Genomic DNA, 288358 nt, shown 5'->3' with positions numbered 1-288358 from the left:
GTTACATTCAGTGTCAGGATGTAAGGACAGCAAAATCATCCCTTTGCCACAGGGTTTCCCACTGGAGCAAATCCAGGGAGTAGGATTAACATGCTTCCTATCTTCCCCAAAAGTGCACCCATCCAAAGCCTCCTCAATGCCCCTGTCATCCTCTGCCAGCCCCCAGCAAGCTTCCCCACCTGCCTGCGCAGAGATCTGACAGGCTGCAGAATCTCAGGGGGTTGTGGGGAAGCAATTACAAATGAATTTTGGATCGTGGACGAAAGAGATTGACAGCAACTGCTCCAGCTTTTCTGAGGGAATCACGGAGAAGCCAGATCCTAATCCCCCAATCCTGTCCTGACAGTGTGATCTTGGATCAGTCACTGCCATCTGTGCGTTCAGATTTCTCAGGCACCAAACAAAGCCTGGCTGTGCTCATTTACCTACAGAAGTGTGGGGATGCAGAGTGGATTAATTAGTACTCATGCAGAACTCAGAGAACAAAGTAGCCTTATGCTGCTAAATACCTTCAAGCCAAAGTCACCTCTGAACAGCTGGGTTCAAGGATGGATTTGGTCTATCATTCTCAGGTATTACTTTTCCTCTAAATAAGAATTATTTCAGCCTTTCCCAAGTTCAGAACCTGATGGAGACTGATTCCACAAAAACAAGTATTAAAATTGCTTTTGACCTTCTTCCATTAAAGTAAAAAGATTAAATACACACATTTAGAAGGTCACAAGAACCATTCCAGTAATGCTCCTGTAAAAGAACTGTTTGTGTTAATAACTGTATTATCTGTTCTACGTGCTCTAATTTTCTCCCTATGGCATACTGGGGAAAACATGCAATTTTGTTCGAAGAACCTCACAAGTGGTTGGGGTTTTACCCCTGGTTAAGATAAAAGAATTTCAACAAACTCTACTTTCTCGGTTTCATTAGGATTCAGGCAGCATCTGAGCTCCCCCTGCTGTTTGCAAAAATAAAAGTGATGTACGGCTGAGCTAGATGAATTCCTGATACCGAGTTTCTCTGGCCAGGGGCAGGCTCTAGGGATCCCGCTATTTGGTCTTTGGAAAGAAATAAGTAGCTAAGTATCAGTAAAGGCCCGTTCTTACAGTCACACCACTGAACACGGAAAATATTACGTTCAGAAGGAGAGAAGATAGCTGTGTGTAGAAACAACCATTTGATGTATGAGTCAGAAGAGGAGAACATTTTTACAAGCCCAAAAAAGGTGTTGACCTTAAACCATCCTCTAGTCTGTGGCCAGAAGTGGATCCAGCCCTTCTATAGTAGGCAGTATTCCCAGCAACATCCTAGGGCCAGAGCTGAGGCTGTGTGACACTGAAATTACTATGTCCTTTGTGCAAAGAGCAGGTCTGCCCATGGAAAGATGAGCTTTATATGTGTGAAAATATTTTTATCTGATGCCCTTGGAAAAAAGCCCAGTGCCCCTGCCAAAACAGCCCTAAGTCAATAGGGAGCAGGTCTACACTAGGGAATCAAGGGTTTGGGGATACTCACCCTGACAGAACCAAGAGTCCAGTTATCATGAGCCAAGGGTTTCAAGTCCCATTATTAAAATGCCTCTGGCACCTCGGTGTGTGGTATGAATTCCCCTTAGATTAACCGCTCATTGCCCTCAGATTTTTAATTCTCTCATCAAAGAGGCAGACACCTCTGAACTGCTCTCCAGGGAAGGCTAAATTAGATGTTCTGAATCACCCTCTGGAAGAGCCCCTTGTGCAGCCCAGATGGCAGATCCTGAGCCAGCTGAGATGCACAAGTGCCTTCAGCACCAGCCCTTGATCTCCCCATCTCATTTAGTGCTTTTGAAGAATAATGTGTTTTAATGATGTTAACCCCAAGGGGGGAAGAAAAAAAAAATTTTAAAAATTTAAAAGTTGGGGGAAAAAAAACCCAGAGAAAATAATTTTTAAAAAGGCAAGTTCTTCAAATAAGGATTTCCAACTGCTAAAATATTTTCCTGTTTTTCTGGTTGCATGTCAAGTCTCATTAGGCTGTGTTAATGAAATTGTTCCAGGCAATTTTTGCATAGTTGTTGTTTGTGGTTTTGCCTAACACACGTGAAAGGGCAAGCTAAGTCTGGCTCTTCTTCAAGTAAGTTTAACAATCAGAAAAGTTGGGTGGGAAAACAAAAGGAGAAACAGCTTATTTTCAATTCAATACTTTCTCTATAACAGTAAGAAGAAAAAATTTAAAGGTGTGTTCTGCACTTAGATTTGTACCTCTACCATTGTACAGGGATGAATGGCACTTTTAAGGGGGATTTGGTAAGGTTTTGTCTACATTTGAGTTCTGTTTCAAAGAGCAGCAATCAGAAGCTACCTCACATAAACCCTGCTGTGCTCTTGATGCAGAAAGTATTTACACCAGCACAGCCATTTAGACAGAGCCTTGTCATTCCTAGAAAGTTTCAGTAGATACAACTTTGTGCTGTAAACAGAAAGGTCACATACCACTTTTTGAGGGTAGAATTCCCCAGCTTCCAAGTATACATGGCACAAAAGAAGCCAGGTATGAACAGCTGAGATATCCAAAGCAATGAAGGCTGCCAAAGCAAGAGTTTGACATCATCAATATTTTTGAGATATCACCCCAGCTACCCCAGCCACTTCATTCCTGGGATATCAGCACCAGTTTCTGAAGAAAGCTAATGATACTAAGGAAAAAACTTCATCTCCTAAACTTTTTCTACTGCAACAGAGATATTCTGCAAGAGAAATTGAAATCTGTAACAGCATCTGGATGATAACAGAGGGGATGAGTCAGACACATATTGGTACTGCTTTCTTTGTTTATGTTTCCCATACTACTTTGAGTCTCTCCATTATTCATCTTTATTTATTTTACAGCATTGGGATTGCAAAAACTGAGAGCTGTTACAAAAACAAGGTCAATGCCCTGCTGAAAGCAAAGTTTAGCAAAATATCTGTACAGCTGAATCTGCAATCCTCACATTGAAATGAATTGTGAGAGCCCAGAACAGCTGCCAGATCACAAAATTCAAGTGGAAGGTTTGCTCAATCTTCATCCAACTACTATGTGCACCAAGAGAAATCTAAATAATTTAGAGATGTAAAGGTTTCCACATGTCTATAATCAGCCAGGTATGCAATAGGCACCATGTAGGACAGCCTGTTAATACTGAAAAGCTAAATGAAAGCTGTACCACTCAAGAGCCCCATTTGGCAAGTCTGTACTACTGTCACTGACAGCTAGCAGTCACTCTGGTCCTAGAGAACTGTCTCTTCAGGACAAGTTTCTGAGGTGTACTTCTTTGTCCCACCATTATCCAGGTGACAAACTGCTGGTAGAATAGGAAGAAGATGTTTATTCCTACTGCCCTGTTTCTATCTGTGTTCTAACTCCTGCCTTATATGCCTCTACCATCTCTTCAGCTCCAACAAGTATTTCTCAAATCAGTTTAGTACTGTATTAACAGCTATCGAAATCCCTTGATTTACCATCAGCCAAAGAATATCTTTCCAGCCCTATTCCTTCCTCCAGCACAATGGCAAATAGCACCCAGTAGTTTTCTCTTACCACATCTCAATTCATACTTAATATGCTCCCTTTACCATTTTCTCTACCTACCAACCTCAGCAGGCACTACAGGTGCTCAACCAAGACCTGAGAACTTTGGCCACATCGCAACACTATCACACACCTTTAACAGGCCAATAAAGGTGGCTACACCACACGGCATATTGGCAGCACACAGAAGCACCAGGAAAAGCCCGTAGCATCCTCTCATACAAAGTTGTTTAACCTGCCCCAGAGCAACACCACTGTCCTTTACTTACACCCTTTGGGTAGTTGCATCCAGGTTTCCTAAAATCTGGCAGTATAAACACAGCTGTGGACTTGCATTCTGCTGAAGCCTCATTATTGCAGTTCAATTATTGCTGGCTTTTCTCATCCAAGTTTCCAAATTACCTCTAGCCTTTATGTTGTTATAAAATAATTAGGCTTTAATAAGTCAGAAAAGAGGGCAGATTAGGATAATTAGGCCCTGTGATTGATTACTGGGGCTGTTGTGGAATATACCAGGTGAAAGGCAATGAAGGAGAGAGTGGGTATTTGCAGAAGCTGAACAGGGCTAGGAAAACAGACACCCAGACTAACCCTGAAAAATATTAGTCTTGAGCTAAGCTCAGTCAATTAATCATAAAAAAATCTTAGCATAGGTGCATCCGTCTCTTGTTGCAAAGGAAGAACAAAAGGCTTAGACATACAAGGTGTGGGCCCTCAGCATCTCACCAAACGTGCTCATCTCTCCCACTTACTGAGGTAGAAGCCTGAGGGGAGTAGTGATGGCAGTACTCTCTCCTTTGCATCAACCTGTCACACAGCACAGGAACGAGGAAAACATTGAGCCCTCCTCAGCTTTGCCTGCCTTGAGAGCTTCTATTGAGGCTTTGAGTAAGCCAGAAGTACCTGCCCCTGCGGCCCATCTCAGTGAGTGCTTGCAGCCACTCAGCTTGAAGGTCTTCAGCAAACACCCCAGAACAGGGCTGGCTCTGTGCTCACGAACAGGCAAGCTGTGACTCATGCCCTCTGAATCTAGGCCTGCGATTTTATTTCCCACATGATAATAAAAGGGTAGTAACACTCAGCTAGTCAGCTCATCACATCAGCATAGCAAAGGTTTTATTTAATAACCTAATCCAGCCCTGAAATACATCCAGTTCTAAACCAGTTTAAAATAAAAACTTCTCCAAGCGGTTATGGATGAGTCAGTTTATCATGTTGCTTTAAGTGAACTTTGATAAAATGTTCAAAGAAAATTGTTGTCCCTGTGTGAGGCAACTCTGAGTAACAGGGAACGTTTTCGACAGCCAGCCACATTTTGAAAAACACCCTAAGTAATTAGATTAAACCAAATAATTTCACCCATCCTTTCTTCTTCTTACGTATCCTCCGCACATCTGAAGGTATTTAGAAACCTGTAAATATTAGTCATATCTGGGAAGAATACAATTATGGTTCATTGAAGCTCTGGCTTATCAAACCCTTGGGAAAACCTGTATGGCAAAATTAAGAAAGAAGGAAATTACAACCATGTCTGCTGTGAAAATTTAAAAAAAAAAAAGAAGAAGAAGTTTTGTTCCAGAATTAGAAAGTTCCATTTGGCAACATTAGGATTATGATTACTTAAATATGCCAAGTTATCAGTCTCTTGAGAAGCACATTAGAGAAAAATCCTTTTAAGATGCCAGCCCTATAAATACACAGATTTAACAGGAAGCAGGTAGGCACTGATGAAAAGGAACCTCTTATCCAAGAGCTTTCTCTGAAAAGTATAGCAACAAGGTGTGGCTGTTCGATAAGATGAGGGACTCAGGACCCAGGAGTAAGTCACTGAACTTACACATTGAAGTAATCTACAGGACAAAGGTTTGCAGTGAAATATAGTTGCAATAACCTACTCTTAGAAAACAGCTCCTAAGTAAAGGTTTGTGGGGTCAGAGCACTCAGCTAAGGTGCAGGAAAACTGTTGTGTAGTTTCAGGCACATCATCAAATACTACTTTTATTCTGGATCCAGCACCCACATTAAAAATAATTGTAAGCTCAGTTCAAAGTTGTGAACATGAACATCCCATCCTTCAGCTGCCACATAAGCATCTCAGGTCATGACCCCACCTTTTTTGACAAAATGCCAAGTTTTGTGAGGTTTAGCTACTTCAAACCTTGTTCAAACCTAAACCCAGAATCCCGGTGTTCTGTCACAGCTCTTTCACAGACAGGATAAGGTTCCTCAGGGAAAACTGTAGCACCTGATGCTCTTCTTCCAGAGCAACAGTCTAATGATTTACACTCTCAGCCAGTAAGTGGGAAGCTGAAAGCTGAATTATTTCTTCTACTATCAGAAATTAAAAGCCTGTTTCTCCCCTACAAGGTTACACATTGAAACACAAACACTTACTCTGAAACAGACGTACAGGTGCACTCCTACCCTAATCATTTGGAAGTTTGCTTGCAAAGAACAGGCTGGGTTTCAATCTGGGGGCAGTTCTAAACAAAACCATTGCTGCTTTATGCTCTTTCTGAGCCAGCAAGAATAAGATTATTTTCTCCACAGTGACAAGGCTTTAAAGGAAAACAAGAGTGCTATGCCCATATAGCAGCCTGGATTGCAATATTCAGGGCATTTTTCAAGGAATTACTGTTTGCAGATTTAAAAGACTGAAGGTTCAGGAGAGAACAGCTTCTCCATAGCTGGTGGACTGGATAGGTGATATCCTCAAAGTCCTTTTCTGATCAGAAAAATGAGAATCACAGTCAGAAATTAGAAGGGCTGCGCATTTCCGAACTTTACTCTTTTGTCCCTGTTACCCCCCATCATTTTGGAGCAAGTGTTTCTAAGTAGGCACACGGTTACAGGGAAGTGCTTGAATTAAGGCTTCTGGAGCTTGGGATTTACCACCCACCCCTGTTCTCAGCCTCCCTGACTAATGAGCCATAGGCAGCTGCATGCTGCATACATTGACGCTGGGCAATTTCCTGCTTAATATACCAGCTCTCTGGGGTCATCAACTTTTCTGTGCCTCAGTCCTCATCTAGAAGGACATCATAACCATGAGGGTACTTGTGTACATGGAAAGTGTCCCCAGGAAGGAGATTCTATGCAGATCCCAAGTCCCTTTTTTCAACCTTTCTGATACAGTAAAGACAGTGACGGGTTTGGATTCTGTTCTAATCTCTTTTGTCACTTGACTTTTAGATGTTTAAGCCCTTTACTGGGTCTCTTCTTGTAATCCCCCTCTCAAGAGCAGTTACAGAGAGGTGGGACTGACTCGTGGCACTCTCAGCTGTTTCTGCAGCACTGTTATTAAAGGGCCACACTTTCTCTGCAGGTTGCCGCGATGCAAGCAGGGAGCTGCAGTAATTAATGTCAGGCAGATACGAAGAGGAAAGGGTTGTTTCTAGTTGTGAAGAAGCAGGTTTGGCTGAGGTTCTGCTAAGACAGTTCCCACACTTGAGCTGTAAAGCAAATGCAAATGTTTCATAGTGCCCTGAGCAAATTTCACAAAGTTCAAGCCAGGCCAGCAGGATGGCTCCTCTGAAGAGCCTTCCTCCCCAGTGCCTCTTCAGTTTCTGCTCTGCTGCTCCTGTGCAAGAGAGGGAGGCACCAAGAGCTTCCTTTTCTTGGTGGCCTGCTGAAAATGTCTCCCATCACATAAGCTATGAAGAGACAAGTGAAAGTGTGGACAAAAGCTCAAGCTTCTTTTCCTTGTATGTAGGGATGATTGTAATTATTAATCTCACAGCAGCAGAGGTAAATATGATAACTTCATGACTCAGGATGTGCCTTAAAGGTCATTCTCTGTTCCTATCCCAAGCCAAAGGGGAAGAAGGAAAAAAGCCTGTTGTATTCATGTTCTCATTTCTCACTGAGGTGAGTCACCCTACCAGTTAAACACTATAAAATGACAAACATTGGTAAATAAGATAGGATTAATGATACTGATGACTCAACTGAAATAAACACACATCAGTCACAGCTCAGCAGCCTGAAAGAACCTTATGAAAAGAAAAAAACTACTCAAATCAAAGACAAGATGATGATTGCAAATCTGCTATTAATAAATATTTTCTATGACAAAGCATTCCACGCAGTATTTATATTTCATTATGCACAACACAAACCAAGCGACTGAAAACATTACTCATAACAATTGTGGAAAAAAACTGTGAGAACTCTTTTTCATTTCTGCTAGGGCAATGCAACTGCCTCTTTTAAAAGCAACAAACTTGCCTTCGTATAAAACCCTTTTGTCCCCTGGCCTGTATGATTAGGCTTCATTCACAGGTTTGCACCTGTTTTCTAATGCTGAATCTCAGAAATAGCCTGAGTGACCAGCCAGCAGAGAGTGCCCAGCTCCCTAATTCAGCAAGAAACTGCACAGCATAGCAGGTGTACAGGTATATTCCGTTGCATGGGGGCAAGCCTGCAGCAGCTAGAGGGTGACAGATTGGCTCTTCAGCTGCAGGTGAAAGGACTGTAGGCTTTCAGCCCTAGGACATCCCAGGTCTCGGGGCAGAGCAGCCATCATGGTCTTTGCATTGCTCTTATGGCTACAGATATTCTCTAAGGAAAGAGCATGAACTGTGGCACAGCACAACAGCAATGTTTTTATCACCAGCACATCCTTAGGATATGCTCACCTATGCATCTGTGATGTCCCCTCTCCATAAAGGACTGAATTGACCCTGTGCTTCCTGCATATGCCCTCCCTGCTGTATTTTCATTTTTCCTAGATTAATAACTCTCTCATTCATCTGATAGTATTTTTGTCCCTAAGTAGTGTCTTCATCTATCTGGGAGAGTACAAATTAAAAAGACTGAGACAAAATGAAGCCTAGATATTACAGGAATTGATGTGTGGGCTTTCTTGCAGGAGGCAATCCTTTTTCTGCTTCTGCAACAAACTCTCTTCCTGGTAAAGTCTGGAGATACAAATCTTGACTCCCAGTATGTGGCTCTCACTGAAGTCACCAGCAGGTATTTGCAGGCTGAGGGTAGAATTTGCACATGGGGAAGAATCATTTGCAGTTTGCTTTTCAGAGCAGTTAAGCCTGATGTGTTGGAGATATGCATGTGAGTCATCTCACACTCACTTTTCTCCCCTTCTGAACAGTGAGCAAACTTCAGTCTAGTAACCACATATCTACTCTGCAGCGTCTTTATGTTTTCTTCTCTGAATACTCCACAGACAACTTAGAGAGAGAGAAAATTTACACCAAAATATTGAACAATTTTAGGTCTGATCTTGTGGAACAGAAAATATGGACTTTCCTTCTTGATCACATATCCCAGAGTGTTTTAATTTACCAGGATATAAATATAGAGAAAGTTTAATGCCTTTGGGTGTAAATCAGAAACAACTCAAAGGAAAGCACTAGAAAATGTTTTTATCATTACTGGCGGTATATATCACATAAACCACAGACTTCAAGGCAAAACTCCATTCTCATCTAACATGGTATAAATCCAGAGGAGCTCAGCTCAGCACACCCGAGTCTCCCCAGTGCTTAATTCATCCAGCTGTATTTGTGATTTAGCAGCTGCAATGCAAATATTGGTGCTGAAAAGGCACTGAGGACACCAAGCAACTCTGCAGGTAACCTTGAGCTTGGACAACTCCATCGGGCACCTGGCTGTCACAGGCTCTGTTCTCTAATTTCTTCAATCCCAAATCAGTTCTGCCTCTTGCAAGCATAGGTTTATTGCTTTCCCACAGCTTCTCTCATTTTTCAATTCTTCATTACAAGGACACACACTTAGTAGAAGTTAAAAATCTCCGACTAGGTGGAGAAACATCCTGTATTAAGCATTCTGTTATAACAATAAATGCAAGTTAACCCTCATGGCATAACTATGGCATCGAACACTGTCCATCTCCTTGCTCTGCATTAATCAGCCTTCTCTACAGGCTTTTTAAGCAAGAGGACTTCTAGGAGGTAAGTATTAGTTGCTATGTGGCCTTGTAACAAAACTCCCCTTTGGAACTTCTGAATGCTTCCCTGGGCAATTGAAATAATTCAATAGCTCTTGTTTCGCCCCCTGAGTTCATATGAAAACAATTAGGTTCTGAGAAAGCATCTACACAGCTGAGCTTACAGTCCAAAGGAATGAGGAAATCCCTCCTCCAGCTGCTGTGAATTTTACATAAAATGATCAGTGAGCATAGTCCCAAATACAGCTTCTTTCCCTGAAAGTAGTTTCTCCAAGTTAATCTCTGGTACTGAGCATTTTGCCATCATTTCTTTAATCCGATTTGATTAAATTATTTTTTTAATAAAAAGTTTGGGGTTCTTAATGCTCCAGATTATCATCAAATCATTAACAGATGCTAACTGGAGTTACAAAAAACAGCCACAGCACAGGGAGATGCTTAAGATGCCTGTCTCAGGTAAAGCATTATTTGCACATTTGGGGGGACATAACATAAAAATTTGCAACATGAAGAACTGAACACTGATAAAATAAGAGAAAACAAATGGTTTATCCCACTGGCACAAATACTACAAGGGGCAAAGGCAGTCACTGGAGTCCCATACTGTGAAACAAGTATGTTCAAGCAAAGAGCTGCTCCTGCTGCTCCCTCTGACCTCACCCCCTGGTCTCATCTCACCTGTGCCACTGTGACTCTAAGAAGCCCTCTCCATCTCAGTAGTCCTTTCCAAAGAGGAATGGATCACACAGCTTGCAATATCCAGACTAGAACAACTCCTTGTAATCTCAATTACTGGCATGTGACCAAGAGAGTACAACTGCCCCGAGGTGCACTTCAATTGTGCCTGGGTAGATCTTCTCCTCGGAAGCAGTCGTGAGGACATCTCAGGGCTACTTATGTAATTTGTTAAGCAAACCTGTCTGTATACCAGAGCTGTTCAGTACATTGTCTACAAAGTAAAATTTCAAAATCGAAGTATTCTTGTCAAGACATCAGACTTTGAGAGTTTTTTTGCAACAGAGTCATGTCATTTACATCTTGGTGGTTAGGAGACTGGGCAGATGAAAGAGCCAGGTGAAACTCCTTTCCCAGCACAGTGGAGGAAGAGCTGCAATGAAATCTTTTGACCAGGAAGACGGATGGGGCTTAAACAAGAGACTCTCACACTCCAGGCATCGAGTGCTTTATAGATAAGGAACAAAAAAAGCAGTCTGACACCTTGAAACTCAGTGCAGAGTAGTCATCTTCTAAGTCAGTTCTGCATAAGCAGCAGGCCTGAGTAAAGTGGTTTCATGCAGAGAACAGTAATTGAAAACAGTCATTGAAGTGGTAAACAAAACCAGAATGCTAAATATGAATGTGCAGTAAGTGATGGTGTAGGTTTTCCTTCAATATTAAGGACTTAAAACCCACAGTGCATTTGCAATAACCCATTCTTGTTTTTAAAACATTTTGTTCCAGATAGCTCAAAACCCTGCTCCCTCCTGGCAAAGAGAACAATAGTTTTCTATTGGAAGCTGAGGATAACTTGTGCTAGGGTGAAAAATTCTGCAAAGTTCAACCAAGGCGCTCACAAGCGAATGGGATCTGTAGCAAGTATAGTGGGTCAGAACTTTTTTTTTTACTTCTTGTCTGAAAAAGAGCACCTCCAACAACACAGAGCCCCATAGCAACATGCTCAGGCATTGACTCCGCACTGAGTCAGAGGGAAGAATGCCATTTCATGACTCACCAGCACCACTTATGCTGCATTGTATAGTGCTAAATAATCTAATCTGTCTATCTACTCGAGAGCCTTTAAAGAGCACTAGCATGCAATGTAAAGAGTTTTCATTGGCATACATGAAAGGCGTTAAAGTCTGGATCACACTCAATGGAAAGCTGCCATCATTTCCACTGGGAGTTGGACCAGAGCTTATATATGCAATGCATCATGTTTGGAAAAGCTCTTTGGGGGGAAAAAAGGAGGCTCTTAAAATCAAGAGGTAATAGCTATCAAAGACAGTGGTTTCTGGACAAAGTTCTGTTCTCAGGTATTCTGCATTATCTGCAGATGCAGATCTCCCTTTGATGTCGATGAGAAACCAGCTCGTCAGGGGAGCCCCACACTGACAGCCACGTCTTCTCTTTCAGAGGATGCAGAGGACAGTTGGTCCTGAGCTCCCTGGACAGGCACTGGGTTTCCCGGCACTTTCCTGCAGGTGGCACTGCTAAATTTTTTAACAAAAGTGAATTTTGTGAACCTGAAGTTCTCAATCTTTTAGTAATCTTATCTGAGTGGAAAACCCAAGCCACGGGAGCCATTTCCCAGTCCCAGCAGCATACCTCACAGAGGTACAAAGGAGCCTGTGTCTGATCTTCTATCCAGTGAAAGTCCAGGGGAAAAAGAAATGTAAGGTCAAGACTTAAATGTCATCAACTGAATGCTTTCCTACTAGGAATTCAGAGCAGATGGAGAATTCTGGATCTAATTTCCTCTCAAGATGACAATTTCAGGATCTCCCTACCTTCTTAGTTACACAGTAATATACGAGTGTGTCAGAGACATTCCTTGCCTCCAGTATAAAACTTGTGCTTCTCTTTCAGTTCACAGCCTGGGTTAAATTAGCCATTTAACCTGTTGGCTTCTGCTAGCAATTCCAGTGCCTCACAAACAGTGCTGTGAGACTACCACAAGTGCCATGTTGTTCCTTATCTGGCAGAAGAATCATTTCTTCTTTTCCAACCCTACTGACAAATCCCGATATTTGCAGCAAACTAAAACAGTCAATCAAGGGTGGAAAAATCAAAGTGGCAGTGGGGAAAAAAAGGCCATCTGGAGGGCAGAGGATAATCCGCTCCAAGGACTGTTCACCCCTCATCAGCCCTGGGCATCCCATCTCAAATCCCTATGCCACAGAAGTTCAGTGCATCTGCACACAGCATACATTTAATGAGGATACAACAACCACTCATCAAACCATCTCCCCATGCAGAGCCAAACTCAAGTTGTCAGTTTGCTACTTAGCAATGGGCTGACACTAGAAGGGCAGTCCTAAACAAATCCAAACATGTATGAAAATGTCAGCAATATGTGTCATTTCTTCTGCTAACACTATCTACTTAATATCTGATATGCAACTTGTTCTCTGAAAGTCAACACTTTAGTGTAGGAAAATTCACAAGCTTTCAGAGTCCTGCAAAAGTTTGTTTGACGAGCAGGAAGTTCCAAGTGTCAGAAATTATGTTATAAAAAACATCCTTCTCTTGCACCAGTTATAGATCTGTCACCATCAGTTTCCTTGATCCCTTTAGTCGTCAGATGTCAGTAACTAGCAGGGACACAAGCCTTTGGAACATCCTACGCTGAAAGCCTTATTCCTGTCCAGGCTATCAGTCCAGAGAAGTTTCCTGTTTCTCCCCAGACTAGCTGCTTTCCTTACTATGGGAAAGGATGTCAAGCAGGAATCTGAACTTGCCAAAATTATAGCTTCTCTGGTGGCCATATTCAAGGAAACATGGGTATAATCATAAGCAAAGGCAAGCTTGTATCATGACAGCCTTCTTTGTACCTCTTCTTTTGTTAATGGAGGATTTCTCAAGCCAGCTTCTTATGCCAGCACTGAAAGATGAGAGCAAAAAATATCCCTCTCTTCCACTGTTGCAACTGCTCTCATTTGACAGGCACTCAACCCAAGGATGCTTCTTGCCTTCCAAGGTGAAAGCTCTCAAAAAGTTGATGCTGATGTGTCTTGTAAACCCCTAGTTTTTACTATCATCATGGGATTCAAGTATCTGGAGAAGAGATTTGACTTATGAGAGATGGCAGCATTGGCAGCTCAAAAGTTCGTTCATCCTCAAGAGCATATATATCAGCTGAAATGAGCTGATATATTTCAGAGGACTGTTCACTTGAACTGATTTACAGGTACACCAGCAGACACAGAGACACTTCTTTCAATGACATAATTTTAATAGGCCAGGAGCATTTTTGCTACTGCAGCCAAGATCAGGATATTTTTATTTTGTTTATCAGAAGGGAAGCTTTACTTTGCATGCATTTAGCCTCAGGAATAGAGTTTCCTGGCAGCATTGCCAAGAGCACATCATTTTTGCAACAGAGGCAACACTGGGAAAGTTGTGTTTCACTGGTCTTGACTGGAGTCCATAAATGCTTTTGAAGCCATCACAAAGGACCTGAGCCAAAGTGTCCAGCACAGGTGTTCTGAGTGGCCACATGATTCCAGCACTACCCTTCTCTGTCCTGAGGCAGAGGCAGCTGCATTGGGCTGCTTGTGCCTGCCAGCACTGAGGCAAGCTGCCCAGCTCCACCTCCAAGGAGATAAAGGTGCCTACAAGACTGCATGCGCTGCCATCATACACAACACTTTGGAAGAGGCTCTAGAGAAAGTGCAAAAATGCTTTATTTCAATATACTGGGGTTTTCTCAGTCCCAGGAATCCCAAACTACAAGCAAACTAATAAAGTGCATCAGCTCACCAGAAAAATACACTCCTCAAGCAGAAGTATGAGCAATGCCCATGCAGGGCAAGGCTGATGGTGACGTGACAGGAGAGAGTTTGTAGAGGGAAAGGGTAAATTGCATAACATTTCCCACCTTCTCAGCAAAGTCAGCACTTCATGAGGAAAAATGAGGTGGCACAGTTTTATATTTCTTAGGTGACTTTTTTTCCCCCATTAGAAAAGGGAACTTTTTTGCCCTGGCTTTTTCCCCTCCAAACTGAGCCTGTGGAACAAATGTTCAGCTGCTGACTCAGACAAATGCCCAGTGCTTTCCGTGGGTGTTTCACCCAAGCTATGACTGCAGGATCTGATCACTCTTCTATATGAAGTGATTTTAACTCACATCTATGCCACTGTTCATGAAAGACGTGGCCAAAGCCCATGTCTCCTCAAATGTCTCCTCAAAGCTTGTCTTTAAATCAATCCAATATTTTCTCTATCCCAAGGGTGGTGGGCAAGAAAAAACAGAGAACTGTGAATGTGAAAGCTAGTTCCTCCTTGAAACCTCTCAGAGGAGAATGAAGTCTAAGTCTAGGAAACGCTAAGTATTGCTAGCTAGGGACCATTTTTGTGGGCTTCTTCTGTAACAATAAGCATTTTGCTGAAATTTAACTGTACCTGTGGATAGAATCATTGTCCCTGTAAAGGATCCTATACCTTGCTGTCACATTAGACTCATGTCAAGCACAATGCATTCACATCATATCTATTCTAACAGCAGAGACATAGTCTTGCTCCCAGATACACAGGGCTCAGCCTGATCCAGCTGATCACAGAAATGCTTCGCCCTGGAGCAGGGAGGGGGGTGGTGAGATGAAAGAATAATTTTTACTCTAGTTTGTCTCAGATGTTTCAGCACTGGGGTTGTTGTACAGCAAGACATAATCAGGTACTTGGATGGCAGACAGCCATGGCCCTCAGCAGCAGCACTGAGGTGAAAATCATCGTGCTATAATTCAAGCCCTGTCATGCCTCATTGCTTAATTATACAGTTCTGATTACAACGGAATCATTTTTCTATAGTATGTCCCAAGCTGACATCACTTTGATTAACAACTCATTTATCTGATTACATAGTAACTCAATAACATTTTGAATTGGAAGGAAACCAGGAAGCCCTTTCATGCCCATTCAGCTTCCTAGCTAGTGTGCATGTAAGTACCCTGTAATTTTATCTTCTTTATTTATAGTTTGAACAATGCTTTAAGGACCTGGAGAATGGAACAAGCAGTAAAGTACAGAGATTGAAGATAATAAAAAACCTAAGAGCCGTGAGAGAAAGAGATAGACCCTACAGGGACCTGTAGCGTTCCTGCAGCTGGTGCCTTCTTCAAGCTTATGTACCTAACCATTTGTTGCAGAGGGACTCAGAGGCCCCAGGTATGTCATAGGCCTATTATGTTCTGAGCAGGCCTCTAATTGAGGAGAGTCTGTTTCAAAGAACTCACAGTCTTAGGCTTTGATTCAGCAAAGAACTGAGGCATTAAGTCTCTGACTTTAGGCTTCATTATCATACCTCCTCTTGCAACACTGACTCTTTCTTTTATGACTCCCAACGATTCCCATAATATGGTGCAGTACAAATCTTCAAAGTGCTATAAAATATAAGTAAATTAAGCTTTAAAACTGCCCCAGTGAGATCAGCAGACAGTTGTTTCAGAAGCAGAAACTGAGTCATAGAAATACAAAGTGACTTACTCAAGGCCCCATGATAAATCATTGATAGTCAGAGAAATGTTAGTTTCTAAATCTCTGTTAGCCAGCCACACTTTTCTGTTTTTTCTTGATTCATCCATTTGCTTTAGGTAACTTCCTACATATGCTGTTGGAATAAGAGAAGATGGCCACTGCAAATGACCATATAGCCTTAGCCATGGTAGGATCCAAGGGAGAGAACTACGGGACATAGCAAACACATTTCAGCAGAAAGACTGCCCATCAGAAAGGGCTGGTTAAGTGAGATCAGAAGTGTACTCCTTCCATTGAAATTCCCAGTTGGAATCAAGGTGGCTGACATAGCCATTGCTTGGTTCATTCCTCCTACTTGACTTGAGTAGCACTGCAGGGAACAGGAATGTCCACAGCAGTGGCTGGCATCTGCCTGCAACCCAGAAGGCTTTCCATTGCCCCTTGTCTCCCTACAAAGCTAAGGCACTGACCAGGTCTGTTTAAACAACTAAAAATCATGTAATACAAAACTGTTTTATAAATAAGATCTATAACAACTTTTTTTTTAAGCTGGTTTTTCACTCCAGCTTGTTCAGAACAGTTTTGATAAGAAAATCACGCTTTTCTACATTCCACTCAACAGTTTTAGCTGATTAAAATAGCAGTTCTGCTTGTAACATCCTGAGGAAAGGGATGTCTGCTGCACGTGTAAGGTGGTGGCAACAGGTGCCTTTTATGTTGCTCATTGTCATTTTGTGATTATTATTACTTCTCTTACCCCTTAAATAAAGCTCTATTCAGTTTCCAAGGCATTTCCAAAGCCAATGTTTGGTGAACACATTCTTATCAATTCTGCAAATAAATATGGCAGAGGCATTTCATTAGTTGATATCTGCAGGGTGCTCCAAGTTTCCAAGACACAGTTATATCCACTAAACCTCAGATCAAGCCCCTCACGATGTGATGTGCTGCACAAACGCATATGAAATAAGCCATTTGCTGTCAAAGTTCACAACCTGTGTGACAGATCCAATGCAGCAGGTGGGACTATCATGTTCTCCAGTTGTTTCCTGGTCCAACATCTGTTTATTGACCACCCTGCAGTTAATCTGTGAATACTTCCCATTTCTCTTCTTAACTACACAGACATGGCATGCAGCCTGCTGCAAGAGAAAGATAAAGTTCATCATGTGGATACTTCACTTGCCTGGAAATATTTTCCTAAGTGCCACTGGAATTGAAATGCTATGTATGCATTCATGGCAGATTACAGAGGAACTGAACACACAATGGCAGCTGCATGAAGACTACAACATCCTCTAATACATTTAGAGGGGCATCAGAAAGCAAATCATCAGCATTTTGCCATCAGCACAGTGTGAGTTCATGTTGAAATGTAAAACCAGGGCATGATAAATTTTATTAACAAGCAGCAGGAAGAGTCCACAAAAACAATTTCTAACCTGCTTCAATATCAGCAGGAACAAATCCCCACTGTGCAGCCCATTGCAGTAACAGTTACTTAGCTGTCTCACCACACAAAGCCATCTGGCTTTGGTTTTTGTCCACAACCCAACATTCATTATTTGAAAGGCTGGCAAATGTCTCAGGCCAAAAGTTATCCAGCTCTGAGCAACTCTGGATGGATCAGGATTGTGGAGTGAGAACCATCATTACAGATGTTGGGATCCACAGATCTTGGTACAAATCTAAACCCAAGACTCCCATCCATCCCCAAATCTGAGTAAATTTGCAGTATCCTGAAGGGCTGAAGCCACTGCATTTGCTCTAGACATACTCTGCTTTCTAATGGGGAATAAAAGACAAATTGCAGCGAAAACATGATTGTGAAAACTGATTGCAGGACCCGTCCTGCTTCACTTCTAGCCCAAGGCGTTGATGCTAGGGGAAGACAGCTATAAACAAACTGCACATAATTATTCCATTATTACAGTACATGCCTACTGCGTGGGTGGGAATTCTTCTCTTCTATCTGTAGCATGTTTCCCTGCCTAGCTTCCTCCACCCCCCATCATCTGTTCAAGTAAGTAAGCTCAACCAAAGGACATTACCTCAATGTATTCACAGGTCCTACCAAAGCAACAGCAGACAATGTTTGAGGAACTTTCAGACAGGTGTGCATTCATCTGATTAATAATAATAGTAATAATAACAATAATAACTGCACTCCAACAACCTCCACGTTCTTTAATTCTTTTCTTTGACTTTCCAGCTATCCCAGGTGTAAGTTATTTGCATTTTATTATTATATTTTAAAGAGCAGTAATTAGGGAGGGTGTGAACATAGAAGCACACTGCATCTGGCTACAACGTTTGCCAAACTTTGACTCTTCCTTGCATTCCAGAGTTAGGGTCAGGGAATTAAGAACTCTTGTAATGTGGTGCTATAGAAACATGTACCTCCCAGCCAGGGCCTGATTCCTTACTCATTTATATGGACAAAAATCAGGGTATCTGCATCAAATCGGCTGAATATTACGTAGCTGGAATTGTAAGAAGAAATTTTCTTGTTTCCCTTTCTTTGAAAAAAAGGGGAAATAGAATGAGAGCTTTCTTGTGGACAGGTTTTGTTTGTGTGGTTAAGGACAAGTTGCATTAATTGGGCAAGAAACTATGCATGAAATGGTGACCAACAACCTCCCTAGTATATCCTAGTGCTTCCATCTGCTGAAAGGCTTGCATTATGAAACAGAAGTTGGATAGGTCTTACTCTTTCTGTTGAATAATGGGCTGGACTAACTCTTTGTAGGGAAAATTTTCCCATACCTTTATGACCCAAGCCTCAGTGGGCCTGGCTGGACCAGATGTTGCAGCACTCAGGAGTACCACTACTGGATATTAGAAAACCTAATTAGTGAATAGTCCTATATCAGCCGTTTTCCTGAATATTTTGTCACAGAAGTTGTGCTTTTTTTCGTCCACTTTGACTAACATCACACCAACTAGGATGGGTACCTCACCCCACAAGGACAGGCTACAGTAGATGTGCCAGCCTCCTGTGTATCTCAGTAATTTGACATTTCTTCTATGTTTATTGACACATTAGGGGCCTTGTCCAGTTTCCAAGCTGTTGAATTCACGCTCAACTTTCAGTTTCTAGAGGATCATAGACTGATGTTATCCTGCAATAGCAGGGATATGAGGAAACACCTTGGCTGGCTCATCACTACACTTTTCAGATCTGTTCCCCTGTAGGGTAGGTGGGTCATTAACTTCTTCAAAAGCTCCATTCCTCTACCAGCTCCTTTCCAACAGATCCCTACTTTTTATTAATATCTCCTTATGGAGTAAAGGTTTATTCTCCAGCTGCAGCTCACCTGGACTGTCCAGCCTGCCATTGTCCTGGACAAGGTGCTACCATTTACAGCTGTGCACCATGGAGGCAGGATATGATGCTGTCGCAAGTAAATGATGATTCCTCCTTTGTGTACTGCTGTAAAGGATTTTGCAAAGCAAAGGGCAATAGAAAGACAGTTGCCTGTTCCCTTGAAGGACAACAGAACACACTGAATTCTGAACACATAAATCAGCTTTCCTGCCCAAAAGAAAGGGCTCATGCATCTTCCTGATTCCTCAAAATCTTTATAGTCAGAAGGTTTTTCCCATAAACCTACATTAAACTTCTGAAAGAAACAGAAAGTAAAGGATTATTCTCCCTCATACAGCATATTCCCATTTTGTGAAAAGAAATAGATCTCAGTACAGAGGAGATGGTTGTCCTGCCTTCTGCAGAACTACTTTTCTCCATCAAAAGAGCAGCATGCTATAATTAGCCAGTCAGGATTTGAAATACAGTTTTAGCTTTTAGATAATTTTGTAGAAAAAAGATTTCTACAGCCTTTTAAGCTGTAGTGAAGGGGATTATTTCTGTTCAGATAAAGACTAACATTTTGTGCTTCAGATTTTTCTAATAGCAAACAAGACTTGCATTTATTATTTGCTAGGTGACCTAAATTTGTGGCAAGACTGGACAAGGAGGGTGTGACTTAAAAAAGGCCTGCTTTCCAAAGGGCTTCAGAAGACATCTTACTATTACTAAGATCTCCAAAAATGCTGCTCAGCTGACATCTAGAGCTACAGGCAACCGAGTTCATGCCAGAAGCAACCTCTTCCTTCTGACACTATCAAGCTTTTTGATAGCATCTTAACTAATGTTCGAATCCTGTCTGGGCAGGATTGAACCTAGATATTCCCCCATTTGTCTCCAAGGTTGCAAACCAATAAGTATATTCTAGGTATATTCTGTACATGGACCCAAATTCATGGCCAGGCCTTGTACAGAAGACCATTGGTGAGAAGGTGATTTTGAATTTATCACAATTCCATTTTAAGCCAGTTCTAGGTGATTACTTTTGGAATGGGGGGATATCTATATTTATTCCCTTTTCCAACAACTCAAGAGGTGGAAGAACAAGAAAACAAAATTCTTTTCTCCTAAATGGTAGCTGTGAATGCCTTGGTACCAGTGAGAAGACATGTCCCTCTCTTCAGTGGGCAAGGATTCTAACAGAAGAATCCCATACAGTCTGTACCAGGACTGTCCTGAAGGAAGGACATTCAGGGGGCCAAACTGTTGAGGTCTCCTCCCCCATCTTTGCACAGTAAGGAAATCTGAGTGGTGAACACCCCAGGGTCAGGGTGCCATGAGACAGCAGGATGCCTGGAACTGGGCGATGCAATGTCTATGAGCCCATAAGGAGTTGGCCCAAAGGGCCTCAGTAGTATTTCATAGAGAAATGAAACAGACTCTGACCATTGCAACACTTGACACCAGAACCTGCAAAGTCAGCTGATTTTGAGAGAAACTTGCTGGTGAACACAAGTGTTGGCAACATGTGCTTTGTACTTACATGTGCTTTAAAACTGTAACATCTTAAACCCGGGTTGAAAATGTTGTAGATTATTCATTTTTCTCTTTTCCATTATTTTTAATAAAACCACTTTGCTTGTTAGAGAAAACCCTCTCTCAAAAATGTCTCTTGGTAAGATCAGTGAAGCATATAAGTGCACTTTTCTCCATTTAACATTAAGCCTCTTTCAAACTCCTCTTTCCAGCCCTCCAGTTGACAGAAGAAGCTAAGAGCAGCCTGATCCAGTACACTAGAAACTTGGTTCTGGTCCGGGGTCTGACACTATGTTACTGCTTGACCTTCATCTCCACGGGAATCCATTTCCCTCTGTCAGCTCTGTCATCCTTCGCTCTTGTTAGACTAAAATCTTGTAGAGAAAGACTGCTTCTCATTAACAGTAATTCTTTTACTTAGCTTAGTAGAAGTCTGACATAAACCCGAGAGTTTTAATGCTTAAATGATGTAACTGCCCACCTAGGGGAATTTAATGAAGCCAACTACTAATGATGAACTCAAAGATGATCCTCAGGCTGGAACTTCTTTAAGCATTGAAGCAATATCAAGAGCCTGGAAATAATTCCTAACGTTTCATTTGTGTGTCTTGATTTTCCAGTTCTGATACAAATGCAGCCAGCAGTAGCTGGATTTCAAGGAGGAGGCCTGTATACTGCCAAGAGAGATGATTTTGTGCAACCCTTATCATTCCATTTACAAGAGATGCCCAGAAAAGAAAAGAAGTTAATAAGCATCTTTTAACACTCAGCGGGCTGCAGGAGAGGCTTCCTGGGTGCATGGGAAGTCTGCACTGTCTCAACCTTGAATGCACTGTCTGTTAGAATTGAATTGCACAAGCTCAGATTTCCTCAGAAAACAGCAGTTTGTTGCTGTGGACCTGCAATAAGTTGCTACAGCACTGAGAAATATTCCAGATAAGCAAAATCTTCAGAATGTAATACAGTATGTTTGCTTTCAGGAAATGTTACAATGCTGACCCTGCTATATCTGTGAGTCAGGTTTGCATGGCAGGCAACCGGTCCCTGTGGGTGGGATTTCTTCACTCTCCAAAAGTCCAACTCCAAGATCTGCTCTAATCACCATGGGCTCACTATTTCACAAATAGTGAAAACATTCACAAGCAATTTGACCCCAATTTCTTCTTCCATTTGACTTAATGTTAAAGATAAAAGTTGTCTAGGTCAAACACACATTCATGTACCCTGTGTCCTAGACCCAGTGGTGGATGAATGTTATGGTTTAGTATAGTTAAGGTTTTTAGTAAAGAGGGCATCAGCCACAGAAGTGATTCTCTTGCAAAGAGGTGCTTACAGCTTCCTCTATGACCTAACAAAACCAATCAATTGGCTAGTTTGAATACTGGCAACTTTTAAAGCCACTTAAGAAGCTTGACACATCTCTGTGATCCACATTTAAGAACGAACAAACCCCAGGAAAGCTCTCTAGTCTTCCAGCTTTCAGACAGGTAACTGGGGGGGGCCTGCAGGCGGCCCAGCGGGGCCGGGCTGGGCCTTGCTCAGCCCAGCCGGGTCAGCCATGGTGCAGCCCTGTTCCATCCGCGGCCCCCCCACAGCCCTGGGCCTTGAAGGCAGCCCCTAGTGCAGCCAAAACTCATCTGAGGCCGCTGCCCCGCTGCCCAGCAAAGATCATGCGACCAACAGCAATAAGCGAATTCCAGCTGCAACACCCGGGTGAGATTAACCCTTTAGTGCTGTAAGTTTCCTCCAGAACAGATGACGCCTGCAGACATCAATCCTCTCCCAAGTTGCAGGAAGAGGAAAGGTGGAGGCAAGTGAAGAAAACACCATAGAGACACCAAAGTCAGTAAAAAAGGAAGAGCTGAAACCCTGAGGGAGGAGAAAGAGGAGATGCTTCAAGCCTAGAAGCTGAAATTCTGTTGTAAAGCTATGGTGATGGACTATGATACATCAGAGTACCCGTTGTAATTTCATGAAAGCATGGGGGGGTGGAGTGTTCAAACTGTAATTGTGAGCAAAAGTACGTCTGCTGAAATGAGCAAATGACAGTAGCTGTAATTTGATGAGGACCCTTGCTCCCAGGGAAGGAGATGACCTCTGTTCCTAGAGATGAAAGTGATGAGGACCCTTGCTCCCAGGGGAGGAGGAGGGCCTCTATTCCTAGAGATGAAGAAGCTCCCAGAGATGGGTGAAGAGAACCTTTGCTTCTGAACAGCTCATCCTTAAAATGGTACCCCAGTAGCTCAAGATTGAACCCTCAGAAACAGTTGTGGGGAAAGCTGCAAGTCGGGGGAAGGGACTTTCACACGCGAGCAGAGAACCAACCCAGGCGGCTGTCTCGCTGTGACATTGAAGCCATGAAGAGAACTTCTTGTGGAGATGTCTCCATAGCATGAGCAAGAGAGACTCCTCTCCCTAAGTGAACTGAAAAAGGTTACTACAGAAGTGGTAAACTGACTGGAAATCTCAAGGGCTGTCTTTTTACATTGTCAGTGGGAGAAGGGAGAAAGGTGGGGGGAGGAGAAGTGTTCTGAGGGTTTAGTCTGATTTTTTTCTTTCTTTTAGGTCGGTTAATAAACTTCTTTATATTCTTTTAAGTTTTGTGCCTGCTTTGCTTTCTCCTAATTCTTACCTCACAGAAAGAAAATAAGTAATAGATATTTTGAACCAAACCACTACACTCTAATTGGTGTTTCTGCCTGGTTTACGAACTGAACCCACTACACTTACTCACACATCCCCAGCAGTAAACCTTGAAGCTGTAATCAAGGCAATCATGACTGTTTTCCCATTCTGGTGCTTGTGTTCACACTGTTCAATTCAAATGCTTTCGCACATGGTTTATCAACCTGAGATGCAGATCATCACACCTGCCTTCATAGTGTGTGACTGATGCTTTCAAGAGTTAACTTTGACTGGGAGATTCGTAATACTAATGGATAAAGGTTTAAATTATAGCAAAAATACTAGTGTCCACATACCAAAAAAAAAAAAAAAAAAAAAAAAAATCAAAACCAAAAAGAAAAATAATAACAAAAATAAAAATGAAAAAAACAAACAAAAACAAACAAACAAAAAAAATCTAGTTACCTTCATTTTTGAGTAGCTATACTGCAATTCAATGACCACAGCTGGAGAAAAATAATAAATTTTTAGGCAGATCCTTGATTTTCAATTACCTTATTCAGGGCAGTGCCAAGGCAGAGGGCAAACAAGCTAACAAGGTGACAAAGTGGTTAGGTAAAAAGACAAGGTGAATCTGAAGATTCAACATTGAACATGCTTTTCAGTAATAACGGAAGTCTTTTTATTACAAGATCTGCAACACATTTTGCTAATAAAATATCATCTTTTTTTTACTAGTAAGTCTTGATTTTATGCATTAGGCAGAAGATAGAAACATGCTGTGAATTTCAAACACTCAAAAAATATATCCCAGACAATCCTAGGATATACATCTGCTTGCCATCACTGTTTGTACTGACAAAATTTGGGCTGGCATCTGAATCCAGGTACTTCTTAAAGTCTTTCTTATGTCGGACTTCTGAGCTATGTGCCCAGCACACAAAATAACAAAAATCATCAAAGAGACACTAATTTTGCAACCAGGAGCAATAAATCTCATAATCCTGTAGGACTTTTTTCTCCTTTGGTCGACACAGTAAACTCTCCCTCCAGTTTGATGACAAGGGTTCTGATCCAAATAGAAGATCCATTAGAAAATTGTTCGGACATGAAATTTTAGTAACATGAAAGCAATTCTGGATCAATGAGATGCACAGGAACAACACTTGGAAGCAATAGTAGTCAGATCAACAAACAGGATTGCTGCTCAGTTGAACATGGGCATGCTAACAAACAGAAAAGGTCTTATATTTTGAAGGATTAGGTAAGTGTCATGATTTACCTACAAACACGAGAAAATAAGCATATAAGTCACCAAACCTCTGTCCTCCCCCCCAGAAATAGCCTTCTCATCAAATATTGACTGACAAAATGCTCCTTGTACTCTTTTACTCCAACTGAACTTTCTAGTCCCATTTCAGTTGTTTCTTATAACCATTACTCAGTTTGCTCCCCACCAGTCAGGAGGCTTGGGGTGCACAAGGAGCTGGGAGGGGACACGGCCAGGGCAGCTGACCCCAACTGACCAAAGGGATATCCCAAGGGATATAATATGGCATCACGCTCAGCATATAAAGCTGAGGGAAAAACAAGGAATGGGGAAGGACATTTGAAGTGAAGGTGTTTGCCTTCCCACATCACCGTTACGCGTGATGGAGCCCTGCTGTCCTGGGGATGGCTGAACACCTGCCTGCCCATGGGGAGCAGTGAATTTATTCTTTGTTTTGCTTTGTTTTACTTTGCTTGAATGTGCAGCTTCTGCTTTGCCTATTAAACTGTCTATATCTCCAATCCACAAGTTCTCTCACTTTCACCCTTTTAGTTCTGTCCTCTATCCCTCTGCAGGGGCAGTGAGTAGGTGGCTGTGTGGTGCTCAGCTGCAGGCTGGGGTTAAACCATGACAGGGAGGAAGCACCAGAAACTGCCCCAAGACCCAACTCTCAGCTGTATGTGCTTGCAATGACCCTGCAAAGCACTTAAGCACCTGCTCAACTCAGTGCACAGGTATGTCTTCATTGACTTTGCTAGGACAGGTATGCCAGGTATGCAACATCTTACAGGGCAAAGCTATTCACACAGCAGCTCTCAAATGCTTCCCTGTTATAATTCAGTTTCTGACATTCTCATGACTCTGAATATTCATCCAAACAGTTTAGTATCTGTTGAGTCAGGACGCCACTTGTAACCCACTTGGGGCATGACCTCTAGTCCCAGAAGAACTGTCTTAAAGCCCTGCGAGCACACAGCGAGTTTCTGTGGTGATTATATATCAGCGTGTGACCACTACACAAGCAATGGAAACTTCCCCTCTATCATTACTGAGGCTGGTTTGGGCACTAGTCCAGTTCTGCCAAGTCCTTTATCTTCCCATGTAGTTAGTAATCAGTTTGTTTCCACCTCACCCATATTTACTGTGGTAGCTGAACATCATCTCAATAAGGTGAGCAGCTCATTTTGTATTCCCTTTCCTAATTGGAGCCTTTAGGCATCAGATCATGTTTGTGCAAGACACAGTAGAATAGCTCAAAGAATTCCAGTTCTAGTTGATTTGGGTAGTAGAGAGCATTGATATAATCTGCTGCATTTAAGATAAATTGGTTGCTGTTACCCAACACTTCAGATGAGTTTTAGGTACCATTTTATACTACTGGACAGACCATTCCCATATATCTGAAGTATCTAGCATAGCTCCAGTTTCAACCTACGACACTAAGCATAACTAACCAAAGGAGCCAATAATCAGATGTCGCATGCTTAGAGGTTAATAGCAGAAAATTAGCACAAAGGAAAATGTCATCTTAAATGACCATGTAACTGTCAGATAGTGGCAGAAGAGGATTGCTGGAACCAATTAAATGCACTCTGCTGCAGTAGAGAAAGATGATCAAAAATCATACATTTGTCCAGAATGGAAATTTTTACCTTGTGTTCATGAAACCAGCGCTTAGAAAAAGAAATGTTAACACTTTCAAACACATATCATCTCTATTTTGACCCTCGTTTTCCATGTAGACAAGTATTTTCTTAAAGAAACCAACACTGTCGGATTCATTAGCTTAAGTGACTAGACTACAAGCTGGGCAGTCCTTGAGGCTCCATCTATGCTCTGCAGTGAGACAAGACTTCTCAAACGCGACTAAATCCCATCCTAAGCAAAGTAGGTTTTGGCACCTGATACTTTTTTCTTTCCCTTTAATTGAATGTTGCCTTGTTCTTTTATAGCTTGAGAGGGTAAATAAGAACACCACCATCCCCCCCTTCGACTTTCTCTCTCCCATTCATTAATTTGTAAAACTCTTAGTCATCTAGCCTCTAACAAAGTAGTCTTATTCTTTTCAGTTTCTTCCTGAGGGAAGTCTGTCCATGCTTAATTATTTTTGTTGCCTGTTCTCAACCCCCCTGTGTTTCTGTTGTCTCCTTTGTCAGGGCAAACTGCAGTTGGTAGTCCTGATTGTAGGGCTGACAATTCACACTGACAATTCACACTATGCTGACTAGTTGTGCAAGACATTCAAGTTAGGGGAAGAGAAACTCCACAAATCTTGCGTAACTAACCAAAACCATGTAAATTACTACTGAATATGCAACTAGGACTGCCCTGCTTCCTACAGCAAAAACAAAAAGGATGGGAACTTTTTGTAAGGTTTTGTGCATGTCCTGCTTCAAAGTCAAGAAGAGCTGAGGCTGTAGGAAGAAGCAGGAGTGCTCCACAGGAAATTTAAATACAGTCTCAGACAGGGTGCCCCCTGCTTGTCCTGTTTCAGTGTCATGGTTGTTACCTCACAGTCCCTTCTCCATCCCTGCAACCCCTCCCTGCCAGCCTGGACACCAGAGCAGCTCCTACCACTCTCAGCAACCAGCCCCAGAAAAGCCCTGCTCTCTTATTCTGCCAGACACATCTTTCTACTCACACATCCCCTCTCAGCCTATCCCAATGGCATAGGTATCCCACCCCTGACCCCCTCTCTCATCTCTCCTCAGGTCTGCCCTTGCTCAAAGCCAGTGGAGTGTTCAAACAGGCGGCATGTCCATAGGAAAAGGAGGATGCCACTCTGACAGAGTTTGCCCTGAGGAGCTCAGTAATTGGGATGACAGGACCAATTACCACAACTGACCATGTCCCTGACATGCTCTTCCCACATAAACAATTTTCAATCTTTGTTCTGAAGGACACAACTAGAACATGAGCCACACTTCTCAAAAATTGTCCCTCAATGGCACCTGAAAAGGGATGAAAAGAACATGTCCAATGCAAAACAAGAGCTGTTGAAGCCCTCAAAACTGGCTTCAGTCCCCCTTTTTTCCCCTTTTTTCTCAAAGCAGTTGTGAGTTATTGTCTGACTGGATGGCAAATGCAGTGGTCTGTCATGCTGTTGAGACCAAATGCAGGCACAAGACTGCTCACAAAAGATCATCAACCCATGAGTGACTTACAGGGAAAAAATGTGAGTGATTTTCAGTAGTCATGGGTGTTGACTATTGGCACCCGCAGCGAGACAGCCATGGGAGGGGAGGCTTTCCTATGAACCAGTAGCAGGCTGGTATGTCCCTTTAAGCTGGTTAAATAACACAGTATTGACTCTGCCCCTTGGCTGGGCATCTTAGGTAAGAGTGAATTGTGAAATCCCAGCCCAATATTACCCTCTGACATTTGCTTTTGAAGAAGTTACCACAGAAACCTCAAAAGCAGGCTTCAGTGAGACACACACACGGCTTTGGTCCTGCACTAGCCCTGTGCGAGAAAGTGTATTTCATGTTTCCCAAGGCCCCAGAACTCCACAGCAGTCTTTGCCCCAAAGTCAGAACTGCCTTGACCCCATGGAAATACCCATAGATGCAGTGAGACCATAAACCCCCAGAGGGGTCTCAAGCTGAATCTGAGAAAAGAGGTGGTTGAAAATGCCAAGGAACTCCCACGCATGTTTACAAACCCCAGTCTAGGTCTGGGTATCTGGCTGATGAATAGGGATGGCAGCAGATAGCTGCAGGTGTTCCCATCTTCGCCTTTGAGCCCTGCCCCTGCTTCGAGACGGCTCAGCTGCTGGTGTGGCAGTAATTGAACCACTGTAAATTACAGCCTGGTGTATTAAGGAGAACCAAAGACAGTGCCAGTTTTTCTGTTAATATTACTGGTCTGAAAACTGTGCTGGTTCAACAGCTGCTTCCCAAAGAGCTGAGCCACCTTCACAGCGCGAACGAACACTTCCGAGAGAGAGGTGGGGCAGACAGCCGGCGGCAGGAATTGCTGCAGCCATCCCAGGGTAAGTCATCATTGCCCATGAATCAAAGGACTTATAAACTGGATCCAAGACGGGATGTAAAATATTACACATAGCTCTAATAACTCTGGGGGTTTCGGAGCCTCATGATGTATGGCATTCCCCCATGGCACAGACTAAATCCATGACTGCATGCTTTCTAAGAAGCTTAGGAAGTGATTGTATAAAATTAGTATTAACTAGTTTCACTATTATTAAATGGAAAATTAAAGCTTTCAACACTAAGCTATTCAAGGTGTTTGCTACACGAATGCTCTGTAATGCTCTCATCAACAATAACCATCATTACGGTTGCTCCTTGAAAGCTGGGGAAAAATGCATAATCTCTTGTAGTATAATCCACTTTCCTAGCCCAGGCATGAATTTAAAAATCTATTAAGAATGGTGTGTACAGAAAGCAATTTCCTGTAAGATCACAGAATGGCTCAGCCATAAATAGAGCAAACTCCATCAGTTAAGTTGCAAAGGATAATTAGACATATCCTGTCCCAGATTCATAACGTTAATTTATCTGTTTGGCTGACTTTGCTTCACTTACCATATTATAGTTTGTGGTTCCAATGTACCAGGATACTTAAGGAAACCAAAAACCATGAAGGATGTTTTCTTTGCACCACATTTTGGTAATCTTAAAAATCCAGAGTTTTATTTTCTCCTTTTCTCTTATTGTTTGAGGCCCTCAGCATTTACAGGCTTCCGATCCATTGTGTTACCTTTAGCCAGGCAAACAAGCAGAAATTCCACCTCCTGGGCCTGCTAAGACAAACCAAAGGGAAAAGCTAATATCACTGCCATCAGGACAAAGTGCTGATACCAAAATAAGGGGCAGCAGCTGTTGCTGTGTCAGAGATTTAGAGTTGTCCACTTGCAAGAGGAGAAAAAGAGGGTAAACCTACCCCAGGGCTACAATGAGGCAGTGAGCTGCCAGGCAGACGAGAGAGTTTTATCTGAGTAGAGCACAATGGAGAGAGTCCCTATAGTTTCCCTATTTTGCAGATGAGAACATGGGGAATAAATTCTTTAAGGCCATCCAATGGGCCAGGACTAGTTTTCTCACAGCTTCTGATCTTTACACATAGTTTTCTATAATACCAAATTCTACATACAGCATTCAAAGTTAAATTATAAGTCTCAAGACATCAAGAACAAGGAACAGTTCGGATTTGCTGCTCTAATGGGTTCTTGATTTTCTTGTTTGCTAATATTCCCAAGAAAGGAACAAGAGGGGAAAGGGGCAATCTAAAATCCCCCAAAAGTTTCAGATTCTTGCAAATAGTTGGGTGGGAAAAAATTTTGTTCGACAGCCCCATGTTCACTGACCACAGAAGCAGTAAATTCTCAAAGGCACAACAGTCTACCAAGGACCCAGGCAAGGTTTAAATGGATGAAGTTCTGTGTTCAGCAGAAGTTAACTGAATGCAGATGTTTTAAATGAGACACTTCTGTCTGATTCCATATCAGAAGAACACACCTCTACACTCCCAGGATTTTCAGTCTTCCGTTGTTTTTGGAGTGAAGCTCCCAAACCAGCCTTTTCTCATTAAAACAATAATGTAAAGAAAACAATTTAATCATACAGTTCTTGGGTTCAGATTTCTGAAATTTCTGTGTCAAGGGAGATGGAATGGCCTTGAATTTAAAGCTCCTTTTTGCAAAGAAATGCTGCACCAGTGTGTGTGCAATATTCACTAGCCCATTTCTAGACAACACCGACAAGCTTTCTCCAAACGCATATTATAGGAGGCACAGTCCTTGCTCTCTTCCTCAGATGCTGTATAGCCAAATTTCCCTCAGAAAGAGAATCCTGTGAGGTGCCAACATGAGCAGAGGCTGTGACACATCCCATATGTTAGCCTTGGGCCCTTCTGCCTATGTTCACCTGCGGAAACTGAGCAATTGGGAATTCTCATGATCACCCCAGCACAGCCCTTCCCTCTCCCCCACACTCAGTGCAAAGCACTTTCCCTGAATATCCTGGCCTAGATTTTGCCATCAAATATCTTAGTGCCAACTTACTTTTGATGAAACAGGGTCTGTTGTTTCATAAAAAGAGCTTTAAATAAATCTCCTATGTGAATACTCAGGGTACAATAAGCAGGAAAAATCGGATTTTCAGGAGCCCTCACTGTTGTTTCCTTAAAATCAGAAGCAAATGCTCCCATTAAGCTTGAGGAGAGCACTGCAACCAGTGCTAAGCTATTTTAAAATATCCTGTCTGTATTGACTAAAACCTACAGTCTTACTCCAAACGAAAATCAGTTCCATGCAAGAGGCTTAAAGGAACTAGACTATGAAAAATCCATAAATTAGCTCATAGGCTAATCACTTCTTCAAAGTCCTTCTTATTTGTTTCCTTGGAAATGTAAATGCAGCCAGACGAAAAGGTCCTCAAGCTCATGAAAGTGCTCTCTCTATAACTACATGAAAAAGATCTGAGGATTTAAGCAAACGATGAGCGCTCAGTAATAACCTCTTCAAAGTGTGCCCTCTATACTAATGTCCTTGATTGTGATAGTCAGAGGAATAATAAAATTATACTGACTAAGATTCGCTCATTCAAGTGGTGCCTGCTTGAAGCTTATTTTCTGCATGGAGGTCATATTCAAGCCACTGTAAAACTAATAACTGGATAGTGCTGCAGTTGGTAGGAAACCCTGCCAGTGTTTCTAAAATATATGGTTGATGCCTTTCTCTTGGTTTTCATAGATCTCTCTTTTTCCTGTTCAGATTGTAAATGGAGAGGATTTGGAGGAATGGAGCTTTAGTCTGCCAGATTTAATCCTACATAAACCCCTGCTTCCACAAGGAGAGATACCTAGTAACTGATCAGAGGCTGCTGTGAAACAAGTTGGTGGGAACATTTGGCGGAAATTTCTTAGAAGATCATTGTCTCACAGATTTTAGAAGATCAGAGTGTGATGGATTCTCCCATGATAGACACCACTGATTTAAACCATGCGTTCTGGTTTAAATCTATATTTCCCTTCATATTTCCACATTTTACAGAACTTATACCATAACATCTAATCTCAGGAGCACTGGTGTTGTAGTGCTAGGTTTAGTTTAGCAAGCTGCAGCTTTCCCTGAGAGCTCAGTGGAGCTGCTTAGGGCAGTGCAACCATTTTGCCCTCCCGTAGTCCATTTCGGACGCATCCACAGTTTTGCTCCATCTAGCTATCAGCTCTACAACATAGTGACGGCAAAGGAGGTGAGAAGGGTCTCTCCACAAGGGTTTTAGAGGATCTTTAATCTTACATCTTGTCCCAGCAATCCCCAGAGACAGAAAGACCTTGTGATCTGGGCACAGGGGCTTTTTCTCAGGGGCTCAGGGGCAGAACATGGGTGGAGTTGGGGTACAGAAAACAATAGGGAAAGCCCGAGGGAGTGGCCAGGGCTAGGGGCAGGGGAAAGTGGGGGCAACAATATGGGATCAGAAAAGCAGTGGGTAAACAGATCACCACACACTGGCACAGAAGCTTTCTATTTTTCTTTGGATTACTCTACATGATAGGCAGAAACAGAGCCATTTTTTAAAAAGCAACACACCTTCTGTTATTTTGCTAATCAATTATATTCTCGGGTTCCCTGGTCATTAAAGAACCTGGTGATTTTACTGAAGAACGAGTTCTTTCCACTCAATCAGCAAAGAACAGTGTTTTAAATATATGTGATTTTTAATATTTTCAGTCCTCTCTAGTGTAAAAACAAAACTGCAGTTCATATTCCTCCGTCCCACCAAGACTGAGCTATTCCTAAAGAAGCCTTCCTCTATACAAGCATTTATAAGTGGCTACCTCCTAACATCCCTAACCAAAACCTGACCTGAGAATTGGGCCACCCTACCACTCTACCCAACATTATATCAAGACATTCTGAAATTGCTTCTTCAGCAGATGTATCATCTTACTTACCTCTTTTGACAGACAAAAGAAAGCATGACTGCCCAGTTAGACAGTCCTAACGACATCTTCCCAGAAAGTCTAGCAGAAGTGAAATGTCCAAGCTTTCCTCTGGCAACTGAGGCTCCCAAGTCTCCCAAGCATGAAAAGGGCAGACCCCATACTAGAAAGCGCAATGTCCCTTGATCTCCAAAGGGTCCCAAGCTCCAAGGGTATTTATTGCCCACATCACAATAGTACTGTCACAGTGCATTCCCCAGAGAAATTCCCTCTTTAGGACTTCTGGTGCCTTTGCTCAGCCAACTCAGAGGTCCTTGTGGATAATAAAACAAAACTATAGTGTTGCTCCCACCCATGAGTGGCTCTAGGAGAGTAAAGCTAACCTCCCTAGGCACCTTTGCCATCTCTCAAGAGGCTTTTAGGAATGTGGAGTCGCATGTATTTTTCTATTTGATGGGAAAAGAATAACAAGACATCTAATAGTCCTTCTGCATGCTTACAAAGAAAATAAGAAGTTTAATCTGTGCCTCAGAAATTTTGTCCACCCTCTTATTCCAGTCCTTTCCACTAAAGGGTTGGCTTCAGGAAGCCTGGCCATCACCAGGGCACTTGCACTCTAACGTTGGCTTCGCTGAGTCCATCCTGCCCAGATGAGCTCCTCCAGCCCTGTGATAGCAGCGTGCCAAGGGCTTCTCCGAGGACCATCCACTGGACCCACCGCCTCCACTGCCGGGGCTGCCACTGCAGCGGCGCCAGCTCTGCACTGCCACCATGTGTTAGACCCCGCTCCGTGCTCACACCCATCCCAGCGGTGCCCCCCACCCAACCAGGATGGTTCCTGAAACCTCAGCCTCCTTCCAGTCAGGGTCCTGACCGCTGCTTGCAGAGGATTCTCCCTAGTATGAAAGGCACCCTCCTCATCCTTCAGGGACCACACACAGCAGCAGGGCAAAAAATGTCCCACCTTGGGTCAGCTCCTAACTCAATGACTGTGATAGTCATGTGGGAAATGTGGCTCAGACCTCCTCCGGTAGAGAGATGGAGGTTGTATGTGCCACATTCTGGCCAAGTGCCTTAACCACAGCAATATCTGGGTGAAACTTTTAAAGGGAAGTTCTGATTTCATATGTGTGTTCTGGGATGTCTTCTGACTCAGGTCCTAAGTGACAAATAGGAGCAGAAGGAATTGTGGATCATGGAGGAGTGTAGGCACTCCTCTACTCAAAGCAAAGCAGAAAGCAGAAGCAGAAACACAAACAATGCAGACATGCCTAGAAGCAAAGATGTCAGGGACTGCCAGAACTTTGTTGGTAAAAGCCTGGTGCCTGCTAGCTTTATATACCTCCTAATTTGTAGTAGATTAGTTTGTTTAATGTCTGGGCTTGCTCTTCTCAAGGGCTGAGATTTCAGTGCTAAAGTTGTTCTGTGAATTCATCTTGACTACAATTAAATGGCTGGTGTACTTAGAGCACTATACCAACATCTGGGAGAGTCACATTCCAGTCCCTGCTCCAAACAGTTGTTTGGGGTTTTTTTAATGTGAAACAGAAGCCCACCATCCAGAAGCATTCATGATTCCCAAAGTCTCAGCTGACATGGAGTTGCATGCATATCCCAGTGCTCCACCACCAGTCAAAAGCAGATCTGAGCCCTGGCTTCCCACATGCTGTAAGTGCTTCACAGCATTCTCATCCTCTCAGACATGAGGTGATTTTTTCGTATGCTGTTTTCTGAATCAGACTGGACCATCATAGACATACAGGTAGAAGTGCACCTACCTTGTGAATCTCATTAATGAAGAGCAGACCATGACCTGCTTTCCCCACAGAGTAATCCAGAAATGCAAAGGTAGAAGTAATGAAGCAACAGAGACATTCCCGGAAAAAATGGTAGTCGCCAGATACAAAGCATTAGAGAGATGTTTTGAGAGCTTAAGTTGACAATTAGTCATTTAAATGTGCCTTTCAAGTTTATCTCCATGCTTCTAGATCATGAGGATCTTTGGTGTACTTCTACCTACAGTAGTTCAGCACCTTTCTACACTACCTCTGTTTGTTTAGTAGAAGAAATACTGATGCTGTTGTTGCCATACATCACCCTTGCAAGGAATGGAGCTGAGTAGAAATGAGGTCATTAAAAACGGGTAAATAAGCTATTATATCCATTAAATGTATGGATATAAATGCATGTAGTCAGGCAGGACAATTAGGTTCAAGGCATCATTATATCCTATACTTCAGACACAAATATAATGCTGGATCCTGCCTGGAAGAGGTAACAAGATGAAATGGAAAGTGGTTATTGGGTTGAGGGGTACTATTCTCTAGCATATTACACAATTACCCTGTTTCCTAGGGCATTATAATTAACATCACAATCTTGCACACAGGTAAATACGGGGTGAATACTTTGTGCTATTCTCCCTGGGGGACTTAAAGGCATTTTTTCATAAGCACTAGATTTTGACCTGTGCTTCCTGTCAAAATCCAGAGAACTTGGAGCAACAACACTGGGACAAACAAAGTGTTCAGAAATGCTCAACAACATATTCAGAGTTCCCAATGCATGTCTATTCTTCATAATGGATGGAGGAGAGGAGGGACAAGTAGCAAAACTACATTGTCATAATCCCTTTTTGATTTTTCCTCAGCTCCTAGAGATGAAATCTTAAGAGAAGGGCAGACCAGCAAGAGAGCATGTGACATCTGGGTGAAAAGTTTCTTGCACTGTGGGATGGTAAGGAGCAGGCTAAGTTTTGAAAGCAGACTCTTTGACACAGGGTCTTGCATTTTGTCTTGCTGTCACGCTGTTACCACACCACATCACACTGTGTGACATAACCAACAAACCCTGTTGTAACCTGCCTTAGCATGTGTCATGGGAAGGCAGCCTGCTGCTTGGAGCTTGTGAGGGCACTTCAGGAAAAAGGCAATCCTGCTACTTCCCCACATTCTGAAGTATACAAGAAAGGAAGTTAAACACAGAGAGCTGCTGTCCTCCTGCCCATCCACAATCAGATCCAAGCAGTCATCACTTGTCCCACAGAACATTTCAGAAATTCCACTGTACACAGCAATATAATGCCGTTGAAATGGAGTAATGTCCCATGAAGAAAGAGGCTGCCTGTTGAAACCTACTATTTCATATTCAAGTAGGAGGTGGTATGATAGAGCACACCACAGCAGTCCTGGCAGTGCTCATCAGGGAGGACAAATGAACTTTTTAGCACTGACTCAAGGCATTTAAATGCCGTCTTCCACAGAAGTTTGCTCCACTAATCCTCTTCGCACCTTGCCTTCTTCACAGCAGTGCTTATCAGTTGGGAAGTGAAACCAAGTAACTACTCAGAACCTGAGAACTTTACCCTTTCCTTTTTGCTACATTCCCCAGGAATTACCAGTTGCCTCACTTTGTGGATGTCCCCACAGATGAGATTTAAACAAGCACTCTCCTGATTTATCTTGTCCCCAGGGGATTTCCAACCTATGTGGACTGTGTTTGTGGATAATGAAATACATTGTCATACCTCAAATTAAACACATAAAACTAAATTACTGTCTCTCATGCTCTTTCTCACTTTATGAACTTCTAACTATGTATCATTGTCCCTGACATCTTCAATACCACAGACTCACCTTTAAATTCAGAGAAATAAATTCTGTCCCAAAGCTCAATAAGCTTCTGTTTACCAAAGCTTTCTTCTTCACCAAGCAGGTCTTTCACCTCTATGTGCCAGCTCAGCCAAATGGTGAGACATTTCCTTGCACCTTAGCATAGGGATGTGTTGGGGTTTTAGGAGCTCTCCTGTTTTGTTTTTTTTTTTTTTCCTGTTAAAGGAATTTTGCCAATACATGTTGCCAGGGGGACAAATGGCTGGGTATTTAAGAAAAACAAAAGAGCTGCCTGCTCTTTTTGTTTCACCTGGGTGTGTGGGCAGTTCAGTCTCCAGCTGGATGGAGAGGGAGTCTGCTTTCTTCGGCTACTTTTCCTTTCTGTTGGAGAAGCCCTGGGATCCCAAGCCTGCCTTCCCTGCCGTGCTCGGAGCCAGGCCGTGGCCACACTGTCCCGCCGTTGCTTCGAGCCTTCGCTGCGCTGTAGCCGTGCTCGCCCTGCCTGCCCAGACCTCCGGGGGGGTTCCCCGTTTGGATACATCTCGTCTGCCACCCGGGATTTGTGTTCGTCCCTGCAGTTCCAGCCTGCCATTCCAGCCTGCTGTTCCTGACGGTCCGGCCGGACATCAGGATCGGCTGCCCAGGGGTTTGTGAAGCCTTTGTCCCATCCCTTCCCGGGATCCCAGGCCGCCAGTGCCGCGTGCTCCGGAGCGCCCCCTGCAGCCGCGGGGGAACCATCGCACCTGCCCTGCTCACCGGGAGCCGCCAGCGCCCCTGCCGGCTGCGAGCGGAACTGCACCCGAGGGGAAAGGGCCCGACAGCCGAGAAGGCTGGGACTGGGTTTGTGATTGTTTGCTGTTACTGCCATAGTTATTGTTGCTTGTTTGACTTGTTGTACACATATAGATATATAATAGTAAAAAACTGTTATTCCTATTTCCCACATCTTTGCCTAAAAGCCCCTTGATTTCAAAATTATAATAACTCGGAGGGAAGGGGGGTCGCATCTGCCATTCCAAGGGAGGCTTCTGCCTTCCTTAGCAGACACCTGTCTTTCAAACTAAGGATGGATTTCACTCAACGAGAAAATTTTGCTTCTCCAGTGAACAGAATTTAACTGTGAGCCATGTAGGCAAAGAGTCAAATTATTTTTTTTCTCAAGACCCCCCAAAACAGGTTTTTTGTCAACAAGAGGTATTGGGAAGAAAATATCACTCTATGCAATGTGATGTACAGACCCCTTTGGTACCCACTTATCACACCAAAGGCATCATAGTGCACAGGTGAGGCATCTGTTACACACTCATTGCAGAAGAACAGAATATTCACATCTTAAAATGTTTATAGTTTAGGGTGAAAAAATAGAGCAAGCAAGATATAGGTCACATGCTCCCGCCCAACCTGCATTGCAATGCACTGAGCTTCAACTCGCAGGGCTACACGTGTTCTCCAGTGTTTGTGGCCTTGTTCCTCTGCTTCCTTGCTGAATTTCCTCAGCAGACCATACAGCATGAGTGTGACAGACCTGTTGGTGACCTGCCTGGATCTCTGCCCCCAGCAGCACACAGGGGCCATGCAAAGCCAACAAATCCCTGGGTGCTTTCATCAGCTGCCGGGAGTCCTTCAGTGCATCAAGGCAGGCATTTCACTGTGTGCAGGAGCAGCCCAGTGTGACATCAGTATGAGTGGCATGGGGAGGAGAGCAGATCGCCCTCCGTGTATGCAGCAGTTGCTGAAGAGAGTGGCAGTGGGCAGTGGGATTAGTTAGAGCTGGGATGTGCAGCTATTTTGGTGAGAGAAGCCTATTGGATTGCAGCACGGGCTACTGTTCCCATATTTGCAGGGAGAAAAGACAGTGTTAATGTTTCCAGGGACAAATGGACATGATCACAGCCCCAGCTGTATAACCAGGCACCAGGAGCCTCAGGATGCTGCAGCCGTGGGCAAGTAATGAAGGAGGGGGGTGCTGTGGGCTTAGAGAGAGCAGGGCTGGCAGGATTGCTGGGCCAAAGGCTTGACAGTGGTGGAGGGACTCTACAGTCAAGATCCTTCTCAGCTTTGAGGCTGCAATATGGGCCAGCCAGGGCCCTCATCAGATGCTGCTGCCACCATGACCACAGATGTGAGGTGAGGCTGGCACTTGGCCCACAGACTTGACAGGGCCCTGTGCTGGTGGCACGTGTGGGATGCTGACACAGCCACAGTGGGGCCAAGCAGCCATCTGCCCTCAGGAGCAGGACTGGGACTGGCATCTGCAGAAAACAAAATCTCTGGCTTCTGGCAGGAGGCCTGCCCTTCTTGCACTGTGATCTCGTTGGATCACCTCAGAGAAAATGGATGAGTGCCTTGGCCAGCACCCAGGCGGGACAACAAAGGGCGAGTGTGGGTGACTCAGGCTGTGCCAGACACTTCTCCCTCCCCACCAGCGCCCGTCCCGTGCTGTGGCAGCACCCACTCACCCCAGCCACAGGCACCACTGGGCTGTGCTCCATGGGGATCCCCTGACAACATTTTTAAGGTTTTAATGCCAATAAACCGTCCCAGCTCCAGCATAAAGCCCTCTCACCTGTTACAGGACCTTCTCAGTGCCACAGACTCCCACCTACCCCAGAAGCACCAGCCTTCGTGCAGCCCCCCTCAGCCCTACTTTACTCCCCAGACTGTGCTTCCAATGGGCAGTTTTGGTGAATGAAATGGGAGCAGACTGCTTTTATTTACACTACTAAGTTTTGTTTTCCACAGTTTTATCCTTGTGTAACTCCTACTGCAAATCCCCAGTCCCTACAGGGTCCAGGCTGCTACAGTTACCATTAGGTAAGATAAAATAAAGGATAGCTAGCTAGCTAGCTAATTTACCAGGGATCCAAGAAGGAATACACCCTGAATGTTGAGGCACGTGACAGTTAGGGTCTATCGTTTCTCACATCTTCACACTCTTTAGTATTTTGGGGATTCATTAGAGCAACAATTGCATCAAACTTGTTCACTGGGCATTTGAGATGCTTATCTCTAAAAGCACTGAAACAACACTCATGTTTTTCCTTTCTGTTTCTCAGCAGCCTTTATGTGCCAATTGCCCAGCATTCAGTGGCAGCAAGGCATAGAGGAAAGGATTGCAGAGAAAGTTTGCAACCTTCCTTTTCAAGGAAATTAAAAATCCTGGGGTTTCTTCAAAATTACAGAAATTAAAGTGATTCAAGCAAATGTGCAGATGATTGGAGGGGAGCAGAAATCTCTCAGCTGGAGAAATTTTATTGAATCAGATCATATCAGACACTACATCAATACATATCAATGCTCAGAGAGACCCAGATTTCCAGCCCTCTAGCCCACAAGCCCATGTTTTCTTCGCTGTATGTCCACTGCTTTGAGACTAGTACAGTTACATACTATTGTAAACAGATGTGGACCTCTATTACATTGTTGTTATCATATTTCTATCTCATACATAAATTTAAAATATTTTGTGTTCCCTGTGGGTACGTTTGCTCTTCTTAAAAGCAGAATATTTTACAACACTGCTGTACAGTGTTTTTACAAATAGAAGCATTATTAGTAATAGAATATCCTACTCCAATTTACATTCAAGCATCTTTTGCTTCTGGCTGGGAAAGCATGCTTGCAGTGACTTCACAATTTCTTAAACTCTAACTACAGCTATACATCATCTGTGGAAAGATAAAAACAATTTGTGGTGATTCATGGGTAACTCTCTCTATTAATCCTAATAATGGGGTTAGGAGAAGCAATTTGCAACCTACTTTAACTTTTAAATTTAAGGATCTTCAAAGTGTGTCCTTCTGCTGCTCTTTAGCACAAGGGCAAATGAATAGTGAAAGAGGAGCAGCACACTTGGCCATCCAAAGCCAGAAGTGTCAGATGAAAACAGGAAACCAATCTGGTCTAAGAGCAGCAGCAAACTGTAAATATGCATCTCACTGGAAACAGGTTCTCAATCTGCAGTGTTCTGAGCATACACCCTTAGGCTTCACAAATGCCTGGAGGAGGACAGCAAAGCTATAAAACCAACTCCAAGCAATCTCATCTTCCAAGCTATGGTCTGGCAGTCATATAAGAATGACATTCCTTCATCCCTCACCACTGAGTCACTGATTCTCACATCTTAGCTGGGGAATGGAGACACAGTCTCTTCTGACCCTGTGTTTTATGGTTCCCTGACCCCATTAATGCCTGCACAACCCTTACAGTAATAGAGAAGGCACCAAGCATAGCCTTTGCATGACAGTGAGTCTCTCATCTGTTCCTGTACCTGTGTGTCCCAGCTAATGTCATTTCTGCTTCCCAGTCCCCATCATTTACTAGTCTCATGCCTGCTTCTTGCTGCATGAGCGAGACTCCCTGGCTGGAGTCTGTCTCCATAATGCACTGCAGTCATCAAATTGCCATGATGCATCCTGTCAGCGCAGACAGCACGGAGACTACAACACAGTAAGTAAGGGTAATGTAATGCGGCCACGGGGCCAAGAGGTGCAAGAGGAGCCGAGACTGGAAGCACAGGAAGCCTTCTCCATGAGGCATTAGAGATACTCATGCAGCCTCACTGATTAATGCTGCCTCTCCCAAAACTAAATATGCCATCTCAAGGTCAGCGTGAATGAAGACTCCCAGCTTGCTCATATTGAAAGAAGGCAAAAAGGAGTGCAGAGCAGAGGAAAGCAAGAGGTAATAGCAATAAAGATTATAGAGGAACTTAATAGGGATTATTGCCTGTCATATACTAGAGAGGGTAGCTTTTTCTCTCCCTTTCCTCTTTTAATTCTTTCTAAAGAAACAGCCTAGGCTGATGATTCTGCAGATGGGCACTGAACAATAAACAACCCTCAGTTCGGGAAGAAGTTCCAATTACAGTTGGCAAGGCATGCAGATGGAAGTTCAAAAGCCTCCACAGGAAAATTGGACAAGCAGTACGTGGACCACAGAAGTCCCCTCAAATAGGGACCTCTGAGGGTTATAGCTGACCTTGAAGGCAAGTGGAAAACACTTAAATAATGCACAGATGAGGAAGGAAAGGAGAAATATAGCATGTGGGGATTTGAACATGTTTTTTGCCTCTAGACTCCTGGCAGGGATATTTTTCATGGTCTGTGAGAGTGAGGTTTTTGCAGGAAGTCCAAGGAGGCTACAGGAATTGGTAATTGCTTGCAGAAGATTTGCTTCAATAAATGCTGTGGTTTCGTTACACCTCTGTAGAATCAGGCCCCATCATGTTTGTGAGTGACACCAGCTCACAGTGCTGTCTAAAGGCAGTGGTTATTATTAGCATCCATGCACTGTGGATGTACAAGCTTTAACCACTCAGGCCCAGCCTTTGGGAAGAAACAGCCTGTGTTTAGCTGTGTACATTTGCAATGATTCATGAGATTGTCTGCAATCGCTGTAAAAATAGTACTTACGCAACTCAGGAGCTACTACTGAAATCCTGACATTATTGGGTCTTCCCCTCTTAGTCACACTCATTTCAATTAATTTCCATGCCGCCAAGAGAACTTCATGCAGAAAAGGCATAAACCTGAAAGAGGAACTGGGAGAGTTAGGAAATGCAGCAAAAGGGGATGATCATTTCTTTGCAATTGTGATGAGGAAAGATTGCAGCTGTTATTCCCCTGTAGAAGTGAAATGTGCAAACTCAACGAAAAAAAGGGAGACAAATCTGTAGACCCTTTTTTTCTTTTTTTTTTCTTTTTTTTTTTTTTTTTTTTTTTGCCAAGCTGATGTTTTTCTTTAGTTTTAAACTGAGCAGCTAAGGCAAGGCTAGAAGGTACAAAGGAACCTGTGTTTTTCCACCCATTTGTTTCTCTCAGCACCTACTAGTGCTGTCCAATCCCTTCTCCACTTCCATCTGGGCCCAGCTCTGCACTTTTTTGCTGCATTCACAACCTAGAGTGTGTCACCTCAGCAGTACCCTGGTGTGGATCACTTGAAGGATGGCTCAGAGCATACATAATAAGCACATTAGGTTTAGCCCAGTCACACACAAGGAACCTGCCAGACCTCATCCACTGAGCCTTGTTCCCCACACCTTGGAGATTTTCCGAGCCCAGACCTTATGGGTCCACCACAAAACCACAAACAGACAGAGAAGAGAGAAGGGCTCCTTTCAGAGTTCACAGCTACTCTTAAAAATCTTTCAAAGTAGAACCTGTGGGGCCAGATGATGGGCCCCTTTCCTATATTGGCAAAATAACTACAACTGCTGATAGATCATTTAAACTCATGGGTATTTGGTGCAGGAGCAGCTCCCTACTGTAAGGAGCACACAGGCCCAGGACAGGGGCACTTTTGGCACAAGAACGCTGTGAATTCCTGTTCACTACCATATTAACTGAAGCCTGTGCTGTTACATATGCACAGAATTATACTGGTATGAAAGTTCAGCCTCAGCACTGCAGATTGGACTGGATTTGTTTCTGGTTTCTTTTACAAGACATCTGAAATCCAGCTGAAAATAGAGCTCTGTGCTTTTGGCCCACTGGAAAACAAGGCTTTTGGACTGCACTCTCTCAAAATGCCCATTGGTTGACTCTGGGGCAGAGTATCATTTGTGTGTGAAGGAGGCCTAGATCAAGACCTTCAGAAAGTTCTTGCCATAAAGTTTGTCATGGGCAGTGAAGGAAACCAAAATGACAAGCTGCTTTATAGAAATCAAATCTGAAGGCATACTGCTCAACTCCACAGTCACAGCAAGGCAGGTGTGCAAAATGGAATTGAAAAAGAAGCAGATGTACCTGGGCCAACTCATACAATACAATGTGGTGCATAAGCCAAATTTGGGTCCCTTATCACAGTAGGTGACAATAATCTAATGTCTGCTTGAGTGTCACTGCAGTACTACTGAGGCTTCCAGATAATTTCTTCACTTTCTCACTCTGGGATTCTTCCTAATTCTTCATCTTGGCATGGAAATGGGATTTCAGAACTCAAGGTGCCTGACACAAATAAAAGCAGTGTTGACTTCCTAATAGGTTAGATAAAACTTATACCTCACTGAGCCAAAAGTTTACTCTTCAGGGCTACATGGTAGAGGATGCAAAGAGACATGTGGGGTTTCTAGGAAAACAAGAACACAGCAATCTAGCACATATACACAAGGCACTGGAAGAAACTTCAGCTGTAATCTGAGGTCTTCAACCTGTTAGACCTGCAGGTGTTACGAAAAGGAGCATTTAAACAGAGATACCCAGTCAGGACAGAGCTCTGCGTTGAAATGCAAACAGTGAAAGATTCTTTGCACCATCACATCGGGCTGGGTACCTTTAACATGAGCAGTGTTTTAAAACAATTTACAAGATTAGATCACAGCCTCTCAGAGTGCTTGATCAGACAGCAGTGTAAAAAGCATAGCCCCTGGATCTCAGGAACCTGCTGAAACAAGGAGCAACAGCAGAGAGCATTCAGGTGTGAAAGAGGTAAGTAGGACCTGGGGAAAAAAGGTCTTCTCTAGCGTTTCCTGTCCTTTCTAGCAATGTGATGCTAGTTAAGGACACTGGCATAATCTAGCTCCAAAATGCATATTTGCGAAATGCTCTCCACAGAGACAAGAACTGTAGCAGTGTTCTTGTTACTCATCTGTCTCCTGATACTGAGAAATGTCCTTCAGAGAGATGTCCCCTGTATCCATTCAATCTGGTCTCTAACGCCAACAGAGGTGGTGATTTGCATATAGACAGCTTTCTACTAGAAAACTGCCATTCATTCTAGAGCAGAGAGCAGCCTTCCAGTGGTAATTAATGATTCATATTATTTAGTCAGCCAGCACTCAATGCAGTGGTGCCATACATACCATTCAGATGTGGCACAACCATTCAGAGGTCATGCTTTTCTGGACTTCTGCAAGCAAGGCCCCTCATTTTTAAAAAAAAGAGTCTCAGGATTGCATAAGAAAAAGAGAAGACCATGAAGAAAAACAGGATGGATGACATGGAACAATACAGATTAAGAAACATCTGGAGAGTTTCCTGTGAAAGTTTTCCTACATGTGAGACAAAGTAACAAAAAGGATAAATCTCATTTGTGCTCCACCTGATTCTCAGTGTAACAGCCTGACTGAGCTCTCTCTTGTCCAGAGTACAATCATGGACACCTAGTTCATGGCAATCAAAAAGTCAAAAGTATACAGAAATAATCAAAACCTGAAGTAGCAGAAGAAATTACAAGATACTGGATTTTCTCTGCACACAGGTAAGCTTAGGTAAGGAGCAGACATTTGCTGAAGAATACATTGCCCCACATATACGGCCTCATCTCAATGCCAAGTATTTCCTTTCCAGTCTGCTCCCAAGTCCCACTGACTCACCACTCAGAACAAGCATGGAATTTCCATGTGGTTTGGGTCCTCATTGCATGAGCTTCTTGCTTCAAAACTCATTGTCAGAAAGCTTTCTCCTGAAATCCATCTTCATATTCCCTTTCTCTGTCTGCCATCCTCCCATGCTGCATATTTTCCTTTGGTCAGAGGAACCAAAAAACTATGTTTGCCCACCAACCATATTAGCTCTCCTTCAAAGCTGCAGTTATCACTCTCACTAAGCAACACAGGCATGGGGAGCTCAGGGCAGGGGGAAAGAGCTGAGGTGTTCATGGCACAGCAGTGAGCAGTACCACTGGGAACCACACAGTACTGGAGAGCCCTAATGAAATACGTTGGCACCAGTATAAACCATTGTCTCTTTGATTACAAAATGGCTGTGTTGAAATGACTGCCAGGCCCCGCTAAAACACCAAGCTCTTATATACCGCTTGTCAGCCATCATTTTCAAAGCACTTTCAGAGGGTGGGAAATGATTTATGCAAGGTCACTGAATAGAAGCAAAATTAAACCCCTCTGTGTCTGAGTCATCTGCCAGCATCCTAACCACTGAGATACTCCAGGAAACCCTGGCTTCTTTGTCATGTTAGCCATCTACAGTACAGGATATAGTAACAACTACAGCTACAGCTATACAGCCGGCATTTTCCCAGAGTTATCAGGACAGCTTTAGTGGTGCAGCTCTGAAGCACTACATGTGAGAAACCGATCTTCTCATATGCAGCAAAACAATGCAAATCACAGCATATATTTTCTCTGAAATCTATGGGACAGAGGTGCTCAGTAAGGCCACACTAATTTAACATTTAAGCTTAAAGTCATCAAAGTAGGAAACTAATAATTTGTGTGGTAGAAGAAAAACTGCAAACTCTACAGTTCCATGTGGTTAATGATCTTTCTATGACCTTTCAGTTTTGCACCTCATCTTTTATTTAAACTGTTCAGAGCCATAGGGTTTTATATGAAGCATACATCTGTATTTCTTTTCTTAAAGCATTTCAAGATTAAAGTGAGATGTTTTGGTAAGGAAGTCAGAGAAAGAGACACTTAATGTTTGTCTCTAAGCAATTTTACAGAGCTAAGCAGGGATTCTGCACAATAAGGCACAAAGGAAGCTGAGGAATAAGGCTGCAGTTTTGGGCTTGCCAAGTAATGTCAGGTTAGCCATTTCACCACTCAGCTTGTGGTACTTTGGTAGGCTAGGGAAATGGTTATCTCAGCTCCCTGTACTGTGAATGGAAATTACTGTGAATGCCAAATTACAACCTAAACTCAGAGGCAGAGCTATGGAGAACTTAGGGTAACATCTCTATCTATAGGTAACTAGATGTAGTGATAGAGATGTAGTGAGGACACTCACTACTGAAGTTGGGTGGCCTGGCTTCACTCCTTTGTTCAAGGTCACCCCTCTTGAATATGTCCATTTGTTTGACAAAAGAATTAGGAACCATAAACTAGTTCTCAAGATACCAAAAGGTATTTTCTTAGAGGAATAGACTGAAGGACTGAATGGGACAGGATTAAAAAAAAAAAAAGTAAACTAAACTTTCAGTCAATACACAGAGTATTCAGAAGCGGGGAGATCTGGAAAGCTCACTTTAATCTGCAGGGTATTTGTACATCACATTGCTTAGCAGGAGCCAGAAACTCAGGCTGAGGACATCACTTTGAATATCTCCTTGGGAAGCAGCTTCACCCAGCATCTTAACATGCTCACTCCCACTGCACAGCCTCCACTGAAGTACTGTGTGTCACTCCCTCGGTTTTCTGGAACTGTAAACTCATCCCATTCAGTCTTCTGGGAACTGTAATTGCCATTAAAAAACGTAAATAATAGTAGCTAAAAAACTAACCCATAAAAAGCTTTGAAGTTTGCTTACAAATAAAATGCCTTCATAAATTCTCCCAATCATGTTTGTGCTAAAATATTGACTTTTCAGGGAGGTAAATATTTCTCCATTGCTTATTTCATAGAAGCTCATTCCTGCTGTTTATTCACATGCCAAGGCCAGTTAGTACTGCTGCAGAGCATATAATCCCAGGCTAGAGGCTTCAGTACAGTTCCCAGCTTGTTTCCCTGAAGTTAGCCAGTGGCAATACTTTCATTAACTTTGGGGAGAGCCAGGTTTTATTTGCCTGCCTGTAGTGCTTCAGTCTTTATATGCCTTACAGAGTGCTTCAAAGGCTGTTGTGGTCTTCAGAAAGACATTTTTTGCAATCAGAGCTGATCTCTCTTGTGTCCTGTTGCTGGACTGTGGTGCCTTGCACAAGCCATTCTACAAAGTTCCAATCATTTGTTTTTCCAGGGTAACAATCAATTGTGGAGGATATTTGCAGCTGAGTCACTTCTAGCAAGGGCAAAAGGTAACGCCTGTTTGTGCAAGTGTAAGCCATATCCCTTCTTGGGACTGTGTCATTTGACTATGGAGGATAATTTTGCCCATCCTCCTCTCCCTTATATCTTGTTCAGGTTTTATTTTTCATGTCTTATTTGCAGAGCAAGGGAATTCTGACTTCTTTTTTCATTTTTATTCCTGTGGCTACATCTCAGAGAAACCATCTCAAACACTGGACAAGTTTAGATAAAATACAGCTATTGATGCAGAAGAATAACCTCTCCTATCTGTCCTAGCAGAAAAGAAAATATTTCCCCAGAAACAGAAAAATAAACCAACCTATTGTATTTCCCTGACAAAGTCACTTCCATATCCTCCAACTCACTTTACTCATTTCTAGCTTCCTAAACATCCTCCCTCTCTGCTACACCAGGAAAAGAAAGAACACCAAAAACACTGAACTTGGGCCATTCCCAGGCATCGAGAAGATGGACCAAAACCAGTCTTCTCAATCCAGGGCTCAGCCAGAAGATTGTTGGTGCCTGAGGTCACAACCCTATTGCAAGAATGAGGAAAAACTCCTGCAACTGATGAGCTTTTGCATCAGGTTGAGGCAGGGAGAGAAGAGAGCTACACAGCCACGTAACTGCTGACCTCATGATGGGAGATATATGCTTACTGTGTGCCGGCTTGGCAGAGTGGAGGCAGAGATAGATCTTCCTCAGACAAACCCTTCTTCCTCCCTTTCCTGCCCTCAACATTTCTGCAGCTGAAGGGAGGGGGTCGAACAGCCCAAAGAAACAACAGAACTTAACTAAAGGTATGTTGTAAGTCAGTAGTGGACATATGACTTGAATCAGCCTTCTGAATATCCATGTTCTACACACAGAAAGGTTTACTTGTCATGCTTTTTTCTTCTTTTTCATTTCTACCTTCTTTTTGCCTGTTTCCCCTTATTCATGTCCTCTGCAATCCCCATCCTCACAATTTTACCAGACATTACCTCCCTTCACAACCCCAGCAGGAGTTTCTGATGATTCTCCTTGCCAAGCTGAGATGGAGGATTTTGGGAAAGGTGAGTCCGTTTGACTGTGGTGGACTGAACTCAAAAGTTCGATGCAACACCTGCACAACTCTGCTGGCTTTCCTGCCAAATAGAAAAATTAATTCAGAGACAACCCCTGTGTGGATGCAGTGGCAGATGTGTGGGACGGACAGATGGACTGAAAATAAGTAGAGCCATACCCTAATTCTCTATTTTTTTCAGACCACAGTCGGGAAGTTATTCTGACTGCTGAATTTCCCCACATTGCAATGTCCCCCTTCCCCACACACTGACACACCTTTACGTAGTGTCAAACTTCATCCTTGCAAAAAAGGAAAGACTGACCTGGGATATGAAAGTCAGGCACAGCCTTGACTACAGTGAACATAAAATGGTGGAGTACAGGATCACAACCTGGACTTCAGAGTTTCTGCACTTATGTCAGCAGCAAAAGGAAAACTGGGGAAAACATACACCAGGTGCTGAATGGGGCAGGAGGCCTGATGAAAAGGACATGGAAAATGCTAAGGTACTTGATGCCCATTTCACTTCACTTTTTATTGGTGAGACCTGCCATCAGGAATTGCAGGGCCCTGAGATTAGAGGGAAAGTCTGGACCATGAAAGACTTACCATTGGTGGGTGAGGAGCGAGTCAGGGAATTTAAAGAAAACATGCACAGGTCAATGGAACCTGAACTCCAAGAGCTGAGGGTGCTGGCAAATGTCATCATTAGGCCATTTTCAGTTATCTTTGAAAGGTCAGGGCAAACTGGCATGTTCCTGTGGGCTGGAAAAAAGTAAATGTCACTACTATCTTCTACAAGGGCAAGGAGGAAGAGCTGGGCAACTACAAGTCTCACTTCTGTCACTGGGGTGGTGATAGAAGAAATAATCCTGGAAAATATTGCCAAACATATGAAGAACAAGAAGATGAATAGACATGTTCAGCATGGATTTATGAAGGGGAAATTATGCTTAAACCAAATAGACTTGTGTGATGAGATACCTGGCTTGGTAGATGAAGGGACAGTAATGGATGCTATTTATGTTCACTTTGGCGAGACTCTTGGTACAGTCTCCTATGAAGTCCTCATAGATTAACTGATAAATACAGATCAAATAACTGGATAGTGATATAGAATGACAGTTTGCTAAATTGCCAGATTTAGTAAGTTGTGATCACTGTCACAAACCCAGCTGGAGGCCAATCACTAGTGGTTTACCCCAGGGATTGATACTGCAGCCAAAACTCCAAGATATTCATTGATGACCTGGAGGATGAAGCATCATCAGGAGTTGACCCTACCACTCTGCTCAGCTCTGGTGGGACACACTTAGAGTGTTGTGCTGGGTGTACACTGAAATGAATCCAGAGAAAGGTCAGGAGGTTGATTAAGGGATTGGAGCATAAGCTGTATGAGAAGAGGCTGAGAGAACTGGGACTGTTCAGCCTGGAGAAAGCCCAGAAGCATCTTATCCTGAATGAATCTTATCAAGAATGAATTCCTGATGGGGGGTTGTTAGGAAGATGGAGCCAAACTCTTCTCAGTGGCATCCAAGGACAGCACAAGAGGCAATGCAGTAAATTCCAATAACTGAAAATAAAAAAGTGTGGTCAAACACCAGAGAAAGTCACGCAGAGGCATTGTGGCATCTAAATATCTGGATATATTAAAAACCTGACTCGACATGGCTGAACTATTTCTAGTTGTCCCCACTTTAGCAGAGGGTTAGCCTAAGCCATCTCTAGGTGCTCATTCCAGCCTCAGCCACGATGTGATGTTGTGATACTGGATTGGCTACTATATGCCATTCCATACAGCCCAAGTAAACCAAAGCAGAAGGATCTCTAAAAATGATCCTTCTTGTTTCAAAACAAGGCCCTCTAAAAACAATAAATGGTATCTGTGTAATTTGTGTCCTGTTTTCCTAGCTTGTCCTTCAAGCTCTGCTATTGATTCCAGTGTTTCATTGTCTTTATTCATTAGGTTGCTTGGGTTTTTTCCCAATGGCTAAACTGAATGTTTTCTAATAAAAGTTAAGCCACTCTTTAAGTGCACTATACATTTAAGAAAGATTAACTACTCTTTCTGTATTTGAGGAATGCTGTTGTTCTCCCTTTCAGTCTTCTCCAAGTTGAGTACAATTTTTTCTGTCTCAGCATGACAACACAACTCATTCCTGTTTCCCCCTTCTGGCCTCTCCCCAGCTGACCTGAATCTTTACTGGAGTGCCCCAGACTCAACATAATACTGAAGCCAAGGCCTCACCAATGATAAGTGGAGCAGAAGGATGACTTCATCTGTCTCACAAGCTGCATTCCTCTCACCAGAACCCAATACAATGTCTGCCTTTTTTTGCAATCCCATGACACAGCTGATTCATGTTCAGCATGTGATCTACTATAACCTTAGAGTCTTCTCTAAAGAGAACTGCCAGCTAAACAATTGTTCCCTGTCCCAAATTGGTCCATTTGCTCTATTTCTGCTTGGGTGTAGCATTTTGCACCTGCACCACTGAGCTCTTCCTTTTTCAACCTATCTCTACAATTTGTCATAAACATTTTTAATTCTGACCATGGCTTCTAACATACACTCAGCTTTGTCATCACTCATCTGGTTATAGAAGAGGGTGAACCAGCACAGCCCTTTGCAGAACTCTACCCGCTACAGTTTTCTATATAGATGGTGATTAATTTGTAGTTAAAATAATAGTGTACTGCACAAGCACAAGCCAACAGTCACTGTTACATAGTGACTTATTCTAGAGAGAATTTGTCTGTTGTGTCAGATGACATCAAGACAAAAATCAAGATGGAGGACCCTTACCTTCTCCCCATCCCCTAAACCACTTGACCTACTGTAAAAGGAAAGATCTGCTTTACACGGCTTGCTTTTGATAAATCCATGTTGACTGCTGACCATCTCAGGCTTGCAAACAACTTGCTCGATACTTTTTCCGGAGTTTTCTAGGGTCTGGAAAATGGACATCAGTCCACCTCTTCCTTCTCCTCTGTTCCCCATTTTAAATGAATAACCAGTCAATATTGCTCAAGATTACCTACTTTATAGAAGAGTCTAGAGGAAAAGTATTCAGGAATTTGTGTCAGAGCTTCAAGCTGGAACCTCAGGGCTGGCCAGGTCTGTGGGACTTTTATTCCAGGTCCAAGTCTCTGATCCATGAGTTGGTCCTCCTGCCTGGCATAAGGCAGAGGACGTTGACCTACTTATGCATGGGTAAACTTGAATACAACTTTCAAAATTCCCACCTCTAAATGTCAGTGCTTGAAGAATAACGTCTGACTTGCAGAAACTGATAGTTCCTGTGCCAAAACCTGGAAAGATCAAGAATTTTAAGATGCAGGTATCTTAGACTTAGTACTAGAGAGTTTTAAAATAATATATGTATGTCCTGGCATTTAATTATGAATCTTATTACTGCTCTGCTTTATTACTTTCTTGAGATAAACTGGTACATTTTATCATAGGTTTCATTTATCAGATATGGTCTTAAAAATAAATTATGTGTGATCTTGCAGAGCATGTGCACTTCCAGGCTGGGCTGCCTTAAGCAGTCAAACCAAATCAAGTTGCTCCAGGCTCTGCACTGGATCTAATCAGTTACAGAAAAGGGCAAAATCTCCCACTAAACTTTTCCCCTCTCTCACCTTTCCCCTGACTGGCAGATTTCTCTCCGGTTTTACACTTGATGGCTCCCTGACAGGTTTTGTTTTCCAGCAGCCCAACAGTCACTGTCCCTGTTTTCCCAGAGATACCATTTCAGTGCGTCAATGTTCACTATCTATCCATGTCACATTTAGCTTTAATCCTTCCTTAGATTTTTGTTCCAGACCTTTGCAGTCAGTACCTGTTGCAATGGGGGGTCTTGCAAACTTAGTTAGGCAACCTGATTGTGTTTGATGGAAGTATCTTGAGTAAACAGTTCGTTATGTACATGGCCACTTGCTCAAGAGGTTGAAAAGTTGCATTACTCATTTACACATGGGATGTTTTGAAAATAAAACCCAAAACACTGCCTTCTTATCAGATAGCATTTAACTCATTCATGTTTGCAAAGGATGATTCTGAAATTCCCTTTCTATAGTTCCTTTCCTCTTATGACTGTTTATAAAAGGTGACCAAGTCTATGACTACCCCCAGAAGGTAGCTGTAATTAATCAAAGCACAATTGAGGTACTAACATCCCACCTATCTGAAATCTCCCTCTAGTTTCAATTGAACAAGGCTTTCCCTTCCACTTCTTAGCCTAAATTGTTGCTCTGGAATGTTAAATATTTGCCACAGATCACTCCAAAGCTGGCAGTACTTCAGCAGGAGATAAAGTGACCTCTGGGAATTATTTGCAACATTTTCAAGAGGTTCTGAAATCCTACAAGGAGGTTAAAAAAAGGATCTTTACACAGAATAAGATTTTCTTCATGATTAATTAATAAGCATTATATTCATTTTGCAAACAGAAAACCCTCAAACTTACCTGCATACCTAAACTAGAGCAAACTGGAACTGAAGAACACTTTCAAAAAAATTATACTAACATCATGATGCCCAAATAAAGGGCTCAAAACCCTAACTGGGCTGTCTGCAATTACAAGTGAGGTCATGAGTCTGACAGAAACTCACTGTAATCCAGGATATATCCTGGTCCTGGGGGTTGTGCTGAATGACCAGCACAGCAGGGAAGAGTCTAAGGAATGTAGTCCCCAAGTAACCATGCTGATCAAGAGAGAACACGCTAAAATGAATTAAGTTCCATTTGAAATCTTCCTTGCTATTAATCTGACATGAATTAATGGGCAGTAAGGAATGTAATAAGCTGAAAAATATGAAAAAGGCATATTTTGCTAATAGAAAAAAAAATCCTATTATGATACTCAATGGGAAAAAAATAAGTTTTTTGTTATAGTGCTAACTCGCACTATTCAAATAATCAGTTTAAATCACCTGCTGCTATGTTTTTAGTGCTGTGGATCAAAGATAAATAGGCCCAGCCACAGTCCTCCATTTTTAACCATTCCTGTTCTTTTTCCCTCCTGGACTTTCAAGGATTCCACTTTCTAGCTTGGCAATTTTGTCTGAAAAAAAGTTGAGTAGCCAACTTTCTTCACTCTCACATCCATCTGGCCAGGCAAAATAAGCCACAAATTTCAGAAACTGCAATAAATATGAAACAAACAAACAAAAAAACCCCAACCCAAACCACCATGGAAATAGCAAATTCAACTACTCCTATTGAATTCTGCCAGCTTTAAACAGACCCCTGGAGCCAGGTTTTCAAGTGTTTATTATGCACAATTACTGCTGGTTTGTTTTTTTTTTTTTTTAAAGGTACATATTGAGTGAGCACCCACCCTCTTGTAAAGACCTGGCATATGCAATTAGTCCAAGCAACAATTGCGCAATCCTAATTACCTGTTTACACACACTTATATAAGTGGTCACCACCAAAGGCCATGTCTATACTGGTAAAATAAATGTTCCTGGGACCACTTCTGGCCCTGAGGCCAACCAGCATGTCTGTACAGTTAAATTCCCGTATCCATCAAGACAGAGCAGCTATATCCAACCTGTTCATTGAGAGCTGAGTAGCCTGTATGGACTCCCAATGCTTTGGAATTGTTTGGAAGCCTGCTGGTTAACACCATCCAGTATTGCAAAATGGAACATTTTAACTATTCAATACCGTGGATGATTGTGTATCAGAGCCCAGGAATGTGTGCTGTTAAATACACTAATATGGACATAGCCTGAGAGTCAACTATGACCTGAAAATTTCATGTTAGATGACAATTTTTTTTTTTATTCAGAGCAAAAATAAATGTCCCACTGTAAAACCAGTGAAGACTATGCCTCTCTATGGATTTCATTCAATTTTGGCTTGGCTGCTAGAAAATATATATATTTATAGTGCATATTGTTAGTATTTTCGTTGCAGATTTGCCAAGGAATACCAGTCAGGGACAAGGACCCTTGCATGAGCTGCAAATGCAAAACAAGGAGTGCCTGCTTCAAAGGTTGCAAATTCAGGATGTATTATCAACATGTATGGGACTGACTGCATTGCCTGATGCAGATGCTGATGCAGATAGATGGGAGCTCTCACTACCCCTGCTAATCCCAGGGTTCGACACGTGGGAAGCACAGTGTTGAAAGATTCATTTCAGCTGGCCAGGAGCCAGCTGAAGTCCAGATGTAGTCTAGACAAATCAGGCTGTAGCTGCCAAGAGCCAGAGCTTGGGAGCTCGTAGGCAGCACTGTGTAAATACAGCCTGGCTTCTCCAACCTGGAGCTAGACAGACCCTGGCTGTGCCATGTGGCTGTGCCAGCTGGGTCTGCCCCACACTGAACCCTGTGTCATGGCACAGATGTGCTCCCACCCCACATTGATCTCCTGCTGCAGCTCCTGGCCACTGTGGGCTGGACATGTCCACGTTAGAGCAACTGGGTCAGTGTGTAACCCCCTGCCTTCAGCTAGAGCTGAGTGCAGGCTGCCAAACTTACCCATGGAGCTCCCCCAGCTATTTCTGTTCTAAGGGCAGCACTACAGGACTGCCCAGGGCATGAAGATGTGTCACTGGTGGGGAGAGCCCATGGCTAATGCATGTGACTGAGGCAGAGAGTGACAAGTTTGCAGCTGCACAAACCTAAATTAATCTTAGTGCTTGGGCATAAATGAGGTAAATTTGTGCCTGACCCATGCATGAATGAGAATGTTATTTTGCCATAGGCATTAGTTTTAATATTGCAAATTATGTATTTTATAAAAGAAAAAAGGGAAGGTATTTGCTCTTTGTCATGCCCTTTGAAAATTATTGATTTTTTTTCTCTCTATGATAAACAAAAAAAAAGCAGCAACGAACAATCTGGAAAAATGACACAACTTGGTAGCAGCAGTAATAGAGCTTCCTGCTTTCAGCATCACAGCCTTGGCTGCTGCCAGCCTGCTCACAGCCTCCCCACGCACTGATTACATTCTCCATATCAATTCATGGATTTCATTGAGCTACTGCTCCTGAGAAACTCTTGATCTTGTAGCTCAGCTGGGGAGCCCACATCCATGTGAGCCCGTTCCTATGGCTGCAATGTTGGGAGATGCTGTTGGCTCCAGGGCTGCTCATTCTGCAGCCTCACCAAGAGCATCTGCTGCCCACGGCTTCTTCACTAGAAAAACCCTTTTAAAATCTTAACTCCTCATCTGAGTTCAGAACTGGGCATTTTGATGTCCTCCTCTACTGCTGAAGAGCTTTAGGGAGGTCTGAGCCCAGGTGAGGGCTTCCAGCTCTGCCCTGCTGGCACAGCTGCATTTCGTGTTCAGAGTTTTGTAGCACTGCTGCAGCTGCTGAGTTTCTGTGCTCAGTAACACCATGATGAACCCAGGCTTGCAGTACCTCAGAAGAACAGCTTTAGAATTGGTTCCTTATTCCCTCTAATTCTAGTGCTTCTGAAGGAGCTCAAAGAAATTAGTATTATTTACAAATATGGCAGGAGATGTCTTAGCATGCAGCACACTTGGGTGTCTGTGCACCAGATGGAGACAGAGAAATGCTGCCACTCCAGGACTCTCCCATCAATCTGGTGCTCTTGAAATTTGTGTTAAATTCTGCTTGGAGGAAAAATATTAGTCAGGACCCCCACCTGCTCTCACAGTGAATTATCTCAGTCAGGAGCCAGTACTGAGATGTACGTTGATTGTTTTTAAATTTAGTTTCAGGTTCAGTAGCGTGCCAGGGGCTGTGGTGTACTGCTTACAGGAAAGGGTGATTCCCATTCAAACAGGTACCTGAGAGGAGGGAGGAAAATTGGCCGTCCACATATGAAGGACACTATGTGAGTGTTCATTAGACAGGGGCAGAGATGAGCCCCAGGGAGGTACAGAGGGGTTTTAGTCAACCAAGAGCTATCAGCCCAACCTCTGAAAAAAGAAGCAATTTCTGGGAAAATGGGTAAATACTGCCACGCCCTCTTAGTTGATGTCCAGGGGCAAGCAGACTTTGAAACTGTCTGGATCCACTAGGATGAATATCTCAGGAGCCTGAGAAGAATGGCAGTCCCTCTTTCTCCTCCACCTCACAAGAGGCAGCAGATGGTCATTATGTCCGGGACAAATTCTGCAGTTCATACTAATGTAAGCAAGGGTGGTCTTCATCTCTACCCTTTAGAAATGAGTCCTGGTTATTTTTTCCCACTGTACATCTGTGCTTTTTTTCTGCATCTCCTGCCACACTGGCTGGGGCTCCAGCTGGGGGTGATTTTGAGATAACTGGAAACAATAAGGCTTTCCTCACCCGAAGGTGTGGTGAGTGAACAAAGAGGGTATTGAGACACCTCAGCAAGTGCCCCGGTCTGATGCCACGACCAGCAAACCTCCTTGCCCAGTCACCCCACCTCCACAGGGGTGTCTCCAATGACCAGGAAAAGAGACTCACAATGCTGCAGAGACACTCCAGCCCCAGTGTCCCCAGGGCTCTCCCAGCCCAGCCACATCTCCTTTAGCTGTTACCATGCTCAGATGCCAGGGCCTCCAGAAAATCTGACCATTGCCACTGCAGGAGATGTCCGCGGGCTCAGCCCTGTGCTGGGACCTCAGGAGGCCGCAGCAGCCTGCGCCAGCTCCATACCTGGGCTTTGCTGCAGTCGTACCACTGGAGGGGTTAGAGTTTCTGCTGATTTTCCTGGGCAATTGGCTGTAATTACAGCATGGAGAGTTACTGATGAAAACAAATGCTGGCACATATTGTTACAGGGCTGCAGCCAGGAGGGCTTCCCAATTGCCATCCAAGGTTGTCATCTCAGCCTCCGTGTGGGCAAGTGCTGAGTTTCAGCTCCCCTGCCCCTGAGGACCCCAGCACTCAGGGGGGACTTCTATCCACATCTTCACTGCCTCTGCTCCTGCCGTTGTCCCCAGTGGCACCAGTGACAGCCCTGCCTCAGAGGGACTTGCTTTCCTTGGCGGGGGGGGGGATGGCCTATTCGTCAGTGGGGTAAGCACAGGAGCCCAACTCTGAACCCTGTCCTTCCAGAGCATCCCCAGCATGACACTTTCTGCCCTGTGTTTTGGTTATTAATCACAGGTTTTAGTGGGTTTTTTTAATGAAAGGCCCAAGCAGGTCCAGCTGTCGGCTATTCCTGGGTTCTCTGGGTTGTTGAGCCTGGGGGAGATGTCATAGCTGGCAGCTATCCTACATCAAGCACAGGCACTGCAGAGGAAATAAAATGAATCTTGCTGCTTTCCAACAGATAATTAAATATTTGCAAGCCTGTTGTTTTACCTCTTTTACCGCTTCTTTTTTTAATAAAGACTTCTTCACCATCACCTTCAGAACAGCTATTGCTTCCCTCCCTGACATGCACTGGCCTGGCAGAGAGCAGCACTTGGAAGGAGAGTGCAGAGCAGCTCTGCCATAACCATCATATCCCTGAGAGATTTCTCATTTCCTCTCCAGCCTCCCCAGGACAACACAGGGTTCTGCTTGCAGCCTCACAGAGAGCCCACAGCATTAAACCAGGTATCAGCTGTTGCTGACAGGGTACTAGGAAACTTTGAGACACAAGCTTCCCTCTGCCAACTGCAGAAACAAAAAACTAATGCATATAATAAATTTTGCCTTATCTAGCTTTTCCCTAGACTGTGTATAACAGTCACATCATGATATCCTGCAAGGTGATGTTTCCTGTGAATAGTCAAGTTGTCAGGAAAGAAAACAAAGCAAGTGAAGTGATAAATTAGGAGCAAATACTTGATGAGCACATTAGCATACAAGAACTTGTTTCTTTAATCTTCTATCAAACATTTAGTAACAGGGCGTGGAGGTGTTAAATGAAGTGCTGTTCCAGTTATTTGATGGTGGAAGTTGATGCATGTGCTGGGAGGAGAGCAAAGTCAGTGCTGGCCAGCAGGAGCAGATCTTTTCAGCCCTGCTGATGTCAATGCCTGCTCCCTGCATGGAAAAGATGCAACATGTGTTAGATAAGTGAGTCATCCCAGGTCACGCCTGAAGCCAGCAACTGCTGAGCTCTTTTCCAAGCTCTGCTACTGATTTGCTTGATGGCCCTTGTGCGTTTGTCAGGCCAGAAATTTGTTATTGCACACTCAAACTACCCCTTAAGAAAGCAACTGGTTTCTTGGCATCCACTGCTACTCACAGCTTCCTAAAATAGCAGCCCGTCTCTGTTACCTCCTTGCTTTCCTCCATGGATAATGGAGACAATTGCTCCAATGCATCCTAGTGGTGTGCAAACAGAGAAGATCTTGCCAAGACAAATGTGTAACGTTAGGATCTCTAACCCTTTGCTGTAGGATGGAGATGTTTGAGTCACACAGTCTGAAGTTACAGAAACACTGAACTCCCTATGGCTGGCTTCACCCCCTCAAGCATCCCTAGGCTGTTGCTTCCCCATTAATTCCCCATTAATAACTACGTTTTTACATCTGTCACTTGGCCAACTCTTAGCTTATACCCTATTCATCCTGTATAATATGAGCTCATTAATCAACCTGTCATGTGGTGGAGAAAGCTAAGAATACTGTGTGAACCAGATCTCTAATCTTGTCCAAAGGAAAAGGCAACAGGTTTCTTTGACAAGACTTACCTTCCACAAAACCCCACTGATTAGCATTGGTCTTATTTTTAACCTCTAATGGCTTGTTGTGGAAGGCCTGAATGAACTTTTGGTGATTGTGTTGAGGAATACTGTGCTACTCACCAACCTGTTGCTCCCAGTAGTGCCCCTTCTACACCTATTAAGTTCCAGAGCTACTCTGTCAGTTTCCCATGTCTTTAGAATTCCTCTAGATTTGTAAATATAAAACTTTACCACATATTTTAGTCTTCTCCTTTAAGACACAAAGATAGCCAAGCCAGATGATGTAAAAAATGTTTAATTTTAGCAGATGCTGCCTCACATCCTCCATTGTTCCAGATGGTAAATGATGTACTCACTCCATCTGCAATATCATAAGGGATGAACATCCATCTCCTTCCCAAATGCAGAATAGAAGTAGACTTTTTTTTTTTTTTTTTTTGAACACAGTTTGTGATTTTACCATCTGCATTTGGCAATTAATCTATACAGCCATGGGGATGAGTTTGGGAGAGTTTGGGAGAAGAGGCAGCATTGTTCCTGACATTATTATGTGAATGTTTTCCCGCATTTCTTTCACTCTCTTGGCTGTTGATAGTCTATTAATCCTTTGCTTTCCTTTTATCAATCACTTACATTGTTTTAACTTGTAATTTATGATCACCGTTGTTCTATTTCCTGTGGGTTTTGCCTGATTTATACATAATTTCTTTATGTTATATTGCTCTTTCTACATCTCTTTTAAAACAGGCTATTTCTTACCCCACATATCTGTTTTTCATCTCCATGATATCATGGTTTGTTGAACAACCAGCAGAATAGTCTTGGATATTTTCCAGTTTTCATTAACACTTCACATTTTACATTTATGTTTCCAGTCAAATATGCCAGCAACAGCTTTAAATATGAGCAAACACACACACACAAATGAACACATAAACACAGCACAACCTTGACCTCTTAGACATAAGGGGACCACAAAAAAAAAGGTCCCGTTAGCAATAATTTGTTAGAAGTGGGAACACCAAAGAACAGACTTGGCAATGTGTTGTAATGACATCAAAGTGAGAGAGTGCATTTAACCCACTGTCAATATGGTGAACAGGCCTTCAGTCATGTCATTACTAAAAAAATTTTGTGATCTTTGTTTCCTGGATGGTGCTCTCTGCTGCTCCACAGAGGTCTCAGTGAAGTCATGTGATATACCCGCCTATGTCTCATTGAAGTGACAAAGTCTGTCAGCGTGTGCTTGGACTTCTGAAAATGACACACATTCCTCAGGTCTGCTGACTTCACCAAGGGCACCAGCATCACTTGGATTTTCTCCTGAAGAGGCTACAGCTAGAAATTTGATCACAAGTTCACAAGGGCTTAACTTGCCCGATGGCTACTAATGTTTCATTGGCAGAAACCCAGTCTTCGATGCAGTCTCTTCCAGTCTTACCAGGCCATACACTTCTCTATAGCTTAACTGTTGTTCCACCACAAGCTTTGCCAAATCCTCCACCTCCAAGATGCCATCTTCATGGACAAGCCCAGATGTCTGAAGCATTAAAAGCCATTGATGAAGTGAAGATTCTCAAGCATCATAAATGTGGAGGTCCTCCTCCCCACACAAGGCAGCGATAACATCCCCTTGGGTTTTGGGTTCAACTTTGTTTGTATTTCTGAACACAGAAACATATGGGTGTTTACGTTCACAGATATGTCTGTGCACACTGCATACATAGGCTGATAATTAGTGCTCTAATCTACTTGAATGAGATAAATCTAATTTGATTATGGTCTGTGGTACAAAAACAACTTCCAATTTTTAGATTGAGTGATTAGTCCATCCATTTCTGTCAGAAGGAGGCTCTCTTTTGAGCTAGCCAGAGCTCTTTGAAGTTTAAGCAGTGAACCCCTACTTTTTGAAACTCTGGGGAACTGCTGTTGGCTGTATGAAATGATCCAACTACCAGTGAATTAAAATCCTGGTGTGGTTTCCTCCTCTGAGCTGTGAAGAGGTGATTGGAGGACTGAACGCCCTGTTCTCTTGTGCAGTGTGGTGGTCTTTTCAGCCACCCATCAGTATCTCATTTCCAGTTTTATTAAGTGGAACTTCACTCCATAAATCACATCTCATTACTTGCAGTACCAGAAGGAAGACATTTCCTGCTGGTACTGGGCACAAATGCTGTGCAGGCTTTTAGAGCTTGGCAGCTATACAGAGCCCATCCTGGTGCAGGAGCACAGAGGTCCTGGGCTTCTGAGAGCATCAAAATGCTTTTGACTCTGCCCCTTTACAACTGACCTGAGTAGAATGCATGTGTCCACGTGGATGCTATTCAGTTGATTCAAATCAGGAAGGCAGGACAAACTAACAGCAGTATGAGGGGAGGACAGGAGACAAGCTGCTCCAACATGCGTCTGCAGGGCACTTGCCCCAGTGCCCAGAACACCTATGTGCAGTTTGGGGTTTCGTTTCTGTGTGCTTTTCAGGTTGAACATTTACCTGTACTTAACAACTGTGTGTCAGTATCTGCTGCATTCCCCCCTGAGTGTCCCAAACAGTCCCCTCAATAGTACAGTAAACAGTTGCTTTGTCTTTTGTCTTTATTACTCCCACAGGAGACAATATTGCCTTTTCTTATGACCCTGTGCTCTTGCTGGCACAGCTGTGTTCCTGCCAGAGCACGTATTAGTTCCTGAGCTCAGGGTGCTTACAATGTGTTTTGTTATGTGTTGACACAGACACACACGCTGGTTTACCCTAATGAAGTGGGTCTCTCAGAAAATGGAGAGCTAAATTCTAGGTGGCCATGGGGGCTACACAGGATCCAAAATACTGCAGGATGTCTCCCTACATCTCAGAGTCGACTTCAAAGGGACAGGGAGGCTAGAGCAGGGGCAGGGGAAGAAAGAAAATGAAAAAGGTGATTTACGGGCCTAAACAGTCTTCTGGAACTGGTGGTCATGATCTGGCTTTCCCTTGCCAGAGAATGGTCTTTGCCTAGCTGAGCTGCCCATCCTGAGAGCATGAGAGTATCTGAGCTGTTCTCAGGTCCTGCTCCAAATCCCCAGTCATGGTGACACGGGCCCTGCACTCTGCTAGCTTCAGTTTCATCATTCCACACATCTCCTGGCACAGGCAGGCATGGGAAGCAATTCTTGGCAGCTGCCTCTGGAACCACATTAGTACTGTACTATAGGAGTTACTGCCACCAAGATGTCCTCATCTTCATCAGAGTCTGTCAAAGGAAACTGCTGCCCTTCCTCCAGGAGAGACCACAGTAGTCAGCAGCACAGCAGGTACAGAAAGCAAAGCCTAGCATCGAGAAGGGATAGACATCTGCTTCAGCTAGGAAGCCTGGCTGTCTACAAAGCAGCTTAAAAGGTTATCCTAGGTAAAAGCAGGCAAACAAAGCAAATTTGTGGGCTTGTTTCCGTGGATACTTGCCTGGAAGTGGAGGCATCCTTTAGAAGTTCATAGCCGCAGTGCCATGGATTGTTATGAATCACTTGGGACAAATACATCCTCAAAGCAACAATGACTTTTTAGTCCATTGTAAGTAGCTCATGTGTTGATGTTTTAGAGAATAACATTGCTTAATGTGTTTATACTTTCTGAAGGATGATGCAAGAATGTCTCTTTATAAGGTAACCAGTTCTTGTGGAAAGATCCATATGGCAGGTAGAGCATTCATGGCACTATTATCCAGAGAATCCTGTTGTCATTTGCACAGTTTTTCTTTCAGGTGTTTGGACATACACTTCGTCACTGTTACTTTTTTTAGTCCAGCAGATACATGCATGGCATCCTTTTATAGCCCATTCCAATTTTGCTTGCCGCAGAGGCAAAACATTTTTCAGAACTTCCAAAAAAATTTAGTAAGCTCCCTTATGTGTGTTTATGTAGCCTTTCATCAAAGACTATAGAAAGAGGCCATGTGGTCTTGTGGCTAGGTCAAAGCTAGAAAGCTCCTGAGATCTAATCTGGGCTGAGCCAGTGACTCACTGGGTGGTTTTGGCAAGTCACATGATCTGTTTGCTCAAGTTCTATCCAGCTGAAAATAGCAGGCAAGAAATATATGCAGAATCCAACCTGAGCTTTCCAGCACACATGTATTTACAGGAAATAATCTAAATTGATATACCACACATGCAGACTGGAGTTAATACTCTGTAACAAAGATACCAGGCTCCTGGCAATACATACTGACTTTTGGCCTGTGGCTCTTAGCATCTGCAGTTCTCAAACAATCTCAACACATGCAGGACTACCTGAACAAGAGCCTGCTTACATTGGGGAATCCTTAGAATCTCGCTCTGCAGTCATGCTTTTCACTCCATTCTTTAACCCACATCCCATAGTGGGTATCACACATTGTCCACTGCACTGGCAAAGGAGTGTGTTCAGTTCTCTTTCCAGGCTGACAAGTTGAGAGTTGGGGCTGTTCAGCCTGGAGAAGGGAAGGCTCTGGAGAGACCTTATATCACCTACCAGTACGTAAAGGGGCAACGAGTGAGCTGGAGAGAAACTTCTTGCAATGGCATGTAGTGATAGGATAAGGGGGAACGATTTTAAACTGAAAGAGGGTATATTTAGATTGGACATAAGGAAGAAATTCTTTACTGTAAGTGTGGTGAGACAGTGGAATATGTTGGTCAGAGTAACTGTGGATGCCCCATCCCTGGTAGTTTTCACGGCCAGGTCGGATGTGGCTTTGAGCCACCTGGTCTAGTGGAAGGTGTCCCTGCCCATGTTGGAACTAGATGATATTTAAGATCTCTGCCAACCCAAACCATTCTGTGCTTCTATGATTCTATTATTTTATTACCCTTTTACCAGAGTCTCTCAGGACTCAGCATGCGAGTGCACAGGTCCTTCATGCATGCATACAACAGCGTTTTTGCTTTGCATGGGCCTGCAGCCTGTAACCCTGCTCTCAGGCTACCTCTGAGTGGGAAAAGCCCAACTCAGCAGCTGCCCGATTCCAATCTCCAGTTAGTATTTATCCAACAATTCCTCCTGGAGAGATTCTCCACTGGCAAATGATTTCCCTCATGTGTTTTTCCCTTACACCTGTTTTGAGGCTGAGAACATTAGGAAGGCAATCCTGATCCTAATCAGGATTGTAATCCTTTCAGCCCAGCACAGGATGGTGTGAGCAATCTGTTTGCCTGACAGTCATAATACCTGGAGGATGATTGTGTGCCTGGGGTTATGCTGTCGTGTGCAATGGTGTTGAGTCACAGGCCAGGGGGTAGGAAGGGGAGTAAAAGGCTAAAAGTAAAAAGTTCCTACACAAATCCACGATTTTCACTATTACAGAACCCCTCCCATTGTCTGCTCATGCTTGAAAGCCCAATGAGTGAGTCCTAGGGTGCTTCTTTGCTTTCATTAGACTGGGTGCACCCTCAGAGTCATGAGACCATGTGCCTCACCACCTCTTTTTCTCCCTTCCCCAGTCTGAATAATCCAGGAGGCTGAGCTGCAGTCACTTATTAAGGCAAGGGGCAGCAGGAGCAAAGTGGCCAATGGCCTGGCATCACCACACAGTTATAAAACACAACCAGCATTCCAGGCACTCCTGGCATCACCTAGAAAATTTCCACCTTCAGTTGCCCCAGTCCCAGGTCTCCCCTCCACATCCTCACTCTTCCTCTCCCTGCCAATGCACTGGCGGGTTCTCAAGCACATCTTGTGCCAACACACACCCTAACACAATGCAACATTTCCACTGCCAGAACATCTCATGCTGAACATGGGTGTTCCCATGACTCTTAAACCTCCATGGGCTGGTTTTACTTTCAAAAATGGCCATTTTCTCTTATTTTCACAGTTATTTGCAAGTGAAGCTGCAGCTGAAGAGCCCAGAGGATGTCTCATTGCTGGAAGTAAGCTTTGAAGATGTTTTTGGGAGCAAAAAGAGATTCAGACCCTAAGTCTAAATCTCAGAAGCTGTTTTGAAGTACTAAGGAGCCATCCAGATTCATCTGCAGGGAAGGGAGTTTTGAACCAAAACTAATCAAAGCTCTTAAATGGATTAAAACCCACTCCTACTTAATACCCTGCCACTGGCCATCCTGCTGATTTTATTCTAAACCCAAAAGAAATTCATATGCTTGCCCCAGGGGAAATAAAACCAGTTTTCCATGAAAATAAGCTTGTATTTGCCTGATGGGCTGTGACCAGGTTTTGGTAGTAGGAGGGCAGGCTTCAGGAATGGCTGCTGTGAGAAGCTGCCAGAAGTTTTTCCAATGTCAAGCAGAGCCAATGCCAGACAGCTCCAGGATGGACTCACTGCTGGCCAGGGCCAAGACATTCAGGAATGATAGTAACACCTCTGTGATAACGTTTTAAAGAAGGAAAAAGAGTTTTTGCACAGATATAACTGCAGCCAGAGATGAGCAAGGTGGGAACATGTGAGAGGAACAGCCCTGCAGACACCCAGGTCACTGCAGAAGGAGGGGCAGAAGGAGGTCCAGGCACCAGAGCTGAGATTCCTCTACAGCCCATGGTGCAGCCCATGCTGAGGCAGCTGTGACCCTGCAGCCCATGGAGGACCACAGGGATGCAGAGATCCACCTGCAGCCCGTGGAGGTGACCTAGGCTGGAACAGGGGAATACCTGTAAAAGGTTTCCCATGGGAAACCTGTGACCTGTGGGCAGGGACCTATGGACCCATGGAGAGAGGAGTCATGTGGGAGCAGGTTTCCTGGTAGGACTTGTGACCCTGGGGGGGGCCCATGCTGGAGCAGCCTGTCCCTGAAGGACTGCATCCTGTAGAAGAGTGACTCACATTTCAGCAGTTTGTGGAGGACTGTTACCCATGGGATGGACTCATGCTGGAGAAGTTCATGGAGGACTGTCTCCCATGGGAGAGACTGCACACTGGAGCAGGGGAACGACTCTCCCTGAGCAGTGGCAGAAAAAACCTGTGATGAGCTGACCATAACCCCCATTCCCATCTCCCTGTGCCACTGAGGGGGAGGAGGTAGAACTTGGGATGGAGGTAGGGGTGGGGGTAAGGTGTTTTTAAGGTTTATTTTACTTCTCATTATCTTGCTCTGATTTTGTTAGTAGTAAATTCAATTAATATCTCCAATTTGAGTCTGCTTTGCCCATGACAGTATTTGATGAATGATCTTTCCCAGTCCTTCCATGGACACAACAGGTCTGCAGGGACTCCTCAGTGGAGGGTTCATCCTTCCCATCGTAGCAGCCACAGCCAGACAACCATCCCCACTGCCCTAGGTGGATCCAGAGCCATAGGACTGCAGGGTGCAGGTTTACAAGTCAGGGTCTGAAACTAGAAACAAAAAATCATCAAACTCCAGTAGTGTTGTCATCCCCTGAACTCTACTAAATATATTAACAAGCAGTAGCACAGTAAATTCCAAGATGCAGTGGAGTAATTAAAACAATAAAATCTTCAAGATTGAGATAATGTCTTTTGTAGTCCACCCATAAGGTGAACAGAAAAAGAGATCTTTACATCTGTATCAGCTCTTCAAAAGAGATTACTGGAAACAGCCTGGGAAACAGCACCCTTTCCCTGCACAGAAACAAAAAGGGACAGAAAGGACAGAAAGTTCAGTCCTCTGCAGGGTTGTAATCCTGTCCTGCTTCTTCCCATCTTCTTATCTCATCCCCTGGTTCCCCCAAAGCCTCTCCAATAAACCTTCCACACTGGGACTCCTTGGATCTGACATGAGCAATTCTTGCATTTTGCACGTGGCTGAATTTCACTCCAGTGAGTAAAAAAAACCCAGCAGTTGAATTTGGTAAAAGGAACTTCCCATCTCTGTGTCAAGTATGGCAAGAGTCACAACTTCTGCCCCCAGCTCAAATGGCTCTGCCCTGGACAGAGAGCCCAGAGCGGTGCTTTACTTTGCACAAAATGCTGACACCAACAAATACCATAGTAGTGGAAGTAACTTTAACAAAACCCTGCTGGCTAGCACAGCACTTCTGAACCCCAGCTGCCTCTTTTTTTTTTTTAAGTTGTTTTGAAAGTTAATTGTTGAGCCTCACAGAAAAAAATAAAAAATTGGAGTTGGGCAACTATGCCAAGGTTAAATTGGGTCAAATCCTGAAATCCTGACTTCAGGCCAGACTCTACAGTTCCCATTGATTTACACAGGAATGTTGCATGCACTGGAGAATTTCTCCCTGGTTGGCTCCTCCAGCTCTGCTGTGTGAATGCTGAGTTTGAATCTCTAGGTTTGACCCAGTAGAATGGCATTACAGATTGCAGGCCAAACCTGATTTGCTTCAGATTACAGTGGTTGTGTTATAATTTATGCCAGAGCAAAACTCCTGAGTATATCCTAAATGTAGCTGCATTATAGTACATGTCAGAGCAAAACTTCTAGATACACCCTTACGATCTGGGTGGGGATTTTCTGCATGTGGGATTCGTGGAACCAGATACCCCAAGCATGGAAACTGGATCATCCCTGAAAAAGGCTTGGTGGGGCTGCCAGGGTTTAATTGCAGCTCTCTGCTTGCTCAGAGGCATCTGGTTTGAGTGAAGGCTCTCGAACTCTCACCAGTGGGGTAGGACCCACACGGGCTCACAGCAGAGAGCTCAGTGCCCTGCTGATTGCTCCCATCCCTGGCTGTCTTTGCTTCCATAACTTCTTGGCGTTTTTTTGCAATTGACACTTTGCTAGCAAAGGAGGAGCAACTGGGATTTGAGATGACTCCATTGGTACCATGCGGTGTGTCCTTGTCACCAGGAGCATCCTCAGCTGGCCCATAAAGGAAAGATCCAGCTCCCCCAGGCTGCCCAGCATAGAGGAAGATAAGAGATGAGAAGTTGTTTTTGCATGATTTCTGAGCATGCATTTTCTATACATACTCAGAGTGATTTATTTCTCCTTTTTTAAATGGCTGCAGTAGTTCAAAGGATCAAGGCTGTATCACTAATCATATACTTTTTATTGATTTGGTTGATTGCTTCTCAACTCCTCCCTATTAGATCTTGAACAGAAGAATTTCTCCCATTGTTTTTGAGGACAACCCACATCCTTTGGTAGCTGCAAACATATATAAGGAAAGTGAATTATCCAGTCCATTGGTGGCTTATCCCGTTGGGTGTTTTATGTTATGATCACTGGAAGAATCACAGTGCTGAACTGTACATTTTCTATGTTTGGCATGTGGTGAGACTAAATAATCCTGTCTGTTGCAAAGTCACTCATGCTAGTTGTTTCCAAATGAATCAATAACCCTTTTAAAGCCACAGCTGTGAGACCATCTACTGCTGTGATCCATCTACCACTGGCTTTTTTACTGCCTACAGTCATACCCAGCATCTGTTACTCTGTGCAAGTCATCCCATTGACTCCGAGAAGAGCTGGGGGTGTTCAGGGCTTTGTGTTTAAGTGGCAAACCATGGACACGCTTCCACTTCCCCAGTGCTGGGAGTCCATGGCAGCTGGTGTGCTTTCCAAAATGATTCATCCTGACCTTTGCTTGAGACATACAATGGCTTCCTAGCAAAGATGAACCAGATTTCTGGAAGAAACACTACAAAACCATAGTGGAAAATTTCCAGAAATAATTAAATGCAATCATTTGCAAGGGTCAAAAGATCTGGACACCTGTTTCCTGGAAAAGCAGAGAGAAGGGAGGGGGTGGCTTGACCATCACTCAGCTGTCCCAGTGCCCAAGGAAGATTAGCACCTGGGTAAAGGGCAGGTGGCAGGTGCTGAAGACAGCAAGACTGAGGTCAAACTGATGGGAAGAAGAGACATGAAGATTTTATTGCTTTTCTAGAGGCCTCTGCACAGCATAGATTAATGGAATAGCTTGTGTTGATAGGGACCTTAAGTATCATCTTGTTCCAACCCCCCTGACATGGGCAGGGACACCTTCCACTAGACCAGGTTGCTCAAAGCCCCATCCAACCTGGCCTTGAACACTGCCAGGGATGGGGCATCCACAGTTACTCTGAGCAATCTGTTCCAATGCTTCCTGAGCTTCACAGTAAAGATTTTCTCCCTAATATCTAATCCAAATCTACCCTTCTTCCATTTAGAACCATTGCCCCCTCTCCTATCACTACACTCCATGACAAAGAGTCCCTCCCCATATTTCCTGTAAGGCCCCCCGTAGGTAGAAGAAGGTGCTGAAAGGTCTCTCCAGAACCCTCTCTTCTGCAGGCTGAACAGCCCCAGCTCTCTCAGCCTGGAGAAGTGCTCCAGCCCTCTGGTCATTTTCATAACCATCCTCTGGAATTGCTCAGCAGGTCCATGTCCTTCTTATATTGGGGGCACCAAAGCTGAATATAGTATTTGAGGTGGGGCCTCACGAGAGCAGAAGTGAATGGATGTGGTTCTGATCAATCTTGCTGTGCCTTCTTACTGTGGAGAGACTTCCAGCAGCTTGGGATGTGTGTGCTGGGAGTCCCCAGCAGCTCCTTCAGCTCTAAGGTCACAGATGCTGAAGGCAGGCACTGAGCCACTTCGACAAACCCATCCTGTAGTGGCTCCACTGAACCTCTGACTATGAGGTGGGAGACCTGATTAGCTCCAAACCCCTTTCCCCATGTCACAGGTGCAGGGATTTTGCCGAGGGAGGCTGTAAGCCGTAATAAGCAATCTCTTCTATCAGCACACAGCCTGAGCTCCCTGCACCACTCTGCCTGTCACTGGGTGAGGCCTTTTCCTCTCAGGCTCTGACTCATGCCCACATGCGTGAGCAGGATGTGCATCACGGGCCAGTCCCAGGTCAGCAGCTCAGCCCACAGTGCCCTGAGGAGCAGCCCTGCCTGGGCCCAGCAGCCAAAACGCTGCCAGCAATCCAGAGCCTTGCCCAGGGCTGGGGACAAACTGGATGCAACTCCAGCATCTTATCTCCAGCACACCTAGGCATCCCAGGATGGACCACCTCCTGCCAGTGGCTAATACTGGCAGTACTGTCTGTCTACAGGCAGCAAGGCTTGCCTGAGGAGCCTGCAGGCAGGGGAGTACCTCCTATCTGGAGTCCAGGTCCCATCCTGACACGACAAAAGCACTCTCCCTGCAAAGCCACCCCTGCCCCTTGCTGGAGGGAGATTGCTCAGGGCTTTGGCTGTGGTTGGTACACGCACATGAAGAGCTTGGGCCACAGCACAGCATGTAAAGTTGCTCCCTCTCCACCCGAAACACAAATCTTGCTTTTCCCCATGTGCCCAGAAAGAAAGAAGAAGAGGAGATTCAGAAAAATGCTATTAAGTCAGGAAATCATTCTGGAGGAGGGGGAGTAGTTCCTCTAACCTTGCATATGGGGAAAGAAAACTATTTGCTGACTTTGCCTTAATTTTTAATTTATTGTTTTGCTAGCTGCTCAGATGAAAGGACAAAACTGCCTGCTGTAATGAGGCAGCCAGTCAAGCATGCCTTTGCAGCACGGAGCATCTGGCTAGGACACTAGTAACAAGTAGGGAATAGTCCAAAGGGTTCACAGGACACATCCTTTCAAATCCCTCTTTGCAACAGAGAAACCAGGCATTTGCTTCTTCTTCCTCACATGAAAATCCAAAATCTCCTGGAGATCATTGCCTTCGGCAGACAGGGCCCTTACATATCAAGGATCACAAGACCCATGATAAAAAATCCCATGAGTTCACTGATTAAGCCTTTCTGTCCACTGGGCTCATGTCCTCACCACTCTGGGTGCTGCGGCTGCTTCTGAAGGCTATTGACGTGCACAGAGAACAGTGTCACCTCCAGTCCCCATGGGGAGTGAGGGCAGCAAAAGATCCTCCAAAACTGGGCCAGCTGCTCCTCTTCAGTCATTCCAGTCATATTGCTGCTGTTTGAAGCATATTCACCTTCCAAGAAAGGTAGTTTATTGAAGCAGTGGAATTCATTGCTGCAGGATTTTGAGACCTCAAGGTACAGATTGAGTCAAAGCAAGGGCCAAGCAAGGCTTCCAATCATAGGAAGGTCCTTGGAGGATACTTAAATACAAAGGTGGGTATCAGTGGGCCACAGTGTCATAGAATCATGCAATGCTTTGGGTTAGAAGGGACCTTAAAGACCCTCTAGTTCCAAACCCCCCACCGTGGGCAGGGATACCTTCCACTAGACCATGGAGCTCAAAGCCGAATCCAGCCTGGCCTTGAACACTTCCATGGTTGGGGCGTCCACAGCTTCTATGGGCAACCTGTTCCAGTGTCTCACTATGTTCACAGTAAAGAATTTCTTCCCAACCTAAATCAACCCTCTTTCAGCTTAAAACTGTTACCTGTTGTCTTATCACTCCAGTCCCTGATAGCAAGTCCCTCTCCATTTTTCCTGCAGATTCCCTTTAGGTACTGGGTCCCTGTGCTGCAGGGGTGCCTGCCATACTCCCATGCACATCTGTGCATCAGATGCATCAGGCATCTGTAGTGCTTCTCCTGAGGCCAGATAGACCTGTTGGCCTGAGAGCATCCTGCCTTCCCCCAGATCCAGGCAGCTTGGACACAGGCATGAGGGTAGGGAGGAGCAGGGTTCCCCACCATTCTTGTCAGCCAACTATTTCATACATACAAAAACCAGGTGGGTTTTACACTTTTGAGTGATGTTTGAGGGTCATTGCCCCCTGCTTTGCAACAGAGGCTGCTGGCTGAACTTTGTGAACCTAGTTCTGCTGCCATTGCTCACTGCAGGAAACACTTGGTCACACCAGGTATCCCATTACCCTTCTGCAAAGTTATTGCCATTGGGTGTGCAAGTCTTGCACAGGCTTTTGCCCCAAATTGTGCGGGTATTGTCTCCAGTTGTTACTACAGCAAAGGAAACTCACAGTATTTGAGCCTCACTGAGACTACGAATCTAACAAGTTGAGACTTGACAGGGATGTTATCACAGGGCCCAACAATGGCTTTACACTCAATTACATTTACGGTTTCTGTGATTCATCTAAATGTTTATGGCTTTTTCACTACCAGGAAGTTAAGAAAAAAAAATTTTTTTTTAATGAAAAGGAAAATAAAGTTCTGTAATGAACAATTTGCTGGTGCAAGGCTCCATGTGAGACAGGAAAGAAACTGAGCAACTACCTTGGGTGGTGGGGAAGAGCCATTTTCTGTGGTGACCAGAGCTATATTTGATTTCTTAGGCAATGTCAGCTTTTGCATGCTACATTCTTTGGCTAATTGCCAGCACGATGTGTAATACTTTAGCCACACTGTTGTTACTTAATCCTTTCCTAATCTGCAATTTGCGCAAGAGGAGTAAAATCTAAGCAAAGCCACTGAGAACATCTCCACTAATAATTTATCAAACTCAACTTTTGTTGTTGGCAGGAGACGGTAGTTGATGGAGGTGAATGTTTTCCCACAACAGCACCGTATCATAAACACAGGGCAGCTGATTCATGCCACACTTATTTTCTGTCATCCACCCTTCGTGTCACCCTGATATTTCTTCGAATGATAAGCCCGTGTGTGTGCTCACAACACACCGCCAAGGTCCCAGTTTCATCTCTTTCTGCAAATTACACATTAATTAACCATTAATAACAGTGGGAGTTGCATGCAGAAATCCACACCCACCATGATGAGACCGTGCCCTTGGTGAGCAAGTGCCTTTTTAATCACCTCCACCTCAGTGCTGGAGCTGCCTCCACAGCCCTGCGAAACAAACGGCCCCAGAGAGGGAAGCGCCCGGGCACTTGCCAGCTCTAATCCTGCCTTAAAGAAAAGTGTTACCTCTTGTTCTATGAATTTTATTTATTTTGGTCCTCTGGGCAGTGCTTGCTGTTGTTAGAAACATGATTGCTTCATACAGTTATGTTAATGTTTGCATTTGACAGAATGTAATTGATACTTCGGCTGCTCCAGTTTCAAAGCCAAATTAGGAAATGAAGTGCTGCACATTAGCTTGTTTAGCTGGTTAAATACTGTAAATAAATACATGCAGGGCAATGAAAACTAATGAGTTTTCTTTAAGGCATTTTCTAAATAGCTGGCTTCACATAAAGAAAAAAAAAAGATGCTGCTATGAACTCATATCCTGAAGGATCTGTCATTTTGCAGCAACAAAAGTTGATTCTGTCTGAAATCTGAACTCTGGATTTCACTTGGAGAAAAGGATTTTGCAAGTTATGAAGGAATCATGGCAAGAGCTGTTTCAAATTTCATGGTACTTTTATCAACAGTACTTCTGAGACACGTTGCATTTAACACAGCCTTTTTTTGCAAGGGATTAATTGAGACCATGGTTATATGTCAAGTTATTCTTCTCAATGCTTACCACAAAAACATCTTTGTAAGAAGTATTTGCATAGGATATTTCTTTGTGCTGCTAAATCTGTGCACTGCCATAATGCTGAATGTTAGGCTTTTTTCCCTGACAGAATGCAATAGTATAAAAAAGTAGGGAAAAAATCTGGTTTTTTATAGAGAGATAATCTGTAAGAAAATTCCTTGACAGAATGCACTCAGCACTGCTGGGATAAAATGTGTTTCTCAGGTTTTCTGTCAGGCCTGCCCTCAGTGCATTAAAGCAGAACTAGAGGAGAGCACTGCGCTGGCTTTGTGATCCAGCCAAGGGCAATGAATTTTCCTCTTGTTCATCAGTAAAATGACCCTGTTCTTTCACCCCTTTCCTTTCATAAATACTACACTGATGCAGAAGTGCCTTTGCCTGAATTGAAGGTGTTCTCCTAAAATCAGGGCACTGTTTAGATTAGGTAGATCTGAATGTCCAGCAGTCCTTTTTAACTGCAAATAACCTCAGCAGTATCACCTGCTTGGCAGAGATATTGACCTTAAACTTGAGCTTGCTGAGCTGGCTGTTTTACACAGCACTTTCAGAGGAAGCTGGTTTACAAATTCTGCTGTGCTACTTCAAAAGAAAATTATTGAACTGGTGCCTAAAATGCAGCTGAAGTATTGAGAGTTGATAAAAATACATATTTAGGAGGTAAGATTTATCCTGACTGGGAGGTGGTTAGATGCCGGCTTCAGATGGAGACCAGGATGTTGTGAAAAAACCTCAACTTTTCCTGTGTTTTTAGCAACAACAGAGAAGGACTGAAGGCTTCCAGCACTTTTCAGAGAGGGCAGTTTCAAGGTGAAAATGGTGACCAGGTCTGCAAAATACATAAGAGATTCATATGGTCCTCAGACAAAAGGACCATTTAAAAATAGACAAATTATGACTCCCACAAAAAGAAATGTGTGCATTGCATAAATCAAAGTTCTCACACCCACCATCAAAGTTTAATCACTTAATATGCTGGTTCTTTCAACACGCTCTGAAACTTTGTATACAATAATACAAACGATGGGGTAACAAAGCAATAGCAATTTATTCTGCTGTACAAACGGATGTTGCATTATAATCCCTAAAGCAATACAGAGGCTGGTTGCAGATGTTACTACCATTTGGCATTTAGTTTAATTGCTCTGCAGCACAGCTCATGTGAAACAAAGTCACAGGATGACCTACACATTCACCTACTAAGGGTGGCTTAACTGCAAGGGGTGTTTTGAAAGTTTTCAAGGTTTTGCTAAAATACGAACCTCCTGCAGTTGTTTTGAAAGGATGCATCAGGGCTTCTATCCAAGCCTGAAAGCATGGTAGGGCAGGGGGTAATTTAATCAGCCAGGCTATGCAGCACACATATTTTTACAAGTCTTGCAAGAATAACATCAGTAAAGTAACTTGAGATATTTTGGTGTCTGACATTCACTCAGCAAGTGCTAAGAAAATATGCTTACTGCACAGATCACTGGCTTCTCAGAGTGGGAGTCAAGGTACCTAATGAAAGTCATTGCACTTTGCTTTATCACTGACCAGGTCCCTATTCCCTCCTTTTCACTTTCTACTCCCCTTCTAAAAGCAAAACTGTTTTTGAAGTTGCTCCTGCTCAAGAAGCTGCCTGGAAGCAGTTGCTCCGCTGAACAGATTTCAAGCAAAAGGACAAAGTTAAACATGAGGCAAAGTATAAATAAAAATCAAGACTCTCTTCCTCCTCCTTTCCACTTGTGAGCGATGATCTCACCGCTCCGGGTGGATTGCAAGGGTGGCTTGATCTCTTTCAGGAACGCACATTCTCTAACCTTGATACTGCAGCTATTTATACTTCTCCCTTCTCACCACAAAGAAAAGCAGCTTTAATAATCTTTCCACTCGTTTTTAATGAGAGCACCGTGTGGCCTCTGTGCTGCTTCTCAGCAGCGGGGTCAAGCCTCTGCCCACGAGCTCCAGCTCCCTGTAACACCAATGCTCTTGGTTGCTGCCCCTCCCGGCTGCTCACTTTTAGACATCCGAGATCTGATTTTCCACTGGCTGGAGCATCACATTGCCAGGCACACAGGTGCAGGATGACAGCCCTGCTGCACCACAGCATCTTCTGCTCACAGGGCACAGAGGGAAACAAATGCATGGGCTGAAAGGCAAGAGGGTTTCTAAAGTTCAGAGGCAGAGCTGTAACTCCTGTCCCCCTTTGTTTATCAGAGGAGTAGGATACCCCATTTCATATAACCCTGGGGATGTCCCAAGCCCTTTCCACCTCACAAGAGGCAGGATCCATCCCCTGTCCCCACTCTCCCTGGGGATTCAACCCCAAGCTGAGTTACGGGAGCTCAGGCTAAGGCATGATGGAACACACACAGACTGTAGAAGAGCTGACAGTCTCTGAGGCCAAACCCCATTTTTTCAGATAAAACCAAACTGAAACTGAACTGCATTCCTCTTGAGACACCACAAGAAATGAGGACAAACATTATGAAACCAAGTTTATTAAAAGTTTCTACAAGTCAGACTTTATCATCCAGGTTTCCACAAACATATACATATGTACAAATTGGACATAGTGTTTTTAGCTTTTCTGGCAGAATTTTCTACCAATATATACAAATGTACTGTTTTTATAGAAGGGTTAAACTGTATCACAGATACAAATGTCAAGCAATCATGAGAGGTTTAGTGCAACGGAGAGCTGGAGCGCTCTGCTCTTAATGCTCATGATTCTGTCAAGTTAGTATTGCCAACATTAATTCACATTAAATTGCTCTTCGACACCTCTTATTAGGACAAAGTACAACAAAACAAGAAAACAAAACCCCAAACAATAAGGTATGTACAAAGTACACAGTCCATGAGGTATACATGGTATTCTCGCAACGTGTGGTGGGACTGCAGCTTGCCAGGGTTAACCCTTAAAATGACTTCACTCAAACTGGGTGGTGTTGGGAACGTGCATCACCCACCTCAAGGCCATTTCAGAAGCCGCACTCTTGCCTAAGGGTGAATGGACATCCCTGCATAAACCACTGGACACATGTGAAACAAAGCAGAAATTTTAGGCAAGACTAAGCTTTACTTACCCCCAACCCAGGAAGCTAATGATTTAGATATATTCATTATCCACACATATTGAAAAGACTATAAATAATCATGCAAAACAGAACAAAACAAAAAGAAAAAGGTGGGGGGAGGGGCTGGAGGCAAACAGCATACCTGAATAATCAGCTAGGGGTGTAAGGAGATTTTACTCTTAAGACTAACTTTTTGGAGGATGAAGGGGAAAGAGGAGGTGATGTGGTATTTTTAAGAGTTGAGCCGGTTGGAAAACATGGCCATGTTTACAGATACTGTACAAGACACCCCAGATCCTTTTCCAGGGGAAGGCGCCCCAGCTGATAGTGTTACAGTTTGGTAAACGGATACATTTTGGCACTCGAGCTAACAAGACCTGCTATTTGACAAGCTCGCTGAGGGCATAAATTTATATAGGCTACACCGTGGTAACATGAGGCTTAAGTCTATTTAAAATGCTTTCCTGGTCAGCGAATGGAATAGGAGGGGATCTGGCTGAGAGATCCACTGGTTTCTGCTTCAGAAAGAGCCACAGCAGTGATTTGTCTTACAGGTGGATCTAGGAGCTTCACACCTCTGAAAGCAGGATCAGCTGGAGGAGCAGCAGCGAGCAGAGAGCTGGCCATGGTGGGCGAAGATCTCCCTCCCTCATTAATGGGTGCTTACAGTCACAGAGCTGATTCGTGAGCTGGCTGCTGGGGCACGCCAAGGTGATTCCCCTTTTAACCATTTCTGTCAGATTTGTTTAGGTAGAGGCGCACCTTGTGCCCCTCTGCCCCTACACATCGTGGCCAGGGCTCCACACCTCTGCAGCTGCTGCAGGAAAGCAGAAGGAGCTGCCTTTCCATCCCACACCTTGCCAGACGTAGGACTCTGCAGCCAAGATGCAACCAGTTACACCCGAGGAGATGCGGGAGGCAGAAGACTCAAGACAGTTCTCCGGGGCTGCTGGGACCGACCAGCAGAGCAAGAGGATGGAACTCTGAGTACACTTAGGGAGTGGAGATCTCCAGGTTGGCATTCATTTAGACAAGGTCACTTTTCTGACCATACTGGCACTTTAAGATGCTGCTGAGTTTGCAGACATGGAAAAATGAAACCCTACGAAGATGCCGGAGGTAAGAACTGACGAGGTTTTTGAGATTTCGGGGTTAGCAGAAGAAGGAACTAATATCATCACTGTCTCCATGATATTCTGGGACAATCTGATCTGAAGTTCCCGTCTCCTGGTCTGTATATCCAGGCTCCAAGACTGCGTCAAACCAAGGGTGAAGCAAGATCTCTGGAGCAGCGAGTCTTTCAGAAGGCTCCCGCCGCAGGAGGCTGCGGATGAGGCAGCGGGCTTTGGGGGAGACGTGGTCAGGAATACAGAACTGTCCACGCCGGATTTTGGAAAACAGAGTGCTAGGGTCCGAGTCATGGAAGGGATAGCGTCCCACCAGCAGGGTATAGAGCATCACTCCCAAACTCCACACATCTGCCGATTTTCCAGAGTAAGTCCCTGTTGTGTTTAGGATCTCAGGACTGACGTATGCTGGGCAGCCGTGCTTGTCTGAGAGTGCATCGTCTTCGCCTTTGATGATGTGCGTGTCTTCCAGGCTCTCCAGACGCAGCTGAGTCCTAGGGAGGCAGGAGAGGAAGCCACAGGTGAGAAACACACAGTCATGAGCAAGCACAGCAAGCCCCTGCCATGGCCCCATGCTCTCTTGCATTGGCACTGAGAAAGGAAACACTTCTTAACTTGCAGCAGAGAAGTTGCCCAGACTCCCGGCCACGTGTAAGTGCTGCTGTGTACGACGCGCCAGCATTCAGTGACACTCACTTTTTTAACTGAGGATTTAAACAACACAGAGGGCTCTTGAGGAACACCAAGCCACCTTCTACCCACACAGTTGCAGCGCCACTGCAGGGGGTTAATTGGTGACATGGCACCACACCATGTGCCGTTCAGGCTTTCAGCAAACAGCATCCAGTTGCATGATTCCCCAAACCACAAAGCCCAGCTCCCCTCTGCACTGGTGAGGATCATTGCCTTTCCTGAGCTTTTGTTTTTTCATTTTAGTTTGTAATTTATTATTTTTGCCTTTCTGGAGAGTATCACCGCACCCACCATATCCCAGGCGGGGATGGGTCCACCCCAGCCTCCTATTTTGGAGGGTAAAGGGAGCTCCATCAGCAGGGAAGCCATCAGCCAGCCCTGGAAGGGTTCTGCACTGCCTGGCAGCCTGCTGGGGTGTAGATATGTTGGCTGCAGCCTGTCCTCAGCCTGACCTCGGCAAATACCCATTGGTTCTGCAAACGGAAAATATGACTCAACGAGAACCGTGGGCCCAGGATTGGCTGCGGGAGCCCTGAAACTGCACCTGTGCGAGAGCCTGCGTTGCCTGCCATTGCTTAACCCTCTTCTTGCCAAATGTGATGCACATGACATCGCCTGTGCAACATGTTATTTCCAAATGAGCGAGACTGTGTGCAACGTAACATTTCAACAAATGTTTCATCTTCTTATGGGAGGGAAAAGCTGCAATAGTTTCCTTCAAAGGAATAGCTTTACGTGTCAACATACGGCTGTTTCTGTTTCAGAGGGGCAGTGCTAGTTAACTTTCTTATCACATCCGTAAAAGGTACCCTGAAGAATCATTAGCCCAGTTTGACAAAACAAACAAAATCCCTTTTCTTCTCCATCACTAATATCACCTTACACTTTTACGATAATAAGCACAACTCCATTACAGCTTTTATTTAATTTTTTAACATTCCTTGGGATAAGCAGCTAGTCAAGAGTCAATTTTGCTGATTAAAAATGTATTTCTGACTCTGCCATGTGCGGTGAAGCACTGCAAGAGAAGCAAACACTCCAGGGGAATACTGCATTATTTCCCTAATCTAAATTTAACAACTAGATTCTATGATCTCCTCTATGAACCTATGCTTTAGGCTAAGTTTTACTAAAGTGATTTTCTTTGATGCAGGATTTCCAAAGCATTATTTAACCATGTCCCACCTTCCCTGCTGTGTGTGCCCACATGCACGGGTACAGGAGGAATGGAAAGCACGGCAGTGGAGCAGGGATAAAAGCCTCGAAGGACACAGCAGCATCACCCTGATCAGCAGAGTGGTTCAGCAAGGAGACCCTTCCCAACTACTGTGGCTCCCCCATGGGTCACAAGGCAACTCTTCCGAGGAGAGGCCAGCACTCCAGTTCTTCACACCTCCTGCTCCCCCAGCCGGGCTGCTTCCTCTTCCCGGCACAACACTTCAGCATCACCCCTCTCCCTCTCTGCCTTTTATTCATTTGACACTGAATGAGTGGCACACATGACATCTTCTGGCGCTAACAAGCATCCGAACTATCATCCCTTTGTCTGCCAGCGGGTTTCACTGAACTTCTGCTGAATGAGAAGAAGCTCCCGGCCAGCTTCCTCCCTTTCGTCAGTCAAGATCTAACAAAGAGGGAGTGCGCACCGGTTAGATCCGTGACCTACTACACACACATGATGGGGACCTACGCGGATTGCTCGCAGGTGATGCCCGGCTGACAGGGCTGTTTCCACTCCCTGGGACGCTTTTTGTGTCTCTGGATGTGGCATTCCTCTCTCCCCACTCACCCCAGGGCTGGCTGCTGACAGCCACTTACCTTTCTTCATTAGAGAAGACAAATTTCCTGAGCTTGAGGTCACCAAGTACGATGGCTGACTGGTGGCAGTGAGCTACAGCGGAGACAATCTGCTTGAACAGCCGGGCAGCCTCCTCTTCCCGCAGCCTCTTGCGGCTCCTCACGTAGGAGTGCATGTCCCCAAAGTCCTTTTCAAAGAACACATAGGCCTTGGTGTCCCCGAGAATGACTTCAACAACCCCGGTGATGTTTCTGTGTGACGGCAGCTGAATGTAAGGTCGAATCTTGTCCTGGTAGTGTTTGAGGGGGAACACCTGTATAGAGGAAATTAAACCCAAATTCACTCTCAAGGGCGTTGAAAGCTGCAGCTCGCGTAGCAACTCTCCCCAAACAATGACGAGGGAGCTGGAGGGGAGCCAGGGTTCGGCAGGACTGGCAGAAGCGGCTACCAGGACTCTTCCTGTTCGTTTTATATTGCAAGGCTGGGGGGGAAACTAAAACAAACCACCATTCCCACAGCCTTTGGGGGGGAAGGCGCTCCGAGGTAAGTCGGAGTCCCAGCTCGCTCTCAGCGCGTGCAAACCTCACCGGGGGCCGGCCGGGCGTTCCCAGCCGGGGAGCAGCGGGAGGATGTTCGGCAGGGCTGTCCCCGGCCGGGCGCTCGAACGCGCCGCCAGGACCCGCTCCCACCCACTCCGCTCCCGCTCACCTTGCAGCGCAGCTCCCGGCCCGAGCTGACGCTCAGCGCCCTGGACACCTGCTCCCGCTCGGCCAGCGGCAGCAGCAGGTAGGAGGCGATCAGGCTGGGACCCGCCGCGCCGCCGCCGCCGGCGGGAGAAGCGGGGGCACACGGCGACCCGGGAGCGCTCAGGCAGTCCGGGGGGCCGCATTCGGCGAGCCGAGGGCACTTAGCGGCCGGCGCTTCCTCGGCGGGGCCGTCGTGCAGGGGCTGGAGGCGCTTGGCCGGGGCGCTGCGGCAGCGGGCGGCCGGCAGCAGGGACGCGGGGCGGCTCATGGGGGGAGCGGAGCGGGCGCGGAGCTACAGGCGGGCGCTGCGCGCTGGGCGCATCCCTTCGCTTTCCCCGCCGAAACCTCGGGCCGTGTCCACCATCTGCTGCCGAGTCCGCGCTAAAGTAGTTGGAGGCTTTAAAAAAAAAACTTAAAAAAAAAAAAAAAAAAAAAAAGGTGATTCTCCTCCTCCTCCCGGCCCTGACGCACGGGGAAATGGGAGGAGGGAGGCTGGGACACGCCTGCTCCGCTCCGCCCGCTGCTCTCCGCGCCCTGGCCCTGTCGCGCAGCCGGGCGGGGCGGCGGGGGAGCGGCCGCGGGTCTCGCTAGGGCCGGGCGGGGCGGCGGAGATCCCCTTCGACCTTAAATAATTGTGGCGAGAAAGCGAAGCCACCTTCCTTTCCACAGTCTTCTCGTCCATACAGTTGCAGGTTCCCAGTCCCAGTTCTTGCTTTTCACTAATCAGTAAATAACCATTCCTCAGCCCAAGGTTTGCATCACGACGCGGTTGTGTGAGCATAAGCGTTTGCTCATAAGCGTAGACGTAATGTGCACCATCAGAAATACTTGGCACTGGGTGTTTCCCATGTTAAAACTATCTGCTGTCCGAAAAAGGAATAGCTCAGAGAGCCAGGCAGCAGCCAGCAGCTGAAGTGACCTGTGAGGAGCAAACAGAAGAGCTCCACAAGGCTCAAAAGTGTGGGTTTAAAGAAGTAAATAGACCTGCAGCCGGGACTTGTAGTAAATGGAAGAAAAAATGAGACAAAACCAGACAACAAATCATCCCTGGAAAAAAAGCAGACAGCTGTAGTTTTGACAAGAGTGCTTCAGGAGGAAACTCTCCAATTTTCTGTTTACATATATGCAAATTTTCTGTAATTCAGTTCTGAGGCTTCCCTAATATTAACACATGGACCCTGTGTTTGTTACTCAGTTGGATCAATTCCTATTCCGTTTTGGTTTCCCCTACCCAGGTCTGTACGAGCAACAGAGAGGGCTGAGGATGGGCCCCCCCAGCTCTGAAGCCTGTGATGCCACGCGTGCAGGTATTTGCTCAGATTCCTGATAGATAACTGCACAGCAAACCCGTGCATGCCTTCAGCTACTTCTAGTGTATTTTAAGAAACACATGAAACTCTTGTGCAGGATGACTCATAGCATAGCAGTCCCATTAATGCATTTAAACATAAAACGCATATGCCATAAAGGGATATCCCAGGGCCTGCATTTCTTTTTTTTTTTCCCCAGAAATACAATTCCGTTAATGCGTCCAGATTGTTTCTGAGTGATTCACCACAACTCTCAAAGCACACTATTTTATTTGGTTCCTCTTATAGGTAAAACACACGCAAGTATCCATCAGACCTTTTGTTTTACTTTTCCCTTCCTGGAAGTTTAATGATTGAAATGCTGCTGCTGGGTGAACTTACCTGGTAGGATGCTGCATGTGTGGGCTGCTTCCTACATCTGAAATAGCACAAGGTGTGTGTGTGGGGGAGTGTCAGTACCTTTGGGGACAGAGGAAGGGTGCAGACACATCAAAATAGCAGTGGACCTGGAAAAAGGTACTCATGGGCAGTATTAATGTGTCCCAGTGTCCCCTGTAGCTCTCGCAGAAGTGAGATGCAGTGTGAGCAGGAATGAAGGTGTCAGTGTCCTCACCCTCCCAAAGATCCCCCTCTCTCAGCTCCCATGTCAGATCACTGTCCCTGCTGAGGAGAAGGGCCATACTGAGGATCTAATGCACACATTGTTGGAAGCTGTGTCCTTCATCTGCCCAGCCTCCCATCCATTTAAAACTTCCTAGGTCCATGCCATGGGGACACAGTGGCACCTGAGCACAGTGCTTGGTTCAAGCTACTGGCAGCCAAATGGGGGATGGCACCCACTGGTCCTGAAGAAGGGAAAAAAGCACATCTTGTCATCCTGGCTCCCCCCAAAAACACCTGGTGTGTGAGAGGAGAGCGGAGGTACACACAGAATTGCACCCCACAGTCCTGCCACGTTCTCCTGGTGCCTGGGCAGCCTTTTCTCACAGGGATTCCAGCAATTTTGTGCTCTGTATGGGTGCCCTGCTAACTGGAGCACAGAAACTGGGCATGCAGTCCCCAAAGGCCAGGAAAATATAACCCCTGGGGAATTTATCCCAGAAGTGCTGGTGGGTGCCCTCTTCTAGTTGACTGTATAGAATAAACTACAGTTATCTGTCTACATATGACTGAGACAAACCAAAGCTTAAATCTCCCAGGTCTTTGCAAAATGGATGCAGTTCTTGAGAGAAGGAAACCTTTGTTGCTTCTTCAAAATGCCTGGCATGCTGTCAGGTACTCAAAGCATTAATGTCATGACTAAACATACAGTAAAAATTACTACTCAAGTTAGTCTTATGTTTCAGGTACAGAATATAAGAAAAGGTCCACACTCAGACTCCCCTCTATCCTCACCAAATTAATTTCAAGATGCAGAGCAGAGAAGTGATTCCCGCTTTGGCTTTTCTTCTTTTTCTAATTTTGGCCAATCCCCAAAATGCCAAAAAAAAAAAAAAAAAAGAGATACCAAGGATGGTATCTGATGGCCTGCATGGCATGCTCTTTCTCAAAGGGCTGAAACCTGTCCTCCTTGCCCATCTCTGCCAGTGCTTGCATGCAAGCCTGGTTTGGTTAGGAATCAGTAATGAGAACAGGAGGAATTCCAGGAAGAAGTCTGTGAAGAACTGTTGCAACATTTCAGTATTAGATTTTTGCAGAATATGGGGCTACCACACAGCCTTGTGTTTGTTGCAGGTCATGCCACTGGCTTTTAAGCATCCAAGCTTATCTCCTGCATTAGTCTCCTCCTGAAATCAAAAGCTATCTTTTGGGGTCTTCCTTCCACTCCTTGCACAAGCCTTCATCATTCCATCTCCCCCTTCCCCAAAAAAGACTTTTCAGGGTCTACCTGCTTAGCATATATGATGAATACTATAATGGCAATTCCCAGTTGTGCCTGTGGTGAATTTGAGCTTGAATGGCTTTACAGCCCTTCAAAATGAACCAGGGCAGTGTTAAACATCTCCAGTGGACAGCACTGAAAATCACTATGGAGCACAGATCAGCGCACAGTTAAAGACCTCATGCTGGGATAAAACACTGACTCTGTGGATGAGTCCCACTATCCAAGTGCCATATAAAATAAACTGCTGTGAGCCAGCAGAATACAAGGAACCATCACTCAGCCCTGATGCTCCAAAGGGACTTGGTACCTGTGAGGTGGGCAGGGATGACCTTTGTGAAGTACAATTCAGTAGTCTTCATGCTTGGCAAAGGACAACAGTGTGCCAACAGGCATCTTCCCAATACTAACAAAGTCTGAGGAGCTCTCAGTCAAAGGACATTGCAAAATCATTACAAAATGTAGATCCTTCCTTGGAAAAGGCCAGTCAAAGCAAGCAGGACTGTTCGCTGTCTCCTCACTTCCTGGAGTCCCAGCTGCTAGGCAAGGATGTGGGACTGCAGCAGAAAAAAGAGCCTGTGGGATGTGTATCACAGAATGGGCACATCCTAGCAGAGGGAAGGGTCTTGTCCAGCACAGAACTGCCAGAACTGTGGCTAGGTGAATACTGCTCTTCATGTATTTTTTCTCTTTCTTGAAACAGACAAGCAGCTTAGTGCATCTGTGAGATGAAGATGGAAGAATCCAGAATTCCTGGTGTTCAGGCATGGACCTTCCCTTTCCTGTTATTTTATTTAAGGGAATTTTTGTTGCGTGGTTTTCAAGCATCTACCTGTCTCACCCTCAGCCAGTGCTTACACTCATCTGAGCAGCTGCTTTTCCTTAGATGCTCACAAAATTATTTCTGTTGCTCCAGTTCTCTGACCCTTTATAACTAGAGCAGCCAGAGGCAATGAGAATTGTGTAACCATACCCCACTTCCCAAATGCTTGGGACAGGTCTGGTAACTTTGATAGTTATGTCTCATGGGACACACAGAATAAATCTCTATTAGATTAGGGCACTTATAAATAAACTGGCTGCTTGCTACAAGAAAAAGTGAAAAAGCCATTATTTTAGTTACCAGATGAGAGAGGCAAGGCAGACAAATATTTTGCCTAATATTAATCTATCAGGCAAATTATGAAAAATAAATATCCTTATTTTACAAGTTATCTCAAGCCATATGATGAAACTTAAATTCCTGCTGTATTGAAAGCCAGCAATTTAAAACCAGCATGTCATCTAAAATCTACTGGTGTATAGAATTACCCTGCACAGATGGGGCTCAAAGAGTAGTCATACGGCCAGGTGATAAAGAACTAAAAGTAATGTTTTTTATAGCAGAACGGCATCTGTGATAACCCACAGCCATCCTCAGACACTGTGGAACTTGGCGGCAGATTCACTGCTAAGACATAAAACACATGATGAGCACGTAGTGACATCAAAAGGAGTGCAATGTAATGGTGTTCAGATGTCTCCCCTCAAGCCCACACAAAAGCTGCTCTGAGGGCTGCTGTAGCTCGGAACTCTCAACAATTCCCTTTTGATAAGCCTGTTGTTATCAAATCCAAGGAGTCTTATGAGCAGCACCTCCTGACTTTGTTCCTCTGCGAACTAAAGAGCATGAAGGCTTCTTCTGTTGCCTGAAAGACGTGTGAAGGTTCAGGTTTTAAACCTCAAATCCTGTTTTTACTTCAGAAGTTGATTGCACAAGCGGACAGTGAATGAGTGTCTCCGTTTCCCTTGCGGTCAGAGAAGATCCTATTCATACTGAGTTTACAAGCAAACACTTCCTTTGGTAAACTTCCCATGCAATTCAATTCATGTGCGTGCTTTCAGGCTCTTCTTTGGGTCTGGACTAACATCAGAACAAGCAAGAGAGGCAGGCTCTCTTCTCAGCCCACCACAGCCTTTTCTGCAGTGCTTTGAAATGATGAAACACACTGTGTTTTCTGCACACGGCTGCAGTCCTGTCAAGTCACTGGGATTATTCATGCATCAAGAGGCTAAGCACATACATGGGCATCTACTGGATGATGTACATCCATCCCAGAATTTTACTTCCTTAACAATCAATCTGATGTTTTTCCTCTTTATAGTTACTGGCTAGGAGCCTAGAATCTGCTGGCACCTACACATAGGATTCTCCTCTGAGCATTCTGTGACCATGTCGGGTGTTTGAAATATTATGTATTAACAGTAAGTACTTTATGACCAGAAAATAAAATATTATTTATGGAAGACTTGGAATTCGAAGTCAGTACTAGTCTGTACCTGTAGTGAGGAGTCATCAGCTTAAGGCTTTGGCTGTAGTAACAGAAAGGAAGACCTGTCCTTGGGATGTTCTAACATTTTTCATTCCAGGAAGCCCTTTTCTAAGTGCATCTTTTTCACTGTATAACAGAGCACTATCCATTATGAAAATGTTTAGTTAATGGACACAGCAGGAACCATACATGCAGATTTTTAGGGAAGGTGAAGATTAAGATTCACGTGAAATGGCAGTGAAACTTTATTAGTTGTGCAGTGAATTCTAAGCTAGTTCTGGCCACAATACTAGAACTATTCCTGAGAAAAATGTCATGAGGTACTTGTGACCACAGGTAGGTAAAACCTTTGTCATCAGCCACTCATGAGGAAACATGAGTATCCAAGAGGACATTGTCTAAAATAAGGCAGTGTGTTGGCCTTGGCTGTTGAGTCATCAGTATCACTTCCTGCAGCCCCTGCTTTTGCTCCGGGTATTTCTCAAGGGAGCACTCTGACTTAGACTTTTTGATTCTTCTAGAATGAATAAGATCACAGCTCCAGAGCAGTAATGATAAATATGTTCTTGATTCAGAGGAATGTGCACTCCTTTTAGCACAAGTGTGCTAAATCTTCCATGAGATGCCTGCCTGATTAGTTTTTATCTTTATTCGTCATGGCTTCACTGATTTGAAAATTTCAGAGTCTCTAGTTGTAAAATGGAGAATTCACAGGAAGAATCTGTTCAAGTGAGAGAGCAAGCTGTGTCAATGGCTCATGCCTCGAGGTACCACTGAAAGCTGTTTTCTGTGGTTCTCTCTTGCCTTTTCTTTAATTCAGTATTTGCCTAGACATTTCTTTAATCACTCAAAATACTATGTCAAACTTCTCTAGCAGAGACAGATTCTCACCAGTTTTCAGTGGCAGATCCTTCTCAGCTACGCTGAGGTTTGCTGCATTTGTAAAGCACACCTTACAGAAAAAGAAAAAAAAACACCTGACCTCTGAATTTCTTTTTTTAAATATCATTGCAAAATTTCTGACGTCAGGCAATGAGACACAAATTACCCTGTGAACTGTTAACATATGCCTGTTTACATATGATATCTTATAGCCAAAGCAGATTAAGATTTGGAGGTTTAACTGCTGTTGAGTTTCCACTTCTGTGAATCATGCAGATCATACAGCTTATTCATCACAGGCACTTATTTTTATTCTTTAACTCTTTCAAGCTACTTCTCTCCAGAGCGGAGTTTAGGGGGAACATGGGGTGCGTGGGAACAGAGAAGTCACAACTGCTTAACAAACCCCAAACTTTGCCAGTGAAAGAGCAAAGAGCTGCCATTAACTGCAGCCACCCCAGTGAATCAGTAGTGGTTTTTAACTTGCACCAGGTGAGCTGACAGGCACAGAAGCCTTCCCCAGTTGCCAAGGTTAGTTTGTCCTTCCACCTAGTTAAGTGCCAGCTGCAATGGATGCTGATCGCCAACCCTGGAATATTCCAATTTAAGGAGGAAAATTACTTGTAAGAACCAATAAGAGAGAACTAGCCATGAAAAATTCAACAGGATGGCTCAAGTTCCAGGTTCAAAGGAAAAAAAAATCCTTCATCATACTAGGATTCTTTGGATGCTATGTTATCGTTTAAATTCAGAAATGCCAAATGTTTTGGTGAGAACTTCATTGATTTCAGTAAACACAGGCAGTTCATTCTAGCACTTGAATCAATGTGATGCATCACTGATTCTAATGGGACTCAAGTACTCTCACCAGCAACCCTGTCACAAGTGAATGAGTGTCTGTCTTTTTCTGGGTAAGATGGCCATATTTGAGAAGAGAAATCTCTGCTGGTAAAAGAAAGAAATCTACCTCTATTTAAATACGCACGCCTCTTCACCTCGGATGTGATTGTTATTAAAGCTAGGCAGGTGAGTGCTGCCAAAAATCAGTCCATTTCTTTCAGATGAAAGCAAGAAGGATTTCAGAACTTAGGCTGCACTTCACTTGCTGTTCAGGTTCTCTGATTCACTGACACCACCTGGCTCAAGCTAGCAAAGGAGAGAAGGTATTTTGAAGAAGGAATATGAACATCCAAAAATACCTTTCCTCTTAGAGTGGCAATAAGTGACTGTTTGACTATTTGTTCTTTTCATTTAAAGTGTTGCTTCAGATTTGTTTGGGTTTTTTTTCTCCCAGCTGCATCATCTTAAGCAGGCAGTTCACCTTATTACCTCTGGATTAGCTAACACAGGCTGAGTGCAGCACTATGATGGGTCAAGCCTCTCTTTTTCACATAGGACAAGGTGTAACCAAGACAGCAATCTCCCTCACAGCATTACTCACTGGAACATGAGGGCAATGAGCCATATCAGGAACTGCAGCAATCCAAGGCTATACTGGTACAAATGCCACAGGTAGCAAACCAAACCTGCTGCCACCAGTTTGTTGGCAGGAATTAATCTGGGTATAATTTACCATTTATAATGTTATGTGTTATTGGAAGGCACACTCAAGCAACCCAGGCACCTACACAAACCAAATTTGATGTGCAACACTTGTGGCCATGGAAAATGTATGTAAATCTTTGCATCTGAAAACTTGGGAGGCTGGTTATCACTAGGGATTGAATTAGATCCAAGAGGACAATGTTAATGCACCTCTGCCAGAAACTGCAGAGCTTGTTTAACCAATGGAAGTTTCTGTTTCTGATTGTTCTGCTTAGAAATGGTCTGAGAATAAATTTAACCACAAACTTAAAGATAAAACAAAAAGGACGTTCCCGCCCCCCCCCCCCCCTTTTTTTTTTTAATGCTACTGTTAACATCCTCCCTTGTGGTATTTAACTGAAAATTGGTGAACCACCTTAAAAACTATAGGTTTGAGACCTGAGGTGTCTTTAAAAGGATCTGATTTTACACATAAAAATACAAACAAGTACATACTGCTCAACCACTCCCAGTCTCTTTCAGCTATTTCAGCTGGGCTTCCATGGCAGAAGCACCCACGCTCACTGCTGAGTTGTGAAAAGATGGACCTCGAGGGTTAGACCTCATAATGAAAATTACCCATTAAGTGTTTTGAACACAAAAGCCCAGTGCAAGTAATAATGGTTCAGTTCTCTTTTTCAGCTATGAAATCAACAGATTAATATTCTTCAATTACAAAATAACTATTTTCAGCTTGAAGTGGTTTGTACTCTTAAGTGCAGTTGTAGTTAATAATGGTTTGTGAAAGGAGAGCTGTTAGCAAACAGTAACCCAGAGTGAAAACCTTAGCATATGGGTACCTCAGCTATATTTTACATGAAATGTCAGATTGTAAATTCAGAAAAATTACATAGGAAAATACCATCTAGCCCACTAAGGATTCCAAAGCTCAAAGAAACCTGTATTTTCTGCTTACATATGCCAAGAGATAATTGCCACCTGACTGCCAAGGCAGCTCCTTTTACCTATGGCTATTTCTAACTCATGTATATAGTGCCTTATCTGCTAGATGTGTTCAGATCAGTTGAGGCAATAAATAGTGTCACAAAGTTTAAGTTCTTTTCTGGATCTGTGCCCAAAAGCATAGATGCCTGAATCTTATATAAAATGAGATTAACTGCTTTTCAATCCAAGGCATATGGTTACAATATATTTGTACTATTTACAATTTAGTTATTGGAATACCTCTGTAAATAACTGTAGTCTTCCAGCCTACAGTATTAAGGTAAAGCCTTCTGGGACTCCCAAATGCAAAAAGCCTGAATCAAATGCTTCTGAATTTCAAAAGAAAAGCCTAGGTTAGGGCAGAGAGTTCAAAAATTGTAAGAACAAGGCCAAGATCCTCAAAGCTGAGTGGTTGTTTTCTGTGTCCACAAACAAGGTATAAGTGTACAACACTTCCTGAAAATTCATCTTTGAGGTTTGTGTTAAAACACATGGGCATAGTCCCAAGCACTGAAAATCCTTGGTCACAGTGCCCTACTCCAAGTAGTCCCAGTAGTTCCAGAGACAGTAACAGAACTATCTGCAATACAGAGCAACACATTCACCATTACATGCTGGCAGAATCTGCATCTCTAATATGCTGAAGAAACTAGCACATTGACAAGTTTAAATGCTGCAAAACATGCTTTATTTACCAAATGCAAGCTTTTAGAAATTCAGAAAGGTAGAAAAAAGCCAAACAAGTTAAACTGGAATTCCTTATATTCCCGAGTTCAAAAAATGCTTTCAATTACAGTAGAGACCTACAATTTTGCTTATAAATGAAACATTTAACGATGATTTACCTATAAATGAAACACTTAACAAATAACAATCAGTTACACAACCTATGTAGAATCAACAACTTATCTCACGAGACCTCTAATAACAAATTTTCTTTGTGGCAGTAGCATATCCAGCTCACGTGTCCAGTGTTGACCAGCTTTGTTTGTTCTGACTGTCAATCACTCTTTTAAGTGCTTCATCTAGCACAAGATCTGATCCTTTTACATCAACATGGCTACAGCCCATTTTAGGGCATCTGTTAAAAAGAAAAGAGAGACTTCATTAAATTGGAAGAATTGTATTTGTCAGATATAGGATTGTGCATAACATCTGCTAGCTAATTTTTTTACCTGGGATTCACTCTCTCTGTCAGTTCCTTGTTACTTCTTGTCCTGTTCACTAGCTTTGTGTGGGAAAAAATAAATCTATCTCAACTGGTGGGAATCATCAGCTGAAGGAAGGAAAGCAGGAGCACAGCGAGAGATGGAGCCTCTCACCTGTAGATCACTCTCTTGCTTCATGCACACAAGCTGCCTGCATCAGCAATGATATCAGCACTGCACAGACACCTTTCTGTGTTGCTTTCTCTCTTTGCAGTCCTCAACAAACTGCAGGTAAATACCTCTTCCCTTACTAATCTGCAATGGAGAAGTATAATCTTCACTGGCAGATAAATGGGGAAATTATTTTCTAGGGAAACAGATAAAAGGGAGTAAGTCTTGCAACAACTGACTGGTGATTCAGCGGACTATCTAGTTGGTGTAAAAATCAACCTGACATTTTATGAGCTGTGAAAGCTCAGAAAGGAGAAATGGGGTCAAATTAACAGCCTCTAGATGATAATCAAATACAAAATGTCTTACAACTACTTGAAACAGCCAGATAAAGACAGCAGGGTGAAAGATATTCAGAGACCAAAGGTCATTTTCCTTGGGCGGTGGCCCAAACATGCACAGATGGTACCTATAGTCAGAAGTAACACTTTTCCTGAATTTTTCCTCTCATAGGAGTAACTTTTCTCTGAGGTGCTGAACTTATTTACACTCAGTACTCATAACTTTTACTCCAGATTTGTCCACAGCTTACTGTGTTTGTCATAGATCAGTCATTTAATTGCTCTGTGCCTCAGTTTTCTCATTTATCACCTTAATACAGCAATAGCTTGCCAGATTAATGAATAACAAGTGCTCAGAAAGCTTCCCACATTTCCTGTAAGCGTTAGTATGTCCTTCCAGGCAGTGGAAAATACTGAGCAAACCAAGAGACGTAAGAGTTGCCTCAAGGAGTGTGTGACAAGTCTATCAGCACAGGGCTGTGTGTACGTCAGCTGACAGGCTGGCAGGCAGGCACTGCACTGCCCAGGGCACTGAAGGGATCCTGTGGATTCAAACTGGGAAGGACTTGGAGGAAACAGCCACTCTGTGTCTCCAGAGTGAGCAACAGCTCTGATTCCAGAGCCAGGATGGTGAGGATCCCATAGCCATGCCCTGCTCTGCCAGGACACCTGCTCCCACAGGAATATCCCTGGCAGGAGCACAGCCCAGCAGCAATGCCTTGAGAATGGGATAATCAAATAGGGAACTTCTTGCAACAGCTGGCCTGTCTTACCACCACAGCAGATGATGGGTTTTCAAAAGTAACTGCATTTTCATGAGAAAGTTTAAAATTACAGTAGGTTGGTCAGACTGGGCAGAGAAAACCAAGGAGTCCTTCTTAACTTAGTTACAGTGAAGCTGTGGCATTGTTGTGTGTGTGCTTTTCTAGCACACTGGAATAACTGCTGTAAAAATGGTAAGGCTGCAAGCTAAAAGCTCCATATTAAGAACTGCCAGTGTTCAGACTGCACAAATAACTTCAATTTGGGTATAATAGCATTTAAAGCGATCTTATATGTGTTGTACAGCTGATAAGATTTTTTTAACTCCAGAGTTTCTTTAATCTTCCATTTCTTAAAAGGTAAAATAAAATTCATGTGACTCTATTTGTTTTTCAGCAGTGCTGAAACTTTTGATCCACTACAACAATTTCTCCTAAATTGACATTCTTTTGATGGATTTAACAACACAAAGAAATATTTAGATATGAACATCCTAAATTCAGTTCCATATCAGAGAAGGTATTCTTGTCATGGTTTTGGGCTGCTGAGCACATGCTTTTTAGCCTCTCCCTATCCTCCAGAACACTCACTTTCCTCCAACTTAAGAGCTATTTCCCAGCTCCTGTTCATTTTTCCAGCCAAGTCTCTGTCCATCCATGTTGCTGGTTTTGTTGTTATTCCCAGGATATTGCACCCATTCCACATTTTTCCCTACACTTCGTAACACAAGTAAGGTACTTCCATCTTGTTCTTCAAGCTGTCTGGACACTGAGGTAGTGGCTGAGTTTCCCAGCTGATGCTTGGTTTTATAGCAGTGCTTTCCTGTAGCAGGGAAGGAGCATGGAATAAAACCTCCTGCTCCACTTTTGTAATCCCCAAGGAGGACTGTGTAGAGCCTAAGAGAAATGCCAGAGCAACAGATGGAGGAAATAAGCTGCCTGTGGCATTATCTTTAGGGAAATCAGGTTGCTGGTCCCTGACAGACCTTCCTGAGAAAACTGCACATTTATTAAGAAGCCCACAACTGGTAAGTTTCCATGAAATCATCAGCCCCAGAACATGAGGCTCTAGCATAAATGGTGTAAAAACAAATGTGAAATCAATGATGAAATTATGTCCTCTCAACTTGCTCTAAAAAGCGTTAGTGTTCGAGCCTCTTCTCTTTTTCATCTTTTTTTTTAATTTTTTCTTAAAATCATTCTAATTTTCAAATTTACTGTGGAGAATTTGAGGTTTAAAAATTCAGCTGTTACATCTTTTCATTCAAAAAAATATGTCCCATGTGGAAAAGTGACAGACTGCTTTGGTGATATAAGGAAAGAATTATTTAACTGCATCACAGTAGAAACTGAACTGCACTATCTGATCACATTCTTAAATTCTGTTCTACCTAAAATTTTGTGGTTTATTATTTCTCACTTTAACACTCAGTTGTTTTCATATTTCTTAGCTGTATTGGAATATAACTGCAAAAAAAGGTGCATGGAGGAAATTTTTTTTCATTAACTTCAGGGCTTGCTACATAAGCAGTGGGAACAAAATCAACAACTAGATTTTAGGAAACTGAAGTCTCTCTTTGTTGGTCATGGCTATATGAAATCTTACTTCTGTTGTGCAGTTACAAGTAGCTGTAACTTACCCACACAGTTCCTGAATATTTCCTTACACATTGTTTTCATTAAAAAGAAAAGCTCCTTCATGTGTCTAGTACTAATGAGGAGACTTGGGCAGACACTGAGGTTTTACTTCCTGCAGCCTTGCCAATCCAAATACATTTCCTAGAACAAGTGGAGTAAAATTCCACTTACACAGCAAAGCAAACAGCTTTTCCACACATTCTTTTTCACTTACCGGACGTTTTTCTTTTTCTGCTTTTGAGTCTGGATCATTTCTAGAATGGCATCTTCTTCATAACTATGTCCACAGACTTTGTTTCGCACTGGCCTCTTCATTGTCATCTGTATTCAGTAAGAATTGATTTAAAGGAACGGATAATGCCCATGAAAATGCTGCTTCTGAGATTTTATGTGAAACAATGGGAAGTGTGTTTGCCATTCATACATGGCATTCCATGTATGGAATTAACAGGATGAGGTCCTGCATGGTAAGATGCATTCCTACTTACATGGGTTTTTTTCCCAAGCAACAATGTTCTTCTCTGATAATGCTTAAAATTTATACTATTTTGTTGTTAAATATATTGTTGCTTAACAGGTACTGCATATTTGTAATAAAAAACCAATGAAGAATATGAAATAACTATTTCCTTATTAGTTACTGTAGCAGTGATACATACCTGGGTAATGGGACAAATAAAGTTCATCTGACTCCGAGTCACAGCTATATCTTCATCAATTTCTTCAATGGTGTCATTACCATGATCTGATTTATGACAAAGTAGAATGGAAAAAAAGAAAAAAAAATTATTTCATATTTAAAATAGATTGCCAATACTTAAAATAAGCTAATAAAATCCAACATTTGCCAAGGACTATCTCACAGTGATATAAAAAATGCCACAGCACATTTCTGCACCAGTCCATGAACAAGACTGCAAAAAATACTGTACGATAATGTCTTGTAGAAAATGTGGATTTTTATATTGTAACCACTTTGTGGTTTTGTGTGGCTATGAACAGCCAATGCTAGAAAGAAAGGCTGGGAAGGAGAGCAGTCTGGCCTGAAGATATGCATAACCTTTGGTATTTACTATTCAACTTCACCAAAGCCCAGAAACACACAGATGAGTCCCCAAAACCTAAGAAAGGATGAGGTAGAGCAGATCTGGCAGTCCTCCCCTCAATATCAGTTTGTGTTTGAGTGTCGTAAGTGGGCTTGCTGTATAGCCTGTACATACTGTATACACTTTAAAAGGAATTTGTACTGTTTATCATAATGCATCATTTATAAAGTGATGCTGCTGTATTTTGGTAAGACTATAATTAGTGAAAAACAAAAGCCAAAATTGTTATGGACAATAGAAATGCTATTGAAGCAACCTTAAGGAGGAGGGGCAGAATGAAATACTGACAATTCCCAGAAAACACCCAATGGCCCAATGCCAGGGAATGAAGGGCAGACAAACAAGAATAAATCCACCTAGAGCTGGAGGAGGTGCAGGCCCCCACCTTTACCAGAAGAAGAAAGCAAGGTATAAGCAACTCTGTGCTCCCAGGGGCACACCAACTAGTGTTCCGTGCAGAAATTAATTAGCCAGAGTTGAAAGCTGAGATGCAGGAGCAGCTAACGAAGAAACAAATATATATATATTTATATATATATTTATCTAGAGAGAGGGAGCTAAGTATAGCCATAATGAAATGTATACATGTTGTTTTATTTTCTAGGTCTGCTCTGTTATTGTAAATCTAGGCTTTTAGTTGAATGCATTTGTTTATCTTTTAATCTTATCTGGTAATAACAGCAAACTTAACACCTTGCCATAGCTTTCCATTCCTTTGGGGTACTTCTGCAATGCCTTTGCAGCAGGGCCCTGGGGTGCAGTCCTCAAGGTGTCCCAAGCAAAGAGAACATTTTTCTCTCTAGCTGCACTCCAAGGGAGGAGTGAGAAACACAAGTGAACACAGAGAGTTTAGAATTAGTTCGTGATTTGCTTTCTACAACATCTCAGCTTGGTTCCCTGTGCTGCTGTTGCACACTATCAGCCAATCTTTGCATCCCTGGTATTCAGTCTTCCACACCTATTAAGGACCAGTGTTTCCTAACTTATGGTCAGTCCTGCGTGCCTGTGTGATACCATCACCTTCCGGATGATACCAGCAGACATCACCCGTGGAGCAACCAAAACCTCTCACACCCAACCTAGACTGAGCTCGCTGCCCTGTGAGCCAGCACAGCTCTAGCTAGGGGACTCTTGGCATTGATGTTGCAGCCATTGATCCACCACAGCACCTCTTGGTATGCCAGGCCTATTTCCAGATCTTTTCTTCCTTCTTAAAAGAGCTTGCTCTTCTTTCCATTTCAATATTCCAAGCATTCAGGAATGTTTCTGACCCAGGTACTGGGGTTGGAACTAGATGACCTGTAAGGTCCCTTCCAACCCAAACCATCTTATGATTCTACTCCTGTGAATACCACGGGAATACTCAGGCAACCATCAAGAATATTTCTGTGTCTTCTACTAAGGTCTCATTCAATCAACAGGGTGTGGATTCTGGGGAAAAGGAGCTCAAATGTCCAATGTCAATCATAGTTTCACAGCTTTGATCTCCAAGAATATTAACATATCTTCATCAAATACTGACCACTTAACAAAGGCAAACACTTGCAAATCAGAAGGAAAAAGTGGGCACAATTTAACTGTAAATACCAAAACTGCAATGATATGGACACCAGAAATGCACTTGCATTAGTCACCAGTTTTCAGAAAAAAACTCTGTCGCATATTATTCTTAGATTGCTCATAAATATGGTTTATTCTATCATAAGCACACAGTAGTTGAAGACAGTAAAACTTTTGGAGGGAAAAAGGGTTTTTTAATTAAGCTTTTGAAACACAAAGCAACGGGTGAAATCCCACTAAGACAGCAAGGCTAAGCAATATTGAAATTATTGGTAGGTGGCAGCTTTGACATGGGCTGTTTTACTTAAATATCATAGTGATTTTTTTTTCTGTAAGTAATGACAACAAAGAACAAGAGATTCAGAATGTCCTTAAATTCATGTATCTGCAAATTTTGACATACTGCAGCTCTAATCTTTCCTGTGGAAAACATCTAATTTTTCTATGTTGTACTTTGTTTCAACCCATGAACTTGGCATGTAATTCCAGTGTACCAGGGCGTAACGTCAGTCAATGACATTAGAAAGAATCAGTAATAGCAAGATCTAGGACATGCAATTGCTTACAAAAGATGATTTTTTAAAAAAATCAATATGTAGGTACCAAGGAAGGTGGCTGAAGTTTTAAAATGTGGGGCTTGTGCCTGTGACTTTACTTCTCAAGCCCAACACTGTAAGTTATGCATGTAAGTGGCTTTTTCTGGAAGAGTATTCACCTGTGCAGCACCTTCTGACTTTGCTCATCACTTCTGTGTATGCTTACTTAGGTACAGACACAAAAATTTAGCAGACTGTGGTGAAGCATCCAAGTTCAAAAATATGAGCTCAAGCTTGGGTACTGGTGCTTGAGCTGCCCCTGAAGGCCTCAGGTCTCAAAATTATGTGAGCTAAATCCCAGGCTGGGGTAATTTTTTTCCCATACTGGCTTTGGAGGTGATTCAGATGCCTCATTTAAAGGTTGAAATTTCTTGAGTTGAGACCTAGTCCTTGTAGGTGGGGTATATTAATCTTCTTGGATTCAAACTGTCCTCTTGCTGCAAGCTTATCTTAAATACTTCAGCTTGCACTTCATTTGCAATGATTTTGTATACAGTCTATCATAGTGGGGCCCTGGCTTCTAGAGGTGATCACTGTCCAAATGAATCATTATTTAAAGTATTTCCTTTTCATAAGCAGCTAATATTTTTTAAAACAAATATGCAAGATGGGGATGATGAAAGCAATACCTCAAGCATGTCAATAACAAATTAGCATAAATCAGATAAACCACCCACAGATTTGTTGTTATTGCTTGATGTTCTACATTACAGGAGTAGAAAAGAAAGTAACTTTTTTCAATAACAGTAAATTTTGCAGAGGTTACACAAGACACATATACATCCTAAACTGGTCACTAAGATGCTCTAAACTGTAGATCTACATCTATCTGTAGACTCATATTGGAAGATGTTTTCATTAAGGTCAAAGGGATTTTTTTACCAAATGAAATGTATAAAAATTTGGAGGATCTAAATTGCAAGCCTGACTATTCTACAGAAAGAAATAAAAATACTGAATCATACATATTTCAGCTAAGTTTAGGTTATATTTTTAAAAAATTGAATTTTCCTCGCAAATTAAAACCAGATGCAGAAAACACTAAGTTATTGTTCCCGAAATTGAGATGTTGTCTTAAGTAACAGAAGTGCATACATCTATTTTGGTAGTCTGAGAGATCACATTTTAAGTGCCTTAACAGTTTCTAGTTTTCCATTCCAGCCAACTGAAACATGTTATGAGTATTAGTAACACATTTTCTATCTGGCTATCCCAGCAATGATGTTTACAGCTGTTGCAATGAAACTGCATTCTTATAAAGATATCTATTTTTGGTAACATATCATAATGAATTTTGCAACTGCCAACTGTTTTTTTTACTTATTCAATTTTAATTAAAAGCTGGTATTAATTTATATCTCTATCACTTTCATCTCCTGATAATATTGTGACTAACATGCCTTAGCTCAGTTTTTACTTACTCTGCTCAGAGAGACTGAGAACTTTTAGGCCAACTTTTAAAAATAGGAAAACCATAGTGCAGAGACATTAACTGCTGAATTGTGAATGATACTAAGCATAGATAATACACATGTTAAAAAAAACAGGAGAGGAAAGATCCTCTCCATTGCCATTGTTATTTCTACAACCAAGAGACTACTGTCTGCTCACTGCTCCCAGTGTCAGCAATGCCCTCTCCCCAATTTCTGTTTCTCTAACCTGATTCTCAGTGAGTACATCTTGCAATGTAAATTCAGTTGACTTCTTTCCTTTTGTGCTGGGCTGTTCTGCCTTCTCACCTGCCACAGTCAGACACTAATCCTGGGTATCAAAGGGTAACGTTAAGCATGTGGGATTGAGTCTTTGTAAGCCTGAGCCACCAGACAGACAAGGTCTTGGCTCCCAAGAGTGTCTATTGTACTGCTGACTCCATAGAAATAACAGCAACTCATCCAGGCTGGGAAAAATCCTATCTGTGAGAGCTCCAAGAAAAACATGAATGTTATGAGGGCAAGTCGGATGCCAAGTGTTTCTGCCAGCAGGGCACAGAAAATAATGAAAGGGGGAGGTGAAGGACATCATCACATCCAAAAGCTGTGCTCTAAGAGTCAGAGCCATTTGGGGTGAGGAAGGGCCAGGGCCAAGTCTAAAGGAAGGACCATGGCAATTCCCAGTTGTGAGACCACCATGGGTAATGCTTGAAAGTGGGTCAGCATGCCCATCGCTGCTCTGAATTTGGGATAGCCTTCAGTCCAGAGAAGCAGACCAAAACAACTGTCCAACGTCCTTCCTGAGGGATGGATCTGCAGTAAATGCTGTAGGACAAGTGAAAGAAGAGGGGAAGTAGAGAGTAATACCTTCCTGGCAAACTCTCCCAGTCTAGCAATTTGTGACCAAGGACTTCCTGAGTCAGAGTTAGTATCTTCATGCTTAATAAGCCCTGGAGTTTTCCTTCAATGAATTTGTCTAAACTTGGAGAGGGGAATTTCAGCCTGGACCTTTCAGCTTGATTAGAGACAGTTATCTTTGCTACAAAGATTAGCAACAGTTTAATTTTCCTTGAAAATTACCGCAGAGGCTGCAGGTTACAGTTTAATTTGATTTTTAAGAGGGAAAATAAGGTGTGCAAGCTACAGCTGCAGTCAAACAGTTCAAAGGCTTTCTGCTTTTTGCCAGAGGCATGTGATAGTTTAATTTGCCAACCAAGTCAAACTAGGCTTTGCATTGAAGTACATTACAATTTGATTACTTGCTGGTGTTGCAATACAAAGTTGATCTAAGGAAGGTGGCCTCTAACACGTTGCTCCAGATTGCAATTGCAAATTTACTTGCTCCTGCCCAGGCCAAGCAACTTGCTGGTAATTTACTGCCAAGTTCTTTGTATGTGCCCTGTTTGACAGATACTTGTGTAAAAAGCACATGGACGTGCATCTGGTCAATCAAAAACAAGATGACAATCCTGTAAATACAAGCCACTCTTATTTTCCTGGAGAGTGAAATACAAATTAGGTGAATGAATTAGCAAATTTTTAGTTCCTTTACGTAATAGTGGGGAAGGAAAGGATAGTGTCTTGCACCAGGCAGCAATCCTCTAAAAACTCCTTTAATGCCATCAAATTCATAGCACTTGTGTATTTTAAAGTATTTTGTCCCACTAAGCTACAGGTCTTTTAAAATACACTATTCTAAATGGAAGTACTGTTCCCATTTTACCCTTTCACTGCTGGGTAGAGCTGCTTGATGCCAGTTTTCCAGAATGGCCTTAAAATTAAGAGAAACTGTGATTTGATGGAAATGTTATTGGACAACTCTTACAGAAACGTAAGTGAAGGAGATTGAAAGACGCAGCTAGATAAAATTTGCTGTTTAATATATTAATAATAAAATGTGATTTCAAATCCTAGGGGGAAAAAACCAACAAAAACTCCAGAGGTGCCCTGCGAAACCTTCAACTCACACTTATCAATGTGAGAAGAGATCAACTTTGCCTTTAGATTCTGGGAAATTCAGACTGTTGTGCAGTGGGAGCTGTGTCTCTAGAATAGAAAGGATATCTTTGATTATAAACCACACAACTCAAACAATCTGGTAGGCAAACAGAGAGGCAGCTTTCTTGCTCCCTCTGTTATTGCAAAGAAATGTGAGAAATCCACACTTCAAGGACCTTGGACGACATTTTAAACTGCAGTTTCCTCATTGCTGCTGCCTGGACTCAATCTGAAGAAGCTGCTGGGGGAGATGAAGATTATCTAAAAAGATGTCATGAAGGCTCATCAGTAAGCTCAGAGGAGCTGCTATTTCTGGAAAACCTAAGGTGGTCATATTCTTCCATCTTAACTACTATCACCCACGATGACATGTAAACTTAGGAAGCAAGTTAAGCACCAAAGACTTGCTGAATTAAACCAAACTTATAAACAGACTGCTTAAATGACCAGGAAGCTCTAGGTCTACATAAAAGTGTGCCAGGCATGTGACAATGGAGCACCAATACTAAGGATGCCACAGTATGAGCAAAGCAAGATGAAAACTGGAATATCTTATGAGGAAAAAATATATCAGACACAAGCTACTAAATTGCAAATATATGTAAAAAACATTTTTATTACTTGGGCTTTCTCCTGCTCTTCAGAAGAAAAAAGGCAGAGCAATCACTGCTTCATGCAGTATAATTTCCATGCTTAGAGAGAGAGCATCATTTCATGTATCAGAGATGAGAAGAGTATCACATACATTTAAAAAATGAATAAATTCACTCCAGGCACATGAAAGAAAAAGTTGCAAAAGATGCACCAGGAAAAAAAAAAGCCTACCATTTCATTAGAAGATGAACCACTTTCCATTACTAACGTTGTGGTCAGAATCTGGAATGTCACTGATGCAATGCTAACCATCAAATGACATGAACGTGTAGGGCTTGCCTACACAGGGAAGTTGTTGCAAAATAAGCGAGGGTGTGAATACAGAATGCATTAACTACTTGGCACTAACTCAGTGTGTGGACACTCCTATTCTGCTAGGAGTGCCTTTTGGCTGTTTAGCCTAATCCACTTCCACACTGGACTTGAGGAAGGCACTGTTAATCCTGGGCTGGAGTAGTGAGAGGACAGCTGTTGGTATTGACAGCAGAGGGGAGCCCCATCCATTTATGCACAAGTCCCTAGCAGTCCCTGGATGGTCTATTCTGTAAATTTAACTCATATTTTCTCAGAACAACCCATGCCAAATATTCTCTACAAGCAGAAATCATGTCTATGACATCTCTGAACAAAAGGTAACATCATGTCTCTTGTAACCCCTGTGGCTGGGAGTCACTTTGCCTATTTCAGTATGTCACTTGTGCATTCTTGTAGACATTCACTTCTGAAAAGGTGAACTGGTGACGGATTTTCAGGTGGAACAAGCTTCTGCTAGAATATGCTCCTGAACAGAACTGTTCCAGGGTAACAGAAGGACAGAAAACAAAAAGAGCAGTGATGGGGCAAGCACACCAGGCAGCAGTGGTCCCTAGCAGTCCATCCAACAGGCTGCTATGGAACCAGTGAGCAGAAAACCCCCCAGTTACCCCAAATGATCATACCCCTAGAAGATTATCATTCAGATTACCATTTCAATCTGTCTCTTCACAAGACTTTTTGACAAAGACTTCACTGTTTTCCTATTCTAAACAGCTCTCTGAAAACATTAAAAAACACCTCAGAATAATGTGCCCTGGTGCCAGGAGAGTTGTGAATACAGACACATGGAGTTTGTCATGTGTTGGGGCACAGGTAGGAATATTTATGAGCTATACAGTGAGAGGGATAAAGCTGTAATCCCTGAACACTAACCTGTTGATTTTTTGATTGGCAATAATGACACCGACTCAGCAGCTCTGAAACTGCACAGAAAGCACAGGAAAGAGCACTCTGTCACCTTTGAGAATGGGCAGGTTTATAGTACAGAAAACCAGCTCCACTACCCCCTTCACCCAAAGGAAGGTGGGAAGGCACATGTGCTTCTCTTTATCAGGAGAAGACTGATGTATAATATTGCTCTTGAATGACGACATGAGTACAAATAAGAAAATGTGAAAACAAAATGGTGGGAACAAAATACTCTTTTTTCCACCCCCTAAATGCTGAAGCACTTAAAAGAATTTTTCAGGTGATATATTTTATTTTAAAATTAGTCTTAATGAAGATAGCATTTGCAATTCTCTTCTTAGTGATGCATTTCAATACTTCACCGTGCTTTCTAAAATTCTTACTTACTTCCAAAATGAATTCACTTAATTTTAAAATGTAACACCAAGTGAATATAATTCAATGTGCAGTGAAGCACTATATATATCCAAATAACCTTTTGAGCTTTATTACTAGGATGTATAAAAAGAGAAGTTGTGTTCATCTCCCAAGCTTTTCTAATAGAAATATTTTTTTTCCCGGTATTTTGCATATAAACTTTACCATTCCAGTTATTCTGAATTCTGCAGCTTTGCACTGCCTGAAGTACCTCTGGGATGGCCTGTCACTGCTTCAGGCACTGGCTGGGTACTTGCTTGGGGCTGCATCTCCTGCTCTGCTCCTGCCTTGGTTGCCAGCCCACAGTCCTGACAACCCCCTTAAAAGAGGAATTTTTCTAAAGCCACAAATCGTTTGTAGAAGTACTAACACCCAATTCCTTCTTCTCTTGAACAAAAAGCACTATAGAAAGAGGTCAATTGCACTACTGTGACCATTTCATTGGTGGAAAACTGAGGCACAGGGCAGGAATACATCCAGAACCACCAGCAAATTATGTGTTAGACCATTGTCTTTCCCATTAGACCACACTGTCTTACCCTGAGTAACTAAGGCTATGAACAATTTCCAAATACAATCTCAGTGAATGCATCAGTTCTACACTAAAAGCAAAAAATACATCACGGAAAAAAACCAATAGTATCTTCTAGTAATTGCACAATGTCTGGTTGTTTATTCTAAGAACACCAACACTTGCACTAGAGAATGCATGATAATTTTCTAGTGTCATATTTATAAAATAATACTTCTTTGCTAAGCTACATGAAAAAAAAGAGAAAAATAATTTATCAAAACAAAATAAGAAATAAAACTGAGTTGTCGTTTAGGGGGTTTTTAAAAGGGACTTACAGATCGGCCATTACTCAATCATAAACCATGCATGGTTTTCATTTAGATTAAAGCAGATAATGCATGTGTGTGTATGAAGACATTCTGCATGAACTATGCTGTGCACACTGAGCAGATCTTTATTGTAATAATCCTCAGTAAATGTTCCCTAAAAGAAAAAAAAAAAAGTTCCTAATCCAAATATACAGAGCATCCTCCAAAACAATGTCATGGTGGGCTTGTGCAGCCAAACATAATGTTGTCATTGATTAGGAACAGCGCAGCAATGATTTTTCTCAACCTGTCCTGTGATGTAGGATTAGGCTTCTTGAGTGGCAGCCAGTAGAAAAAATCTAATGTTAGAGCCCTGAGCTATAAGTAGTCATGCATTAGAACTGCAGAAGCCTAGTAGCTTCTGATGGTAATTAGTAATTAATTTTAAGTCTGATTGATATTTATTTTAAATGCCTTTCTGCAGATTCTCATTTGCCAGGAGTGTAACTGGCAGAGTGCATCTTCCTTAATGCTACATGCATCAGAAAACTATTATCATTCTATCACTGTCATTTATATCAAAAAACATGCACTTCTGACTTCACCTTGACATTCTGCATGGTGCAGACAACAATCTAGAAATGACTGTGCTTCGTGGCAAACATGCTGGGATGACTGTGAGGGGCTTAACTGACTAGGCAAAGTCTTTTAAACCCTCAAGGTCTCTCCATGCCTACACTTTCTTCTCCAGATCAGCTTTAATAGGGGAGTGAATTGGGACAGAGAAAGGACTTGAACAGCCTCAGCACAGATGCACACAGCAGCAGAAACAAGAATGGCAGAGCAGGACAAGCAGAACAAGGGAAGCTCATGTTGAATTGATGGGACAGCAGTTGCAGTGTCACTGGTGCTTTGTAATAGGGATAACAAGCACATAGCTAAATCACAGGGCATCCTGCACAGTCTTCATCTTTCTAGCAAAGGACGTAACATTACACTTGTTGTTTTAGTCTTATAGTCATTACCAGAATGGAATAACATTATAGTTGTCCTCTTAAGAACTATTAACTTCCCTTGCACTCTTTGGTTGGCACATCAGCCCTTGCAGAAACACATACAATCTCAACACATATGCTGAGGAAGATCGAGGGTTTATATCTCAAAATAAACAGTTTAATGTAAGTGAAACAATCAAACTGCACTAATTACAGAAGGAAACCAAAACTGAATACAAATGAGCTACCCTAAGGAATCACCTTTTTGTCAGTGCTTCTTTCACATCAGAAATCAAGTACAGCCTTAAAACTCAGAATTTAGGTTAGCTGTGTTGTACAGGTAATTTAAGATTCCTCCTTTTTTACACATTTGGCTACAGCTAGTAAAAATATGGGGGAACTGGGTTCAGTAACTGGAAGGAATGGAAAACTTTCAAGGACTAAATCAATAAATAAAGTGGGTTGGAAGAAAGTTGGAGAGAGACTTTTTACCAGGGCCTGCAGCAACAGGACAAGGAGCAGAGCTTTTAAATGGAAAGAGGATAGATTAGATTGGGTGTGAGGAAGACATTCTTTACTATGAGTGTGGTGAGACACTGGAACAGAGAAGCTGTGGATGGATAACAGCTTACCAACCCCACACCTGAAAGTGTTGGACAGGTCTTTGAGCAGCCTGATTTTGCGGAGGATGTCCATGGGAGAGGGTTGGAACTAGAAGATCTCTAAAGGTCTCTTAAACCCAAACCATCTGTAGTATTTCCCTGATTCCAAGCATTTTATTTACAGATACCAGCCATGGCAGATAACAGCTCTTTGAAATCAAATACCACCTTGGCATGGCATGCATGCCAATACTAGAACATGTAACACAATTTAGAACACTATTTGTTAGATCAAGAAAATGAAAAGCATTTGTAGTAAAAACCACAAAAGGAGTCTATCCTTTTAAAAATGCAACAATAGAAAATGCTAGTCACAGACAATTGGCACAGTTAAGCTCCTCCCACGACAAAACACACTCAGCTTTAACTGAAAAACTGCTGAGATCATACACTTCCTAGAGCTGTCCTGCTAGCTTTTTCATTGCAGAGCTGATCAAGGAACAGCACCCCATTGCACATAAAGGAAAACATATAAAGTATCAAAAGGACTCTTCAGAGGGCACATACTTGAATAATAACTATTTCTAGCCAGGGAGTACAGGGGAATCTGGAAAACAGCAGCAAGTGCATGCTGCTTTTGTAAACATAGGAAATGATCACTTCCAAACTTTCAGCTGCTTGAGGTGCTGGCCACCCATACATGACAAACCTAGCAGGGAAGAGTCACCGTGTTAGTGACACCCACAGGTATGTGGAAAGGGCAGTCATTTAGCAGTAAGCAGAGTTCCTTGGGAAGTGACAGTCTTTGCAATCACGCATTCCTGGGTTACTACATTTGGCCTCTGGCTTGTACAGCACAGAGCTTGAAACCAGGAGCTCGATTATCACTGACAATGCTGATCTGGAATTTCAGGAATGGGTTGTAGTGGGTCCCAGGAAGCAAACAGCACTTACGAAGCGAAGAAGCACTCTGTGCCTTTGCCAAGAGAGAATGTTATGTTGCTCTGAGATGTTGCAAGAGCATGAAAGCAGTGTGGGAAAAGTGCAAACAGAGCTGGTGCAGTAGGAACTACACACGGAATCACATTATTAACCAGGGAGGCAGGAAGGTGTATGGAAATTCACACCACTCAGTGCCTGAAAATTTTCTTCAGCAAATTATTGAACAATTGGACTCTAAGCAGCTAAAGGATAACAAGGTAATAGGAGGCAGTCAATAAGTTTCTTGACAAATCAAATCACGCTGAACTGACCTAACCGGCTGCTCTGATAGATTAACTGTCCCTGCTGGACGAGTGAAGTCAGCTAACCTACATATCCTGATCTTAAATACAGCTTTTGGTGTTTTCCACATGACATCCTCCCAAGTAAAAAGAAATCAGTATACATCTTCACCCAGGTCCAAGAAACAACACAATAATTAGGCTTTCTTCTGATTACCGTTTCTTTCTTTGCTAAAACAGAACACTTGGCATAACAATCATTACAGTAATGCCTAAAAACCATAATAGAGATTAAACAAGATTGTACAAGACACTATGCACATTCATGAAAAGACAATTCTGGCATTGCAGAGCTACAGTCTAAAACAATCAGGACAGACAAGGGAAATATTTCACCAGCACTGTCAGAGATGGGAAACTGAGGCAGAAAAAGATTAGGAGCCTGATTTTCAAATGAGCTCAGCATATTAATTGCTGAGCTTGCTTGAAATTCTGGCCATCATCAACATCATGGAAATCACTAGATACTGAGCTCCTTTGAAAACCAAACTTCAATATGAAAATTTGGCCCCAGAGGTCTTTTGAAAATCAACATCAAGAGGCTTACCCAAGGTCACCCAGGAAGTCAGTGGCAGGGCTGGGAACTGAACTCACATCTTCTGACTCCCACTCTGGTGCATAACTAATGTTGCCCTGTGTTCTTGTTTTAATTAGCTATGGGGAGATCTCAAACCAGAGAATGCTTTTGAAATGAAAGAAAAGAAAACCCTCACAACTGCATTCAGTTCCCTTTCAGAAGCATCAGTACAACGGGCTTCCAGCAACTCACAAGCAGGAGGGATTTCTAGCTTCTTCAACAAGTTTCTGTTTTCCTCAGAGAACATGTATCATTTGTTGTTTATTTTTCATATATAAAGGTATTCATTGGCAAACATTTATTCTCTAATATTTTTTTTTTTTAATTGCAGTATGCCTGTGACCCATACAAATACTTTTCCAGTGACAAACGAGGATAGCAAAAGGAAGCCTGCAGAGTGCAAAGGTTCCTAAGGATTAGTAGACAACCTCTGGGGCAAGGAGTGGAGACTTATGCTATTGCTTATTATTACTACTTTTTCCCTAGGTAGAGAGAGTTGTTTGAAGTGGTTTCCTTGCTAATGCAGTGGCAGAGAAAACTATTTACTTTGCATGTATATGCGGTTGCTTCAGTACCTCTCCTGTTGTTCCTGTGGAACACCTAAGATGCACTGCAGCAGTGCACAAGTTCTTTCTGGAATATCTAGATTTTCCATATTTTCCCTGGCTTTGGCATCACCCATAGGTCTCTAAGTATCTTCCCTGACAAGACTTGGCTGGAGAACTACTGCAGCCATCTCGAGAACAATGAAATATATAAAATTATTGCAAAGGTAGAAAATAAGCCAAGTTTATAACAGCTCCTTTAGTCCAACATATTTAGCTAAATCCTAGATGTGGAATTATTTTGTCAAAGACAGAATAAGAGGTTAGTATTTCTGTTCTTATTTTTTCCATCGAAAGCTTCAGCCTACTTTTCAGCAGAAGACTATAGAGGTTGATCTGTCAGAAGAGCTCTTCAAATGGAGGAGCAGGACATTTCCTCAACTCTCTGACTTTTATATGCTCTCTGTGATCACAGGTGACTCTGCATTCACTGGGAATCTCACTCATAAAAGCCAGTGAATTTTGTCCAGTGTTCCTCAGACAGAAAGCTACTTGGTGGATAGAAATGGAAACTATGGCATGCTGATGGCTGGAGATTTCATAAAAGAAGAGCTGCTGGGTTCATTATTCCCAGATTTCTGTCAAAAGAAGAAAAATGCCTTTCTTCTTTCCGACTTTCAGTCTTGTACCTCTTTAGTGCTATTTTCAAATCTGCTGTCTCCTTTGGGATAGGTTTGACTTAGGTTCAGAACAGAATCTTACTTCTTTGTCAAAAGCTAATTTTCTACTTTTCTTCTTTGTAATTTTCACTGTTACAAGTTTCTGTGTCCAGCTGCAAAGTTGTGCAAGTTTAAAAACAACTTTATCTAGAAACGCCAAGAAACACTTCACTAAAGACAAAGCAATAGTTATGGGAATCAAACAGATGGTGGAGTGAGAGTGATTGTGTACAAGCAGCATGTTTGTTTCTACAGATTAGCTGGGCATACGGCTTTTACTTACAGAGCATTTTTAGTTTCTTTTAATCAGTAAAAAGATATTATTAGGGTTAGTTTAGTGCTGGCTCAGGGATTACTAGTGTTTCTACAACAGAAGTCATTGAAGGGGGAGTTTGAGGGGAGGCAAATTTGTTTTACAGGGCTCTCTTCCTACTGGAGAGTGTTTCTCATGAAGGGGTGGCACGACAAAAAGCAAAGGGACACTTTGGAGTAAACAAGTGAAGCTGAGAACTAAGGTTGGCAGCACTGGCCCAGCAGAGGGGAAGTGGGTGATTCCAGGCAGCACTACCACAGCTTGGTGCGGCAGCACTCGGAAGGTCCTTGCAGGCACAGGGCTCCCAGAGCCTGCTCCTGCAAGAGGCCTATCTTTCAGGTTCTTTTTTGCCATCTTATCTGTCTCTTGTTTCACTCCACACCCTCCTCTACTTGTACGGCTTTCTCATTGTCTCCTCTTACTTATCTTGGATCGCAAGCATTCTGGGGGAGGGAGCACATCTTTATATAGTAAACAGGCAGTGCTTATGGCACTATACACAGAACTAATAATAACTCATGCAGTATATAAAGTGAAACTTCTTAAATAAGCTCAGTTGTCTAGAAGAAGGGATCTCTTCAGTTAATGAAAAATATTACTGAAAATCTTGGCGTTTAAGGTTTAACTGCATGCTTAAATAAACCACGACCGCTGCTAAACACACAAGTTGCACATTCTGGAATGCCGATTGAGCAGGCTTATGTGGGATCATCCAAAATCTTTGCAAGCTGATAAATCTGAATAATTAAACTATCCCTCATTACAGGTCTCCAAAGCACATTAATCAGGTCTCCACAAGAGTAAAGTTCACTCTGGAGACAGAAATACATCTTTGACTAATTGGTTATTTTGATTGGCTGGATTTGGTAAACTGAGGCTGCATTTGAGACATTGGTATTGACCATATACACTGTTACATGCTGCCATATAAGTTATGCATTCTGCTGTCTGCATACTGACCCAGCAACAGATCTAAGAATGTACATTACTTTATCTCTTTTCACTTTTGACAAGCGTGAATTTCCAAGGACCTTACGAAATACTTTCTCCTCCAACAGAATCACAAATGGAGTGGGTTCTTTTTGTTTTGGTTTAGTTTTGAACTAGGGAATTTGACTCTATATTACAATACTGACTATGAAGTGAGTTCCACGAGGGCAGTACCAGCAGTCTTGCTAATTGTGTTTCACAGTCATCTTGTCCCTAAATTCACTGAAGGATGGAAATCGCTCTTTACATATACTGCTGTCATGGCCAACATCTTGAGAAAAAATTTTCTAGTCTGTTGATTGTATAAAATTTAGAATTTAAGTAACACTTAGACAAAGCATATACATGCATGAAAAATCAAATACAATTACAAATATCAAATAATACAATGCTTTTGAAGATGCAGGGGAAGTTTTATTTGAAAGAATATAATTAGAACCCTGCTCACACTGATCTAAAACCCTGAAAAAAGGATAAAAAACTGGTATAAACCAGTAGCATTAGCACCACCCTACTGCACTCTCACTTTAATCCTGCAAACATGTCTGGCATAGGTAGCCACAGGCATCTTTTCTCATATGCAACATCATAAAGATCTAGTTATTGGATATTTGAATGTTTAAAGTGGGTTAAGGATTATACTATTGTAAAACCAAGTCTCTAACTGAAATCTTAAGTTAGCAGTACAACATCACAAACTTATTTCCAAAAGTAATTAACTATCTTGAGATAATACACAACTTTTTAATGCTCTGTGTAAATTTTTTTGGAATAGAGTACTTAACAATATTAGAAACTTATATTCAAATATGATTGAAAATGATGGTAACATTCTTATCAGAGGCCAACAGAAGATTTAATCCACTGAACACTACTTGTCATTAGTACCAAGTAGATGGGTGAAAATGCAGAGTTATTAACACTTGAGAAATTAAGAAACCTTATAATCAAAACATTATTTTACAAATTGATTTAAATACAGAAGAGAAATATGTTCAGGCAGGTCTTCTATTTCAGAAATTTTATTTCCCTTTGAAACTCAAGAAAAAGAAGAAGCAAAAGAAGACAACAGACATGTCAATGGCTGAATGGGTGGGTCAGTCTTCCTGGGAAATGAATCATACTTTTCATTCAGTTTTATGAAAGCCTTGCTTCGAGCATGCCTGTAATTACTATTTGTTGCACACCAGTCAGCCACGCAGTCAAGTTTACAAGGATTTGGTAGTTTTCTGAGAGTCTCTTTTGGGACACAAATTACAATGTGGTTCCTTTCCTCAGTATGCAAACAAGGGCTGGGAAAGCTGATAAATTTTAGTACAGGATGGTCAGGAAGGTTCTTATATTAGAACCTATTATATTATTATAATAGTCCAACTTGCTAATTGAAAATGTACAGCAATCATCAGTATAGACTGAGATAACGAAATCCTGTGGCCAAAGTTATCTCTGCCTCAGAATCTGATACTACAAGGACACACAAACTAACCCAAATTATGAGCTGTCTTTGTCAGTTTTGGTGTTTTATACAACTTTCTATTACTGCCTCGCTTGAGTACCTGCTATGTAAAACTGAAAGGGATTCTTCTGTGGGTGACTCCAGCAAGGGTGCCCAGCCACTGTGCTAGCAGAGAGAGCACAAAGTCAGGTGCTGAAGAGTCTTACAGAGTGCCTCAGGAAAGTCAGCTAAGCAAAGGGATCTGCCACTGACCTTGTAACTGATAGACTCACACAACACATGTTGATGACAGCACTTCAGATCTCTTGTATTTGGGAGTTTGGTACTTTTATCTGCAAAAGCCTCCTACCATCAGATGTTTAGAGTTCTAAGGCTTTTCTAGAGTCCAAAACTCTTTCTTTCAAAATACCAGGAGACAATATTGTTTCTTTCAAAATACGCCAGGAAGAGAAAGCAATAGCAGCAGTCTTTCGCCTTCCTTAGTAACTAAGAAGTAGGAAAAAAGTTCAGCTACTCTTGGATAGTTTGCAGCCCTACGAAGGAAAAAGAAGGGGCCACTCTGACATCTGCTGAAGCTAGACCATTGTGCAGCTGAAGCAACAGATTGAAAACAAGAGCCAAAAACCTTGAGAATTACTTTGCAGCTCCAAGAGCAGGGCATTCAACAGGCAGGGATAAGGTTTTAAGCTTTTCCCTTTACTTCCTGGGTTCTTCCTAGTCATATGCTGTCTAACATAAGATGGAGTTCCTCAGTACCTTGAAAGCAGTACCAGTGCCAATACCTGGCTGCAGACCACAACCACTAACCTTTTAGCACAGATTTGTGTATTCTGTGGCAATCTCATTTGAAGTGTAGACTTTGTCTGCTCATTACAATGAAAGAAATTGTAACAAGGGGAAAAAATAAGAAAAGACCTAGAAAAACTACACTTGCTGAGAAACTAACTGTGAAAAATATACAGCTGAACTCTACCATGTTGACCGATTCATTTAAGCAACCTTTTCTCTTTTCTGCAGCTACAAATGCTAGAACATACTTGTTAAAAAGGGTATTTTTCATTTTCAGTTTAACTGTGTTTTATACATTTAAAATATATAAGTCATTTGAGTAAAACTTGAATTACAATCTCATTTTAGGCTATTGCATTTGTATGCAAGCAATGATAGTTTCTTTAGAGGCAGCCTGAAAACAAAAATCAACATCAAACTTTTCACAGACTATATTTACAGAACTCTGTTGATTTAACATTTTTGTGTCATAGAGACAATACATATCTTTTAATCTGTCACTAGACTTTTATCAGTGAGTGATTTCAACCAGTCACAGCTTCAACTAGTATTTGCAGTTTATACATGTGTCTTTGCTCTTCTAACCTCCCTCTTTTCACCTGGCCATGTATCACAACATATTCAGGCTGGTTGGAGAGTGGGTTAAGAGCAGCCCTGAGGGGAAAGACTTGGGGGTGTTGGTTGATGTGAAGCTCAACATGACCCTGCAATGTGGTCCTGCAGCCCAGAAAACCAAGCATGTTCTGGGCTGCAGCAAAAACCCCATGGGCATCAGGCTGAGGGAGGTGATTCTGCCACTCTGCTCTGCCCTGAACCAGGGCAGAGCACCCCACCAGGAGTGCTGTGCCAGCTCTGGGGCCCATAAGATAAGAAGGACATGGAACTGTTGGAGCAAGTCCAGAGGAGGTCAAAAGGATGCTCAGAAGGCTGGAACAACTCTCTTATGAAGACAAGCTGAGAGACTTGAGGTTGTTCAGCCTGGAAAAGAGAAGGGTCCAGGGTGACTTTATAGCACCTTCCAGTACTAAAGGGGCTACAAAAGAGCTGGAGAGGGAATTTTTACAAGGACATGGAGTGACAGGACAAGGAGTAATGGCTTAAAAATGCAAGAAGGTTTAGACTAGATGTTATGAAAAAACTCTTAACCATGAGGGTGATGAGTCACTGAAACAGGTTGCCCAGAGAAGCTGTGGATGCGTCTTTTCAAGTGTTCACGGCCAGGTTGAATGTAGCTTTGAGTACCTGGTCTAGTAGAAGGTGTCCCTGTCCATGGCAGTGGGGTTGAAACTAGATGGTCTTTAAGGTCCCTTCCAATCCAAACCATTCCATGATTCTATGATTCTCCCCCTTTCACATACCTCAACAGTAAGAAGGACATAGAAAGGGCTGAAATACAATTTTTAGGCCAGAATGTACCACTCAGATTTGCATAATAGCCTACAAAACGAGGAATAAGAAAGAAAAAATATTTAAGCTCTCTAGAATCCAACACCAAACATGAATTTGAGAAATCACATTGTCTGCATGAACCTGAAGGGCTATTCTGGAACCTGCTGATGACAATAAATCAGGGATGCCTTTACAATGATGACCCTTACTTCTACAAAAGTCACAGAATCTTCTGTTTTGCTTCGGAGAACTGTGAGTTTAGTGAGTGAATACCTGTTTTACACCCCTATTCAACAAGCAACTCTTGAATGTAAACTCATGAGAGCCAGAAGATAAAGAAAAGTATATAAATAGAAAACCTATAGAAAAAAGACCAACAGCTTGAAATCTGTCTAACAGATTATTTGCAAACTGATTTTTAGGCACCTGAACAAAAATGTCCTTATTCACAGGGTGCTCATTATGCAGAATTCCTTTCACTTGGGCCTCTGTGTTTCTAAGAAATCAGGACACCTACTCCCATGTCTAAACACTGGGTCAGTTTATGCCAGTAAATGCCGTAAGAGTGAATCGGCATCTCTTCTAAGAAATGGTATTGCTGGTTACCTCATGTGTTGAATGAAACCTTATGGTAAAGCTGGCCCTCAGATTAGAACATTAGTTATCTACAAGCTCAAAAGTATCTAGCCATACATTATTTTCCTGTCTTCACACAAAATATTCCAACAAATTCCACATATGAATGCAATTATTTACACAGCCTCCTTCTGCAGACTTGTGTTAATGACAATAAAATCTTTAAAAGTAAATAGTTACAGTTACCGAAGTATTTTTGGCATGCAAGAGCATATTAACACAAACTACTGATCTCAGATGGCTCAAGATCATTCCTGAAGTCCAAGGGAAAACTACAAAGAAAGTTCAGTATTCCTGCCATATTTCTAAAAGCCCAGTTAAAAATGTTTGAACTTCTTCCTAGCTTTTAAATATTTTTGTTCACAACACAAATTAGCATTGTTTGCTCTTAATGATTTTCTCTCAGAGGATTTGCTCCCTGCATCCTGCCAATGGTTCCTGGCAAAGCTCAGTAAAGCCATGGAACAACCTCTCTGCCATTTGTGGAGGCCTGCCAGAAGAGGCCAAACAGAAGTTAAGGCCTGATTTAAACAAGTCCCAGTTTCAGTACAGCTGTGATTAGATCCTTTGGTTAGTTACCACCATAAATCATATCAGAGAATTACATGCTGGGGTGGGAAGAATGAGAAAATGGGAGAGGGGAAGAATCACTATGTATTTTACCTGGTAGATACATGAAGAAGAATTTTAAATGCTGGACAAGAAAAGTGAATTCATTTGCCCTGCTCAATGGTGAAGGGCCACTTTTCTACAATTCCAGCAAATACAAAGACTCTCTAATACTCTCTGCCCCTCTAAACTCTCTGCCCTTCTAAAACTATAGAAGTAACATATGACTTTGTAAGGACTCCTGGACCTCCCTTAGACCAGAATAATTTTCAAGAATGATGCTTCATCTGAATTAATTAAACTTCACACTATCACTCTGAATTAGCTCCCTATCTTCCCAAATTATGTTTCCAAAATTTCGTACTGTTAATCCTTTATACCACTTCCCAGCAGATTCATAGTGTGAATTTACCAGAAGAAATTATGGGCAGTATTAGAGCAATTTTCAGAAGATATAATACTGTGAAATTGTAGGGATTCAGACAGGAATTTTCTGAGCCAGCTGCCTGACTGATATATGTTTTGATACCAAATACAGCAAATGTGATACAAGTCTATTCTGAGATTAAATTAGGCCAAGATACACAGTAAGAATGACAAAGGTTAGCAAAATTGTGTTGTAAATGATGATTTAAAGAATATCCAGTATCACATATTTGGCAGTGAAAGGGACACCATTATATCATGGGGTTTGATACTCAGCATCTCCGCTCAAAACTAGACATGTTAAATGCTTAGCAAGAATTTAAAAAAATCAAAATTTACTCATATCTTACTAAATTATTATCACTTAGGAAGTTAATATTTCTAAGGATTTCCTCATAAGCAGGAACTGAGGTATAGGAGGTTCCACATCAAAGATTATGAAAAAAATATATTTCTGCAGGACTAAGGAAAGATGCTTTTATGTACTGAAATTGGAAAAGAATCAGCAATAGGGTCCATGATCCCTTCTGGGGATCTTTGTTGGAACCAATTTTATTCAATATTTTCAGTCATGACCCAGAGAAATGAGAAGGTGGTGACATCTCCAAGTGTGAGGATTCCATTAAACTCAGGTAGCCAAGTGCTGCCCTGATAATGATAAACTACATTAAGACTTAAGTAAGTGGTCAAAAAGGTGGCAGAAGAGCTTCAATGCAGACAAATGTAAAATTATTAGTTTAGGGAAAAATAATCTAAACCATGCCTGCACAGTGCTGAACTCAGACCTTGTAGTTACAAATTTGTAAAGAGATCCTGGAGCTGCCACTACCAGTCCTGAAGCAGCTCAGTGCACAGGACTAGGAAGCCAAGAAGCTGATGTGCATCACTGGAATTAGGAACTTGGCACTGAGCACTTTCCTGCCTGGACATCAATCACTGGTGTCCCCCAGTTAGGGTACTATGTGCAGTTCTGGTTTTTGCAACTCAAGGATGAAGGGGAGGGACAAAGTGCTTTACGTGCAGAGACTAAAAATGCTGAAACTTGTAGCCTAGAATTGAGTCTGCAGAGACTGTGAGTGAATGAAAACAGGGAACCAGGCATAGGATAAGAAAGGGGAAGGGAAGCAGATTCGGTTAACAAGTCAAGTGGCAGGAGTGCACATGGCAGATGAATCGGGCAAGAATTAGGATGGTAAGATGAAAAAAATTGTAGCAGTTGGGTTGCAGAAGAGGTGGGAGTGACAGGCACAAGCAGAGGCTGGGCTGATTAATGTCGGGAAAATCTGGAAAGGATAGCAGGAAGAAATACGGAGGGCTGCAATAGAAGATTTTCTACAAATACAATGTGTTTTTCCCTGAGTCTGAAATGAAACATGAAATTCCAGAACCTCAGCACTGGGAAAATCTCTCACTAATGGTGGTCAGAAAACAGAACCATAAACTGTTGCTTTGCTGGTATTTCTTTGTCTTAGTGGCAGGGAACATCTTATACTCAAATGTTCCACATCAGCTGATAACATGCAGGCTCAATACAATTTTAGCTTGTCAATCTTTTCTGGATGGTTCCATGTGAATTAAATTGCCTGTAGTAACATATTGAAAAGAAATTTCTTTGACAGTTCTTGACTCCACCCCTCCAGTGGGTTTGCAGGTATCTTCTCAAGAGGTGAAGAAGAGCCACCCGCACCATTCTGTTTTATTGGCTGGAATGGAATACAATTATTCAAACATTTCTGGCATTTCTGTTCACACACACATAGCACCCCACGCTCCCCTCCTGCATGAAAAAAAGTCAAGTTTGCTAGTTTTCATTCTGAGCCAGAATAAAAAGCTGGATTTTTTTTGTTCTCAACCAATTCTAATCTTAATATATTTGAGATCAAAATCAATAAAAACCCCACAAAACCCAACAAAACAACACAACACCAACAACCACCACATTAAAAGCAATACCAGTTCTTCTGTTTCTTAAGTTTAAGTGCTAAAATTTACATCTTTCAAGTCTTGTACAAGTTTTGTCTTCTTCTGGCACAACAATACATATGAAATGGGGTAGTGGGCTAGCAGAAGGTTGGTAGGTGGAAAAGAAGGGAGGAGTAAGGCATAACAATGAGACATATTTCTTAAGTTTTATAAGGCTATTTCTGTTACATTTCAATGAATCATTTTCTAACACCAGCAAAACTTACAAAATACTCAAGCCTGTTTATTAGCCATTGCAATAATGGATAATAAACCAACAAGGGGTTCCTTACATCCCTAAGAGAGAATTGTCTAAGTCCACATATGGTACTTAGTATACAGTCTTCATGGAAATACAATAGCTTTTTTTCCATTTAAAACAATTAAAATACTAAGACCAAAAAAAAACCCCATTTTGAAAATATCTTATTTTTCAGTTGAAATACTCATACCATTTGTGGTGAGCACTTTTTAACCCCTGTAGAAAAATGGGAAGCTCTGTATAATCCTGATAAGATCGGTTTTACAAAAGAATGTGTCTAAACACTGCTTACATGAAAGATTTCAGTTTACAGGAAAGAAAGGAAATCCCCACTGAAGGAATTGCACAAGATGTACCAATTACAAGGTATAACGTTATGACACAAGGATATGTTTTTATTTTGATTTCTGATGACCATATGAACCACTAAGACAAGACTTCATCAGGTTGAACCCTGAGCATGTAACTGGTGTCAGGAGGCAATAAACTCACTTCAGCCACTTTATACAGACAGGTGAGTTTATCATTTGTATAAGAAATAGGCATTTAAAAAGAGAAGTAACACTTGTAAGTATAAAATACAAAACTCCAGGCAGAACATTACAGAATCTATTGCTTTGTTCTCTCATGAGAAAACCAGAAATCAGATTTATGCTGATGAAATATGGGACAAATCTAGTTCTATGTGCTGCTTACATACTCTTTAATAAAAAATACTCCCAAATAGAAAATAACACTTTATTATAACATATATGGCTGATACTTTTACTGAAAGCAAAATAAAAAAAACATGGATGTTAAAAATGTTGAACTATGTAAATATATTTGTGGTTTCTCTAGCACTTAGAATGCACCCTTTTGACCTCATGGCTAAGTAAATAAATGTCCTTCTTCAAGCTATTATCAAACTGAAAATATTCTAAGTTGATTTTTCACATCTAAATATAATTCCATTCATACTTATTCATATCTATAGTTTTGCCTTGAATAACAAAATATTTCATAACAGCAAGTGTGATTAAACACTTCCACCTTGAAGTGCTCAAATTGTGCAATACTCTTCTGGAACATCTTGCTAGAATACTCCTTGACACCACTTGTGTCATGTCCTTTGTTTTAAAAACAAGCAATTTAAAAAGTATTCCTCAAAATTTGCTGCTAGTCTTAAGTGCCCCTGTATGTTCACTTAGTAAGACATTATCTACCCAAGTGACCAACATAAACTATTTTCTGTATATATTCCCTCCTGAATTCATTATGATGGGGGGGTTTTGTGTTAGATTTTTATGAGTCTTGAAACCTAAAGAAGAAAGTAGGAGATGTCTTATCAAGACAGGATTTTAAAAGGATAAATTTCTAAAGTACATAATTTCTTCGTTAACAGTATTTCTACATATCATAAAACTCTCAGGAAGCAAGAGAAATCTATCCAGTTGCTACAAAGAGAACTAGAAACTCAATTAACTACTTCTTCGTAAGATTTTAATGACTACTCATCTAAAATTCAGTGATGTAAAATATCAAATAAATCTTAATAATAGCTACACTGGATTCACTACATGAGAGTCCTCCAGTCCTCCATTCCCATTACCATCCAAATATTTCACGATATTCGAATAGATGAATGGGAAGAGCTATCTAACTTTGACAAGGCTGTCATCTCCTAGGAGGATAGCTTAAGAGCTATTTAATAGTTTTGGTGTTCTAGATGCCTTAGACATAAGTTCATGTATCAGTTGTTTCCCAGCTATCCTCTCAGGTTTTGTTTTGTTTTGGCTTTTTTCATATTAAAAGCTTCTATGGAAGCTTAATTTTTTTTTTTTTAATTAAGGCAATAATTTAACTTCTAGCCTTATTTTCTGACTTATTTTAGCTTATTCCTCTTATTTTACATTTCTTATTTATCTTTTCAGAAAAATGTATTTGTGTTGTTCTTGTGTAATGACCTCGTAATTTTTGTCTATTTCCTGCACTGATATTTTTAAAAAATAAAACACAATTACATTACACTACTTTAACACTATGAAAAAGAAACTCCCTGATTTTACCTCTTTTTTTTGCAGAATCTAAATTTGGGAGATTAGTGCTTGTCCATAAATTCTCCAGGAAGTTATGAGAAGAAGGAAAGCTAATGAGTCTCTAATACACATAATTTATGGCTTTTCTTTTAAAAACCAAGTGCATTTGACTTTTGTACTTGAAGCCAAATTAAGTTTGTATATTTGTTTTACAAATTTTGAATTGGTTTACTTGCATCTTCTGAAGGACCACAGTGGGGCACATGAATATTTTAAAAACATCACACTCTCCTGAAGATAACTTGTCATGTGCATTATGAAATAGTCCTTTAATTATACAGTTTCATACTTTTACAAAAATACAACATGAAGTCTGTGTTATTGTCAGCACAAGAAGGCTGCAGAGCAATAAATGGATCAGTCTAAGATTTCATTCTATCATTGTGACTCACTCAGTGTGTGGTTCAGTGTCTCATTCACTAGAGACACCAAAACCAGAATTACACAAAGACCCATTTCCTCCTGGACTCTTCCATGGCATTAATCTGAATTCTTGATGCTGCACTGATTGGTGGGGTGACCGTCAGAAAATCACTTTCCCTTCCGGTGTCTGAATTTCCTCATTTCAGATTACTTGTTGGTAAAACAGATGAAGACCTAGTGATTAAAAACAAGGTGTATATGCAATAGTAACTAAGTAAAAGCCAGTTATCTTGTACTTACAGTGCCCATAGAGACATCAGCACACTCACCAGTCTGGGCACAAGGACCCATGACAGTGACTACCAAAGAAGTTATCTTCTGTATAGATGCTGACAAATACCAGATTCGAGTGAGGAAATTCAATATGAGGTAAAGAGGAACACTAAAAGCAATGGACTCCTGAAAGATCAGAACACATCTACTATGTGTTCTGTGAACCTGCTGACAAGGAACTAATTTTACTCCGTTTTTTTCCTGTTTCCAGCTTTTAAAGAAACTCAAAAATATTTTCAACATATTTAATGGAGTTGTACATACAACCTAAAGACAAAAATACAAACAGTAGTAGTGAAAGAAAATAACCAAGTAATGGAGCTTATTGCTGGTTCCCATCCTAAAAAGCCCAGCAGTGCATGAACTCTCACAGTGGCAATAGTGACGGACAAAGGTGAAAGAGGGAATAGAGCAGCAGGAGCTTGCACTCTCGCCACCCACTAGACCCTTAGAGAAGATCATCTTTTTGCAATAAAATATGCTCTGTAGTGCTAACACTTTCTGAATAATAAAATGACAAAATTGCTGCTAGGAAAAGGGACTGCTGGATATTGAAGCATATCAAAGAGAGCTGGTATTACAACAGACTCGGAAAGGATGTGAAACTTCACTTCCAAGTACTTACGAAATAAAGCATGCTTAAAGAAACTTCTGCTAAAAATGAGTAAATAGCACATGATTATGCTTTGCTTCTCTATTTTAATATAAACTCTCCAATCTAGCAAATTGACTTCAATTGAGAAATTATTTCTGTGATGCTTAGTGTTCTGCCGTACAATTTCTTACAAGATATTTTTGCTTATTTAATTTAGATTTGGACCTTCCATTCACTATTTTCCACCTTGTTTTCAGAACATGACTTCAAAATAGGACCCCAAGTGTGTAACAGAAATTACTTACAAAACCAAATAAAACCCCTTTATACTACACTCTCCTCTTTCAACCATTGCAAAGTAATAATAATGAAAACAAAACAAAAACAAAACAAACAAACAAAACAAACAAAACAAACAAACAAACCAAAAAAAAAAACCAAACCAAACATAAATTAGTAGAAGCTGTCAATATTACTCCCAAGAAGTGTCCCAAAACAAGCATCAATCTTGTTGCAAAGGAATAGGTTGGGACTTAGAAGATCTGAGCATTATCAAGTATAACTTTTGGGGTTGTGCTTTACAGAAATTAGGAAGATAACTGAATTTCTCACTGTTCTGCATCTAGACTATAGTTTATTCTGAGTAGGGATTATTTCCTACAAACATTTGTGCAGCACCCAGTCTGATGGGATAAGCATCTTAATTAAGATGGATAGAATTTATTCCTGTGAAAACTGTGAATGCATACATAAATACGAATAGCACAGCAATGGGAACAGATGGGTGGGGACAAACTTGAAAATGTATGCAATAAGAACAACAAAGCAATCACTCAAGAAATCCCTCCAAACAATACTGATTTGCCTAACTATGCTGACAGCAAAATACAGGTAGGGGGCCTTAGTTTCTACAACTGGAATTACAAACAGGCACACAAACAGTGCAGAACTCAGTGCTACTGACATTGGTCACAGCACTTCTACAGCATGAACACATGCAGCATTCATAGATTTCACAGCAGAAATCAAGATATTGAATTATTTTCCCTTACTTTTAATGTTCATTACATCCAACTTTTCCAAAGTACAACATTGTTTTTCTCTCTGTAACCCTCCTGTTCTCTTATTGCAGCAAACATCTACAAATGTCAGTTAAAGGTTCATTTATTTCCTTGCTGATTTCCTGTAAAACTTGTGACTCAGTATGTCATCTGAACCTGTTACTCTGTGTACTGAGAGGACATTGAACACTTTTGCAACTGTGCTCCAGCTGCACACTCTCCACCTCCTTTTTCTGTGAGCAATGCAGAAGTCATCGCTGAGCCCGGGCTGATCATTACCCTGTGACTAAATTGAGCCCTGCATGTGTGAGCGCACGCACACGCTCTGCTGGAGCTTTGGCCTTCTTATATTCACTAGAAATGCAGCTACTTTTACTCTGATCACTACAGAAGAATGCTTTCTTTTCTCACAATAGTTCTGATGTTCATTACAGTCCTGAGTGATTCCCTTGCATCACTGTCCTGCAATAATTCTTTCTGAATGAGATCAACTTTTAAAAATGTAGATATCTCTTTAAATGCAGCCTGGAATGATTCAGATATTAATTTTTGAGTATTTATTAGAAATATTCATAAGACTCTCCTTTTCACATATTTATGATGAACCCCTTCAGTCCAAATGGCCAGCTATTTAGCATCACAGACCAAGGACTAAAATAATTTCACTCTTAAATGAACCTTTCTCACATGACTTCCTCCCATTTGGTCTTTGAATTTCTAAAAAGGTTTGGCTTCTGGGTTTTCAGAATATCTTTTGTTTCCTAATGTAACAACGCTGTTTTCTGGAAGCTACTTATAAAGTTTTTTGGGGTTTATTTGAGAAGGCATTCAAAAGATATACTTTAATTTTTGGGTTCAATATTGAATTACCCTAAGTTTCTGCATTTAGGATAGAGTGCTTCACTCTGCAGGTTTAAGCAGAACTTACCTGAACACTGCAGAGCATATATCTCTATCCAAAATAAGAAGATTGTACTCTCTGATTTGTTTTCTTGGCACGATTTATCACTTTACAGGCCTCTCTTCTGTCTTTTCATTTCCAGTCTAGCTTTCTTCATATGGGAAAGTATTTTTGTGCTTTTAATAGTTTCTCCTTCCTCCCTCTGAACTCTAACTGTGTTCTCTTTGAAGATAAAATCTCTCCAGAGGAATACAACATTCATGGTGAGGATTCATAATTTGTATATAATCTCTCAGCTTTCTCTATTCATTTTTAATATGGTACTTTTCCTCTTGCTGTACCATGATGAGCCTGATTTTGGGGACCCAGAAAAGAAAGTACTCATTATTTTGGGCCCTTCTTGTCCCTTCGTTAGTAACAAAACATCTTACTGGAGAGGTTTAGGCTGAAATGATTTCTGCTTCTAAAGAGCTTGGGAGAACAAGCCTGTGATCGAGACAGCTTTATACAAGGACCCTTGTGTATTGCTGGGATAAGTTCTTGGGAAGGTCAGAGCTCTCCTCCACAGAATTATTCTAAAGAACACAAGTGCAGAACAACAAAACCATCTGACTGTAACATCTACTTGACCTCATGAGCTGAGTCTGTGTTCAAGTGTATTTTATACTGACTTAAGAAAATTTCTGGCAGAAAATAACTTAATTTCTCCTGCGATGCCTTGATTTTCTGTACCAAGTGCTTTGGAAGAGGAGACTGCTGGCTGCCAAGCAGAAGCCCCTTATTGTAACCCTCCTTGTGCTTGTGCCAGGCTGTGGGACCCAGCTGACACTTCCCAGGTGTCCTGTGGGCAGACAGGAGGCTTTGAATTTAATCACACCTGGGCAGACTTGAAGTTCTCTTTTTTGTAGGCATTACCCCTAAACTTATCTCTGCTAGCTTGAACTGATCTATGGTAATGCTTACTATAGCTCTCACAGCTCTTCTATTCTAGTCCAAGTGAATTTTTTTTTTTTTTTTAATTTACTCAATAAAATAAGTTATTGTGTTACGACCTTTTTTCTGAATGGACCCCCAAGTCACCTGAAATTTACTCTCTTTCATGACAAAGTGTGTTAACACTTTGAAATGTATGCATTAAACACTTCTGTTTAATTTATCCTCTCTTGGTCCGTATTTAATTGCTTTTTGAAATAAAACACTTCTGGTGTGGCCCAGAAAGGGGCTTAATTTTTCCAAATCTGATAAAGACTTTATTAACCACAACAATTTTGGATTTCGTGCCATGGGTCAGGAGACCAGACTAATTCCGTAGTTCAATAGTATTCTATTGAAATTATTCTCATGCTTAGAAAATTCAACAATGTTAACTTGTTCACCACCTGAACAGAAATACTTTTAAGGCTTTCTGAAAGCTTTATGGGTTCTAGCACTCTAATTCTGAAAATTATGTCTCTGTTGATTAGGGCTAAGTTTCATTTGCACAACTTGACTCTTGGTCAGCAGGCATTTTACTGCAGCTCCTTGAGGCCAAACTTACTGCGCAGCAAGCGCTCTCCAGGTGTATGTTCTGCTTTAAGGTGTGTATAGAGACAGTCTAACAGGGAAAATAAAGAAAGATTATGGTTAAAAAAAGGATGATTTGAAAGAAAAGGTATTAGCCTGTGACAGAAGAGAAGTGGATTCTGCCTCTGGTCACACTTTCTGAAAGCTACTGTACAAATCACTTCAATTTACATCCACAAGAGAATGATATGCCTAACTTCCAGTGAAAATCCTGGCCTCCCAATTTTTTTTTTTTTTTTTTTTTTTTTTTTTGAAAGTAAGCTTTGTTTTTATGGGTCTCCAGTATCCATCCACAAAATTACTGTAAAACAGTGTTTCTTCTGAAGCAGCTCAATTAATATTCCAATTAATATCCACAGTACAGAAAAACCTAGACAGTACTGGCTGTGTGTGGCAATGTAAATAGAGAGAAGGAAAAGAGACCTAGAGAAATACGTCAGTCCGAAAGCTGTACTTGTCTTTAAAATAAACAGTCCCAATGTCTCAGCAGTCACAGTTTCTCTGACACAAACTGTTGCACTAGGAAGATTCCAGAAGAACAAAAACCTTAGTGACTCTATTAGGATGGAAAAAGAAAAGACAACCAGCAAGGGTATAGGAACCTACCCTTCCTTTAAAAAAATTAATAGAAAGAAGAAGCATTTCTACATTTGAAACAGAGTCAAAGATTTTCTGCCAAAATATTGCTGTCATTAAGTTTTATGCATTTGATTTATTGCTGCTTCCTGCTGCTCCTATTTAAACTCTCCTTTCCAGCAGGCATGTAATCAAAAACATATTGTGTTCCACCAGCTTGCTTGTCATGGCTATTTATAGGAAATAATTACTGATAGGAACTTTAAGAGAAAAATAAAGTCCTACACATGAAAATTATTTGGAAAATACTGATCAAATTCAGTTGGATCAACACTTCACTACAGGATCTGAAGTTCAAGGCAGAATTGAGTCACATTTTGTTTATTTTTAGCACCTATTTCACATTGCCTCACTATGAATCTACAGTGCAGCTGCATCCTAGTATGTCACAGAGATGTGAAAGTGAGGGATGTTTTTGCTGCATCAAGTTATCTCATCGGGTATGAAAAAAGTTTTCTGTTTATGAACTCTCACATTAGTGAGAGCAGTTGTCATTTGCTCAATTTATTTACAATCTATTCTAATAAACAGTGTAAAATGGGTTTCAGGTTTGATGACGGCGAAAGTTTTTGAGAAGATATACTTTGAAGTTCCTAGAGTTTGGAAATTTCATGTTGTGCTTGAAGATAAAATGTGCTTATTAAAAGGTTCAGTAACATAAAATGGAACAAATCACCACGTATGCTGTTCAACAGTCTACTGAACAGATGGAGATTTAAGGATGAAAGACTGCAAATTAAAGAGCACCCAAACATTTTCAAGAATTAATACAGCAAGCTTGTGACAGCACCAAACCCCCTTATTTTAAGGCTTTTCAAGACTTAAACCTCTTGTTTCATGATGAAATTGCCAACTGTGTTTTTTCAAGCTAACTGTGTCAGTACACTAAAATTGTAATGAGAGACAATGATTTAAGGAGACACGGCAGCAGACTGCTGGAGGGCAGGCACCACAAGTACATGTACCTACAGATGGAGCTAATTAAGGTCTCATGTATTAGATACCCTGATGTGAGGGAAGTGGATACCAGCACGAAGAACTCCAAAGAAACAGGTTGCCAGAATCCACTTCATTAATAAGAAATGGTGCAACCCTACAGTTAACCTGTTCCTCTGGTAACAGTTAGTATAAGGAATCCAAACCTGAGCCATATCCATAAAGGTGCATGGAAACTGGAGAGCAGCTGTGTTGGTGAATCAACAAATTAACAGGCAACAGGAAAGTCCATCTGTCCATCACAGCTCTGATGCATAAGGTATATGCTGCTATTCTGTTGCCAGCAAAATAAACCACAGAGAGTACAAACTGGGTAGTGAGAAAAAATATATCCTAACAATCCAACAGAAGATTTTCTGTTAATAGGGCAAGGTCCTAAGAAATTCTGGGATCTTTAGCTTGGCTTTGTTACCTGTGAACACACAGTTATTAGATAAACAGGGAGACAAAGAATAAATTTCCCTCTATCAATGACCTTCACTCAGCAGCAGTACTTTAGTTTTTCCAGGGTTGAAAATAAGGCAGCTTTAACACAGACAGCTAGCAATATCCTCCAAGTATTACTTCATGGGAGATGATGAACTTACAGGTTCTTCTGAGTAAAGAGAGACACATCTGTATTTCACCAGCATACTGATGAGCCTCCTTTCTAAATTCTGAAGTGGTGGCTCTACAAAGCACCATAATAAACTACCTGGGAGACAGAATACGGCCTTAAGGACTGCTGCATTTCAAAACAGTTGATGATGACATACAGTTGTGTGCCAGCACCTGTTAAGCCTTTCTCAGAAGTGCATGAAGAGCAAGAAGTATAGCCTCCAACACATCAGCAATGTCCCTCAGTCACCAAAGCAATAAACCACAATCAAACGTTCTTTTAGCTATTCAGCAGAAACGCGATGATGAGGCAACCTAGATCTGAGAGTGAAGAAATTAAAGCACATACAAAGCACCTAGTACAAAATACACAACAAAGCCAAACTTGGCCCACAGCCTTTCCAAATGCCCTTGACAGGCAAATTCAAACTATTCTTTACCCCTTTTTTCCAAATTGAAGAAATCTTAGTATTGCTGAAGTCAAAAGCAATGCTCTGCATTTAACAGTGCCTGTAATTCATCTGCAGGAAATTAACTGCCAGGCTTTAAAGCATTTTTCCTCTTGGGTAATACTTGGAAGATGCATCGACTCTGTAGCAGGATCCCAGCATTTCTGTTTAGTTTTCCTCTTGGTAGTTAAACATTGCAGCAGCTTCTATGTTGCTGCATTTATTTACATTTTTAATAACAGAATAATCAACTTTTTACTTTCCTTATCTTGATGGCCTTTTTGCAGTCTGAGCTCTTCGTGTTTCCTTCATGTTTCTGCAGCTGTTAGTAAGTGAGAAGCTGCTTTGGATCGTTTTGAGTATTCTACCACTTTCTGCTTAAGAAACATGATTCTAGGAACAGACAAGGCAGCTGTCAGGAGCTTATTTCACAGATGCACTTGGCATGATGTGAAACCATTTTCAGCTGGCAATAGCTGAAATAAATATGTAATTCCACCACAGAAAAACAGCAGGCCTAGGAAAAAAATGATGATGAAATCAAGAGTAAGCAACGGGCAGTGCTGAACTGTATTTTGATGTTCATAATGCCCTTAGAGAACTTAGCACATATCTCAATTTTGTTTAGCTCTACAAGTCCACACTCTCTTTCATGAGGCACCAAATGCAGAGGCAAAAGGAGACTTAAGAGACAAAGGCAGGGACTGACATAAGGCTATCGACAACCTAGACCAGTGGCACAGCAAGCTGTGCAGATTTAGTGCCTTGTTTTACCTATCAAATTCCACATTTTATAGAGCAATAAAAATATTTCCTTGATTACACAATAGGTGGACATTCAGTTTTGCTGTTTACATCAGGAATATGCTTACGCACCAGTTTCTGTTGTGTTAACAACTCTGAGACCCACAAGCCAAAGTGTAGGGAACACAGGGATTTTGATGTTAAACACTGTTAGCTTGCCACCCAGAGTCTACGCTGCAGAACAAGTTTGATTAGAGACAGATAACAATTCTCACAAGCATGTTTAATAAGATTAACTATTTTTGGATCACTTTGTGTAGCTGGAAGAGGATAAGTGAGTTCATTATTTGTTACTTTCCAGGTTTATCTGTATTCAGGCAGCACCCAGCTGTGCACAGTGTTTCACCTGGAAGTTTCACTCATGTTCTCCCAGAGTAATTCCTAATCAAAGGAAACACAATAGAAGAAAGATCCAGCTTATATAAAAATTCAGTTAAGCACTTTTGCTTCAGATAAGAGGCTTATTCACAGTGCTGTAAGAAGAGGCTGAAAATGCATACTATATTGTGTGGATACAGAATCCATAGCTAATCCTATATAAATGCACCAAAGTGAAAATTCCAGAATTAACAAACAATGTGCATTTTCTCTTGCACATCACATTCCATAAAGTATTTGTACTGTAAGCTGCTTGGAGCAGAGATCTGTCACTGTTAATTAGTCTATAAGGACTATGTACATTAGGGACCACATTTAAAACTTTTTCTTCTTTTCAAAGTTCCGAGGAACAGATTTGATTTTACAGTTCTCCTATGAATTAGAGGCTAAGGAACAGAAAGCAAAATCTCATTTTAAATAATGTAACTGATTACTTGGGTTTTGTTTTCATTATTGTTTCAAAATTTGTGATTTACATTAACTTAAATTATAGGAAAGCAGTGTTTGGGGTTTGGGTTTAGTTTTCAAAAAGGTGTTCACACCAAAAAATCTCCATTCTCTTCCAGCTACACCACTTGCCTAGTATCTGGAAGAACATTCAGGATTACATGTTCAGGATGCATCCTGAGCTATAGCCAACATTCACAATTTCTACAGTCATTAAGGGGTAAAAATATCTCCTAGAGAAAAAGCTTTTGTTAAATCAAACACTTGGTTGGGGACAACAGAAACAATAATTACTGAAACACCACATTTTGGTGAACTTTGGGCCATATATTTTTTTTCTTAGAAAGAGAAGATAACATAATTACAAACTTCCTTAAAACTCAAGAAGACTAAATTAAAATCTTCCAGGTGCCCAAATTCATAATGAACTTTAAAAGTGATTTTTGAGAACAAACAATAAAAATCATGAACACATTATGCCCTTATTGTTCCTCCTATTCTGCTGACCACACTGCCTCTTTCAATACAACTCAAAAGAAGCCAATCCAAAAGAGAAAAAAAAATTGAAATTAAATTGAAAAAAAAAAATAAGAAGACCCAGACAGGGCACACATATTTCAAAAAATCTGACATTGTGTAAGTTTATAAATCAAAATTAGTTGTTAAGAGTTTTCACATGAGTTACTTCCATACCCAGAGCAGAACACCCAACTGAAATGTTCCAACTACAATATGCCTTTGCCCAGATATTTTCTTCTGAGATTGTTAAGAGGATAAAATAGGATGTACCAAACACAAAATTCTTTGATGTAAAGGTACATCTATGATTGCTTTTGAAATCAGCCTCTCCTGGAAATTTAGAGTTTCCATACAAATATAGTTGCAGCAAATCGGTCTCTTTTCTAATTTATGATTAGAAAGGGTTCCCACACCTGCAGCTTTGACCACATTCCCTTTACACTTTCCAATCCATTCCTTCTCAAGCCATTCCAGCATTATCTCTCCCCTGATATCAGTTGTTTGCCTGAACTGCAGCATTTAAGATTCAAACCCAAACACTCCCTGAGGGAGTTGAATACCCTTTATTCCTACAAATATATATCATTATGAATACAAAACTATCATGAACAAAAGCATTTTTTAAGAGCAAGCTCAATTTTCAGTGTATTTTGCTACAGCAAATACAGAGCTATTGCAAAGGCAAGTATTTCAAACAATAGGTGCCTGCACACCTGGGAAGTTCACAGTCAAACCATAGGCAATTAGCAAGTACAGACTGTAATGTTCCTTTTAAAATCTCAAAATACTAATCCAGACAATTAAATATATCTTTTACGTAGATATATATGTACATATATCTTTTATGTAGATATATATGATCAGACTATGTAAAGCACTTGTGAATTTTTCAATTCTGAAAGTTCCATTTGCAGTTTAGTCCCATTTATAACATGAGTCCTGAAATGCTATTTACTACTGTGGTGCTTTGTGCATCCATGCTACTTTAAAAAAATTTTAAACTAACATATCTTTCTTCAAAGACTTCCAAAGTAGGACTCCATTCATCAACAGGCTGTAGGTCAGTGGTTTTCAGTCTGTGGTCTGTGAGGCTGTAGGGTTTAAGCAAACTAATCTTTGTGAGGCTTAGACTTGTTTTTCAACACCTACAGTGTGCAAAGCCTGCATTTGAAATTGGCAACTACCGCATTAGCAAAAGACAAGTCACACCTATATTAGCAGGCTGAGGATCTATAGACAAGCCCTCCCACAAAATGAAGCTGTTTAGAAGATGCCAAGTATCTTGGATTTCCCTTAATAGTCTCTTCAGTGTTTAGTCCATATTATCTACTGGATTTACTAGCTTATCAGGCCGTCTTACGGGATGGTTCTAGACTTTTGCTTGTCAAAAAAAATGTCACTACCTTGCCTTTTTCTGCTTCAAAAAATGGGAAGATATCACGGTAATCTGAAATAGGACTAACTCTAACATTCTCTACTGTTAAAATAAGGATAAACTTTGACCTCTAATCTCTCCAAAGTGCCACAAGAGGATCATCACAAATCATCACAACTGTATTCTGTACCAGCCCCAAGACTTTGCCTGCAGATACTCAGGTTTTACTGCCACTTTTCTGTTGCACCTGTGAAGAAGAACCTAAAACACTCAACTGTATAGAATGCAATAAAATAGTAGCACTTTAATCAAGAAAGATTAATTACTAAAGAAAGAGAAATATAAATTTCTTTCATGTCCCCACGTAAAGCCATCTGACAAAGCTAGTATCAAATAAATTAAATTGATGGTACTTTGTTCTCAAACGTATGCACGAACAGATCACATTCAGTAGTTTCATCAGAAATAGCAATTTTAGTAATACAGTAAAATAGGGCTTATAATTTTCCTAAATGGTACCAACTTGGACTGGAACTGACTGAATTTCAGTCAAAAAAGCACATCCAGGCACCAAAATCACAAAGCCAAGGAAAATGATGCAATTTTACCTCCATGATTCTGACAACTTGTTCTTTGGACAGCTACAGTAACCATCTGTGCTGAACCAGGGACCTGAAGTTGAGCCCAAGTGTAGGGAATAAATTTTTGTCTTTCTTATGAGGTCTGTTCGTTTTACTCAACATTAACTTTCTGAAAAGCCAACACATTTGCTTCTGGGCTTATTAATATTGAGATGTAATCTAGACTGGGCATGAGTCCAGAGAGAAGAAAGTAAGACGATCATTCCCCTGCCTAAACTAATGGACTAAGTGGAAAAAGAAACTTTCTGATCAAAGTGGGATAAGATGGAAGCCTTGAGGAGGAAAGAAGAAGATTGGGAAAAGCAGCTTGAGGGGGATGGAATGAATAGAAGATTGGTAGGGAAAGGAAAAGGGAAGTTAGGAAGGGAGTTTCCTTATTCCAAATTTAGAAAAGGAGTGATTTGAGATGACCTATGAAACATGATGCAAGACGGCAGTCTGCTTTGCATAAACGCTGAAGTCAGTGGGAACTATGTGCCACGTAACATAGTGATACCATGTCCTAGGCTTCTCAAAAGCTATCCAAAACATTTATGTTAATCTCTCTGAATTTCAGTTTCCCATCTGTCAAGTAGGAAAAATAATAATCCTCTCATATGGATAATGTAAAAACAAATTCATTAATGCTTGCAGATACCGTAATAATGAGGATCATAAAAAAGCTCAACAGAAATACTAACTCTGCATTAGGAACAGGGTTTAATTAGTCTGTAACAAACAACAAATGGGCCTTTTGTTCTCTATGTTTATATCTTAACAGAATGAAATCTTGGTACTTAATAAATCATAGATTGAAAGCAATATCTGTAAAGCAGTAAGTAAAAGGCACTGACCATATAGCCAAGGTAGAGAATACAAAATACTGAACCAGAATTGAGAGGAAAAAGTAAACTGTGACTGTGTAACTTAAAGGCTATCTGATTGGTTAGGTGAGGGAGAAGTAGGAATGGATAAAACAATAATTTAATTCAGACACTTTGTAAGATTGCCTTTGCAGCATTCGTAATTGCCTTTTAACTCCACACTATGTGTGTGCTCATATTGACGTTCATTTGGGCACTCACAAATCTTCCACACTGACACTGTGTGCACACCTGTATCTATATCTCAAGTAATTTTCAGTTAAACCAATAAAACACATCTAGAACTAATATATTCAGTGTTACTACATAATGACATTAACAACTTCCCTTGTAGCATAAATTATTCACGTACAATAGCAGCTTGAAAATATATTTTTCAATTCTTTTGAACTTAGACTAATCTTAAAACAACAAATGATGAAAGTTCAAACAAAAGCTAATTTTGTTTAATGAACTAACCAAGGAGGTATTGTGAAAGTATTGTGCAACCAAATGCTAAGCTAATTATTGTGAGAACAAATAACTGTTGCCATAGTTACTGGACAGTGTTTTCCATAATCACTTTTATCTCTTCAATAAATCTTTGTGACGCAACAAATATAAAAAGTTGACTGTAAAATGACTATTAGGTTTTGAACAGCATTTAGCTGTGAATGATCTGTCATTGTACTTGTGTTCCCATGTTTGTCAGAGGATAACAAAAGACAGGTATTTGCTCAAGTTAACAGGAAAACAATTACAGCTATAGCTTGGCTTCTGGACTGCAGTCCAGGTTGTTGATTTTTAGCATAAGACATTTTCTTTTTTGTATCAAACACATTCATGTTGATTTGTTTGTCTTTACACTGCAAAGTATCGAGAAGACCAGGCTGTTCTCTCTTTTTCCCCCAGTAGTGTGTTATACTTTTATGTTAGTTCACATTAGGTGATGCAGTGATGAAAACTCTACAGTAACTGAAAGCTAAAACTAAAATCTGGGTCATAAATAAGTGAACATGAAAGCCAACATCAAAAGCATATACCACTGCAGAATGAAACAAAATCCCCTGCTCTGACTGAATGCCCCTGTAAGGGAGCCCAGTCTGTATCATACTACAGATTCCACAACTGGCTTCTGCAAAAAGTGCCCTGGACTAATAAATATTCTATGTTTTCCATATTTTTGTGTCCCCAGTTACACCAATGGATTCATGACTAAATCTAATGCTTGGAATTAATCTCAGTTTGAAAGGTCTTGAGAAAATACTAGTTTTGACTGGGAAACTCCAGATAATAAAGACAAATAGGGATACCACATAACAGGCTATCAGCCTCTCTGTGGAATTTTCCAAATTCAGCATTTGAGCACAGACATTGAAATTAAATCCTCAATATTATAAATTAAATGTCTTTTAGACATTTGTATGAAATGGCATTTCTCTGCTTCTCTGATTCCCTGCAATTTCACATAACTCCCGCCAGCTAACAGAGGATGCTGCAGGAAGTCCCACAAACCAGATGTGGCTTCAAATATGTTTGTCTTAAATTCATAAGTAATTGCTTATCAGCTAAAGCTAGCCACAAATGCTAAAATGAAAAACATAATGTTGACTGATTTCGTATGTTTAATAAAAACCCCTTGTGTATTCATACACCTTTTTTTTCATGTCACCAGTATGTTTCTGATTTTCTGATGAGTTCCTGGCAGGGAAAGGAACTTCTCAAACACAAAACAATTTCATTGTACAAGGTGTTCCAAATTTCCAGCTCCAGAGGCAGGAAGTCTGGCCACTTCAAGGTCCACAAGACTCAAAGCCATGTTACATGAGAGAGGCTCTGTTGCCTCTATAGTTTCTCTGACTGTCCCAACAAGAGACTGTAGGTGTTCCAAGACTGGGAATATGGCAGCCCAGAGAGGCAAGAAGAAGGTGTCACAGAAGAGGTCATGTTAGAGTAGTCTTAGGTTCCCGAAGCTGAAAGTGCCATTCCTGACAGTTTCTTAATGTTTACATAAACAAGAATGCCACAATTCAACACTGGGAGACTGTTTAGCATTTCAGAGCAACAACTTGTCTATTTTTCCCAGCAAGTATTTTTATGAATTTCAATGCATAAGAAATTTTCTATTTTAATCAGTTGAACAAACAAAAATCATATTTTTGGCTGTTTTCATCATTTCTGTCAAGCACAAGGACAAAAGAAATGAGATGGAATTTACAACCCAAAGAAATTTTAGTTCTAAAATAAGCCCTACATAAAGTTGCACTGGTTTCTATCAAGTTTAGATCTGTGCAGATTCCACAATGTCCTTTAAACTTTACAGGTCAGCTAATAAAGCTCAGAACACCACCACTGCTTCCTGAGGCACCAGCACAGCTCACAGAGGGGACGACTGGCACAGGCCATCTTCACATTTTACAGATTTTTGCTGCTCCTATTTAGCCCTCCAAAAGTCTTGTGGTACCTCTGCAGCTCAGGTCTGAGCTTAGAACTGGAAATCAAAACTCTGTGCCATTTATTTTCCTGCTTCTCAGCTGCATCAGAATCTAATGTATTGCATTAAGATAAAAAGCAAGATGCATAAAAAAGCATCTAATCAGATGATTAACAGAGGAATCAGGTAACTGAGAAGGCCCAGCATGGAAAATAATCACTTATAAAATAAGATTTGAAAACAGCACAGAACAAAGAGGAAATCAGTTCTACAGAACTACAGTAAAGAGTATTTTTAATAGTGCTACAATTAATGCTGAATTTTGGATCACATGTCAATGATTCATGCATTGCTGGATATTTTTTTCTTCCTTTCTCATTTTTCCAGCCTGGTAAGAAGCTTCATTATTAATTTACCTAAGTCTGAATGCTCAACTAACCTTCAGCATGCTTTTCAGTGTTTCTGTAACAAAGCCACCATCTCGACATCCCTGCCTGCACTGTCACTTACTATAACTATTTCTCAGAAAATAAAACACTATATGTGTTGCAAGGATAACTGCTCAAAGAGACAAATGGGTTAATGACATTCATGCCACCTTGTAGCAATTAAATTTTAGAAAGCTAAAAAGCCTTGAACAAATCAATAATACATGCTACCAGTAGCCTAAATAAATCCTCACAGTCCCTACTCATGGCAACTGTGTTTTGTTAGAGAAAGGAAGAATTGTATTGCAAGAACTGTATTCATAGGAATTACGGTATCAACTTATTTTACAGTAATTCTCTATTGTAGTTGAGAACATTCATTGTTTTATTCCAGGGTATGCTGGAGATGGAGACACCTTAGCCAATAAAACTTTGGGTTTTCTTTTAATATTCTTCCACTTGTTTGGACTACTAGACTGTGCAGATCTCATGCTGTGATGGATTTTAGCTTTGCTGGTATTAAGCTGCAAAGTATTCAGTGTATTACACAGAAATTTCTTGAGGTGAAAAAATCCAGTCTGCACTCCCTGTGCATGGGAGCACATTTTGTGCTGTGAGCTGTGATGCAGTTCTCAAAATACTTTGATGCTTTTTGCTTCTTACAGCACTTAAGTGCACAAAGTTACACAGACTTACATAGTGCATCTCAGAGACAGCATCTCTTTCTCCATGCATCACAAAGACCTTGATTAAACTTTGAGCACCAGCTTTTAAGTCACATCAGAGCTTGTTTCTCCAGTAACCTGACAGAACAAAATCCTTATGAACCCAGATGACAGGACTGCATAACCTCTGCCAACACAAGCCATATCACAATCCAGATAGCACTAGGAAGCAGGAAGCCCATTCAGTGAGCAAAAGAGGTGAAGTGAGGAAGAAAAGTTGAATAGTAACTGAAAGAAGGAGTTCAGACTTCAGTAGCTGGGAAGATTATTAGATTTAGGTCAAAAGCCTCACTGGAGTGATTCCTAAACTTTTCTTTCATAACCTCACTTCTAGGATTGCAGCCCTATTTTCACTGCAACTTTTGATAGTGTTCATACTTACAAATCTTATCTCTTAATAGTAATTTTGAAGTTTTCATAAAATTTCATGAAGTCATTCCAAAGTATTAGACACAGAGAAACAAAATACACAACTCCTAACTCTGCATTACTTGCATCTCTTGTTTAATGGAGTTTCCCTTGAATTCTACCAGTGTAAATGAAAAGGTGTACAAGGCTCTGCATCTCTTAGACAAATAGAAAACATTCTTTGTACCATTATATAAAACTAATTTTGTAAAAGACTTCTTCTAAAGCTTTTATACTATTTTACTTATTTCCTTGCCTGATTAGCTTTTAACCAAATGTAGATGTTTTCCTTGACCTATTTGCAAAGCTAACTAATCCCTAAATCCCCCAGTTATGCAATCCTGAAGGATTAAACGTTTGTCATTAAAGAGTCTGGATTTGTTTAGACTGAATAAATTTCAGTGGTTTACATACAGTTCATTGATTAAACTACATTCATAGAATGCTGGCTCTTGTCACAGGGAGTCTGCCAAAGTAGCTCTATTTAGATGTATATAAGCTTCTGCTCATAGTTAAATACACAAAATACTAGCATGTGGTGCACCTTGGAAGAGAATGAGGCTCTTTTTATATATAGCACTTGTTCCACCTCTGCAGAAGTATTACCATTATATATTATCTATATTGCAGTACCACCCAAATGCCAGTCTGGTCAGAAAACCCCTGTATTAGGTAAAATGACAATCTCTGCTCCAAAGCATGCAACCTAAAGGGCAGGACAAACCAGGCAGAGGAGATAAACAAGTGGGTTGGTCTGGGGATGGTAGCAAGGACAGGGTAACAAATAATAGGATGCACAGGATTTGCAGCCAGTGAGGAAGAACAATCACAACGTGCCATCTGCCCACCCATAATTAGATTAGAGTTCTCTCTATGCAGTGCAGCAGAGTGGTTTTGAAGAGACACTTGGAGGAGAACAGGACCTTCTCCTATGTCTTAGAACTTCTCCTGTGCCTAGTAAGGTGTCATGAGACAAAGAATAAAGATGCCCAGGTGTCAAGGACCTAGTGAGGTAACAGGTCACAGACGCTAAGGGCTAAATCATCACAAAGGTATATTCTGCTTGTTTTGCTCACACAGTAAGAACATTCTTTACAAGTCACCTTCATGGCGGTTTAAGCTAACTGGTTTTACTTCTCATTTACAATGGGCTGGGAAGGTCTATTTCCAGTTACACTATATTAGTTAAAAACGTAAAACCTCAATTTCTTGGCATTGAACAGTTGCTTTGTACTTCTTAGAACACACCAAGATCATCTGCAGAGAAATTAAGATGTCTTTGTTCTAAGTGTAAACACCAAAAGAGTGATTTAGAAGAACTAAAAATGTATTCTTTTAGGGTATACATGAACCTCTCTAAATGAGAAGTCAATAATATTTTTCTTCCTTAGACATAATGATCCCTGCTTAAGTTTCTATCCTTTCTTCCAAAACAGTACGTCTGTCACTCTTGGGACAGGAAACCAGAATACATGACCTGCTTTCATCAGTTGCTGTTTTCACCCACTGTAGCAATTGCTGTTTTAAACAGTTGAAATAAAATGGTCATATACAATTCACCTTCAAACCTTCTAATATGTAGAGTCAGAAATTATTTAATGCATCTAGATTAGTGCTCTTCAATTCTGAAGTGAAGAACTTGGGATTTCATTTTCAATTCATTCTGATAAGTAAAGCACTCTATGATGTGAGCAGGGACTATGCAGTAAATAGCCACGAAATTCAAGTTTAGCAAAAACAGTTATACCATTGCAACATATCTACTGAATATAAAATGCAAAAATAGTACTTTCCACATTCTGTAAATTTTCTGTAAATACAGGTTTTTGCACAACTACATGCTCCCTTCTTTCTGGAAATGTAAGTAATTTTCAGTTTCTACTAGGACAGGAAAAACAGCTCACTGAACTTGCAGCCTCAGTATTGCAAAATTCTGTATGGATAAGCCAGTTCTTAAAAAGAAAGTCACACTACTTGTTCACATTATGTGTGGCTACAAAATATGACTGGAACCATTACCCTGCAGATAACCACAGCTTTACAGTAGGTACTGACAGCTGCAGATTTGCTGTATTTAAGACAAAATCTGGGGGACATTCATAGCTGTCACAGCTGTGTGCCTGCATTTGTAGCATCCCAAAACAAAAATACTGATCAAGGATGAAAAATAGCTGAGTAAAACTGAAAGCAGAAAAATAAAGACAACAATTGAAAATAATGGAAATTAAGGAAATTAAATTTAAGGGAAACTAAGTATGTCTAAGACCTTGAGAAACAAAAGGAACTGTGCTAGTACATGTGCCTTGTGCTGGGCAGCCTTGTCATGCTAATACTCATCAGAATATGGCTTAATCAAAACTTAAAAAAATCACAAGCAGTGGTGAGCAAGAAGATTAAAGCAAAATCTATTTCCTGAAAAATTAGTTCACAAAAGTAAACCAAGAATACAAGATTAATATAAAAGCAACAAAGGATTTTTTTGTGTTTTACTTTCCTAACTTTTTAAGCAGGTATTTTGAATCCTAAAAACTATGCGTTTTTTTCCTAAATCAATACAGTCACAATACACTGTCAAAGCAGTTAGATTTATTTACTATTACACAAACTAGACTGCACATTGAACAGCTTTTACTGTAGGCTTCACACCGAAGAGTTAAAAACCTTTGCTGGATTATCAGCAGAATTAGCAGAAATCACCTGGAGCACAAGTCCTGTCGTTCTTGCTTCAACAGCAGGCAGGATTTAGGAGTACAGTTACAGGACTTGTCATTAGGGATTTCTCAGTGTAACTCCAGGCTGAGGTATAACCCTCCTTGTATCTGGTAACACACCACAGGGGCACTGTATATCCAGGTCCTCAGCAAGGACAAACCAGACTGAATGTACAGAGGGGGCTCTGGTACCAGGCTGTTTTACAAGGAAAGGCTCTTCTAAGAAGATCTCAAACTGGGATCTACGTAGAAGGCACTACCACTCTGGGAGCAAAACTTCAGAACACATCTATCAGCTATTGACCAGAAGAGGAAAGACCGCAGCGCTTATGTAAAGCAGGAAAGTGAGATACAGGCGCTGGAAGGAAGTGAATCCCCCAGGCTGGCACAATGCTCGACAGGAGTAAGTGGCAGACACAGCTACAGAAGTGGATGTATACGCAGCATGTAACATACACATGCTGTTTGAAAAACTTCAGGAAAGAGGGAAAATTCCTGCTAAAACTGGTCTTACTGGTAGCTATAAAAGACCATAAATGCAAGTTTAAAAAATAATGGTGCTGGGTCAAGTCCTGCAGTAGATGTGGGTACGTGCTTAGCTCATATATTTTGCATTCTTCAGTGTTTCTGGACAGATTTTGAATTAGTTGATAGTATACTCAAACTTGATGCATGTAACTCCTAACACTTGTAACAGCTTTTCAAATACATTGGTATTTCCTTTGATGTGTGCTTAAAATACTTATTTCTGAATGTAAAATTCATATATCTCATCCAAGAAAAGCAAGCCATTTCTGTATTTACTCTCAAAACCTCAGTAGAATTACTGTACTTTGCTAGATTCCGGAGGAAGAGCAATCAAATAGCTTCCAGTTCTACTTCTGAAGAAAAGCGAACTGAGAAGTAAAAAAGACTGTCAATGTCAAGAGTTACAACAGGATCTGGGGAAATGACATTGTTAATGGTTACAAAAGAATGTCCACACACAATGTCTAACCAGATAGAAGATGCAATTTCTCAAAAAAAAAAAAAGCGTGTTAACATTTCTTTGCCATGTTTAGGTCACCGGGTTTCACTTAAATATTATTTTTCACCTGAAATAATGTTTAAACCAAATGCTAAGCCAAACATATGTGGAACTTTTGGAAGATCACTGTAGAGTAGGGATGATATTTACTTCACTGTTACCAGAATAAAATCTTGGCATATGTTATGATGGTATGAAGTGCTTGCTGTGCCACATATTTCCCGTAATGTCTCATAAGGCTTAGTCCATGCAATATGCAAGGTTTTCCAGATTAAACTCTAGTGTTCCATATATGAAACATCCCTTATTATTTAATTATTGTTTATGAATTAATTTCTAGAAAGGCATTCTGTTTTAGGATTACACCAGTACCATCAATTTAAAGAGAACTTTCTAGAAAAAGAACAGGACAAAAAACATTATTTCAAGTTAGATCTTTTGTTCAAGACTTTGGTTATTTATTTTAAAGGCAGTAGCTTAAAACAATTTTTTGCCTAATGACTGCTTTTCTATTTTAAACCTTAAAAAATCTGTTCCATGAACTGCCTGGATAAAATGTATTGAAAAATAGTTGAAAATATCCTTTCATTATAATTCCTGGAAAACTGTGTCAGTCATTATCTATAATGAGATTTTTGTATTTACAAAGAGTTAACTTAAATATCATGCTGAACTCCCCTCTCCAAGCTGCACTGAACGATCAGAATTCATTATGTTGCTTGTTATAATGCCATTATTTCTTGTTATAATGAAGACAGCACAAAAAACACACCAGAACAGAAGAGATACATCCGGTAAACTGAAATGTCATTTTACACAAAAATCTTTTTTCTATTCCTCATACTTGGGTCAGATCTGCACTACAAAGCAGTGGCTGAACACTGACCACAGCTTTCTTGATCCACTCTCAAAGGCTGACTGACCCACAGAGATAATATCAGAGGTTCTATTACTCAGCCACACATCTTAATGAGAAACTTTCCCATTTCTGCACCACAACCACTTACAGGTTGGCTCATAGACACACCTGTATATGCCTCACCCAGGCAGGTCAGTGGTTTGTATGGATGGTCTGAGACTACCAAGGCAGAGGAGCCAGGGAATGCCGCAGTGCCTTACGTTTCAACATGGAGGGTTCTGGGCTTTTATGCAACTGCATCTAAGGAGGTTAAGGAGCTGTAATTAGCACACATCACCTCTCTGTCACTGCAGCTAATCAGGCTGAAAAATCCCAAGCATCTCCACTCCTGAGCAGTCCTACTTCTTGCAATGGAATTTTCAAGCTCTTCTTGCTAATTGCTTACACTGCTTTCAGACTCTCTGGCACCATGGAAAGCTTCCTTTTGGTGTGGAAACAGGGGGTTGGGGGGCAAAATTCTCACTATGGAAGTGACCTTTTCTCTCTGCTAGGAATCTCAGCAGAGGAATGGACTCTTCTGAAGACATCTGTTGACAGTAACAATACATACCAATTTGAAGGTATATTCATTTTAATTTTCACTGAATTTCAGAGGTAATTCTGGGGCTCTGTCTATACTGTAACGTGAACAGCTGCTCAAAACAAAATATTCTAGGTGTCACATCTGGTACCACACTGCCAGCTGCCAACACAACTGTGGCTCAGGCTCAAAGCATCCAAATCATGATTACAAACAGCAGAGGTTATGTGATCTGCTGGTGAGTTGTGGTTGTTAGATGCTCAAATCTTACTTGCAGCCGATCAGATCCGACCACATGATTGACAGCTTGGGGTTAGGATAGCAGCCTCAAGCTTTCCTCATTGAGAGCATCTTCCAGAGTGAGACCTAAGTGTGCACCTGAGCGCACCCAACATACACAAGGATGATGGGCAAGTCTCTAGTTGAGAATAGGCTTAATAGTTACTTTGTTATCTTGAACTGCCATTTGTTCAAACTTCAGAATCTATATCCTATTCACACTTGACACCTGCTCAGTCTAAATGTGACGTTCCAGTATCACGGACACGGATTATCTAAGACCAAGCTGTAGTAAGCAACTAACCAACTAAGTAAGCAATCCAACCAACTGCAGGAAAGCCTGGTTATGGCCAGTGTCTGTTGGGCTTCTCTCTTCCTTGCCTTCTCAGGACCAACGGTAAAATACTTTTCATTGCAGGTCTGGCCCTGTAAGCCTGCACTCTTCAAGCTGTTGTATATTGTCTTCATTTATCAGCTTCAGAGTAATTTTTTACTGAATAATTTTTAAGATTACATGACTGTTTCACAATATGAGGTACAAGTGTACTTGTAGCAGAGTCACTATGTAGGGAATGTCATAATCATAAAATAAATTCTAACAGCCAAGAACTAAATACTGTTTAGATGTTTATATCCTTCTCATATCATACCATGTTAACATGATTTTATTTTTGCTTTGTGGCTATTCTTTCAATTTTTAGAAATGAGGTTTCATTCAATCACCTTGGAAAAAACCCCTTATAAACTAAACAACAAATAATTTTGTTGTGCTATGCCGGATGGATGATATGTAAGGAAAACATACTTTTAACGTCAGTCACTCAATATCAGAATTTTTTTTTTACTATTAGCTGTATTGCCAGCATAAATGCAAACGTTAAGTAGAGCTGCACAATAGAGATTAATAAAAAGGTAGAAAACACAAAAGCTTCTGAATATTTTTCTAGAGGACATAGTTTAAAAATGTCAAGGACAAAATTTGCTATGTAAAAACAGGGCAGTGCACTATACAGTCACTGAGTTTTTAAGTTAAAAAACAAAAAAAACAACCTGGCAATCTCCCTTTTTATTGAAAGGTCACTGTAATGCAATAGGACACAGTAAGCAGTTGTGAAATTAAGCCCTCCAGAACCTGGTTGCAGCTTTGGAATGTGACCATTGTTGTGCAATGGAGTTTGTCACCATCATATGAAAACCCCATTGGGAAATACATCTTTTGTTTACCTGCTCATCACAGATAACCATCAACTGATTCACATTCTGTAGTATTTTACTAAGGTCTAAAACAATACCTGGACTGCAAACACACTTTTTCACTAAACATCTCTATTCAAGCAATTTTAGAGCAAGCTTCATACATCCTATATACAGAATGTTTTCTCTCTTTTTTTGTGTTTCTCTTTAAACAGGCTCACAGACTATTAAATGCTTCTCTGTTCTTGCTACCTATTTTTACCCACCTAAAAAAAAAATACAATAATGATGCTCAGCTAGATATTCAGTGGAATATTAATCATGCTGATGTCTCAAGCAGAGGCTTGACCTCTGCTCAGGAGGCACAAGCAGTAAAAGCAAATTAACGCACACGTAGAGACACCTATATAAGCTGAAGTATGAGCACATTGTTCTAATTACAATCTCAGCTCTCTGGAATTCTGGTGAGTCTAAGGGCACATCTACACAGGTGGGTGTAAACAAAGCTCCTCTGCCCATTCCCTTGGTTGAACTGGGAGACTAGTGCTGATTCAGAATTTGTATAGCCACATTTGCATGGCACTGGCCTGACTAGATGTAGAGACAAGGCAGGCAGAGGAACTCAGTATGTCTGCACATGTCTGTAGACACTCATCCTGAGGTGCAGACTTTCCCCATCCTACAGAGGTCAACCTAACAAAGATGCTAATCAAATTCTCAATGAGGGAGCTAAAGAGATACTCCAAGTTTATATATAAACTAAAAATATGGCTCCAGACTTAGCTTCTTAAATGTGGATTTAGGAAATTAACTTTGCAATATGCAGCATTGATGCAGGAAGTTTACCATCAGTATTTTAATTTTCTCAAATAGCACAACTGATCTGAAATACACAAGCTAGTTATGTCTTAAAGGATGAGTTTTTAACTTGTTCAGTGAAAAGCCTGTGTCTTCACTCCCATCGTCTTTGGTGACTTGAGTGCCCCAAGACTAAGGACTCTCTTGACTTGGAAGATCTCTTCAATTGCAAACATCTGTTTGTCATTTCTGATCTGTAGTTCAAATCTGTCCACTAATACATCACAAATACACCTGCTACCATAAATATAAAAGGCTTGCCATAGATTTAATGTGTGTAAGAAACAACAGAGACAGTGAAATCTGCTAGCCTAATGGCTTTTGAAAAAGGAAAGCACTTGGCAGCTGTTTAGAAATGAGCACTTTAACATTCAGACTCTTCTCAAACGGTGACAGTGATTAACAGTCAGTTCATTGATGCCACTGGATCTTGTACAGCTATGCTTGTGAATCAACCTCAGACAAACTGTAGCAAAACAGGGCTATTTTTAAGATTAAAGGCTCACAGGACAACCTTAGTCAGAAAGGTTGGTTCTAACAAGGCACAGTCACATAAAAACAGTGCAACAGATAAAGAACAGTTTTTTCTGGCCATCTGTAGCTCATGCTGTGCAAGTAATTTAATGGCAAATTTGTTTAGTAATAACTATATTATTCACAACTCCACGGGAATAAGGAATTACACCCTAAGCATTCTATCCATTCATTATATATGAAAAAGTTCCTCAGGTTAGATGTACCTGATAAAATCAGTTTCAAGGGTGGGGAAAAAAAGCCTCCACTCTGCTGTTGAAAGCAGTGCTGGACCTGGATATATCCACGGAACCCAATTTGTTAGTTAAACATTCCTGTCACTTTTCTGTTGACAACTCACAGACACTGTGGTGCCTATACTGCACCTCAAGCATGCTTCAAGACCCAGGGAAAGAATGCAGCAAGATGTTCATCCTCACAGCCTGCAGTGGTTAAGTGGATACGAATTCTTCTCAGCACTCTGCATGATTTACAGCTTTCTATAATGTGTTCTGTTTGCTCTATCGTGAAAATATTAAAGAAAATCATCTTGGATTCATAACTGGAACAGCAAGTGATTTGAGAACTGAGAGTTTTCACCTATCGCTTTCGGATAAACACGTAACAGGATGTTGGTTTCACTTCAACAGAGTATTTCATATGTATTTATGGGGAAAAAAAATTAATACTTGTAATAAAGTTCCCATTAAGTGCTGGACTATGATGCTTCCATGTATTAATCTAGAGCTCAGCACGTGGTCTTCTGATCTCTCCTAGAGACTCCACATCACTGCCCTGCCCTTACTCTGTCAATGTATGAACGTGTACACGGAAACACCGCGTATGTGAGGGGAATAATTTGCTATAGCTTAATAGAGACATTACTTACACAACGTGTATAGAGATGCCCAAGAGATATCATGCCTTAGGCAGCTCCAATCTTTCTGATGATCCTCTGAGCAGAAAAACCTCCTACACAGAGCTGTCTTTTAAAAGACACAGTCTCACTCCTAACATAAATTCTCATGTCTATATTCTGCCTAACATGCCTGGAGGTGGGGCTGAGGCACAGCCTATTCAGTAGCTATGAAGAGATTGCTAAAGAGCATATACCATAAGTAACTACTGCAACCACTTTAATCACAGAGATTTGGGGGTCACTGTCCAAGAGGTAACACAGAAAAAAAATCAAAATCCTTTCCCACTTTATACTGTTTGATATACATGATCATTTTTTTATTCTAGGTTTAGGAAAATAACATGGTATCATTTTTCGTATGATTGTTTGTCAGGAAAACAAAGAAAAAATACTTTAACCTTATTTAGTTAAATTTACTGAACAATTTTAAATTTTAAAGAGAAGTGTTCAGTGCAGTGATCACAAATTCATGTTGAAATGAGACCGAAGAGTGCATATCAGGACAATGCTTAGGATGTCACCGTTAAGCTTAATTAATCATTCTTATTCCTCTCTTGAGTCATCATAATGAGATTTTTTAATAGGGAAACCACTTCAAGAGAAATTTTTGAAGTTGATGTTCTAGCAGATTAGACAGAGAAAATGTTTCAGCTTACAAAGATCCTGCACAGCACATATTATTAAATGTACAGATGAATGTAACTTACAGACTCTAGTTCCATAATCTGTACTTACAGGAAGAGATACGTAGCAAGCTTTTTCTCCACACCAAGGATGTGGGATTTTACGTTTGTAGCTGTTTTGAGCTTACACTATTAATATTTTAGTTTGATTTTTGGTACCTCCTTTGAACACATGCAGAAGGTGTATGCTGATAGCATAAGATTCTTCTTCAATTATCATAGTAATATTTCTAAAGTAGGAAAAAATATGGAAAATATTAAAGAATTTCATTATCTATTGTTCTAAGAAGTGGCTTTTAGTTAGAAATAACATTTAGGTGGAACCAAAATTTTAGCATCATGTGAGGAGTGATGTTTGCTCCTGCCAGTGTATTTCAGGATCTCATCACATGGTTGCCTCAGCAAGTTGCTTTTGGTTTCAGCCCTCTCTTGTTACCCCCTTTCCATCTGACTGAAATCAGCTGATCTTTTTAGGCATTCACAGAGTCAGCCAACAAGCTACTCACTGTCAGATACCCAGCACCATATTTAGGGTGTGCCTTTTACATACAGAGGCCAATAGGAACACAGTTGCCTCATTTTGTCTGCCCCTTCAGAGCTGACTGCCCTCCCATCAAAAAACCCTTGCCAGCCCAAGAGAAGACATTCTCAGCCTACAGGCTTAGCTTTCTGATTCCACATATGCCTTAGCTGAAAATGGAAATCAATAATAACAATACAGGTATTTTAACATATATAAAATATATCTTATGTAATCTGAATAAAATGTAATTAACTTTTAACATCCATGCAATCATTTCATTATTGCACCTAAAAAAAATAATTCTCAGAATCCATCTCTTCCAGAATCTCCAAGAAAAATACTCTTTGTTTCACCATTTTCTGATTCATTCGACTTTGGAAGAAAAATAAACACATTGCTGTGTTCAATATTGTTGCACAAGAGAATTCACAAGAATGAAATGTGTTCAAAGTTCCTAGAAAAAAATGCAGCAATGCAGGCTGCCAACTTGTTCAATGTCAAGCTCTAGGCAGTAGAGCAGGACTAGCAGTAAATGACTCATAGTGAGTCACGCTTCAGCTATTTTTGCTTTTAAAGTAATGCCAGGCGCTGTGTTAATAGTCAACCCTGAGTAAATTTAGCAATGCAAGAAAACAAGTGTTTCCATGGTTGCTCCTTCACAATGTTTATGGTATATACACAGCCATTAGGCAAAGGAATTAAGCCAAATTAAGAATATGGAAATGTTCCTCTTTCATTTACAACTGAATTTCGCTACACTGGGTTTCATGACTCACTCAGCTACTAGTTTTTCCAACTCTTAACAAAAATGTAAAGCCATAGCTAGCACACCACCATACTGTTAGTGGTCAATAGCCACTACTTTCTTCTAAATTACAGCTTGTGCTGTGTACACTACTGAGCTGGAAGCATGATAATGAAGTGTTTTTTTCAGGACAAAACAAGACTGACAGGAAGGCCTCACTAGTGAATCTAAGTACATCCATCATGGGTAAAATGTTCTGCGTCACTTCTAAGGAGGAGCTGGCAAAGCTAAAGCCAAAGAGGAGGACTAAAGGGAGGAAGGAAGTTGTGGCATCATCTGAAAAGGGAAAGCAGCTCCAGAAAAAGGAGGAAGGATGCTGACTGAGGCTGGGGAGCAGTTGGGTAAAATGAGAAAAGTGGTGAAAAGCTGGAACAGAGCTGGAAAATATTTTTCCATGACACAGCTGTGATGTGACAAAACCCATATGCAGGCACAACTTCAATGCAGCAATCTACACAGCCGCGTTTTCTTAGGTGAGCAGGTATCTGTAGAATATGAGCCCAACTAATGCAGGCATCTGACAAAACAGATGTAGACATCAAAACAAAACTCCGCTGGAGACCAGAAAAGAAGACTTCAATCTGCATTGTCGGAAAAAAAAAAAGATCCACAAAAAATCCAAAGCAATGGATGCTGCAGCGAAGGTTAGGTGAATAGCTTACTTTGCCCACACTAATAACAGAGCTGCCAAATGATTACATATGATTGCTAGTTAAACTTTTTTGTTCCCATTTTAATACAGTGATTTATTCATTAGTCTTAAATTCCAGTAATTACTATTTTTATTGTAGAAGTTGATAAAGCAATCAGAAAGCTTTTACATTTTTTCCCTCAAAGGAAACACTTCAGCTTTTTTGAAGTCTTCCATCCTGTGATAAGCAAGGATTGTTTTCCTCCATGTTTTCCTATCTGACTATAAACTAGCCACTTAGTTTATACTGGGAGTTTAGATAGATCATGATGAACAGCCTTCCTGCAAAAACTTGTTTTGATTTCACTAAGTCTTGGACTGACCCTTAAACCTTCAAACAGGGAGCGAGGGAGAATACCTAAGGCTGGGCCAGACCCAAAGAACTGAAGCAAACTACTGAAGTCCAAAATGATGAAAAATTCTGTTCGGTGGCCTCTTAACCCTAAAGGTATCTATCTCCAGTAAGTCTCTCCCAGGTTCTCCAGGGATCTGAAGATCTGAGTTCTGTACTTGTCCAGAGCTGCCCCAGCCTGAATATCTAAGAATAAATTGTTTGTCTCACAACCTCTTTGGCTCTTGAAAGGAGGCACAGCTCCATTCAAGTGGAAGAAGAAAAGGTGATGATGGAGATGTACAGAATCCAGATTTCCATTTCTTGCTGCAAGAGTTAACTACTGGAGTACACTCCCTTCCAATCCTTCCCAGCCCCCTTCCACTTCCAGCTGTACATGGTGGCGTTTTGCTTCAACTGAAGGACTGCAGAGTGCCCTCTGCCCACCTGCCTGCAGCCAAGGGGTTGCTGAAAAGCCTGTGAGCAATGGTGCAATGTCAGATATAAGTTCCATCCCATCCAGCAGCCTTACTCTGATGATGAGTAATGAAAATTGCTACAGAGGACACAAGGCAGGGAAAGCCAACAGCAATGTTTTCCTGGTATCATCCAGTCTCCAGTAATCCAGTCAGGGGAGGATCCAGAGAGGAGTCAAACATGTCATCTTCCTCGTAAGGGCTTTTTTTAGGTGCTTATTTGTGAATTTATTGGCATCGCTTCCTGGGAAACTGCTGTAGTCACAACGCTATGGTATAAAACATAAGCACTCTCACCACCACTCCATTAACTGCTTCTCTCCCTCAACAGGTATTTTTAGTGCCTGTTGGAACACCTGTTAAGCAACTTGTCTTTAATCCTAAAATCGTTCACTGCAAGTCTGGTAACACAGATCTACATCCACATTTGAGATAAGACATGATAAACCTATCCACACTTGTAAAGTCAGATGCTATGTCTGAAATCGGAGCTAATAACTGCTGAAAGGTGACAACTAAAACCACTCCTCAGTTGTGACAGAACATCTGAATGCTCCAAGCCTGCTTAAGACTAAGTGCCAATAAAGGTGTTTGATTTCTTTGACTTTGTGCTAATGGTGATTGCAAGTAGCATCTCTTAGGTTACCCCTGAGAAGCAGTACATAGAATTAGCACTTTAGCTCTGCGATGACATCAGTAATCATTTGAGAGTCTGAAATTCCTAAATCTACATCTACATAATACAAGCACAGGTGCTCAGTCTCACAGTAAAAGAGCATTACTTTATAGTAAAGTATATACTTAATAGTTGGCACATTTTTAGTCAACTTATGCAATACTGTGATTCACATACAGATGTAAAGCACTCTGTGCTGACGGAACAGATTTGTCACTGAACAAAGCTGTTCAAGCAGGTGTGCCATAGCCCTCGTCCTGGGAGCCAAGGCACTTAACTCTAGGCTCTGGCATCCAGTCTGAGGTCCACAGACCTAATGGATGGGTTTTGCAGTCCTTTAGCGCTTCTCTAGCTTTCTTCCTCCATTTCAGCTCAACATTTAACAGGTTTGGGGGAGTGTGAAGAAAATCTCCAGTATATTAATGGCATAAAATTCAGTTTTACCATGCTGTACTGCATGCTCTACTGTGAGTTTATCGGTGCCTATGGCTTTTAAGAGGGAAATGAAATAATATGGATATCAAAAATTATGGTAAGCAGCCAATGCACATGAATGTCTGATATGGAATTAGAGGATATTTATTAATCTTGCTGTACACTACTATTTTGCATGTTGCAAGTATAGATCAGGGAAACCCCACTGATTTCAGGCCTACACTGGCGCTTACCAAAGCAAGATCTACCTCAACCTGCCATACTTCTGAAGGACATACCAAAGAGCCACATGGCAAATAGTTCCAGGACCTATAAAAACACCAAGTGTTTTAATTTCTCTGGAGTATTCTGAAGTTACTGTGCAGTGTGATATGCATTGATGGACTATTATTTAGTCAGCATTATATCAGAACTACTTGCTTGTTTCTCCTCAAATGTTTTTTGTCCTGGCACTCAATACAAATGCATTACTTGGAGTAGTAGAGTTCTACTTGAATTAGTATTTCCACTGATCCTCGTGCATACTGATGGCACAAAGTCCCACATATAAATGACTGAAATGAACATATAGAAAGAGTAAAAAAGCCTACTGTCCCTCCAGATAAATATTCAAGTAACAGAAAAAAATGAGTAAATAAAACGAAGTTCTCTAATTTTAAAGCTTCACTAAGCTTCATTTTTCTCCTTTCTCCTCAATATCCTAACTTCAAAATGAAAGCATCTCATTAAAAAAATTTAACACTGTGATGTTCTCCCTTTCCTTTTTCTTTGATTTTTTCTCCTTGCACTGTTCTTCACCTGTTTTCTGGTGACCATACTTAAAATTTTAACTGTAAGATCATGGCAAAAGAATGGAATACCTGTATCCTCTGACTTCTAAATCTTTCTGAACAGCAGGCAACAGATATAATGGCAAGTAAACTTGTACTTAGCTGTCCTTGTATTTTCAGTGCTTAGATTTGCAAAATAGTTTGTATTATTACACCAGGAAAGAAGTGAATGAAAGCTCTAAGTGAAGTCACTGGTGTTTTATTACCAGAAAGTAAATGTCTCATAGGGTATAATCCATCTATTTAACATTTCCCCGTTTTGGATACAGTCAAGGTTTGGTATCTATCCCTATGCTTCTCACTCATCTGAAATTTATAAAACATTTCTAATGAGTTCAAGTATGGTCACAAGACATGAGATTTTATAAGTCTCCCTGTTGCATAACTGGATTACCATAGAGTCAAGAAATATAGGAACTGACTGAATTGAACTAAACTCCATTGAGGGAGAACGTCTCTATAAGCCAGAGTATGGAGCTGAAACAGAAACAAAGAGCAAGAACTTGGTCACAGACTTATTTCGCTTGAAAAATTCCCACCATCTGAGCAAAGTCCTAAGGTTTTTCACCACCCTTCCAAGAGAAACAAAGGAGAAAAAAATTAATATATTTTAAGATGGCATTTTATTAGATATTGTGATTGAATGCAACATCAAGGGAACAGAAGCAGCATCTAGAAGCTCCTTCCTGACCTGTATATTCATATGAACAGTAAAAATGCCATGCTCGCAGCCATCAACGTGCTCAGTTAAAAGAGAATTATCCCATGGCAGTACGGTAACAATAAATTAACCTAAGTATTATCCCTAAGTGTATAATAATCATAAAAAATTATTTCCATGTAACACTCCATTTCCTGTCTAGATTTTATAGACTCGGTGCTGAACTGAAAGCCAGGCTGATATAAAACCAAGAATTACATCCTGAAAAGACTTTTGCAATGGAATAAAATGTAGATCTTTTAAAAATATATGTATAGATTAGATGACAGACGTAGAGATAAGATCTTATCCTCAAGCATCTGCTGATTAGAAGGGCAAATATTTCTAACAGAAGAGACCTACATCTGGTGCTCTTTCTGATTTAGATATGTCCTCCCTCAGCTGAGTGCTTTACCATAGGGCTAAAGGGTCAGTGTCTCTCAGTATTTCCTTCTGCAGTTGTTGCCATTTCTATGCACAGTTAAATACACTGTGGACAGAGAGAGAGGGAGACTGATTCCAGAGTTACAGGTTAATCACTTAGTAGGCCAAGAGTCAGTCAAGTTCTGATTTTAAATCACCATGACTGAAACTCAGGTCTCTGATACTCCAGGTTACTCATAATAGAGAAGCAGTTGGGGAGGAGTGTCATGATTCCTCTTTCATTTTAACTCTGAATTACATGTCAGAGCGCTAAATGCCAAAGCAAGAAACTTCTTATTTTGATCAATCACATTAGAAAGGCAATCATTTCATCAAAGAAACCCTCGCCAGGTCTACTGGTAATTGCCGTTCTTCATTAATCCACTAACACAATTATTGCTAATGCAAGCTTCTGTATTTACAACATAGCCAATTTTTACCCTGGAAAAGTCATTCCAGATTGCAGAAGGAAAGTTCTGATAGTTTCATTCATTCTGGAGTTGGTCTTTCTTCACAAACTAGCAAGGACACTAGCTGTGATGGTAATTCTGCACTTTGGATATAGTTCTTAGGTACCATTACAGCTCCCATTGCTATACCACATGAGCATCCCATTTATCTAGTTTGTTTCTCTACCTGATCTTTCCAAAAACTCTGTGAAATAGAGTAACTTTAATTCATTCCATTGTCAGGCCCTCATCTCTTAATCCTTCAAAACTACAAGTGGGCAAATCCTGAACAAATCAACTAGTTCCTTCCAGGAAATACCCAGACAGGACAGTCCCAAAAGGAAAAGCCATGCCAAGTTTCTCTTCTCAGGATAGTCCTGAAGCCCTACCGAAAAGTCAGCTCTCATTCACAAAAATGCCTCTTGACATACCCATTCCACTCCTCTGGGGATGCAGTCTGTCCCCTCAGCATCATGCCATAAAAACATTACTGTGGCACACTAAAACACACTTAGGTTATTATCTACAGTTCTTCGAACTGAAAAAACCACAAAAATGTAATAATGATATTTTAGTGCCACAAGAGAAGCAGGGTAATTGAATGTCTAGCACTCAATTGGACATGGCTGCTTTGCTCCATAAGGTACCAGCCCAGAGCAGCACTGATATGAGCTAGTCCAGGTCTCTTCTTGCACAGTCCACAAACACAATATACACAGAACTGAATTCAAGACATGGGTGTAAGGGCCAGACCCACAAAGTTTTTAGGCACCTAACTCCCAGTGACCTGTTCTGAAACTAAATACTTGATCTAAGATGACAAGAGGGTAACAAAGTGAAGACCTAAACCGAGGTCGCCTAAACTTCAATTGACCTTCCTAAGTGCCGGATCCTCTTTCATTTCTTTACTAGTCAAGGGGCTGTCTGTAAGGAATTTTATGAAAATGAAAAGTGCACATCCCACACAGACCACTGAACTGTTATAACACCAATCCCACTTTCAGCTGGAATTTTCAACTCTTGTGCTGAAGTTGTTTTCTCATAGTTAGTCAGTAAGAGGATTTAAATTTTTTTTACATTTAAAATATAAGGAAAAATACACTAATGTTATTTTTCTCTGCCATCAGAGCTGTGTAGAGACAAAAATAGGCCAACTAAGAAGTCAGCTACAACCAAAGAGAAACCCAGATCTGCAAATCCGTTACGTGAGTCCACAAAAGTAACTTCAACTATTTCCTCAAATTTCACCACTGCTGTGTGGTGAGAAGTAAAATTAACTTGCTTATCTCAGTGTGATGTTTTGAGGATTAATTAGATGAAGCTTGTCAAGCATTATAATACACAGTATCTTACTGCAGCATGTTTTCTCATCCTAATAAAACCAAATCAAAGACCTTAGTCTTTCCTGGAACCTATGATAGACAGTTTTAAAAATTTAAAGACAATTCCTTTCACAGTGTCATTTTTTCTATCCCAAACTGTATCTAAAATGACATTTTTTCACATCATTATTTCTCAGCATATGCATAGCTTAAAATACATGTATCAACAGGGCATATGGCATCTACTTGAACATTAAATTTAAAATATTCTCCTTTCAAAATATTTGCTTATTGGTAACGACTGTAAATCCATCCTAGCCAAATGATACATACTTTTTCCTTTCAGACTCAGAGACTTTTTTTTTCTTCGGTGGAGAAGGCAAGAAAGATCCTTACAACTGCAGTGTAGCTACTTTCCTAACTACGTGACAGTGACTGGTTTCCTGTAACAAAAAATTGCCTAAACTACTATTGAGTCTCAAAATTATTTGTCCCCCATTAAAAAGTATTATCTTTCCTCCATTTGCCAAATTCAAACCGTTTGGAACAACCAGCAATACTGTCATTCACCCAGATCTTAGCACTTTCCACAAAATCACTACTGAAGCGTGCATCTGTTGTGTGTTTGCAGAACCTGCAGTTATCAAGGATTCCAAAGTGCATGTTATCAGCTGCTACAAAAGGACTATGAAATCTGTCATTCTTTGTGCACCAAACGTGACACTAAATAACCCTCGACAAATACAGCAGTGGTAGCTAGGGTCACAGGAGTAGAGATCAAACCTCCTGATTAGTTCTCCATAGAGAGTATCACAAATTTAAACTGATAAAGGAAGAATAAAGACAGGTCTTAGTTTGATTCTGTGAAGACAAAATTCTCATACTTTCTGCCAGAAGACAGATGCCTTTGATATGTGTATATGTATGTGTGTATAAATATATATATATATTCTGGCATGAAATAAAAAGACTCAGTAATACAACTTCAAACAGAAGGTAGGATTTTAAACTTACAGAAGATACAAAATGCAAAGTTACAATTCCTGCAGTAATCATAATTTAGTTCCTATGGGCTCACTCTAGCAAGGCTCTGTACTGTGGTTATGCTCCAATAAGGAAGTGAAACATACCAGCAATCTCACTAATTTCAAAGGATCTACTCATAAAATTTAATTTAAGCAACTTAAGCTAAGCATTGCACTTAATCAAAAGGAGACCACTAAGCACTTTGCAGATCCAGGACCATTATGTCTAAGGACAGCATCAGTCATGTAGTGTTAAGGGCACAAAAAATTTTCCTTACCACACATGCAATCATTTAGAACTTTCTGGTGTTACCACATTTAGTGAATACCCCTCCAAGCACTCACTTATTTGGAAAAGATAATGTAGCCACTTGGGGGTACAAGAAATGGTTAAAAAAAGGAAAAATTAATCAACACTCTCTTCTACTGCTTACAGTCTGAGAAGGTTTGAGTAGAAAAATGAAAATGTTTTCCATTAAAAATAAGAAGTGGGAATTTACGAAACTAAGATAGTTCTGAAAACAGACTTCAGAAAAATCACTTGCTATTCACATAAAACCTGTCTGACAGTGTTTTGACACATATCAGAGGTGAAGATTTTTCATCACTGCACAAACTCCAGCTAAAGTAGCTGCATAATAAAGGCTCACAGATCTACAGAAAATGCCTGAAAACTGTCTGAAAGACGAGCAGAACAGAAACTGCTCTGAGGCATGATCTCATCGTTACTGCCAGAGAGATGAACTTGCCCAATTTCACTTCTGCACCTTGACTGCTGCTGAAGTTCAAAGCTAAGAAGGTCTCCTTCCCACATAACTGCCAAGAGAAGACAAGCTGAAGGTGATACAGCACCGTTCTCCTCTTCTCCTCCCCAACTATTAGAGCTACCTATGGCACTGCCTGTCACCTGTCAGGGGACAGGGAACAACCATGCAGCTTCCTTTCATCACTGTGGAAGCAAATATCAAAATAGAAAATATATTAGCTTAATTGTCTGTTAAAATAAGGTTGTATTTAACTGCTACACACTTTGCACCATACCTAGAAACTGTGTTAAGAAATTTTTCTCCTTCAAATCCTAGTTAATTACTAAGTAGTAAGACAATGTGAGAATATAATATTTCCTTGTTCTGCTATTCTAGAATAGAAATGTCAAACTCTGCATAAAAGATAAATGATCATTAATGGTAACTCATCCTGGAAGTCAAATCATTTTAGTATCTACCCTGTCTGCTCCTTTAAGATAGAAAAGATTGGAACAAAAGAAAAAAAAAAAAAAACAAAAAAAACCCCCAACAACGGAAAGCCTGGCAGGAGTTTTTTGCGTTTTATCTAATTGAGCAATAAAACCGAATTCCAGAAAAGAGCTAAAAACTCAACCACAGCTGTATATGTGTTCTTGAAACAGGCCAGGAATTGTGAACTAAGTTGCGCCTGGCAAGACTAATAGTTGAAAACAAAGTATTAACCAGTAGCTGTTGATGAAGTTATTGATACATGTAACTCACATCTAGCAGTTCTAAGTGTGTCCCAAAAATCCACAGACACATTATAATATGCTGTTAAGATGAGGCCAGAATTGTAGGACTCATTTTGAAATCACAACTCATACAGGAGAAGATAAGAATGCACACATTGGCTTAAGCATGAATGCTGAATATTTAACAGCATGACCTTAATTTCTTCTTACAAAACAACCCCACCAAAAACACACAGTATGTCTTAAGGTAAATCACCAGCTTATGGAAACTAGTAATGTCTTTTACAGATTTTATGAATCTTCAGTTCAGCTGGTATTGCAGCTCTGGAATTTCTGCCTTGGAGTCCAATCTTCCTTCACAGTAACACCATTTTCTTTCTACATGGCATATCACAGAATCACAGAATTAGGTTGGAAAAGACCTCTGAGATCATCCAGTCCAACCTGTGGCTGAACACCACCTTGTCGGCACTGAGCCACATCCAGTCTTTCCTTAAACACGTCCAGGGACAGGGACTCTGCCACCTCCCTGGGCAGTCCAGTCCAGCATCTAATTACTCCTTCCATGAAGAAACTCCTCCTAATGTCCCATATAAACCTTCCCTGGCACACCTTAAAACTATATGTGGTACTTTAGATAATATTGACAGTGCTCAACTATATATCCAGGCACAATAATTTAGTGTGTAGAGCCCATCAGTGAGAAGAGGCTTTTTACACCAGATGGAGTACAGTTGTCACTTTAGTCTCTCACAAAGCTGTTAAGACCAGAGGCCCTCTAAGCATCCCTGTAAGAGTGTGGGTATCTGTCATTTTCAAGCTTGTGAATATATCTGTGATATTCATTTCCACAGGTATTTTTAAGGGCTAGATATGAGTGACAAAAACACACAAAAGGAGAGAGGGAGGATTAGGGCAATGGCAAGAAGATGACATAACAATATAAATAGATATAATAAATAGAGATATAATAATAATAATAAATAATAGATATAATAAATAGATATAATAAATAGAGAAACGGCACAGTCTTACAGTTGCCAGGTCACTGTATCATAGAGAAGCAAATTTAAGTATGTGAATATAAACAGACTCCACTGATCTTCAGCTACCCATTATTACTCATTAATTTCTAGAAGCTTTCCTAGTAAAAGAGCCTTTTGAAGAGGAAGGGAAATAGGAAAATAACTTTATATTGGATCAATAGATTATTTAGGCAGGAAACACAACAGTAATGCAAGTTTAAGGCAGCAAAATTGTGCTAACTTTCAAAAATTTAACTTTGAATCTACCTGCAGACCTGAGGTGGCACTTAGTTACCCATTTCCAAAGAAGGTGGCTGCACCAGCCTGTTCACTTGTATGCATGTTCATTTTATCACATCCAGGACTGTTTGTGAAAGCAAAGTAACAATTTTCCATTCAACCTTTAAATTGCAATAAATATGGCAATGGGAGTAAATGGGATGGATTTATTTCATCAAAACCAACACGAATTCTTCAAATGTCAAGCTGACCCATCTGACCAAAAGTCCTTGCAGTGAACAAAGCAGTCCACACAACAGCCTCATGCATTTCATTTTGGGCACAGTTTGACCTCTATGCACAACAAAAAGTCAAGAGGTTAGTAAGACAAATCTGGATTTCAGGCAGCAGTAGCACAATGATGCCCCCATATTTTTTTAAGAATAATTTTTATTGTGTTTATTTAATTCAGGGTTTTTTCAACAGCTCTGCCAGTTAAAACTTAGTCCCATAGCTTGAACTGAATGTATCACTAGAGCAACACCCCTTCCTCAGGCAATTACAGGGTGGAAAGTAAATCCAAAGTCAGTTATCAAGATTTTTATCTTCTTAGTTACAAACACCTGGAAATTAGAAATTACAACATAATGGTGGGGCAGTAATAATTTTATGGTTATGTAGGGAGTGAAAATTACACTGTTTTGTGGTCTGCAACTCGGTATGTTCATTCTTAGAGTAGTGCCAAGAGTTCTGTCAAACTCAGAGATCAGTGCTAAAACCCATAAAGATGGGAAACAAATATATTAAGCCTTCAAGCTCTAATCCTAGTGAGTCCTGAGATACCAGACCTGAAATTCACCTTGGCAAGCATGTCCTCACACTCCATAAATCTCTATAGGGAAGCAATCCAAAGTGCAGTGGGAAAATTCTTTCCACCAGTTTCCTTGGGTTTTGGATAGGACTCCAAAAAAACGCAAAACTCAAGGAGAGCTACAGGAAAGCACCCAGAATATCATTTTCCAATGGTAAAAATCATTAATCTGTGACTCCTGAAGTTCCTGAGATACCAGTTTACGTTGAAATCAAAATGCAGGATGGGAGGGAATAGGTACAGGGGTCAAGGGACAGCAAGCAGAACAATATGATTTCAGAACATAATCATGATAGGGGAAGAGCAACACAAATAGTATCAGAGCCCATGACCTTTCCCAGCACCAGTAATCAGAGCAATATTTTAATGGCTGCTATATGTGTGGGGCAATAAAAGCAGACAATTTTGTTGTGTTGCATAAATAAGCAAACTGTTTACTCTCCAACTTTCCTGGTAATTTAAGCGCAAATAACATAAAATTTTAACACTTGAAAAATTACGTGAATAAAAAAACCCAGATTTTAGTAATCTGCAGTGTTACACGGTGCGTGCACAGAAGCTGTAAACCAGAGAACACGTACAGTAAGCATTTTCCAACAATACAGTTCTACGATTAAAGCAAAGGTCTTCTTAGAGTTGCAACACATCCTAAATTGTGAAACAGGAGCAATTTGTTTAAGTGACAAATGAAAACAGCTTACCTAATCCTTTTAGAAGATCCTATCAATTAATAAAATAAATGCAAAAGGTCTTCAAATGAAAAAGCCCACTTTACAAAAAAAAGATGTGATTTTCATGACATTTGTATTCCAACTCAGCAGAAGCTGTGGGAGTCTAAATAAAACTACCAAAGTAATTACACTGGCTTTTTTTCTACACAGATATCAATTTAAATAAGTTTTTAAGAACACTAACATCAGTTTGAGCCGTAAGTGGCAGTTCTATATTTCAGAGCAGTCACATCTTACCATTTAGCATTCAAAGGATCTTTTTTTAAAAATTGGACTTACACTGTTTTTTCATCTCCTTAAGCTGATCCTTAAAATACATATATTTTTCATTCCTTTGTAAATCTGAGTCACTGTTTTTGCTCTCCATTTCAAGGAATTTTTCTTGGGCCAAGTTTTCTAAATCTGGTAAATTTTCTGGTTTTTCTCGTTTTACCTGTAAGGAAGAAGAAATAGAATGTATTCATTATGACACATTTTACTACAAAGCAAAATACATCGAGCAAAAATTCATTAGCATAATCTCAGTTTCTTTTGACTACAGTTAGGCTTCCTGCTCTGAAGCTATAACCTCCAAATAATTATTCATTTCAGTAAAAGTAACTATGAAATGTAGATATTAACTTCTCAGTGTCATTCAGCTCATTTTCTGGGTATTTCTGACACTAATAAAAGGGAAAACTGAACCTTGCAGTGAAATTTCCCTCCGCAAGTGGTGAAGGTAAACATGTTAACAAGAACCAGCATAACACTGAATGTGAATGAAACCAAAGAATACAACTGTGTCCAGAAACTGAGAAGATAACAGAAAATCTGAAATAACTTTTGCTAAGAGTGCTATAAAAACCTCCACACTCTCATCACTTTGGAATCAGGTTTACAGAAGCCTATAATCTACATGCAAGATTAGTGTGATAACACCAGCAAAAACAGTATAGCTAATGTGAAAGGAAACCACCTCAATTTATTTGTGCTGTGTGAACAAGAAGCACTACGCCATACAAGCAGGCAAAAATGCAGTTTCTTGAAAAGCACTTACTTACAGCAATTACATCTGGAAAGATCTGAAAAATAAATACCTAGAAAAGGGAAGTCATCATATAGACAATACTAAGATATTCTAAGAATGCAGAAAGCACTTTGGGAACACCCTAAAAACAATAATTGGAGTTTTCTGCTTCTCAAGGCAACAGTAAATTCTAGGGAAGTGTATCTTTGACGGGTCTTCATAAGAACTAGCTTACAGGTGGTGGGAACTATGGTGTGCAATGAGGATCAGCAACAGCACAAAGTCAGAAAGAAGGTGGACATCTGTCAAATCCTTAATGCTAAGCATTTTCTGAACAAGAAAAAGGCCATTTCTATCCCAAAAATATGTCAAAACATGACAATCGGAAAAAAAGGAGGTAAGCACCATTTCCGCTAAGCCACTCTACCACACACTAAATTCTGCCCCTCACCAGATCATGCTACTATTCATTGTGAAAGACAGGAAAAAAAGGAGCCTACTGAGAAGAAAAACAGTTCACTTCATCAAATCATTTACAGGTTTAAAAGTTTACAGAGACTTTGGCAATCCTACAGAATATATTTTATTTCAGGAGCCAAAGAAATAATAAATGTTCATGTGAAAATGGACTTTGCAGATACATAAAATGCAAAAAAACCTTTACTATCCCTTAAGCAAAGCTAAGTAATCCATAGAACTATTACTTCTTCCAAGAGCAAAGCCAGTTTACCACATTTACTTTAGGCAGATGCAAGTTGTGGCAAGAAGAAAAATAAGAAAAAAACATGCACTGCCAGGTGATAGCATGAAGTTTTCAAAGGCCCCTGGAGATAAAAGATCAACTACCACAACATCCAGCTGTAAATGGGAAAGACTCAGGAATACCTTGGTACCAAAGGAGTACAGTGACTATGAAAGACCAACAGCATGTCATCAGAGATGCTTAGACTGCTGCATAAAGCCAGGCAGGAGTGTAGAGTCCTTATTCTATGAAACCTGACCAAAGGAGCAAAGGAAAACAGAGCATCCTGTGCCCAGTGCAGTGAGGACAATCGTACACACTCAAATGGTTTGCCTGTGCCAGTATCACAGTACACTGCTGCAACAGAAAGCCTATCACAACCCCAACCAGCGTAATTCAGTACTCAGCTGGAGAAGAAACTTGACCATCAAGTGTATGCAAGCACAAGAAGGCAGTTACTAAATCAAAATTCATTTAAAATCCAAGACATGATAAAAAAATGCTTTGATCTGGACCCATGTAGTGCAAACATATTCCTTTCTGCAACATCAGGCTGTTTTTACAGACATTCTCTCTTTAACATAAAAATAGTGTGTAGACACACACAAGAATAGTCCAAATAACAACACACCACTAAGATCTGCCCTCATCACAAATGAGAGTACTAGAATCCATATAGAAGATCCAGCTGTGTATACTAAAAATAACCCTGAAATGCTTCTAAGTTGCTGATTCTGACACAAAGAGTAAAATACATTATGTGAACATTCATCACAGGCAGCGATCAGCAGCAAAGACAATGTCAATAATCTTTTCCTCTCCACAGGGACCACATTACATGATGATGTAAGTTACATCAGGATCTCTTTATCTTTTTCTTGATTCATGGAAGATTTGAGTACAGATATGCATCAACATAGCATCTTCAATCATACCATCAGACTGAGAGGTGAAAAGAAGGGCACAGTCAATGTTAGTTCAAACAGGGGTGCTCTCAACTCCAACTTCCAGAATTAAAAGACTTTACACATATGAGCAGAAAAAAAGGCAGGAACTGTAACTTACAGCGTTATGCTCCCCGAAAGGACACGTTTGAGAAGCTGCATTACATCACTCTGCACTGGTGTCACCTCACCTCAAGCCCTGTGTGCAGTTTTGGGCACCACAATATAAGAAAGACATAAATCTATTAGCTAGCACCCAAAGGGGGGCCACAAATATGGTAAACAGTTTAGAGGAGGAACCGTATGAGAAATGGCCGAGGTCAGCCCAGAGAAGAGGAGACTGAGGGGAGACCCCATTGCAGTGGGCAACTTCCTCACAAGGGGAAGTGGAGGGGCAAGTACCGACCTCTGCTCTTTGGTGACCAGCAGTAGGACCCAAAGGAACAACATGAAGCTTTGTCAGGGGGATTTAGGTTGGATATTAGGAAAAGTTTCCTCACCCAGAGGCTGGCTGGGCACTGGAACAGGCTCCCCAGGGAAGTGGTCACAGCATCAAGCCTGACAGAGTTCAAGAAGTGTTTGAACAATGCTCTCAGACACATGGTCAGCTTCTTGGGGGTGTCCTGTGCAGGGCCAGGAGCTGGGCTCCATTAACCCTGTGGCTCTCTTCTAGCTCAGGATACTCTTGTGATTCTATGATATGCACACAAATAAACTTTGTCTGTGCCACTTTGGAGCTACAAAAATTTGCATGAAGACATCTTACTAACCTCAAGAGAATGCTTATATAAAATCCTCCCTTAGCTACCTACCTGTAATCACACAGCTTGCTGCCACAGGTCTATCAAAGTAAGAGCGAGCCTGCTATTTGCTAAGGGCAACATGAACAATTCCACCAGCTATCAAGAGAAAAAAAAAAGTCATTCACACCAGCTATATTCCCAATAGCCATACATTATTACATTGTGAGGACAGCCCAGCAATGCAGCACATATGACAAAGGCTCAGACAACCATCTAATACAGAAACCTGAAGAGTCAGATGTGAGAGATGGTCAAAGAATGCACTTTCTTGTAGTTTAACTTCTTTAATGTTTACCATTTAAATTCAGTTTCTGTTCACCTCCACATGATTGCTTTCATTAAAATGATTAGTAGAGACACCATTCCTGACCACACTCAATACTTTACCACACATATGCTATTACTGAAATGCCAGATAGACCTTCTGGAAGGTCAGGACATCACAGGTGAATAATAAGGCATGTCTACCTACTGTAATAACAAACAAATACATTTTGCTGTGCACAAGCAATTTCTTTTTGGTGCTGCATACCCTATGCCTTGAAGAGGGTTGAGAATGGTCTAACACAACAACATAAATGAAAACAAATGAAAGAAAATGTCCCATCAGTCCTAGGTCCTCACAATGCAACAGAATTACAACATCTTATACACTGCATCAGCACAACACCTTTACAGGTACATTACAGTTTTCTTTAGTTCTCGCCACCTACCCACTCCTACTCTACAGATTCTTGATGAATGTAGGAATGATGAGATCAGCATAACAAAATGTATGAGGACAACACAAACAGGGTATGGCTATGGGACAAGGCAAAATTATCAGTATTCAGGGCACCAAGTTGGGGTCATGATCCTTTTTGGTCTCAGCAGCATGTCAGATAAATGCTTACCAGCAGACCTGAAGTCACTGGCATGTTCAATTCCTCAGAAAAAGTTACTTCACATGAGAACCATGAAAGACATGTTAAGCAAACAACTGTTCATTTAGCAGCACTGTCAGCCAAAACCAGCATGCTAAGTAACACCTTGCAGTCATTAGTCAATCCATTGAGAGCTACATTGATTTTGAAATGGGGTGGAGGCGTACACACCCTACAAAGCATCCTGGAAATTACATGTAACGATGAACTGGGAGTGTTCAGGACATACGGTGAAAAGAAGTATCAGTCACAACAGCTTGTTTACAGCAATAGAAAAAGCAAAAGCATCTGCTGTGCCATACCAGTAAAGAACCACATGGGTATTTACATGGGAGCTAAGCAGTAAGAACATACATGTTATATATAACATACATATACATACATGATCTACCAGCAGTCCTGATAGCAAAACACATTTGCAAACACTAAACACACAATTGTTCAGAAAAACGTAGCTGTGGTTTAACTACTGAAAGATACATTTACTCACGACCTCACACCATACCACCTGGCCAGAGCGATATGTGCAAAGCGGTTTCTGTGCTGGTCACTTCATGACAGGTCTTCTGCCAATAACTGTCTGTAAGGATACGTCTTCCTCTCATGGATTCTTCCACTGCGAGTGTGTCTATTCTATGCTTAAACTGTTAAAACTATGCCTCTAAAAATCAGGCTTTTTGAAAGGCCAGCTTGCAGAGCCGAAGGGAACAGTAAACACAGGGTATTCTAAAGGACAGTCCAGGGAATTTTTATTTCATCTATTACCATAACCACCAAATCAGAAATAAATTATTCTGTTCCAGACCATTCTCAGATCAAGCAAGGTCAAAGGTATCATAGACTAAAATTGGACCAGTTTGCGGTATTAGTCTCCATACAGTAAGGGATCGGCGTCTAAAAAGTTACTAATTAGCACAACCCTGCATGTTGCACTGCAGCATTTAATAATTGTCCTGCCCAGACCCAAAACACTTCACAAACATTAAAGAATTTAGCCTCAAATACCCATTGTGACATGTAATCTGTATTTTACAAATGGAAAGACTGTGGAATTAAGAGATTAATAACTTGGCCTAAGGTTGCACAAGGAGACTACAGCAGAACCAAGAATATATAAATCCCAGTTCTGTGCTTGGAGCACAAAGCCATCCTTTTACCTTCTCCTTTAGCTGAGGGAAAGTTCAAATTAACATGTGCATTTGGTTCACTCTCTATAAAGAAGCCTGAAACAGCTTGTGGCTGCTTGGCAAACCTTGTGATAAAAGAGCAGTATTTTGCCTGTCACAGAAATGCTCCACTGGTCTTTGCATTGCAGTGGTTCAGCATGTGACACTCCATGGTTATTTTTCAGCCTTTTTGTTCTTCTCTCTCTAGTTCAGAAGTCCTTTAGGCTGCATGTTTTTATCCTGTCACTGTTCTGAGGTACTCTTTCTCAGGGCTATCCTTTATGTCCCCGGTATTTGGGAGTTTGCCAGTACCATCCATTTTATTTCTCAGAAATTTCTTGCCATACCTGAACCATGTTGCAGTTTCTTCATATCTGTGATACAATCTACAAAAGAACTATCTTTTCAAAGAATTCAGAATTCTCACCATAATCTTCCAAACCATGCATTATTTGTTCCCTGTAATTTAATTCCTGCAAAATATGGACTTCTGAAGTTTAATTTATGGATATTACTGACATTTGAGTTTTGTGAGGTATAAAAACATTCCTGCTTACTAATGAACTTTTAAAATACCAAGTCAGCTGACAGGGCAGAATTTCTTCATTTTCCAAATTCTTTGTTGTTTCATTTATGAAAGGGAGGGTGATTAGTCACTCAGTGCTACAAAGCCCAGAGGTATGTAGTTATTTAGGTATTTATATTCTTTTGGGACAGCACAAAAAAGGATATAGTGATGTTTCCACCTAACTCCAAAGTCATAGTAATTTAGACTGTATTTATACTACAGCCATGTGCCTCTCTGCATGTGGTTATGAAACACTGACAGCAGCTGCATCTTTTGAAGAAAAACTTCTTATAGCTCCTGCTGGGACAGAATTTCTTACCCTTATGAATTTGATATTGTAAAGGAACTCAGTCAAGATTTTTCAGACAGCCAATTTCAGGTCCTTCAGGATTAGGTAAGCCAGCCAACTGCATCCTACAAAGACCCAGGTCAGAACCTATGAACCTCACATTTTCTGAACTGGCATCACTTTAAAATGTCTGAACCAGACACAGGCATATCTAAATCTGCTTATTTCAGAGAACAGATGCCAAGAATCAGCTGGCTACAACACTAAATATGGACATTGTCAAAACAGCCCCTCTGAGCATCTTGTATCACAGGGAAAATAACTATTCTTCCTTTATTTATCTCAGCTATGCAACAAAAGCAAACAGAAATGCATGTCACCTTTCCCTCGTTTAACAATTCCGACATCCCATTATTTCATCCTTACCTCACTAAATAATTTATTATTACAAATATGCAGCCTTTCAACACACATATTTATTTTACCTCAGGGTAAGTCAAAGTTTGCTGTGATTATTTATTATAACCAATTTTTTTTTCACTGAGAGGGAAAATAACATGGGAGCTAAGTAAATTTGTGGGTTGAGTCACCCATACACTTGGTGAATCATGTGAGAACCAACTCAAAGTGAGTCACCACTGTAACTGAATCAGGCTGCAAAATTTCAGCTCAACCTAAACAGTCATTTATTATTCTTCAATGGCTGGATTCAAGCCCTTAGCAAATATCAGATCATTTGTTGATGCACAAATAAAAACACTGCATTTGGAAACATCTGCAAGTACAGTCAAAAAGGATATCATCATTCAGCAGCAGGAGCTGCAGTAGTTTGAACACAGCTCAGCTGCAGCCAGGATTGCCTAAGGGCCCACATCTGATTCAGGAGATTCAACACCTCTGTACATCATGGCTGCAGGGCTGGGACTCTGGTTGAGCAACACCTTTGCAGACTATTGTGAAATACCAAGAGAGGCAGACTTGTAAGGGCTGACCCACACTTATGACACATACTGCCTATTAAACCGGGCCAGCACAACAGAAAATCACTGTCAGCATGTTTCAAATATCCCCAAACTCTGCTAGAGTAACAGTGTGAAGGTGAGGCAGGGTTGCCATGGTTCCAAAACAGCACATCAATGCAGTGGTTGTAGCTAGGGTGTCCCCATAATAAAATTTCCTGTACCTTCCACAGTTTCCTTTCCCTACTTTAAACACAGCTGCACATGTTCAACCCTTAAAAAGAAAGCAAGCATGGAGGGACACACACTGCCTCCAGGTGTGTGTCAGAGGGGTGTATCCAAGCGAGCTCTCACAACTCCTGGCACTCAACAGTCATTTCAGTGAGGCTATTAATGGACTTTGGCCACCCTGGCTGCTTTCTGTCTCCTATTTAGAAAGGAACCATATATATAGGGTAGGATTAATGTAAATGAGCACCAGGGGAAGAAACAAAACTGCCTGTGTGCCTGCAAAGTTTAGAGCCTGAACAGCATCTCTTGGCATTCCCATATGTTAGCAAGCAAAATGCTCTACCCTACAAACATTTTAACAGAAAAAAAACCCACCCCTGTTTGTATTTTTCCCAATTACCGACTATGGTAGAGAGAATATGAACATCCTTTTGTTTCTTTCCAAGACCCCTGTGCAATGCTTTTCAAAGTGCAAAAGGGTAAAAATAAGCAACTAAAGGGAATCTTATTGAAATACCAGTATTAAAACTACCTGTTACCAATAATGTAAAAATGGCTCACAAAAACAGCAGTAAATGTGAGGATTAAAGGCGAGGTTTTCCCAAGGTACCAAAGTGAAGAAAGCTCATGGATATTTAGTACCTTAATCCTTTCAGCATTTCTGAAAGCCTGTTGTTTGCTGTAAGGGTTGGACTAAATATTCTTAATGACTTCAACAAAACAGAAGTCTGTCTCCATCTTGTTTTCTGATGTTTTTTTCAGCATATGAAGTATGAATTTGGAAAAGCAAAAACTTCTACAGTATTATGGTTCAAGGCATGGTGAAGGAGCAAGCCTATCTTCTCCTCATACCTAAAAGTTCCACCATAAACAGAGTTTATATGAAAGTTAATTTTGGTGCACTAGAGATACACAGCATCTTGCTCTAAGTAGTTTTGCCTGAGCACAAGGCATGTAACAGCAAAACCAACTTACAACTTTATTCTTATAAAACTGTTGCTTTGTTTTAACAGCGTGTTAGAAACCGTGAGGCAAATGGTGCATCTCTTTTGGCAAGGTTGATTCAGCAAATGCATCAGGCTGTTGAACCAGTTTACCAAGCTGCTGATTAATTTGCATTATTTAGCAAATATATTAACATGGATATTAGAGCTATTTTTCTTTTTTTTAATATCCCACTCAAACTGATGGGAATTTAGACATTGATTTCAGTGGGAGCAGAAGAAGGCCCTAAGGTGATTTCGGATTAACAACCTGTTGACTCTTGTATGGCTCTGCTTGCTTGACTAAGATCACTAAACCCCATGTTTTCTACAGTATGGAAATAAAGGGCTAAATCCAAAAACAAGTACAGTTCAGTGTTATCTTCAAAAGCTCCTACAAAACACTGATTTATGCCAGCTGTGAAGCTTACTCCTGTATAAATACAAAGTGTGACTTATCCTTTGAAAACCTTCATACAGCAATCATTGTTAAAATCTGTTATTTTTCCAGAGGAACGTTTTCCATATTCTTTGGGTATACCTCCAGTGAAAGTCAGGCAGGCTTTTTCAATTTTTAACCCGCTTGGATTTTTTTCATTCATCTGATGAAATTCTTGTCCTTAAAAAGTTCTTCAGCACTGACAGCATTTCTTCTTCATACTCTCCAAAACAGCAATGTGAGTCATGTCATCATTTTTCATTAGGAGTAAATGTAACCTTTACACTTTCAGGAAACAGCAATAAGATATCTTAAGTACAGACTCATGCTTCATTCAAATTGACATTAGTTGAAAAAAACAAATCCTGGAAGAAACTTGCAGCCTAGACTCACCAAATTAATATATCTTTATTAATATACAGATCAGGATGGCAGTAATTCCGTCAGGGTGAGAGCTCCACCTTTAACACAGAACAGTGAATTCAGTGATAGCACAGCGCTGAGCTAAGCATAACAAACAAAAAACCCAACCAGTGAAACTGTACTAAGCTCCCCAATTTCCTTATAAACTGGGAATACCTACCTTACTTATACTGCAGTGGGTACAAACACCTCACTTGTCCCAGTCTGTGCCTGGTGGCAGAATTGCCTTTTATTTTGCACTTTACTGCAAATGCCACAGAGACAAATCTCTCCTTTGACCCTTTCTACATATCACATTCTTCCATCCATATTAGTGATGTTTACTTATCCAGTTTCCTATTGGGACAGCCCTCAAAGGAGTTATTAGCCACTAAATCCCAGGTCCTACTTCCAGTCTTATCCTTCTTGATTTACCAGTTCTGGCTGATAGCTTGTGCCTCTTCCCTTGTCTTGCCAAATGCTACGTGCTCTCCTAGTACATGCTCAAGTGATTCTTTTGCCTTGCACTGCACACTCTGAAACAGTAATATACCCTTTTTGCAACACAGGTGTCACAGGATATCTCAGTTCCCTAACTTTCACAGGTTCCCTGCAGGCTGACAGAGAAGGATGTTTTCAACTGCAATTCTTTTCCTCCTCTTTGCTTATAGGTCCCATCTTCGTTAGTAATGCAGTTTCAGCAAAGCTTCAGAAAAAGAATTGGATCAGAAAACGAGCATTTCAACTTAGCCTTTGCTCCTAGTATGCTAGATGAAGTTGCTGCTCCTCTGTAGTTACCAGTTTTTGCAAAGATAACATGCTCTGTGACAGCCTGGATTAATCTTGTTTACATTACCACCTTATGCATCCTTCCCATTGACCTTCCAAAATCCTTGGAGTCTATCCACACCTTTCCTGTTATCTATCACAGCATCAAGAGGCTGGTTCTTGCCATCAGATAACTGATGATGCCAGTCTCTGTCACTCTACCTGTTTGATTTTCAAAACAAACATATTTTCACTCTCTCTCTCTCTCTCTCCTGGTCCTACTGCTGTGAGAAAGCTCCTAACATACATTTGGGAATATATCTTTAAATCCTTCTTCAAAATCCTTGTTTTACACCATTTTCCTTTATTATGATGCCAACAAATGCTTTCACAACTGTCTGATTGTTTCTGTGCCAGCTGTGTGTCCTGCACAACTCAGACCAACTTCCTGATTCCAGTGCATCCCTTTTGTACAGAGCCTTACAAAACTGGGTCCTCAGAACTCTGACAAAACCTGAGCAGCTTTTTTGTTACAGGTCATTACATTAGCACTTGCATCTTAGTTCAAAACCACCTTGCTCCATACTCTCCACAATAAAGGAAACCTGAAGAACTGTGAACAGTGTAAGAAACTGCAATTAAGCACAATCCTAGCAATAGCAATACCTAACTGTAAAGTGGACTGGATTAAATCTAGTAGCTGACTCTAGAATAGGAAGCACACAAGAAGAGATTTTAAAAATTCAGGAATATTTGGTTTGCAACTCTATTGCAATTCATACACTATGCCTTTTTAAAAAGCTAAATGCAAATTATCAATGCAGGTTTAAAATTATGACTAGAAATTAAATCATATTCCAACTCTTCAGCATGTATAGACTCCCCCATTACACACGAGCCCTTGATTTTATTGTTGGAAGTAATTAAAATGCAACTTTAATTTTTAAATAGTTCATATTTAAAATAAAATTTTCTGTAAATGAGACTGTGTGACTGCAGTAGCAATTTACTCATGTCTTCAAAATATGACAGCAGGGTGAGAAGAAACAGGAAAAAAAGAGAGTCGTCATCTGCAGTTCTAAGGCTGAAGGAGTCTGCATGGCAATAGGAAAAACAGGTGCACGAATCAGAACAACTAAGTGGAGTACTCTTCAGATACACTGTTAAAGTGCTGTTTGTAAAAGCAAAATAAATTAAAAAGCTTAGCCTCGAATTTATATACCCTTTTCTTAATATTGATTTGGCTGACAAGAAAAGGTGTTAAGAGTAGAAATCTTATTTGTCTCTCCAAGAACTTACACAGGAAGCCTCACCACTATGAGTTTGGACATAATACTGAAAAAAAAATCAGTACTTTTTTGACTATCAAAAACATTCTCATTATGCTGTCTGATAATCACAGAAATTTTATGCTGTCCATGATTAGAAACTGTCATTTACCACAGGATTTAAAAGCATAAAAAAGTAATTGTCTTCTAAACTTATCACTCTGTGCCTGCAGGTATTTCCTTTCTGTTATTTTTAAACTCAATAAATAGATTTTTTTTCTTATTCCTCAGTTTCTGCAACACTATCACAGTTGTCCCCCAAGTTCTTTCAGGCTGCTAGCATAAGCCCTATGCCAGCCAACCTCTCCTGCCATTTGAACTTCTCCCTACATCTTCCTTAATTTATAACCCTCTCATATTTAGGTTTTGAACTCATTCTTCTGCTTTCTCATATAAGTTCGGTTTCCCAATTTAGCTTCTTCTGAAGCTCATCTCATCACCATACATCACAATTTTTAGTACTGCACTTTCCTTCTTATAACCCTTATCAAACTTGCTTCTCCTTCATTTCTCTGACTCACTGTATATCACATGCTAAACTGATTCCTTATTACTAGCCCTAATTATGGGATGCCTCCATTCATCCTTTTATATATTACATTCTCACTGAACACCTGTTGAGTCACTGGCAAAAGGTTTAGGGAGCAGATGCAGATGCAGGTTGCCTCCCCTGCACACAGGGGCTAGCAGTCTTGAAGGAACAGCAAGTTCCACTGACCTCTTCATGGGGTCTTGTAGTGCTTTCTTTCCCAAGTGCACCCACTGGTACATAGGATTATTTTGCCCTGAGTGCTTCTGTTGCAGTTTCCTCACTGTTGGTGACCTCCTTAACTTCACCTCATTATGAAGTGAAAATACACCATTCAAAGTGGAACAGTATAACTCAGTGTAAGTAATTAACCTTGTAATTGCACCTCACACTTCAACAGGGATCTTCCTTATGAGTACATGTCACAACAAAATACTTGATTTGATTCTACTCAGTAGTTATTCGCAATCAGATAAAATTTCAGCTACATCTCAGCCAATCACCTTTTATTTTGATCAGTTCCTGTAGTTTAACTATTATCAATTCCTATCATAGAATCATTACATTTGGAAAAGACCTCTGAGATCATCAAGTCCAACTCCTGACAATCACCACCATGTCAACTAGACCATGGCACTAAGTGCCACATCCAGTCATTTCTTGAACTCTCCCAGGGATGGTGACTCCATTGCCTCCTTGGGCAGCCCATTCCAACGCTTAACCACCCTTTCAGTGAAGAGATTCTTCCTGATATCCAACCTGAACCTCCCCTGGCACAGTCTGTAGCCTTTTTCTCTCATCTAATCACTGGTTTCCTGGGACAAGAGGCTGACCCCCACCTGGCTACAACCTCCTTTCAGGGAGTTGTAGAGAGTGATAAGGTTCCCCCCGAGCCTCCTTTTCTCCAGGCTAAACACCTCCAGCTCCCTCAGACACTCATCATACGACTGACTCTCTAGATCCTTCACCAGCTCCATTGTCCTTCTCTGGACTCGCTCCAGCACCTCAATGTCCTTCCTGAATGGAGGGACCTAGAACTGGACACAGTACTTGAGGTGCGGCCTCACCAGTGCAGGGGGACAATCCCATTCCCCTTAGTTTTTGTCTTCTGCTGTGCCATATAGAGTCATTATAGTATTTCTTGCTTCGTGAATTTCTCTTCTTCCCCAACCTCAGCAGCCCATTTCCTTGTTCACGAGATTTTAGTTTTGACTGGAGACACAGATCATCTCTGAAAAATATAAGGCAGTTGATATATGACCTTGTTTGTCAAGTTCATGACAGAATCCCTGTGATGAGCAATGAGGAATCTCATCTTGTTATATAAAATACTACATGCAAAAGAACCCAAGAAGAACAGGACAAACAACTCCCTGAGGAAGTTATGGATTGCAATCAGTAAACAAATGGATCATTAACTGGTCATTGTTTTGCATGGCAAAGTAAGACATGCCTACTGCAATGCTGGGTAACAAATCTGCAGAGGAAAAAAAAGAACACCCTATTCACTGGCAGAAGAAAAAAAAAAACCTCTTTTGCAGAATCACTAACTCAAAATGGAATAATTAAACTCCCACTTCAGAAGCTGACACTTTGAAGTGGAACTGCAGATCTCTATTTGCATATTAGGAATGCTTGTGTCGATTTCCATGCTCCATCTGGGCAAGAGATTGCAGATGAGGATGACAAGGCTCTGAATTAGGACAAATTAAATGGATGAGGACTCATGAAATCCTGTAGAGATAATTATCAGTCTCAAGATGATGTAATTAGTATATTAGCATGGTTTCCTCCTTTAGCAATAAATACATTTTAACAATATGTAATGTCTTTATGTCTGCTATTTAATATGTCAGCCTTGCTTAAAATCCTTTGCATCCTTCTGTTTGGTCTGTCCGCACTATTGTAACTCCCTACTCTGTCGCAGACAACTAGATACACAAAAAGACTAAGTTGTAGCAAAGATGCAAATTGTAGCACTGAAGCTTTAGAGATCTGGCTATCCAAAGTAATCCCCTCCTTAAATGAGACTTTCAGACCTTGTATAAAAAGGATGGAGAAAGCCAGTGTAAAAAACCAGGAATCACAAGAGCCAGCTATCGAAGCAAACTGTCTAAGAGACAGGAAGTTCTATTCCTCTAATGGCAATGGGTGCCTCCTCCACAAACCCTTTCCTTTAGTTAGTTGCTTAAGTCAAGCAAATCCTGCCTCATAAACAATGATGAGAGAAATCCACATACTATCAGATTTAATATCTCAGTGGTTAAAACAGTCATCAGTAAGGTGAGTGACCCGTTTTCAAATCTCTGCTCATCCCATATTAGTTGTCCTAGCCCATAGGCTATTGGGTATTCAGGAGTAAGACATCTCAATCTCTCCTGTTTGAAGTTGTTCCACTTTGTATAACTAATTAAAAGATAATTGCAGCAAGTATTTGAACCTGACTCTCCCACATCCCAGGTTATTGCCTAACCATTCAGCTGTGGATTCAGTTTCTCATTTTGTTTCTTATATCATGTAAGCACTTTGGAAAATTCTGCTCTCTGTATTTTACATACAAATGTTTACAGAGCAGAAAGTTATTTTCATTTCAGAATTACCACTACAAATATCTCCCATTCTTCTCCTGTACAGTCCCAGCTCTCTTGCTCAGTGGTGAAAACTAGGTGGTTTGTTTTTGTTTGGTGGTGGTGGGTGTTCTTTTTCAAACCCTTTCTCACCATACAACCCTGTTGTGCAAGTACAAAACCAACTTTTTCTGTGGTTCTTAGCTTTGATTCTTTGCTTGAAGAAGGCAATGAGAAGCCCCAAGCAGTATTCATAGATAGCAGAATAAAAGGATATTGGTATTTCACAATGATTGATGATTGCTCCCTGGAGTCTAAAATATGGTATGGGCTGCAGCAAGCACATGACGTGATGAGTAGCTCTCTGCCCTAAAGAGCTCATAGGGTAAATGATGGACCTGGCACACAAGCAAAGACACAGTATCAACCACACATAGGGAGAAACACAGATACAAATCCAGCATAATGATACACAAGTGAAAGCTTGCAAGGTGTTTCAAAGTAAGGAGAGCCTGGCAAAACAGGGACCTGTTCGAGGAATATAAGGGCATTGTGAGCTGGTAAGAGAAAGACATCAGACTAGGGAAAAAGTACTTCAAGAAGGAGTGCACAAGACAAAGTAATTCAAGGAAGGCTGAGGCTGTTCAACTTGTCTACACAAGCAAGACGGGTACAGTTATGCCAGTATAAAACTTGCAGATCCTTTTATTTTATTTCAGCTTACATGTCCTCTGTAAGAATTTAAAAAAACAAAATAAAGGAAAACCCTACCATTAAAAACAAACAAACAAACAAAAAAAAAAAAAAAAAAACAACCCAAAAACAAAACAAAAAAAAACAACAAACCAAGACTGCAGAGAACACTGATATAACTATTTTAATTCTGTTACTGGCAAAACCTCCCCTAGAAACAAAGCCTGAGTTTCAAAATGTGAAGTAACTATAGTCTGAGATGAGGGAAAATTTTAGAAATGTTGGGTGAACACCGAGTTAGGAAAAACTAAGAGTGCAACACCGGTATTGTGAAATGTTAAATGCAACAACATTACACAGCAAGTAGATGAAGAACAGATCTGAGAAAAAAAAAAAAACAAAAAAGCCAACAAAATTCTGGCTGTGCAAGGACATGCTGGCTCATTTATGGCTTCCCAAAATATTTCTGCGATACAGCATCCTGTTAGTTTTCAGCTCATAGGAGTTCTTCCCCTTAGCAGAGGCTTGTGGTGATACAGGCACAAACTCCTAGAACAAAATGTTAGTCTTTTACAATATTTAACTTTTGTAGAGATTTAAACATTTAAATATGTCATTACAAAATTAAATGACTCAGTATAGATGTAATTCAGATGTACGAAAATGTATTAGTCATTCAATGAAAGAGGCACTGAGGTTTTACTAAAAATACTTTACAGAACAAAATAACAACAACTTTACTGAATGGTTGTTGTGAAAAGCACATAAAACTAAATCCTGTGTATATCACCCTAATTTGCCTATCCTGAAACTAGGACTGCTAGTTCTTGACCTGAAGCAGCATGGCAAACTCACATCCATCTTCCAACACCTGTTCTGAACAGCAGAGTAAGAGGAAGCAATGTTAGATGTGATCCCAAGGCAAACAAACTGGGGAGGTGTTACAGTGGGGATTACTGTAACACACATATCAAACAAGGCGGCCCGTGGAAAAGAAATATATATAGGCTGATTCTTGATAGATGTTTCAGAGAGATGTTTATTTCTCCAGCTGCATGGCCGGGGCTCTGCTGAGGAACTGCTCAATCCCGGGACCCGAGGGTCCTTGCCCGCGCAGGGGAACACAAAACAACCAATGGGGAATGAGGCTGACCAGGGGCAGGGAAACCCCGTGTCTCCCCCCCAGGGCCCCTCTCCCAGGCAGGGGGAGGAGACCCCGATATTTCACCCATTTTATTTTAATAAAAGGAGATTTAAAACTTAACATTGAAAACAAATGGATAAAAATAACAAGAACAGTTTTAAAACGAAACAAGCCACCCTCCTGAGTCTTTAAATGTCCAAACAGATTCTCTGGAACATCTTAAGGCTGACAGAAGGGAGACCGGACTCTCTGAGCATGCTTTGTGGGGAAACTGAGGCAGGAGAGGGTTTAATTTCTTCCCTCCCCCTTTTCATCCCCCCCTCAGCATCGGAGAGGAGTTGTAGGGAAAGGGAATTGTATAGGGAAGCCATGGGGTGAAAAACGGATTAGGAATAAACTGGGGATGGGGTGAACTTAGGAAAGGGTTCATATTGGGCATAGGGTAAAAGGGTAAAGTAGGTTGTGGGTAGGGAAGCTGCTGGGATGGATATTGTTTATAATTTTGTGCATAACGGCTGCCTTTGACTGGAATATCCCCAGGCCCAGTAACATTCGCTGCTTGTAAACCCTTCTTTCCTTGCACTATATCAAATTGCACAACTTCCCCATCTCCTACACCTTGCAGGTAATTTTTAGAGTTACTCCTTTTAATGGCAGTTCTATGGATGAATAAATTTTCCCCCGTATCATCTCGTGTTATAAATCCATAGTTGTTTTTGACATTGTACCATTTCACAGTTCCTGTGATTTTAGTTGCTACAACTTCTCCTATCATGTGCTTGCGTGTTTGTTGTGGCTGTGTGTCCCGAGAGGCTGCTGCCTCGCCGACTCCAATGTCTCGGTCAGGCCCTCGCATTGCAGCTGCTCCGCGCTGCTCCGGCGCGTGTCTGGGCTCTGGGTGGCCCTGCGTTGCCATCGCTGCCGGCCCCGCGCCCTGTGAGCGGTTCTGCTCTGCCAACTCCACGCTGCTTTGAGAGCGGCCTCGTTTCGGCTCGGCACTGCGGGGCTTCTCATGTCACTATGGAAGCCACCGCTTCTCGCTCTACAAGGCTCTCCGAGCCGTGTGCTCAGAGCGGGCTTCCACGCCGACCCCCAGTTCCTGGCTGCTCATGGGGCCGCCTCTCTGCTGCACATGGCCCACGGCACCTGCGGCACCTGCGGCGTCACTCCCTCACTCACGGTCGAGCAGCAGGGGACCCCAAGACAGTGATGGGGTCTGCGATAAGGCGCAGGCTCCCAAGGGGGTCGGGCTCATCCAGCGCAGGCACCTCCGCTGGCACAGCTGCAGTCACGCGCTCCTGGGATGGCGGCCACGCGGTCTTGGCCACAGGATTACAGCCATCCTCTGCTCTAGGGGTAATGAGACCATACAAATGCTCCTGAAGAGCTTCACTGATTACAAGGGATCCACGGAGAGGTTCTATCACTAGTGCATGTTCTGTTTGATCCTTTATCTCACACAAGATCTCAGACCAAAAACACCCATGACTAGTTCCAGGAGGATCAATATCAAAAAGTAAGTCTCGAGAAATATAAAAGAAATTTTTGAAAAGCCAGTTAAAAAATGTTTTAGATCTCCCGGAACAAATACTTTCTTGTTTTGTTGTTCAAGAATTCCTTTAACTTCTAGATACATTTCTTTCTGTGGTTCAGAGAGCCGCATTTCCCATGATTCTTCCATAGTCCAGAGAGAATATCCAAACCAAGGTGAGAAGAGAGAGATCTAGAGTGGTTTTTACTCACAAATTTTCTGTTCTTAGGGATTGGTGTTCGCTCTGCTCACAATAGCCACCATTTGTTACAGTGGGGATGCTGCAACATGTGTATCAGACAATGAGGCCCGTGGAAAAGAAATATATATATAGACCGATTCTTGGTAGATGTTTCAGAGATGTTTACTTCTCCAGCCGCATGGCCGGGGCTCTGCTGAGGAACTGCTCAATCCCGGGACCCGAGGGTCCTTGCCCGCGCAGGGGAACACAAAACAACCAATGGGGAACGAGGGCGACCAGGGGCAGGGAAACCCCATGTCTCGCCCCCAGGGCCCCTCTCCCAGGGCTACATGGCAGGGGGGACAAACCCCAACAGGAGTCAACAAGGAAAGGCACCTGCTGGACCTCCTCTTGTGAATAGAGAAAGACTTGTGGGTGATGTCACAGTTGAAGGCTATCATGGGCACGGGGATCAGGAAATGACACAGTGACAAAGGATAAAGAAAAGGCAGAGATATTTCATAACTTCTTTGCTTCAGTCTTTAATAGTCAGACTGTTTTTTCTCAGGGTACCGAGCTCCCTGAGCTGGAAGACAGGGAAAGTGAGCACGACGAAACCCCCATAATCCAAGGGCAATTGGTCAGTGACCTGCTACAGCACTTAGACAAACACAAGTCCATGGGGCCAGATGGGATCCACCAAAGAGTAGTGGGGGAGCTGGTGCAAGAGCTGACCAAGCCACTCTCCATCATTTATCACCAGTCCTGGCTCAACAGGGAGGTCTCAGTTGACTGGAAGGGAATCAATGTAACACCCATCTACAAGAAGGGCACGAAGGAGGATGTGGGGAGCTACAGGCTTGTCAGCCTAACTTCAGTGCCAGAGAAGGTTACAGAGTAGATCACCTTGAGTGCCATCACATGGCACATACAGGATAACCAGGGGATCAGGCCCAGCCAACATGGGTTTGTGGTGAATGGAGCTAAATTCAGCTGGCAGCTGCTCACCAGTGGTGTTCTCCAGCGCTTGGTATTGGGGCCAGTCCCATTTAATATCTTTATCTATGATACGGGTGAGGGAATCAAGGGCACCCTCAGTCAGTTTGCAAATGAATGTTGACACTGAGATACTGGTCCATGTCCAAAGAAGGGCAACAAAGCAGCTGGTGGAGCTGGGGGTGTTTAGCCTGCAGAAAAGAAGGCTCAGGGGGGACCTTATTGCTCTCTACAATTCCCTGCAAGGAGGTTGTAGCCAGAAGGGAGTTGCTCTCTTCTCCCAAGTGGCAGAACAAGACGAAACAGCCTAAAGTTGCACAAGGAAAGGTTTAGATTGGATATTAGGAAAAGTTTCTTCCCCAAAAATGTTATCAAGCATTGGAACAGGCCGCCCAGGGAAGTGGTTGAGTCAGTATTCCTGGAGGTATTTAAAAGACATGTCGATGCGGTACACATGAGTTAGCGGTGTAGTTCGCAGTGTGAGGTTTATGATTGGACTCCAAGCTCTTAAAGGTATTTTCCAACCTTAATGATTCTATGATTCTATCCTATGGTTCCAAGACGAAAGGTATGACTGAAGGACCAAGAAGCAGATAAAAACTTGCATTGTTTGGAAGCTGGAATTCCATGACTTCAGGTAACAGGAATATAGGTCTGTTTTATCTTCTAGCTGTGCCTAGCTAAGAGTTTCAGAAACAGTTAGGGTGTTTGGTGATAAAATTCTGAGTGGGTATCTCAAGGCTATGGATTAGTATCAGTACTAAAGAAAGCACTGGTGTTAGTGGATTATGATGCTTCCCATGTGAAGCAGAAGAATCCATCCCTATTATCCATGTGAGTCTGCTGCTTGCCCAGAACCTAGATCACTGATGCTGCAGACAAATTGCCAACATTTACCCTGCCCTCCAAACTCTATCTCTTGCTGCCATCCCCTGTGGGACAGAAGTAACACAGCCAAGGGAAACCTTGAGCAGCTCAAATGGAAGAGAGAGTTCAGAGCAAACATGAGATGGCAGAAATCCCAGTGGTGGTCTCCTCAACCCTTGTAGTCAATGGAGAGAGCTGGATAGAAGATATAACCAGCACACTGATGCCTGTCTGCACAGCTGCGGTCACCAGCAAGACTTTGGTTTCTTTGCCTACAATGCCCCATTCAATGCAGATGGACTGTTAAGAAGACATTAAAGCCACCTGACAAAAATAGCTCTGTGAAGAGATTACAATTCTAGTGAGGATGACTTTAAACTAAATTCACTGAACAATGGGGCCTTCACCCAGAGGTAAAGAAAGGAAGGATAAAAGTTTGTGTAAGAAAAGGCCACATGGGAAAGTTACGCATTTCTGCTTGGAGGGAGGGCATGTGCAGGCTAACCTTGGGTGTCTGCAGACTAACACACAGAGCTTGGCCTACAAACAAGAAGAATTAGAAATTTATGCACAGTCAGAGTGTTCTGATCTCATCAGGATCACAAAGATTAAATGGGATAGGATCCGTTACTGGAACAGTGTCATGGAGGCTGTTCAAGGAGAACATGCAGTGGAGAAGAACGGCAGTTGTACTTTCTTACAAAGCATCTCCTTGTCTATGCTGAGGTCCAGTGTGAAACCAGAGGCTTATCTGATAGGACACTTCTGGTCAAAAGCAAAGGCAAAAGAAACATGAGCCATGCAGCAGCCTGGGCCTGTCACACACCATCTGTTCAAGGGGACGATGAAGTGGATAATGATGTATACAAACTACCAAAAACAACCCAGTTACCAGACTTAGTCCTCATTAGGGCCACATGGCATTGTGCAAGCAATACAGGGTGTTTCTAGGCTGCATCGGTGATAACTTTTTAATGCAAATGCTAGAGAGAACAAACAAAGGTAATATCCTATGTGACCTGTGTACACAAACATGGAAGAAAAGTGGCAAATGTGGTCACAGATAGTAGCTTGGGAGCAGTGACCACAAGCTGGTTGTATTCAGGATCCAGAAGACAGGGAAGGTAAGAAGAAGAAATAGGACTAAGGATTTTATGCAAATGGCCTTTGCATTATACAGGAGATGGCTCAGCAGAATCTCCCAGGATGTTGAAGCAAAAGGTGCCAGCTTAGCTGGTAAATTTTTGTAGGAAACTTATTGCCAACTGAGGAATTAATAATAATCCTATTTTACAAGAAGATTGGTATTTAAGTAGAAGATTCACTGACTAAGCAAGGAGGTTATTAATGAACTGTAATGCAAAAGGACAGCATACAGCAAACAAAAAAAAGAGTACAAAAGCACTACTTTGGCATTTAGGAACAATATTGAGAAAACCAAAGCACATTTAGAATGAAAACAAGTGATGAATGTAAATAGCAGCAAGACATAGTTGTGTAAATTCGGAGGAAATGTGAGAATGTTACTGAATGGAGGAGACAACCTAGTGGTTGTGCAGATGGAAAAGGTTGAAGTACCTAATACATTTTTGCCTCCATCTTCACAGGCAAAGATTACTCCTAGATTTGCAGATGTACCAGGATGGTTTGAGAAGACACAGTTTAGGGACAAGTTAGGAATGAGTTAGAAATGCTAATGTATTCAAATATATGAGGACAGACACAATTAATCTGTAAGTGCTGAAAGAGTCAGCTGATGTGTCACTAGACTGACTGTTACCTCCAAAAAAACATGATCATTGAGGCAGATGCCTGAAAACTGGAGAAAGGCTAGGACTGTGTCTGGCTTTAGAAAAGGCATAAGAAAGGCAACTGCAGGGCACTTAGCCTAACCCCAACCCCTGGAAGGATTACATACCACATCCTTTTGGAATCCACCTCCAAACAAGCAGAGAACAAAAAGGTAATCAGCCACAATCAGCATGGACTCACAAAGGGCAGTTAATGCTTGATGAAACTGATAATTGCTTTCTGTGATGAACTGACCTGAAATGCAGATGTGGGGCGAGTGGTGGATGTAATCAAATGGTCTTTTGGGTAGAGTGAAAATTACTGGGCCAGCCAGCTCAGAGGGTAATGCTCACAGCAAACACCAGTTTGCCATCCAGCTGGTAGCCTGTACCAAGAGATATATTGTAGCGCTGAACAACAGAGATGAGTATGTTCAATATCCTCACCAAAGGCCTGGATGATGAAACCAAATGCACTCTCAGCAATCTTCTAGACATAACCAACCCAGTGGCGTTTGACACATCAAGCAGTAGATATTTAATCAAGAAGGACCTTGAGGAAAATCAGAACTGGTAGAGCCAAGTTCAAGAAGAAGAGTTCTACAGCTTCTCTAGGGGCAGGACAATCCCAGGCATCAGTAGATGCTAGGAACTGACTGTCCTTGTAGCAGCTCTGCCATGGTAGATGCCAAGTGAAATTTCAGGAAACGTTTTCACTGCTAATTAGCAAATTGGATACGGCTAGATTTGGAGCAGCGTGGCCAGCAGGACAACAAAAGTTACTCTTCCCCTCTATGAAGCACTGATTAGGCAATAGCTGAAATACTGCATCCCATATCAGATTCCCCAGCTCAAGAGGCATGTGTAGAAACCCAAGCCTGGGAAGGGGCCATGGGCTCATGACTGACAGAAGCTGAAGCAGCTGGGTTTTTGCAGACCCATAAACGTGAGGCTAAGAGAGGCAAAAAACTATTTGAAGAGTTACAAAAATGGTGGAGCCAAGCTTTTCTCAAGTAATGAAAACACACATCAAATTTTGGGGTTTTTTTCTGACAGTGCTATCAACTTAATGCTTTCTTTTTTAAGAAATAAAACATGCTTTGTTGTCTCTTATCCAGTATCTCCAATAATAAGCAGCCCACAATCACAACTTAGTTGACCATTTATTTATCCCAGTTGGACCACATATCTGTTCTATGACACTGGTGATGGGGATATAAAAGACATTTTTATATTCACCAATCCACAAATCTCAAGAACTGATCTCAAAACTTTCAGATTCTGATCTACCAAAATAGTTAAAAAACCTACATTGTATTTTACCTAATTATCCAGGAAAACATTTTATCCCATTTGGTGTAGTTGAGATCAAAGCAGGTACTTCAGCTGAAATTTCAAGTTTATAGGAAGGGGTCCCAGCAAGTACTCACCCAGAGCTGTAGTTCACCTCCTCTCACCAGTACCACAAGATTTGTTATTTAGAACAAGTTATTAAGTTTTTTGGGGGCATTAAGGGAGAAAACTGACTGCAAAACAAGGATATAGCCAAAGATTCCTCCCTTTTTTGGTCCAAGTGGGTGTAGCTCTGCAAACTTCAAGTTGGATTTTATCTGCTAGTACCTAATTATTAAATGGTTTATGTGGTTTTGTATTATATGGATTTGAAGCAGGCTTTCAGATTAAGAATTTTTCAATTATATAACAATGCCCAGAGCAGGAGCTGTTCATTTACTTACTTTTTTAAATCATCAAATATATGAGTAAGAACAAAGAGAGAAATTATTAGATATCCTAAAAACTTTCCAAATACTAAAATTATGGAGGTGAAAGGTAGTTTTTAGATAGAATGATATTCCAAAATAGGGTTGAAACAGAAGATAAATGTCATTTATTTAAAGCTCCGTAACCATTCAAGATAAATTTCAGGGTGCAGTAGTGCTTGTGGAGACTGGGTTTTCTATGCAGTTTATTTTCTGCTCCTTTCAGATATGGTACCTCAGATTAAAGACCCATCCAGCATATTCTCTTCTCTTTAACAGTGGCAGAAGCAAAAGGCTGGAGTAGGAATTTAATGAGCACCAAACAGAAAGATCTCTCCCTGTTTTTCACCATATACTTTCCCTATTACTAACAATTTGCAGTTTAGGGATTTACCAAGACAGTGACTGTATTTGAATCTTTGCATTTAACAGCTGTCAAGGATTTCTTCTTCTATTAATTTGTCTAGTACCTTTTTGAACTCATTAATGATTCTGGTCTCCATAACATCCTGTGGCAACTAATTCCACAATGTAATTATTTGCTGTGTAAAAAGTTACTTCCTTTTGTTGATTTAAAACCTGCTGCTGGATAATTTCATTAAATGGATCTTTATGTGACACATGGTGAACAAACACTTCTGTTCCATCCATGACTACACACGGCTATTAAAGTCACCTCTCACCCAAATTAACTGACAGTTTCTCCTTGAGCAGAAGCCACACCTGTGATCCTGTATAGGTGCTTTTTGCTTTAGCTGGATTTTTCCCTTACCATAAAACAATCTCTTCCTATTAAAAATTTACCAGGTAGATAACTGCTCAAATGAACTGGTATAAGGGGCTTGGGTCTGAGTTTTGTGGGGCTTGGAAATGGCCAAGTGTAAACTCATGCTGAGCTGTAACAACCATTACAACTACAGTGACCTATGCTGTGCACATAAACCTGGTTGATGGGATTTGTCTGATACTTGTTTATAAGCCTGACTGACGAAGGTGGCCAGGCATCTGCAAACCCTGATAGATTAAGGAGGATGACTCATTAAACTCAGGTCTAATTAGTTCATAGAGGGTTGGTAGAGACACACATAATGGCCAGATTCTCCCAAGACAGTGTCCAATGGTATTTCCATTTGCTCTGTCAGATTATATCTGCCTAGAGATACAATGTACTGCTGTCAGTGAGAGAAAAGGCAACACTGCTGAGCCTTCTCCCAAGGGCAAGTGACCAACCAACAACAGCCAACTCCGAGTTAGGCCAAAAGAAGGCAAGAAAGGGATTCCAAAGCCTAAGCAGGATGTAAGAGTTTGGGAAGCAAGAGAAAAGGCAGAGAAGCTGCCCACCAGCACTCCATGGAGCGGAGATGGTGGTGAGGGCTATGGCTCATCATTAGTGGAATTTAGCAGAGCACAGTGGGGAAAGGTGGGGTTGTTTTGTGAGGACTAAGGGCATACAGCGGGGTTGTTAATAGCTGCTCCAGAATCTCCCTCTTTCAACAGACAGTTTTACTGAAATGGACCAAACTGCCTCTAGCGCAGCCCAGCTTTTACCCGTATTCCTTGATCACCTCCAACTAAGCATAAAAATATCCATGGAGAAACATTTCATTTACAGCCCACACTTTCTATTACAACAATTATCACAACCCACAAAACCACACCCTGTAAGTTTTCCCTACCAGAGTTGCCATCTTCCCAGCAACTCTTGTAAACTCACCATTGCATCCAAGCCCTTGCTATCCAATCGTCTCCCCACAAAACAGACTGCAGGGGAAAAAACAGCATCATAACAGCTTTGAGCAGTGGATAAGTACCCAGTCGAACAAACACTGTGAATCGTTCACACAGAAGCAGTGGCAGTGCAGTGAGGCACTAACGTTTGAAGAGTGCCAGAAGAGTAAAGACTAGCAACATCACTGAGCTTTTAATTTCTCTGGTTTTGTAGAATTTATCTGGTGTAGTATGTGTGAATACATGTTAACATGGGAACTTCACACTTTGCAAGGAAGCTTGAAGTGCATCTGATGTACATATTTTCTTAAGTGTTTTATAGTATTTTTCATTCACTGTCAGTGTAAACACAAAAGTCTAAGGACAAAAGAAATACTTCAGCTTGTTAAATCAGCTTGCTCAGGGTATGCACTTAGCTCAGATAAATAAGATGAGAAATTAGCTCAACTTGCCAATCTTTATTATCAAGCACACTGTTTGTAACTCACAGTAGGTTATCAACAATGGGGCCACTTTTGGGAGACAGTGTGACATCTGGTATTGATTTCTGGCAGGATTTAGGTATTTTTTGAAACCTCCTCTTCAAATTGGAAAGATAATAAATAAAATGCATACATACTACTAGGCAGATTTTTTTTTTTTATTTCATTAGGCACTAAAATGGGCATAGTTACATACTGCAGCACATCACAAACACAAAGAAGCCATGCTGCTACTTTTAAATCAAAGCACTACCTTCCCTCAACAGGAGCAATATGAAATGTGAGAGAGAAAAACTATTTGACATTTTCAGCACAGGTTGAGCATGTGTTAAAAATAATGAGAAACCCATTATTCGATTTAATGAAATAAATGTCAAAAAGTTGCTCTTAACTCCCAGCATCAAAAAATAAAGCAAAGAAATGTTCTCCATTTTAACAAAGGCCCCAAATACACAGTTCTGTAAAAGTGAAGACATTCACAACAAACCATACTGCAAAGTCATATGACTTTGGTCTATTCTAAATGACATGCGACACATTGTATGCACACTCCTGTTTACACCCAGTATTGAACAGTTCAACAAGAAAAAGTCCCAAATAATATAACTTATGAGGAAACTAGGAATGAGAGTAGCACCTTCCACTAACTCCTTCTTAGCTGAAATTCTTTAATGAAAATATTAAAGAATTACATTACATTAAAGAATAACATTAAATTCTTTAATGTGGCAGTAGCAGCCACAAAAAAAAGTGTGATCTAGTTAATGCTGGAAGCAACATTGTATCTGTGATTCATTATAAATGCGCTAAGAATTTTGCTTAGGGAAAATCTGGGTAACTGGGTATTTTTATTGATAATATCAGTTTAAAAATACACTAGGAGAAAAAGTAAGTGTTTTTAAATGAGTGACCTAACATTTAAAATTTTGGAGAAGGAATAGTAAAGTATCCAACACATACATATAATTTCTGGAAACAATTACAGTAATTAAAACAACACTCAATGTTTGGAGGGAGACATTTTATGGAAGGCATTCCAGAAACTGCCTCCCCACTGACACCGATCAACTTGGGTGTGTTCAATTAACAGGAGAAACTAATTTAAAGTAAAAACCCCCGCTGCTGAGAATCATCCAGCATTTACCACTCAACCTCCACCCCCTGGCTCCAAGGATTTAAATCCTTGGACTGTCAGCAGGAGCTTTCTAGATGAGATGATTAATTTGAAAGACTATTTTCACTACTGAGCAACTGAAACTACAATGCCAGTGTTTCCAATAATAAATTTCATCTACAAAAAAAAAAAAAAATCCACTATTTGAGATTAAGATAGCTTTTTAATCAGGCTATCTTACCTCAACACCTACCAGTTTCATTACATTTCAAAATTTTATCTTCTTTCTCTAGGCTAGGCTAAACCAGACAGAGTTAACTCACACTGACTCTGAAATGCCAACACTGCCTAGAAAAGTAGGGATCCAAATCACAGAGACTTATTTGCTCTATGTGTGACCTTCAGGAATTTCAGAAAAATTTCAGACTGCCAACTGCAATCTTCAGTTTTAAAATAAAATCATTAAAAATTGAATTCAAATAGCTTTGAATTCTTCAGGTAGAAAAAAAAATAAATTTCTTTACAGACAGTGATATGGGATGCTGTCCACACGACTGAGATCGTGGTTGAGCGAGACAGTAAATTCAGTTTCAGTACGTCTCGTATGAGATCAAAACCACCACAGCTGCATGACACATCGGTTGAGTGTAACCCACTCTGCCAATTCTAATTTTGCAGAGTTATGCTCCATCAGGTAGTGTCTGTCCTTCTGCAGCAAGAATACAGACAGCATAAGCAGTATCATGTGATCTGGCTTATTTGATGAGAATGTGGTACCAGGTGATTTGGTACTGCACAAATGCAGTGTTAATGAACACAGGACCACAGCCCAAAGTACAGAGTAAAACAATTTGTCAAGGTCAACCACACAAGCTGCGAGTAGACCTCAAAATTGCATCCAGTCTTCCTTAATCCTAGGCTAGTTTGCTACCTACTGGGCAGCACTGCTGCCCAACATAGCAAACACACTTTTCAAATTACGATGTGGTTCTCAGGACTTCTTTGGGCACATTTGTTCTTAATATTATCCCTGCTGCCACTGTATCTACAGAACTCCCAGTTCCATGTGATAGCCCTAGGTCCAGAACATTTCCTCTCATCCAAATCTTCACTGTAACCAGCTGTGGCCCCTGCTGCCCCACTCCTACCCACACAAGCCAAGGGCCATTTCAGCAACTACAGTGTTGACACTGCAAATATTTAGGAAAATGTTTAGCTTGACCAATGTAAGCAACCACAGTAAAGTCAAACAAACCTATGTCCATATGCAAGAGTTTCCAGGGCTTGTTCTCCAAAAAGCAGGACACATTTTTATGCTTGCTAGAAGACACTAAGACACATTACTGAGGATGTGCTATATAACCCACATAAAATAAAACTCTACTCCTACTTCTTTATATGCTGCTCACTAAAAAAGTATTTTAATCGCAGCTCCCAAATGTTGACAACATATAACTGTAGAGAACTACACACACAGATCACTAATTCTCGGAAAATAAAAGAGCAGCTGCCATCAAATGCTTAGCCCGACACATAGAGAGACACACAAAAAAGTAATGCAAATATTATAAAGTAAATATTAGAAATGTGTTGAAATGCATCTTTGTCCCAGTTTCTGCAGGAAGCAGAGTACATGCCTACAACAGTGCTGTATTGTTTGAATTACTGTTTGGAGATGGCAGTAGGACAGAGCAAGAAATACACTATTGATCAGAAATTATATCAAAGAAATTGCACTGAAGAAACTTTACAATACTAAAGAACTCCATAGCTAGCTAATGCTAGAAGTAAGTTTGCCTGTAAAAGTTTTAGTAAGTCCTGTGACATCATATATATATAGATGCAGAGGCCTAACTATAGAGCCACATATTATTTTCCTCTACTATCCTGCCCAAGTCATTATAAGGATTTGATCCAATGTCCATATTTTGCTTATTCTGTAAGATGAATGATGAGTCTGAAGTGGCTTCAATAGTCGATAGCAACTAAACAGGCTCTAAAGAGGAATTCCAATTAGAATTCAAGGTACCAAAATAACAGCCAAGAAGACATCCATTGTTTAAAAACAAAACTCTAAAGATGAAACAAGATATCCAAAAATCTATTTACTATTCAGTGGAAGAGAAGACACTGGCACAGGTACAACTTCTTTCACCAGGGTTTTGACTTGTTACTGCTGATGGTGCATTTCAGTACACTCTGAGTGAATTTCAAGATAGAACCATCTGCTTTTACAATTCTAGAGTCAGGATAAATGCAGCAAAAGACTACAAGAGTTCTTTTATTCTCCCAGCCAGCCCAAGAAAAGATATATCTATTCCACTAAACCCATTTTTCTGGTACTTCACAAAGACCTTCCTGAGCAATTTCTGTGCAGCAGAGGACTTTTTTGATAAAAAGAAGGTCTCAAAATTTTCATAGCTAGCAGACAATATTTCAGAATCAAGAAACACTGATGCACTGCACATGTCAGAGGAAATGCTCTGAGTTCAGCTGAACAGTGAAGGTCACAGTTGCAGATATGGGTATCATCAGTATCATCAGTTTGCCCTAAGACATGCTGTCATGACAGTGTAGCAAGAGGGAGAAAGAGGAGCAAAGCGCTTATTAAGAAAGTGTCAGCACCAAACAAGGCTGTTTGTTCGATGAAACTAGGAAGTTCCATGTCAAAAATTGTTTCACTGACAACACTGTAATGGATATCACAGTGTCAGTCACTGTCAGAGAGTCCCAAATCAGCTAAAACACATGAATCCCTTGGGATTCACAGTCTTCCTGGTACTTATCCCAACAGAAAACTAAGTTACAATCTGATTTTTAAGCACAGTCTTGTCTCTCACAGACAGCAGCAGTCACTGATGATCCTGCTGGCACTTGCCACGTACACTGGACTTGGTCATCACATTAGCTCTGCTGCCATAGCTGTGCCACAAGGATGGGAGCTGGCTGGAATCACATCCTCTGCTTGACCTTGCTGTTCCTTCAAAGACCGCGCTGCAAGTGGAGCTACCACTGCAGAAGTGTTTTGTTGCTTTAGTTTGCTTTGTCAAAACTTGGACATATTGGCAGAACCTTCTCCAGTAGGACTCCTGGCCTACAAATCTATGCTGGCAGAGGCTGGTTAACAAAGGTAAGTCCCACTCATTTTTATGAGACCAAGTGTTGGGGTTTTAGTTTAGTCTTAGTTTTTTCCTGTTAAAGGAATTTTCTCCCATATGCATGTTGCTAGGGGACAAATAGCTGTACTTAAGAAAGACAAAAAAGGGAGTGGGGCGGGCCTGGCTACTCCTTTGTCTACACCTGGGTGTGGGGTCAGTTCGCTCTGAGCGTCCGGAGAGAGAAGCTGCAGAGAAAGGAGCTGCTGCTTCTTTCTTTTTGGCCGTTCCTTCTTCCTGCTGGAAACAACGCCGGGACCCCAAAAGCCGCTTTCCCTGCCCTGCTGGAGACCGGGCTGTGGCTGCCCTGCTCCGCTGCTGCTTCGAGCTTTCGCTACGCTGTAGCCCTGCTCGCCCTGCCTGCCTGGGCCTCCGTGGGGTTCTCCCATCTGGATACATCTCGTCTGCCACCCGGGATTTGCGTTCGTCCCTGCCGCTCCAGCCTGCCGTTCTAGCCTGCCGTTCCAGCCTGCTGTTCCCGAGAGTCCGGGATCAGCTGCCCAGGGGTTTGTGAAGCCTTTGTTCCATCCTTCCCGGGATCCCAGGGCGCCAGTGCCGCGTGCTCCCCGAGCTCGCTCCGGAGCGCCCCCTGCAGCCGCGGGGGAACCATCGCACCTGCCCTGCTCACCGGGAGCCGCCAGCGCCCCTGCCGGCTGCGAGCGGAACTGCACCCGAGGGGAAAGGGCCTGACAGCCGAGAGGGCTGGGACTGGGTTTGTGATTGTTTGCTGTTACTGCCGTAGTTATTGTTGCTTGTTTGACTGGTTATATACATATATATAGAGAGAGAGAGAGAGAGAGAGTAAAGAACTGTTATTCCTATTTCCCACATCTTCGCCTAAAGGCTCTTGATTTCAAAATATAATAACTTAGAGGGAAAAGGGGTTATATCTGCCACTTCAAGGGGGGGCTTCTGCCTTCCTTAGCAGACACCTGTCTTTCAAAACCGAGACACCAAGGAAGACCATCCAAATCACTACAGCATTGTACTACGAGTTTTAAGTGAAGAAACTAGAATTCTGCTATATAGGTTACAAATCAAACAGGGACCATGGATTTAACTGTACAGCAGTTTTAAACAGGATTCTTTCCTTTTCTGCAGAGGCTTTTAGATCACTCACAAGCTGCACGCTTGGAATATGACCTACGTCACTGAAGGGAATTATCCCTCTGCAGGTTTGCCACTAAGGTAACAGACCCCAACACTAAGTAATCTGCTCTAAATTACTGAATGCAGTGAACAAGCATCCCCTCCTATTCATACTCCAATGAACTGACTGGTCTAAAGGAAAGAACTATTCTAAAAAATACAAAACTATTCTAAGAGTAGCTCCTGTATATCCTGTAGAAACAAAACCACTCTTGTACAAGGAACATGGTGCACCCCTCATCTTTGCAAAGGAAGAATGAACACTTGACAAGGTGTGAAGTCACACAGGCATGAATGACCAACACATCCAGACTTCAAATCCTCTCAAAACATACACTTACATCAGTTGTATGTAGTAGTTTTACAGACAAAACCCAACAACGAACAATTTAATTTTACTTCCTGCATTCAAACTATGATTATCTTTGAATTAAATTACAATTATAATTGCTCAAATCAGTTTCCATGCAGGATAATCAGAAAACAAAGATGTCAGCAGCATGGTGATAGACATGATTCACCAAGAACAACGTGGGAAAGCTCTAGCAGAAGTAGGGATAAAACCCAAGCACCAACACAACATCTAGTACTTCCATCTTTTCTTCAACTCAACACCACCTCCTTTCTAGCACTCTTTCAACCAGTCTCTTGCCCATCTGTCTACATGATCTCAAGACTTACAAAGCCCATGTCCTTTAACTTTTTGTCTGCCTCTTCTCATTCTGAGTGCTTCCTTCTCTTTGTTTTTTTCTTAAATATGTCTCTTCTGTGTTTCTTCCACCTCACTAAGGTTTGGATTTCATCCTGTCACAGTGCTCAGGTTTAGCAAAAGGCAGACACAATTCAAGCAAGACAAACCAATGTTTGGCAAAACAGTAACTTACAAAAGGAAGCACTAAGCAATCTTTGCCAGAGATGCCATCACCACATTCAACAATTTCCTGTCACCTGCAAAAGAAACAAAATAGCCCAGGTTCCCTTTCCCTAAAGGAGAAGAAAAGAGAGGTGACAATAATGTAACATTAGAAGTTAGTTTTGTCTTCCTTGTTCTCTACTTTGATCTACAATACATTGTAATTCATTTTATCTAGAGAAGTCTGGGGACTTCAGAAAATATACCCCAGCTTCAGAAAATTTACAGTCCCAAAGAAACCAAATGCTTGAAAAGCTGAGAGACTGCTCAATCCACCACCACCATCCCTGCTAATCCAGAGAGCAGAGTGGGAGTGAGGAAGCAGGCACAATTGTTGAAATGAAGTACAAGGAGACGGTACAGGAAAACGAAAAGAACTTATGAAAAATTAGGGCATAGCCAAACCTGCAGGAACCAAGAGCCATGACCCAAGAAGCAAGAACAGGAGGACACAATAAATCAAATTACAATGCCAAGAACAACTTTGCTTGAACGTTGTGCTCATTAAATAAATTCAATAAAATACCTGTCCGTAGGCTATGATCACCCCCTGCTCACATTAGCCACTTCCTCACAGAGCATGCACAGTAAAATGAGTGCAAAATTACATGCAGAAGAGAGAATGCAAAGCCAATGACTACACAGTTAGGTTGTTACATATATGGGAAATGTCAATTTTTTATTGTTCACAGTGTATAAAAATGAGCACCTGGCATACTGTTCACTTTATGGATTTACCACCTAGAACCCATTCTCCACACAGATATGAAATATAATCAAATATCTTGACTCTGTGTGTGGATTGTCTTCCTGCACACTGGGTGAAAGAATCTATATTTGGGACAACACAATATGCTGGCATTCTGGCTATTTGAGAACTCTCTCAGAGTAGGGAACACTTGATTCTGGGTCCTAATCATTTGGGTCCATTTCAAGAGTATAAAAAATTCTGCAAGAGATACTGCAGCTCCATCAGTCATTTGTTGTTACACTAAAAATAAGAGTGCTGTCTGGACTTTGCATGGAAAGGACCTGAATATTGGCTAGTTTCTTTTTAAAATACCCATTAAAAACGAAAGAAGAAGAAGAAGCAGCAGAAGTCCAGTCATTACACAGGTACAAGAAAATCCAGTGGCACAGGGAGTTTCCACAGACAAAGGATTTCCCACAGCCTATTGTTGGAAACACTGTGATTCAATCGCACAATTCTTGCTCAACAGGCTGCTGATTCAACCAGAAGAGGATGCTGGTATGTCTCGCCTTCTGCATTCCACCTACTGCAGCCTAAATCAACAAAAAAACTGGCTTTGAGAAAACATGTGACTGTATCTCATACTAGTTTCTAGTTATTTACATTACAATCCTTTGGTTGTACAATATCATCTTTTTGTCAATGCCATTTAAAGGTACACATAGTAAAATAATATATCAGGAATTTTAACTGCTGCTGTCTCTTTATCTTGCTAAATTCCAGTTGGACATTTCACTAGAAGCAGCTGGTTACAACGTGAAACACAGACTCTAACACACTTTCTGATTCACTGCTGTATGCCTAAACTAAAGAACAGAAAAATCATCAACATACAAACTTAGAAAATAATCAGATAAAATGTGTTTTGCAGCTGGAGACAAATCCTGCTAACATTGTCTATGAAGGACAGTCTGCTTGTGAAAATTAATGACCTGCTGCAACTCCCCAAAGCCCTCAGGTAAGGAATTCAGATGGAACCAGGGAGCAAGTGAGTGGAGGCTATTTTAAACCCAAGCCACTCTACAGCTACTTCCAGGTGCAGCGCTAAATTCAGCAACAGTATCTGTTTCCCAGAAGCAGATTTTAAGCTGTCTCTGACAGGTAACTGGAGATGGGCAGTGCAGTTCCAGAGGCATAGCATGAAGCTAGCCTCCAAAATAAAGCATGAGTTGTTATTTTTCAGAGAATAGACTGTAACTCTGTTCTGCAGCAAAAGTTATATACATTTCTTTTTCATACTTGCAAAGGTTTGTTCAGGATGCTGGCAGGGGAAAGTACAGACAATTCCCTAGAGTGAAGCAGGAAGCAGAGACAGGAGAAGTGTGGCTAGAGGCTAACAGATCAGCCATTACCAAATTTATAATCATGTAGACTCTAAAATATGTTAAATATCTTGGAGCTGCAATTTCAAAACCTTAGGACTGAAATAACAGGAAATGAGCTTGTTTCAACAACACAAATAAGCTACATTAGTGAAAAAAAGGGGAGAAAAGGAAAACCAACTCTTCCAGGTGTATTTTTTTGCACACCAGCACAGATATGCACACAACAAATATTCAATCCTAAAAATCACAAATGTATCACTGCCCTGCCAAAACTGACAAAAATACCTTCACTTCAGGGATGCAGTTACACCTGTGCTCAACCTAAAATACCATGAGTGATCTGAAATAAACAGGATTTGAGTGCTTTATTGGTGAAGGCATAGACTTGCTCTTTATAGTCCTAAACTTGAAAAAAATGTGTTTTGCTGATAGATGGCAATAACAAAAGAAGTTAAAAAGTCATTGTTGAAAATTACTTGAAATTCCAATTATAACAATAAGACATCAAATATTTAACAGCTTATAATCAAAATATAAACCAACTACGTTTCACTTAAGTCTGGATATATATCATTAGTCTCTAACAATGAGGACTATGTTATGATGTACTAGGGAAGCTTTAAAAATCACGAGTAGTCCAAATAAAAGGAAAAAGTTCTGAACCATCCAATATAAACTAGGAGGTCTGCAATTACAGTGACATCTGAAGTAAAATGTATATTTAAAGACTAAATGAGGAACAGTGCCTGTATTTATTTCTGTCCAACACTTGCTGATGTAGACATACTTTTGAACTCCTTTTAAACATGTATATTTAATTATTTGAATGAAGATTTTTCAGTTAAGCATCTCATCAGATGATTTTAAAAAATATTAATGGAAAACCTTTCTACAACAGAAAAACCATGTAGGCATCTCAACAGCACTAGCGGGAAAAGCATTGCTTTGCTCTCCTTTTACTGCTTCTAAAAGAACAAAAAGCAATAGCAAGATAATAGCAAGGCAGGTTTAATTGAAAAGCTCTGCTACCTTAACATTTTGCTAAACAGATTTCCCACCCCGAACGGAAATCAGGGATGTGCTTTTGCCTTTTCTAGAGAAATCCATACAAAAGCGACACTGAGAAGTCTCTGGGCAGACACACAGAGCAGGTCTCTCAGGAAGTTGAGTTCTTCGGGCACAATGTGGCCTGAAACTGAGGTCCGGCCGCCCTGGACCTGCCCCCTCCCTGCCCGGCTCTGCCACGGACCCGCCGCTCGCTCCCGCCGGGCCGGGAACGCGCCGAACCAAGCGCGGGAACGCGCCGAGCCCGGGACGGGAACGCGCCAAACCAAGCGCGGGAACGCGCCGAGCCCGGGACGGGAACGCGCCGAACCAAGCGCGGGAACGCGCCGAGCCCGGGACGGGAACGCGCCAAACCAAGCGCGGGAACGCGCCGAGCCCGGGACGGGACGGGACGGGACGGGACGGACAGCGCGCGGCCGCGGCGCACCCTGGCGGCCACTGCCAGCGCCGCCGCCACCGCGCCCGGAGTTCGTCCGTCCTTGGTCCGTCCTTTGTCCGTCCTTTGTCCGGGGGCACAGCGAGACCCTGGTTCATTAAGCGAGCAATCCGCCAGCTCACCCTTTACAAGCACCAGCCAAGTCAGGTGGCAGGAAGGCAGTGGGAAGCAGGCTTTAAAATATCGGTTCTCTACAGCCACAGCCATCAGTCTGTTCCTGAAATCAGCTGCCTCACCCATGAGCACTTCCATCTTCCACAACACATGAGGTGGGATCACCTGAGAGTAGGGTGTCTTAACCACAGTGCCCTCAACCATTTCCAAAGCACTACTCATCCCATATTCCCAATGGTGTGAGTTTGGTGGGGAGAAATTATAAGTTCTGCCACCCTGTAGCAAGCTGGGGAAAAAAAATTATTAGTTGTACTGGTAACTTCAGTATTTTATACCTGCCAAAGAGCTGTCTTTCCAATTACATATTGTTTAAATGTAACATTTGTGTCTTTTAAAAGATACTATTTAAATAAGGATATGTTTTCATAACTTTATGAGAAGATATAATTTACCTGACTTATGGTTTCTTCAAATGCTTTTATATAATGATTAAGTTCTCTGTCCATTGTAGCATATTCTAACATGACTTTTTCCACAGTGTTAACATCTTCTTCATCATCTGCAAAATAAAATACGTGGGACACGGGTGATCAATTGTATTATTTTCAGGCAGCATTTTTTCTTTACAAATATTTTATTTACAAGAATTCATGTTAGGAATATCTAAAGCATTTTTAAGTCTCAGCAGGTGTTTTCAAGCTACTCAAACATATACTTTTTTTCCCATTTTGCAACTGTAATCTTTGACATTTCTTGGGTAACTTGAACAAACAGCTTACTCAGAAAGACACTTCCCTGGCTTCATGTGAACGAGAGAGAGTATGTGTAATTTCATCTACCAACACCTAGTCATTAGGCAATCAGGATATTTTCTGCAAAAGTTGTATTTCATGACTCATCACATTGCCTCAGAAATAGTCAGAAGAAACTTAAATGCCCTCTCAGTACAGTATAGTTCACAGCTATAATTAGACCCCTTATCCCCAATAAACACAGCTACAGGAAAATCAAAATAGAGCCAGCATTTTATAACACGGGAAATAATGGAAGAATCAACAGCATTGGTGATTCAAGCAGTAAAATTCTAATCGCCAGGGAAAATCAATTAACACAGGTCATGTGATTAGTAATTCATATCCACTTTTATTCTCTTCTGCATTCCTCCTAATTCCACTCCTTTAATCTCTAACTACACCTTTGCTTTCCTATTCTAATATTGCTGTGCATCTGCTTAGATAACAACCCTCTGTAGATGCTACAGGGCTGAACAGCCATAGCTGTATATTCCTGACACAGCTGCATGTACCACACCAAATACTGCCAACTGCGGGAGGACAGCCAGCCACAAGCCCTGAATCCATGCAGGAAATTAGGAAGTTAGGAAACCTAAGTTTAAACTTCTGCTACTTCCATTTATTCCTGCCCTGCAGTTTCCAGGTATAGAGAAAGCAGCTGGAAGCAGCTAGACTCTGTGAAAGAGCCCCAAGGTCTGCCATGCAGCTTTAGGGGTTGCAATTTCATGGAGCATTCTTTAAAAGCACTTAAGTAGCCAATCTGTGCTGCTACTTTTAGGAGGAAAATTGTAGTACAGCTTTGTAAATTACTTTTTTTGTGAAGAAAGGAAAATGTGCTCTGATCTGGCAAGCTGGTACATTGCTTAAGTTGCTAACTATGTTATTATGTTAGAACACAAAAATCCATCTCTGCAGAAAGCTGACACAAAGTATTGTACATGGCCATCAGTTTGGGAGCAAAATCTGAAACACATTGCTCAGGGACAGAAACATCACACCGTATGAAACCGTGATGGATCAAGGAAACAAAGGAAAGTGCTAAGATGTATTTACACAAAAGAAGTTACATAATAAGCTATACTATTTTGTGAACATGGCAATTACAGTCATGATGTTTCCCTTAATTATATATAGGCTTGGTATGTATCCATTTTTCATTAAGTAGATGAATGGATACTGCAGACAGAATCTTGGCATTCCTGCAACTTTATTCTGAATAATCAGCATTTCCCTCTCCCCTTCCCCTTCCCTCCCACCCGGTTTCCATGCCCTAGCTGGTAACTATGATCATACTATTTTTCCTTCCTGCTAGGAAGCATATGAAGTGCCTCCTTCAAGGCTGACACAAAGGACACTACATGAATCACAGGAAAGGTTTGTGTAGCAAGTAACTGTCATTCTCCTCCCATGGCCAAAATGAATCATATCCACAACATAAAGAAACTACAGCAGCCTAAATATTTTTTAAATTTTTTAGGGGAAGAGAAGTGCATTGTTAAATACCAAGAGAGCTGTATAAATGCTGTCATTCCTAATAGTTAAACTTTAGGTAAAGAGTAATAATGTTGCATGCAACTTGAGAAATGTATTAAAATAAAGCTCAAAGAGGTGGAACACAGCTCGGGCAAGAGGGACATTATCTCCAACTACATCCTGCTCCACATTCTTCCTGTACTGATTGTTCCACCCATCCACCAGCCTGCTTTAAGTCTCAGTACTGTTCACTGCTGCTTCCCTGTTGCTGTTCTTTCACACACGTTACACATCCTAGGAAATTGCTGACTAACACACAATCACAGCCTGCCTTTGGAGACACTATGGACATACAGACAGACCTGAAAGACACTGTACAGGTCAGCTGTTGTCCATACCCTATCTCTGCTCACTGACAGATGCTAAAGTCCATCTTCTGTCTGAAGTTCAATCCATAGGGTGCTGAGAGCTAAGAGGAAATCTCCTATGTTGTTCCTAGCCACTTACCTCCCCATCTCTTAAACAAGATTTGAAAGAAAACTTACATTACAAGCTATTCTATTTGCCTTTTAAAAACTCTCATTGTTCTACATCACACACAGAATAACCTGCTGTGCAAGGCTCCTCAGCTTTCCCTTCCCCTGAAGAGCCAAGAGCATTTCTGCCCCTCCCTAGTAGGGAGCAGATGCAGGGCAGAGCTTGGGTGCACATGGTAACTGTGGGTGACTGTATGGGGGTGTAAAGTTTTACAGCTCACCAAGGCAGGGATCCCAGCACCTTCAAGGTGCTTTACAACAGACTCCATCATAGACTAATCAGAGCACACCAGCTGACCTAATCTTACTAAGGAACAAGAAATTAGAAAAGAAAATACTTTTCTCTCCTCAACACCATCCCACAACTCATTCTCACAAATCCCACCAACCCATTGGTTTAACAGCACTACAGTATCAAAAATAATTCAAATTTAATAATCACATCAGGCTTTTGAAAGATTCAAAAGGCATTGTCTGTCATTCACTCTGCAAGCCCTGCTGAAGCTTTTGTTTCATATATGAGGATGACAGTGGAGATTCACCATAAAGAGATTCAAGGCACTGACTGACTCTCTTCCAGCAGACCAGGAACACACTGACTGCTGAATACCCTCCAGCCAGACTCCAGCTACAAAGCCAGACAACTCTCCAAAGTACTCAAACCTTGCACTCTGCAGGCCAACAATCTAGCTTAACACCAAAATCAAACACTTTGCAAGTGCTGGATGAGTGCCTTTCTGTTATCTAATCAAAAGTTATCCTAATCTTATTTCTAATTCATATCTAAGGAATGCATTCCAAACTCTGCATATGCTTTTAGCTACTGCCACGAAATACCATTGAAGTGCGTATTGTAGTCTCCTTGTTATCTAGACTAAAGATGTTGAGTTTAGTAAGCATTTCTTCACAAGTTATTTCCCTCACCACTCAGAGATTACACATTTTGCAATATTACATTTTTTACTCACAGAAAGCCCAGTTCAAGGCCATAATTTCATTTTCAAAGGCCCACGTGCATCATGTTAAAATTAGCTGGCTGAATATGCACAGTGTGCAATTATGAATTCCAGCTCACACAACTTTATGATCTCTTATTATAATGGAAACAGGGATATTATTCTGAAAAGTCTCCCTAAAAATTAAAGAACAAAATTACATAAAGTGACTAGCAAGGTTTCAATTTCTCACTTCTAAAGAGACCAGTCATGCTTCAGTGCCTTAATGCTGATTTAAACCACAATCAGTCAAGACTAAGTTATGTATCATGAACCCACAGTGTGGAATACAGTCAAGTCAGCACTGATTTAATACATCCTATAGTAACACTCATCTAAAATTTATCCAAAACTTGCATTTCCTAACATCTGAGTTCATATTTACTTTAGTTTCCTGTATACATCCACAAGTTAGCAAAAATTCTAAAGATTTTTCACAACTACCTCTTTCTGTGCACAAGTTACCACATCAATATTTGCTTATTTAGGGTATTATGGCTGCCCTGCAGCCAGTACACAGCAATCTAAATAAGCATTCACTTCCACCACAGACTATCTTAAACACAAAATAGTCTGCAATACCATGAAATTACAGGAAGGCTCCAAACTTACAAATACAAATGTATTTAAAATGAATGCTTAAGCACAATGTGGACTAAAATGAATACATATATACTCTCATATCTTGATAGTATTGGCTAATAAAAGTCAAAATTTCAATTTAAAGAAAGCAGGGCATGTCAGTTCTGCCTCTGGCACTACATAATAGTCTGTTTTGAAATTTAAGGCTACACGCTGGTTTTCCCATGATTCAAGGCAGAAGAGGAATGGTACACCATTGCCCAGAAATTTTGACAATAAATTTCAGGCTTTTAAAACACTCGTAACACAAACACCCATCACTTGAGCCATTAGCAACAGTGGTAGTAGGCAGTTGTCTTCATATGCCCCAGCAGCAGATAAAATACACACTTTGCCAGCAGGTTTCAAGTTACTGCTGACAGCAGAGGAACACAAGCTCTCCAACTCTTTGATTTAGTTCCATCTTCTGGAGGATAAAATACGTCCTCAATTCAGGATAAAGCTAAGTATTTTTGCTGTCGTTTTTAGTAAGTCCTTCATTTACAAATCCAAGTGTTAAGACTCCCCTCTGCACCCCCAGTTCTGGTCTACTCAAAACTGTTGATAATTCAAGTTGGACAGTAGATCTTGAAAAAAACTCTCAACCAACCCACACTCTTTCAGAACAGATTCACAACACACTTGGAGACGACAGTAGTGATGCTCAGAAGTGAGAGGATACAGACCTACGTAGGAGAGCACTGTCTCATTTTCCCTGTCTGTCTAGACAGGAGTGAAGCCTGCCACAGCACTCCAGACTACAGAGACCAAGAGGTACCTAAACAGGACACTGATTGCTTCTGAAGCACTGAGGGTACACAGTCACTTTTTCTCCTGCAGATACATGGACAGCTACTCAGAAAACTCTCTTCAAAGAGCTCTTTTTAAATGTCTTTTCCCTGACCTGCAACACATTTTATCTATTAGACTGCAGAAAGAGCAGAATGCTAATCCAGAAAATTCTAAACTAAAAGAAATGAGAAGCCATACAAAGGAACAGCAAAAAACTGGAGAAAATCAAATTCATCTTCTGAATGCAGGTGTCTTCACATAGAGAAATGGATGAAAGCAGAATGCCCAAAATATCTCCATGGAGCTGTCTGGATAGGGAACTAACCACTGCAATTAGTAAGAGAAGAAAAATTACTGCTGATAGGAGGGGCAACAACCATACAGGGAATGGCAATTGGTGGAGTAAAGGGGAATTTGGGGCAGTAATCGCAAAATTTCCCTCCATGTAACAGTCAGAAGCTACTTACTGCTGAGGCTAGTCAGAATGAAACCTCCACCTTCTCAGGAAATGCCTTAACTGGGCCGTAGAGTATTTGAAGCCATATTTCTCTTGCTGTCCCCTAATGAAGCCACTCTTTTTTGCATAGAATGTTTTCATGCACACAGAGTTAGAGATTGAGCATGCATGAATGATTTTAGAGACCAATACTTTCACCTAGATACCAGACTCCAGTGAAGTGGAGGTGTGTCTCACTAAATTAAATTACATGAATGACAGAAAGAGAAACCTACGAGGTGAGTGGCCTGGCTTGAGCAAGGGGTTGGGCAAGATGACCTCCAGAGGTCCCTTATAGCCTCAGCCATTCTGGGTTTCCATGACATTCTTCAGTATTCAACAACCTCACCTGAAAGCCATTTTTCTGGAAGATGGTGAAAAGTGAGTTCAAGCTCAAGTTCTCTCAAGCAAAGAAGGAGAGTTTCCAGTATTCTACCATGGAAAAAATCTGAGTAGAAGGAGCAAAATTGAGAGGAGCAGGTGAGGCAGGACTAGGAGTACTTGTAAAGGAAAGACCAGAACAGAAGAACACAGGCTGCACCAGACCTATCACTTGTGAACGACATTTAAAGTTTCATCTTAATTTCTATTGGGCTTCTGTTAAGAAACTGCGAATTAAACTGCAATACTCGAATTTAGATCAAGCATTTTCCCGTACCTGAATAAAGTCTTCTGAGGTTGTATTTTGGAAAAGAATGGGCTGTGCTTTTCAGTCTGGATTTAAACATTCAATTTATCCAGCAAGTAATGGGAAAAAAAATCTTCAATTATCCGTTTCTCTCTGCTTCGGTTTTTTTTTTTTTCAGTCAGTTGAGCCAAGAGTGTCTGTTAGATTACAAACTATGCCTGATGAAAAAACTCTTGTCTTGTATTACAAACCATTTCCCTGTAGGCTATGACTGTCTAAAATAGGAACAGATGAGAGTCAGTGGCCCAGGAGGCTCCTGCCAATCCCATGGAAGAGAAACCCAAGTACATTATATTGTAGAGAGTCAGAATTTCAATAGAAATGGACCATGCATGGTCTGAACACCCACCTTGAAACATCTCAGTTGCTGAGTGCCCAGTTTGAAACATCTCAAGGGGCCAGCCTTTCCAGCGAGTGGGTGTTGCACACATTCTGAAAACAGTCATCTCAGAGTGGGGACAGGGAAACTGAGGCACCCAGCATTACTAACCACTTTTGAAAATAGCTGTATTATTCTATAATAACCATGACACTTTTGCTCAATGTGAAACTGCCCTAAACTCCATCGCCAGCAGAACAAGGCCAACAGTGCTTTTGAAAGCAACTTCCTTACAGTACTTATTTTTCTCCAGACAACCAGGAGAAGGCTAAAAAGCTATAATGATCCCAGTTTAGACGTGAGAGCAGTAGCAAGGATCTACGAGACCAGGTATATCGGCCACAGTACCCAATCAGACTGCAATGTAAAGAACAGCATTATCTCTGAACACCAACTGACACTATACTGAGCTAATGAAATAAGCAGGGTTCTCACACAGAATTTGATTTAGCAAAACACTCCAACATGTGCTGACTTGCTTTGCTGTATAAAATCCAAAGTAAAATATTATTCAACACAAATAGTGATGGTTTAATTTAGGCAGAGGCACACAAATAATACAAAGACATAAACTAATCTCTCATAGCAGTAAACATACTTTGCTATGAAACAGAAAAATAGTTTTTATATATATCTACATATTTTTTGCTATTGTAAGCTCTATACTTGATGACTGATGCAGCACCAAGACATGAAGACAGGCAGTAGTACACACACAAGTTCCCAAACAAATCTGAACTTTTGCTTGACCAAACTCTAAGGCAAAAATGGGCTTTTGCTTGACTACACACTAAGGCCTGTACAATTCCCAGACTACTTCCCTCCCTTCAGACAAAAGAGACCAGCACTTGACCAGCACCTCTTTTCTCCTTACTAAATTCCAAGCTCATGGTGAGGTTAATCTTTTTTTAGCCAATAAATGCCTAGTTAATTTTACAGAAAGACTAATTTAAAGTTAACAAAGACAATGTAACTGGTAAGCAGAAGCACTGAAAGGAGGATAAAGCATTCACAAGATGAAACAGTTTTGAGCAGCAACTTAAGCTCTGCACTATCATAGTTCTACATCAGTTTCCTGGCATTACTGTGATATCCATCCAGAACTACAGTTCTCTCTTCAGCAAATGAGTACATCTGCATTCCTCCACACTATGTCCACAAGTTCAAGAACAGAAACAAAAGTTATGCCGTCAGACAAGCAGCAAGAAAACACCAAGGCTGAGGTTTGTGTACATTTTCTTTGGCAACAAAGTGAGTTTCACAGGTCATTTCCCTAGGCACTCATCCCTGCTGTTCCTCTTACGTTCGTCCTCTGCCGCTCACCAGCCAGGATAATATAGCCTTTCATAGGGTCATACTATAAATTGGATTAATGAAACAATTCAAGCTAAAAATAGCAGTATGTCCTCCAAACCCAAACCTATGCTATTCCAGTAATGGAATCTGAAGTGCAGGTATTCAAATGGCTGTACCAGTACAATTAAGGGGGTAGCAAACTGCAGCAGGGTGGAAATGGGGGGGAAAACTTCCTAAATCAACTTATTTGCCAAGAAAAAGGTAAAAGAACCACACCTGTGTATTTTCAAAGTAAGCACAAGGCATACAATATCTTCTTAGAGAAATCTCAGCAATCTCTCATAAAATAAACAGCAAACCTCCCCCATGTTTTCCTAAAATATATATATATCTAATATATAATATATATAATACATACATGCATACACACACACACACACACATATCCTGCTCTTCCCAGTGGATTTCAACATATGATGAAATTAAGGCTGAAAACAACATTTACTATTTACTACTAATTTTAATGGAAAAGGATTTTCCTATGACTAACAAAATGTTTCATGCCTCTGGAGGCATGGACACATCTGCACCACACAATAGAGCCTGGTTCAGTGCCCCAAGCTGCTGCTGTCCTTGCCTTACTCAGAAGGAGAGATGGGAGGGCTGGGAATATTTAAAAATAAGGGGTTTAGTGCTGTCCTTCTACCCAATTCATCCTCTCAGGACTTGCTAAGGTAACACTGGAATTAGGGAAAAATTTTCTTGAAATATTTTCCCTTACAAGGAACAGGGAAGTATTTGCTAAGGTCTTGTAATTGGTACTCTTTGATCTCTCAGAATACTTAGTAAAACTGATATTTAAAATGAAGAATTTTATTTCAAGACTTTTAATGGGTCTTTACCGTTTTATAAAAGACTCACAGGCTGCTTTATCTATGATTCCTCTGGAAATGAATATCACCAAAATATTTTTTTTTTATTCCAACAAGTTCATTTCTAACTTGTTAGATCTTTTTAAATCACAATTTCTTCTGTACTACTCAAGACCTCTACTGGCACATTATGAGTTCCACAGAGATAATCCATGCAGTTTTTATTTACAAGTCAACTGTATTAATGCTTTCTCTTGCCAAAAAACCAATTCTTCTCGTATTTTAAATTGCACTGACAGGTGAAAAATAAGTATTTTGGTGTGAAGTGCAAGTCTGTCTCTAATAAAAGGCATGATTGTTATGAGCCAGAAGTAAATAATATCATCAGGTTTTTCACAAGAAAAACTTTGCTTGTGTTAATGAACCAATTATATTTCTTATCTCAGAGAAGCTCATTCAAAGAGTACCTTCATTAAACTAAATGCAGTAATTACTTAGAATTTCCTCCATTTAGGGGAAACAGGAAATGGGTTGGAAAGACTTTTCAGAAAAAAAAGTATCAGTAAGATACGAAAATAAGCCCTTTTCACCCAAGACCATCAAAATTCTCAGAAACATTACTTCTCTGTCCCGATGTGGAGGCAGCCTAGCTCAGAGCTAACAAGCCCTCATCACAGCTTATTTAGTCACTGTAATGTTTCAGTAAATGTAGCTGTTTGGTTCTGGGCTCAAGCTAGTATAATATCTGAGTCTGATGAAGCTACTTCTGAGCTGAAAACTGCACAAACTGGACTTGTGGCACCACAGGAAACAGGAGCCACATGGTGCATCAGCACTGTCCTAGGCAGACGCGGGGCCATGACGTGGGACAGAGCATGGGACAGTGGCCTCCGAAAGCAGCTGAGGGCTGGATCGTGCACAGGTCTCACCCTCAGTCCCTCACAGGTCAGTCCTGTTGCTGTGCACAAAGTGCTCAGCAAAGCTGAGTGACCACCAAAGTGCCCACCAGAGCTGAGTGACCTGCTCTCTGCAGGTGCAGCGCACACAAAGCCCCATGAGCAGACTGCAGTGTGCATGAGCTCTAGTACAAGGGAAAGCAACACAACACATATCAAACAGGAAGGTAAGACCAAGATAATCCCCTCACTCCAAGACAATCCATCACTGTCTTATTTCAGCACAGTTCAGTGGTCATAGTCACATTCACACACACAAAAACCCCACAGAATCCAAGCTACGTTTCTGCAACCAACTGCAACAGCTTCATGCAGACACAAACAAACACTCATCAAGCACTCAAACGTTAACATTACCAACCCAAAATGAAACAGATGGGGGAGGAAAAATGCCAAAATATGTCTGGTTTTTAAATGCCCAGTATTTTGATTAGATGCTTAAAACATTTTTTTTTTTCTCTGAACCCACACAGCCTCCCAATCTAAGTTCTGATACTTCTGCTTCTACAACCCTTGGCATTCCTGACTTCAGAATTTAGAGAAGGTTATCAGTAGCCCCAGACAGAGCATGGCTGTTCTTTTGCTAACCAGCGGGGCATTGGCTGTATTGCAGCTGAGCAGCAAGCTCAGGGTGGGAAAACAATCCAGTTTTATAGGCAGCTTTTGAGACAAATCTGGCTGGCAGGCAACTCCACATTTTACACCACTGTGAACAAAGTAGTGAAGTCTCTTAAAACAGAGCTGACCAATACATAAAGGAATAAACAAAAGACAAATCAGATTCATAATATACAGCTGACAATAGAAAGGTTGAAGTTTTAAAATCAGAAACAGTCTGATCAGATTCTGTCAGATTCTCAGAAATGTGAAGGTTACTAGAAATTGATACGAGTATCATCTCCAAACTTAATTTTTGAGAACGCAGATACTTCCATGTGCTTTGGATATTCTCCAGTTTCTGCTGAAGAGAACTAACAGACAGAACACAACCAAGGTTAAACTAAAGCAATCTATAAAACCAGTGTCTCATGCAAGCAAAGGTCAGGTGATGTTCCCCATGCGAAACATCCAATTCAGCATGAATCACATATTAATATGACACTTGAAGTGCCAACCATGCCACAGTACTAAAGTTAGGGCTTTCAGAGCCCATAATTCCTCAAAATGAGCAAAAAAACCCCAAAACCCCAACACAAAAAAAAAACAACCCACATAATCCTCTTTACACAGACTAGGCAAAGGCAAAGACTGCACACAAACTTTAAGTGTAATGAAAACCAGCATTTTTTTCTGCCTCTAGCAGGCTTCCTTTGCATAAAACCTCTTCTGTGAATTGGCAGATCTCCCCTTTTTGGCCCGAATTGCTGGTATGTGACATTCATTCTGCTGCTTGAATGCTGGTAACTGACAGAGCTAAATCTTTCCATTGCTGAAATTTCATTTCCCACAAAATTCATACAAAAAATTTGTCCTATTACAAGGAGCTGCTACTTTATTATCATGTGGAAAATGAACATCTCTGTCCAAAAAAAGCCATGCAAGTCTGTATTGCCTGGGTCTCTCATACACACACAAATATTTATGATTTTGAGAGGAAACAGGAATTTGTTTGACGGCTTACAGTACACCTCAGATGATGGTCTCTCAGCGTGTTTTTTAGATAATGCTGTTATCTTTGTCCATAGTAGGAAAGAAGGAGCTTTGAGGGGCCTCGTGGCTTCTCAAGGGGTAGTTTTGAAAAAAACAGGAATATAAACTGAAAATGAATGTGGAAATGTTCTGTAACTAGATAAGAAGTAAAAGGCTGCCTCTGTTCCATACTTAAACAGAACTGGTAAAATATGACAGCTCTCAGTCATTGTGTTATTAAAATAAATTAAATTCAGAACCATAGGACTATGCTTGAGATTTGTATGGCTAACACACACTAGTTGAGAGAATTTTCTCTCCTTTATACTGATATGCTCTTGAATTTTTTCAATTTAAAATCTGTTTTTCTAAAAAAGTGATTGGGCCAAGTCTGTACACAAAAGTATATTCAGTGGAGAAGTCTTGATTACCTTGAGACATGAGGCCAGACTACATACCTTTAACAAAGCATGGATAAAATCTAAAAATACCAAGAAAATACATAATTTGAATGAGTTATGGCATACCTAATTCTCTCAAAAACAGCTGTGAATTAGATCCACACCCGCAAGTAATGAACTTCAAAAAATGAAGTCTTGTGAAAATGTCACATTAATCTACCCATGCAGTAAAGAGTCTACTCACCCACTGCTTACTAAGATGATTAGTAAGGAAATCACAAGTTAAACTTTATTCATCTAAAGAAAAATAGGGAAGAGGTTGCAAGGTTGATTTAACTCAGAAGATATTATTGTCACTTGACATTTACATGCAATGTATAATTCCATTCCCACTTACAGTCTGGGGAAAGCCTGTTAAAATTACTTCCTTAATGCGTGAACACTTCTTTGAATTGTGTTCTTTTCATCTGCCACCTTCTCCTTAAGCCAGCTGGCTCCTTTTGTTAAGCCTTTTTAATAGGAAAGTTCATTACATGTAATTTAGAGAGCAGTTTGAGATTGCCACCTTCTATTGAGCCCTACTGCACATGCATATTTCAGAGCACTCTATAGTATATGTTCATAGTGTCAAAAAGGCAAAAGGTTCACATTCGTATGCTGAACAACTCTAGCATGGGACTAATCGGAATGACCACATCTATCTTCTCATTTTCATCCACATGGACCACTCCTCCTTCCATTTATATGCCAGACTACTCTTCCCCTTTGTAAAAGGTAACACCTTTGTGGCAACAACAGAAGTTGCTTACATGGAAACACCACTAGGAAGGCATTCAAGTTTCTTTCGCCATCTAGAGAATGATCAGCATACTGTCCTGCTTAATCCTGTTGCTGTGGCTTTCTTATTTCTTATTTTTCCTTGTCCTTCATTACACATTTCTTTACCACTTGCTCCTCTCCCTCTAGTCTTCCTTCTCATCCAGTTCCCCCATTCCCACTTTTTTTTCCTGAGCACTTGCTAGTCTACTTTTTGATTCTTTCTCTATGTCCAAGTGCTATCTTCCCAATGATTACAGTCTTTGGGGGTCACCTCTTACTTTCTCCCATCCTTTTATGTAATAGCAGCTCTAACAGACTCATAGCTGTTGGTTTTCTTTTATTGGCATAAAGGTCCATAAGCAAGAAAAAAAACACAAACTGAAACAACAATAACAAAAAAGGGCTTAAGTTCCCCAGTCATAAGTAGTAACTGCTGTGTACTGCACAGTTTGGGAACTAACCTAACATAAACACTGCCTGAGGGCGGCTGGGCAGTGTGAGCGACAGCAATTACTTGGTTACTACGTGCCCTACATAAAATGTGCTGTATGATGCTCACCAGTAATGTCAGACCCTTGTTCAATGTCTGTGAGGGTACAGGGATCGTTCTGGTTTTTAGTTTGTTTTAAGAAGGGGCTGACTGTATGCTGACAATTTTGCAGATGCATCCCTATCTTTAATGGCACATAGTGTATAATTCAGGCAAAGACTCTAAACAAAACAAGCATGAGACTAAATCCTGCTAATTGCATTTTACTTCAATAAGCTCTCTCAGTAATTCAAAGAGCGAGCAACACAAATTAATCATGCCTGGAAACTGGGACTTACACCCAGACTGACTAAAGTAGATCAACTTGTGAAGTTAAAAGATGCTAAAGGTGACTTGTTCATGATCTACCACTACCATCTTGAGTATTTCTGAACATACTGGGCTCTTTGATTATCAGATAGAAATGTAAGATCCAGTGCCTGAAAACTGAAACAAGAAAGAAAACACAAGGTTGAACAGTTTATTCAGAGACAGGATGGATTCTTCAGTGGACCTATTGCTGAACTGTGGGTTTCACTGTGAATTTTCTTTCCGTAAGTAGTTCTGGTAGCACTTTTTTTGAATCAGTGTAAAACTTTCTCTCTTCCCATAGTATTATCCCACTAATAAACACCAGACTACCCTCCTGTAGACATGGTTGTGGATCCACTCATAAACTTCATCTAAGTGCAAATCCTCCTTTAGTGCCCTGTGTGTACTTTAGTGGTTCAAACCATTTCATATCACCTGTAATTGTGGGATCACACCTACAGTTGTGATACTTCCTATTTGTCAATTCACGAAAGGCAAGGACGATATCTTTGCCATGGTATCTTCTGCTGTCTTTTATTTCCCCTGTACACATTTTTTTCCTAGCTACCTATCTGCTACTTTTTCCAATCACCTACCACCATTACAGACAATTCGCATTATTTTAGATTCTTGTAACATAATTTCCCCAGGTACAGATGACATAAGCAAAACCAAAAGTGAATACCTACACGGGAGTTTGAGATATTCATACATCATCCCAAAACACTCCTGACGCCTTTTTTTATAGAAAGGAAATGTGTTTTGTGAACTCCAGTGACTTCTTCAAGGCCACAGGGTGATGCCAGTTTGAAAGCACAGTTAGTCCCAGCCTTGAGGACTCAGAAAAATTAGACTCAAGAGCACCTCAGTTGTTTTATCTCATTCATATAATGCTATTATGTGTTCTTTGTTCTTCTTCTGAAAAAATGGGAAAGAAAATGAGAAGGAAAACAAAATAATCTATGAAAATCATAATTAAAAATGTTTTAAAGCTCCAGTTCAGACCACCAACCGTTGCCTATCCGCCGAAGGATAGTATTTTTCATAGCTCTCAGTGTCAGTAAGGAACACAAAAGTCTTGCACACAATTCTGACTGATAAAGCAAACATTCAACTTTAAATTCCTGGAATTTAATCAGTACATATTACAATCTTCGTTCCTCAATGGAGCGTCAGAGCTATATAACATTGCTGTACATTTCATAAAACATGTCATAAAACCTGGATATGAGTCAGAGTTGGTTTGGGGTTTTTTTTATCTGAAAGTATTAAAAAGCCTCTAGTAATTAATTCTATGTTCACTTACAAAAAAAAGTTACTTGAGCATCAAAAAAAAAAAAGGTAAAAACTAGTAACAAGTTCTTGAATTCTTGAAGAGATGAGAAAAGAGACAGGAAAAGAAAGGAAAAAAAATGAATTTAAAAAGTGCCCTGTATCTATTGGTAAGGATCTGGAAGAAGTTTCAGAATGATCACGTCTACATAAGGGCTTCTTTCATGTTTTGACCAGACACTGAGAACATGTCAGCACAATGCTTACTTTTTACCCAGATAAATCTTTTCCTAGTAGGAAGAATCAAAACAAGAAATACAATTGCTTTATATTCTTAATCTTTCTGAATGCTGCCAACCCCAGAGTTTTTTCTACTTTTGTGGTTTCCTCTTCCCTCCCCAGTTATTTAGGCACACAATTAGATCACTGAGAGCTAAATACCTATCTACTTAAATTGATAAAAATTGAAGTCTTCAGAGTGGGTTCTTCAAAGCCCACACTACTTTCTATATATACCGTATGCCTCTACATTTAAGCAGGAGTTAGTGGTATTTTCTTATTGCCACATTTCTGTAGCAGAAATACGATGATAAGAAAATGACAGATTTATATACTACAGAGAATATTTTCATACAGTAAATTACTCAGATAAAATATTCCTCTTTGGCTTTTCTTCAAAGAGGTTGATTTATCTTTGTGCTAAAGAGCCCACACAAGACCTCTGCAGTACTTCATAGTATTTCTAAGCTGGAACAGACCATCAGGATCATTCTATTCTGATCTCATGCATAGCAGAGGCCAAAGAACCTCACCCAGCAATTTCAAGCCTATAACTTACAGCTGTAAGCTCACTCATTCTCTCAAGGTTATCACTAGCACACAGAGGGTCTCCAAAAAGGTCTACACAGCATTTAAATCCCGCTTATGATCTATTTTGAAGACTACTGAGATTTTATGAGGTCTAGGACAGAGAAATTTATAGTACGGGTACATGAGGTAACCCACCAGGCAACCGCAAATCTCTCTGACTCACAATGACCTTTGGGGGAGAAAATTATCCACCGCCTTAGAAAAATACATAAGAAAATTGAATAAATATTCACACATACATATGCATGTATTTGACATCAGACACTGTGTAAATACCACCTACCAAAATCTGTAAAATAAAACTGTGCAGTTTTCATCTGAGCACTCATAAGTGTTTAGACAAAGCCCAGGACTGTTCAGCTCTGACCTTCTGCTCAGGCGCATGTTGTCAGTACATTTCCATAAGAACACACTAAGGACAGCTATTCAGCAAGCTAAGGTTTAAATCAAGCCTGGATTTCACTATGTATGATACTCTCTAGTTCAACTGCAACATACCATATTCACATATTCAAGAATAAATGTATAAATGCAATGATCTGTATTGATCTGATAATACAAATTCTCTTTCTATTAATCTCAATCCTTCATTTATACTTTATTGTCACTACATGTAAGAGTACAGTGATATGACACCAACACCTGTATATCCATTCTACGAGTGACTTCCAAAGTGCCACAGCAGGTGAAAGAAAAAGGAAAGCCTCTGCTGCCACCTAAAGGGTTTCTCTTTCCTTCGAACTGCTAAAGTTGAGAACAAACATACTTGGATGCACTCAGCTTAATGAGCACCCAAACTGAAAAAGAGCCATCAGAACAAAAGCATGCTGCTTAATATAATAATATAGCTGCTTAATATGGCTTTTTACAGCTTAATGTAGCTGCTTTCCCCTCACTGCACAGTGTTCTTGCAGGCAAAATTACAGCTAGGAAAGAGTAACAACACTACATATTTGTTTCTTCCCACTTTGTAAGATTACAGACTACAGTCAGAGTGGTTTTGGATAAATATAAAAGAACACAAGTCTTTCATTACAAGTAATATTTTTCCAGATTTTGAAACAAGGCACATTTCCAAATTCTCCTTTTTTGGACAGCTTCTTTAAAGAACAGCTTCCAGAACCAATCAGTGTATTCCAGCAACAGGCTCATCAGTGCTGGATACAAACACTGTAAGTAAAGAGAGGTAGAACAAAAAATTAATCCAACCCTCTCCTCTCAAAATTTTTATACTGACTGCAGAGCATAGTGCAAAAAAATGTAACTTTTTTGTTTTCAGAAAAGCATTTCACAAGAACTCAACCAGTCTTTCTTGTTTCAAAGAATAAAATTACTTGAACAAATACTGCAAATATTACATCATATATCTACCTACTTCAAGAAAACATATCTTTCTCATTGTTAGTTGAAAGGGTGAATACATGTAAAACAATACAAGAAGCACAGCACAATAGAAGAGAAGGATAAGTCAAGATTAAAAGCACATCTTTCCTAAAATGATTAATCTTAAGCGAGGGATTTAAAGGAAAGCAAAATTAGTAATTTTGAGAAAAGGAATCTGGAACATTTTATTTCCCATACCACAAAATACAAGCTTACTTTAGACAACAGGAAAAGAACTTCCCCAAGAAGAAAGATGTAATTTTGGTGCCTACATTGAGTTAGTGCATGTCACCAATTATCATCACAGACATTGGTGTAGCAACAAATCAGACCAGTGAACAAACAGCTTCAGGCAGAGAAAAACCTGGGGTTAGAATAAAACTTCCTCTGTGAACAGCATGGTATCATAAGGAAATTCTTGCAGCTTCACAGGAAGCATCTCACAGAGGTCAGCACAGAAGGATGAACTTCATGCATCATTGGCCTCTCTTCATTTTCTACAGTACCTTCTCATAACAAGAAAACATTTCTGTATAGCAACTGTCAGTGAAAAGTCATTTATCTCCAGGATGGACCTTGACATTCTACACTTACATTCTCCAACAAGAAAACAGAAAATCTACACTTAGGTTCTCCAATAAGAAAAAACCTGTATTCCTGCAGTGCATATAAAACTGTTTGCTACTTTCTTCTCACTAGCACCTTCACAGGTAATATGGACTTAAAAGTGAAAACCAAGGTCTGATTTCTCATGAAGAGTCCCTGCAACACAGGCCACAGCTTTGACCATTACGAAGCCACTGTGAGGTGGAAACTTGACCAAAACATCATTCATATAAGATGGAAGGCAAGATGTGCAAGAAAATATCTTGACATGGCTTATCTTGACTGGACAAGAACAGAGCAGCAAGGCGAAGTTTATCCTGCTCATTTCCTCAGTCAGAGGACCTTCATGCTCACACCTTTTCCTCAAGCAAGTTGCAAAGTGTCATTCCAGCCTAGATGCTACAGCCTGTTCTCAGGACAAGTACCTTATGTTTGGATTATTTTTATGAAGCACAATGATCTCTAACACCATGGAAACTAAGAGACCGTAAACATTTTAGAAGCACAGGTGTCAGCAGGTTAATTTCTGGATTCCAAAATAATCACATCATAGTCATTTCATGCACAAGAACTTTGCCAGTGTCAAGATTCATGGTACGATACTGCAGGAATCCTGCATTTGAATTTCCAAGGAAAAATAAGTTAGAAAAAAAAAAAAGAACAAAGAAAACAAATTAACCAAATCATTTGATACTCAAACACAGCCACAGAGTCCATTTTTACACTGGAGTTTATACCATTCCAAGTAGAAGTTTTAGGTCAATGACAGAGAAACTATCATGGAAAGGGTCCCTCTCTCAAGGATGAACAAACTTAGAATCTTCAAGAGGGACTGTTTTAGGCTGCTGCAATGGGTTTAGAAAGTCGCTGCAAAGAATAGTGGATATTCCATATAAACTCATCCAACTGTCTATCAAAAGGCTGGCAATAATTTCATAAAACAAGGCTAACGACCATGTCTGTATGCTCCACACTTCTTCCTATGTCAACAACCCTCAGCAACATTTAGAGCTGTTCTTGTTAAAACCATTCTAAGTGAGCAGTGAGATAAATCAAAGTAATGTGGGTAATCCCACAGGGTTAAATCTACATGGAAAGATCCTACATTACCAATGACTGTTTAGCTAGTATTGAACAGGCACGATGACACAAGTGGATCTCAATCCATCTGGAGATGAAAAAGTAGTCAGAAAAGGAGGACATTGCACATCTGAGATGCAATGTAGTACACATGAAGAAAAGTGCAGAGGCAGCCCTGGGACAAGGGGAACACACAAATGGGATAAGCAGACAGAACTGAGGTAAACTCTACTGGCGGAAGGAGCAGGTTATGCAATGAGCAGACAAGAAAGAAAAGCCAGAGCTGTAACTCTTAACTTAATCTGGGGAACATGCCAAAGAATCATATCACTAACACTTTTAAGACCCCTGAGCATGTTCTGTACATGCTGGTGAGCAGCAAAACCCTTCAAAGAATGTTAAGAAGAGAGGAGGAATTCTCAAGCAGATCCTGATAGTGCTACAGGAAGATCACTGATACATACACATGGCAAACAGCCACGTGCAACAGATGACCATGACATTTTCAGCATGTTTTTGAAGAAAAAGTAGCTCTTTTCTTTTTCCTCAAGCAAGATTATAATTCACCTGCAGTAACTGCTTCCCAAACAGCTACTCCACACCTTACGGCCTCTACACTTCATAGTGGGAATGTGATGTGTGGCTGAAGAAAGTCCCAGACATCAAGGAAGCATCTTGCTTTCTACTAGAAAACCCATCCAGCTAATTAGACAAAACTCTAGCTGTTCACTCTTTAAAATGCTTTTCAAAAGTTTTATGCTAAGAAATTCTTATCTTGTCTGTAGTTAGCATACTCTCCAGACCTCCCAGTTATTTCCCATTTGTACTGGACAATCCTCCCAGTTTGGGCTCCAGCCCCTACAAAAGCAACACCCCATCTAAAGAGCAGCTGCTGACTGGAAGCCTGGAGATAACCCTGAGTTAGATTTCTTCATTCCAATATCCACAGCTCTCCATACTTTACAATCCCGTATTCTTGAGAAAGTTCTGCTGCTTTCTCATGAAGAGTCACCTGAAACTGGCATCCTCAGTGAGCTGACCAAATTTACATCCAAAAACTCTGAGCAAAGCTGGGAATGGATGTCTGTCATGGATACACCAGATCTATCCTGGGCCAGCATATTTGTACCATAATCAGCACATCAGTCAACACTGCATTGCAGGTTTCACTAATTCCAAAAACAGAGAATAAAACTTATCATTCAAGTATTTGACACAGATGTCCATCAGTGCTTTCTAACTCTATAGAACTACTTCAAGTAGTTAAGTAAAGACAGTTCAGCAACCAAGAGAAGTTGAATTAGAAGTGCAAACAGCTGTTCCTCTGTGTGCAAAGGTGTCAACATGGGGCTTAAAGTTCAATACTCAGAGCATTACAATTCAGAGAAGTTGCCAAACAAGTACTTGTGACAAGTGACTTAATGAATTCTCGTTCTGCAACCACACTACTAAAGCTCAAAAACAGAATGAGGCAAGATTTAGGAAGATTCAAATTATAGTAGAACTGAGATGATTTTACTTGCATTATAACTGATTTTGAACAGTGTCATCTTCATATTCTTAAATCTATTAGGACTCCAATCCAGCAAAGGATATAGGCACACACTTTAGCTTTAAAATATACAGACCCTCAGAAGGTTGTGGGCCACTGATGAATATCAGCATGTCTTTTCCTTCAGTATTTTACTAGGCTGGGTCACAGAACATCCAAGAGTATTTTGAGCATAGACAGGACAAATGAAATCAACTGCACAGTCTGGTTTTTTGCTTACATCATTTATTTATATAGTAACTTTTCAAAATGCTTCTATACAGCAACAGTGTACTTTAAATAAGAGAAAAATACAACCGTTAGACGATGTCAGTTTCTAAAAGATAATCAGCAGAAAGACTGAGGACAAAAGATTTATCTTTGCTTTTCACTCATTAAATAAAATGAGTTTTTAAATTGGCTGTTTCCCCTTCACATTCAGTTTGCTGAAACTAATTTTCACCTCTAGATACAGATCCTTAACCACTTACAGGATCCTTTAAAATTTTGTCTCTTTGCCAGCACATGCTCACAACAACAGTGTTCAATGCTAAAAGTCACCAGGTTCTCAATTGACAGGGAAATCTTAATCAACAATTTTACTTCATGGACATCAACAAAATCCCTTAAAAAATAAAAGGTTTTCAGGATCAGGTACATTAAAATTATTCTGCACACAGTTAGCTATTAATAACAATAGCCTTATTAATAATAAATAGCCTTATTTTTCTAAAGATTGTACAAGTTCATATATGAGCAATGCCTGACCCAAATATTTAACACAAGTAATTTCTTTTCATAAATCTATACAGGAGTAGAACAAAATAAACATTTAAAAAATACACTTAACAGTAAATGTTTTTAGAATTTGGTTTGTGGAGAATAGGAATTAAGAGAGAAAAAATCACTCACTGAACTAACTTTGCTGTCTTTTCAGTCATTTATCTTAAGAAGCAAATGTAATTTTTCTCATGTACTTGCTATGAAAAATTTTGTTACTATTCACAAAAAACAGCATAGTTCAATATGAAACACTAAAGGAACAAAATACATCCACAGAAAAAGTGCTCATAAAATAAAATAAACAGTTGAAACAGAATTCCTTGCTTCCACAAAGCCTGGCAATGAAACCTGTCAGAAGCTGGACAGTTAGATTTCGCAAAGGAAATTAAAGCAAATTGCAAATGAGACAGGAAGAACACAGAAATATATTATCTAATGCTGTCTCAAAATTAAATTAGTATTTTGCCTCAGAACATGAAGGCAAAGTAGGACAGATGAGCAATAGCTCTAGAAACAGAAATTGCCACATATGAGCTGGAGGTAAGAGCTGAACAGTCAAGTCCAGCAGATCAGATGATGCTAATTCTAGAACACTGAGAGTTTAGCAAAGCATGTCATGCCACAGAAACCCAGCATCTCTCCTGATGGCATTCTGTAAGGAACACAAGAACTTGAAGTCCAAGCAGAGTAGTCAGGGGAATGAAAACCAAACCTTGTAAAAGTGACGACCTTCACTATTTGTTCATTCCAAGTACATACATCTGCAAGGAAAGGTGTAGGAGTAAAGAAGACAACTGTTGTAAGTAAAAACGTAATTCTGGAACACCAGACCAAAGAAGTATGACCTACAAATCCTTCAAATCTGGAATACCTTCTCTGTAGAGCAATGGGATGGACTATGATAATAGATCATGCTTAATAATTTTATAACCATGATTCCACAGGAAAGTTGCCTCTGCTAAAATAAAACGTGTTATGGTCTAGGTAAGAGCTGTTTTCCAGTCACATGATGTAACTTAACTGTAACCAGGTATTTAATCAGGAGTAATCTCCTCCTCTCAGGATAGAATGCAAAAATGGTCCTTTTGGTTACTGAGTTAAATGAAAAAAATAATTTCAAGCTTCTAATTAAAGACTAATGTGTCAGAAGCATGTAAATTAGGAAGAGACATTTCCTAGCAGTACAAGGCATAGACTTACACCTGCAAACCTGCACAGTTGAGCTTAGGTGGCTTTAGATTCCCAATAGGAATGCAACAGGAGCTTCTAGTAAAAGTGAAATCAATAAAAGCTTTTAATTTTTGTATAAATAATTAATTTCTGTGGTCTTGGGGATGAAAGAATTCAATATATTCAATGTATTTCCATGCATTGCTTATGACAAAGTAGGAGAGATGGTGACTGCTAAAGCAGAGGGGAAATGGAACTGGTTACACGAGTTTTATGTCAAAGGGAATCCCCAGCTGACTGCTCAGATGAGCTTTCCATTTCCTCTACCTGCTAGAAATGACATGTCAATTGTCTCTGAGAGCAGTATGGACAAAAAGGTCAAAGGAGAGAGAGCTATCACACTAGACAATGAGAAAAACATTCATCTTCATTGTACATAATCCTTGGCTTAGGTGAATGCAAGATTTATAATGAACAGCTGAGCTTTTCTTTCAGAAGATTCTTGTTCTCCACCCTCTGCTCTTTATTAAAATTATTGGGGTTTGGAGCTTTAAAAATTTTTATTTTTTCCTAGTGAAAACCCTATCACAGATCTAAGATGTGATGGGAAATGAGCCAGCTAATGCTGGTCTTTGAAAAGTGCAGTGTCTTTTGCCGTGCCCCTTTTACTGTGAAATAGCAATGACAAGACTGTTGGCAGTAATTATAGATTTGAAGTACCCCACCTTGTAAATGCCCAAACTGAAGCACCCCAAAAAAAGGCCTGATTTTCAAGACAGACGGCATTTAAAAACTGCATCCCCTAACAGGTGTCTCAAGCTTTGTATTCAAAATCCTTAGCACTATTTTAATACATTTTGCCCTAAATGTCAAATAAAACACACACAAAGAAGGAGCGTAAGAATGAAAACTCATTTTATTCACCCACTTAAGGGGCCTTCTCCATCTCATTCAGCAACGTTAAAGTTTCTACAAAGCTGTGCAGTAACAACCACTGGAAGACAATTAGTCTTGGGTGCTACAAAAGCAGGGACAGTGTTTTTCTGGTATTTACGCTTTCACTGAATTTATCATTTAAATGAAATCTTTAATTTAAGTGAAATGATTTGTCTTGGGGTGACTTGATGTTGTATTCCCTATCACTGCACTATCCCCAGAAATTAGTATACATGCCTTTCTATGCCTTTAAACTGAGCCTGAGAGGGGAGAGAGAAAAGTGCACTTTTTCAAAGCAGTTTGTTTTCATGTTCTGAGTACACAGAGATAAAACCTGTCTGCTTCTGCAGAGAGAGGGTGGGGAAGCAGCCTGCTTGCTTTCCAGCCAGCTTTCAGCCAGTTTTTTTCCAGCTCCTTTTCCTCCGGAGAGTTGAACTTTTGTTTTCCTGGGACTTCGGTTTTTTTTTCCTTTTCTCTCTGCTGGACTGTTTCAACATCAGAATACATCAGGAGGAATTTCCACCAAGGCCTTGGCCCTGGAGGGGGGCCCACCACCCCGTCCCAGCTCCAAGGAGGGGGAGAGAGAGACTACGGACTGACTCTGAAATTTTCCCAGGTTTTTCTCTCCACAGCAAGAGATTGTATTATTTAGTATTATTATTCTTTTCCTGTGTGTTTGTTAACTAAATAGTTCTTATCTCTTTCACTTTCCTTCGAGGAAAATTCAATTTTTCCCGAACCTGGTAGGGAAGGGGTGGTTTGTGGCCTGCTTCTCTCAGGATGTATTTCTAAGTTTGGCCAAACAGGCACACGATTGTAATGAAAACACCCTGACCAAGCCAGAAGAGCTACAGCTCCTATAATAAAGACAGATATTAAAAGTAATTAAGTCAAAATACATAGGTCTAGGACTCATCTGTCAGATTCAGGACACAATACAAGAGAATATACTTACTGAAACTTTCCACAAGGTCAAGGGCAACCTGAGTAGCCACATCCATTCCAGAGTTGATGTAGGACTGGCAGTTTTTCAAAGAAGAAAGAGCAGAATCAATTGCATTGAACGAGATTCTTGGACCATCTGACATCTCGAAATTGTCACTCTAGAAATAACAGGGAGAACATATTAAAAGCAGTTTACACACAGAGAATTTGAGAGAGAAGACATAAGTTCTAATAGATAGCTAACCATAAAGCAGTGTCAACAGAACTACTGAAACATTAGGAAGCAGGGATGAAAGCTCCCTAGATGTCCGTAATTTCAGTGAAAGTGCAATGCAATTCATCACAGGTTTTCAATTCACCTCCTATTCAGTATTAAGCAAAATTACACCACTAAAAGCAACTGGCAGTATTCATCTGCTCATTCCTACTGCTAAGTCACAGTGAAGATCAAACTCCACGATTATGTCTGCTTGAAAACTACTGCTCTATTTACAATCCAGAGGAAGATCCAAAGAAGCCCATGTGCCCAAAAACCTGTCTGGGTTTTATAGGCATATTATCAATTAGGCTAGAAAGAAATATGATTTCTCACATTCAATTTAGCTTCACCAACAGTTGGCCCTTGGAAAAAATAATCTAACAAAGGGCCACTCTACTAAGAATGTACGTGGTGGTAAAACATCTAGCAATGTTTTTAAATAAAAGCCTGTCTTAAAAATCTCCCTACTTCTGCCAAAGATGCTACGAACTTTTGGTAACCAGATTCCATTAGCACAAAATAAAGTCACACAGGTACCATTGTTTATCTGCCTTACCTCCCCCTGGCTTTGCAATACACACCCACAACCTACATCCTCATGGGGATTAGCTGCTCTGTCATTAATAGAACCTTTGGGTGTTTTTGCTTATGCTGTGCCTATCATCCTGCTCATATCTGTTGGTTTCTTCTCAAAAATCCCCAATTTCTGCTCTTCCTTCTTCATGCTTTGCCATAACCCACTCAGACAACATGCAGCTACTGTGAGAAACATGAACCTGGTGTGCAGAATTTTATACTTCAAGTTTCAGATTAAAAAAATTCTGGTTCGGCTTTAGATACACCAAAAAAGGAAAAATAAACACAACAAAGCAGAACTCTTAGATAGACAGAAATACTGCATTAGTCCACGTAAAGAGTAACTAGTATGTTCAAGGACTATATTCAGATGCCATTGGGAGAGATAGAGAGCAGAATCCACAAACAAATTTGGGGTATACCAGAAGGGGAAGAGTTGTTCTATCAAAAACAGCCTGTAAGAGGCTATAATCCAACAGCAATCTGGAAAACATCTAAATAGAAAGTACAACGCTTTTCCCAAGCTTTGTATACCTAAGGTTGTATCTCCCTCTACTGCTTTCCCTGAGACTCCAGAACTACATCTTGTGCTTCACTTAAACTGAACAACATTGCCACGTTCCTCACCAGTATCATGCAGACTATGAGACCTGAATACCTGCTGTCTCCTAATGTTTATTTACTATCTTTTTCTTTTTTCCATTTATAAAATGTGCTTGGCTAGTCAATACTATCTTCTACTACACCATCTTTATGTCATGTGCTTCCAGCAACATTTTAACAACAGTTCAACCTCACCACAAACTGAACTTCTTAATGACAGGCAAATTGGCCTTCCTCTCTATCGCCTTCTAAAGGTGCATCTTTCCACAGATGCAGCAGGCTTAAACTACAGCTCCAGTTACGTCAGCTCATGCTCTCCCTGACAGAAGACTGTGACTGCTATCATTAGAGATCTTTAGAGGCTGTCAAACTGACAACAGATGACAACGGAAAAGTTCCTTATAGAACTCCCTGAAAGCAAAGAAAAAGAATGGTCTTGAAGATGTAATAACAAATTCCTTCAGCTAGTATGTTATGTTACTTTTTTTTAATGTAGTTGTTTGCCATCTTAGTAAGACTGTATAGAACCTCTGTGATCCAAACATACACTATTGAATAGTCACATAAAATCATGTTAGCAGCTTTATCTTTCTGAGCCCATCTTGAGTATCAAAGTTAACAGAGAGAGCCGAATTACCCTCTTGAACCTGGTAAATCTCACTGAGAAAGCCTGCTGAAATTTCTTTTGGAAATTTCACAGACACACACTGTGAAAGCGGCAATCGGAAAAAAAAAACCCAACAGTAAGAAGTTAAAAAGGCTTCTTCATTCTCAGCAAACTACACAGGAGCAGAAGTTACTGGTTATATTAAATCATATCATTGCACTGGTAGTTTAATCTCAATCTGTCTTTTGGAAAGTAATTTCTTTTGGATGAATTTTCCTTTTTTTGTTTTCTAATAAAAGATTATTTTTCTTAGAAACTGGTTACAATCCTGTAATGCCCCAGCCTGCTTGACAGGTTCAGGGGAAGGTAGTGGGATATACCCTGGGCAGTGCATGGGAAAAACAACCAAATTCTCATGAGACTCAATAACTTTTACTTGCAAGGTTTAGAACATTCAAGTAAAATAAGGTACTTGGCAAATTTTAAAACATCCAGACAAAATAAGGCACCTCCCAAACTTTAGCTTAGCAAACTTTAACTTCTCCAGGCACAAGAAGACACTGGAAATTTTTTGGTCCAGCTTACAACATATTTTGAGAAGAAGGTATAAGAAGAACACCAGAGAGAGAAAGAGAAAGCAAATGGAGAGAGAAAGGTAGATGGTCACCACCCCAAGGATCCAGCATTGTCTCAGCAGCTTCTAAACCCCTGGCAGTGGAGTGTGCTTGGCACACGTGCTGCTGTCCTTCTGTCTTCTATGCTCTGCCACTTCAGGGCTTACAGGCCCTGTTCCCCCACCATTTCCCACCTGGCTGTTTTGAGCCAGTCAACTATTCCTCAGGTTTCCTATAGAACCCAAGGCAAAGATGTCACTCTTGAACTTTCTAAGTGAATTCTTCAACTTCAGCTTGGAGCTGTCCACTCAACTTCCAAGGGAGGGCCACATTCCTCACTGGAATTGGTTTCACCACCGCGTTTTTAAAGCACTCTTTTCTGCCAGGAAAGTCTTCAATGGGTGCATCAAAGCACTTAATACTTGCAACCCCCAGCCCCCTCACCTGCGGAAAACAACCAGCAACTCAGTGCTGAATGGGAGACTATCGAGGGTATTTTTTTCCTTTCAACAAGCGATCAAACGGTCAGACAGGATAAAGAACCAAAAAAACCTTACAGTTTCTATTCTGTTCCTTATTTTAAATATTTGAGGAAATGACCTCAGCCTTCTATGCTTCAATATCTCAAACTATGAAGCAGAGATAAGAAAACAAAAATTATTTGATTCTGTAACACCAGCTCTACAGGTGACAAGTGCTCTCCGAGCACCAGGATAAGTGCCTAACCCCAGGCACACTCGGTGATCAGCTGCCACAGGGAGACGACCCTTCCCTGCACGGGAGTCGGAGCAGCGCCCGCCGAGCAGGAAGCTCCGCTCTCCCAGGCCCTCCCGCCGCCTCACCCGGTCGGGGGCAGGCCGGGCAGCCCGGTCAGTCCCGCACTTGTGCCGCCGCCACTCCCGCGCTGCCCTCGCCCGCGGAGGGATGGGGCCGACGGGGACAGCCACCCTCGCCAGCGGCCGGTGCTCACCTCGTCCCCGAGGCCTGAGAGTGCGACTGTCCCGGGGGCGGTCCCACGCCGCCCTCCCGGCGGTGGAGGCAGGAGGGCGGTAGCGGCGGGCACTAGGGCAAGCGGAATCGCCTCATCAGCCGGCGCCGTCATGTGATGGGAGGGCTCGGCGACGTCGTAGGGAGCGCCGCCGCCTCCCTTCCATCCTTCCCACCCTCTTTCCATCCCTCTCTGCCCGCCGCCGTCCCCGCCGCAGGCGCTGCCGGGGCAGGGTGAGCGCGCTGGGCCGGGCGGGCACCGGCGGGAGCCGCTGAGGGAGCGAGGCCGCCTGGTTGCAAACCGTGAGTTCGGCGGTGGCGGAGCGGGACGGGACGGGACGGGACCGGACCGGACCGGACCGACTGGGGTTTGGAGCCCGTCCGGCCGTAGCCGGTCTGGGGCCCGCTGTGGAGCAGAGCCTGCGACGGCACTGGGGACCTGGGAGGGCTCCGGGCGCTCGTCCTGGGTCAGAACTGTTTTGGGAGAGCTCAGTGTCATCTTAAGTTTATCGCAGCGGTTCGGAAGGTTTTTGGTGAAAAGTCAAGCCCGGTCAAAACTTCCCATAAATGTTTCTGAAGCACAGGCGCTTGTTTTTGGTGCTGCACGCAGTAACCCCTAGGAAACGTGTTGAATGAATAAAACTGACCAGGAAGTGCAACGACAGCGTGGAAGCTCGTCCTTCAGAAAAAAAAAAAAAAAAAAAAAAAGAACGGACCTATGTCGTTTCTATTTGCTATGAAAGTTTTCCTTATTGTTAAATGCGATTATAGTCACTTTGGTTGTATTTTCAAAGTGGCTCTTAAAAACACGTTTTCTGAAGTGGTTTTGTTTTTCTTGCACCCGTCTCTTTGTGTGGTCACAACTGCTTCCGTATTTGTGACTGTCATTCTTCAATAGTGTTCTTCAACTTTCTTGTTATAAAAGATCACACTTCCCCTGCCTGCTCACACAGGTCACTTCTCAAATGTAGTGTATTTGCTGAAAATGAATTCAGTGCATTTCTTTCATTTTACAAAGTTGTGGATAATTTAGATTTCATAAATTGAGAGATTGGAGAGTATGCTTAAGCATCCACAAATTAAAATATCAAAAACATGAGTACAAACCAGTCTAAATGTGTGCACGTTTGTTTTTACAGGTTATTAATGGCGCAGTTAGTTTCTTCATCAAGCTTTCTGCTTCCAGTAACCTGAAGAGTAAGGATTATAATCAGATTGCAGGACTTCTGCTGCTCTGTCACATGCAGCTCCACAATGGTGGATTTTCTGGCTGAAAACAATCTCTGTGGTCAGGCAATTCTTCGGATTGTTTCCTGTGGAAATGCCATCACTGCAGAACTTCTGAGGCTTTCCGAATTTATTCCTGGTGTTTTCAGGCTAAAGGATAAGGCTGATCAACAGAAGTATGGGGATATCATATTTGATTTCAGTTATTTTAAGGTAAATCCTTTTATTGTTAAACTTCTCCTTAAAGCACTGCTGTCCCACGTGAGGATGCTTCGGGTAGTGAAACAGTCATTCCTGACTGTTGTGTTTATTAATACTACATCTTCCACAATGTGTGATGAGTCATCTGGCCTGTGAACTTTGATAGATACCGATTATGTAAAACGTGAGTATTGGATTCTGGGGTGCTAACAGTAGTAGTAGTAATAATAGTAGTAATAGTAGTAGTAATTCCTGCAGGACCACTAATTTATACTTCCACCAGCAGGTTCTGAGCCTGCGTGGTTGGCTCTTGAGCAGTGCCGTGGGCAGTATGCCCATCTTTCTTCTGTTAATCTGTAGTTTATTCTTTGCAGCCATGAAAACTGCTTTCTGTTTTCCTGTCTGACAGTGCTGTGATTGTTTTTTCACTGGACTTGTCACGTGCACTGAATAAACAAATAAATAAGTCAAGGAGAGGTATCCATGGAAAGCCCTTATTTCCCTTTCAAAATTAAGCTTGCAGTACCAGGTTCCCTCTGTCATTTTCCAGTATGATTAAAAAGGAACTACAGAGACTATCTAAATCTGATTTTATTTGGATTGTACAATGCAAGAGATGGCAATAATAAAACAAGGGAGGGACTTCTAAAATTTAATTCAATTTTATTGTAGTAAGAGTTGTAAATTTCAGGCACTAACTGTGAGCCTTGGATACTGAAAATCCTGAGCACAAATGATTTCACAGTTACCTTTAGATCTAAGTGCTTGGTAGAAATCTTTTTTTTTACACAAATAACTTAAAAATTTTAAAGCAGATGGCTGTAATTGGTGAGAAATACAATAATCCTTAAAGCTGTAGTATTTTTGAATGCTAAGAAAGCATAACAGTGTGCTGTTTTTCAAAGTTAAAAAGCAAAAAAATCCGTAGAAGTCATACTTATAAAGCACAGATTAGGGAGCTTACAGATATTTTTACTGCGAATGCACTTTTTCTGTATTCACGATTCTTAGACTTACTTAAAGAGGAGAGATTTGAGATTTTAAAAGACTGTTTGCTTTGTGCATTTGCGCTTCATAGGCAGTCTAGGGCCTGGTTTTATCCTTTGTTTTATGTAGGTATTTTGCACAAAAAGAGAAGCAGAAGGCCATTTATAAAAACTCAGAAATTGTCAGCTTTTGAAAAACAGGTATTTTCAATTCAATGTTAATGATACTTTCAATTAAACTGTAGCAATATTTTCATTTAGATGGTGTTGATAAGACCAAATGGTGGTTATGAGAAATACAACAGTGGTAAAGTGTTAGAAAAGTTGTACTATTGCTTTAAGGAAGTCAAGTTCTTCATCCCAAGTCTATTTCCCCCATGATTGTTAATGACAAAGTTTCTGCATTAATTCAGGGGACAAGTGCTGAGCTAGATGCAGAGTCTGTGGAAAAAACAGGTGTAATATTTTCAAGCAGTTTGAATGTATGAGAAGGTACTAAGCTTTGTGCACATTCAGTGTTACGGTTTCTACCTGACAAATTAATCAGATGAAATGTGTAAAGGAAAAAATTCCATCAGGGAGATAGTTAGCACTACAAAAAGCACCCAATGCCTTCAGATGTATTGGGGCTTTACTGGAAGCATTGGCCATTCTTTTCCATTGGTTACATTGGATAAATCATATTTTAAATTATTGCAGATCGTAACAGTGTGTAAAACTCAACTTTATGGAATCAATTTTTAGCCATAAAGTAGGTTGGAAAGCTGCAGATCCTTGTTTTGGTAAGAAATGTTAATTCTGGTTTGCGCACAGGTTGTTGTACATGATATGTGTCCTACTGAAGAGAAGTTGAGTAGAGATTGAAGCCAAGTACTGTCTCTAAAGATGAGTTTCTTTTTTCAGGGGCCTGAGACATGTGAAGGCAAACTGGAAGCCAAGCCTGAGTTACTGGATTTAGATGAAGAATTTCGTGAAAACAACATTGAAATTTTGACGAGGTTTTATTTAGCTTTTCAGAGTGTACATAAATACATTGTAGATTTAAACAGGTATGGTATTTTAAATACGTATGGATTTTCGAAGACGAGATTGCTGGTATTTGTATTATTGATGAAAAGCTTTTTCTGTAGAGACCCACTGTTGAAGCATATTCATGTGCACCAGGAAACCTGGATTGCTGGAGTGAACACTAACTTTTACTCCAACAGTTCCCTACCAGCTTCATATATGACTTGAAAACATTTTACCTCTCTACCTCATTTCCTCAATTGCAAACTTGAGTAAGTTTTTCTTTATCTTGGAGATTGTCCTGAAGATTTTTTTTTAATAAAAGGATAATCCATATTATTAAGCTAATTTGTTTGTGGTCTTGCAAAACAGAATATCATATAAGGTTCTTTTTTCTTCCATTGGCATTATTTTCCTGAACTTAATTTTTCGGTGGAGTTGCCATATTGTCAAGTTCACTGCTCTGACCTGTGAAAAACAGAATGAAAGGTTCATGAAATTCTCTAACAAAAAGTTCCTGAAAATCTTAAACATGAGAATTGGTTCTATTATTGATGTTATATTAAAAGATTAAATGCTTGATATTACTTATTAACAAGTAATGTTACTGGAAAATCCTTTAATAGGAATGAATCTCATGTTACTTAAGGTGAACATACTCTATTTCTAGCTCTACCTTCCAAACTAAGGTGGAGATCAGTTTATGGTGTTCCCAGGAGATAATTTGAGGCAACTTGAAAATATTACAGTTTTACTAAATTACTGTATGGCAGCCTTCCCAGGCTGTTATCCATCCATGACAAGATAAAGAGGATGAGCTGTAAGCTACCAGGTATCTGTCAGTGTCTTTAAAGTTACACCATCAGGATACGGAAGGAGACTTTTGCCAACTGGTTGGCACTAGCTAGGGATTTCAGTCTCATTTTATAGTACAGTCTCTCTTCTTCTTTGTCTGAAAAACTCCATGCTGCTTGTACTAGGGAAATGTTCAGATGCATCTATGGACTTTTGAGAGAAAATTGAACAATTGAGTTCTGAGGGTATACGGTTTGAGAGCAAAACAGTCAATGACCAAACTTTTTGTCATGATCCTAGATACTTAGATGACCTCAATGAAGGAATTTACATTCAGCAAACATTAGAAACAGTCCTCCTTAATGAAGATGGAAAACAGCTTCTAGTAAGTATTGGCTAGTTTTGTAATAGTAGAAAACTAACCCACTCAGTAAGTGCTAAACTAGACAAAAATTTAAGTTTACCAAACACATGGAAGTGCTGTGACTCACTTCAAGGAGGAAAAAGAGCAAAAATCCTCAGCCTGCCATTTTTCATGTTGTGTTGACTATGTAGTTGACATTGGGTTAGTTTGCCAATACGTGTTTTTCTTTAAATGTTGCTACAAAATCATGTTTATGTGATTTTCTTTCTTCATTCTTTCTCTTTCCAAACAGTGTGAAGCCCTGTATTTATATGGGGTCATGCTACTGGTCATTGACCAGAAGATTGAAGGAGAAGTCAGAGAAAGAATGTTGGTTTCCTACTACAGATACAGGTAGTGGATATAGGTGTGCAGAAGCACTCCAGGCTGAGAAGATACAACATGCAGTATATTCAGTAACCTAGGTTATTCAATTAAGATAAATGGAAATATTGTCACCTTTTTCTGACTTTATACGGATAATTGAGCAGAGCTCTCTGAATATCCTAAGAACTTCTTGCTTTAGCTGTGTTTGCAGATTCAGCTGCAAAATGAGCACCAGGTTTTTCATTCTGTTACAACAGACATTTTAAGTCCACAAGTAAACTTTCAGCTAAAGCTTTTAGGCTGCAAGTGCCAGCTATGAAAGTGTCACAAGTTCCCAAATGTGCAAGGAAACTTTCTGAAAAGTCCTGGCTATCTAGGTGACAAAGTATTGCAAGTCAGACTTCTTGTAGTTACAGTGCTTGATTAGGTACAATCAGTTACAAGTTTTACAGGCTAGGTTGACAGCATCAGGGTATAACAGCTGGGGTCTTAAAGGGTATCAGTGTAAATCATTCCACACATATAAAATGCTGCTTTGACTATGTTTATGCCTCCCTGTATATAATGAGAGATTCTTTAATTCTGGAATGCAGAAGTGAATTGACAAGGGGAATTCAGAAATGGTGAGGAAAAAAAAATGAAAATTAAAAAAAAAAAAGGAACTAATTCCTCTCTGAGTATAAAGCTCCTTTCTGTTCCTGAGTTCAATTTTCTGTTTGCGTTTTGTCTGCTTATCTGGAATTTCAGTATGGACATTTATCAGTGTCCTGTAACATGATGACCATTATATTAAAGGAATAAATAACCAAAAATCTCCTAGACTTTAGTATTTGTTAATTTTCTTGTGAGTAGGGTGTGGTTACAAGGGGTAGGAAAAAAGGAAATTATTAGGTCGTATAGCTCATACTGTTGTTCCTCTTTTTTTGTAAAACAGTGCAGCCCGATCCTCTGCTGATTCCAATTTAGATGATATTTGTAAATTGCTTCGAAGCACTGGATACTCGAGCCAACCTGGAGCTAAAAGACCTCCAAACTACCCCGAGAGTTACTTCAGCAGGGTTCCCATTAGTGAAACATTCATTAGCATGGTTATTGGCCGCTTACGGTCAGATGACATTTACAACCAGGTAAGTAACTCTGAGATGAAAGAGGGCTCTAAAGGGGAATGTCAAAATGATTCTCAGGGTAATTACTTAATCATGAAGCTCTGAAAAAAATAAATGATAGAGGTTGTAAGGACTCTTGAGATCAGCTAGTCCAACCCCCTGGCACAAGCAGGGTCAGTTGGAGCAGGTTGTGCTGGGCTTCATCCTGTTGGATTTGGAGTATCTCCAGAGGTACAAACCACAGAACCTCTCTGGGCAATTTGCTGCAAGTGCTTGGGCGGCCTTGCAGTAAAAACCAACATTTTTGATTAATGTCTTATGATTGGCCATGTCTTATTGACATGTCTTATTTGACTCATTTATGGCATGGTAAAATCTTATTGTAACCTGTTAAGTAACAGATATCTACAAAGTCAACTTTTACATTCTGGAAATGCATCTGGTAAATATGCTGCATGTGTAAGCATGTCCAGCTTATCTAAATATGCTTGTTGCCTCATTGTATCTATACACTGCACTCTGTAATGTGGCCCGTGATATTTTCAGGGGATTTAGGATGCGCTGTATTATGTTCAGCTTTGTTTTGTTACTTTTTTCTAGGTTTCAGCGTATCCATTACCAGAACACCGCAGCACCGCTCTGGCTACACAGGCTGCTATGCTCTATGTGATACTGTATTTTGACGCTTCTATTCTTCACACTCAACAAGCAAAAATGAGAGAGATAGTGGATAAATACTTCCCAGATAATTGGGTAAAAATTAATTCTGTTTTAAAACTGTTCCCTGGTTTTAATGTTATAGGAACAATTTAAATTATTGTTACAGTATGTGTTATGGAAAAATAATAATAACCTAAAACTAGAAGAGATTCTTCTCCGTGGAAATTTTACTTTGTTCAGAGTGAAGCAGTCCAAGTCAAACGCTCTGGATAAGCATGGAAGGCTGTCCTTTGAAAGTGTGATTTATCATCTTAAGTGCTTTAATCAACTACACTCTAATACCATCAAGATAAAGTGAGTGCCAGAAAAATGTGTGATGAAAGGCATTTTAGGCATCTTCTAGTTCAGCCTTCACCTCAAAGCAGGGCTGACTTCAAAGCTAAATCAGGCTGCTCAGGCCTTGCCCAGTTAGTTTTGGAAATATCTAACATGAAGACTCTGCAGCCTCTGTGGACACCTGTGGCTGTGCTTTATCACTGCCATGGTGAAGAATTTTTTCCTTCTGTACCACTGGAATTTCCCTTGTTATAGCTGTGCAACATTTGTGGCTGTTGCTTCTTGTCTTTTCACTGTGCACCTCTGAGATGGGTTTGGCTCTGTCCTAGTCATAACTTCCCTTTAGGTAGTGGAAGACCACAGTCAGATCCCTTGGTCATCTTTCTTCCAGCTTAAGCAAACCCCACTCTTAACATACTAGGTCCCCACAAGTGTGTTAGGGGCCTCCTGTTCACTTCATTCCAGTTTGTATATGCCTGTCTCATACTGAGGAGCCCAAATCTGGACCCATTACACTCAATGAGACCTCATGAGAGCTGAATAGAAGGAAGATTCACTTCCCTCAGTCTGCTGGCTGCAGTCTGGCATAGCCCAGTGTCTGATTACTCTTTGTTGTCATAAGGCTGCATGTCTGATTCATGTTTGGTTTTTCCAGCAGGACACCTAGGTCCTTTTCTGCGGAATTGTGACATTCCCCAGATTGTGATCAGTGTCCAGATTTTGTTGTTGCAAGGGTTTGGGTTTGTCCCAAGTACAGGACTTTGTATTTGTCGTTTCTGACCCTCATGTGGTTTCAGCTTGTGAATTCTACCAGCATGTCAAGAATGCTGTAGAGGACAGTCTTGCTCCCCAACAAATCATCCCACACTGATGTTATTTGAAAACTTGTTTAAGGATTAACTCTCTGCTATTGTCCAAATAACTTAGAAGCTAAAGCTGTCGCTACGTGTGATTCTATAGACTTTTTCAGATGTAGTGATTAAAATGGAACTACTACATGTTTCAGTACTGAGTTTTAGGATTTCCATTCAGAATCACTAGTCTGCAAAAACCTGCTACTGAAATAGGCTGGCATATAAGAATAGAGTCCCTAGGTCGTCTATATCAAAGGGAATCAGACTTAACAAAGAAACTGTATATTAATTTGTGTATCTCTGTTGGTGCCAAGTTGTATTCTGCTGTATCATAAGTGGAACAGTGAAGCAGGGAGGGAGGAAACTGCAAGAGCTGGCTATTTCAGTAGACATTAGAATCGCTGTTTCTGGAGAACTACAAGCTTATTTTTAGAAATGAGAACTTGACATTGTGAATTTTTGATCATGCCAGCATTTTTATTAAGTTGAGTTCATAGTACAGTTTGATATTTTTAGACAACGCCTATCTTCTTGTGGTCAGGTGTGGATGAGTTAGCTGCATCAAATATGAAATACTCGACTCCTAGGCTGATTTCAAATTATTCTTAGCAGTTGAAGTGTAGCCTTTTGAGGATCTACAGGAAATAATGAGCTTCACTTCAACAATATGAGAGAGATCTTCATATCAGCAGACCTGGGTCCCATTTGCCTTTACTTGACACTGCCAGAAGAGCTCAAAGGCTGACAGTGTTCCCCTCGATGTGATCATGCCTGGATCAAGGAATATTGGAGCATCAGTGTGACAAAGCTCATAATCCCACAGCTCTGTACATCCTTCATCTGTCAGTAAACCAAGTCTTCCATTTTTAATCAATTATCTTACAAATAAGATAATTGTTACTTAATCACAATTCTATATTTTTAATCATGCTTAAACTTGTGCTAGGGGTCTGAAATCAGTTTCTCTTTGCTCCTTAAAAATCACACTATGTAGTCATAATTTCTGTGTCACTGTGAAAGATGCATTACAATTCGATTTGGTCCTTTGGGCATCCTAATATTAAGATTAATTCATTTGATTTTTCCCGCCCTATCATAGTTTTTTTCCCCAGTTGCTTGTATCAATCTTCTTCAGAGCATCATGGAAATGAAAAATAAGTCATAAGTTCATGGAAAAAAACCCAGAGTATCATATATAGTGATTGAACGAACTGTCATCTTGTTTTCAGAACTGTGCTTCTAATTAATTGTGTGTCTTTTATTTCAAAGTCTTCTTCTTGATTTCCAAAGGTGGTACACCAAAAAGTACCACTACCAAAAAAGTTCAGTTATCTCTTATTTATACCCACAGCATATCCCTTTCTGTCATATTGTTAAATGAAAACTTTGTATTTTTCTTAATAATAACATAAATGCAACTTCTTGTTTTCTGCTTCCAATTTTAGGTCATTAGCATTTACATGGGAATCACTGTAAATCTGGCAGAAGCATGGGAACCCTACAAAGCTGCTAAAACTGCCCTCAACTACACACTGGATCTTTCAAATGTCAAAGAGCAGGTACATAAGCCACCATTAAGTATTTTAGCAAGATGCAAGATGTGTGGGCATCTGAAGTATATTATATGACATCAATAATGCATGGGTCTTTTCTTCTTGCATACAGTATCTGTACTGTATTGTCTGGCAAATTTCGGGAATATGAGTAGAAATTTTTCCTTCATCTTTAGGGAAGAAGTTCACCAAGTGGAACTGACATTTAATTCATAATAAGTATCTCCATTCTGTGATAGATTTTTGTTGTTGTTCTTTCCCATTAGGCAATAAAATATTAGTGCCACTTTTTAGGAATAATTCCTAGAGAGTACATAAGTGAATATATAGAAAGGCTGCAAGTCTGCATTTTTGAAACATTATACTTCCTATGTAGGCTCTTTGCTTTAAAGTTTATCTTGCATCCTTTGTCATGCAGTTGCAGTGTATAATATTGCCTACTAGTAATGATAGTAATTTTTATAGAACTTTTGATCTGTGTGCCCTCTAAGCTCTAGGGAATACGGTGTATTCTATTTGAGGCAAGGATTTTACTGATGCAGGCTTTGTGTGTTTTAAGGCCAGCAGATACGCTGCAGTCACCGAGCGAGTGCACACACAGGTGCAGCAGTTCCTCAAGGAGGGCTGTCTGAGGGAAGAGCTGGTGCTGGACAACATTCCCAAGCTGCTGAATTGCCTGCGAGACTGCAACGTGGCAATCCGCTGGCTGATGCTGCACACTGCAGACACAAGTAAGACTTCATGCTACTCTCACTGCTGAGTGTAGGAGGACTGTCAGTCCTCCTCTACTGGGGCTTCATTTTGGGGCCTGAGGGAAGTTCAGTTCTGCTGCTGTTGAAGTCAGCAGTTTCCTCTACTGTTTGCAGGAAATTGTTGAGCTGTTGTTTTGCAAATAGTCTCCTAAAGCCTTGTCTGAAACAGCACATGCATTTCCTCAGTTCTTGTGAGCCAAACACAGGTATAAGAATTAGTAGAAGTCACTATCTTGTTGAATAGTATTCCTCAGAAAAACATAATTCTGAAAGTTTTACCTAGCTCCAAAAAGAAAGCAGTAGCCACCTTCTTAAAATCTTAATAATTAACAGGTTGAAACTAAGGTTTTTGTTATGTTGAATTGAAATTCAAATGAAACTGTTGAGTAATGTCTCTGATGTGAGTTTGGGTGTGTGAACTGACTTATTTAGCCATTCCCCTGTTCGAATGTTTGTGCCGTCTTTGAGGCTTCTTGATATGCGGGAGGGCTTCTGTTACACCTCCATTCACTTTACTAATGGTTTTAGAAATACTGATCTCTGGGCTTCTCAGTCAGATGGACTAAATTCACATTTAGTTTCAGAAGCCTGCAGAAGTTTTGAGGCTGAAGCAACACAGAGACCTTAATTATATCCTATTATAAGGAGGGGTTGTTCCATGTAAATGGAAGACAAGTAGGGATGTACATATCAGAGCAAAATGTTTTTGCCTTCAAGCTATTAAAAAAAGAATGTATTTACAAAGATTGAAAAGCTTGGCCAAATTCTGTGTAACAGTGGGGAAATGTTGTCTTTCCATTTTCAGCTTGTGATCCAAATAACAAACGTCTCCGCCAGATAAAGGATCAAATTTTAACAGACTCAAGGTACAATTCCAGGATCCTTTTCCAGCTTCTTCTGGATACAGCTCAGTTTGAATTCATTTTAAAAGAGGTAATGTGCTGCTGACCAGAGTCTTCTAAGATCACTAAGCTGAAAAAGTCACTGGATGTTTTTATAAGTGACTAAAAATCAAAAAATCTGCATTGTTCTGTTCTATAAAATTCAGTAAGCTTCTGTCACTGTAAGTCCATGACACGATCTGCATTTCTTAATATTTTTAATTTTGTTTTTAATATTCTGGCTAGATCTTGAAGTAATGTAGTAATCACTAAGTCAGTTCCATCTGTTTTCAGTATTATTTCACCTATTGTGATATGCCTCCTTGCCAGCTTTGTAAACCACATGATTTGGGTTTCAATAGATGTTCAAGCAGATGCTGTCAGAAAAACAAGCTAAATGGGAGAACTATAAAAAAGAGGGATCTGAAAGGATGACTGAGCTTGCTGATGTCTTCTCAGGAGTTAAACCTCTTACTAGAGTGGAGAAAAACGGTAATTATTAAAAACTGTACTGTGGGGAGGAAAAAAGTGATTTCAATTTATATTTCTAAAGTGTTACCAAAAGAAAATACATGAATCTAATAGTGATAATATAAAAACAATTTTCATGTCCCTCAGCTGCCAAAGAGGTCTCTTTAACTCTTGTCTTGTTTAGGTTTTCATCACATATTCCATATGCAAGCAATATTTAGGTACCTAATATTTAGATGGCCCTATTTTTAAAAGTATTTTTCATTCCTTTATTTGGATATGCCAGCTGAAACTATAAAATGCCAGTTCACTTTTCTATGTATAATGGAGTTCACGTTACCATGTTCCGTGTATAAAGGAGTGAGAAGATCATGCCCATTAAATTTAGGGGTGCTTTAACCTCTTCCCTTATTCTTTCCCTGGTTGTAACCTGGATTTGAATTGTATCAGCATCTTTTCAAACCTTCTCTCACTTCTCTACACTGAATGGTATTCTCTGAGTTCTCCAAGGACTTAAAAATCAAATCTGTACTTCTTTTCAAATTCCTTGCTCTTGTTTTTGAAACTTTTTTTTTCTTGAATTGGCATAAAAATAAGATTTTTTTAATGCCCATTCATGTTGGTAGGTGTTTTTAATGTTGTGTGTGAAATTTACCCGAGCATTTGCCACTTTACAAGTGTACATGTTGAAAGACTAGAAATGTACCAGTGAAATAACAACTTGTAAAAATAATCTCCTACATGTATAGCCTGTTTGTTTCTTTTGACTAGCAAGTTCCCTGTATTTTTGCTGCCTATCATACATGCAGAGGTTTCAATAAATTTTTCTTACTCTTTCATAGAAAATCTCCAAGCTTGGTTCAGAGAAATCTCCAAGCAAATAATGTCTCTGAACTACGAGGATTCCACTGCAGCAGGTAGAAAAACTGTGCAGCTAATACAGGCTTTGGAAGAGGTATGGCAAAGACATTTTGAGATATATGACCTTGTCCTTCTGGAACAACAGCATTTTTTTGCACATGCACTGACTTCTAATAGCAGATATACGAGACAGATCTGCATTTTATATTGGATATTTGCAGTTACATATCTATAGTAAGCAGAAGTTTCATATAGACCTTGGTATTGTAAAATAAGGGATATAGTATGAAAGGTCATGCCCCCTGTACCTGAGGGTTTGTAGGTTTTCTCAAAGAAATTAATCCAGTATTTAACTTTATTTGGCAACATTACTCATTTTTTAGAAATTCTGAAAATAAATTCATTTGAAGCTAGAAAGGGTGATTTGAAAGGCAAAATAAAAATATCTGTATTTTTTCTATTCTATTTCTTCTATTTCCAGGATATAAAAGAGTACTCAGAATGATGTTTCACAGTACACCTCCTTGAGTAACTTTTTGAAATTTATTTTTAATACACTCCATAACAGGCCAGGATTTAAGTGTCTTACTGCTGCTAACATCCTAAAGTAATGTGTCAATTTACTGATTCTGTTTGTATTGCTGCCCTTAAGATAAATAGAAAACAACAAAAAAAAATAATCCCTTTATAGGTTTTGTTTGTTTGTTTTTTAAAATACAGGTCCAAGAGTTTCACCAGCTGGAAAGTAACCTGCAAGTTTGCCAGTTTCTTGCTGACACCCGCAAATTTCTCCATCAGATGATCCGAACTATCAACATTAAAGAAGAGGTCTTGATCACCATTCAGATAGTTGGTGATCTTTCTTATGCTTGGCAATTAATTGACAGGTATGTTAGCAGGATCTTTTTCTTCCAGTCAGTCACCATTTGCAAAACTTGTGGGAAATAACATGCATAAATGTTATTAAGACTATAAACTTTACAATTTAAAACAGTCTTGAAGCTCAATTCTGTGAATTATTTAGTATACTGAACTCGCATCAGCTTGAATAGGAATTAACATCCATCCTTCTCAGGTTGTTAACTGCAGGTGAAGTGATAGTGTAACTTCTCATTGTCTATCCTGTTCTAACTACAACAGCTTTGTTAACCTCCTGTCTCCAGCCTTTAGTCTCATTAAGTGTTCTCCAAAATATGGAGTTCATTTTTCAACCAAAAACAAACAAGGAAAGACTAATGCTCAAGAACTCTGTTTCCATGGTGGGATTTTGCTGAGCTGCTACTTCATTACCATGGTGTTAACACTCTCTGATGCCTCTTCTTTTGTCCCACCTACCCTTATCATATAGGGTTTTTCTAACCAGTATCTCTTCAGACCAAAATCCTCCTTCAGTGAAGTCTGTCAGTGATCTCCTGATCTCTGTTTCCACATTACACTGGTGCTGTTGACATACAATTAAACAGTTGAAAATAAGAGTTTCAGGGGAAGAAGCTGATTTGTTTTGTTTGTTTCCTACCCCAGCTTTACGTCTATTATGCAGGACAGCATAAGAGTCAGTCCATCTATGGTAACTAAACTCAGAGCCACTTTCCTAAAGGTAAGTATGAACAACAGTGAATGTACTTGAACACTGCAGGTCAATCCAAGCAGTTTGTTAAAAAGGCCTTAAGGCTCTGAAATCACAGAAGAATCAAGACTTCCTTTTACCAGCATTTTCTATGCCCAGGTTTTTTTAGACAGTATTGAATTAGCTCAAGGTTCATTTTAAGGAAAATAAAACCAAGTTATGCATGGGGTTTTTTATGCAACAATTATATTGCTGCTGTTAGGTAAATAAGTCTTATCATCCAGCCTCCACTCATTACAGCTATTTTCTGGAGACTTTGGTGCAGAGATGGGATCCTCTGCATATGAATCAGAACAGGCTGAAGGAATTTAAAAAGTTATGTTGGCTGTGCCTGTTGTCATCTTGAAGCTCTGGCATCAAATGAAAATATTTTCTGTAGAAATAAGAATGGGAATTAGCATGAGTGAGAATGTAAAATTACAACTGAAATATCCCATGCAGTTGTTAAGAGTTTAACAATCTTACAGAAGGTAGCCTTATGTACTGTTGGAGTTTTTGACCTTTAACAATTTTTTTTTCTCTTGGAAAGCCTGATACAGCACTGCTCCATAGGAAGAATCCAGTACTTTGGGTTGTAGGATAAGAACCTGAGCAAGAGAATTCAAGCATATAATTTACATCAGAAAAAACACAATGGAGTTAAAATGTTAACTTTATTTGTAGCTTGCTTCTGCTCTTGATTTGCCACTTCTCCGTATCAATCAAGCGAACAGTCCCGACCTTCTCAGTGTGTCCCAGTATTACTCTGGCGAGTTGGTTTCCTATGTGAGAAAGGTGGGTGCTTAAAAGGCGTAATTGCCTTTTTCTCTAATTACCTTTTCTTAATTGAGGATTATTTTTTTAATGAGAATATACTGACTGTGTGTGTCTCTTCTGTCATTTACAAAGGTTCTACAGATAATTCCAGAAAGCATGTTTACATCTCTTCTCAAAATCATAAAGCTTCAGACTCACGATATTATTGAAGTGCCTACTCGCCTTGATAAGGATAAGCTACGAGATTATGCTCAGCTTGGACCACGATATGAGGTGCCGTTTAAACAGGAAATTCTGAAAAAGCAAACCTTATAGGTGGCAAACTTTAACCTAAGTTTAAATCTATACAGCTCCATAGAGTTATACTTTAACAGTGAAGTTGGATTTGTTGGCTAAAAGTTAACATTTACTGGTGTTGTTGTGAGCATACTTAGGTTTCATGAGGACAGATGAGTAACTTCTGCGCTTCTGTTTGTAGAAGTTTAAACTTCTGATCTTGTAGAGAAGGGGAGGAAAACCAAATAAATTTATAAAGGAGCATGAAGATATTTTTATTTATTGGAGGGGATGGAGCCCTGAAAACCTGAGTCTGAAATGAAGCCCTCCACATTTGGCCATTCTTGTTCCAAGTGGAGAAGGTTAAAGACTGAATAAGCCAGCAGGGTTAAGCTTTTTGCTGCCCTCAAATGAGGAGAGGATGGAGGCACATTGATGTGATCAGATAAAGCTGCTGTTGCTCATTTTGTCTGTGGTTGTTTTGCTGTACTGTTACCAGTCTGGAAGAGTGAGCAGACATTAAAATTGCTACGGTTTATTATCAGTAGAGGAAGATGAGACACAAAACCTGAGTAGATCAGTAAGTCTTTCTCACAAAGAATCTGATAATCACTTAAGATGCCAGCTTTTCTCTGGAGATTTTGCTGAAGTGCTCACTTGTTAGGTGTTTTCTGCGAACAAGCTGTGATTTCTGATTAAGCTGATGTTCAGACCTGAACATTACATTTGGACTCCCCCATGAGACTTTGTGAAGTCAGTCTGGTTTGTGGGTAGGAGTGGAGGAGGAGGCAGTGTTCAGTAATGTTTTATTTTGAGGAGGTAAAGGGAAAACACGTTTTACTAAAGCTTTTCACTTCTGATTTCTGTTGAACTGTAGGTCTGAACTGTTTTCTCTATTCTGTATTGTAATCATCTGAAAGGCAAAAGACTGGCTTGTCTGAACTCTGAGCATAAGGATAATAATAATTGTACAATTTAAAGTGAATGTGCTACTGTATTACATCAGTGGAAATACTGAGGTGGACTCATTGTGGCAGCAGGCTTTATTATGGAATAACTACTGTGAGCTGTTGTCTCCAGCCTGCTCAAAGGTATCAGCTGAGAGTTTTGTCCATGATGTTTTGTGCACACAAGACATAGCTGGTCTTCCCTTCCATAATCCCTCTGAAGCCTCTGAGAGGTACCTCTTCTTTCCTACTGCTAGCACACTTATCTGACTAAAAGAAAGGTAATTATTTTACTATAAGTAAATCCAGAACAGTATCTAAAGTTGAAAGTGTATCAGTGCAAATTACTTTAATCTAAAACAGGAAGCTACCACTGGGAAACATGGATGCCTTTTTAGAGAAATTATTTACATCTATTGAATCACTTCAATGAATTGTGTTTTTCTATTACAGGTTGCCAAGCTAACCCATGCAATTTCAATCTTCACTGAAGGTATTCTCATGATGAAAACGACTTTAGTTGGTATCATCAAGGTAATGATCCATTATTTCAATAGGAAAAAGTCGTGGGGTGGCAATTAGCACTTTAGCACAATATGTGAGACCTTGAGGAAAGATAAGAAAATATAAGTTTGCATACAAATTTTCAAACAGTGATGCCTAAATTGGCAGACAGATAAGAACTGTATTTTTTAAAGGTTCTTAAGAAACCACAGTCCCAGTTCTAAATAGATTCATCCACCATAGTTGGTGTTCTCTGGGGGTTTTTCCTGCTGGAAAGCTTTTCTGAAGAGCTGTTTCTTCCATTGGTATAAACTGCCCTGCCTACATTGAGGCTACGTTTATACATCTTGGAGAACCAGAAGGAAGTATTCTTGAAGATACACTCCCTAATGCATACTGGCTTAGAATTGTACAACATTCTCAGTGGATCGTGAACAAAGGTTGAATATAGGAACTACAAACCTTTGCCATTCCACTTAAAGAAATCATTTATTCTGTAGCAGAAGTGTGTGAATTTTTATTCTTTGGACAAGTTCTGATGGTTAAGTGTATCTGTTAACAGTGCTTCCTATTTATCAAAAGTATTTAATATCTTTCTTGGTACAAAATAAATCCTTTATATTTTTTATACCTTTCTGACTTTAAGGGAAAGATGTTTCTTCTACTTAGGTGGACCCAAAACAGTTACTAGAGGATGGAATAAGGAAGGAGCTGGTAAAACGGGTGGCCCTGGCTCTTCACAGAGGCCTCATCTTTAACCCTAGAGCCAAGGTGTGTAAGAATTTTATTTGGTTTTAATTTTTTATGTATCTTGGGTGTGTAGGGACCTCTTTTATTATAACGCCTTTTAGAAAATAATTTGTGCTTTTCTGTGCAGATTTCCTTATTGTAAAAAAGTATACATTTTGAATTTTGGAAGGTTATTTGGAGTGCCTTATTTGATGTTCAAATAAGTTTTGTTTGTTTGTCTTTTAACATAAAATTAAGAAACATATTTTTGTTCTGTTCCAAACAGTCCTGTCAATTCCGAATTCACGGTTCTGCCTTTGTCTGTGATGACTGACAGGTCACATAAGCCAAGTAAACATAGATAGGCAATGATAAATACGAGTGACTCCTTGTTTTGATCCTGTCCAGACTGTTGAATCTCCCAGATCAATCAATACTATGACTGAAGGCAAAAATAAATACTAGAAGTGGGGGGAAAAAATATTTAGTAAGAATTACTTCAGATACCAAATGTTGATAAATGTCTCAGTGCTTTTCAGATCTGGCTGGACCATGGTAAAATGCTCTAGAGGTTGTTCTGTAAGGGTATTTAGAAGCCTTTTACATTTTCTTTGAATTCTACCTGTTCACAGTTTTGGTTTTATCTTTTTGTTGTTCTTTATCTCCAGCCAAGTGAACTTATGCCCAAACTGAAAGAAATGGCAGCTACAATGGATGGGTTCCATCGATCATTTGAATATATCCAGGATTACGTCAACATATATGGTTTAAAAATTTGGCAGGAGGAAGTGTCTCGTATTATTAACTACAACGTGGAACAGGAGTGCAATAACTTCTTAAGAACAAAGGTGCTACTCAGACCCAAAAACAACAAAAAACTTGATAAATGTCTTTATATTTGGCTGTTAGAGCCTGTGACTGATGGAGTATATGTACCCATTGTTCCTACCATTGTGACTTCGACTGAATGTGCTAACTACTGTGTAAAACATCTGCCGCCAGCTTATTCTGAAATATTTCAGCATCCTCCCCGCATTAGTTGTACATAAGAAGAGAAAAGCACCCCAACCAGAATATTTTAATATCCTTTTGTAATAAGATTCATTCTTCTCTTTGCTTTATTCTGTTTTTATAGTGTTCTGCTATGTGTGATTTACAATATTGTGTTACAGTGTACTCCTTTTAAATCAAACAAAAGGAAAATTTATAAGCTAATTAAAAAGTTGCAAGGAGCACTGCAAATTACTCTAAAACTTATTTTTCAGATTCAAGACTGGCAAAGTATGTACCAGTCTACTCATATTCCTATACCAAAATTCACACCTGTGGATGAATCCGTAACATTTATTGGTCGGCTTTGCAGAGAAATCCTGAGGATCACAGACCCAAAGTAAGTACTGTGTGTCACAAGCACCATGCACTGGATAGCTCCAATTCCACCATACACAAACCAAAATACGAGAGATAGTTTTTCCTTAGCTGTCATATCTTTATATAAAACCAGATATACCCAGTCCATCCTGTACATTTTAAATATTAGTGTAGAAAAGTTGTGATTTTAGTCTAAGAAGGAAAACAGTGTTAAACAAGTGGAGGAGACAGAAATCGGGGAAGGGTGACAGAGCTGTGGTGGAGAGAGGAATAACTAAACATCACCTGAGATACTTGGAGAATCTTTCTCATCTGTCTGATAAAGGTAACTCATTACTGAGAGTATCACAGGAACTGTCTGCAGCTTATTCTGAAGTAGTTGTTTGCTTATTTTTTCCTCAGAATCACGTGTTACATTGACCAGATGAATACCTGGTATGATACCAAAACTCACCAAGAAGTAACCAATAGTCGTCTCTTCTCAGAGATCCAAGATACTTTGGGTATCTTTGGTCTCAATGGCTTAGACAGGCTGCTGTGTTTCATGATTGTGAAGGAGCTGCAGGTAATTTTTAAACTTAAGTTTCTCTAGGCTACAATGCTTTTATTGTTTAATAATTTTTAATAAAATAAAAAAAATGTTAATTACTGAAATGGTAAACTGAAATCAAAACTATTTGAAAACTGGGTGTTCAGCCCCAAAAGTAAAAATTTCAGTTACAAATAAAATCAGGAAAGTTGGTGCCCATAAGTAAATGGTGCTGTGTAATTCCAGGTTGTGTGTTATGGGATGCTTTCTGAAGGTGTACACAGTGTGTGTACTTAAAAGTTGATCTCAGGTCAACTTCTATTTTTCTGACTAGACATCAACAAAGACTAGATTGAGTCTACCATGGTATAAGTAAGGTGTCAATTCTATGTAATGGCTGGTTCCCTAATGCCTCTATGTGAAACCAAGTTGTTTTGTTTCCTGAGAAGAACCTAGTTCTAGCCTGGTGAAAGATTTTAAGGAAAATAAGTACCAATGAAGACAGTTCTTCCTGAAAAATTGAATTAATAGTTGTCCATAGTAGGTATTAGATACTGACAAGGGGGATCTTTTAATTGTCCTAACATCGATTAGCATAACTCCAAAAAATGAAACTACAGAATTCCTCAACTCTTCATCTATGGAAATAGTCTTTTCCTGCTGTTAAAAAATGTGACTCCTGTGCCATCAAAATTAATCAGAGTGCATGTGTGATAATTTTACTTATTACTTCTTTCTTTTATTAGAATTTCCTCAGTATGTTTCAGAAAAACATATTGCGTGACAGGGCAGTACAGGATACCTTAAAAGCACTTATGAATGCCGTCAGTCCCCTCAAAGGAATCATAGGTACGTGCTTACTGGTTAAGATGGAAGAAAGCAATTGTCTTTGTACACTTGCATTTATTTCTCTTCTTACTTGTTCTTTTTTTAATGCCTCACCCTTCTTCTTTTCTCAGCAAATTCAAACAAGGTTTATTCCACAGCAATTGCAAAAACACAGAAGATCTGGACAGCTTATTTGGACTCCATAATGAAGGTGGGTTCATGTGATTTACTGTTACTCAGAATTCACTCGAGGCTCTTTGGTTATACTGGCCCCTCAGTTCAGGAGGGACAGGGACGTGCTGGAGCATGTCCAGAGAAGGGCAGCACAGCTGGTGCAGGGTCTAGAGGGTTAAGTCCTGTGAAGAGCAGCTGAGGGGGCTGGGGGTGTTTAGTCTGGAGTAGAGGAGGCTCAGGGGGGACCTTACAACTCTCTACAACTCCCTGGAGGGAGACTGTAGCCAGGTGGGGGTTGGCCTCTTCTCCCAGGCAGCCAGTGACAGGACAAGAGGACATGGCCTCAAACTGTGCCAGGGGAGGTTCAGGTTGGACATCAGGAGGAATTTCTTTATAGAAAAGTTTGTTAAGCATTGAAACAGGCTGCCCAGGGAAGTGTGGAGTCACTGTCCCTGGAGGTGTTTAAGGACAGACTGGACATGGCACTCAGTGCCAAGGTGGTGGTCAGTCATTGGTTGGACTCAGTGATCTCAGAGGTCTTTTCTTAATGATTCTGTGATTCTGTGATACTTTATTCTGTTTATTTTACAGTGTTGTATTATACTGACTTGGAATTGTGTAGCATCACAAGTGAAGCAGGCCTCGGTTTGCAAGAGCTCCTGAGCCTCATTTGTGTGAGCACCTCACACTCCACAAAGTGCTTAGCACTGACTTTCATAAGAAATAGCTCACCAAAACCAGAGTCTGGCACTAGAGATCTGATCTGGGCAGGCTAAGTTAGTGTTCAGTATCAGGAACTATTGAGACTCCTCACAGTGCCTTGTGACCATGATATCCCCAAGGATAAAGTTTGGAGCAGTAGCATTTCCCAGACTTGCCTTGTTCCCACAGAAGGCGTTGTACTGTGCTGAAGATTTAAACAATTTGTCCCATTAACTTGGCTCTTTATGTTGTCTCTGTAATGATATATTGGGACCAGCATTTTTCAGAGTGCTGTGAATGTTGGTTTGTTACTGGAGTGAAGAGTAACGACCAGGGAAGGGGAAGGTTGATTACAATGAGCCTCTGATGTTTTTCCCTCCTGCCATGCTGACCTTAAGATTTACAGAGAGGTGGGAACCAGAGTACAGGCATTGTCACCAGTGTAAAAAAAGTAACAGGGATTTTATACCTGTTAACCCTTTTTGTGCCCTTTTCACATGGCCTGTACCTGCTACCCGGAACTGTGTGTAAACCTCAAGCACTGTGACTTACATCTCTGCTCTGAGTGCACTGTGCAGCTGGGGTCAGTCTTTGACTTCATTCTTCCTTCATTGCATTCAGTTTAACACACCACCCTTTTTGTATTTGTTTCAACAGGTTGGTCAGATGCAGATTTTAAGACGACAGATTACCAATGAATTAAATTATTCCTGCAGGTTTGACTCCAAGCATTTGGCTGCTGCTTTGGAAAATCTCAATAAGTAAGAAGCAAAATGTGCTGAAGAGCTGCATGTATGACTGTGATGTAATTGTTATCAGCTCAGCAACCCTTAAAATCTAAATTACAGCAAAATGTGGAGTCTGATTGCATGGAGGTTTTTGTTGATCGGTATTTGACTTTTAACCCAAGAAAAACATTAAAAATAAATACTTGGCAAGTAATTAGTTTAAACATGCAGTTTCTAATAGCATTTGGTTATATCTGGTTTTGAAGTCATATTAGATGAGAAGAAGAAACAGAATATGTGTTGTTCTGATTTTGAATCAAATACAATGTTTGTAAAAACATACTCCAGAAAAGGTGTTTTACTCTTGATTGTAACCATTTACAGGTTTTGTATCTCTGAAATTTTTACATTAATAAGACGTGTGGCATCATGTAAGGCTTATTTGGGGATAATTAAAAAAATTATTTAATATAATAAATGTATTTTCCTTTTAGAGCAATACTGGCTGACATTGAAGCACATTATCAGAACCCATCATTACCTTATCCTAAAGAAGACAACACTCTTCTGTATGAAATCACAGCTTATCTGGAAGCTGCTGGCATTCACAATCCATTAAATAAGGTCAGGCATACATTCTGGTGCTTGGTGCAGTTTGCTTTTTTCTATTTTTTTATTAACTGAGGGAAAAAAATGTAGAAGTCCTGTACTACTCTTTTTTTTTATTTCCCTTCAGATCTACATAACAACAAAACGTCTGCCATATTTTCCCACCGTCAACTTCCTATTCCTCATTTCCCAGTTTCCCAAACTTCAGTACAACAGAAATTTAGGTAATGTGTAAGTTGCTGTTTGTCTGCATCTAATTAAAACCTATGTGAAGTTATGTGTAGAGAAGATAGTAAAATTACCTGCATAGAAAATACAGAGTTCCTAACTTTAGTCCATCACGTTCAGACAGTTTTGTTACACTATTTAGGCCAAATGCAATGAGGTAGGAAACAGAATCCAAACCCCTGTGTTTCTCATTCTATCCTGTGCCTCAGTTAGTATCATTAAGCCATTTGCCATGAAAGACATGTAGTTGTTACATTAGGTTTGAATTTTCTTTTGTGGGCAAGCAGAAGGAGAGACAGAGCAAAAAAATCATGAAAAGTATATTACATAAGTTAGTCTGTGCTATAAGAATATGTTCTGTTTTATAAACCTGTGTTGTTTTGGGGTTTTTTCTGTGCAGGAGTGCTGTGCAAGCGGCCAGCTGATCAAATTGACTGGCTTCCTTTGGTTCTGGGGCTCCTTACTCTGTTGAAACAGTTTCACTCAAGATACACAGAACAGTTTCTGGCTCTGATTGGTCAGTTTATTCGTTCAACGATGGAGCAGTGCACAAGGTATCCATGTTTTACTTTTTACCCAAGTATCACCTGTAGTAGTATTATCACTGCTTTGTCAGGTTGTTTTTTCTAGCTGAGTATCAGTGACATTGGCAGTCTTTCAGTACTTGAAGGGACCTTATAAAAAAGATGGAGAGAGTCTCTTTATGTGGGCTGACAGGGACAGGAAAAGGGAAAATGATTTTAAGCTAAAAGAGGGGAGATTGAGATTAATGTTAGGAGGAAATTCTTTCCCGTGAGGGTGGTGAGGCACTGGAACAGGTTTCACAGAGAAATTGTGGATGCTCCATGCCTGGAGGTGTTCAAGGCCAAGTTGGATGGGGCCATGAACACCCTGATCCAGTGGAAATTGTCCCTGCCCATGGCAGGGGCATTGGAACTAGATGATCTTTAAAGTCCCAAACTATTCTATGATTGCATTACACAATAACAACAATATATTTTACTAAATACAAGATTAAAACACTGTTTCTATTTGTAATGGAATCACATGGCACCTAGTAGAAATGGTGGTGTTATTTGAAGGCTGGCATTTTCAGGTAATTTAATCCAAGTAACTAGTCAATTAGTAAGAGTGTGATCTCCATGGTGATTTAATTTTAGCCAGAAGATCCCAGAAATGCCTGCTGATGTAGTAGGTGCCCTCATGTTCCTGGAAGATTACATTCGCTACACCAAGTTGCCAAGAAAGGTAAGAAAGAATTCCATGTCTCTAAATATGCCCCTAAACATCCCAACCATTTTCCCTGGAAAAAAGAACAGGGAATGTGTGGTTCCATTCTACTACAGCCAATGAAGGGATCTGGCCAGGGAGACACTGGCCGCACCTTCCATTTGTACTACACTGGAGCCAACATAATAAATAACAGGTCAGGGCCCTGCTGATGCAGAAGCAGCCCTGATTCATAGAGATCAGTCCCATTACCACAGGAATAAATAGATGAATACTAATAAAGGATTTCAGCTTTGTGCCAATTTCAAACAAGTCTGTTAAATTTAATCTTCAGTGTACATTGCTGGGGGCTGTTGGGAAGGAAAGAAATAAAACAGAAGTTCCAAGATGTTTCCAAGTAATACTAAACTTAACAGTATTTAAAACACAGGGAAAAAAGCTAATTAACAAGTCTAAATTTTGGTGAAACATTGTATCCAGTCTTCCCTTCACTTCTGCCAAAGCCTGATTTCCCAGGCAGCTTCCTTGTCTCACATGCAAGGGAAGTGCTAAAAGTCTGTGCTTGTAGAGAGACTTTATTTCAGGTTTAAATACAACTACATTTGAAGATGATCTATTATTTATACATAGTATTAAAAATAAGTCATAATCCTGTTTGCTATATATAGGCTGTACCTCAGTGGTCCTTGAAGAAGCCATTTCCCAACTAATACTGACAAGAGAGTGAGATTCTTCCAGTCTCCTCTTCCCAGCCCACAGTACAGTGTGGTAGGAGGTCCCTGTGTCAGTCCTGCCCCTGTAGCTGCTGCCTGTCCAGCTCCCACTCCAGCCTGGTGCTGTGTGGAGACACAGCAGAGAGGGCAGCAGCATTCCTCCAGTCCTGCACAGTCCTGTGCTCCTGGCACCTCATCACAGCCCAGGCTGTGCTGTTCCTTCCTTGCTCTGTGCACATCCAGGAACACATCCAGGAGCACATCCTCATGCCAGGGTGCCTCAGGTCAATAGTATGTGTGCTTGAGTCATAGATCAGATATGCTTGTTAATGGATGAATGGACAACAAATGGATAATGCAAATGCCTAACTGTGCCTTCCTGTGTCCCTCAGGTTGTTGAAGCACACGTGCCAAGCTTCATTTTTGATGAATTCAGAACTGTTCTATGAATATGGAGAAGGATCAAGGCTTTTCTCCAAACCTGAAATGAGGAGTTGGGGCCTGAGGATGAGGCAACTACAGCTGTTCAGAACTGTGTCTTTTCTGTGCTTCAAGGCAGTGCCTACAGCTGTCTGTGAAATGTAACCATCAGCACTAGTCTATATAACCCTTGTTTAAATCTTGGCATGATACGCAGCGTCTCCTCTAAACAGCATACATTTTGTACTGAACATTATAAATGCTGCATGTAATTGTTTATGTATAAATCATTTAGGTTTTTTGTTCTGAAGAACTATTTGTGGAAGTTTGACTTTTGTATCAGAAATGAATAATGAAACTGGAAATAAAGGTGTTGGATAGTTTGCGAGGACTGTTGATTCCAAATACAATTTTGTTTTTAAAAGGACCATGAGTGAGAATGCATACACAGTGTAAAGAGGTTTGATGTCTCCCTATGTACTATAAACAGTTAGTTTAATTCTATAGAGGACATAATTAAATATTCACAGCTGAAAAGTCCTGTTAGGCTACTTAAAGGCACAAATATTAGTGCAACTGTAACATGACTAATGTTGGGAACAAGCTGTTTAGTCACATAATTTTCACTCATGGTATGTGTAATGTCCCAACCTTAAGGGGAAGGGAGCACCCAAGATTTGTAGGTGCTCGTGGTCAAAAGGAATGACAAAAGTCAGAAGGTCCACAAAACCTCACAAAGTTTTATTAGTAAATTATACATTTGGCTTGGAAATTGATATGTTAGTCCCTGACCTCCTACCTAAGCACACAGCAGTGGGGTTTGGATAAAGGGGTGGGGTGAAACGGGAGGGGTGGGGGGGTGGATACAGAGATAGAGCTGGATTAAAGAGGGGGAGAGAGAAAGAAAGGAAGACGGAGAGAAAAAGAGATCACCAGTCCTGGCTCTAGCATGGGCCCAGCTGATGGGGTGTCCTTGGGAGCATGCCCAGGCCTTGTGGGGGTATTTTTTTATAGATGAGTTTTTCCCGCCCTAAAGATAAGTTTCTTGACTGTGTTGTGCTTATCTCCAGGAGCCAGAACAAGGACATTTTTCTCAGACATGGCTTCCCTGCCTCCTATAGCCCCATTTCCAGCCACAACAATCCTTTGCTGTTTTTACCAACAATCCTTGGCTGGCTCCACTACTGAGTTTGCTACCTACACATGAGCCCCCTTATCTTCCAAGCTTCCACAGTATGGAACATTGGTTGGTACACTTGGCTTAATTATCTTGCATGGAGTTGCTGTGGAATTGTCAGCAGGGGATATTACCCTATCACAGGGACAGCCTGGACAGGTGATTATCAGACTGAAAAAGAGGAGGCAGATGCCACAGCTAAAGGGATAGTCCCATGTTGGGACTGTCCAGCCCACACTCCTGCATAGAGTAGGGTAGCTGGCACAGGACCACAGGCAGCTGAGTTTTGAATATCCCTGGGATGGAGACTCCCCAGTCTCTCTGGGTGATCTGCCCAGGTGTTTGACCACCTAAACAGTGAAAGAAGTTCTGTCTTATGTTAAAATGGAATTTCCCATGTCTCAGTTCTTCCCAGCTGGCTCTTGTCACTGGGCTCTTTCTTCTTTACTCCCTCCATCCATTGAATATTTATCCACATGAATTAGATTCCCCTTAGCCTTCTCTTCTCCAGGCTGAGCAGTCCCAGCTCTCTCAGCCTCTCCTCATATGGCAGGTGCTCCAAGCTATTAATCATCTCCATGGCCCTTCGGTGTGTCCATGTCAGTCATGGTGGGGAGTCCAGCACTGGACTCAGCACCCAGATGTGTCTCTGCAGGAGTGAATTGGTTTTTCCCAGGAAAAAAAACCAATTTTTTCCAGGGAAATCCAGGGGAAAACAGCTTTTCCCCAGGAACAACTTTTCTGCCAAGTTGTTTTCCGGCAGTTGCTGGTCTTCCTGAACTTTGTGTTGGACCATTTCTCCAGCCTGTCCAGGTCCCCCTGAATGGCAGCACAACCCTCTGCTCTGTCAGCTGCTCCTCGTGGGTTTGTATCACCTACAAAGTGGTGAGGGTCCATTGCCCTGGTCATTAGCAAAGCCATTAAACAGTACTGGCTCCAGTATCAACCCCTGGAGTGCAGCACTAGGAACTAGCCTCCAGCTGGACATCATAGTGCTGATCATGATGCCCTGGGCCCCACTGCTGAGCCAGTGCGTTAAGTTTGGTTTTCCCTTAGTAAATCCATGCCGAGCACCTTCTTGTTCTTTGTATGTTTGGGAATGGTTTCCAGGTCTATTTGTCTCATCACTTTCCCAAGGTTTATGGTGAGGCTGGCAGTCCCACAGCTTTCCTCATCCTTCTTCTTGCTTTTCCTGAAGACAGGAATGATGTTCAGGACCCAGGATCACCACTACCATCCACAGGGCATCAGGAGCAGCCTCTCTCTGACACCTGCCAGCTCTCCCCCCATCCAGGAATACACCCCAGAAGCTCCCATGGAGTCCTTTATGTGCACATTGTTTAAATATGTTCCCCAAACTGGTCCTCCTCTGCTGAAGGACTGATTTCTGATCTGTGGGGTTCAGTGTCGCCACTGTGTTGTTGTTTTACCTGTTACCAAATCAGCCTTTGCAAAAGCTGAACCCACGCCACAGTAACCTGGTTTTCAGGGTGGGGAAGGATTTTACCTCCTGCATTCTGTGCCAGCAGCTGCTGTGTTGAGAGCACAGCCCTTCCCTTTCCAGCAGGCGGGGGCTTGCCCAGCACCTGGCTCCCTACCCATCCATGCAAGAGCTTTGATGCCAGCTGAGACACGGCAGCTTCCCCTGGCAGCCAGTGCCATCCTGGCCTCCACATCTCCCTCCAGGTGTGCTCTAGGTGGGAGAACAGCACAGTGGTTAAGGCAACACTGACAAGAGCCCTGACTGATGTCAGCCCTGCTGTGCAGATCTGGAGAGTTGTGCTGGGTTACACACTTCCAGGAATGGAGGAGCCTGGGCCACATCTTTACCAGGAGTAAAGAATATCGGCTGAGCTGAGAATGGACATGATTAACACAGCAATGGCTGTACTCCTGCACGTACAGCAGAGGTAAGGCAGGCTATGAGTCAATCACTTTACCCAATAAAAATCTGTACAGCCCATTGCATTCCAGGCACAGCAGTGATCACCCTAAAGCACAAAATGACAGGATCAATTAGGTTGGAAAAGACCTCCAAGATTACCGAGTCAAACCTTTGACTGAACACTACCATGTCAATTAGACCATGGCACTAAGTTCCACACCCAGTCTTTTCTTAAACACCTCCAAGAATGGTGACTCCATCACCTCCGTTGTCAGCCCATTTCAATGTTTAATCACCCTTTCTGAGAAGAAATTCCTGCTGATGTCCAAGACCCGAACCTCCCCTGGCACAGTTTGAGACTTGGCGCAGCTTCAGCAGGGACATCCCTCAAGGTTATTCCTCAAGACTCAGACCCCTTACCCAGCATCTGATATCCCCAGCAAGGTAAGTGACAGCTTTCCTTAGACCCAAAGTTATACTGTATTCTAATGGCATTATCCAGCCATTGTTAGAAGTGTAGGAAGTAGCAGTGTTCTACCTCTGTCTTACCACCATGTGAATCATCATTTAAGTCATCATCAAGTCACAAATTCAGTTATTGCCTGTGGTGGAGTTGACTTTGGCTGGAGGCCAGGTGCCCGTCCAGCTTCTCTATCACTCCCCTCTGCAGCTGGAAAGGGAGAGAAAATAAGACGGAAAATGACTTATAGCTTGAGATAAGGCAGTTTACCAAACCAAAAGCAAAAGTTAGTGCATGCACAAGCAAAGAGGAAAAAAAAATTATTATTCTCTACTTGCCATCAGCCACTTCCCAGGAAGCAGGACCTCAGCACATAAAGCAGTCGCTAGGCCAGCCCTGTAAATAACAAATTCCCCCTCCTCCACCTTATTTTTGCAGCTTTTCTGTCTGAGCTGATGTCATACGGTATGGAATACCCCTCTGGTCAATTTGAGTCAGCTGTCCTAGCTTTGTGCCCTCCCAGGACCTTCGCTGCCTCCAGCCCCTTGATGGGCAGGGAATGTTGGAGAGATAGCGCTGGTGCTGTGCCAGCACTGCTCAGCTGTAGCCAAAACTCTGGGGTGTTATCAACACGTTTCAGCTACCAATGCAGAGCACAGCGCTGTGAGGGCTGCTGTGGGGAAAATGAACTCCATCTCAGCCAGACCCAATACATACCCAATCACCCTTTGATTACCATTTGATTTTCATTCGGATGTCAATTAATCACCATTTGTTCATTGTTTGATCGCTAACAAATGCCTTTTAGTTAACTCCATAATGATGATTGCTCTTATTGATTCACCTTTGAAGCCAGATAAGCAAACAGAGCTGTAAAGCAGAAGAAAGGGAGCACCACAGTAAGACTGCACAAAAAATATTACAGAAAGGAGAAGGTGAAACAAATTGGGTTACACTATTTTTTCTCTATTTCAGTTCATTTTTAAGCTTTTCCTTTAGAAAGCTCTAAACTTTCCCCAAACAACTGCAAATATCCTGTCCCCACAGTAGCACAGTTTCCTAAAGATGGTTAAATTAAAACACACAGAAAACTCTTAATGCATTAAGACTTATGTTATTAAGGCAATTATTTACAATGAAGCTTCAAATTTTAGGTCCTCTTTATGAGTTACACTGAGCCCTGGCAGGAACAGCTACAAGGGGCATTCACTGGCAATGTACATTACTGCTGGGACTCAGCAAGCAGAAAAATCAATTATGATATTATTAAGGAAAACTAGGGTTCACAGGCAGACCAGAAAAAACTGGAAAAATAAATGTAATTCGTTTCTGCATCTGAAGTAGCCCATAAACATCGGCGGGAATCTTTCCTGTGCACTAGATCATCACAGTATTCCTCAGCAGGGATTATATCCCTGCATTTCTTCTTCTATATTACACCCACAGTCTTAATAATGATTGATGAAGATCTGACTGAGCTAATCCACTTTAGGGTGTGTCCACAATGCCTGAGTTAACTGGCTTTCCCCATTGTAAATTATCATATCTCATGCCTTATCTGGCTAAAAACCACCAGTTCAGGGAATCCTTTTCACTCCAAGCAGGTACAAACAGACCAATACATAGTGTGCCACAGAAGTCAAAATGTAATTAATGCAAATTTTAATTATGATGCTTAATTTTAACTCCTGTGGCTCTTCAGACAAAACTAGAAAAATTATTATTTAGAATAATTATAGAAGTGTGATTCTAGCAGACAGCAATTAGTTATACTCATGATTAATGTCTCATCTGTCCATAATTAAAATAAGTAGAAATCCATGAAAACAAGGCTTCCAGCCTTCAAAATTTGTACTTTTAAAAAAATAACAGCAAATAAGGCAATGAAAAGAGTGTTAGACAAATTAAGTAACATTGTGGTGGCCTGTTAACCCTCTGATTCTGTATGTTCCCCCTCTTCCCTCCCTTAGCCTTGGCCACTCCCTCGGTTTCTCCCTATTTGCTCCTGTACCCCAACCCTGCCCAGGGACCGCCCCTGGGCCCTGACAAAACCGCCCCACACCCAGACCTCGTTGTCTCTCTACGTGTGAACATTGCAGGGACAAGGTGTGATTAAAGCCATCTCAAACCCTCATGAGAGACCCTTCTCTGCCTTCTTTACCATTCACTGCATTGTAACGCTGCTGGCTGCCGGAGCCAGATGGCAGGGCTGTCCGAAATGGACTCCGGGATGCGATTAATGGCATGGCCCTAGGAAACCCCCGCTGTGCTCACAGGGAGCAGCAGCCTGCTAGGCAGAGTCCAGCGGTTACAAAATAACATAAAACAACATTCTCCATCTTCAAATTCTCCATCTGTAAATATTTGTAATCAATTAAAAACTCAGTTCTTGTGTCCCACTGAAGCAGGGATGGGGGAATGATTTGACTATTTTGTGCCCCTGCAGTCACTGCTGTGCCTGTCAGTGGTGGCAGGAGCCTTCCTGAGAGGGGTCACGTCCTGTTGCTGCCCCAAAACCAGAGCTGCCATGGCTGTACCTCACCCTACAGTCAGCTCCACCCTGAGCTACCTGGTTCAATTAGCAGTGATGGGAATTAAGACCAAGTTACCAGTAGTATGTTTAAAATGTAACTCTCAGTTCACTCAGCATGTAACACAAGGCCCAGTCTATTGCATTTACTGGTAAGTTCGGCAGTGGCAGACAGTGGTGTCCAAGCACCATTATCCATTGCTTAACTGGTTAACCAGGCCCAGGAAAGCTCTTAGCTGGCTTGAGGCAATCTTGAAAGCCTCACACCCAGATCTGCCCAGGGGAAGCCTGTTTTATTTAGCCTGCATGTTAACTGGGAATTTGAAATGCCATCCTAGGAAAAGGAGGAGTCTCGGGAAAACTTGAGTCTCCGTTGTGCTGGATTTGGCTGGTGTAGGGTTAATTTTAATACAAAAATCTCTATCAACACCCTCCCAGATGTCAAAATCAAAGTGCCCCAGGGGTCCCCAGTGCTGAGCTGTCTGCACAGGATTAAAGATTGTGATGCCTCACGCTTCTCACTGGCTGAATCACACAGCTAATACAGATAAAATCTCATTCCTGCATGCTTGTGTCTTTTAAATCTTGTCATACTTTGAATACCGTGTCCATCTCTAACGCAGCGTTTGGTGCTCAAGGCACCAACTCTGGCGTGCCCCAGGTTAGAGACAGTCCAGCTGCGCTACTTCTGCGGATCACTGAAGCGACTTCGGCATCAGGAAAAGGACTGCTGGCTGAGCTAGCTAGCTGGCTTCTCAGCAGAGGAAACATGGCAGGAATGGGATCAGCTCACCTTAGCTCGGAGACAAAGGAAGAGAGAGGCTGTTCTGGTCTGGCTTCTAACAGGTTTATTGTTAGAAGTTTCACAACCTGAACAAGCTCGGAAGGCTGGAATCCGATGTGATGGGAATGATGGGATGGGATGGGATGGGATGGGATGGGATGGGACAGGATGGGATGGGACGGGATGGGATGGGATCCTCCCTTGAGGCTTGTCCTCAGTTTTATAGGGAATTTGAAAACCCCGGTGAAAGGGGAAAACAACGAATGAGTTACAAGCTGGGGGGGGGGGAACGACCCAGAGGCGGGAGTTATAACAGAGAACCAGTGAACAACGGAGTAACCGAGAATTTTCCCGAACCGGGGGAGGCGGCTTGTACCCGGGCACCGCCCAGAGGGTGCGGCTTAGGCTTCTGAGCTGCCCCTCGACCCACCCTCTGAGTCTGCCTCTTCGGGAAACTCGATCCAGGGGATGGGCTGGGATTGATTGGCATCTCGCTGCCCGAGCCCTGCAGTGGGCTGGGTCACCCCAACACATCTCTATTTTGCATTTAGAAAATAAGCACCTTCATCAAATATTGAGCTAATGAATAATCAAGATTATTTACTTCTACAGGTATGCCATTCCTTAAAAGCAGATTATAGGGATATTTTGAAGCTGTGCAGCTCCCCACGGTATTGTTCTGGGGCATCAGACGAGTCTTCTTAGGAGCACTGAGCAGTGATGACTGGTAATTCAGAAGTTTGAGAGGAGAAACGCCTCCCTGTTACAGGCTGTAATTTATCTGGTTATAAAGATGGTATGTGTCAAATATAGCCGCTGGCAGGTAGTGTGTGTAGGCACTGTATGGAGTGAATGATGCTGGGTGATGCTGATGTGATCTGACACATGAAAACAAAGAGCTCTGATTCAATTGTCCCAAGCTGGGCTTGCAAATAACATCTATATGCACTGTTTCCAGATGTCATTTTCTGGAGAAACTAGCCTGTACAGAATAAAAAATGTGACCACCAAATACACTACAGAGAGATGGAGCAGCTCCATGTATGCTCTACAGCAACCAGCAAGTGCCCTTTGTATACAAAGGTGTGCTGGTCATCTTTTTTCCCAGTGGCTGCTCTGGGGCTGTGTTTTGGATTTGTGCTGAACACAGAGTTGAAAATAAGGAGATGTTTTTGTTATTGCTGAGCAGGGGCTTACACAGAGCTAAAGCCGTTTCTGATTTTCGTATGGCCATACTGATGAGGAAGTTGGGGGCGCATGGGAGATTGGGAGGAGACACAGCCAGGGCAGGTGACCCAAACTGACCAAAGGGATATTCCAGACCATGTAACATCATGCTCAGCATATAAAGGTGGGGGAAGAAGGAGGGAGGAGGGGACGTTTGGAGTTATGGTGTTTGTCTTCCCAAGTCACTGTTGCATGTGATGGGCCCCTGCTCTCCTGGACATGGCTGAACACCCGCCTGCCCATGGGAAGCAGTGAATTAAATCTTGGTTTTGCTTTGCTTGTGTGCGCAGCTTTTGCTTTCCCTATTAAGCTGTCTCTGTCTCAACCCACAAGTTTTCTGGCTTTTACTCTTCCAATCATCTCCCTGATCTCAGTGGTGGGGGAGTGAGTGAGCAGCTGCCTGGGGCTTGGCTGGGGTTAAACCATGGCAACAGGAAACCACAGTAAGCTAACACTCAGTTTCCACCCCCCTGTAATTACCTGTGAATGCTGAGTTACCACATGGCCAAACCTGAGCCACAGTGGTGCCGCTTTACAGCTCATCTTTGGCACAGAAAAACTCAGGTACTGGATCTGATTCCTTGCCTGGAGACCTTGGAGCAGAATGCTATATAGGCAGCAAGCATTAGTCAGGAAAGCTTTCTAGCATCAGAAAAGACACCAGGGAGCACAAGTGACCCCCAGCATCCCAAGACAGACTTTTGCAAAAGTTTCTCTTACTTCCTGTTGATTCCAAGTTGAAGGAGAAAACTTGCCTAGAAAAAGCAGCGTAAGGCTCAAGGTTAACAGAATCCCTTCCACCCACTGAAGGTGTTATTAAGGGCTCAAGAGCAGATGGAGGCAGGGGGTCTGGAGAAGGTTTCCAACAGGTGACCCCATCTCATCGCAATTCTTGATTGGTTTATGTGTCTGCAACAGGTTGCGCATCAAGATGGTGTTATAAAGTATGTAATTCGTGCTATTATGTATAAAACTAAAATGTAATAAGACCATGCAGAGACAGAGTTTCAAAATCCCTCCACCAGCCTAGCTGAGAGAAAAATTTCACAACACTAAAAGAAGTTCTCTCACAGATGTAAACAAAAAGTGAGGATTCCACCCAGGTGGGGTTGGATCTTATCACTGGGACACTGACACCATGACGACTTGATCACCACCTTCTGATATCTACATCTCATCTGATAAGGAATCGGACATTCCGGGAATTAAAAATAACTGTTCCAGGAACCAGAGATGGCCCATTCATCACCCAGGATGGACAATTCATCAGACCCAGGAAAGGCTTTGTGCAGCCCAACTTCGGGACAAGAAAACATCATGAATATGCTAAATTGTGAGAAAAATAGAATTAATTCGGACTCTGCCCAAAAACTGTATAAGAAGGGACCAGCTGAAGCAGCATTCGTGAACTTGGGAGGTCTGGTGCGATAGAGATCAGATCTATGCCTGTTCACCCAGCTCCGACCCCGGGCTCGGGGCTGCTTTTCTCAATCATGTCTTTTGAGACCGATATTTCGGTCGCATAATAGATGTTATTTCTTTATAAATTTTGATTGGGCAATTCTGTTTATCATAATGGGATCCTCACCACCAAAATACATTTCAATCCACATTTTAAACAGCAAAGCAAAAATTAGCCAAGGTCAGTGCACATCCACCACATTCCCAAAATAGCAACCTATTTCTTGTTACTAATGTCCTCTTCTGCAAGAGTTTCCTCCAGCAGACACAAGAGCAAAGCACTTGATAAAATGACCACTGTTCTGGCATAGGAAATGCAGAGGCAGCAAATAAATCCAGTCACGAGGAAGATGGTAAAGCTTTGTAACCTAAAACCTTAATAGCAGGGTTTTATTTATGTTGAAATATAGGCGAGAGGTGCATTTATGTCAAAATATACATGAGAGGTGCATTTATGTCATACATAAAAAGTATATGATCCAGTGCTCAGCATTGTGCCCAGGAGGCCCACATCAACCTTTGGATTCAGGATGTTGATTCACAACTGCACAAAACATGTCAGGACCCATCCTGTGGTACAGCAGGGCCCACACCCAAAACAGGGCAGCCTGGTTCACCCAGTGTTGGCAATGATCCCTACTCCACACTAATCGCCTTTCCCTGAAATCATACCCAGGAGGAGCCTATGCTGAGGCCATCACAGGCAGAGCACCACCAGTGGAGGGGGGCAGTTTTTGGCCTTGGGCATCTCCCAGTGTAGTAAAGCCTTCATGCTAACAAGCCACAGCTACGACCATGGACTCTTATCCCTCTGCAAGCTTCCTCTGCCTGTCCTGCCCTTAAAGAATCCAGTCTCATAGCCTAGAAGCATCCATAAAGTCTAACTCACACCACCAGTACTGCCATGAGTGTACTGACACCAGTTAGAAGTCAATGCTTGTATGTACAATTCTGTATACTTTACTAGGGAAGACAAATTTTTGGGACCATATATGTATCAGCCCCTATATCAGAGCTATCAGAAACCACACCTTGGAAGAGAGTGTTAAGATGCCCTCGCCTAAATGAAGGACATGATTTTGCATCCAAAGGAAACCAGTCTGCATCACAGAAACCTGAAAAATCTGTAGTTATGTAAGAATGGCTCCCAGATAAACAAGGCATCGAGCCAGAGCCAAAGAAAACTCGTGTGCTCCCATGAAAAGACAAATTAGCCCCTGTAATAGCATAGGTGGAACCATCTACAATTGTATGGGTATGCGACACACCCCACTGGGTGTTTCTCAGGAAATGCTGACTACTCATGTGCCTATTGCCTTAACATTAATGAGTATTTCAGCATTTGACCCTGCTTTTTGCCATTGGCTGGATTGGTAACCTGTGCTTGAAAATGGTTGTAAGCTCTAAAACCTGGATGCAGTACCAGAAGCCCCTTCTTCCATGGCCCTTCACCATCTCTGCCTTCTGAAAGTGATGCCAGCAAAGGCCAAACGCTTCACTCTGCAGCTTCTCTTGACTCTGCCTGAAGCTCCTGCTCTGCCATACACCAATCAGTGCAAAGGCCCATTTCAAGCAGAATTGTCATTTGTTTGCTTTAGCCCTTCGCTAACGATTTCCAACATCCTGTTTACCTTTTTAACTGGTTCTGCCAGCTGAGTGGAAGCATGGAGAGGACCAGTCATGGTGATTCCAGGACACTCTCAGTTGAGTTCCACCATTGTCACTGGTATTGGACAACAGAACAAACAACAGCTGTGTGACCAGGTAGACGATCTGCTCAGCCTGGTGGCAGCTAAAGAGAGGAAGCAGGACGGTTAAGGAGCATCAGAGAGACTGCGAAGGAGACAGACTGGTGGAACCTACCTCCCTAAGACAGGAACCACCACCAGAAAAAAACACGATCAAGGGTCTCCTGTATCCTCCCCCCAGCAGGCAGAAAGCAGTAGCTCCACAGAAAGGAGAAAACAGATAAAAAGTGAAATCCTTGCTCAGGCAGCAGATGAAATCCCTCCCTGCCCACCTCCCTCTCCCAGTGAGGAGAGGCTCTGGAGGTGGAATGCCAGTCAACACATGATGAGGATGAAGGTCCAGCTACACCAGAGGTGTTGACAGGGTCAGAAAGGCCTAAACCAGACATCACAACCACCTCTGTGAGGAAGAAAAGACGGGTTGTAGTTGTTGGTGATTCCTTTCTAAGGGGAACAGAGTGTCTAACATGCTGGATAAACGCTCCTCTTAGGGAAGTCTGATGCCTCCCTGGGGCCCAGGTTCAGGAGATCTCCAGGAAACTTCTAGCCTGGCATAGCTCTATTACCCGTTACTGTGTCGTGGCGACGGAGCTGCAATATCACAATCCAAGGGTCATCCAAAGAGACTTCAGCACCTTGGCTTGGTTGGTAAGGCAATGTGAAGCACATAACTTTTTCCTTTATCCTTCCAGTTGCTGGCAACAACAAGAAACAGATGGACCCAGTCTAATTCATGGCTCTGTGGCTGGTGTCACTGCCAGAATTTTGGTTTCTTTAACAATGGGATGGCCTGCAAGGCACCAGTCTTGCTGCCGTCAGATGGGATTCACCTTTCTCAAAAGGAGAAGAGGTTCTTTGCTCAGGAGCCAGCAGGGCTCATTGATAGAGCTTTAAACTAGACATGCCAGGGAAGAGGGATAGTATCAGGTTTGCCTCTGACAAGCTGTGGGAGGGCACACCAAGGTTAAAGGGACAGAGTGCTAATGAGAGCCCTCAGACAAGTGGCTCTAGAGGTGTTGACCACATTGGAGAACATTGCAAATCTTATGGACATGAGCCAGGGACACCTGGGATAATAGAAACAATCAGGGAAACACCAGTGAAATACCTCAAAGGAATTAAGGGATGCCCCTCTAAGAAGGTGACAGTCCAGCTGAAGGGCCTCTATACCAATGCACACAATGAACATGAGCTGGAAGCCACCGTGCTGCTGGAAAGCTGTGACCTACTTGCCATTGCTGAAACTTGGTGGGACAGATCCCATGACTGGAATGTGGCTACTGAGATGGGAACCTTGTGGTTGGTGTCACTAAAGGCCACTTGATCAAGGGGAGCCAACTGACAAAGCCTTCCTGCTCCAGCTGCAGGAGGCATCACACTCACGGGCTCTTGTCCTGCTGGGGACTTCAACCACCCCAACATCTACTGGGAAAGTAGCACAGTGAGCTGTAAGCAATGCAGGAGAATCCTGGAATGCATAGAGGGCAACTTCTTGAGCCAGGTAATGGACAGCCCTGCCAGAGAGGATATGATATGGACCTGATGGTCATGAATGCAGTGAGATAATCAGGGACATCAAGACTGGAGGCAGCCTGGGCCGCAGCGATCAAGCAGTGGTGGAGTTCACACTCCTGAGGGATATGGGTCAGGCAAAGAGTAAAATCAAGACCCCGAATTTTAAGGACAATAGGACACCCTGGAAACTGCACTCTGGAACAAGGCAGCAGAACAAAGTAATTCCCACTTAAGAGAATATTAGGTTTGTGAGGAACCTGAGGAACCTGAACATACCTGAACAAGTTGGGTCTGTGGGACCCAACAAGACGCATCCCAGAGTCCTGAGGGAATTAGCTGATGTAGTTGCCAAGCCACTCTCCATGATATCCAAGAAGTCATGGCAGTCAGGTGAAGTCCCATATGACTGGAAAAGGGGCAACACTGCACCATTTAAAAAGGGTAGAAAGGAGGACCCTGGGACCTATTGATCTGTTAGCCTGGGAAGATCGTGGAGCAGGTCCTCCTAGCAGCTGTGCTAAAGCAGATGGAGAACAGGATGGTGATTCAGGACAGCCAGTACACCTTCACCAAGGACAAGTCCTGACTAACCAACCCAGTGGCCCTCTGTGATGGGGTGAGTTCATCTGTGGACAAGGGAAGGGCTACAGATGTCAGCTCTCTGGACTTCCGTAAGGCCTTTGACAAGGTACTCCACTACATCCTTTCTAAATTGGAGAGATATGGATTTGGTGGGTGGACTGTTCTGTGAATAAGGAATTAGTTCAATGGTCACATCCAGAGGGAAGTGGTCAATGGCTCAATGTCCAGATGTAGATCAGTGATGAGTGGCATCTCTCAGGGGTCTGTATTGGTACCAATACTGTTTAATATCTTTATCAATGACACAGACACTCGGATCAGGTGCACCCTCAGCAAGTTTGCAGATGAGACCAAGCTGAGTGGTGCAGTTGACATGCCTGAGGGACAGGATGCCATCCACAGGGACCTTGACAGGCTTGAAGACTGGGCCCATGGAAACCTCATGAGGTTCAACAAGGCCAAATGCAAGGTCCTGCATATGTACTGAGGGAACTCCCAGTATTTATAAAGGCTGGGGAACAAATGGCTTGAGAGCAGTCCTGCCAAGGACTTGGGGGTGCTGGTGGATGGGAGTCTGGCCATGACCCAGCAATGTGCACTCACAGCCAGAAAGCCAATTGTATCCTGTGCTGCATCAAAAGCAGCAGGGCCAGCAGGGTAAGGGAGGTGATTGTCCCCCTTTGCTTTGCTCTTGTGAGACCCCACCTGGAGACCTGCATCCACCTCTGGGGCGCCCAGCACAGGAAGGACAACACAGACCTATTAAAGCAGGACCGGAGGAGGGCCTTGAAGATGACTAGAGGATGAAGCAAGTCTCCTATGAAAACAGGCTAAGGGAGTTGTTCAGCCTGGAAAAGAGAAGGCTCCAGGGAGACCTTATTGAGGCCTTCCAGTAGTTTAACAGGTTCTATAAGAAGGATGGGGACAAACCTTTTAGCAAGACCTGTTGCAATAGGACAATGGTTTTAAACTGAAAAAGGGTTGATTTATACTAGGAATGAGAAGAAGTTTTTACAATGAGGGTGTTGAAACACTGGAACAGGTTGTCCACAGAGACAGATGGTAGATACCCAACCCTGCAAACTTTCAGGATCAGGCTGGACAGGGCTCTGGGCAACCTCATCTAGCTGAAAATGTCCTTGCTCATTGCAGTGGTGTTGGAGTAGATGAGATTTAAACATCCCTTCCAAAACAAATTATTCTATGATCAGGATTGTTTTTCCTATTTATGTTACTTTGCTTATATTAACAGTGGATTTCAGTTACCATTTAAAATACCCTCAGCTTTTATTGTCAGTACCTTGAATAATTTTGCCTCAGCAAACTGTGTCATGCCTCTGTTCACTCTGCATAGCACAGGAGCTTGTGCAGCTCTTTGAAGCTTCACAGGGAACAATTTAGGAACTGCTGACACTATTTTCCATGTAGTACTGTCATGCTGAGCAAGCCAGAATTTCAGGATGAATAATTTATCAACTGCCCATATTTATTCTGGATTGAACGGATGTCACTTTTGTCCAGAATACACAAGCTGGTTTCAGAGAGCAGTATGTACAAGGACTACAAGCCAACAGTAAATTAAGGCTGTACTGACACAAAACAACCCATGAGCCCAACAGTATTACAGCAAACACCAACACATAGGTTTTAGGGGATGTGAGCAGCCTTTGAAGTAGCACAGGTCACAGCTTACACATGGGAGGCCAGGACAGGCAGCATGCTCCACACACCTTTCCTATCTAATCCTTCTGCAGTGCAGCAGCTGAATCCTGAGTCCAGTTCTGGGCCCCTCATCACAAGAAAGACACTGAGGTGCTGAAGCAAGTACAGAGAAGAGCAACGGAGCTGGCGAAGGGTCTAGAGCACAGACCTTGTGAGGAGCTGCTGCGGGTACAGGAGTTGTTTAGCCTGGAGAACAGGAGGCTCAGGAGGGACCTTATTGCTCTCTAAAACTGCCTGAAAGGAGGTTGTAGCCAGGTTGGGATCCATTTCCTCTGCCAGGCAATCAGAAACAGAACAAGAGGAAATGGCCTCAGGCTATGCCAGGGGAAGTTCATGTTGTACATCAGGAACTTTCTTCACTGAAAGGATGGTTAAGCAGCGGAACAGGCTGCTCAGGCAAGTGTGGACTCACCAGCCCTGGAAGTGTTCAAGAAACAACTGGACATGGCATTTAGCGCTATGGTTTAGTTGACATGGTGGCGTTCAGTCAAAGGTTGGACTTGATGATCCTGGCAGTCTTTTCCAACCTTAATGATTCATGATTCCATGATACTGTTTCCCTTTCCTCTTCACTACAAACAAGTTTTCATACTCCTACACCATGTGAACATCTACAAACTCACCACGATGTAGCTACTTCTCTTGGTCCCTCTACTCTCTTCAGCAGCTGCACCAGTCCTGAAATGGCAGGATAACCACATATGCACGCATGTCTCCTTGTGCCCACACCACTTATCTAAGGGCCCATTAATGCTATTAAATGTTGCAGTGTAGAAATCCTTTGAATTAACCTCTTCAGATTTAGAAGATACACAGACAACTCAAAAGCTGCATTAAATATGCGTGCATTCTGCTCCTCTCAGATTCTGAACCACGCCTGTGACAAAACCTTCCTGGCATGCTGCTTTATCTTGCTGCATATAGGTGTAGAAAATGAAAATCAGGACTCTTACAGACCATCTGCTGCATGCTGTGGCTTAGCACTGGCTGCTGTTGGATTCCAGTTTTGGCCATTTTACCTATGGGCATTACTCACTCACTGACAGCTTTACTCTTCTTAGGCTCAGCTGACTCAAGAACTGTTTTTTTCATTACTTCTTCTCCACTCCCCAAAATCCCTCTGCATCCATGAGAAAATAACTGCAGTCAGGGACTGCAGAACACAGCTTGAAATTCTGCCCTGCAACTCTTCTTCTCTGGGGCAGAGCTGGTGAGCCACCAACCAGAGGGAGTAGGCACCCAGCCAACACTGCTAAAGACCAATTCATCAGTGATCTCCACCAGAAGCCCACATCCTGTGTTGCCCTGTGTCCCAACGATCCCACTCTGTTTCATACTTCAAAGTGAGCCCTTCCTCTTGTCCTGGGGACAAGGCATATAGCCATTTCATGGTCATATTTTCAGGTTGACCCTTCTTACATGCACACACACACAAGATTTGTCTCTCCCCCAGCAATTTCCAGTAAGTGAGTTCTACCCCGATCATCAAGACACTTAACCAGGCACTGAATTCAGGAAAAGAAAAGAAAAACTCCTTATCTATATGTGTAAATTTAAGCAGATAAGTCAGAATTTAACAAAACTCTTTAACCAGAGACACACAACAAAAATAATCTACAGATATAATAACTTTTTATTTATGTAAGCTGAGGATGTGTATTTGGCTCAGGACTTTTTATCCATGACTTTAAAGAGACTGACTGCAAATAATATTAAAAAAAAAAGTAAAATTAATCAATATTTTCAAAATTGTTACAAATTTTCAATATTTTCAAAATTGTCACAAATTTTGAAAACACTTGTATAAATTCAGAAAACTTTGTGTACCCTTAGAGGGGCATAATTTAGTTACCATTTATAGTGATATTTGAAAACATTAGTTCTTTACCCCAAAGTTTCAACATAGACATATTCATGATGAGTGTAATTTCAAGAGGGTATCAAAAATGATCATGGTTAGAAAAATATACATATTTTGCTTCTGGAAAAGAAAAGATAATTTGAAATATCCATCAAATAAAATACTAAATAAAGTCTCTCCACAGATTTTTTTCACAGTCCAAGATAAAATGTATGTTTATACACAGCTTATGCAGTCTGTCATTTTCAAGGTAGAGTCACAGTTTCACCAGTACAGAAGAACAAAATCTGTTGTTGCTCTCCAGACTGTTGGCTGCACCCACGTGTGATTGTTTAGGCAAGCCAAAAGAGTAGAGCCATACAGCGAAACCCAAACCAATCATAAGAAAGGTAGAGAAAACGCAGATGCACAAGAGCAAAGGAAATCACACTGATAACAAGAACATTGATAGGAATAGTGACCAATAGGAATAGACATGAACTCTTTAGTAGCATGCAGTAATTCCTACAGGAAAAATAATCCCACCACACTCCAAGTATTAAAAGGACACTTTCATGGTGCTTTTCATTAATTTTAGAAGTAATATTAAAGATTACTGTCTACTGGAAATAGCCTGGACTGAATTTGTTTCAGTGGATACAGTTTGTTGCTGTGCTTCAGTTCATGGCAGTGTTAAACTTCAGTTGCACACACACCAAGCAAAACAACCCTAAACTTTCAAGGTTTTAAAAGGAAGTGAGATAGGAAGAAATTTTCAAAAACATGCTTTCACTACCTGAGTGCACTGCAGTAGCCAACAAAGCAAAGGTTTAGTTATTACTTGTTAAAATGAAATCTGGTGAAAAGAAGGAATTCAGAAGAGCGACATGGCACTTGCAACAGAAACTGAAATTAGTGACACATCAAGATCTGACATCCTTTATAGTATCTTTTGAAGTGTCAATAGAGCAGTATCCTAGCTGCAACTGAAACAGAACAGAGGCAAATCCTAATGAAATAACCAAATCAAGAATGTTACAATATTTCACAGTAATGAAGTCTATGAAACTACAGAATAGAAAAAAGCATGAAGGATAATAGCAGCATATGGTTTACAGTTTTTACTTCTCAGTTTATTAATATTAGTGGTGCACTCAGCAATGCATAAAGCAAGGAAAGAAATTCTGTCAAAACTGGCAATTATCTACCATGTCAACACTTAATTATGGTCCTTGTAAACAGCTAACTCCTTTTTGAACTTAAATTGCAAAGAAAAGAATATTTACATATAATATATATGTATATAACCACAAAACCAAAATTAAGTTAAAACCTATCAAGGAAATTGCATTTTGAGGAGAACATAATACAATATTAAATAGTACATGTCCAAAGATTTTGAAGGCATTGTGATCTTCATGCTTTCTCCCTCCAGTCATTTCCCCCTGGATTTTAATAGACTAAATACTTCATTTCAGAGTAAATAAGTGGAAATATTATAGAGCAGCTCCGGTAAAGAATAGCTCCACTACTGAAAATTGCTCGAGGCGTGGTGATCCAGGACTCTGACTTAAAGCAAAAATAAACAGCATATAAGGCCACAGCAAAGAAGTGGCCAATCAATACCATTGGTTTAGGAGATAACCTGCATTAAAAACAAACAGATAAAACTAGTAAATAAACAGAATCAGAAAGGACTTACAAATTTCCATTTTACCAATACAGATCTCCACTCAAGATCACACACCCCCTTCTGATTTCAGCAGATCTGGTCCTGCCAACTCAACTGAAAAATACAAACTTGGTTCTCTTGGGCTGCTCCACACTCTACATTTACTTCTACAGCACAGCCAACATACACTGCTGCTTTCCCCTCATTTCTAGGACTCTTTGTCTACCTTATCTTCCACCAGAAGAATATTTTAAACAGGCTTTTCAGTTTTAGCTCTCATTCCAAAGAGAGAGATATATAAAACCACTCATTCTCATATGTTCAGAGTAGTAGGATTTACTGTGCATTCACAAGTTTCAGAGGGGTCATTCAAACACCTTCATAGCTAGAGATTTCCCAGCTCCTTACAGCTTTTTATGGGAGGCCTCAACTTCACTACTCTCAGTTTGTCAAGTAGGAAACATCTCCATCAGCTGCTCTGCTGGTCTGGACCCCTCTACCTCATTCACACTCCTGTGCCAACTACACTAGGTGCCACTAGCTTTTAGTGGCCATTTTTACACGGAAAATAACAATAAAAAAAATTAAAACCAAAAACAAACAAACAATCTCAGCACTTAAAGACAGTTTCTAATAAAGCTCCAACCTTTAGTATAATCTTAATCTAGACTCATGTGGGCCATCCTCCCTGTGTTGAGCTGTCTGATGGGGAGCAAAGCAGATCTCACAGGGGCTCACAATAACCACTGCCAGCACAGTGAACTTACACTGAGAGCAATCCAACAGGACCTGAGACACATTCTCCTCCAAGTCTGAAGTAATGGAAACAGGCTTTCTTTAGCTGATGCAAGGAATCTACAAAATGAATTAAAATGAATAAAACAAATATAATCAACACATACTGAAACATTTTTCTGCATACACAATACTGATATTAAGTCCAGGATTTTGGTAGCTGTTGTTCTGTTCTATTGAGCTGGACTTTAAGCTGCTTTTATTTATACAAAGGATAGTCTTACAGAATATCTACATATTTTTGTATTAACTGACTATTGTTTTCTTCGTTTTGGAGTTTTTCTTTGGTTTGTTATTTAATACTAACTCCAGACTTGCCTTCACATTGCTAAAATTCTGTCTAAAAAACTAGGCAGAGAACACAAGAAAACTTATTAAAATTCCTTGATTTATATATTTTTAATATATAACTATATATATATATATATACACACACACACATGCATACACACACACAGAGACATGCACATGCCCTTCCCAGTCATATTTATTTACCAAGTTGAAATTAGTCAGAGGTTATCTTTAAGATATATTTACCATCTGTGGCAGCAAATAGTTCATAAAGTGCCTGGGCAAGAACATTCACTACAAAAGAATGAGATTTTTTTCTCGACCAGTAAAATGTTCTTTTTGCCTGAGGAAAAAAAATAAAAAAAGTAGTATTTCTGTCAGTAAATACAAAGGAACATTCAAAAGATTCCCAAAGAGGTGGCAAGAGTCATGCTCATGAACATGTAGAAGGAATTTAGTGATATGCTAGATCGATTCCAAGCTAGGTCATTAAGGAAATTTGGAAACTCGTTGAACCAGTTATCCAGGTTCCTCTTGCAATAATATAGGGGAAAAAAGGTAGCTTCAGAGCATGCTTCATCTCATCCTAGGTGGGATACAGCTGAAACTTGAAGGATAATGCTCAGCTAGTTCCCCCAATTGACTGATAATAAGTAGGAAATAACTGGGAGTCCGAGGTGACTAGCTGAGATGGAGGTATCTGCATGTGGTCAGGGAAGTCCCAAACTGTCCTGACATTCAGGGCTCCTCAAAGTGCTTCTCAATTTTCAAATACACTTTTTGAATCATCTACTTGTAGTCTACAATTATACTATCTGTAATTTAGGCAATATGTCTAATCCCATTAAAAGCAGTAAGCAAATAAATAAGAAATCTTATTATCTATTCATCAGAATTTTGGGACTAAGTCTCACTGAAAAAATAAACCTTGCATGAATACTGATTGTGTAGATCCTGGGAGAGAAGGATGCTTTCTAACTTACTACTCAGAATAATGCAGCAGGAAAGAGGCCAGCGGAGCACTGAGATGTCTCTTGAAAGACTGGGTACACAAGCTCATTATTGTCCAAGTTCCAGTCACACAAGTGTAATGGTCCAAACCCACCATGTTTAGGATCAATCTGGTTACAAATACATTATTAAAATGGGAGTATCAGGTTATCCTAGCAAAGCATCCTGACTAGACACAGCACACCAGTCTCCTTAAGTAAAACCCAGCAGGTCAGTGTGCAAAGTTTTGAAACCGCCTCTTGCCACACAGCAGTCACAGCCCACAGCTCAACTGGCAAATGCCTGATGTCTGATTTCAAAGCCAAAGCTTTGAAAACTGCATAAAACTTAGAAGTGTGTCACTAAATTGCAGCAAAAGCTGTCTAAAATAAATCCAAAACAAAGAATCACCTTAAGAACGTCAGCATCTTCATAAAGGTCTGGGATATCCTGAAGCAAACTTCTCCATATTTTAACATCATTTAAAATAACACTCATTCCTCCACCAGTTAGAGGGTGTCTTATATTATATGCATCTCCTAAAAGAAGAACACCTAGGTAGAAGAGAAAAAAACAATAGGAGGCTGCACAACCATTACATAATCTTAAAATTCAAATCCTCTATAAAAAACATCAAACTTACTAAAAATTCATTCCCACTAGAAAATAAGATGAATAACAACTAGAAATTAAAAAACAAAACCAAAAAACCACGAAGTATGTCTTTAAATTAAAAGGCTTAAAATGGCTTTAAGATGATCAAGGTCAAACTATTTTTTTCCCTATACATATGCATGTGTCAAAGAACACGCTTTTTAAGTTAATTTCTTTACTTTTTTAATCATGTTTCTTGAAAAGACCACATTTGTTGAACAACCGAGTAAATTAAATTTACAGATAAAGCAGGCATTGATTTAATATCTGGTGTCAATATAAACATTCCAGTTAAATTATGCCCAAGGTACACATTTTCAAAATAATGTAGTTCATAGAAGATTTATGAGACAGCTGTATTGAACAACAAATACCCATCTATGACAACAAAGTCCTATGCCCCAGAGGATGTTTATAATACCTTTTTCATTCCTTTTATTTCATAATACACACCTTTCTTGTTTACAGCTGAAGGAGGCAAGAAGCTGGCTGGCATAGTCCTTAAACGATCATTCTGAACTGCTATTAAGAATGGTTCCTTTAAGTGATCTGCAATAAACAAGTATTTTAGTTACAGTAGTTAGACAAAGTCACAAATAATTTGTACACAATCCATTTTAATCTCTTTTTAGAGTTATCACAGAATGGTCTGGGTTGGAATTGGACCTTGAAGATCATGTAGTAGCAACCCCCCTGCCATGGGCAGAGACACTGCCACAAGACCAGGCTGCTCAGAGCCCCATCCAAACTGGCCTTGGACATCTCCAGGGATGGAGCAGCCACAACTTCCCAGAGCAACTTGTTTTAATGCCTCACCACCCTCACAGTAAAGAATTTGTTCCTAATATCTAATCTAAACCTACTGTCTTTCCATTTGAACCCATTCCCCCTTGTCCTGTCACTGGATGCCCTTGTCAATAGTCCTGTCCCATCCTTCTTGTAGACACCCTTCAGGTATTGGAAGACCAAAATTAGGTCCCTCCACAGTCTTCTCTTTTCCAGACTGAGCAAAACCAACTCTTGCAACCTCTCCTCATAGGAGGGGTGCTCCACCCCTTGGGTCTACTTAGTGGCCTCCTCTGGACTCATTCCAACAAGTCAATGTCTTTCCTGTGCCAGGGGTCCCAGAGCTTTATATAATCCTTCTGAATTGCTAATCTCACAGATGTGATCTGAACAAACTTGTATGTGTTGTTGTGTAGTGTGGAACCAAAGAAGGGGAAATGGTTACTGAAACAGTGACCACACACATGGAAAAAGCCACACAGTTCTATGAATTCAATGAAATGTGTCTTTTTTTTGACATATTTAAATGTGACAATTCTCTAGAAGTCTTTCTAGGCTTACCAGGTAGTTGTGGATAAATGTTCTCAATCATGTATTCCTTTAAATTTTTTGGCATTTCTCCTCGAATATCAACAAGAATCCGAGTTTCAGTTGAAGAAATCTTATAGATTAGCACTGGACTCGTTTTAGCTAAAACAAGTTCAGCATAATTAGCTTTAAACTGTGATGCATCCTTAAAAAGGAAAGAAGGGGAAGAAAGATTGATTAATGAAACGATATTAAACATCAGACATACAAAATAATTTTCTAAAACACTTTTAAATAAAATCCTATATCATATTAAGTTCGTGTTATTATTCTCTTAAATGAAGAAATGTTTTCAAGAAGAAAGTTCTGAATTTCAGTGTAGCAACAATTCTTTTGCCAATATATTTTAGTATTTACTAGAATCACTAACTTATCCATTTCATTTGAATACCTCATCAATATTTAGTATATGCCGTTGAAAACCTGTAATGTAATAAATGTAGGGGTTTTCAGTAAGATCATTTTGTTCTCTTTTCATAAAGAAAATGGTGGGAGGGAAAGAAAAACACCAGTCTAAATATAACTACTTGGAGATACCAACTGAAGAAAAATCACAGTGAGGTCTTAAAGGAGATTCCAAAAGTAGAGAAACTTAGGTAATACTAACTAGGTTAGAGACCCAAAAAGTGCTGAAGGTCCTACAAGTCAGTGTTCCCACTCTAGTGAAAATTCTGTTAGCTTCGTTTCATTCTCCCTTAATTACTTTTGCTGTTAATGCATCAATTAATGCAGCAAACACAAAGATCCAGACAGGATTTCTACCTGGATTCTCCAACCACCCAGCTACCAACTCAGATTCCAGTCCAGGATACCACCTTCTCTCTTGAAGTTTATAGGTCCTGAAGGCAAATGTGTACCTGCTTACAAGGTATCCCACCTTCAGATATTTGGAGTATTCCACCTTCTGGAGTAGAAAACATAGGTGGTTTGACTCACAGTTGCTAGGATGATCTAAAATTCAAGATTTTTACTCCCTGAACAAATACTGTTATAAAATAAAAATAACTATTGTAAAAAAAAAAAAAAGAAAAAAAGGAGTGTCACCACCTTAGGCACCAGTATCTTAACACAAGCCTGTCAAGACACCTATGTCCAGGGAAACAATTTTACCAGCTGGGTTCCAGGTTTACAATGGTGCCTACTTTTGATCCAGAGCTTAGTGCTAACTAAGACACAGCACTAATATAAAGTAGTGGCTATGTGTGGTCTAAGATGCTGAAATGTTTTTTCTTAAAAAAAAATTCTATGAACTAGTGTAGTGAGTCCAGCCCTCAGTTTAAAGTAGTTATGCTAAATCACAGTCCATTATCTTAAACACTCACTTGTTCAACGATATATATGCTTAAGGTTAACCCTATCCTCCACTCCTAAAATCAGAAATCTAACTTTTAACAACCATATCCACTTTAAAAAACAAAGCCGAAGCAGGCTCAGAGATACTTAAAGTGTTCTAAGAGTTGAAAATCTGATCTGTAAGTGTAACTTACATGTTAAGTCTGACACAGTAAGTTCAACTATCTCCTAAAGCTGGGACAGAATATACATCAACACTTCAAGAGTTAAAAACATAGAACAAAATTTCCAAGCACTTCTCAAAGGGACACAGAAACTGACAGAACAGCTGGATAAATACCTAAAAGCACAGCTCTAATTGATTCTGTTGGAAAAGGAAATGAATAGCAACATACTCAGTGAAATTCAGACCCACATTAAGAAGCAGCAGCATAGTGGTTTATACAGTATTATACATAAAAGTTACCTTCAAAATGCAACCAACAAAATGGGATGAAACAGTAACTTTGTTGGATACCAAGTTTTTCCTGAACTTGGAGAACAGTCCATCAGCTACAACTGTAAGTGGAGCATGAAGTTCCTGCAGCATAAATTAAAAATAAAGGTATGACACTGACAATTTTGCTTCAGAACAATGAGAAGCAATTCTCAAGCTCTCCTTTACAATTGTAAATGAGATGTTTTAAAAAACAGTAAGCATCTAAGAGGATCACAGGCCATATTAACAACATATGTATCAAGAAATACTGTGGGTTTTGCCTTCCTTATATTCATACTTATCTGTTTGCTACACAAGCTGATCTAACAATATACTACCGCTTTTTTAGACATATTCAGAAAACACAGCTATGGGAACTGTGCAGAAAGTTGGCTTAAAAAAAGACAATAAAAAGGAGTATTTGCTCCCTTCAGGCCGTAATGATCTTCATAAGAAAAAAGAAAACAAAGAAGAATTTCAAATTAAAGAACTATGCATAAGCAACTAAAGAAAACCAAACCAAAGTGTAACAAACTGACAAGCAGTAAGCATATGGTCTCTTCTTTAAAAGACCAAGCAGGGAACTCTGAGCAGTTCCTAGTCTACTTTGGAACATAGGGCATAGGCTGGAGATTCCCATCTTCCCCATCAGAGCACATCTCCATAACTTTAGGCAGCAAAGGAACTTCAAAGTCCACAAAGAAGATTACAGATTTGCTTTTCCTGAAGAATAGGCAGCATATCCAGAACTTCAGTACAGAGGTTCTACCCAAACTGGTCTTTTCTAAACTTATTAAGTTCACACAGTTTCATAGCATATAGCCAGCAGTTTAGCTTTATAATATGCCAGAATTCTCTTTCTGTCATCCAAGGAATGACCAGACAGAGCTGTCTCTATGAATAGGTAACTTTTTCATTTTCAGTCGCTCACTAGATGGTGGCAGTATATGTGGAAATGCAGACCACTATACACAGGCAAAGAACAAATCTTAATATTGTTTTTTTTCACCAGGAACTCTCAAAAGATTTTAAATTCCAGACATATGACTAATGAAACAAATAATGAACTGAATTCTCCAGAGACACTGAAAGCAGAAGCCACATAAAAAGTTATAACAAGAATTCCCATATTCTAGTATACGCTGGAAAATAATCTCCCTTTATTAAATCTTTCACTTCCTTAATAACTGCATTATTCCTGTACCAATGCTCTGAAATACAAGAGGTTTTTTAATTATATATATATATTAAGCAACCCTCAATTTTCTCAATAGTTTAACAAAGATTATAACAGAAAACTCTTACCTTAGTGTCTCCAGTTTCTTTGTCCTTGTACTGAACACCCACGACACAGTCATCTTCCTCAAGTAACTGTAACACAGTCCCTTCAATGAATTTTGCACTGAAATGGAGGGATTAAAACAGAAGAGGATTCATGATGCTAACATTTCAAGGCACTAGATACAGAAAGAAAACCAAATTTTCGACGATCTTGTCTCTGCCAACATGGTTTAAATTTTGCAAAAAAAGTAATCGTGAGCACTTTCTGAAGTCACATTAAATGTCAAAATGTGTTGGTCATAAATTTCACTTTGACATTACCTTCGGTTTTATATCTGAATATTCTAAAAACCATACTGTTTATCATAAACACCATCCCACTTAGCAGAGTCCCCAGCTGTGCCCCACGGCCGGTGAGAGATGCTGAGAGGAGTTTCACAGCTAATAATGGTCAGAAATCAGGCAGCTGACTGAGTCATCCCTGCTAAATGCTGGGAAGTGGCTGACAGTGCAGGTGAGACCTAACTCCAAGGAGAATTAAAGAGCAGGATCAGCAGCACTTAAACCCTTAACATGTACACCAGATAAAAGTCTAATTCTCAGAGCAGTCCAAACTAACCTAACCTGTTTAGGACACAGATATCTAGCTAGTCGCCTCAGGAATTCAGGATAGGGTTTTGTTTTGGTTTGGTTTTTTTTCTGTTTATGCTTTTAAAGTTCTGCTAATGCTTATGCTCATATGGAGCATCCCTTGCTTCTATTGCCCAACCAGAGCTATTTTGGGTTCAGAAATTAAATCTCTGTAAACTTATATCCCTTGTTGGGTCTGAGCTGTTAGACCTCATCACAGCACTTCAGACTTAGCAGCTCGAAATGGGACACTCTTTCCCTCGCAAATATTCCACATCTTGAAGAACTGAGCTAAAGGTGCACATGAGAATACAACAGCTGCTATTTTAGGCTCTTAGAAGGAATATGAGCAGTTCAATTAATGTTTCTTTACATGTCATCCAGCACGGACATTTCAGAGCAGATCGTGACTGGCTTAATTTGCCAGGCAACAGGCATGTTGGCTGTATCAAAATATGAATGTTATGAGTGAGCACACAACAGAAACATCAACAGCAAAGGAGTGCAGCAGCGTGCCAAGGAATCAGATTCCTGCAGATCCTATTGGCTTTAAGATTCTTTTATAGTTGTCAGTTCAGTTACCTATGTAAGTGCTTACTTCTTCTGATTGTCATCCTCTATAAATCAGTTTATAATTATATATAATTAGTTTATTATTATAAACCAATGATGCCCTACTTCTTTCTGTTGCAAAAAGAACTTTACTCATCTGAAATACATTCATATTGCCTAGTACTTATAAAGAGGATATACCAATCAGTAAAAATTATCCCCTATATCTTCAAAAACTTTGTAATAAAAACCAAAATCTCCTGGCACTATTAAGAGTTCTTGATCTTTTACTGCACATAAACATGCAGTTTTCTATGCCACAAACTAAATGTCAAGCAAGCATAAGCATACACAAAACAAACATTAAAGAGTGTGTAGAAAATGGGAAAAAACTAATTTAAGTCACAAACAATTTTGCTTCAAAGACTGTGTACAGCTACTTGGGAGTTTTTCCCACAAGTTGAGAATCAGATGCCCAAATTTCATTGAACTTAGAGACTCAACAAGGCTTTAGCTTTCAGAGCTAGTGAATACAGTTGCCATTAATTTTAACTGTACTATAGAGCTGCTATCTTTAGTACCACTTTTAGTAATTCATATGATATAATAAAAATGAAAGGAGAAAGCAATTTTACAGTTCAGAATAAAGATGTTCAGAAAAATATGATAATGCCATATTTCCCTTGTAAGGGGACATATGGTGTTATGATATTTAGGGGAAAAAATTATTTTGGGGGGAAGAAAAGACAACACAAAAAAAAATACCACACAGAAAACAGCACCTAGAATCTATTTTGTTTCAAAAGAAGTTTACTTCTCATCTCTTGTATAAAAGAAAGAAAACAGCTAGGAGGAAATACCAAATACTATTTTTTCTCTTCATTATGAAAAGAAGCTGTCTTCAAGATTCTGAAACATACAAGTTAGTAACTGGAAAAAGCTACTTCCATTTAGTGCTTCTTATTAGTTATTTTGTCTCACTTCTTGTTGTCAAAAAAGAAAGCAAAACAACATGCAAATGTAAACACTTGATTTCTACCATCACTAATAACATCAGTGGAAAAGCTACATGCTACTGCCCAGTGCAGGAGGGTTGGACTACATGATCTTTAAAGGTCATCCCTTCTAATCCAAACCATTCTGTAATCTAAGAAATTGTGCCAGATTTGCCACTCATGTCTTGTCCAAAGTTCTGTGCACTGCTCACCAAGAAGAGGTCACTACTTCTGGTAAAATGCCAAACCCAAGAATCAGCAGAAGAGAATCAACCCTTCACCTGTGACAAGAATCAGCAGAAGAGAATCAACCCTTCACCTGTGAACTGTTCTCTCACACAGATGGCCAAATACGTTGCCTAATATTTAAAGCACATACTCCTGCAGTTTAAAGATTAAGTTGTCCCAAAGGGTGATACATATGTGATATATATGATGTGTATGTAACTTATGAACTTGTCTACAGAGAGCAGAATGAATAACTATAGCTGCTACTTTCTCTCACTCTTGTTGATCACAGCCCTCCGTGGTGGCACAGAGGGAAATGGTTTAGGAATCTCATGCAAATGATGGGAACAATGCTTCTGAATCTCTGGATCCCAACTGCTCTGTCCACAACATGACTCACTTGGGCTCTGCCATAGCTGCCCTTCGGAGACCCATGATAAACTGGCCATGATGAAAAGATCTTCCACTGGCCACATGTCCGTCTTCAGATGTTGGATAAGGAATCTCAACTTCCAACTTGCTCTCCAGGTCATGAATTATGTAACCATTTACTATTTGTGAATCAATACCTTCTACTGTATCTGCAAGATATAAGCCAACAGATGGGTTAAAACAAGTCTTTAAGAAAGCTTAATTATTTATGAAAGGCATTTCTTTACATAGGATCCAATTTTCTTAAGCACAATACATATTTTGAAAGAAGAGTATTTTCAAAGCAGCAAGCTGGAAATAAGCAAGCAATTTAAATTCAAATGTAAAGCGCAGATAATGTTTTTCTTAATTTTTCCTGTAGGCATGCTTTTACCAAATACATCGTTGAGTGTAGTAACTCTTGTGTTACAGATCTATATACATTTTCAAATGTACTCACCTTCAAGACCCAAGTCTCGAAGAGCATTAAATCCTCCAGGCTGCAGCAATTCTCCAACTATCCTGTCAGGTTCTTTCAGGTCCCGCTCTATCACAGTCACCTTCCTTCCATCCCTTGAAAGCACCGTGGCCAAGGAAGAACCAAGGACGCCTGACCCCACAATGATAATTTCTGGATCATACCGGGGTGACAATGCTGCATTTGGAGCGGTCTCTGTCAGATACACTTCTGAGAAGTTCACTTCTCTTTTACCCTTTAGAAAACAAAGCCAACAAAGTTACATGTGCCTATGGATCTGTACCATAACCCTGTCAAGAGCTGACTTTGGAGCACTCTGAGCCAGTGGATTGAGGGTGCATTGGTAGTTGGAAGGCATCTTCCAGTTTAGTTTTGTCCAAAATTGAATCAGTCATACTCTACAAAGCAACAAAAGCACAACAAGCAGAGGAAAGAAAAAACAACACCCCTGCAAACAAAATCAAGACCCTGGTTAAACCTGCCCTCTTGATCAAAGACAAACCAAAACAAAGCTGTCAGAGAGACTGAGAGCTGCTATAAAAGGCAGTAAGAAAAGGCTGTCCCATATTCTTGTCCTGTGAAGTAAGACTGATACCTTCATGCCAGTGAACCACCGCAGCATGAAGGCCTTAGCACTTTACAATGAAAAAGGTACTAGATTTACTGGAAAACGTATTTTTCTAGAAAACATATTCCTTTTTAATTACACTCTAAGTGAACCTACCTAACTAACAAAATAGCAACTTATGGTAATATTCAACACGGAAAAGTGTCAGCAAAAGCAGGTGCCTGGGAAATATTATTAAGAAGTGGTCCTGAAATGAAAACTCATCTAACAATTAAAAGTATTACCAAAATCACCATTCATCTACATTTAAAGCTGTTAAGAATTGACATACATTGGATTGGGCATCATTTAATAAAGAAACTGGTATCTTAAACCAGCTATATTATAGAACCTTCCAAACACCACCTAATACACTTCAAAGTAAAAAACAGTTTTAAGGGCAACTCCAGTGCAAAGCTGCAAGTCATTTGTCCAGCCGGCAGATGAGAGTTCAGTTCAGTCTTTCACAAATGCCTCAGCACTGCAGTGCTGACATTGGTAAAAATACGATTGCATCAGTGAAACAACACTGACATCAGAATTTCTAGCGGCACAGTGTCATGTTTATATCTACAATACAGCAAGGGAGTGCAAAACTATCTGAATTCAGGTAGCACAAGAAACTGGCAAAGGCAGGCTTTAACAGAAAAACAAAATAAAAATCAAAAACCTTTGACTTGCAGTCAAAACCAGTTTCATGTTCTTCTGTGCTCATGTGAAAATGCCCAGAAGTACATAGGAAAGTAGCCAAATACTGCTGACCACAGATGTACTGCATATCTATGTCCAGTTCATAGCCTTGGATGGCAGGACTCCCGCTAAGCTCCAGGCACCACCTACAGCTCTCCGCTGCCCCAGAGCAAGGCTAATGCTGGGCTCAAGGGAACAGACTGACTATCTGAGCAGGTTCTGTACCAATTGTACAAGCAATAGGTCAGCAATAATTTCCCAGCAACTCTTATCTGCAGTTGTCTAAACAAATGTATTTTATCCATAAATATTAGTAAGCTCATTAGAGAGTTACAGAAAGGCAGAGATTGGAAAAGGTCTTTGGATGTCTTTGGACATCATCTGGTCCCCTGTTCAGGCAGGGTCAGAGCAGACTGGCCTGGACTGTGTTTTGGGTACCTTCAAGGATGGAGACTCTACCACCAAACGTTGCATTGCTCAGTCACCCTGACAGTAAATAGGGCTTCCTGATGCTCAGAGCAAACATCCTGTGTTTTGGTCTGTGCTCATCACCTCTCATCCTGTCACCTTGGCCCAGTCCTCTTAGCACCCTCCCTTCAGGTACTTACATACATTGATGAAATGATGAACCCCCTTAGCCTTCTCTTCTCCTGGCTGGACAGTCGCTCAGCAACTTTCCTCATAAGAGAGATGCTCCAGTCCTTTATCACAGACTAGCAACTGAACATATTTTTCTGCTCCTATAATAATCCTTCACTCCGAATCTTTCTTCAAACATATTTGATTTGACACTAGAAAATCCCTGGTCTACCACTTAAGTAAGTTTCACTCTTTCTTTTGTCATCCAAAACTAACACAAAATATGACAAATCAAACATCCAGCATCTAAAGACAAACCCTCTCCACCCCTTTCTTAGCTCTTTTCCCACACCAGGGCAGAGGGTCAGTGACCAGAGAGAAGAGCAGCAGGACCTTGCAGTCCATGTGCCGTGTCTGAATCGAACTTACCTTTCTGGATTTGGGTTGTTCAACTTGTTGAGATCCCGGGGTGGGTTTGGCCCAGAAGAAGCCAACCAGCGGCAAAGTTGAGAGCACATCAGAGAGCACCCCCAGGTGCGACTTCTGCTTCTGCTGCTGCCGCTGCCTGGGCCCCCTGAAGTGGTACCTGTACGACAGCACCAAGCCGAGCGAGAAAAACACCAGCACGGAGAGCAGTACCTCCTTATTAGCGTAAGTCATGAGGTCTCCACACTTCTTATACACGTATATGAAGGAGGCGATACCCAGAAAGGTCCACATCATGAGGGTCACTGTTCTCGATTGTTGCTCCAAAGCTTCACCGTCGATAGATGCTGCCCAAAGTAGGGTTTCGTGCAAGGGATGAAAAAATGTATGTATTGAAAAGCGACGATTTCCTTTCCAGTGGATGGTGGGGAGATCTCAATGGAAAAACAAGGAGGCCCGCAAGAGGAACAAGCCCCACCTCGCCAGGCTGCCACAGGAGCCTGGACAGAGGTTCCGAAACCGGAAAAAAAGAATACAAAACGTCTTCTCAAGAATTCCCTCCCGGACATGCGATGCCAGAGGAGCTGGAGCTCGTCCCACCGCCCCCCGGGTCACCCTTCCGCCGTGCCCAGCCCCGCTCGGTGCCGGGACTCTCCTCCGCTGGCGGCGGCGATGCGGCCGGAGCCTCACGCCCGGGGATGAGGCAGCGGCGCCGCGCGGGGCGGGGGGAGGACGGTGCACGCCCAGGGAGGCGCGGCTGATGCTCTGCTCTACCTGCCCGCGCCAGGGCACCCCGCAGCCGTCTCACGGAGAGAAGATGCGGTGCCGCTGCCTCCCTCCTTGACCCGGCTCCGGCGCCCGGCGGCGCCTCGCGGCAGGAATGGGGGGTGCGGGAGGGAACAAGGGGCAATCGGGGCGAATGGCGGGGGCGGCCCGCGGGAGGGGCGGCCCGCGGCCATGCTAATGAGTAACGGCCGCCACCGCCCCGCGGGTACCGCGCGCCCGTGCCTCAGCAGCGCCGGCCAATCGGCGACGCTATGCCGAGATGGCGCTATGGCCGCCGACCAATCGGAACGCCGGGAAGGCGGGGCTTGCGCCCGCCGGGCGATGTGACGCGAAGGGCGGGGCGGGGTTGCCGTGGTGACGGGATGAGGGGCGGGGTCGCTGAGGGGCGGCGGGAGGCCGAGAGCACCGGGTTGCTGCCGTGTCCCCTGCTTGTTTGGGCCCGGAAAGCAACACCCATCGGAGAAATCATAGAATCATGGAGGAGTTGGGTTGGAAGGGACATTAAAGGTCATCTAGTTCCAGCTCCCTGCCGTGGGCAGGGACACCTTCCACTAGACCGGGTTGCTCAAAGCCCCATCCAGCCCACCCTTGAACACTACCAGGAACTGGGCATCCACAGCTTCTCTGGGCAGCCTGTTCCAGTGCCTCACCACCCTCATAGTAAAACATTTCTTATTAATACCTAATCTAAACCTACTCTCCTTCAGTTTGAAGCCATTCCCCCTTGTCCTGTCACTCCCTGCCCTTGTGAAAAGTCGCTCTCTGTCTCTCTTGTAGCCCCTTTACATACTGAGAGGTGCTGTGAGGTCTCCACAGAGTCTTCTCCAGGCTAAATAACCCCATCACTCTTAGCCTGTCTTCATAAGAGAGGTGCTGCATCTCCTTGGATAAACTTTGTGGCCCTCGTCTGGACTCATTCCAATGGATCCATGTCTGTCTTGTCTTGTGCTCCCCACCTCAACAGTGAGGTCTCACCAGAGCAGAGCAGAGGAGCAGAATCACTTCCTTCAGCCTGCTGGTCACACTTCTTTTGATGCTGCCCAGGATGCAGTGAGCTTCCTTTTTTAGCATTGAACTCCTCAAGGGCACTAAACTGTGGTCCTCTCATTTCTCCAAGAGAGACTTGGGCTGTGTACTTGTTGCAATGCAACAATATCTAACATGTCTGTCTCTCACAGTATAACAATACTTCAAAGTGAGGAAGCTGTGAAACATGACAGGACTCCAGGAAGAACTGGTGAAAGAATAATCAAACCAATCACATGCACATGGAACTAAAGGAGATGAGATTTTTGCAGTGGTAAAATGGAATAGATTTTGAAGAAGGGAGAAACATCTGGTAGCTTCTCAGTAAAATAAGATGAAACCAGTTTGACCATTTTTAAATAAATATAGGTGAAATTGGGAGCCATTAAGAGACATGGCTTTGGTTCATACATCACATCAGTTAGTTCAGGCTAAAAGTAAAGATCCTGTGAGCTAAAGAGATCAAACACAGGTTTTTCTGCTTGATAATAACACAGGTCTCATCCAACAATGATGGTTATTCCCTCAACAATGAAATGAATTCTGGTGCAGCAGTAGGATCCAGAATCATAGACATCTATCTGTAAAAACATGTTCACAGCAAGAGCTGCTTTTTCCCAGTTTGAACAAGGGTTATTACAGCTGTCAACAAGTTTTATATTTAAACCACTGGAGACAGAACTTCTTAAATACATCTGCACTTGATTTCCTATGTTCAGTTTATAAATATTCCTTGAGCCTGCTAAAAATGTCTTTTTCTTATGGTTCAGTCTCCACAGATTGAATTAAACTGTGTAACCCTCTGGGCATTTCATGCTAGAGACCAAAAACAAGAAGAGCCATAGCCTTCAAGTTACTGGAAACAACACAAACCTTCTAAACACTAAGAAATGTAAATTGATATACATGAACCAACAATTGCTGAAAATTAATACCAGACTAATGCAAGTGCGTAGTCAGAACTGTACCAAGGAGCAGAACAAGCTGAAGTGGCTAAGAGAAAGAAGAATGGTAGTTAAGGAAACAGACCAAAGCCGAATTCTGTGAATGAAGATACTGGTATGATGATTTTAAGACTAGAGTAAAATTTCTTCTTCCCCTTTACTACCAACTACCAGAAACCCTTCACCCCCTGACGATCCTGCTTGATGAAGCTGTAAGGTTATTTTGGTCACAACAGGTATGTGTAATCCACTGCAGAACATGAACTTTCTGTCTTGTCCAAGTCACCCTGTAGCCACTGTGCCTGAGCCAGAGCAGAGGGCAGCAACTCATGGAAGGTATGGGAAAGAGTAAGTGTGGGTGTCTTTCTGGCTGCAGGCTATAATTAGATCTTATTAGGTGATCAACAAAACTGCATGCTTGTTCTCCTTTCACCCCAAGAAATTGCCTTCTCTTTATGAAATACTCATGCAAAATTTCTTTAAAGATTATGTAATTTGTGAGTCATTTGTATTGATACTTCTGTTCGGAGTGGTTAGTGCTGAGAACTGAAGCAATTACAGAATTCTGACAGATGCATCTGTTCGAGGCTCGGATGCTATCAGAACATTTCTGTATTTCCAGCCAAGACATTGAAAGTGGTGGCTCCCTGCTACTTCTTCATTTACTCTCACTCTCCTGGCCGTGGTGAAGAGCTTGGCATATTTACATTTCTTCAAATCTAAGTTCACAGTAAGAGCTACCTTTTTTTGCTTACATTATTGTAAATAAGGTGGATAGCTAGATAGAGCTACTGATTTTATTGCCATTAAATGCCATGACCTTATTTTCCAACTTTCCATTTACAGGCATTCCTGAACATTTTTAATTTTGTTTCTGAAATGAGAAACTTCTGGTTTCATTTTCATTGTCTTGTCGAAATGACTACTGTGAAACATCTTTCAATGATTTAAATCTCACAGAAGCAAATACGAAAAGGCTGAAGCAGGAATTTCTAAAATTTTATAACAACTTCACAACCAGGAAATAAAGGATCCTGAGAAGAGGTTGAAGTTGAACAGACTTTTCTTTTAACCTTCCTCCAGATGCAGCTTCACTCAGCAAAATGCTGTTTTCAGACCTGGACAATCAGCAATTGGCAGGGCAGTGGTGTGATGTTGGAATAACCAGAAATGGTTGGCTGAACTCCAGGGTATAAAAAATAAATCACTTGATGAAGCCTGCCTCTTGTGCAGAAGCAGGTATCATTCTGTGCCATCTTAAGCTGCAGAGCCATAAAACATGAGTCATGTTCTTGGTTCCTGGTCACAACTACCCCAGGAGCACAGGCATCAGGACCAATGTCTGCAGTGTCAGTGACAGCATGTGCAGCATGAGACTGACACTTGCTGTCCATGGACAGGCTACATGTGACAAAGAGCCTGGTCTCACTATGCATCCTTGTCATTAATTAATTAGTAATGGTCTTCTACCTGCACTGGTAGAGAGATGGAGAAAGTCTGGTGTGTAGACTGAAAGACAAAAGAAAAATATCTGTTCTTGTGTTTCACTCATCATCATGAGAAGCAGCAGAGCCTGGTAAATGTTTGGACGAGGGGTGGCAGGGGTCCCAAAGAATGAGAAGGATGATTATATGAAACTGCAATTACTCAGAATCAGAGATGCTCCAAGCTTTGAAGGAAGAGACCACTTGCGTAAAAAGCGGTAATCATTGTGTTTATATCAGTTGGTGTGTGAAGGAAGAAAAAGCTGCTGTCCTTTATGTGGGCATTTTATTGACAAGCTGGGTGGTTAAATTAATTTTTTTAACAAAGTAGTGCAGTGCAGCTGGATATTTTCAAGACTGATCACAATTAAGAACTCTGCAAATGTTTTCAGAATGATTTTAATGAATGTGAAAAGAACAGCTTAGTGTCTGAACAACAGCAAAAACATTATCAAATATATATGTAATGCATGAACTGGAATTATACTAAGAAGTTTAAAATATTATGCAGCACATCATGAAAGTCCATCCTGACGACATATTGTATTTTTAAAATGTACCAAGGGACGTTTAGCAATATTTTCTTTTTATTTATGCAGGAACATTGTGAAATAGTTTGTCTCTTATTAATGCATAATTAAGGAATTAAAGCCACTAGCTATTATGTTCTTTGCAGTTAGATAGTACAGAATATTTAAAAGGGTACCTCTCTGGGGGCAAAGCTGTAATTCCTGGGAAATCCAGGCAGTAATTTAAAGTTATTTGGGTTTGAGGGACACAGGCAACATGCAGGGTGTGTGTAGCCAGTGGCAGCACCAACAGCTAAATCTATAAGCATTTGTCCCTTTCCTGGTTCTGTTTTCTGTGTAAGGCTGGGATTATGCTGTCCATTTTTCTACCAGTTTATCTCAGATTTCACATGGTGTTTTTTTAATATACTATCAACATGTTTACCTGTTTTACTTACTCTATAGAGTCAGGGGGTGTTCAGCCAATGATATCCATAATTGCAAGTCATATGACTGGGATGGAAGGATGGAAAGGGAGAGGCTAAGTCATTATTTTAAAAATTACAATCCTCACACCAGTTGTGACAGTGTTTTATGTTTTTCTCTGATTTTGATGATATGTTTCACAGACATTTCCTAGTTGTTCCTTGCTGAAGACAGCAAAATGTTTTCACAAGGCACTACAGTCTTCAGGCTTATGCTGAGAAGATGGTGATGTAGGAGTAGGGTTAATAGATAGCAAACAGACTACAGATCATGAGAAAGGAAAAAGAGGTTGAAGAACCAGAAGACAGATGTAGGGTGTGAAAACATATCAGCATTGCAGCATAATTTTTAAAAAATGTTTTCCTTTTGAGCAGTAATGCAGCACTGAACAGAAATGCAGCCTCTGTACTGTTTGTCTCCACATGCAATCCAAATGCATTCTCTTTATGGACCCCAGAGGCTGCTTTTCTCCATTGTTTGCTTGGTAAATAGTTTGTTTCTACATAGCTGGAGCTCAAGTTCACCCAGAAGACAATCACATCTTCAAGTTCAATATGCAGCAATGCTGAAGCAAGAGGTGCACTAGCTCTGTGAACAGAAGACCTGGGCGTATTTGTGCATTCCTATGAGGTAGAATTGCAAATTACGCATCGACTGTAATCCATCCATGCTCTATAAATTCAGAACAGGTGAGCTCTGGAGGGCAGATAGGAAGGACAAGCCAGACAACTTGAAGGGAACAGCAGAAAAAGCTTAGAAAATACTACCAAAAAAAAAAATTTACATGAATTAATCCTCATTGACTCTGCTTTGAGTGACTTTATCTGCTGAGCAAAGTTACGAGAGCACAAGTCTTGTGAGGGAGCTGGGGGTGTTTAGCCTAAAAAAAAGGAGGCTCAGGGGAGACCTTATCCCTCTCTGCAACTCCCTGAAAGGAGGTTTTAACTAGATAGGGGTCGGTCTCTTCTCCCAAGTAACAAGTGACAGGAGGAGAGGAAATGGTCTCAAGTTGTACTAGGGGAGGTTTGGATTGATTATTAGGAAAGAATTTCTTCACAGAAGGGGTTGTCAGGCTGGAACAGGCTGCCCAGGGAAGTGGTGGAGTCACCAAACGTGGAAGTATTTAAAAGAAAAGTAGATGGGGTGCTTAGAGACATGGCTTTGTGGTGGACTTGGCAGTGCTGTTTTAATGGTTGGACTTCATGAACTTAAAGGTATTTTCCAATCTCAATGATTCTATTCTACGAATCCCAAGAGGGCTAATTGCCACATACTAAATTCCACATGACTTCATGACAAATAATACTGCTTGCCAATAAAAAAATAAATAATTTGGCATCTAAGAGAGGTGAAGTTTATGACTTGAATATTATGGGTTGGAAACGTCAGTAAGAATGAGGACAGCCTGTAATTATAGACTCTAGAAGGGCACATTACAGCAAGATGTCTGACCTCCAAAACAAGGAGAGAATCCACACAGCTAGCAAATTCCATTTAGCAGGGTTTTTGGTTGTTGGTTGGTTGCTTTGTAAACTAAACATTGTCTCTTTAGACTGTAGGAGCATGTGATAAAGCCTTCTGAAAATACATCATTTTGAGGTGCAGATAAGTTCTTCCACTCAGTTATGTGTATTTTCTCTGTCATCCATCTTCCTTGTTTCTTTTCGGTCTCTTCTGCATCTACTCTGATTTTTCATTAGGGGGTGCAATTGCTTCTTAATCTTCAAAAACTGGAAGAAGTACTCCTAAACAAAATACACTTTTCAATTTACCTCTAAAGTCCAAGCCTAATTTAATTAAACTTAACATCCCTTCTTTCATGTCCTTGAAGATACTCATCTCTACAGTGATTCACCCTGACCAGATGAGGAGGTGGAACAAAGAAGCCACTTCATTCAGGTGACTTTTATTTTCTAAACAAAAACTCTTCGGGCAGGATAAATACTATTGAAGAGCCAACCACCAAACCCAAGCATATTTTGATGAAAATACATAACAAATACAGAGCTAGAACTAATAAGCTACTGGGCTCATTGGCCATGGTAAGATGCCCTAAGGCTCTTTGCTTGTCAGAAGAGAACCTCAGTCAGATGGGAAAGTGTGGGGTATGCCCAGCCCCTGCCCTGGAGGGAAAGCCTGCTGAGATAAGATTGCATAACCTCCCAGCAGGACTCCCTCGAAAGGCAACCACTTTGCAGCTGTGGTGAGAAGAAGACAGACCCAGAATCCTCTGGGAGACCCTATGCAGATCCTTTGTAACCCACTGGCCTTTACCCTCTGACACCCACCCCCTGTATCCCTATAAAGCCAGCCCTCTACCTCTGTGAGGGAGAGAGAAGCCCATCAATGGCCTCCCCTTCGCCGGGTATGGACTAATAAAGCTGCCTCGTGCAGAACTGCTATACGGGTCTCTTGTCTCTCTCTCCCTGGTCTGCCCTGGAGACTGCCCAGCAGAGGAAGAGCTGGAATCAAGAGCTGAAAATCACTGACACCTTCTCTGCATGGGCACTCTGGCTAGCAGCTGAGGGAAGACACCGGGACCTGGGAAGATGATCCTCCACGGGACCATCTCTCCGGACCGGTCACAGCTTCCTGGGTCAGAGCTACTGACCCCACACCAGCTGCCTTAGGAAAGGGCTGACTTCCATTGTCCTGTGGAGCAGAGACATCCTCAGTACTACTGAGTTGCTGTCTTCTGATCTCCTGATTTGCTTTTTGTCTTTCATATCAGAATTCTCCTATAACCTTTATGCTCCTAAGTGTTACAATCTCAGCTGCTTCATTTATGCTACTTATTTGTCTTACCTGGTGAGGCTTTCATGTATTTTTTCACACCTGAATAATTTTCTCAATAAAAGTGACTGAAATTCACTCACCTGTGCTATATCAAACTTGGCTTTGAATGAGAGACAGTGGAACCCCTGGATGAAAGGCTGCAATGCCATCTCACATGCTGTTCCTTCATCAGAGGAATGTAACCTGTACTTCAGAGGAAGCTCACTTAGTCTCTCTGTGGTGACTACTCAGGTTGCCAGAACCATGGCCGAAGCCCACTTCACTGCTGCTGTTATAGACAGCTGCCCAAACTGCTGCCTGTCTCCACCCTTCATCTCTAGATAGTGACTGCTGAATGTCTTTCTCTAGTTCTGCCTCTGCTCAAGCATCTTCCACATGTTTTTGCCAATGCCAAGTCCATGTCCCATGCATTCTGCTTTCCCTAGCTTAGGGCAGGTCCCTGGCTCCCAATTTTGTCCTTCTGCATGTAAGACTGGGCTGGTTTTCAAGAATGCTGATCAGCAGAATCAGGCTTGCTGATGGCTCTTCCTGGCTTTCTTTCTTCCTCTAGGGCATGGCTGGGTGTCTCTCAAGTGATGTCCAGGACAGGTGATGGACATCCTCCGTACAGCCATTGAAGAAGCTGGGCTTTGTAGACCTGCTGCATACTACAACCAGCCATAAGCACTCATCCTGGTGGAAGGCCAAGAGGACTCACACTCAAGCTGGATAATTTCCCTTCCCTGACTTAGTCACTAAGAGTGAGGGAAAAACCTGGAGGTTGGCAGGTACACAGCAAGGACTGGTGGGATAAGCATTGTCTCCAAGATTCCTCTACCCATGGTAGAGCGTGGTCACTCTCTAGATGCTCCAGAGCCCTGCTGTCAAAATGTAGATGAATATTCCTACATGAAACCCTTGTAGGAAGTGCTTTAACAGCATTTATGGCCTCCTACAGTACTCTCTCTTTATGTCTAATGGGCCAATAGTCACCGCTAGAGGGAGAAGAGCCCATGTCCCTTTCCTCCAGGCCAGGAGGTTCAGCTACAATTACTGCATTTCCATTGCACACCCTTGTAATAGATCTAAGTTACAACAGGTGCCAGGTGCCCGAATCTCCAGGATGACAGCAGAAGTAAGCAGCAATCATCTACAGCTCAAAAGGAGAAAGGAGTGCATAATGAGTGCAAAGGCATTTCAGGGGAAATGTAAACATCAAGAAACATAAACATTGGATTTACCTGAAATTACACACATTTACCTAAAGTTACAAACTCAAGTTTGTTTTTCTTAGCTAAAACTGGGATGATTTTCAAGAACACTGGTTGCTTTCAGCTTTCATAAAGGCTGGAGAAATGTGTGCTGTATTGTTTGGAAATGTCAGGATCCTGGGGTTGACCTTTTAATTCTTCAGGCAAACAGCTATCACAGTGTCCTGGTCACAAACATACTTCTCTCCATAGCATTCAGCATTGGGAAAAAGAGAATGTAGATGCATTGAAAATCAACATCTAAAACAAATTTTATAAGACTTGAGCTTTAGACTTTCTTGTTTCAAGCTCTCAAGTTTGGAAGAAAACCCACACAAAGTATCTACAGCCAAAATGTAAGGAAAAGGGTTAAATGTGGATTTAAGTACTGCTTTGTATGGTGCAATCATAGATGAGCAGTGCTGGCTTAAGTGAGATCTGCAGTTTTGATTCAGTAACCTCCCCTGTAAAAAAGGGATATCTGGGGGTTTTACCCTTCCTATAAAGGCATGGGAACAAATTCTATTGTTAGGTGCTGCTTTATTTTTTTCTAGAACCAGACTTTGTTTCCTATTATCTCAAAAGCTGAAGTGACTGATTGGATATTTTCAATTGTTTACTTCAATACATGTTATTATCAACTATTTTATGTAGAAACAATTTCAGTTACTTTAGAATCCTAAAAACAACCGAGGTCGGGCTGTCTAAGTAAAAACTACTCTGGGGCTGGGTGTCCAACTCCCAAGGGTCCCCGGAAGCTGTAAGTACCATGCCATGAAAGTGAAACATCACTGCAAAACTTCCTGCAGACCTACCTAGGCAGATCCCATTTCCAGAGCAGGCTTTGCTTGTGGCTGGTACTCCCCTCTTGTGGATTTTTGCTAAATTACACACCAGGATGTTACAGCAGGGATTCTGTAACACAATGCACCAAACCAGGAGTCCCGTGGAAAGGAAATATATATGGACGGATTCTTGGTAGATGCTTCAGAGATGTTTATTTCTCCAGCTGCATGGCCGGGGTTCTGCTGAGGAACTGTTCCAGTCACGGGACCCGAGGGTCCTTGCCCATGCAGGGGAACACAAAACAACCGATGGGGAATGAGGCTGACCAGGGGCAGGGAAACCCCATCTCAGTCCCAGGGCCCGTCTCCCAGGACCACATGGCGGGGGGGGAGACCCCGACATTTCACCCGTTTTATTTTAATAAAAGGAGATTTAAAACAACTGGATAAACTTAACAAGAACAGTTTTAAAATAATACAAGCCACCCTCCTGAGCCTTTAAATGTCCAATCAGATTCTGTGGAACATCTTAAGGCTGACAGAAGGGAGACCGGACTCTCTGAGCATGCTTTGTGGGGAAACTGAGGCAGGAGAGGGTTTAATTTCTTCCCTCCCCCTTTTCATCCCCCCCTCCGCATCGGAGAGGAATTGTAGGGAAAGGGAATTGTATAGGGAAGCCATGGGGTGAAAAATGGATTAGGAATAAACTGGGGATAGGGTAAACTTAGGAAAGGGTTCATGTTGGGTATAGGGTAAAAGGGGAAAGTAGGCTGTGGGTAGGGAAATTGCTGGGATGGATATTGTTTATAATTTTGTGCATAACGGCTGCCTTTGACAGGAATACCCCCAGGCCCAGTAACATTCGCTGCTTGTAAACCCTTCTTTCCTTGCACTATATCAAATTGCACAACTTCCCCATCTCCTACACCTTGCAGGTAATTTTTAGGGTTATTCCTTTTAATGGCAGTCTATGGATGAATAAATTTTCCCCTGTATCATCTTGTGTTATAAATCCATAGTTGTTTTTGACATTGTACCATTTCACAGTTCCTGTGATTTTAGTTGCTACAACTTCTCCTATCACGTGCTTG

At 41.1% G+C, this 288358-nt stretch overlaps 4 protein-coding genes and 1 long non-coding RNA gene across 6 annotated transcripts; 2 read left to right on the top strand and 3 right to left on the bottom strand.

Annotated features, from left to right (window-relative positions):
* Positions 1 to 74923: 74923 nt before the first annotated feature.
* On the bottom strand, positions 74924 to 80293 carry TRIB1 (tribbles pseudokinase 1). The gene is made up of 3 exons (XM_048286896.1): positions 79845 to 80293; positions 79157 to 79449; positions 74924 to 77139 (listed from the first exon to the last, which is right to left on the bottom strand). Exons 1-3 carry the CDS (start codon positions 80148 to 80150, stop codon positions 76671 to 76673), a joined length of 1068 nt encoding a protein of 355 aa, XP_048142853.1. The 5' UTR covers positions 80151 to 80293; the 3' UTR covers positions 74924 to 76670.
* Positions 79449 to 85369, top strand: LOC125317199. Its single transcript, XR_007199965.1, has 3 exons — positions 79449 to 79679; positions 81118 to 81189; positions 83778 to 85369. It is a non-coding gene; the product is annotated as an uncharacterized LOC125317199 (long non-coding RNA).
* A 4093-nt stretch (positions 85370 to 89462) lies between these two features.
* On the bottom strand, positions 89463 to 221262 carry NSMCE2 (NSE2 (MMS21) homolog, SMC5-SMC6 complex SUMO ligase). Its single transcript, XM_048286897.1, has 7 exons — positions 221059 to 221262; positions 217440 to 217587; positions 193718 to 193824; positions 157704 to 157857; positions 93516 to 93601; positions 93071 to 93177; positions 89463 to 89878 (listed from the first exon to the last, which is right to left on the bottom strand). The coding sequence occupies exons 1-7, from the start codon at positions 221260 to 221262 to the stop codon at positions 89758 to 89760; spliced, it is 927 nt and encodes a 308-aa protein (XP_048142854.1). The 3' UTR covers positions 89463 to 89757.
* On the top strand, positions 221221 to 246258 carry WASHC5 (WASH complex subunit 5). Of its 2 annotated transcripts, XM_048286894.1 has the most exons (29): positions 221221 to 221378; positions 222215 to 222515; positions 224393 to 224538; positions 225593 to 225677; positions 225949 to 226049; positions 226957 to 227149; positions 227729 to 227881; positions 230424 to 230537; positions 231091 to 231262; positions 232089 to 232216; positions 232527 to 232656; positions 233478 to 233590; positions 234217 to 234383; positions 235018 to 235093; positions 235787 to 235897; positions 236012 to 236152; positions 237556 to 237636; positions 238276 to 238377; positions 239004 to 239183; positions 239601 to 239725; positions 240109 to 240271; positions 240982 to 241084; positions 241195 to 241274; positions 242597 to 242700; positions 243162 to 243291; positions 243404 to 243500; positions 243905 to 244058; positions 244665 to 244752; positions 245840 to 246258. In XM_048286894.1, exons 2-29 carry the CDS (start codon positions 222330 to 222332, stop codon positions 245894 to 245896), a joined length of 3480 nt encoding a protein of 1159 aa, XP_048142851.1. In that variant the 5' UTR covers positions 221221 to 221378; positions 222215 to 222329; the 3' UTR covers positions 245897 to 246258. The 2 variants fall into 2 exon arrangements, with proteins under 2 accessions (XP_048142851.1, XP_048142852.1); XM_048286895.1 differs by lacking the exons at positions 221221 to 221378; positions 222215 to 222515; positions 224393 to 224538 and adding an exon at positions 224568 to 224769.
* A 16315-nt stretch (positions 246259 to 262573) lies between these two features.
* SQLE (squalene epoxidase) lies at positions 262574 to 278165 on the bottom strand. The gene is made up of 11 exons (XM_048286906.1): positions 277226 to 278165; positions 274903 to 275155; positions 274432 to 274612; positions 271651 to 271747; positions 270334 to 270447; positions 268548 to 268719; positions 267654 to 267749; positions 266958 to 267100; positions 265803 to 265899; positions 265238 to 265325; positions 262574 to 264443 (listed from the first exon to the last, which is right to left on the bottom strand). The coding sequence occupies exons 1-11, from the start codon at positions 277517 to 277519 to the stop codon at positions 264251 to 264253; spliced, it is 1728 nt and encodes a 575-aa protein (XP_048142863.1). The 5' UTR covers positions 277520 to 278165; the 3' UTR covers positions 262574 to 264250.
* Between the last annotated feature and the right edge of the window lie 10193 nt (positions 278166 to 288358).

Source organism: Corvus hawaiiensis, chromosome 26 (assembly GCF_020740725.1).
Source record: "Corvus hawaiiensis isolate bCorHaw1 chromosome 26, bCorHaw1.pri.cur, whole genome shotgun sequence".
Classification (NCBI taxonomy): Eukaryota; Metazoa; Chordata; class Aves; order Passeriformes; family Corvidae; genus Corvus; species Corvus hawaiiensis.
Note: the sequence above shows the minus strand (reverse complement) of the source record. Positions and strands in the feature narration are given on the sequence as shown.

Excerpts from the sequence above, each read along its gene's own strand:
- TRIB1 (XM_048286896.1), bottom strand. The coding sequence starts at position 80,150 with ATGAGCCGCCCCGCGTCCCTGCTGCCGGCCGCCCGCTGCCGCAGCGCC. Across the intron at positions 79,450-79,844 it reads GCCGGGAGCTGCGCTGCAAG|GTGTTCCCCCTCAAACACTA; the intron begins GTGAGCGGGAGC and ends TCCTCTATACAG. Across the intron at positions 77,140-79,156 it reads GTCTTCTCTAATGAAGAAAG|GACTCAGCTGCGTCTGGAGA; the intron begins GTAAGTGGCTGT and ends CTGCCTCCCTAG.
- NSMCE2 (XM_048286897.1), bottom strand. The coding sequence starts at position 221,262 with ATGGAAAGAGGGTGGGAAGGATGGAAGGGAGGCGGCGGCGCTCCCTAC. Across the intron at positions 93,602-157,703 it reads TAAGGAGATGAAAAAACAGT|ATCATGGTAATGACACCATT; the intron begins GTAAGTCCAATT and ends GTCATAAATCAG. Across the intron at positions 93,178-93,515 it reads TTATTTGTCCCATTACCCAG|ATGACAATGAAGAGGCCAGT; the intron begins GTATGTATCACT and ends TACTGAATACAG.
- WASHC5 (XM_048286894.1), top strand. The coding sequence starts at position 222,330 with ATGGTGGATTTTCTGGCTGAAAACAATCTCTGTGGTCAGGCAATTCTT. Across the intron at positions 236,153-237,555 it reads AGCTTGGACCACGATATGAG|GTTGCCAAGCTAACCCATGC; the intron begins GTGCCGTTTAAA and ends TTTCTATTACAG. Across the intron at positions 241,275-242,596 it reads ATTTGGACTCCATAATGAAG|GTTGGTCAGATGCAGATTTT; the intron begins GTGGGTTCATGT and ends TTGTTTCAACAG.
- SQLE (XM_048286906.1), bottom strand. The coding sequence starts at position 277,519 with ATGATGTGGACCTTTCTGGGTATCGCCTCCTTCATATACGTGTATAAG. Across the intron at positions 270,448-271,650 it reads AAGAAACTGGAGACACTAAG|GAACTTCATGCTCCACTTAC; the intron begins GTAAGAGTTTTC and ends TTTATGCTGCAG. Across the intron at positions 268,720-270,333 it reads TTGTTGGTTGCATTTTGAAG|GATGCATCACAGTTTAAAGC; the intron begins GTAACTTTTATG and ends TTCCTTTTTAAG.